This window comes from Hemitrygon akajei, chromosome 2 (assembly GCF_048418815.1).
Source record: "Hemitrygon akajei chromosome 2, sHemAka1.3, whole genome shotgun sequence".
Classification (NCBI taxonomy): Eukaryota; Metazoa; Chordata; class Chondrichthyes; order Myliobatiformes; family Dasyatidae; genus Hemitrygon; species Hemitrygon akajei.
Genome location: NC_133125.1, coordinates 53,408,951 through 53,652,743, shown reverse-complemented (window position 1 = coordinate 53,652,743; position 243,793 = coordinate 53,408,951). Strand labels below are relative to the sequence as shown.

At 39.5% G+C, this 243,793-nt stretch overlaps 2 protein-coding genes and 2 long non-coding RNA genes across 8 annotated transcripts; 2 read left to right on the top strand and 2 right to left on the bottom strand.

The window, feature by feature from the left end:
• Positions 1 to 1,038: 1,038 nt before the first annotated feature.
• On the bottom strand, positions 1,039 to 25,773 carry LOC140720662 (uncharacterized). Its single transcript, XM_073035518.1, has 8 exons — positions 25,731 to 25,773; positions 19,895 to 20,266; positions 19,214 to 19,330; positions 19,009 to 19,131; positions 18,020 to 18,139; positions 17,818 to 17,943; positions 16,826 to 16,997; positions 1,039 to 1,129 (listed from the first exon to the last, which is right to left on the bottom strand). The coding sequence occupies exons 1-8, from the start codon at positions 25,771 to 25,773 to the stop codon at positions 1,039 to 1,041; spliced, it is 1,164 nt and encodes a 387-aa protein (XP_072891619.1).
• Positions 25,774 to 35,886: 10,113 nt separating this feature from the next.
• Positions 35,887 to 158,199, bottom strand: smarca2 (SWI/SNF related BAF chromatin remodeling complex subunit ATPase 2). 5 transcript variants are annotated; one of them, XM_073072230.1, is made up of 35 exons: positions 158,080 to 158,199; positions 144,224 to 144,491; positions 138,302 to 138,431; positions 133,429 to 133,758; positions 126,964 to 127,056; positions 124,558 to 124,804; positions 121,951 to 122,077; positions 120,143 to 120,316; positions 116,818 to 116,991; positions 113,876 to 114,043; positions 113,052 to 113,105; positions 111,763 to 111,893; positions 106,685 to 106,745; positions 102,786 to 102,889; positions 98,644 to 98,791; positions 96,579 to 96,742; positions 91,986 to 92,052; positions 90,901 to 91,011; positions 90,117 to 90,359; positions 87,979 to 88,092; positions 87,343 to 87,450; positions 85,559 to 85,645; positions 84,619 to 84,665; positions 83,955 to 84,121; positions 74,349 to 74,512; positions 73,251 to 73,478; positions 70,055 to 70,093; positions 65,226 to 65,303; positions 60,955 to 61,173; positions 54,907 to 55,124; positions 52,629 to 52,734; positions 48,583 to 48,684; positions 41,769 to 41,895; positions 38,748 to 38,893; positions 35,887 to 37,202 (listed from the first exon to the last, which is right to left on the bottom strand). In XM_073072230.1, exons 2-35 carry the CDS (start codon positions 144,455 to 144,457, stop codon positions 37,167 to 37,169), a joined length of 4,746 nt encoding a protein of 1,581 aa, XP_072928331.1. In that variant the 5' UTR covers positions 144,458 to 144,491; positions 158,080 to 158,199; the 3' UTR covers positions 35,887 to 37,166. The 5 variants fall into 5 exon arrangements, with proteins under 5 accessions (XP_072928331.1, XP_072928340.1, XP_072928356.1 ...); XM_073072239.1 differs by lacking the exon at positions 158,080 to 158,199 and adding an exon at positions 157,721 to 157,844; XM_073072255.1 differs by lacking the exon at positions 38,748 to 38,893.
• A 15,964-nt stretch (positions 158,200 to 174,163) lies between these two features.
• Positions 174,164 to 179,184, top strand: LOC140737439 (uncharacterized). The gene is made up of 3 exons (XR_012101147.1): positions 174,164 to 174,316; positions 177,795 to 177,910; positions 178,464 to 179,184. It is a non-coding gene; the product is annotated as an uncharacterized lncRNA (long non-coding RNA).
• A 12,881-nt stretch (positions 179,185 to 192,065) lies between these two features.
• LOC140737432 (uncharacterized) lies at positions 192,066 to 195,376 on the top strand. The gene is made up of 2 exons (XR_012101140.1): positions 192,066 to 192,437; positions 194,093 to 195,376. It is a non-coding gene; the product is annotated as an uncharacterized lncRNA (long non-coding RNA).
• The last annotated feature ends 48,417 nt before the right edge of the window (positions 195,377 to 243,793 follow it).

Genomic DNA, 243,793 nt, shown 5'->3' with positions numbered 1-243,793 from the left:
CTCGATCCCATACAGAAGCATATGGCAGAGAATGGTAACATTCTCCGGTCGTTAAAGGAGCAAGCGGACATTCATGCTAAAAAAAATTTAGCACAGTCTTCAACAAAATAGACAACATTCAGGTTTGCTGACACAAGAATGAGGAAGTTACTAATTCCTGTCTCGCGAAGCTGACTAAGATATGGAAGAAGCTAAATGACTTGCAGGAGAGATCCAGGAGAAACAATGTGCGGCTGGTCAACCTACCGACAGGCGCTGAGGGCAACGATCCAAGAGGTTACCTCCAGAAGATGCTCCCTAATTGGATTCCAGCGCTCAAGAATTCCCACAGCACTCCATTGGAGATCGATAGAGCACATAGGATCTTTTCCAACCACACCGCAAGACCGCGGACCATGATTTTTAGGCTTCTATGGTACACCGACCGGCAGGCTATCCTGGAGGGCGCGAGGAAAGCCAAACCTACTCTCCCTGATGGCACCCAGCTGCAGTTCTTCGCCAACTACAGCCCTGGCACGATGCAGGAACGGCAGGGACACAAGGAGATCCGTTAAGCTCCGACAGAAGGGGATCGACTCATTCCTCATATACCCGGCGATTTTGAAAGTGAATATCAAGGGCATGAAGATGTCATTTAACTCGGCAGAGGAAGTGAAAGAAGCTCTGAAATCATCGGTGCTGGGAGATATGGAAGAAGACCCTGTGCAAAGTCCACATGCCCCTCAGGAGGAGATGGAACTGCATTAAGAGCTTGGACTAGCCTGTATGCGCAATCTAACAGACACGGGCAAGTTAATATCCTAGGTGTGAAGTTCTCTGGTTATTCTTTTACTGGAAAGTCATTCGTTGCACTTTTGTATTTAGTTAATTAAGGGGCCAATTTGTTTCTGACTATTGCAGGTCAGAGTTTTAAGGTGATATTCAATATACCCAATTGTCATACTTCATCAAGAATGAAGCTGAGAAACAGCTGTTTGTTCTGAATAACTTTAGAACGTTATGTCTCCAGTAGACTTGTTTACGTTCCTGGGCACCAGATCAGATAGCACTGGAGCCATCGCCAAGCGACCATCCATTAAAGTGACAGTTTCTCGCTAGAGAGCTGTTGGGGTCTTGATAATGTGTTATACTATATTTGAGCAGGAAATGGTTTTAATTATATAGGCTAACGGGTTTGTCCAGGGTTTTTTTTCTTGTCTCTTTGATATGATTGTCTATGAGAACTGCTTTACCTTTCTAATTTGTTGTTGCTAGAGGGGGGGCAGTTAATGTCAGTGTTCGGTGTCTGACATTGCTAAGTGACACTCACAGATGATACAAAGTAAAGGGTTGAATGGGAGGGGTGATGGGAAGGGGGGTGGGAAGGGGGTAACTCAGGGCTCCAACACCAACTTACAACAACAGATCCAGGGGAAGATGAGCAACACAGACAAATTAGAAAATCTTACTATTGTATCATTTAATGTTAGAGGATTAAACTCTCCCTACAAACGCTCAAAGGTTTTATTGCACTGTTACAGGAAACACATCTTAAACCTAATGACATTCCTAGGGTTCAAAACCACTTTTATAAACCCGCTGTTGCATCAGCTGATGGTACTCGTACCAAAGGAGTTATGATATTAATGAGACGTAATATTAATGTAGCAATTGAAAGGGCTGGCGCCGACAATAAAGGACGTCTAGCTTTTTGCTGTACATCCATTCAGGGTAAAAAAGTTGCATTCATTAGCCTATATGCCCCAACTATATTCAAGGTTGAATTTTTTCCCTCAATTACCTCACAATTACTGAAGTTAAGTGACTACCAACTATATGTTGGTTCGGACATGAATGCTTTGGTAAACATTAACCTCGATAAATTTTCCTTAACTATATCAAGTTTTTGAGAACAAAACTGACAGAATTTATAAATTTGAATAAAAATAGTGTCTCAGATGTGATAGTGATTTGGGCCTCCATCAAGGGTTTCTTATGAAATAACACCATATGGTTTAGTGCCCATCTACATAAAAGCTGGCTTCAAAAGATTTCCACCCTAGAAGAACAATGTAAGGTTTTGGAGAATGATTTCAAAAGGAGATACACCATAACAAAAGAAAATGAGCTCAAAACAAAAAAAGCAGAATTAAATGATTTATTAAGAAGCAGTGCAGAATATATGATCCATATAACCAAACATAAGTATTATGCAGAAGGCAGCAGACTGAGCCATCTTTTGGCACTAATGCTCAAACAACAGGAAGCTAAAAGGTCTATACCAGCAATTAGATGTGCTAAACGTGGGGTAGTATCTTCAACAGAGGAAATAAATGAGACATTCAAGAATTATTTTAAATGAGTTGTATACAAGTGGCTCAGTTCCTTCTGAGAATGACCTCAGATTTTTTTAGTGGATTACACCTCCCTACGTTGTCATTAGAGGACACCAAAACTCTAGACTCTCCTATTACACTAGATGAGCTACATAAAGCAGTCAAAGCTACAAATAAGGGCCATATGCCAGGTATAGATGGCATACCTGTGGAACTTTACCTAGCACTTTGGGATATTCTTGGACCAGCATGGTTAGAAACATTAAATTATACTTTTGGAAATGGCACTTTCCATAGAGATCTAAACACTGCCCTGATCACAGTTATACCCAAGCCCGGTAAGGACCCCTTGGAGTGTGCCAATTACCGTCCAATCTCCTTAAATGCCGACCTCAAGGTATTTACAAAAGTCTTAGCCAGTAGACTTGAGACAGCAGTTGGGAAAATAATTAGCCTAGATCAAACGGGCTTTATCAGGGGACGTCTCGCATCTGATAATCTTACACATACTGAGTGCAACACATAAAATACCACCTGCCTGTGGCTTGCTGTTTCTTGATGCTGAAAAAGCATTTGATCGTCTTGAATGGCCATATCTTTGGAGAGTTCTTAAAGAATTTAAGTTTGGCGATAAATTTATCAATATGATTCAAACACTGTATGCTAATCCCTCAGCCCAGGTATGTGTGGGAGGAGGTTTCTCAGAGTTATTTGACATAGGACAGGGCACACGACAAGGGGACCCTCTGTCTCCTTTAATTTTTACTATATCAATTGAACTGTTTGGACAGTTAATTAGAAACTCTCCTCAGATCTCCCCTATTACAATAGGTACAACTTCACATTTGATATCACTTTACGCAGGCGACACGCTAGTTTATATGGCAAATGTTCAACAAACTCTCCCCTATGTTTTAAAAACACTGGAGCAATTTGGATTTCTTTCAGGATACAAAGTTAATTTGTCAAAATCAGCACTGATGCTGATTAATATGGATAAAGGTAAGGTGTCTCTCCCTCCCCAAATTACAGTTACAAATGAGGTCCGCTACTTGGGTATTAAAGCTAATACTTCCCTATCATCTGTGGCTAAAACAAATTACTCTTTAATTTTGAAAAAAATAGAAGATATTAATAGATGGAGACACCTGCCAGCATCAGTCCCAGCCCGTATATCGGTCATTAAAATGAACATCTTACCCCGCATTAATTTTATCAGCTCAATGATCCCACTTGCGCCTCTAGCAGGATATTGGTAAAAATTGGACTCCTTACTATGATGCTATGTTTGGAACGGTAAACGACCCAATATAAAGTGGTCAACTCTATAATTCAAAAAGTCGGATGGGGGATTGGCATGTCCAAATTTTAAATTGTATCTCCGAGCATTTGTATTAAAAAGTCTTAGCTATTGGATGGAGGAGGATAAAGTTTCATTATGGAAAAATATAGAACAAGAGCTAATAGCACTAATAAGGTTGAAGGACTTTCTCCTTATAGGTACGTCTACCAAAAAATGTGATTTGTATTATGGTCCAATTTTAACCCATATGCTACAAGTGTTTAGAACAGCAGAAAAATTCCTAAAATTTAAAAGTGTATGGTGCAAGTCATCTCCATTATGGAACAATAATCAAGTCAATCAAGTCAAAGCAATTCAAGTCAATTCACTTCTATTGTCATTTCAACCATAACTGCTGGTACAGTACATAGTAAAAATGAGACAACGTTTTTCAGGACCATGGTGTTACATGACACAGTACAAAAACTAGACTGAACTACATAAAAAGAAACAACAACACAGAGAAAGCTACACTAGACTACAGACCTACACTGGACTACATAAAGTGCACAAAAACAGTGCAGGCATTACAATAAATAATAAACAGGACAATAGGGCAAGGTGTCAGTCCAGGCTTCGGGTAGTGAGGAGTCTGATAGCTTGGGGGCAGAAACTGTTATATAGTCTGGCCGTGAGAGCCCGAATGCTTCGGAGCCTTTTCCCAGATGGCAGGAGGGAGAAGAGATTGTATGAGGGGTGCATGGGGTCCTTCATAATGCTGTTTCCTTTGCGGATGCAGTGTGTAGTGTAAATGTCCGTGATGGTGGGAAGAGAGACCCCGATGATCTTCTCAGCTGACCTCACTATCCGCTGCATGGTCTTGCGATCTGAGATGGTGCAATTTCCGAACCAGGCAGTGATGCAGCTGATCAGGATGCTCTCAATACAACCCCTGTAGAATGTGATGAGGATGGGGGGTGGGAGATGGACTTTCCTCAGCCTTCGCAGAAAGTAAAGACACTAGATAGATAGATAGATAGATAGATAGATAGATAGATAGATACTTTATTCATCCCCATGGGGAAATTCAACTTTTTTTCCAATGTCCCATACACTTGTTGTAGCAAAACTAATTACATACAGTACTTAACTCAGTAAAAAATATGATATGCATCTAAATCACTATCTCAAAAAGCATTAATAATAGCTTTTAAAAAGTTCTTAAGTCCTGGCGGTAGAATTGTAAAGCCTAATGGCATTGGGGAGTATTGACCTCTTCATCCTGTCTGAGGAGCATTGTATCGATAGTAACCTGTCGCTGAAACTGCTTCTCTGTCTCTGGATGGTGCTATGTAGAGGATGTTCAGAGTTATCCATAATTGACCGTAGCCTACTCAGCGCCCTTCGCTCAGCTACCAATGTTAAACTCTCCAGCACTTTGCCCACGACAGAGCCCGCCTTCCTTACCAGCTTATTAAGACGTGAGGCGTCCCTCTTCTTAATGCTTCCTCCCCAACACGCCACCACAAAGAAGAGGGCGCTCTCCACAACTTACCTATAGAACATCTTCAGCATCTCACTACAGACATTGAATGACGCCAACCTTCTTAGGAAGTACAGTCGACTCTGTGCCTTCCTGCACAAGGCATCTGTGTTGGCAGTCCAGTCTAGCTTCTCGTCTAACTGTACTCCCAGATACTTGTAGGTCTTAACCTGCTCCACACATTCTCCATTAATGATCACTGGCTCCATATGAGGCCTAGATCTCCTAAAGTCCACCACCATCTCCTTGGTCTTGGTGATATTGAGACGCAGGTAGTTTGAGTTGCACCATATCACAAAGTCCTGTATCAGTTTCCTATACTCCTCCTCCTGTCCATTCCTGACACACCCCACTATGGCCGTGTCATCAGCGAACTTCTGCACATGGCAGGACTCCGAGTTATATTGGAAGTCTGATGTGTACAGGGTGAACAGGACCGGAGAGAGTACGGTTCCCTGCGGCGCTCCTGTGCTGCTGACCACCGTGTCAGACCTACAGTCTCCCAACCGCACATACTGAGGTCTATCTGTCAAGTAGTCCACTATCCAATCCACCATGTGAGAGTCTACTCCCATCTCCGTTAGTTTGTGCCTTAAGATCTTGGGCTGGATGGTGTTAAAGGCACTAGAGAAGTCAAGGAATGTAATCCTCACAGCACAACTGACCCCCTCTAGGTGAGAGAGTGATTTGTGCAGCAAATACGTGATAGCATCCTCCACTCCCACCTTCTCCTTATACGCAAACTGAAGAGGATCCTGGGCGTGCCTGGTTTGTGGCCTCAGATTCTGTATTATCAGCCGCTCCATGGTCTTCATAACGTGCTACTGGGCTCTCTTTGCTATGGAGCTGGTGTTGAGGGACCAGGTGAGATTCTCCGTCAGGTGAACACCAAGAAATTTGGTGCTCTTTACGATCTCTACCGAGGAGCCGTCGATGTTCAGCGGGGAGTGGTCACTCTGTGCCCTCCTGAAGTCAACAAACATCTCTTTTGTTTTGTTCACATTCAGAGACAGGTTGTTGGCTCTGTACCAGTCCGTTAGCCGCTGCACCTCCTCTCTGTAAGCTGACTTGTCGTTCTTGCTGATGAGACCCACCACTGTCATGTCATCTGCGAACTTGATGATGTGGTTCGAGCTGTGTGTTGCAGCACAGTCGTGGATCAGCGGAGTGAACAGCAGTGGACTGAGCACACAGCCCTGGGGAGCCCCCGTGCTCAGCGTGATGGTGTTGGAGATGCTGCTCCCGATCCGGACTGACTGAGGTCTCCCAGTCAGGAAGTCTAGTATCAAGTTGCAGAGGGAGGTGTTCAGGCCCAGTAGGCTCAGCTTTCCAATCAGTTTCTGAGGGATGATTGTGTTGAATGCTGAACTGAAGTCTATGAACAGCATCCGAACGTGTGTGTATTTTTTGTCCAGGTGGGTTAGGGCCAGATGGAGGCTGGTGGCAATGGTGTCATCTGTTGAGCGGTTGGGATGGTACACAAACTGCAGGGGGTCCAGTGAGGGGGGCAGCAGGGTCTTGATATGCCTCATGACGTGCCTCTCGAAACACTTCATGATGATGGATGTGAGTGCAACAGGACGGTAGTCATTTAGGCAGGACACTGAAGACTTCTTTGGCACGGGGACAATGGTGGCGGCCTTGAAACATGTTGGAATGGTGGCGCTGCTCAGGGAGATGGTGAAGATGTCAGTGAGAACATCTGCTAGCTGGTCTGCACATCCTCTGAGCACTCTACCAGGGATGTTGTCTGGTCCAGCAGCCTTCCGTGGGTTGACCCTGCACAGGGTTCTTCTCACGTCAGCCACGGAGAGACACAGCACCTGGTCATTTGTAGGAGGAGTGGACTTTCTCGCCGCCACGTCATTTTCTGCCTCAAACCGGGCGTAGAAGTTATTCAGCGCATTTGGGAGGGAGGCATCACCTGCACAGTCAGGTGATGTTGTCCTGTAATTGGTGATGTCCTGGATGCCCTTCCACATGCGCCGCGTGTCACCGCTGTCCTGGAAGTAACTGTGGATTAGCTGGGCATGTGCAAGCTTTGCCCCTCTGATGGCTCGGGACAGTTTGGCCCTTGCTGTTGTTAGAGCTGCCCAGTCACCTGCTCTGAAGATGGAGTCGCGGGACCTCAGCAGCGCACGCACCTCTGCGGTCATCCATGGCTTCTGGTTAGCGCGTATAGTGATGGTCTTGGACAGAGTAACATCATCAATGCACTTGCTGATGTAGCTGGTCACTGATGCTGTGTACTCCTCTCAGTTGGTAGAGTCGCCATCGGTTGCAGCCTCCCTGAACATGTGCCAGTCAGTGTGCTCAAAGCAGTCTTGCAGAGCAGAGATGGCTCCTGCTGGCCAGGTTTTCACCTGCTTCTGAACTAGTCTGGAGCGCTGGGATTAGCATTACAGAGATGTGGTCTGAGTAGCCGAGGTGGGGGCGGGACTCTACCCGATACGCGTCAGGGATGTTTGTGTAAAACCAGGTCCAACACATTCTCCCTCCTCGTTGCAAAGTCCACATACTGATGGAATTTGGGGAGCACTGACTTAAGGTTCGTGTGGTTAAAATCACCGACGACAATAAACAGGGTGTGCATTCTGCAGTTCGCTAATAGCCCCGTACAGTTCACAGAGCGTCTCCTTAGCATTAGCGCTGGGGGGAATGTAGACACCGAATATAAGGACAGAGGTGATTTCCCGTGGCAACTAAAATGGTCTGCATCAAACTGCCACAAACTCCACTAACGATGAGCAGTGTCTGGAAACCAGCACAGAGTTCCTACACCATTCCGTGTCGATGTAAACACAGACACCGCCACCGCGAGCCTTACCGGAGACAGCTGCATCTCTGTCCGAACGAAACAAAGCTAGCCCGTCTAGCTGGATGGCAGCATCCGAAATCCCATCAGTGAGCCATGTCTCTGTGAAGACATACGCGGAGCAAACTCTGTACTCCCGCCGAGTATTACGTTGGAGTCGGATGTAGTCCATTTTATTGACCAGGGAGCGGACATTGGAGAGCAGAATGGACGGGAGAGTCGGCCGGCTAGGGTTTGCTTTTAGCCTGGCACGGACCCCTGCCCGTTTGCCTCGCTTCTGCTTCCTCGCACATCGCTTTCAACATCTCCATCTCCGGCTACCAACACCAGGTGAGTAAAGTAGGAATGTAGGCCCGTTCCCCTCAGCAAGCCGAGGACCCGTCATTCAGCCAGCAGATCTTCGTGGAGGTTTGTTTTTGGGCGATCTCTGTATTGTAGTAGTATCTGGCAATGGTAGATAGCCGCTCTGTTATCCATGTGCCCTAATCGAAAATTGTGTATCAAACTTAAAATAGAAAATTAAGTTAAAGTAACACCAGGTTGGAAAGGCCGCTGCTGCCGTGCCCCGCCGCCTCATGGGAATAATCATTTACTATCTGGGGGGGGGGGGGGGGGGGGATCATTCACTAACAGAACTTGGGAGGATAAAGGTATTGCTACTCGTCAAGATATTAATGGGGCAAGTACTATCCTTAGCTTTCAAGAACTGATATCTCGATATAATATTGATAAACACTCTCTTTTCTTCTACTTTAGAGTAAGATCAGCTTGTAAAGCCAATGGGGTTCCCTGGGGGTCAGATTTAAAAGACCATCCCATTTTAAGTTGGATACAGGGTGCTCCAAGACAGATAGTGTCATATATCTATGATAAATTAAACTCCTAGAATTATATGCCCACATCAGGAATGAAAGCCTGGGATTGGGACATATCTGAATTGGGACAAGACTTCGACTGGGATGTGATTTGGGATAATGTTGCTGGTACTTCGAAAAACCCAAATCATTGGTATGTACACTTGAAATTTTGTCATAGAGCATATCTAACACCGAGAATTAGACATCAAATGGGACTAGTTCCTGACCCATATTGCTCATTTTGCCCCCACGGAACCATTGGCTCTTTTATACATGTTGTATGGGAATGTCCAGGGGTTTTTGGTTTGTGGGGGAAGGTTATCAGTACTCTTACAGAACTAATGGGGGTACAATTACCAGTGGACCCCGCTGTACATCTTCTAAATGATGACTCTCACCTTTCCCTTATGGAAAAAACACGCAAAGTCTGGCTGGCAAGCCTGACTGCAGCTAAGAAGATTGTAGTCCAGCGTTGGAAACCTCCTCATGATATTTCAAGTACTCACTGGCTTCAGAGCTTTTTGGACATTTCTTACTTCATCAGCAAGAGTAAATGATTCACGACCAAACACAATCTTAATGTGGACAAATTTGATATCTAACTTAAAATATCTTTTGTTAAAATAGGAATGCTTTGTCTGTTTATGCACTACTATTCAGTTGGTGGGTGGAGGGGAGGGGGTAGAGGGGGGATGGTGAGGAAGGTTGGGGAGTTGGCTGGGTTTAACAGTCAAAATGTAATTGGCAATTGGCTGAATTGAATGTAATTTGTTGGTGTTTCAATAAAAATAAAAAATGTTTTTAAAGTTTTCCGATTGGAACTTGAACAGGTAATTTTGAGCTGGGAGATGTTTATAGATACTTTGAGGAAAGTCTATTCTATGCTTTATGGATGTCCATACAGGAATTGGTTGATTTAATCCTTTTTAAAAATTTGTTAATAATTAGTATATATGCGCAGTTGCTTTGAAGAAAACCTGTTTTACATTTTATGGATGTCCACACAGGATCTAGTCTGATTTTTTTTTCTCTTTCATTTGTTTTAACATTAATATAGCTCTGGGTTTGCTATATATATTTCTTTTTCACTTTTTTTTGTACGACTTGTAAGTTCTCTTAAAAAAACTACAGTTGTAATATATTATTTGTTTGGATTTATTCTTTTCTGAATATATGATTCATACATTTTAGATGAATTTAAGATGGCCATCACTAATTACGTTTTAATTATTGTTAGACATAACATTGCAGTATTTGAAACTTTTTCATCTCTTTTATTATGTCTGGAATCGGTGGGGTAAACATACTTTGTGAAAAGAGCTGCAAAATGGAGGATGGGGTTAAGGGTTAGTAGGTTTAGCTTGTGGCCTGCCTATTGGGTCACTATTATTCGGGCTTTGGGGGGTGGAACTATTAGATTAGGTTTTTTTTCTCGATAGGGCAATTCTGAGAGGTTACATTTTCTATCAATCATGACATCATTTCCTGTCAAGTCTGTGTGGTTTTTCTCTTCTGGGTCTAGGGCACACTTGCACAATAGCTTTCTTTAAAAAACTAACTTAAATTCTAAATATGGATGCTAATAAAATTAATATAATTTCTTGGAATTTGAATGGCATGAATCATCCTATTAAGCATAAAAAGATTTTTAAGAAATTAAAAATACTTCGTGTGGATATTACTTTCACGCAAGAGACTCATGTACGGAGACAGGATGAAGATCGCTTTTTTAAATTTTGGAAGGGACTTTTATATCATTCCTTATCAACAAATAAAGTTAGAGGGGTATCTATTTTTGTTAATTCTAAAATCCCTATTGTACACTTTAATACTGTTACTGATTCGATTGGAAGATATTTAATTGTCACTGGTTTATTATGCGGTCAAAAGGTAGCTCTGGTGTGTGCTTACGCACCTAATTCAGACAGTCCTGAATTTTTTAAGAAGCTTTTTTTCTGAGCTACTGAATCTAAATGAATATAAATTGATCATGGGCGGTGACTTTAACTGTTGCCTTAATCCGGTGATTGACAGGTCATCAACCAATCCGTCGCTTCCTAATAAAGCGGCGACCTGTATTAACTCCTTTCTTTTAGAATACGGCCTGGTCGATATCTGGAGATATAAACACCCTAATGACAAAGATTTTTCTTTTTTCTCACACGTTCATCATAAATATTCAAGAATTGATAATTTTTTTCTAGATACACGGTTATGTTCTGTTGATGAGTGTGCGTATGACGTCATTGCGCTGTTGGACCACGCGCCTGTGGAATTAACCCTGAAGCTCTCTGATAAATTTTTGAAAATGTCACAGTGAAGATTGAATCCCGTACTGTTACAGGATCCAGCTTTTATTAATTTTATCAAGGAGCAAATTTCTTTATTTTTTGAACTTAATACAACTGAAGGTATGTCAAATTTGGTTATATGGGATACGATGAAGTCCTTTATCAGGGGACAAATAATTTCATATTCAGTAGATCTAAGAAGGAAAACCAAAGTGGAACTTTTAGTAGTTACTAATAAAATTAGAGAGATAGATAAGGTGTACTCAGTAAGACCAAGTGAAGATCTATATAAGGAAAGGGTTGAACTCCAAACACAATATGATTTGCTTTTGACCTTCCCCTTTGAGCTGCAAATTTTTAAATCTAAAAGTCAATTTTACATACATGGTGACAAATCAGGTAAACTGTTGGTGGCAGTTAAAGGCAAATATGGTCAGAAGGCAGATTTTGAAAATGCGTAGATCAGATAGAACTGAAACATTAGACCCTTATGAAATTAATAAGATATTTATGGATTTCTATTCTAATCTTTATAAATCTGAATTCTCTGATAATACTAGTAATATGAATAGATTTTTGCAAAAATTAACTATACCTAAAATTAAAACCATACCTAAAACCATACAAGATATTAATGTACTAGATGCACCTATTAAACAAGAGGAAATAGCCAAGGCTATATCCTCTATGCCACTAGGGAAAGCACTGGGACCAGATGGATATACAGTGGAATTTTATAAGACCTTTAATGAAATGCTTACATCACATCTTTGTCAAACTTTCACTGATTCTACATCTTCTGGAAATCTTCCAAAAACTTTTTATGAGGCATCAATTTCATTGATTCCTAAAAAAGGAAAAGATTTATCTGAATGTGCCTCTTATAGACCAATTTCCCTATTGAATGTGGATTTTAAAATTCTCTCTAAGATTTTAGCTAATAGACGTGAGAATATTTTCCCTACTGTTATCTCAAATGATCAAACTGGATTTATTAAAAATAGGTATTCACATTTTAATATTCAAAGATTGTTTAATATTATTTATTCCCCCTCAGTCAAAGAATCTGAATGTGTTGTCTCTCTTGATGCAGAGAAAGCTTCTGACAGGGTGGAATGGCCTTATTTGTTTCAGGTTTTGGAGAGGTTTAACTTTGGTTTGGGATTTATTTCCTGGATCAAACTGATTTATCATGCCCGATGGCTGCGGTTATAACTAACAATCAAAAATCTCCTTATTTTAGATTATATAGAGGAATTCATCAGGCTTATCCTCTTAGCCCTTTATTATTTAATTTGGTTTTAGAACCACTTGCTATTGCTCTTAGGGATTCTAATTCTGTTCAGGGTAGTAAGAGAGGGGATAAATTACATAAGGTTTCGTTATTTGCAGATGATTTATTAGTTTACATTTCAGACCCTAGGAATTCTATTCCCTCTGTGATATCCATATTTACTGAATTCACTATTTTCTCTGGATATAAAATAAATTTACATAAAAGTGAATTAGTTCCTATTAATAATTATTCTGATTATTATGATCAAATACCTTTTAATATTGCTAAAATTATTTTACCTATCTTGGTATTAAAAATACAAAAAATTTTAAATATTTATTTAAGTATAATTTTCTTCCTCTAATTGAATATACAAAACAAATGCTTTCTAAATGGTCACCTATGACGATGTCGTTAATTGGTCGAATAAATACTATAAAAATGGTAATTTTACCAAAATTTCTATACATGTTTCAAGCTGTTCCATTCTTTGTCCCGAAAACGTTCTTTGATAGTATGGATTCTATGATCCTGTCATATATCTGTAATAATAAGAGTTCTAGATTGAGTAAACTTTTATTGCAAAAATAAAAAAAAGAGGGAGGATTGGCAAACTTTACATTTTACTATTGTGCAATTAATATTCGTTATATTACTTTTTGGATTTACGGTATAGATAATCAGGACTGTCCTTCATGGTCGGACTTGGAGGAGAGCTCGGTAAGGGGGTTTTCTTTGGCTTCCTTACTGGGAGCTCTTCTTCCTGTATTGTTTTCTAGGATTGGTAGACAAGATTTTAGTCCCATTGTTAGACATGCATTAAAAATTTGGTTTCAGTTTCGCAGATTTTTTGATTTGAATAACTTTGTTCTCTCTAGTAATATCCATCTTAACTACTTTTTTAAACCATCAATTCTGGATAAGGCTTTTTTAATATGGAAAACTAAGGGAATAAAAACTTTCTTAGATTTGTTTTTAGAGAATTGTTTAATGTCTTTTTTGCAGCTAGTGGATAAATGTGATATATCTAACGCACACTTTTTTTGGTATTTATAAGTTAGGAATTTTTTACGAGATTTATTACCAAACTATCCATTTGCTCATTTACCAAATATGACAGATGTTACTTTTCAGCTTAAACCATCTCAAAAAATAATTAATAGCCATTATATATAAACGGCTTATGAATTTACGAATGATGTTTAATGATAGGGTTAAACATGCTTGGGAATTGGAACTTCAGGAGTCACTTTCAGATGATCAATGAAATAAAATTTATCATTTAGTCAACAATTCATCCATCCGCGCCCGTCACTCCTTGATTCAGTTCAAGCTAGATCACAGGGCGCATATGTCAAAAGATAAACTAGCACATAATTTTTCTAATATAAATCCCACCTGTGATAGATGTAATGCTGAGATGACTACCTTAACTCATATGTTTTGGTCTTGTATAAAATTAATTTTTGGAGAGATGTTTTTAGAACGTTATCCAAAGTCATAGGTTTGGACCTACAACCTAATTCACTTATGGCAATTTTTGGGATCACTCCGAAGGAAACATGAAATGTTTCTGCTTCCACTCAACGTTATTGGCTAGGAGAGTTATTTTGTTGTATTGCAAAGATCCTAATCCACCTACTCTTTTTTTTTTGGCTCTCCTCCATTATGTCGTGTTTAAGCTTGGAGAAAATTAGAAGTCAGATGTTTGATACATCTTTTGAATTTGAGCAAACCTGGTGACCTTTCGTTCAATATTATCATATGATTTAAATTTTCTTCTTTTTTTTTACTTTTTCCCCCACTTTTTTAGGTAATCTTTTTTCAGATTTGACCGGAAGGATTTCCCCCCGCCTTTTTTGTAATTATATCCTCAAATGGAATGCCCAGACTTCTTTTTTTGTTTGTTTTAGGTTAGTTTAGTGGTTTTTTTTCTTAATAATGGCAATTTTTGATCTTTCTTTCGAATTCTTAAGAGGAGTTGTGGCTCCTTTTATATATTAGCTCAATATTATACTATATATGACTTTGACAGTGTACACTCCTTTTTTTTGTTTGTACTTCTATTGTAATATGTATTTGATATAACTTCTCCTCTGATTTGTATTTGTCTTTATATATTTTAATTCAATAAAAAAAGATTTAAAATGAAAATTAAATGACAACACATTATCCATTATGTTAGCCCTTGTAGAGGGGTGGAGAAGGAAAAAGACTGGGGAGGTAGCAAACTATCTATGAAGCACACAGATCACTGTATACATACAGGGGACAACACCAGGTTACAGTTTTCGAAAACATGCTCATTGAGAATTGGAATATTGCGTACAGTTTTGGTACCCTGTCATAGGAAAGATGTCATTAAGCTGGAAAGAGTGCACTGGTTTATGAGAATATTCCTGGCATTCAATGGGCTGAATTATAGGAAAAGTTTGGGCAGGCTGGGGCTTTACTACATTGAGCATAACAGAATGACGTTCAGTCTTGTAGATGTATACAAAATTATGAGGGGCACAGATAAGGAGAATGACCCCTACAGAGAAAGGGAATTGAAACTAGAGGGCACATGTACGAGGTGAAAGAGAAGACATAAGAAGTTCAAAGGACATTTATCATCAAAGTACATATATGTCACCATATATAACCCTGAGATTCTTTTTTTTTCAGGCATACTCAGTAAATCCAAGAACTACAACAGAATCAATGACTGCACCCAACAAGGTAAACGAACAACGAAAGTGCAACAGACAATAAATTGTATAAAGACAGTAGAAAAAATAATTAGTAAATGATAAATAGTCCTTGAAAGTGAGTCCATAGGTTGTTGGAACAGCTTAGTGATGAGGCAAGTGATCCCCACTTGTCCAAGAGCCTGATGATTGAGGGGTAACAATTGTTCCTGAACAGGTGGTGAGAGTCCTGAAGCTCCTGTATCTTCTTCCAGATGCCAGCAGTGAGTGGAGAGCATGGCCTGGGTGGAGGGGGTCCCTGATAACGGATGCTGCTTTCCTGCAACAGCACTCCATGTAGGCATGCTCAATGGAGTGGACGACTTTACTGCTGATGGACTAGGCCATATCTACTTTTTTTTCAAAAAAAGGATTTTCCATTTAAAGGCATTGGTGTTTCTATACCAGGCTGTGATCAACCAGTCAACATACTCTCCACCACACATCTGTAAATGTTGGTCAAAGTATTAGCTGTCATGCTGAATTTCCGCAAACTTCCAAAGAAGAGGTGCTGCTGTGCTTTCTTCATAATTGTACTTATGTGCCGGGCCCAGGACAGATCCACTGAAATGATAACACCGAGGAATTTAAAGTTGAAAACCCTTCCACCTCTGATCCTCTGATGAGGACTGGCTCATGGGCCTCTGGTTTCCTCCCCGATATCAATATTCAGCTCCTTAGTCTTGCTGACACTGAGTGAGACGTTGTTGTGGCACCACTCAGCCAGATTTTCAATCTCCCTCCCACACGCTGATTCTCACCACCTTTGATTTGGAAAACGATACGGACGTCATCAGAAAACTTAAATGTGGCATTGGACCTCTGCTTAGCCACACAGTCATAAGTATAAAGTAACTAGTACAAGGGGGATAAGCTGACGGAGATTGTGGAGAAGATGTTGTTGCCAATCCAGATTGACTGGGGTCTGCGAGTGAGGAAATTGAGGATCCAGTTGCACAAAGGAGTATTGAGGCCAGAGTCTTGAAGCTTATTGATTAGTTTTGAGGGGATGATCATATTGAACGCTGAGCTATAGTCGATATAGAGCATCCTGAAGTATGCATCTTTACTGCTCAGATGTTCCAATGAAGAGCCAATGGAATGGCATCTGCTGTGGTCCTGTTGTAGGAAACAGGTAGGAAAACTGAAACGGATCTAAGTTGCTTCTCAGGCAGGAGTTGATGTGTTTCATCACCAACCTCTCAAAACACTTCATCACTGTGGATGTAAGGGCTACTGGACGATACTCATTAAGGCAGGTTACAATGTTCTTCTGAGGCACCAGTTTGATTGAGGCCTGCTTGAAGCAGGTGGGTACCCAAGACTGCCAAAGTGAGAAATGAAAGATATTGGTGAACACTCCAGTCAGTTGATCAGTACAGGTCTTTAGTACACAGCCAGGTACCCCATCTGGGCTGGATGCTTTCTCTCTCCAGAAGGATGCTCTCACATCAGCCTCAGAGACTGAAATCACAGTGTCATCAGGGCTGGGGGAGTTACTGAAGGTGCCTCCATGTTTTGATGGTCAAAACAAACATAGGAAAGGCTTAGATGGGCATTCTGATGATCATGGACAGGTTGAACTAGAGTACAGCACAGAAACAGGCCCAATAACTGCCTACAGTTATACTTCATGATTCAAACTACAAATGTGATAGAACTGGACTCCTGCTTATCACAGGTGTTACTTACTATTTTCTCTTCCAGAAATTCTTACCTGAATATTGCTTGATATACCAAATCAGCCCAGAAGATTTTCCGATTTCTAATGTCAACATCAACTGCTACAGCATTTCTTAACTGGTCAACAACTTGAGTGTATTCCAAATGCTTCATTCCAATTTTCCTGATGTCACGGCCGTTGACAAAAATTAAAGTAGGTTCATCCCCTGTTTTAGAAAGAAACAAAAGCTACTCTCTCAGGGCTCCACAAGTTTAGATAACAGATAAAATACAGGAAGTTGCTGGTTTCTACTTTCTGAAGAGACCAATGTTACTAATAGAATCACTCGTCCTTCCATACCCTACTCATCTTTGAGCGAGGATACAGAAGTGGGAAATTAATTTTATGAAAGGCAACACATGGGAGAAAAAGGAAGTCACTAAAATCGTTTACATAAATATATCCTTTTATGTCTGTCCAAACGGTGCATTAGATCCAGGATATTTTATTTGTCTGCTATAAGATACAAATTCCAAGTTTTGTTCATTGGGTATACTACTTTACAAAGGATTCGGGCATCCAAGGAGACAAGATATTAACTAGACAGCTTATCTATAATAACGTTTCTAATGATGCAGAACCTGCTACCAAATCTACTAACCCATTTTAAGTGACGAGACATAATGGGATTTCATTGCCATCAAGTTGTTCCTTCAGTTCAAAGGCTTCGGACTATTCCCACTTAAGCTCTGATCGGACTGGAGTTGAAAATAATTCTAGCATTACTTCCTTAGACTAGAAGTGGAGAGGCCAATTTGTAGTAAGATGGCTTCAAAACTAAAAGGCTATCTAATTAATGAAGAATGAAATGAAACATTACTTTATCTAGGGAAAGTCAAGGCACCACATCGATGCTATGTGGAAAGTTAGTGGATAATTTGGCATGAAGAAAATAAAAACAGCAGTTCACTGTCCCACTTGGCTGGAGATGTTCTGCAAAATAAGTTCAAAATAGTCATTTAAGTGGCACTTAACACGATACGTACCTTGAGCCTTGCAACTCCCACTGAGTGGATCCAGATGATATCCTTTGTGACACTCACATTTAAAGCTCCCCTTTAAGTTGACACAGATTTGACTGCAGATCTCCAGATTCTGACATTCATCAACATCTGCAGGACAGAGAAAAACAAATACTTCATACTTATGTTCATACTAATTTCCAAGGAGACAGTCAACTTGACTTGCCTGCACAAGAGTTTCTGCCAAGCAGTTCAAAGCCAGGAGGACAGTCACATTGATAACCAATGGGAAGATCTCTGCAGATGTGAGAACAGCCACCATTGCTCATCAAGCATTCATTCAAATCTGTAAAGAAAAAGAGTTCAATAGTTTTATACTATAAAAATTAATTAGCAAACTTGAAGCAGAGAATCACACTGTGGAGACAAGGCTGATCTGGGATCATTTCCAACAGGCAGAACCATACTGGAACTAAGAGTCAGCCAAGAATCTTCTTTGCCCAGAGGTACTGAATTTTTGAAGTTCTCTATTATTGCAGTTCTGAGATATGTAAAATTGATTTTATGGATAGTGCAAATATAGGGTTAGTCCTGGACAAAATGGTCAAGAAACCAAGATCAGTAATTATCCTAATAAACACTGTAGGAAATATTTCATTCTCCTCCTATTTCTTGTATTCCTAAAATTAGAGTAGACATTAGCCATCTGCATTTCATTAGGGAAAACACACTTTAAATAAATTTAATATTGTGATCATTCAAATAGCATCTTGGAATTCATGTTGAATTTAGTGTTGACTGCAGGTACAACACTGCCCTTGTAAGCTGTTTACAATGAGAATTTATAATAAAATTGGGAAAAGACAGGAGTTTAAACAGAATAACTGAGGAATAGTTCAAAATAAATGTAACAAATCCAATTTGTTAGTAAAGCAAGCAAACTGACACTCACACATAATTTCACATTTAAATGAGGAAGAGTTTCTGACTTAGGAAGTGTCATTAGATACAAATTGCAGAATGTTTGGAAAAGGAATTAGAATTTCGAGGAACACTAGAGATTGAAGGCTTCAGGGCAAGAAAATGTTGATCTTCTAAATACACATTGGTGGAATAGAGCAAGCAGCTAGAGAGCTCATCCATTTTCAAAACATGTTGACATTTATTGCAACTTCTCAAATGTAAGAGCCACCTTTACAAGCCAAAGTCACTTACTACATTTATCACGTGGTTCATCACTCCAGTCCTTGCAATCTTGTTGCTGGTTACACAGTTTGGATGCATTTATGCATTCTCCGCTTTGGCATCTGAAATTAAAAGGGCCCGCACAGTCTGGAACTGGAAGGAGGAAGAGGTTTTATTTATAAATGAGTTGAAGCAAGGAATTAAAAGATAGTCAGAAAATAAATCACATACTTACTCTTGCAGTCAAATTCATCACTGCCATCCGGGCAATCCTTAAAACCATCACATTGCTTGCTTTCAGGAATACAGCTACCGCCACATTTAAAATAATCAGGCTTACAGATCTTAAGTGCTGAAATGAAAATTAAATTTAAAGATTAGGGACAAAACACATCTTGTCTTTAAGATGCCTTTTTTAATACTTAATTTGAATATAAGGGACATTACAATATATCTAGAACATTCTCAAACAAAATCAAAACTGAGGATCTTTTTCAAATAGATACTGTAATTTAAAAAAATTGATTTAGAAATAAAATCTATACAACTTAACACATTATTTCTGGTGTGTCATATCTGAATATACTTCACGATATCAACTTTAGCAATTTGTTAAATTAGCTGTTCCACCGTACGCACGTAAACTGCTCCTGAACCAAAAACAGCATTTTAAAAAATGTTGGAAAAGTATTTTAAAAAGTACAGTCAATGTTTCGGGCTGAGACTCTCCAGTCCTACCGAAGGGTCACAGCCTGAAATGGTGACTGTATTTTTTCCCCATAGATGCTGCCTGGCCTGCTGAGTTCCGTCAGTATTTTGTGTGTGCTGCTTGGATTTCCAGCATCTGCAGGTTTTCTCTTGTTAGTGATGTTAAAAATTACTGTATATTTAACTTAAAAGGATCAAGTGCACTTACAACAATTGGCTTCATCACTTCCATCTTTGCAGTCACTATCACCATCGCAGGACCACAGATGATGAATGCATTCTCCAGAATCACATTGGAAGTCTGTAGGAGAACAAGTCACAACTGTAGGCAGCACATGCCCACAACGGTCTGGAGATTCATCCGACTGGTCAGCACAATCTGTGTGCCTATCACACAACCAGCTGAGGGGGATGCATTCAGAACTATTGCAGCGAAACTCATGGGAGCCACAGGAGTGTGGAATACAGCTGCCTTCATCACTTCCATCGCCACAGTCATCTACACCATTGCAGACAAATGTTTTGGAAACACATCTGCCACTGGAGCAAGTGAATGTATCTGGATGACAAACCAGGTCACCTGAAAAAATAACAATGAATTACAAGATGTGCAATTTAGAACAACGCTTCTGCTTGAAGTCTTGAATCATCGCCAATGTTCTGTGGTCTGCAGAACATTCTTCCAAAAATTCTATTTACCTAGTTCATTCTATTTACCCAAGGAGATCTGCTCTGTAATCCTGACCGCAGTTTACACACCAACAGTGGCCAGGTATATTCAAGTGCTCACAATACTGCCAAATGCCATCTCCAAACAAGAAACAGTCCATCCTGAAGCATTTCAAATCATAGCCGAAGACTTCAACCAAGCTTATTTGAAGAAAACCCTGTCCAATTACCATCATCACTAGAGGTCCTGACATACTACACCACTGTTATACTAAGATAAGGAATGCCTACCGTTCCTTGCCCACATGGATACAGGCGGAGGCTACAGAGCAAAGCTCCTGAGATCAGAACAACAAGGAGGTGCTGCTGGGGTCGGAGGAGTGGTCACAGAATTGCTTTGTCGGTGGACTCAGCCGTGATCAAACACTCATTTAGAGATCTGAATGAAATCACCATAGTTGTAATAGACTTTATTAAAACAGTTGTGGTGTTCAATGACAACAAACAGTGTAAATGGAAATGTAAATAGTAATAAATATAGAGGATCTGAGATGAAAAATCCTTGAAAGTGAGTCCATTGGTTGGGGGAATATTTCAATGATGGCGCCATTGAAGCTGAGTGGCACCATCTCATTTCCATTACAATGGATTTAAACTTACCTCTGACATCTCCACTGTACCTACTTCCAACCACCTTAAAACTGTGCCCTCCTGTGTTAGCCATTTCAGCCCTGGGAAATGAGACACAAATCACCTTGCCACTAGGGTAAAGACTGACTTCCCAGCAACCTATTTTCACTTTCTTTCACTCAACAAGTCAAATTGAGGAATAGATTGGGAGTCTGCTTACCAAGAAGCTGACACCAGTACAAGAGGTTAAAGTGCAGGCTGGGTGCATGTATTTCTTCTAGAAAGACTCATCAATTGATATGTTCTTTAGATTATGCATTGTGCTGGCACCTATTTATTCTATTGACTTACTGACTTTGCGTTTGCAACTTATTTTGAAAACAAAGGGCAAATTACATTGCCTACAAATAGGGTAATATGGTTACCATGGCCATCAAAGTTCATCGAAAAATTATAAGGTGTCTATAGCGCCGTTTACAAGAAAATGTTACAATCTAATGTTCACTTTCAACTCCATTGGAATAAATGGCTTTTCCCACCCCCGATATTGTTTAAGCTAATTTTCTCTAGGCTGACGCCACTACCAGTTAGAAACAAAAATGACACTACTTACCATTTACACAGTTGGGCAAATGGGAACTGTTACGGATTCAGCAACTATAAATATATAAGTGAGGCAGGGTTTTTTATAACAAATAAAACATTTATTAAACACTGAAAAACAAACCCCCAAAAGTAAACAAACCACTAACGTAACCGGAAATCAGCTGCTGTGCGGCAGCTTAAATAGTTCTTAAAGGAATAAAGCAAAAACAGTTCTTAAAGCGATGTTGCAAAAACAGTTCTTCAATGTAGTACTGCAAAAGTTCAAAATGCTTACAGTCCATTAAAAGAAAGACTTTTTAGACGATTTAAATTCTTTTTCATGTCGTGTTGTTGCGGTTCCCAGTCGAACTATACTTTTCTCAGAGAATTTACGAAGATGAAAATGAAACGGCTTAAAGGCACTGACCTTTCCCTTACAAAACTGTACCCAACCCTTTCTGCTATTTCGCAGGGATTAACACGGGGACAGCCAACGAATTCCTTCCGAATGAGGATCAAACAAGGTCGAACCTGTTTCACCGTCGAAATCGACTTTCCTCGATCTTTTAGCTCCCAAATTCTGATCTTCACTCTCCACTGACTTTTAACTGGCAGTATTATAAAGAAACTGCCGGCAATGACCTTTTAAACTTTAGGCATTAAATAAAACTCCACCTTTCAACCAAACTGTGTCATAATATTGGACCACGCAGTGGCATGGAGTCAACATGGCAAATCCAGCCACGAACTGCCCCTCCTCACAGGGAGGGGTCCTCCTTTTATACCCTGTAAAAAAAACCTGTTACATGACCTCTACTGGTGGGAAAATGACATCACTCCACCATCACAAGACCATTACCTTCAGTATAGCTTCAACACCACTGTCACGTGACAAGTACAAGATACCCATGGGTACGTAACAGAACAAGCTGCCAGCAGCAATATAACCAACCAAAATGAAATCATGTCGCTGCTTTCACCTGAAGCAGGAATCCAAAAGTGGGAGCCCATAGCCAAGGGCAATATAGACTGTTTCTGCCTCTATTTCCCCATTCGGAAAACACATTTAAACAGAAAAACACAAACCACCGGTTTTTATCAATTTTCTTTTCGATCGTAATGGATTTTCCATCTATTGGTCGTTGTGCGCCTCAAGTCCTGATTTGTTGAGCAATGACTCTGTCACGCACCCTATCCGTATCGTTATTTCCATTGGATATCGTACACGTTGGGAATTTGCTGCAGCGATTTGCTGCAGGAACCCAAGCGAGCCAGGCAGCAGCGGGGGCAGGAATAAGGTTTTCATAACCACTTGATGAAAACTAATGGATTAATTTTCATCAACTGGTCTCGTCCCTAATTTTAAGAATTCCTCCGATGCTAACTGATTTTTCATCTTTTACCTATTGGATGGAACCAAAATATTTCTCTCGGTGACTAGGTTTCAATGTGGAGCTTAAAGTTACATGATTGAAAATGTCAGTGTCTCGGTTATAGATAAGTAAGTTTCCAAATTGCACGGAACTATTTTGTGGAAATGGTTTGGGAATGTAGCATCGAATGCATTGATTCTTTTGAATCATTGTATTCTAATGCTTTATCACATGCTGTTTGTAGTTAACCAGATAGACAGATGAGTTTTAAACGAGTAATGGATGTTTACAGTTTGTTAGGTGATACTGTATGTACTTAGTGAAATGAAATCTAAAATTTTAAGTATTATGCCTTAGATTTTTTTGAGAGTATGAAATTAAATAATTACAGTGAAATTTTCAAATTGGACCCTAGATTTACCTAGAAAAATCTATTAACGATTTGAATGAGCATTTCAGCAGCAAATGGGCTGAATGAAGAAGATTCAGATGATGGTATAGATGCCAAATCATGAAGACAAAGTAGAGCCATGCCACCAAGTAAACAGTCTCCATCAGATCCTGCCCCTCAGCACTGTAAATATTTATACATTGCAGTTTGTAGTGGGGACCAAACAAAAAAGTGTGGAAATATATCTCTAACCCTGAAGTCTTCGTAAAATTTTATTTTTCGTCAAATGTAATGTGACAAAATGGAACCTATGAAATCCCAGGATGCTTTGCTGGTTTGGATGGGAGGTTACAAGTCTGTGTGTGTTTTGTGACAAGTGATAAGTGCCGTAGGACTCCGGTATCTCCTTCCCGATGTTTCCAGCAAGAAGAGATCAATGGCCTGGGTGGTGGGAGTCCTTCATCATGGATGCTGCTTTCTTATAGCAGCAGTATTTGCAGATGTACACAATGGTGTGGAGGGTTTTGCTGTGATGAATTGGCCTGTATCCACCACTTATTGTAGGCTTTCCCATTCTTGTGTACTGGTGTGTCCATACCAGGCCATGATGTAATCACTCCACTGTGCTTCTGTAGAAGATCTTTTAACTTACTCTAATCTAATCATTCCCTTCCTCATAGCTGTCCTTTTTTCATTCATCCATCTAGCTGGAGGAAATTCTGCCAGATAAGCAAAGTAATAAATTAGCATGTGCTAAGGAAACAAAAAGCAGTAGAATGAGATGTCATTTGGATAAATGTGAATATTAATGTGTTTTCTAATGGCAATAGTGTTGAGATGTTGGGTACGAATGCAATTAACAAGCATGACAAATGCTGCAGAGGAACTATGAATAATAAAGAATGATAGTTCTCCACAGTCACAGAACACACATGAACTCTAGAATATAGGAGCACAAGTAGGACATCTGGCCCCTCAAACCTAGCTTGTCATTCAATATGATCTTTGTTGATTGTTACTGTGCCAGTTTCCCATGGCCTTTAAGTTGTCGATCTTTCAAATATTTATCTGACTCCACCTTAAATATATCTAACGATCCGATCTCTATCACACTCTGAAGTAGAGAATTCCAGAGATCCATTACCCTCTGCAAGAAGAATGTTCAATACACCTCACTTATCAATGACCAGCTCCTTGTAACTGTGTCCCTTGGTTCATGGTTCTTCAATTAATTAAAACATTTTGGGACTTGCCCTGTCAAGCTCTCTTAGGATCTGAAAAATAACTCATCCTTTATTCTTTTTATCTTTGTGTAGTACTGACTCAAACTGTCTCACTTCTCTTGACTGGACAGCCCTCTCATGCCAGGCATTAGCCTGGTGAATCTCCTTTGGATTATCTCCAATGCTACGTTATTTTCTTTCCGATAACATTTTTTCAGGTCAATTTTGCTCACGTCAGAGGTAGATAAAATTTGAGGCCATTGGTTTAGGGTAAGGAGGAAAGGATTTAGAGGGGAGAGGGATCCTTTTTCACCCAAAAAGTGGCAAGTGCCTGGAATGCCATGTTTGAGAGTTGATTGAAATTGGATTGTTGAGTTTACTTAAGGAATGTCTAGATGAGCCCTTGAATTGTTTAAGCACAGAGAGCTGTGGACCAAGTACTGAGAAATGGGATTAATACAGAAGGGTGCCCACTCGTTGGTCTGGTTGAGTTGGGTCAAATGCCTTATTTCAATGTTGTACAGTTCTATGATTATATGTAGCACCTTGTCAAATGACTTTTTAAAATCAAAATACACTACATCTACAGGTTACCCTTCTATTAAGTTCCCCTGTCATATCCTTAAAGAATTTGGGCAAAAAATGCCTACCTTTCATTACAGTATATCGACTAGGTTTTATTATGTACAGATTTTCTAAATGATTATGTATTTCCTCTTTGATTATTGATTCTAGCATTTTGCTAATAAAAGCTGTTAATGTTACTAGTCAATAGTTCCCTGCCTTCTGTCATCCTCTCTTTCCATTCTTCTGGTGCTCTCCCAGAAATTAGCAAGTTTTGAAAATGTTCAATGACATGCAGTTTAATTTGAGATTCAGATTGAGTGCTTCAGTATAAAATTGTCCAGAACTCTCTTTTGTACCCTCTAGGAAGTTCCTGGACAGAGAGCACAAACTTCATAGAAGTAAAATTTTCACGTACTTTGGAGGAGAATGGGAGAGTGGTATCACATGGAATTAATTTAATTAGCTGAAGATCAGTATTTGTGATGCTGAGGACTTCAAAAGTAAGTAGTGTCTCCCTGGGTCATTTCAGGATAGAGGTGGATGCAGACACATCGGTCTTATCCTCTGCACACATGCTACATTCTACCATTATGAAAGATGAGATACTTGTGATGACGTTTCGTTCCATTAGTTGTTTAACAGCTAACATTCTGACCAGATGTAGCAAGTCTGCAAGGCTTTACTCCAATTTGATGGTTTTTGGGATTGCTTACTTCCTTTTATATGACTTCAACTCTTCCGCACATTTGTTCTCGATTTGCAATTCGATGGCTCCTCAGTTTTGATCCTGATACGCGCATTTACATTTTCCATCATACATTGGATTGGAATTTGACTGAGCCTGATATTGGGAGTTGTTCTTGGCTGGAAGGGCAGCAGAGATAGCAGGAAGAGATGACGAAGATGGAAGTAGTGAACGGGAGGTGGTATTGGGTGATAGGAGTTGTAAGGAGGAAGGTGAATGGCAGGTTTCTGAGAAACAGAAACATAAGTGGTGAATTGGGGATTGTAGTGGCTTATCATCCAGTGATGAAGGCAAGTAGACAGGATTTAAATAAAAGAAGGAAGGAAGCGCTTAAGGTTTTGTTGGGTTTTGAATGTGGACCTGTATGTGATATCAGTCCAATTAGATTAACTAAGGATTTCAAAATTGCATTAGGAGATATTGTGGGTGCAAGATCTTTAAGAGATTGGACACTCGGTGTAGTGTTCTCGCACAGGTGTAAAAACTTTGAACTAAACACTAAGTATAAACCGGAGTCTATGAGGCACGATCCCAGTAAGATTAACCGTTTACTGTTCACTCTTCCACATTAACGTATGGTGAAAACTGTTGATAAAACGATATAAAATATATACAGTATTTGTTTCCTTCTTGGCATCACATTTACATCATAAATACTTGCAAAAGTAAAACTACAACAACTATATTACATTAAAGTGCAACATACAGTCAGAATCTACCTACGCCATCGACTGGCTTTAAATACATCAACACAAACTATCCGCAACTCTTTAAATAACAAAGAACATAAACTATCAACCATCATTACTTCTAACAGAATCAGCGTTCACATTTTTACTTCAACATATCGATTATCTTATGAACTTACGGCGTTGCTTCTCTGATGTTTCTAATACATAGAAATAAAACTTTTCTCGCACTGATCCTGCACACACAAACCCCCTCCTTCCCGTTTCTCCAAACTGGTATTTTCCCACAAGACGCGGCGAAACCGGGTGTGACGTCATTGCATGCCGCGATATATCACAGACAACAAATTTACTTTAAACAACCTTAACTTTAACTAAAAAATAATTACAAACGAATTACTAAAGGGAAAATATAATAAACTAAACAAATGCCTTAAAGGCAACACACTCGGTGTTTTGTAAAGATAGTAAGCAATGTGACAAAGCTTTAGGGTTAGAAGCTGAGGGAGGAAGGAAAGTAACACTAAGGAACCACATTGAATGACAGTGTCTTTGGGGAGTAATCACAAGAGTCTCTTTCGATGTACCAAAATTAAAAATAATTTAATACAGGGAAAAGTTTAAAATAGTTTCCTGATGAAGTAAAACAAATAGCTTATTGATCTTGATTAAATCTGATGGGGATAAATTGCCAGATAGGGTTAATTTAGGCTATATGAGTTATGTGGTTTGAGACTATGTGCCACCCCCACTGAGATGTTTTCAGTGCCATAAGTTTGGTCATGTAGCAGCTGTCTGTAGGGGTAAAATGCAGTGTGGTAGATTGATTATGGCAATTGTGGAGAAGGCATTAGGCCCAAATGTAGCAATTGTGGAGGGAACATAGCTCTGCTTATGCACGGTGTATCCTGTGCCTAAGAAAACTGCGAAGTGCAGCATGTTCAGGTGGAAATGGGCATATCATATGCAAAGGCTCTTCAGAAAGTATCGAAGACTGAGTCAATAGGACTATTAATATCCAGAAAATAGATTAAACGCATTGTGTAAAGTGCATGATTTTATAACAAAGGATTCTTATGTTAGATGTGTTAAATTGTTCAGCACAAACTAAAAGTAGGACTGAAAAAAATAAAATTATATTAAAAGCTGCAGAAAAGCATCTAAAGATAAAATACTCAACTCGAGAATTATTAATAATACTTTACAAGGAGGAGTAAATAATATTCAGATGTCAAAGGAGAGTTAAAAACAGGAGAAATTCTGCAGATGCTGGAGATCCAAAACAACACACACAAAATGCTGGAGCAACTCAGCAGGCCAAGCAGCATCTGTGGGAAAAAAGTTGAAGTTTCGGGCCGAGACCCTTCTTCAAGATTGGAAAGGAGGGGAGAAAGGAGAAGAAGTACAAGGTGGCAAGTGATAGGTGAAACTGGAGGAGGGAGAGGGGGTGAAGTAAAGAGCTGGGAAGTTGATTGATGAAATAGATAGAGGGCTGGAGGAGGGGGAATCTGATAGAAGACCAAGGAAGAAAGGGAAGGAGAGCCACCAGAGGGAGGTGATGAGATAAGGTGATAAGGTAAGGAGATAAGATGAGAGAGGGAAACGGGAATGGGGAAATGGTGAAGCAGGGGAGGGATGTCAATTACCGGAATTTCAAGAAATTGATGCTCATGCCATCAGGTTGGAGGCTACCCAAATGGAATAAAAGGTATTGCTACAGGGAGATCCCATTTTTCTGATGGACAGAGTGTAAGTGCTCGGTGAAGCGGTCTAACAATCTTCATCCAGTCTCACTGATATACAGGAGACCACATTGGGAGCACTGGACAGTAGACCCACAGGTGAAGTGTTGCCTCAACTGGAAGGACTGTTTGGGGCCCTGAATGGATGTGAAGGAGGTGTAGGGGCAGGTGTGGCACTTGTTCTGCTTGCAAGGATAAGTACCAGGAGGGAGATCAGTGGGATGGAACGAGTGGACAAGGGCGTCACATAGGAAGTGATCCCTATGGAAAGTGGAAAGTGTGTGGGGGGGGGGGGGATGGAAAGATGTGCTTTGTGGTGGGGTCCCAATGAAGATGGCGGAAGTTACAGAGAATTATGGCTGGACGCGAAGGCTAGTGTGGTGGGTGAGGACAGGAAGAATCCTATCCCTGTTGTGGTGGCGGGATGATAGGGTTAAGGTAAATGTCACAAAATGGAAGAGATGCGGGTGAGGGCAGCATTGATAATGGAGGAAGGGAAGGAGGAGGACGCATCATTAGTTTGGGAATGAAAAGCTTCATCCTGAGAGCAGATGTGCAGAGATGGAGGAACTGAGAAAAGGGGGATGGCATTTTTACAAGTGACAGGGTGGAAAGAGGTATAATCTAGGTAGCTGTGAGAATCAGTGGGTTTATAAAAGATATCAGTAGGTAGACTGATATCCAGAGAGGGAGAGAGAAAGATCTAGAAAGGGAGGGAGATCTCAGAAAGAAGGGCTATTAATGGTTTTTCTAATGTTACAATGGAATAGAGTGCCCATTACTCCACTGTAATACTGAAATGTCTGACATTAGCTTCTCTTACTTAGATTTCAGGGTGAATTCGATCATATTATGATCATGTCCCCTAAGGGTTTTTTTTTACCTTAAGTTCTCTAATCAATTCAGTTCATTGCGCAACACCCAATCCACAATAGCTGATCCCCTAGTGAGCTCAACCATGAGCTGCTCTAAAACGCTTTCTTGTCGACATTCTAGAAAATCCCCGTCCTGAAATCTAGCACCAACCTGATTTTCTCAATCTACCTGCATATTGAAATAGAACATAGAACATAGAATAGTACAGCACATTACAGGCCCTTTGGCCCACGATGTTGTGCCAATCCCCCACCTTAAATTCCTCCATATACCTGTCTAGTAGTCTCTTAAACTTCACTAGTGTATCTGCCTCCACCACTGACTCACGCACCAATCACTCTCTGAGTGAAAAACCTTCCTCTAATAACCCCATTGAACTTCACTCCCCTTACCTTAAAGCCATGTCTTCTTGTATTGAGCAGTGGTGCCCTGGGGAAGAGGTGCTGGCTGTCCACTCTGTCTATTCCTCTTAATATCTTGTACACCTCTGTCATGTCTCCTCTCATCCTCCTTCTCTCCAAAGAGTAAAGCCCTAGCTTCCTTAATCTCTGATCATAATCCATACTCTCTAAACCAGGCAGCATCCTGGTAAATCTCCTCTGTACCCTTTCCAATGCTTCCAACATCCTTCCTATACTGAGGCGACCAGAACTGGACACAGTACTCCAAGTGTGGCCTAACTAGAGTTTTATACAGCTGCATCATTACATCACGACTCTTAAACTCTATCCCTCGACTTATGAAAGCTAACACCCCATAAGCTTTCTTAACTACCCTATCTACCTGTGAGGCAACTTTCAGGGATCTGTGGACATGTATCCCCAGATCCCTCTTCTCCTCCACACTACCAAGTATCCTGCCATTTACTTTGTACTCTGCCTTGGAGTTTGTTCTTCAAAAGTGTACCACCTCACACTTCTCCGGGTTGAACTCCATCTGCCACTTCTCAGCCCACTTCTGCATCCTATCAATGTCTCTCTGCAATCTTAGACAATCCTCTACACTATCTACAACACCAACAACCTTTGCGTCATCTGCAAACTTGCCAACCCACCCTTCTACCCCCACATCCAGGTCGTTAATAAAAATCACGAAAAGTAGAGGTCCCAGAACAGATCCTTGTGGGACACCACTAGTCACAACCCTCCAATCTGAATGTACTCCCTCCACTACAACCCTCTGCCTTCTGCAGGCAAGCCAATTCTGAATCCACTGGGCCAAACTTCCCTGGATCTCATGCCTTCTGACTTTCTGAATAAGCCTACTATGTGGAACCTTGTCCATTCCCCCATGACCATTGTAACATTGCCCTTTTGGCATGCATTTTCTATCTCCTGTTGTAATATATAGACCACATCCTTACCACTGTTTGGGAGTCTGTATACAATTTCCATCAGTGGCTTTTTACCCTTGCAATTCCTTAACTCTATCCACAGTGATTCAACACTTTATGACCCTATGTCTCTTCTTTCTAATGATTGAGTTTCATTTTTTACCAGCAGAGCACCGCCACCCCTTCTGGCTTCCTGCCTGTCCTTTCAATACAATATGTGCCCTTGGACTTTAAGCTCCCAGTTATACTCTTTTAGCCTTGATGCAGTGATGCTCACAACATCATATATGCCAATCTGCAACTGTGCTAGAGAAGTTCATCTACTTTTTTCCATATACTGCACACATTCAAACATAACACCTTCAATCCTGTATTCATCCTTTTCAATTTTGCCACCTTTTACATTGCAACTCATCCTATTGGCTGCAATTTTGCCCTATCAACAGCCTTTCCTCACTACACGTTGCCTCTGTTTGTAATCCAGTTACTTTGTCTTCAGTACTATTATCTGCCTTTCCTACGATACTTCTTGTATTGAAATATATGCAGCTCAAGACACTAGTCACACCATGCTCAACCTTTTAATTCCTAACTTTATCTGAGGTCTTACCAGCATCTGCCTTCACAACCTCTCCACCAAGTGCTCTGGCACTCTGGTTCCCATCTGGCAACACTAGTTTAAATCCCATCGGAAGAGTCCTTGACCATGAGTTCATACATTGTGGGAATATTTTAGTGATGGCATAAGTGAAGTTGACTGAAGTTCAAGAGCCTGAACGTTAGGGAGTAATAACTGTTCCTGAACCAGATGCAGTGGATCATGAGGCTCCTGTACCTTACTCCTGATGGAAACAGCAAGAAGAGAGCATGACCTGCTGGTGGGGGTCTCTGATACAGGATGCTGCTTACTTGCGACAACGCTCTGTGTAGATGTGCTGGACTGGGCTGTATCCACTACTTTTTGTAAGATTTTCCATTCAAGGGTATTGGTGTTCCCATAGTAGGTTACCACCAAAAAAAGTATTAGTATTAGGCATTCTCTTTCATGTACAAAAAAAACTTTTGATAAGTTATGGACACAAGGCCTGTCATTTAAACTTGAAAAGATGGGAAAAAATTCCTTTGTTCACCAATTAAAGTGATGAGGGAGATTAAAGCATTGAGGTGAGTTTGGAGGGTGAGTACCGGTCACCTGTCTTTTATTCGCTCTGCCTCTGGAGAGGGGACAGCCTGTTGCTGTGCCCATGGTGTGTTGCCTAAGTTTTCTGTGTTTGGATGTGGGCTTGGACTATAGACTATTTTTCAGTCTTATAGTTCTTTTATATTGTGTTTTTTGCCCGATCTTTATTGATTTTTTTGTGTGGGGAGGGAGATTTGGGGGTTGATGTGCCTGTTCCATTTTTTGTGCGCGGAGGGATTTTGGGGTTGGTGATTCTGCTGCTTTTTTTTCTTTCTTCGTTTCACAGCTACCCAGAGAAGAAGAATTTCAAGAGTTGTATACTTTGACAATAAGTGAACCTTTGAACCTTCTGAGGTGAAGAATATTCAATTGAATTCAAGATATTTTGTGACAGGAAGATATGTTAGGGTGGGAATATCAATTACTAAGGAGCATGAAATAGAGAATGGGGCTTCACAGGGGAGTGTGTGTAGCCCACTCCTCTTTAACATTATGATTAATGATATTTAATAAAACGTTGCTCAGACATTTCCAAATCATTATATGCTGATGAAGTTGCATTGTGGAAAAGAGGCAGGAATTTAAACTAGTTAGGAAAATAAAGACAGCTATTAATGATGTGAAGGAATGGGGATGTCAGTAGGGGTTTAAACTTTCTTTTGCAAAGACTCAAGTTATTTGTTTTCTAAAAGGAACATTACACCCACAATTGATCTAAAGTTATACTGTAAGTCTCCTAAACAAGAGTCGATGGTAAAGTTTCTGGGTATGTGGATGGACATAAGGCTAACATGGATGGTGTATATGAATAAAATTCTATAGAAGTGTTAAAAAAAACCCTTAGTACACTCAGCTGCTTAACTGGGTGTGATTGGTCACCTAAATAAATGTATCTTGCTATGATCAGATCTATCTTTGATGATGAGTGTATTGCTTATGGGGTCAACTTCACCAGCGGTCTTAAAGCCCCTAGATAAAGTTCAAGCTTAAGCATTGAGATCATGTTGTCGTGCTATTAAATCATTTCCTAATTTTGGCATTATTTGTAGAAATGAATGAATTACCTTTACATTTCTGCAGGTTACAGGGTTATAAGCAATGATTTATAGGATTAACACAAGAGGATATAAAGTTGATCATCCAATATTGGCAACATTAGTAGAATATTGGGAGCACCACATTTGTAAGGTCTTCAGTTTTGGCTGGATGGGAATAGACACAAAAACTTGTTTTTTTTTTAAGTGTGGAATATGGTCCCAGTATTTTGCTCTCTGCCAGTCATTCACGGTTTTTCCCTTTGCCCGTGGTTGATTTAAGCCTTCAAGAAAAGATCAAGGTGAGGAGTGATTGTTTATCAGTGGCACAGGAGGTTCAGCAATATATCCAAGGCAAACATGGATTTTTACACATCTACACAGATGGTTCAAAGAATCCAATCACAGGTCAATCAGTTGTTTTTGTTTATGTTTTAGGAGACTACTAAGATTATCAAAGTATCAGTATTCATGTCTGAGATGGTTACTATCATTTGAGCCCTGAAATGGGTCAAAGAATTACACCCTGATTATGGACTTGTGCGCTCTGATTTGTTCTCGGTCTTGACATCTATTAAAACAGGCATTTCAATTTGTAGGCCAGACATTCTACATCTATTGAGTCTGCAGGGTCTTGGCTTTTGTATCCATTTCTTTTGGATGCCCTTGCTGGGATTGAAGGAAACAAGGTGTCAGCTCTCACCAAGATATCACTAAAAATTAAGAATGTAAATGTAGTGGTGCCTTTGCATGAAGGGAAGGTGAAAGCCATAATTAAAAAGTTGGGATAAGGGAAAGGAAGGACCTAATTCATATAACATTCCGAGAATGACGAGAGCTCAACTGGAAGATAGGGATAATAGGAGGAAAGAAGTCATACTTACACATTTACATACTGGACACACTAGGCTGAATAATTCCTTGTTCAGAATTAATATGCATGATACAGGAACTTGTAAGGAGTGCACTTGTCAAGAAATGGTGCAGCACATATTTGAATGCAGATCCTATGAGATGCAAAGGAAACTTAATTGTTAAATTGAGACCTTAGGTACAGACAGTTTAACATAGATATTTTGTTTCTCCCAGCCACATCAGTGGGAATAACGTACATTAAATTGTTGACCTTTTGTGTTAAGACCCTGCATCAGTTCTGATACCAGGTTTTCAACAGTTCTTCTGCCCCCCACCTACAAGATGTCAATGTGCTTGAGATCCTAGTGTCTACAGTAGACAAACTTCACTGTGTGACAGCTCCTAAGAAAACTACAGGGAGCAATACCAGTCACCAAATATTACCTTAATCAACCATCCTAAAACTTTGACTTCATCAAATAAGGCGAGACTGTGAAATGTCCTTCTCGAATTCAGCTGCCTTTAGGAATGCCACTCCATATTCATTTGTTTCATGACATGCAAACCATAATACTAAACAGTGGGTCTATAACAGTATCAAAAATCGGTTAAATCAGTTATTTTATTACCCCAGCTCTTCAATCTTTCCTGCTGCAACATGGTGCCTCAACTCCAACAAGCTTCCCATGCAAGAGTAAGGATAATTTTCAGAATTAAGGAGAACCTATTTGATGTTCAGTGACCACAATCCAGAATGAAGGCCGAGCTGCAATATGCAGTTAGTTACTGCCCGTTACACCGCTGGTGTTTAGGGCAGCAATGAAGGTCCTCCATCTCTGGCAATATACAGATAACCATGTTCAGAGGCCAAGCTCCAAGACACAGCTGACTCAAAGCATACTAGAAGATAGCTCCTACATATCTGCAAGACCAACCTGCCTTTGCTGCACTATTCTAATCTCTAACAAAAAAATTTAGTAAACCTACAAATACAGAAATGAAGGTCAAGGAAAATGAGCCACACTACATTTTTAAACAAATAGTTTTGGAATATTTGCATGATTGGTTGAACTAAATACATTGTCTTGACTGTACAAAACAGGTTCATAGTCATAAGACACAGGAGCAAAATTAGGCCATTCAGTCTGTTGAGTCTGTTTCACTATTCCAGCATGGCTGATCCTGGATCCCACTCAATCCCATTCCCTCTGATGCCCTGACCGATCAGCAACTTCCGCCTTAAATATAATCATAGACTTGGCCTCCACTGCAGTCTATGGCAGAGCATCCCACAGATTCATTACTCAGTTTAAAAAAGTTCCTCCTTACCCGTTCCAAAAGGTCACCCCTCAAGTTTGAGACTGTGTTCTTTAGTTCTGTATACCCCCACCACAGTGAACATCCTCTCCACATCCACCCTATCTAGTCTTTACAATGTTCGGTAGGTTTCAATGAGATCTTCTAAACTCCCCCCCCCCCCCCCCCCAATGCTAAATTCCAGTGAGTACAGGCCCAAAGCGGCCAAATGCTTTCGTATGTTAACCCCTTCATTCCCCTTCTGAACCCTGTCTAATGACATCACACCTTTTCTGAGATATGGGCCCCAAAACCGTTGACAATACTCCGTGCGGCCTGTGTCTCATAAAGCCTCAACATTATCTCCTTGCTTTTATATTCTATTCCCCCTTGAAATAAATGCCAACATTGCATTTGCCTTCTTTACCAGACTCAATGTGTAAATTAACCTCCTGGGAGTTTTGCACCAGGATTCCAAGCCCCTCTGTTCCTCTGATGTTTGCACCTTCTCTCTATTTAAATAATAGTCTGCACTATTGTTCATTTTACTAAAATGCATTATCATAGATTTCCTAACACTGTATTCCACCTGCCACTTTTTTTGCTCATTCTTCCACTTTGTCCAAGTCCTGCTGCAATTGCATTGCTTCCACGGCACTACCTACCCCTCCAACTATCTTCATATAATCCACAAACCTTGCCACAAAGCCATCAATTCCATTATCCAAATCAATGACAAACAATGTGAAAAGCAGTGGTCCCAAAACTGACCCCTGAGGAACACCACTAGTCACTGGCAGCCAAAATCCATGTATTTCCAGATATGCTTTTTAGCTTAATACTTGTGATTAATTCCAAGTGAAATAAAAAAACAGCTATGTATCAGGTGTTCAAAATCCCTAATGTATAAAAACAAAAGACAGTGAGTGGAGTGTATTCAAGACAAATAATTACAATACTGAAAAAACATAATATTCTTAAATTATATAAATATTAAAAATGCTGCATGACATTTTGTAGATTTATTATTTTTATTGGCAAGTTTAAAATACACTTCTCTGACATATTGATAGATCAAAACTTTCACAAGCAATTACAATGAGAAAATGCAAGGAAACCAATAACAAAATAAAATTATAACCACAATTTGAATTCAAACTATTAAAAAAATCCCCATAAATGTACCATCACCCCTCATGCATTCAAGCTACATTTAATTTTAGTATCGTCAAGGTTCTTTCCTAAATAACTGTTCAAAGTTGTATTTTAAAAAAAGAGGGTCTTTTTGAGTTCAAGTGGAAAAGTGATCTGCTCTATTTTTTTCTGATAATGAAGAACAGGCATCAAAGACTCAAGACAAGTGAAGTTTCCTGTAACTGAGTACATCATAGAGATCAGTGTCATATTTAAGAAAAGCTGAATTTCATTTCCCACAAGTAGAACTGTCACAATGCCATCCAGATGTAAGAATGTGGTTGAACTGCCACCCATTTCCACATACTTCAATATGTTACACGATACATTAATTCTGTGTAACTTTTTACACAAAGCCTAAAAATAATTCACAAGGAAGTCACAAAATACATCTTTACAATTTTTTCATAGGATGACCTTTAATCTTGAGCTCAATAGTGGCAATATAAATAACATTTCAGGATTCCTCATGAAGTTTCCTAATCTTGCTAAATTCTTAATTAGTGCTTAAATAAACACAGACAAAAAAAGTTTACTCTTTACAACTGAATTAGATTTTATTTGCCTTGGGCAATCAGTTACACCAAAGACATTGTGCAAAGAAAGCAAGAATTAAGTACACTTAAGGAAAAGCTTATTACCAGCACTGGTTGCAAAACAATATTTTCAAAACAAATTAAACTAAAAAGGGATGTGCATATGAAACAAATTTTCCACTTGAATTATATTTGTCAGAATTTAAAGCTGTGGAGACATTGACCTTCAGGACAACAAAACTGTCATTTTAATGTATATATACTGTATATATAAACTGATACAATTCAAAAGCAATTTTTACTCATTTTTGACAAGCTTAAAGCAAATATATGGTGATGCAAACAGATGAATAGCTATGAAATCATTTACTGCAGTCATGCTTACATAAAACTAAAGATTATATACTGTTCTACTAACAGATTTACTTTTCAGTAAAAAAGACAATCCGAGGAAGGGAGAAGTAGGGAAGGAGAAATTATAATTAGCTGTGCAACAAAACAGTTGGTAAAGTTACTGAAACAAAGATTTGTCCATGAAGCAATTCACATTCTTGTTATTAGTTCATTCATCTTCACTTCCACTGATATCAGATTGGTCCTGAGGAAGAAAAAAAAAGACTGAGTTTTACATTTTCATACAATTGAAAACACTTGTATATCAGATTAATCTTGACACATTTGGCATAATATTCATCTGATTTAAAAAAAATACATGCAACTTCTGAGATCATCAGAATATCAAAGTGTGCTCAAGTCTTTAAAGAGACTTAGTTAGCAATATAGTTTCCATCCCAAATTATTCATAAAATGCTTCATTGCTGCTTAAGTCAAATTGTAGTAGAATGTTTTAAAAGAATTGAGATGTTAAAATTCATTACATCTAAGAAAAGCAAATTACTGAATATCTTTTTACCAGAATATTTATAGTTCAGAATTATAGGAAAGACAAGCTATTTTCAAAGATGAAACCTTCCACAAAGGTGATAGAATAGGAGCTTTTGATTATTTTAGTCTTGTTGAATTTAAAAAAATAAATGAATACATTTCTTTCATTCAATGTGACTAGATCTTAACCTTGAACTGATAAGTTAATTCCATTTCTTTCTGCACTGATGTTGCCTGATCAGACAGCATTTTCAGCTTGTGGTAGATTAGTACAGTCGTTTCCCAAATATGATGTGGAGAAACCTGGATTACTGATAGCAGTGTTAATATTTTGCCGCTTTATAAGTTGCAATTCGTGTCCTTATGACCATGAGTTGGTTCTTATATTATTACCATCACACTGTTATGCACGACACTTTGGAAATACACAGAGGGAGTAAAACATGTACACAGACAAATTATAACATCTATCCTTTCTAAAAAGTTGTGACCTTGACAGTATCTACAAGCACATTCTGGCAGAAAAATCTGACACATTGTTCTGCCAGGAGGAAGGCCAATCTTAATAGAGGATCCAAACCTTTCTCGAAACAACTGCTCTTTTACAGCCTAAATTCCAACAGAATGCAAATTCAATTGATGTCACCAATGCCTCATTTGCAGCCTGTGAATCCAGGACCAGTTTAAAAAAATACTGAAAAGGACATTTTGGTATCTACTTCTAAAGCTAATATAAATTTTCCTCACTTTTTTAAATAACAAAAAATTAAAGCCACTTTATTAAATGTAATCCTCATTGCTAATAATCCAAAAATAGTTATTGTTTTAGGATGTGCCATTATTTGTTCAAGCCTCCAATGATGGGAATATTAAAGAAAACTTGACTTTAACAATACACAACAATGGACTCAAGTCATGTGCAACAGCTCAAGCTGTACAGTATACGTTTTCAAGTCAGATGCTTCAATGCAATTGTAAAAAATGGAATCACTTAATTTACAAATTTTGACAACGGACTGTGAATGGGTGGGGGTGGGAAGAGCATGATAACAGAGAAAAAAAATAAATATACCAAGCAGACAGACACCATCAAAGAAAACCTTTTATGGAGTAAATGATCTTAGTGGTCATTTTGTAATGGCTCAACTGAAGATACCTAGATTATATATAAATAGTTTGCACAGTGAACATTTCTAAATTTCAAAATGCCTTTCAAGCGAAATTCTACAATAATAAATCACCTTAATCGAAAACTTACATTGTTATCTTGGTCATCATCACTGTCATCATCACTAATGACGGGCTTGATTTTAGTACGAACCAGCCGTTTCCTACTTTTTCCTTTCTCACGACTTTTGTCACTGTCCTTTCGACCAAGTTTTATTTTAACTTTGACTGATTTTGCTGCATTATACAGAAAATTATATTTATTCTTGAAATTCCAGTCTATTTTTATTAAAGTGTTTAATAAATAATATGCACACATGACTTAAAGATGTTCTCAGCTTTATTTCCCAAATAGTACTCAATGAGCTGAGCAAGACAATTTAAATTAAATACTAAAGATTTTTGAAAACATATTGCTCTGTTTCATGTAACAAGGACAGAAGATGCTTTGTAATACAACTCTGGAGCTCTATTCAATGCAGATGTTTGATTTTCACAGCAATCTACATGAAAAGCTATTACTATTTCAATTAAATTTACCCTTCCTACCTTGAAAGAGAGACAAATCTAATCTGTCCAATTATGAGACCTGAAGTACTCTACATTACTGAAATTTCTTGGAACTTGGAGAAATCAGGGTTATGAAGGGATAAGGATGACCAAGGTGCTTTTTACAGCAATAGGACATTGAGTTATATTCTATTATTGACAACAGAGCATTTCTATTAATTTGTAAAATTTCAGTTTTCTGCAAGCTAGATCACTTTTAGATATTTTGTATAAACATTAATGAATGGGCTACACTGCTTATTTAATAGAACTCTGCCCAAGTATAAAACCATGTTGGCTAAACATTTTGGTTTGAGATCAGACTGTTCTGACGTCAGAATTAGTAGTGCTGGAAGTGGATAGCAAATAACTTGAATAGAAACATCAATTAAAAAGAGCCGACCAACTGCTGTTGGAAACAATATTTGGTTTTTGACCTGACTTCACTGTATGATGTTAAAAATAAGACATATCAACATCACAACTTAAGATTTGAAAATGCAAAACTATGTCTCTCAGATTATTTATCTTGGTTCAGGCTGTTACCAGCCAACAGGTTGCTCAATATATTGAGGCATAATAACCAAGATCCTATGGCATGGAGATAACTGGGAAGAAAGCTTTCAATGTCAAAAGCAACTGCTCACAACCTACTTATCAATGATATACCACCCATTATCATTAAGATTAACCTTGAGCCCTTTTCTGCATCACGTCCTAAGCCATAATCATCTGAGATTTCAAACAACTACTTTTAAATTTCTTAATCCAGCTAGCAGTATTAATACCTTGAAAACACCCAATTGGTATGTGTCCCCAACTAAGCTTACTTTCCTTTAAACTACTCACTAGATGCTCGATAAATTTCACCTAGTATAGTTATGGGCTCAAGTTTGTGTGGCAGTCTTTCATGAGTAATTTCAAAGGGTTCATTGGAAGTCTGTAAGTACCAAGCTGAAGAACCTACAACATGCATCTGATATGGCACTTCCCAAAGGTAGTATCACCTACTTCTGAAATGACAATTATTAGTTAACACATAGGTATCTAGTGTGACATCTAGGTGTTTGGGTTACCTTTAAAAACTGGTAATGAATTGTGATCATTACTAGCTGAGATTAGATAATAAGGGATTGATCGAAGCTTACAACTTTGTATCAGCATTTCTATTCGATGTACCATTCAGGGGTGATGTACTATGGAGAGGATAGGGGCAGGTTCTTGAAATGGGCAGGAAGATGAGAGATAAAACTTACTGCTGGAAATGTTAAATCGTCAATATCAATTTTTGGTGAAAAGATTGAGAAGAGTCACAATGAATTAGAGAGCACAATTCTAAAGGGGGCTAAAAAAAAAACTGAATTATCTATGGTTTTATATGTACTGTTGATGAAAGGCCTGGCAATCTACTTCTATATCTTCACATGAAAACCCTATGGACAACTACACTCTGTATAGGGTTGCCATGAGTCAACAACTCAATGGCACTCACAACAATATATGTACTGTATACTTAATAGAAAATACAGCCAGGAGGAGCCTCATGTTCATTCAGATTACCTCACTCTTACTGTGCTCATAAACCTCTATGAACTACTGGTTCAGGCTATGCATGATTATGGGTGCAACACTCTAGGGAAGGAGAGGCTTGGCAGATCAAGCACTACAGACACAAAATTAATGTGATGGCAGAAGATCCAAATAAAACTAGAGGATTCCCCCCCCCCCCCCCCCAACACACCATCACATAGGAATTGTTTAGGTTATGGACATTCTGTCCAGGGAGTAGAGGAGACAGATTCAGTTGTAGTTTTGGCAGAGGGATGAGTGGTGGTAATAATCTGAATGATCTTAAATAGATTTGGTGTAGACCTCATGGGCTAAATGGCAGCCTCCGGTATTTTAACCATTCTGTAAATTCTATCAACTGATGGTCAGTCAGCACCACCACGCACCAAATTGCCTCCAAGACTTTTGTCACACCAGCCAATGAAATCAACTGGTTGTGAAAAGAAACTGAACCTCATGTGAGCAACCCTGATGACCTTTCAGCAACTTGTTGTTGTCAAAGGCCTTTAAACTACCGTTAAATATCTTTTATAAATCAAAAGCATTTAAAAACAATTCAAAGCGATATAAATAATTGAACTAAAAATAATGTTTAACTTAAAAATGAACACTGGAAATGAATTAAAATCAAAGAAAATTAAACAAACGACTTACATTTGTTAAGAAAAGTCAGTGACCCCAGAAAATGTATGGGGCTACAATGCTTTTCTCATCCCTGGAATAAAGCTGAAGGGCCAGATATCAAATACATCTGGCCCAACAGATCAGTTGGGCCAGATGTTCTGCTGATGGATTAAGTAACAGAGAGTGAGAGTGAGGCCAGAAGTGTCATCTTCTAACCAACTCATCTGCATTGTAGAGGAGAGAGGCAAACCTGCAAATGAAGTGTAGATGATATTCCTATGGAACAGACAGCCATAGGCAAGCACAATCTGATTGTTAAGTTCACTAAAAGTAAACTTAACACCAGTTCAAGATAAAAATTCAAGCTCACTCTCAGATCCTGATTCCTCCTCCTCATCCTCATCATCATTACTTTCCTCCTCACTTTCCTCTTCTTTAGCGATCTTCTGCCTTGCACTTTTAAACACTGATTGAAGAACAATGGAATCTTCGTAAATCTGCAATAAGACAAAAGTTTAAACAGGAGTAACATTACCCATCAACAATTACAACTGCTATCATGTATTTTGAATTTCAGTAAACCTGTAGTATGACAGGTTTTTAAACAATTCTGCTGAAACAAAATATAATGTAGTGTTTCAAAAACTGCATGATATTATAGTGTTTCCAATTATGAATTACAAAGACGGTTTCAAGTTAATTTGTTCAAATATTAATAAAATCCTTGCAGTAATTCTACAAGCGTGAGTTTCCATTACCCAAATAGCCATAAGGCAGGCATCGCCTGATAGCTGGTTTCACTTTATTGAAGAACTTCAACACACAACGTAAGAGACTTGGTATGAATTAACATTAAATTTAGATTACCTTTTATAATAAAATGTAAGGAATAAATAAGATTCCATTATCCAATGTGCAGTCCCCAGTTGTGAGAATGCTTTCCAGACATATCTGGGATATAGGAAGAGCAAAAGGTATATTGCAAAAATTGGAGAAACCAGATCATGTAAGTATCTAACTTTTGATCTTAAGGTTGATTGACTTGTCACAAATTCTTGAACTTGATCTAAATTTGATGTGTGCATTGTATGAAATGTTTCTACACTAAACTCTGCAACTCTGAAGTGGTATTTCTTAAAGAGCAGTTATCTCAAACTCTCAATGCATTAACACATTTTTTACAAGTGTGAGCACACAAACCAGGGGTCCAAGGAGAAGTACAAGATTATATTCAAAGAAAGAATTAGTTTGCATTGATACAGTACATGACCTTAAAATATTAATATTTCAATGCGAGGAGTATTGTGGGGAAGGCTGACGAGCTGAGGGCGTGGATTGACTCGTGGAATTATGACATTGTATCCATTAGAAAAACTTGGCTACAGGAGGGGCAGGACTGGCAGCTTAATGTTCCAGGGTTCCGATGTTTCAGACATGATAGAGACAGAGGGATGAAGGGTGGGGGTTGGCATTGCTAGTCGGGGAAAATGTTACAGCAGTGCTCAGGCAAAACACTCCACATGGGTGGAGCTGAGAAACAGGAAAGGTATGACCACATTAATGGAGTTGTATTATAGACCACCCAGTAGTGAGAACTGGAGGAGCAAATCTGCAGAGAGATAGCAGACAACTGCAGGAAACAAAGTTGTGATAGTAAGGGATTTTAATTTTCCATATATTGATTGGGACTCCCATAATGATAAAAGGTCTAGATAGATTAGAATTTGTAAAATGTGTCCAGGAAAGTTTTCTAAATCAATATATAGAGGTACCGACTAGAGAGGATGCAATATTAGATCTCCTATTAGGAAACAAGTTAGGACAGGTGACAGAAGTGTGTGTAGGGGAACACTTCGGTTCCAGTGATCACAACGCCATTAGTTTCAACTTGATCATGGAAAAAGATAAATCTGGTCCTTGGGTTGAGGTTCAAAACTGGAAAAAGGCCATATTTGAAGAAATGAGAAAGGATTTAAAAAGCGTGGATTGGGACAGGTTGTTCTCTGGTAAGGATGTCGTTGGTAGGTGGGAGGCCTTCAAAGGAGAAATTTTGAGAGTGCAGAGTTTGTATGTTCCTGTCAGGATTAAAGGCAAAGTAAATAAGGATAAGGAATCTTGGTTCTCTAGGGATATTGGAACACTGATACAGAAGAAGAGAGAGATGTATGACATGTATAGGAAATGGAGCAAATAAGATACTTGAGTATAAAAAGTGCAAAAAACAACTTAATAAAGAAATCAGGAGGGCTAAAAGAAGACATGAGGTAGCGTTGGCAGTCAAGGTAAAGGATAATCCAAAGGTATATTAAGAGCAAAAGGATAATAAGGGATAAAATTGGTCCTCTCGAAGATCAGAGTGGTCAGCTATGTATGGAACCAAAAGAAATGGGGGAGATCTTAAATGGGTTTTTTGCATCTGTATTTACTAAGGAAACTGGCATGGAGTCAATGGAAATAAGGCAAGCAAGTAGTGAGGTCATGGAACCTATACAGATTGAAGAGGAGGAGGTGCTTGCTATCTTGAGGAAAATCAGAGTAGATAAATCCCCAGGAACTGACAGGGTATTCCCTCGGACCTTGAAGGAGACTAGTTTTGAAATTGCAGAGGCCCTGGCAGATATATTTTAAATGTCGGTATCTACAGGTGAGGTGCCGGAGGATTGTAGGATAGGTCATGTTGTTCCATTGTTTAAAAAAGGCTCTTAAAGTAATCCGGGAAATTATAGGCCAGTAAGTTTGATGTTGGTAGTAGGTAAATTATTGGAAGGAGTACTAAAGATAGATCTACATGTATTTAGATAGACAGGGACTTATTAGGGAGAGACAACAGGGCTTTGTGCATGGTAGGTCATGTTTAATAAATCTATTAAGAGTTTTTCGAGGAGGTTACACGGAAAGTGGATGAAGGAATCAAGAAAGTGGATGACACGAAGCTGGGTGGCGGTGTTAGCTGTGAGGAGGATGCTAAGAGGATGCAGGGTGACTTGGATAGGTTAGGTGAGTGGGCAAATTCATGGCAGATGCAATTTAATGTGGATAAATGTGAGGTTATCCACTTTGGTTGCAAGAACAGGAAAACAGATTATTATCTGAATGGTGGCCGATTAGGAAAAGGGGAGGTGCAATGAGACCTGGATGTCATTGTACACCAGTCATTGAAAGTGTGCATGCAGGTACAGCAGGCGGTGAAAAAGGCAAATGGTATGTTGGCATTCATAGCAAGAGGATTCGAGTACAGGAGCAGGGAGGTTCTACTGCAGTTGTACAAGGCCTTGGTGAGACCACAGCTGGAGTATTGTGTGCAGTTTTGGTCCCCTAATCTGAGGAAAGACATTCTTGCCATAGAGGGAGTACGAAGAAGGTTCACCAGATTGATTCCTGGGATGGCAGGACTTTCATATGAAGAAAGACTGGATCGACTAGGCTTATACTCAATGAAATTTAGAAGATTGAGGGGGGATCTTATTGAAACATATAAAATTCTAAAGGGTTTGGACAGGCTAGATGCAGGAAGATTGTTTCCGATGTTGGGGGAGTCCAGTACGAGGGGTCACAGTTTAAGGATAAAGGGGAAGCCTTTTAGGACCAAGATGAGGAAAAACTTCTTCACACAGAGAGTGATGAATCTGTGGAATTCTCTGCCACAGGAAACAGTTGAGGCCGGTTCATTGGCTATATTTAGGAGGAAGTTAGATATGGCCCTTGTGGCTAAAGGGATCGGGGTATGGAGAGAAAGCAGGTACAGAGTTCTGAGTTGGATGATCAGCCATGATCATACTGAATGGCGGTGCAGGCTCGAAGGGCCGAATGGCCTACTCCTGCACCTGTTTTCTATGTTTCTATGTCTGCTGGGAAAGGATGCCTCTCTGGTTGGCTGCGTTGACATGCTAACTAGTTTTCAAATTGTTTATCAATTTGAAATTTTTTCATCTTAAGCAACTACTTTCTATGTTTCTATGTTTCTAAGGGAAGGCAGTGGATGTTGTCTACACGGACTTCAGTAAGGCCTTAGACACGGTCCCGCATGGGAGGTTAGTTAGGAAGATTCAGTCGCTAGGTATACATGGTGAGGTAGTAAATTGGATTAGACATTGGCTCAATGGGAGAAGTCAGAGAGTGGTAGTGGAGGATTGCTCCTCTGAGTGGATGCCTGTGACTAGTGGTGTGCCACAGGGATCAGTGCTGGGTCCATTGTTATTTGTCACCTATATCAATGATCTGGATGATAATGTGGTAAATTGGATCAGCAAATTTTCTGATGATACAAAGATTGGAGATGTAGTGGACCGTGAGGAAGGTTTTCAAAGCTTGCACAGGGATCTGGACCAGCTGGAAAAATGGGCTAAAAATGGCAGATGGAGTTTAATACAGACAAGTGTGAGGTATTGCACTTTGGAAGGAAAAACCAAGGCAGAACATACAAGGTAAATGGTAGGGCACTGAGGAGTGCAATAGAACAGAGGGATCTAGGAATACAGATAGAAAATTCCCTAAAAGTGGCGTCACTGGTAGATATGGTAGTAAAGAGAGCTTTTGGTACATTAGCCTTTATAAATCAAAGCATTGAGTAAGAGTTGGAATGTTATGGTGAGGTTGTATAAGGCATTGGTGAGGCTGAATTTGGAGTATTGTGTGCAGTTTTGGTCACCGAATTACAGGAAGGATATAAATAAGGTTGAAAGAGTGCCCAGAAGGTTTACAAGGATGTTGTCGGGACTTGAGAAACTGAGTTACCGAGGAAGGTTGAATAGGTGAGGACTTTATTCCCTGGAGCGTAGAAGAATGAGGGGAGACTTGATAGAGGTATATAAAATTATGATGGGTAGAGACAGAGTGAATGCAAGCAGGCTTTTTCCACTGAGGCTAGGGGAGAAAAATACCAGAGGACATGGGTTAAGGGTGAAGGGGGAAAAGTTTAAAGGGAACATTGGGGGGGGCTTTTTCACACAGAGCGTGGTGGGAGTGTGGAAAGAGCTGCCAGATGAAGTGGTAAATGCAGGCTCACTTTTAACATTTAAGAAAAACTTGGACAGGTACATGGATGAGAGAGGGTACGGAGGGATATGGTCCAGGTGCAGGTCAGTGGGACCAGGCAGAAAAATGATTCAGCACAGCCAAGAAGGGCCAAAAGACCTGTTTCGGTGCTGTAATGTTCTATGGTTCTATGACAAAGTAATATATAGAAAGCAGACATTGCCAAACACAGCAGATTTCTATTAAGAGTAGTTCAATAAATTAGCAATATTTTTTGATTTTTAGTTGGTAAAGGAATAAAATAGATCATAGCAGTGGAAGAATTTCCATGCTATTTAAGCAATCTTATAGCTTTCCTTAAACTCAGCTGGTTAATAACCTTATCTGTACTTTCAACAGTGCATCATTCTTTCGATGCTGCAATGAACAGATAACCTTTAGGTTCTAGAAACATAGGGAATATTTTGTAAGTTTTTTTTTTAAAAAGAGCTTGCAGCCTACTCTGCCATTTGATTAAGACTGATAAAATCATGACCTTACCTCAAATATTCATCATTTCTCTATACTGTTTAATACCTTGGGCAATCAAAAAATCAGATACAGATTTAAAAATATTCCCACTAAGCATTATTTTAATTGTATTTTGGTCGTGCCACTTTCAGGTTGGTAAAAAGCTTACAGAAATATTCAGTCGATATAGGTCGGTAAGTCCTAGTCAATTCTTTGATATAGGGTAGTTCAAATATTTATTTAAAAAATTTATGATGTTGGTGGCAAATGAAAAATATAGTAATCATACCTTTATATAACAGCTTTAATGTAGTAAATTATCCCAGTGTTTTTGCACAACAGTGAACACTGCTACACAATATGAATAATTAGAGCAGCCTGTGTTTCATCCTGAACTCAGGTGCTGTTAGTGTAGAATTTGCACATTATCTCTGTGAGCATGTGCTGTTTCTAAAAAGTAAAAGGCTACTTGGTTACCTGACTACTGCAGGTTGAATGTCAAGAGAATCAGGTGCTGATGGGGATTTGAAAGAGAACATGCTCAGAAAAAATAAGAGAGAAACACAAAAAAAAGGATTACTTTGTTGGGAGTCTGACAATAGCTCAATAGGCCAAAAGTTCAAAATGGAATACTACCTTATAAACATTTTCCTACTCTCTCCAAGGACCTCCATTGCAACTTTGTGAACACCCCACCCCGACAAAATAGATCAGAGAACTACAAATTCATGTTTGTGTTTCAACAGAATCCTACTTATTTTTGTCCACATCTATTTTTAAACTAAGAACAGTTAATTAAAACTGATGTCTCTATAGTCACCCTCCCCTCCACCCGCATTACAAATACTGTCCATAAATAAACCCTATCACATACAGCATGATCTGGATTTGCTATGTATCTTCTTCACTTCCTGTATCCCACGTATGTCTGGTAAGCATTCTCACAACTGGAAATGAAACTGAAGCCTGCACATTATCTAATGGAATCTTATTTATTCCTTACAGTTTATTACAGAAGCTAATCTAAATTTAATGTTAACTCATACCAAGTCTCCTACGTTGTGCGTTGAAGTTCTTCAATCAAGTGAAACCAGCCATCAGGCAATACCTGCCTTATGACCATTTAGGTAATGGAAACTCACACTTTTAGAATTCATGCATCTCAAATTATTGGGTGGCAATTCATAATAAAATTTGTTCTCATGAATTTGTGAAAAATGTAAACAAATCAACAACCTCTCCCTGCCCCCTACTCATATTTCTAGATGCCCAAAAAAATGAAGCTACATTGCATTATAAAAAACATTATGGATTTTCTAGAAATGCAATCAATCCATCTTGCAGAAGTCACTTGTGTTGATTTACTTACTGTTCAGACTTTCAGTAAATTAAATTCCAAGTCAAGTTTACTGCTTCAATTTTAAAATATAGACATGAGAGCAAATGTGAATCAGTAACTACTCCAGAAAAATACATTCCCAGATGCTTGCAGCTAACAACAGTTTTGGAAGAAAATCATAAGATTTAATAATTGCTTAAAGTGTCACTTTTATTAATTACTTACACATCTTCCATGGGATGGATTCCAATAACCAACTGTCCCTTCAGAAGTTCTGATCATCACAGAATAATCACATTTTGTACATGTATTTCTTGTCATAAAAGAATCAACAAAGTCAACATTAAGTAAATAAACAGACCTGTGATCCTTCTAGATTGTACGTCTGAGCATTATGACATAACAGTGTTACATCCTTCTCCAGATCTCCCAGACTACGGTATTTATGGTTGCGAATACGGTCCTAAACAAATTCAACAGATTTGATGTACAGTTAAATTTCGTATTTACAGTTCAAACTTCCAAAATCTGCCTTATTTTCATGGCATAATGAAAATTTCACCAATCCACCAGTGTCAATTTCTTCTTTTTCATATACTCTTGTAAGGCAGAATTTAATGCCAGTTATCACTGATTCATGGGAATGAGACAACTGTAAAACAATGAAGTCAAGGTTTCCCAGAAGACCTAAATGAATCAGGTTGCATTTCATTTAAATTACATATAATGATCTGGTGGATTTCCCAGTAATGTTTTCAGCAACAATTTATTCAATTTAGTAGATTATTCAATCTTCCAGCTTGTCATGTTAAATCTTAGATTTTGGGTTATAACTACTTTTCCTCCCTCATTCTCTAGGGATATACACATTGAACACAAATATCCATTCATAAATTATTTAATTAACTCTGGAAAAAGTGATTTGAACTGTAGCAGCTAATTTGTTGAAGGCATTCTCAGTGCTATCCGAAATTGAGAACTTAACTCACCAACAATGCAGTTATCGACATTATATTTACAAATCAAAAGTTTGGAGGATTGATTACTGGATTGCTGGAAATCCAGAACAACACAAATATGCTGGAGGAACACAGCACATTAGGCAGTATCTATGGAGGGGAATAAACAGTCAATGTTTCTGGCAAAAACCCTTCATCAGGACTGATGAATGGTGTCGGCCCAAAACATCGACTGCTTATTCCCCTCCATAGATCCTACCTGAACTGCTGAGTTCTTCCAGGATTTTGTGTTGTTCTGGATTTCCAGCATCTGCTGAAGCCTTTGTGTTTATAACCTGTAGACAGAGTTGGTTATTTTATACTGTATATTGAAGTTAAAGAATTTGAGATGTGTTGTCCAAAAGACCTAAAGTTGTTGCAGTGTATCCACAGATAATCATGGCTTGCTTGAGGTGGAGGATGCATATGTTTAAATTATAAACATGATGCTACTTGAAATAATTATGTCTTGGCAGAGGCTATGTTTCCTTAGCAGTGACCAAAACCCAGGTTAACTGCAGAGTATTCCATTACACCTCTGACTTCCATCAGCCTTTCTGGAGCAGAGTCCTTCAATGCCTTTGTAGCTACAGTATGTATTTTGGTGGCCTGGTTAAGCATTTCATCAAAAGGGATCCCATCTAGGATATTGATGCTGCTGTGTTTTGCCATGGTATAAAAGTTGAATGTCTTGAGAATTTAAGACTCTTGTAGCACAAATATTGCTTGTGATTTCACAGCTCAAGACAAAACACTATTTAGATCATGCTAAATGCTGGCAAGTACTCATCAGGATATGGAAGTGAAATCTATACAAACATGAGAACATGTTCTTCTGATCTATTGATACAAATCACTGAAGCTGAAATTGGACCTTGAATACTGTTGAGAACTCTTGTAGCAATGGACTGGTGTTGAAAAGATTCAATTGCAACACACCCATCATTTTCGGTAATCCACCCCAAATTCAACTGCCTTCAATATTGAGGACTGCTGCTGTGCCATCAAGGACAGTCGCCTCATCTCTGGAGTTCAGTTATTTTGTCCACAATTGGATCAACGTTGTAATGAGGTCTACGAGCTGAGTGATTCTGGTGGAACCAAAACTTCAACCTTCAAATAAGTCAGAAGCACATCTGTTGATAATTGTGCAATGCTCATTTCCAGGGTCATGATCAGACAAGAGCTGAGAAGTAGAATTCATTCCCATGCAATGCCCGATAATGGCCAGGTTCAAACAAGACACAGAAAAGCATTACCATTCTCTATTTCTTTCTATCAAGGATGGCTGGCTTCTATTTTAGTTGTTGTGAGTTCTGAGATCAATGTGGGAACTGTGTATTCTTTTACAAATGGGCAAGTGAGTTGTTTGTGAGATTCACTCCTACCATTTAAGCAGGGCTTTTACATTCTTTCAATGCTCGGGGTCACAATATCAGTATGAATGCTCTTTCTTCACCGTGGTCATGGGCAATGCACTCTCAAGATTCAATGTGGTTATTGCACATTTCCCTCCAAGGAGGCTCTGAGTATATTGTTGAATCTTTTCCTCTGGCTACCTAATAATTTCTTCCTGCTACAAAACCACATTTGTGAATTGAGTTCTGAACTCAATTCACAAATGTGATTTTGTTGTAGTAAGAGATTATTAGGATGTGGGTTTGGGTGCTGTGAAAAACGAGTGACCAGCGATCAGACTGAATAATTAAGACAGGGGTGTCAAACTCATTTTAGGTCACGGGCCTGATTGAGCAAAATGCGGCTTCATGCGGGCCGGATCAGTCGGACACGTGCGAACGCAGCTTTCGTTGCCTCCGTTTTTTCAGCCTGCTCTTATGTGTCTCAGTCTCTGCTATAACTACAAAGTGTTTCACTTTACAAATTCCGTTTCTTATGAAGAAGACTGCCGAGCAAGACTGCCGAATAAACACTAAAAACCCTGAAAACCTGGTACCTGAATAAACTCAGCATTAGCCATATCATACACCGTAGGCGCTTCGATTACTGGGGCCAGCTTTAATAGTAATTAGATATTATCTCGCGGGCCAAAGATAATTCCACCGTGGGCCGGATTTGGCCCGCGGGCCTAGAGTTTGACATATATGAATTAAGACATCAGTGCTGAGGACACTTAGATGTTGGTTTACCTGCCCTTCTACAGTCACCTACAATCAACATCTTGTGACTCACTACTGACTAGAATTTAAATGGTCAGGTAGGACAGAGGATATGTATTTTGCTGTCTGATAAACACACTTGCCATTCCATCTGTACAAGTGCAGCTTCAAAGACACTGAATTAATTTAATACCATCCAGGGCTATGACCTCCACATTAGCCATCAACTTAAAAAGACTCATCCTTACCAAGACTTTCTGATAGTTACCCATACCAACAGACTGGGGAGGAATAAGGTGAAATAGGGTTTTTCCTAATTTGGTTCACTCATTTGTCCTTAATGCCTAATAAATAATCCAGTGACCACATCCTTTGTTTTGGATTCTCCAGCCTGGGAAATACCTCTGCAGATATATTATCAATTGCTCTCAGAACCCTAAATGTTCCATAAAATAAACTCCAGTGTGTATAAGCCAGTTACTCTCTTGGTCTTCACAGGTATTCATCATTGTAGGATTTTGTACTTCACTGCCTCCAAATCTAGCATTTCCTTCCTTGGGTATAGAGACCAAAGTTGAAAACAGCACTGGAGTTTTGATGTGACAAAGTGCACCCTAACCCCTTTTTGATAAAGGGTAACACACCATTGTGGTTTAATTGCTCATTTTCATCTGGAGAAATGCAGTAGGCATCAAGTCTTCTTGCCCAAATTCAACCTGGTGCCATGACAGCACAGTGACTAGATTCCATTTTGTAGCTTCCCAGAGCTACACTTTAACCCTGCAATGCTGTGTGGTGGTCTCAGATAAAGTATATCCAAGAAAATCAGTGTGAACCCTTGTGTAAGATTTTGATATTGTGACTGAATTAAGTTGGCTGTTAGTTGGCTAGTTTGTGGCAGGTTTGAATTGCTTCTGTTAATATGCAACTTTTGAGTGGATAGAAAATGCAACTAATATTATCCACCAAGTTTTAAAAGATTATCTGGAGTATAAAATATAGTATTTCAACTTCTTTCTAGGAAAAAGCATTTAATTAGCTACTTTGTTTACAGGGACACTTTAAATACTTTTAAAAAATATAGTTTGATGTACTCAACTGAGTTTTCATTGATCTTCTTTACTTATAGGGCATAGGAAGATGAAGAAATGTTCAAAAATTGCATCTTTTAATTCATTAGAGCAAAATGGTGATTGAAGTCAGTTTAAGTTATGTGGTTATAATTAGTATTTAAAAACCAATTTATTGCAAAATGGAGAATGAAACAACAAATTTTACAGATCTGTTTATACCTTGATTTTTTTGAAATCCACAGGTTTTCGAATCAGCTCATAGTATTCAGGCAACTCCTTCCGTGATGGTAACTGGATGAAGACTTCACTCAGTTGTCGGTTCAAGCTATTTCAGGGCAAAGGTAGAACAGGTGATCAGTGCTATATCACCATCATTTTACAAGAAGTTCAAGTCAATTCAAATTCCATATGCCTATTTTTGATATTCATTTATATTTTTATAAAGCTATTACTATATTAAAATATCATTGTAAAAGCAATACTAAGCTATCTTTTTGACTGAAAAGACAATTTGCCATATACAATGCCCATATTGCAAAAAACATTGTACAGTGGATTCCAATTAAGACATACTGAGACCAATACATTTTGGTCCAATTAAGTGGCAGCCCGAATTAGCAAAAGTTACATAGAAATAGTTTTAAAAAGTATTAAAAAAACGAGAAACTACCATTTAATTGAGTAACAAAATTGTGTATTTATATACAAATTAGAACACTACTACTGTGACTACAATACTATAACACTGTGTACAAGCTCCTAATAGTTATTGACAGAGGAATTCATCCAGTGTATAGTACTGTGTTCTTTTGACTGTAAATAAATAAAATCAGCACAGACACCTAGTGCTGATAATAGACTAATTTCATTGCCTTCCTGCATGAAGTAGTGTCAAAAATTACAGCCTTTTGGTGTCCATCAGTCCAAATGAATAACATAAGCACACACAAATAATGCAACTGTTCACTCTAAAGCAGTGTCCCACATATCTTCCCAATTAGTTTTTGTTCTTTAAAAGTTGCCCCAGTTAACCATAATCCACTGTATATAGTGAAGACATACATTTTGAGCCTTTTTTTCGTAATAGTTAACTATGGCTGCAACCTTGGATTATTATAAACAAAGGACCCATTACTGAAATACAACTGCAGTGAATTGTTAAAAAGAACCAATAACCGTGGAAAATCTAATACAAAGAATCAGGGTATTTCTTATTCCTGTAACAACTGGAAAAATTGGCCCAAATTCTATACTAATACTACACATTCATCAACCCCAACATACATTTGTAGAGGCAGCCTGAAAAGAACGCAAACATAATTATTTTTATGTGGTTGTACATTGCAACAATATTCACCTGTCTCTTAACATTTTGTAACATAAAAGGAAATGAAAAAAGTTAGTTGACCATTGAAATGAGTGTGCACTATATTTTAAACTGCATATGACACCTGACATCTGTTCTTTGTTGCTAAGTAGCAGAATATAATTGAAGATAGTAAGGGGAAACCACAGTTAATAGTGCATATATGGGAAGAGAAGTAATTGCTGTTAGTTCTCTAGCAATAAATAAATAAAATCAGACAAATGCAGTCTCAAATACTGTTACAATAGCAGCACTTAAACAGGAAAAATGAAAAAAGGATGTGATTTGTTTAAATTGATATCATGGGTGGCATAGACCGTAAGCCAAAGTGCCTGTGGCCATGCTCCATATTCTACATTCATCGACTTGGACAACAGAAGGCAATATGATTTAAATACACATAAATTAGAAATGTTGCCAATGCAAATAGGGCTAGGTACAGATCAATGATTTATCATTCAGGAGTTTGGGGTTTAGTAAGCGGTTCTAAATGGTTCCAATGAGTAAACTTATGTGAGGAGACACTCACATCAGGAAGAATCACTGCTTTGATTTTGCATAATATAAAAGTAGGCAGTCAGAATCAAAAAGAGCTGCTATTTAATTGCCTTGGTACTGGAGAGATGACCAGCAACTCAATACCCAGCTGATAGGAATGGACTTCAATGTTGAACCTTTGAACATCCTAAATTGAGCATTACTTTTCTCCCATTTGACACCAGACTAGAACTATCATTGAAATGGATTTGAACACTTTAAACAATAATTTTAAGTGTGATTTGTTGTGTTGAAAGTTCTCACTGCCTCATCAGTAATTAGGAAGTCAGACATTGTTTTATTTCCTCATTGTTAAACCATTCAAGACTGGTTTGGTTAACCAACCTTGTCTCAAGAACAAACCTTACATCTTTATGAAGAAGCTATTTATGATTTTATGCACTTTTACAATTCCAATGGTTCTGATGTTGGTTTAACATTTTAAGAGTTTCATCATAACACTTCTGATATTGGACAGTTCGATGAAATTGCTGAAATACAAATCTTAATGCCTAGAGTTGGACTAATGGAATGGACCTGCAAATGAAATACTTGATTGGGAAGGCAAGGATGAAAATGTCCAACTCATTTTACCTGTCTCTGTAGTTTATAACTGTATCAATGATTGCATTCATCTGCTTGGTTATCCTAGGTGGATTTGGAGACAGTTTTTCTGCTGGGGGTCTGCCTCTCTTTTTCTTCTTTTTTCCATCCTCCTTTGATGAATCTTTATCCACATTTCTTCTGCGTTTCCTAGCTTTCTTCTGACGTATTTCCTCTTCCATTTCTTCTAAATTGCCATCTTCAATTGCCTAAAGAAGTTAAAATCCCAGTTTTAAACTTTAGATTTAAGTATATTGAATATCCATTAATGTCAAACTACAAATAATATTTGATCCTTTAATGCCTGTTGTAAATAGAAATGACAAATTTAATTTACCTACTCTGCATTTATAAACTCCATACCCCTGAACCCATGCAGGAAGCACAAACCAGAAATACAGATTCTTCATGCTCCAAATATATAATTACCTAACTCTTCATAAAGCTTCTGATAATTTCAGCTTACAAGGTAATTAATTTACTTCAAAAAAAATACTTTTAGTTATTAAGCTGTATAGTGGGAAAATTATTAGTTACGCTATACCTCCCAGAGGTCAGTTTTTTGGCTTAAGCAAGGTTTATTGAAAACTCCTACATCTCTTCAATTTTTTTTTACCTCGAATCAAAGATATCTGATTCTCACATGACCCAAAGCAGTTTTTTCCTTTATTGTTTGAATCCCACATTTGCTAAAGGCTTAAAGCAGATTTGAATCATTCTCAGAAACTAATTTTCACCTTCAACAATTACCTGGATTACCCCACAGAAAAACTGCATTTGGTCAGCTGAGAAAATTTTGGTGGGATGTTCCAATTTACAATAATACAGAGTAATAAATGTGAAAAGCTTCAAAAGTCTTCACAGGAAAGCTCTAAAACAGAACTAGATACAACTACATACTGATCGAAGAAAATATGAAAAAGAAATAAGAGTGAAACTGGCATTTTAATGCCATTACAGATATCTGGTCAAGGACTTAAGTCAGGACCATCCCCACAAGGCAGACAAACAACCAATATGCAAAAGGCAACAAACTGCGAATACAAAAGACAAAAAAAAGGTAATTGCAAATAAATAGTGAGCACATGAGATGAAGAGTTCTTGAAAGTGAGTTCGCAGGTTGTGGGAACAGTTCAGTGATGGGGAAAGTGAAGTTGAATTAAGTTATTCTACTGGTTCAAGAGCCTGATTGTTGAAGGGTAATAACTGTTCCTGACCTGGCAGTGTAGATGTGTTCAATGGTGAGGAAGGCTTTACCTGTGATGGACTGGGCAGTATCCACTACTTTTTGTAGGAGTTTCTGTTCAGGGGCATTGGTGTTTCCATACCAGGCTGTGATACAACCAGTCAATTTACTCTCCAGCACACGTCTATAGAAGTTTGTCAAAATATTAGATTCAGCATGACATCTTCAAACTTCTAAGGAAGTAGAGGGTCTGCCATGCTTTCTTCATAATTGCATTTACATGTTGGGCCCAGGACAGGTCCCCTGATATGATAACACCAAGGAATTTAATGTTGCAACCTTCTCCACCTTTGATATCCCTATGAGGGCTGACTCATGGACCTCTGGTTTCCTCCTCCTGAAGTAAATAATCACCTCTTTGGTCTTGCTGGCATTGAGTGAAGCTGTTGCTGTGGCAGCACTCAAACAGATTTTCAATCTCCCTCCTATATACTGATTCATCACCACCTTTGATTTGGCCAATGACATTGGTCGTGTCAGCAAGCTTAAATATGGCATTGGAGCTGTGCTTAGCCACAGTCATAAGTGTAATGCAAGTAGAGCAGTGGGGTAAGCACACAAGACAAATCGCAAATAAAAACAAATAACTAAGTAAATAAAGCTGGGAATATGATATGTAGAGTTCTTGAAAATCATAGGTTGTGGAATCAGTTCAGAGTTGAGGTGAGAGAAGTTATCCACACTGGTTCAAGAGCCTATGACTGAAAGGTAATAATGGTTCCTGAAACTGGTGGTATGGGACCCAAGGCTCCTGTACCTCTTTCCTGACTCCAGCAGTGAGGAGAGAGCATAGCCTGAATCATGGGTGGGGTTCCTGTTGATGGATGTTGCTTTCTTGTTACAGTGCTTTTTGTAGATGTGCTCAATAGAGGGAAGGACTTTCCCTGTGATGGACTAGGCTGTATCCACCATTTTTGTCGGCTTTTCCATACCAGGCACTGATGCGACCAGTCAGGATACTGCCTACTTGCATCTATGGAAGTTTGTCAGAGTTTTACATGGCATGCAGAATCTGCACAAACTTCTGAGAAAGTAGAGGCTCTGTCATGCCTTCTTTGTAAGTGCACTTGCACACTGGAACCAGGAGCGAACCTCTGATATGATAAAGCCAAGGAATTTAAAGTTACTGACTGCCTCCGATCCCTTAATTCATCACTATCTTTTGTTATCTGTGAAGTTATACATGGTTTTGGAACTGTACTTAACCACACAGTCATAACTATAAAGTAGGCATGTGAGAAAATCACGGATCCAGTTACTCAAAGATGTTCCAACTGAGTGAAGATTAAATGAAATGGCATCTGCTGTTGACCTGTTGGGATGGTAGGCAAATTAGAGTGGAGGACAACTCAAGCACAACTTGATGAGACTTCTAAAAGCATTTCATCACAGTGGATTCAAGTGCTACCAGATGATATTTATTGAGGCAGGTTACCATGTTCTTCTTGGGCACCAGTATAATTAAAGCCTGCTCAGACTGCCAAAGCAAGAGGTTAAAGATATCAGTAAACACTCCAGCCAGTTGATTAGCACAGGTCTTCCATTATCAGCTAGGTACATTGTCTGGGCAGATGCTTTCCAAGAGTTCATCCTCTTGAAGGAGGCTCTTACATCGACCTCAGAGACCGAAGCACCTTCAGGAACTCCTACAGCCCACAACAACCCCGTGACTTCAACGTTCGGTGTCAAAGCAAGTGTAAAAGGTATTAAGCTCATCCGGGGTGAAATTGTGTTGTCATTTACGTTGCTTGTTTTGCTTTGACATTCAAGCCCTGCTACAGCTGTCGAGCATTCTTCTGTGATTGAAGTTTTGTCTGGAACTACCACTTTCCATGTCATACTTTCTGGATGTCACACCTGGACCTCTTGTACTTCCCTAGGTCTCCAGTCTTGAACATCAATCTAGCCCTCAGCAGATTGCAGATCTAACAGTCAATATAGAGCTTCTGATTGGGAACAACTATGAATGATTCTGTGGGAACACAGATGCCCATGAGTGTCTCTATAAAATCTGTCACAAATGTGGCATATTCATTTGGGTCCCCTGATTAATCCTTGAAAATGGCCCAGTCCACTGACTCGAAGCAATGCCATAGCCACTCAAAAGGTTCAGGTGTTCATTTATTATTAGAGTATGTGTACAATATAACCTGATATTTGCACTTCACAGACATCCACAGAACAAGAAACCTCACAGAATGAACGATAGAAACACTGAAGTCCTGAAGACCCCACTCTCTCTTATGACCACTTCTTTGTTGTCCTTACTTCTGATGCTTTGCTCTTTAGTCTCTGCCTGTATGCAAGTAGGAAGATAGCTGGATGATCAGACTTCCTGAAATGTGGTCTAGGGATGGTAGTGTAGCAGTGGTTGAGAGTGTTAGGTCTTCTGCTGCTGCAGATGATGTACTGATGGTAACTGGGCAGAGATTTCTTCAAACTAGCCCAACTGAAGTCCCTGGCAAGAATGTGAAAAACATCAGGTAGGCTTTTTCTTGTTAATCATAGCACTCAATAGATCGAGTGCTTGCTTGACATCTGCCTTTGGCGGTATTGTAAACTACAGTTAGGATCATGACAGGGAACTTTCTTGGTATATAGAACAGCCAGTCTTTAATCATTAGAGGTTCCAGATTGGGAGAACAAGAGTGGGACAAGACCACTACACCTGAGCACCATGATGAGTTTACCATGAAGTGGAGCTCACCCCCCTTGGGTGTCCAGCGTGTCAAAGGTGAGCAACGTCTTAATGAAACAGAACACAGCAATCCCTCATTTCCTTCTGATACAACAACCTTGCCCTTAAGTCTTCTATCTTGTTCTCCAGTGACTATACATTAGCCAGCAATATGCTAGGGTGAGGTTGCTGTATACTCTGTTGCTTTAGTCTGGCATGAAGTCTTACCTGGCACTCTCTTCCAGTGACAGCTGACTTTCAAGCTGCTTACCTGCATTCCTGAGTCCAGTTCGACAAGTCCTTATGAAATTGTAAAATTGCTTGCGTTTAGACTGTTTGTTGTACATCACCAGTGCCATCTTACTCAACCTTTAGTGAATTAGACAGCACAGGATTCCTAGCCTCTGATTTGCTCTGTAGCCATATTATGTAAATAGCTATTCAAATTAGTTTTTGGTCAATGGTTTATTAGTAGTGGGTGATTCAGTGATAGAAACATAGAAAATAGGTTTAGGAGTAGGCCATTCAGCCCTTCGAGCCTGCACCGCCATTCAGTATGATCACGGCTGATCATCCAACTCAGAACCTTGTACCTGCTTTCTCTCCATACCCCCTGATCCCTTTAGCCACAAGGGCCATATCTAACTTATAACTTAAATGGTAATACCATTTACTGTCATGAATTGGTAGCTGAATTTTCTTTTGTTTGATATTATCAGTCTGGCACTTGTGTGATAGGAGTATTACTAGCCACCTATCAGACACAGCTTAGATATTGTCCAGGTCTCGCTGTGACTGAGGCATGGACTATTTCATTAATTTGAAGAGTTGAGAAAGGTTGTGTAATCATCCTAACATTTTGCAATCAGTAACAAGCACCCCTATTTCTGAACTTATGAATAAAGGTCCTCGATGAAGCAGCTAAAGACACTAGCCCGAGGAACACCTGCAGATGTGTCCTGTGACTGACATGATTCATTTCAAACTACTTTAACCATCTTTCTTTGCGCTAGTTATGATTCCTGTGGTCCTGTGTGGAGCAAGGCTGTAACAAAGGCAGGAGCCAAGTAATTTTAGTGGAATTCAAACTGAGCTTCTGTGACAAGATAGTTGCCTAGAAAGTACCATTTGATAACATCACTGATGATCATGATGATTGGGAACACTCTAATTGCATTGTTAATTCTCTAGGTTGGATTTGTCATGCTTCTTGCAGGCAGGACAAAACTGCGTAATTTTCCACATTACCAGATAGATGTACCTGTACTGACACAACTTGGTCAACAACACGTAAAGTTCTGAAGTACAGGTATTCAGTACTATTGCAGGAGCACTGTGGCTACGGAATGAGGTTTTTTGGCAGAAATGAAGACAGTGGGTCAATCTTCCCAATATTTGAGTGAATTACTGTTCACCTGGTGCAAGATGCTGAATAAGTGAAAGCCAATATGATGATCATGGAAAACTCCAGTTAATCCAGCCTTTCAGGTTAATGTTATCGGCTTATATGATGAATCTAACAAATTTTCCAAGGATATGCCAAAGAGATCACATAGTTTTACATCTAGAAGGCCAAGGATTAATTTTTGCAATTTCAAAAATAATGGTTTAGAAATGGGCAGCGAAGTCATTGCAGGAAATATTTGCTTTAATTTAACCATATGAATTACAAAAAACATGCTCAAAAAAGTCACCTCTAGAAGTTAACAAAGATCTATTCCAACCTTCAAATCCTCAAGGATAAAGTTAAAATCTAAGTAGGGCAAGTGTAATACAATAGCTGCTTTAGCACTGCTGCATAGCAGCTAGCTTAACACTCTGTCAGTGATCTGGGTTCAATTGCTGCCATAGTTTGTAAGGAGTTTGCACAGTCTCCCTGTGATTGAGTTTCTTCTGGGTGCTCGCTTCTCCCACATTCCAAAGTAAGCTGTGGCACTGGAAGTACGGTGACACTTGTGCGCTAGCCCCAGCACATCCTTGGACTGTATTGGTTATTATTGACACAATGTATTTTTCAATGTACATGTGATAAATAAGCAAATTTTAAAATCTTTCTGCTTTACAAACGATGATTCTTTGAACTATACAAATACACCAAGCAATAATTGTTACCTACCCTTAGCCACTGTTTTTCTGTAAGGGCATCACTGTAGTCCACATCCCTGCGCATGCGTGAACCTCTCCCAAACATCTTCTCCTCCTCCTCTTCACAGGTCAATCTTTCAACTTCTGCATCATCTTTGACAATCCATGATGGCAAATCATCTTCCTCCATCAGTCTTGGCTTGCGTTTTGGATTCCGTGCGTCTTCTCTTCGCCGCTCTAGATCCATGCGCTAAGAAGGTAGAAGGTGTTGACATGGTAATATCATGCCTTTATAATCACAGTGCATTTATTATGAATTAAATAAAAGCAATTAGTTGATGCATATAATGCTTTAGGATGAGGCATAAGTCTGTCAGGAGGATAGTCACTGACAAATAAATTGTAACTTTATTCCTCCTACCAAATTGCTACTAATTTAAAAACAAGAAATTTTACACTAGGTGTAAGTATTAAAATTAGAGCTGTGGTAAATTTGAAGGTAAGAATGAAAAATGAAGAAAATGGCCTACTTTCTCTATTCCTTGAAACATACCATATTTGGAGTTAAATACTTCTGCATACATTTTTTGTTCTTTCAACATGCATTTGATTCGCATTGATTGGTTAAAACCAATTCTTCTGGACACCAATTTAGAAGCAGCCAAACTTTGTTTTGCAGTCACCAAATTGAAATGGCACCACTTTTGGGAGGAAATAGACTGATTTTTGTTGTGTTTTATGCAAACATGTAAATTTAGTTCAAATGCATCAGTATGTTTTAAGCTGTTTTAAAGACTGATGGGATGTAGACTTGCATTACATTGACAATAAGCAAAACTGGTTCAGTTGCATCTATTTCACAATAGAATCAAATACAGCTAAAACAAAAAGAAATTCCAAAAGCATACCAAGGTGTTTTGTTAAAAATATAAGTAAATTAATCATGACAGTTCTCTGAACCTTGGGTACCATTCATATCTGAATTTATGTAATCTCCCAACTAATAGACAAGGGCATATTGGATAAGGAGGTTAACAAAATAGCTGCCAGAAACTGAATAATTAATGACTCATTGAGGAGATTACAGTGATATGTCATTGGCAATTTTCAATGTACAATATTTCACTAGTGCCCTTTAGGGAAGCAGACTGGCCTAATTCTGCTCCTATGTCTTATGGAATGAAACTTAGCAGCCTTTTCTAATCTCGTCTATATGTGATGTCAAACCTCCCAACAGTTGTTTCCTAACTGTCTTCTCAAGCAGGGGCAATTAGGGATGGATAATAAATGACAATTCTGTTGGGGATATATTTTTTCCATTTTTTAAATGCATATTTGGAAATGTCTTTTTCTTCTCCCGTTCTACACATTAATGCTACAAACTCCAGCAAAATTTAAAAGAAACATAGCACATTCTAGAACAGGAAAATGTAACCATAATGGAATTACCGTAGATTCCGGATTTTAAGCCGCTACTTTTTTCCCACATTTTGAACAGCTTTGAACTTTGCGGCCTTTAATCCGGAGCGGCTAATACATGATTTTTTTCATGCCGCCTCGTAAACATTTTGCCTCATAACAGTAGACCAATAAAATTGATGAGTAGTTCACAGAGGTCCAATGAAATTGTACGATAAATCAAGCGCACTTTCACAATTAAATTATTGTAAATCAGTCATTTGTACTCACCCTCATCAACATGGAAAACACTCGAAGCATTGTGCTGCCTTATGGCAGTTATTTAGTTTATAATATTTTCGCTTAGTAATTCATTTTCTAGTTAAAGTTAGAAGAGTTTTAACTATATTTGTTTTCTGTACTACATCGCGGGATGCTATGACGTCACACCCGGTTTCGCGGTGTCTTGTGGGAAAACGCCGGTTTGCGATAAACGGAAAGGAGGGGGGAGCGCATTACGCGAGCGGCTTTGGATCTGAGCGAACGCTGCTTTTAAGTTAAAGGCGATCAATAACTTTTCCTGGTAGGCTGCAGTATATATATTTTTTACCAGTCGTTAGGAGATATTGGAATGTTGTTCAGTAAAGAAGTATACGCAACGTATATTTAAAAGTAGCCACGTTACGGGCACGGTTCGAAAAAAAGCATTTGCAATATGTATTTGTTTTTGTTACCATATGGATTTAATTAAAAGTTAAAAAATCCTCACGTGTAATATCTTTCTGTGTAAATATCTCATATTACAACGTGGGACACCTGCGGCCTAAAATCCGGTGCGGCCTTTACAATTAAAAAATTGATTTTATTTCTAAAATTAGAGCCAGCGGCTTTTAATCAGGTGCGCTCTGTAGTCCGGAATCTACGGTAAGTAAAATTGTAAAATTCTAGGTTCTTCAACAACATGTTTATACTTCTGAACACCACTGACGAAAGGATTCTGGTTAATTGGGCCATCGGGTTTTCAGGCGAGCCACTATTTGGGACAACTCTTAAAGAACTAAAACTAATTGAGAAAATAACTGGAATTCCTTTTGGGGATGCAAAAAAAAATGGGAGTGAAAATGAAATGATTTCACTACTTCAGCAAGTTAGGAATTATGAAAAATTTGAAGGTATCCACAATCACCTTGAACATTACAATGAAAGTAAAGATTTGGAGGATGCAATCACCAAAAGCATTACATGAAGGGAGTCCATTATCTGCACTAGGTGCTTGCACTGATTCTGTTCATCTACAGTCAACCAAAAGAACATGGTAGAATACAATTCCTCCTTCAATAACTACAAGGAACTAATAGAGCTTTATAGTACTGTAGTGTTCTAATTTGTTCTGTATTTCATTTAAATACATAATTTGTTACTCAGCTAAAATTAGTTTTTGTTTTTATACCTTTTTAACTATTTTCATGAAACTTCAGCTAATTGGGGCAGCCCAATGTACTGGTCCCAATGTGTCCAATTAACCACAATCCACTGCATGTGCCGATATATTTTGACATGAATGCCTCCAATCGCGTGTGCCTCAAAAAGCTTCTCGCAACTATGTCCAGCAACTGCCCTTCACGTGTCTTAGCTACTAAGTCCGGTGGAACAGTTTTTACTGAAAGGAGAAGGGTCAAAGGCAGGTTAGTGGCACCTTAAAATTAGTCACTTTGGGCTGATGGGGCTCATCAGCCTTGGTGGGTAGCTTAATTAGGAGAAGGAAAACTTTGACCTCAAATCTCTGCTGCCTTGTGGCAACACGCACTAAAGGGGAAGGCTTCAGGAGTAAACCACAAGGGAAAATTCTGGAGCTGGCATCCCTTGGAGCATAAGACAGTCCTACATTGAGTTTAATGCCGACCAGCAACTTCTGCTACACTGCTTGTGCCAAACTGTACCAGTCTGTGCCATTTCTTATCAGATGCACGGAGACGGGGAGCTTGCTACATGGGCAACAGCTTGCTCTCCACATTGTACTGTACTAGCTTGCATATCCAGACAGCTGGGACACAATATCCATGGTCAACCCTAACCAATGGAGGCCTCATTCTGTTATAGAATCAGAGTCATAGAGGAATACAGCAGAATATCAGGCCACATGGCCCAACTTGTCCATGTCAATGAACGTGCCCACCTAATCTAGTCACATTAGCTTATTTTGGACCTCTATCTCTCTAAACCCTTCCTATCCATATACTTAACAAATGTCTTTTAATTTTTTTAAATTTTTACCCATCTCAACATTTTCTATGACAATCCATTCCATATACAGTACATACTACCTACTGTGTGTAGTTGCCATCCCTCAGTTCTCTGTTAAACCCTTCCTTTCTCACCTTAAATCCAAGCCCTAGAGCTTCTGGTTCCTTTTCCTGGAGAGTTGGGGGAGGAGCAGGCGACCAAATGCATTCATAGCATCTAAGACTCATGATTTTCTACACTTTTATAAGATTATACCTCAGATTCCTATGCTCCAAGGAATAAAACCATAATCTGCCCAATCTCTCCCTAAAACTCAGGTTCTCAAATCCTGGCAACATTCTCACAAATATATTTTTGAGGTCTTTTTCAGCTGAATGATAGCAATTCTATAAACGAGGTGGCCAAAATTGTGCAATATACTCCAAGTATGGCCACACCAATGTCTTGTACAATGCATCAAAACATCCCAACTTGTATGCATGAAAATTAAAAATAACTTTAACTTCAGATGTAATTCAGATTCAGTTTATCGTCATTTAAAAACCACAAATGCAATGCAGTTAAAAAAATGAGACCACGTTCCTCCAGAATGGTATCAACAAAGCACATGACAAAATAGACTACACCAGAAAATCCACATAACGTTTGGCATGCACTTACCATGAATAATTCAAATTCTTCTTCATTTCGAGCAATCATCTGATTCAGAGTCTCATCATCTGGAACTTCATCTTCTTCCTGCAAATCAAGAGGGCAATATGGCAACTGAATATTGTTTTAGCAATTGCGTACCAGAACTAAAATCATTCCAATTTTTGAAAGAACATTTTTAATGGTAGATGGTCATATCAGCATTTCTCTTCCAAGGTTTTTTTTCCCCAAAGTTGTTTTACTCCCCCCTCCAATTGTACTTTAAGTGAAGGAACATGCAATTTAAGAGGCTAGGGCCACTCCACACTAATGAGTCCAGAAACAGGGATAGGATAAACAAGATTAGGACACTGCTGTGCCTTAGATCACAGAATCTTCAGTAAGAATTATGTGTAGCACAGAGAATTAGATACCAGAATGCAAATACATTTGAAGTCTATGGTTTATGAAAAGGTTAAAATAGTGATGCCCATCTAATTTAATGTAATATCTGAACCAATTGCAGCAACAAGATAAATATTGGGAACATTGAGTAATTTAGCTAGGTATCAACACTTTAAAACAACTGGATGTTGTCAAATGCAAGTTTTCTTATGCACATGATTGTGCATGACACAAAAGTATTTTTATACTGGCTTGGTCCAATTGACAACTTCTGATAAATTATACACAACATTCTGACACACACTAGGATTCATCGATATCTGAAGACCTGCTGCTGCAACTTTAAAATTACATCATGACATGGACACACATCAGACCACTGAATTGTGGAAATGATTATCTGTATGCCAAGCATGGGAGTTCAGTTTCTGGAAAATTTCTCAATTCTGGTTTGGCAAGTATACTATTAGATTTTCAGAAATTTCCCATAATCCTTCAACACACACACACATCAAATTGGTGGGAATGAGATGTATTGCCAAGCTACAGCAAGAAATCCTGAAACTTTCTCATATGGATATACAGCATGCAGTTTAGGAAGCTTAAAGAGACTGCACTGAGTAAAATTAAAATTATACAGCACGTGAAAAAAGAAGAAAATTGCTGGACAAGACCAGAGATGTGCAAGATTGTGCCTTCTCCTCCATAGCTTCTTCAGTGTTCAACTAGGGCTCCAGGGTGTGCCACATATGCAGATAGCACCAAGTGAGATATTTTAATTTAGGCAACAAAGATTACAGACTTTATATTGGGCATATTTTACTCAATAGTCTCATACCAGAAAATAAAGATTATACACCCTTGAAACCAAGTTAAACATTCCTAGAATGTTTCTAGTACCAAGTGATTTCTGTGCAGCTTTAGTTTTCCAGCATGATTATCACAAATATTCCCCCCCCAATTTTGTTAAATACAAGTTTGTCAAAAATTAAGCAAAGAGAACGAGATTGCAAAATCTAAATTGTTATTATGATAGCAATCTGTACAACGTTGAGGCAAAACTTAAAACTTATGTTAGAAGGCAAACTGCTGGTAGCAATACAATTCTTCAAACAATCCAAATAACTTGGAAGAAAGGGCTTCAAATTTTACCAAAACTTAGTTTTCAAACTCAATGGATATAATGGAAATAAATTATTCAAGAAGAAATGTAAAACAAAACATACATCATGACATTCAACAGAATTGTTTTGCTAATTAGCGGTATTATTAAAATCAACTTGAGTGAAGTCAAAGTTATCTCTCAATTCAAAAACAGAATTGTTAAAAGAGCTCTGGCACTCAAGAAGCATCTGTGGAATGACAAACCAGTCAGCCATCCTTCCTTAGAACTGAGGACCTGAACTGCTGGCTGGCTTCCGTTTCCCCGATGCTATTTGAATGCTGAGTTCTTAAAGCATTTCTATTGTTTCAGATTCCAGCTTCTGCAATTTTATTTGTTTACCATCGGCTCTCAATTCCTTTCTTTATCCTACCTTGATATGTCTCTAGTCCATAGAATTAAAACATGGCAGGGTAAGCCTTCATTAAACTATCAATTATGTCAGAAATGATAGTCAACATACTTATGTCACACAATTAACAAAGTTCATCATGTTTGCAAACCAACAAAGGTCTCAGATCACCCATGAAACAAATCAGAATATGGAGTACAGGATAATCATCTATATTAGAGAAGACATCTTTTCACAAAGAAATTACCAGAATGCAAAAAAACTAAAACAGGCAGAGTTCAAACTTCTGCCAACTCGACTGGTTACTATGCAACCTGTACTAGTCAAAATATTGTTTTTAAAGAAAGCTTGATCCTAATGATGCTGTTCCACAAGTCAATTTTACACCACTTATAATACAAGTATCACAAAGTCCATATTTTCTTTTATATTTCCAGAAAACAAAAATTCAACATGACTGAGTCAATGCAAAGTGATCACCTAGAAAGCTCATTACTCACACCTCCACACCACTGTCTTTTCCCCAGCCTTAGCCACTGATATATTCTGAAATTAAAACTTATTTGGTTGTTTACTGGCTAAGTAGTACTTAGTGGAGTGCATAGCCAAACTGATTGGCAGGAGTTCAGCTGATCTACAATGCAGAAAATTTTGATACTACAATCAGCTTTACCCTAGGCAGAGTTGAGGCAAGGTTCCCACTGCAAAGTGCTATCCCATGAGAAATTTTGAATACTGATTGGTGAGAAGAATGGAAAGGCATGGAGGAAAAAACATCACCGTGCTCAAGTAATATTCCCTGCACATTCAATAACTTGTCAACTGCGTCCACATTCACATAGGAAAAGTGGCCACGTAAGCAAGATCCCAGAGGGCTGATGATGCAGATGGAACTATATGCAAGCAACAGTCAGCACATTGAGGGTACAGGTAATAACATCAGTTATAATTTAGAACAAAGCTTTTAAATATCATTTTTGGTTAAATAGTAAGTGAAAATAAAAGGGGAGGAGATGAAGCACGTATCAAATCACACATACATGCAAACACATAGTAATTAGGGCATCCTTGCAGAATTTAACACTATTATGTGTCAGAGGTTCTTTAAATTTGCTGGTCTATTTCATTAGTTACAATGGCACCTCATTAGTGTGGGTGACCTATAAATTTTCTGGATAATTAACATTTTTTAAAATTTGTGCATTTCCAATTAATGACAGATAGTCAACTTTATTGGACATTGTTGGTAAGCATCAAGACTCTCACTAGATCAAAAATTGTGCTGTACCAGAATTTGCCAAGTTTAGATTGAACTGTTGCATTAAAAATTACAATAAAAAATAAACAGCACAATTCAAATGGTTACATGCTTGCATGTTTTTGTTTTATTTATTTAAACACCTCAATTCCTCCCAGGATGAAATAAATACAGTGGATTCTGTTTAATTGGGCAATTGATTAATTGGGGCAGCCACTTATTTGTGAAAATTACTGGGATTCTCCTTGTTTATTTTTCATACTATGCTGCTTAATCGGGACAGGAGACTGTTACTGAACAGCTTCCAACTAGGGTCAGTTCGCACTTAGTAGCCTGTAGACACAACACTGTGCTTTGAGCGAACAATTTTTGAATAGCATCAGTTGAGTGCACTGTGTTCAAAAAGCAGTGACTTTCGTGACTGATGTTTGGAGAGAAATAATCAGTAAGTCAATTCAGAATGGTTTAGCTCACTGCGGTTTCAAACATTCAGGCCCGATGTCAGAAACAGCCAGGAGTAAAAATGAAACCATTTCACTATTTCAAGTTAGAAACTATGAAGAATTTGAAGGTATCTACAAACATCTTGAATGTTACAATGAAGATGCAGATTTGGAAGATGCAATCGAAAGTATTGTATGAAGGCAGTCCATTATCTGCACTGTGTCAGCACTGATTTTGTTCATTTACAATCAAAAGAATATGATACATTAGAACTCCTCTGTTGATAAGCTTTAGAAACTAAAATAATTTTATAGTACTGCAGTAGTATTGGTAGAACCTTGTTCTGTATTTCATTTAAATACATAATTTGTTATTCAGTTATTTTTAAAAATATACCCCTTTAACTATTTCCATGAATCTTCGGCTAATTGGGACAGCCACCTAATTGGACCAAAATGTACTGGTTTGGATGTGTCTCAATTAACCGGAATCCACTGTATTTTTTGGAAATTTAAAAACAGTCAAAAACTCTGTTATAACTTATTTTTAATACTTCACGATTATAGTGGCCTTTGACTATCTCAATTACAATTTTATTTCACTAAAGTGCTCACTGCATATTTCTCACTTTGCTGCATCTGGAATTTTCATTTAGGCATATGCTTCACTTATCCAATTTCTATTATTTCTTTTCTTATCAACTAGCATTAGCTGAGAGAACAGTCACTAAGCATTACAAAATCCTATTCTTCTCCTCACTCCCCTCTAGAATTCTCAAATGCCCTTTAGGTTATAATTGTAAATAGTGGAACTTTACACTATTATTTTTGACCAATTACATTGGCAAACATCATAAAGGATGGTTCAAGATTTCCAAAAAGCACGAAACAAAAAAGCTAAATTATTGAAACAAGGATTTTACAGTAAACATACTATCTGGTTAAAAGAACCATAGGATTAAGCTGTTATGTATTTTGTGCATAGCCATCCATTATTGAAAGTTGAGAGCCTTTCAGATGTTTAATCAGAGATTTAATTATTTGTAAATTTTAGATAGAAGATGACTAAACATTTTACTGAAAAACTCCAACCCTGCTAGCTTGCTTTCTATTAATAATAAATCAGCTGATTAAGTATAAAATACAGCGCATAAATAAGACATTGTTTGTAGCATATACTCATTTAAAAGTTATTGAGCACAGCTATAAGTCACAAGCCGGCCAGTAATGTTATCCTACCCAGGCAGTACTGCAGGAAGGAGAAGCATTGGTGTCCCCCTGGTGGTGAAAGAATGCAATGTTACAACACTGATTTCTCCAACAATACACTACTAGATGGTTCAGTACACTTGAGGATTACACATTTGAGAGAAAACTGAAATTAGCCATTTTAAAAGGGGAAATCATTTGTTATGATTGCTTTGCTGAATTCAAGCAACTCTGGACAATGGAAATGGTCACTCCTCATCAGTTTAATTTAATCAGAATAGTTTTGATCCTTTGCTTTTCAGGATAGAATTTTAAAATAAAAATGCCAATCACATATGAAAAATATTGATGTTTGTAGAGGAATGTGATCGCCAAGCAATTTAGCAGAATTGTTTTTCGGGCATTAAATACATATTTGCAGTGTGATTCTCTTTGAAAGAAACTATGAATGTAATGTTTGCTCAAAGTTAGTTAATTAAATTCAGTCTAGCTGTAACAGGAGTACTCATTAACTGCTACAGACCTGGCAAAAGATGTCTGATTGATTGTAAACTTTCTACAGACCCTGTAAATTCATTGAATTTCCATTGACACCCTAGTAAAATACCTACATGAATTTGGTGACTTTCTGGCACAGAGGCTGTATTTTCCACACACCGTATTAAGAAATACCTTGGTTGTATTACTAGAAATATCCAAGCAACTCCTAAAGACTGCATTTACAGGGTCCATTACTTCATACCCCCTCCTCCGTAACAAATCAATTAAACTGAAATATTCAACATATTTAAAATATGGTTTTCTTCATCACTATTGGCTGCACAATATTTTTGGGTTTGTAGCTAATGTGGATACTAATTAAAATTAATCTGAAACTTGCCATAGGGTGGCAACATTAATTAAGAACACAGGATTTAAAGGCAAGTTACTGCTGGACAAAATGGCTCACCATAAAAATTTAGACTGGAATCAATCATCCCTCTGCAATCCGAAACTACTTGAATTTTCTAACATCCAATATATGTGGACCATGAACTCTGCATTATATTAACATAACTGAAAGTTAAAGATACAATTGGATGGAAATGGTACAATTCACATTTCTGTTAGCAATTCAGTTTATACTTCAAATTCCATGGTAAAATGCATATTCTGTAAATATGCAAAAAATAAACATTTTTAAAGGATTTAAGTATTTTGTTTTTGGAACAAATGATACTAAAGAAACTGCAGATGTTACATTTAATGGCAAGAAAAGTACCCATGATAAGTGATCAAATTGCTATAGTTAATTTATCTATTATAATATAGACAAAAGGGCTGCACTTACGGTTGTAAATACTTAGATTTTATATTCATCATAAAGAGATGAATACCAAGAACCTATACGATAATGAGATATTCTGTAATTAAGCCTATCTCTAAGTACTTAAAAATACTGCGTCTCATGTCTCACAGCATTTGTTAATGGACACATGCAGTTTATTCCATAAAGCCTAAATATATGTGTCAGAAATTTTCAATATCCAAATTTCTCTATGGCTACACAGATTAGTGAATGGTCCCTCTAGTGAAGTGAACAACTAAGATATCTGAGTATATTGTAAAAACATACCAGTTATCTAAGTTTTAGGATGTGTGTGCATAGAGGATCATGGCTTTTGTTTATGAAAATCTATTGTACACATTTAAACCATGATTTTAATCACTAGAATGAAATGTAACTGATCTCTTTGTGAAACAATTAAGAATTTGTCTTTTCAGGTGTGATGTGCGCAAATAATAAAATCAAAATATCTTTATAAATATACTTCCAAAAGTAAATCTTTCTGCTTGAATTTCTTCCACAGTGCCTTTCCTGTTGCAGATTTTATTGAATGTGGACCACAATCTATAAACCAATTGAAAAGCACTCCTTTCACTTCAAGTTTTGCAAGTACAATCAAGGCAAACTAACTGCGCCTTTAAAAATAAAAAGGACATAAATGTTGCATGAAATTTCTGGAAATGCTCATAACAGAGAATCTCACCTGGTTCCTCAACATCACCTCTTTAGTCAAGAAGGCACAGCAGCATCTCCACTTCCTGAGAAGACTGAGGCGGGAGAGGCTTCCCCCCTCAATTCTAACCAATGTCCTGACCAGCTGCATCACTGCCTGGTACAGGAACTGCACGGCACTTGACTGCAAGACCTACAAAGAGCTGCAAGGGCTCCTGAGAGGCCTATGGGGGGGGGGGGGGGGTCTCTTTTACCAGAGATATTCATTAGGAGTGCTGCATACACTGGGCCCTTAGCACTGTCAAGAAATCCTCCCATCCATCTCAACTTTTTTGACCCCCTATCATCAGGCTGGAGGTATTGTAGCATTAGGAAGAGGACTGTTAGGATGGGAACCAGCTTCTTCCCCCACCACCACCCAATATGAAGCACCAATAGTTATACTGTTTACCTTTTAAACTTGTATTATAAATGCACATCATCTTAATTATCAATCTTCTGGAAAATATTTTACATTTATTTGTGGCAATATTACTTTGTGTTGTGTACTAGTTATAAGTACTGTGTTAAGCACCTTGATCCAAAGGAACATTGTTTCATTTGGTGGTATACAAGTAAATAACAATAAACTTTAACTATATGGTTTCTGATGTAGATTATATACTTCATTTTTAAAATGACTCAGTATTTTGCTATTTGACTACCTAGTCTATTTAATTGATTAACAAATTAAAACTATCTCTGCAGTAGAAAGTACCTATCGGTTATCAATAATTACTGCTCTTTTGGTCAAAGCTATTGATAAAGGCTGAATATAGCAAATGGAGCATGTCAGCTTAAAAATGAGGACTAAGTGAACATTTCAGTAAGAGAAAACAAGATATACAAAAAGGGTATCCAGATAAATTCTCAGTCCTTCAAATTTTCTCCCAAAGTTCATTTGCACCTACAACTGAATCATGCAGTGAACTTTCAAAATGAGACAAATATCTTAGAACTGTGATCATACAGCCTGGATTACAAAACTATGGCAATTTTCTATAAATCATGATGGCTTTAAAATAAATGCTAATTTATGTACTTTATGTACACAAACTCTTAGCTTTACAAATATTATTCCATATACCCTTAAGTCATGTGATTTTTTAAAAACAAAATAAATACTTTATTTTCCAACATAAATTGCAAAGGATGTTCAGACATCATGGTAATAAAACGCTTACATACCTCATTCTGTTCCTCATGCTCCAATAAAGCTTGCAGGAAAGCTCGGCGCTCATGACTTGAAGATTTTTGATCAAACATACCAGCCTGGATAACCTTTTGGTCCACATTAAGCTTGTATTTGGCAGCAGCGAGAATCTTTTCTTCCACACTGTTGACTGTGCACAGGCGCAGGACTCGAACTTCATTCTGCTGTCCAATACGATGTGCTCTATCTTGGGCTTGTAAATCCTAGGAGATGCACAAGAATAAATACACAAATTCTCAGCAAAAGATGGATGAAATAGCTTTAATCAGAAAGTCTCCAACTAACTTGCAGTTTATTTATATGGTGCAATGTTCAAATTCTGTAATTTTTCTCATTTTGTAGCCATTTATCTCAAAATGAAAGGATAAGATAATTTTTTTTCACTTTATCAGCAAAATAAAATTTTGGTCAGGCCACAAATGGAGAGTATTGTGATCATTTCAGGTCAGCCCATTACAAGAAGGACATGGAAGCTTTGGGCTAAGGAAGTTACCTGGATTAAAGGGCATGAGCTTCAAGGAGAGATTGGACCAACTTAGGCTGTTCTCTATGTAGCGTCAAAGGCTGGATGGGGAAGAGACCTGATAGAAATTTATAAAATTTTGAGAGGCATCAACAGGATAGACAGTCAGAACCTTTCTCCCAGGACAGAAATATCAAATATTAACTAGGATGCCATCAAGGCAAGAGGGAGATGTTTAAGCGAGGCAAGTTTTTCCTTTTTGATACAGAGTGGTAGGTGTTGAAATGGGCTGGCAGGGTACTGGTGGATGCAGACACGATAGATACCTGAATTTGTAGGGAATTGAAGCATATGGATCATGTGCAGTCATAAAAGATCTAGTTTAATTTGGCATCATGTTCCACACAGACATCATGAGCCAAAGGGCCTAATCCTGTGCTATACTGGTTTATGTTCAATGCTACACAAGAAACGGCCAAAGTACAAAAAAAAAACTTTACTTCTGAATGGAGTAGAAGTTGAGAGAATCACACGGTTGAAGACTGACAGATGAAACAGAAATTGGATCTATAGATGCTTTAGGATTTTTTCACCAAAATAAATCTCATACCTGATGTGGATTCCAATCACTGTCAAAAATGATAACAGTATCAGCTGCTTGAAGATTCAAACCAAGGCCGCCAGCACGTGTACTCAGCAAGAATATAAAATATTTTGAGTTTTCTTCATTGAACATTTTCAACAAAGCACCACGGTCCTCTGCTTTAGTTGTTCCTGTGTATGGATAAAAGGTCCTGAGCTCAAAAGTAAAATATAGGTATTTCCATTTCAAGTCCATAGATCCTAAAGTGTGCAAGTGTTCAGATGGCATATGGTGTGCTGGCCTTCATTAGTCAGGAGACTGAGCTCATGAGCCATGAGGTAATTTAGCAGCTCTATAAAACTCTGGTCATAGGAACAATGAGGAAGTTTTAGAGAGCGTGCAGAGGAAATTTATCAGGATGGTGCCTAGATTAGGGAACACGCTATAAGGATAAATAATTGTGTGAGCTAGGGCATTTCTCTTTGACAAAAACAGGATGAGAGGTGACTTCATAGAGATGTAAAAGATTATGAGTGGCACAGACAAAGTGGACAGCCGGCACCTTTTCCCCAGGGTAGCACTGGCCAATACCAGACAAATTCTGATTAAAGGGAATGTAAAAACGTTTAGGGGAGATGTCAAAGGTAGTTTTTGTAGGTGTCTGGAACACACTACTAGGGGTATCAGTAGTGCCTGATACAATAGAGATATTAAGATACTCTTAAGCACAGAGCTGCAAGACAAAGAAAGGGTTATCGGTTGTGTTAGAGGGAAGGGTTAGATTGTTTGTGGAGTAGGTTTATATAGGTTAGCAAAGCATTGTAAGCCAAAGGGGCCATGCTGTACTGTGCTGCTTTTTGTTCTATGTTCTATAAATGGGAAGTCATTACAATTAGATGCAGGAACACAATGGGAATTCACAATTGTGTATCCACACAAATTGCTTTTAATAAGAAATAAAACTCAAGCCAAGAGTGATTCAAAGTACATTCATGAATGTTGTTCCCACTTCCAATGTTAAACCCACCCCATTACACGAAATTTCTCATTTTCCACAGAAGAGAAATCTACAACTACATCTGTTAAGTTTCTATTTTCAACAAAGAGCCCTGCTTTAAACCAGGTATCCAAGAGCGCTATTAAGCCCTGAATGGATGGTAAATGTTTCACTACAAATTTTAAAAAAACAAATACAGTCGGCCTTCATTATCTGCAGGTTCCACATGCACAAATTCAACCAACTGCAGATCAGGTAAATCCGTAAGTTCTCTCTCCAGCACTTGTTGTTTGAGCATTGTTCGCCCAGTGTCTCATGTACAGTTTTTTCTTGTCATTATTCCCTAAACAATACAGTATAACAAATATTTACATAACATTTACATTGTATTAGGTACTATAAGTACATCTAGAGATGATTTAAAGTATATGGGAGGATGTGCGTAGGTTATATGCAAATACTACACCATTTTATATAAGAGACTTGAGCATCCGCGTTTTTTTGGTATCCATGAGGGGTCTTGGAACCAATCCCCCACGGATAAGGAGGGCTGACTGTGATCAGTTTGGGCAGGATACGTTAAAGTCAAAGTATACATGTTACCACGATATTGAGTTTCTTCAAGGCATTTTCAGGAAAACGGAGAAACACAATAGAATTTATCAAAACTATACATAAACAAGATTGACATACAATGTGTAAAAGAAGATAAATTGTACAAACAAAAAATAAATAACACTGAGGAAGTGAGTTGGTAGGTTGGGGAATCAGTTCAAAGTTGCGCTTGGCAAAGTTATCCATGCCGGTTCAGGAACCTGATGGTTGTAAGGTAATAACTGTTCCCAAACCTGGTGGTGTGGGATCCAAAAACTGCTGTATCTCCTGCCTGAAGGTAGTAATGAGCAAAGAGCATGGGGTGGGTGTGCGGGGGGAGGGGGGGGGGTCCTTGATAATGGATGTTGCTTTCCTGTGGCAGCATTCCATGTAAATAAGCTCAATGATGTCCTGTGATGGACTAGGCCATATCCACCAATTTCTGTTGATTTTTCATTCCTAGGCATTGGTGTTTCCATACCAGGCAAAGATGCAATCTGTTAGAATACACAACACCATGCAGCTACAAGTCTGTCAAAGTTGTAGGTGACATATTAAATCTACGTCAAGCTGCTGTTGACTGACTAAAGCTCAGTGTTCAACACAATCATCCCCCCAGTTCTCATCAACATGCTCCTAAACCTGGGCCTCTGAAACTCCCTCTGTAACTGACTCCTCGACTTCCTCACTGGGAGACCACAATCTGTGGAGGTTGGAAATAATATCCTCCTTGCCCCCCACCCCTTCCCCCAATGACAAGCAAGACTAGCGCACCTCAAATGCCATCTGTAAATTTGCTGACACCACAATTATTATTGGCAGAATTTCAGATGGTGTAAAGGAGGAATACAGGAACGAGATAAATTAGCTGGTCAAGTGGTGTCGCAGCAACAACCTTGCACTCAGCATCAGTAAGATCAAGGAATTGATTGTGGACTTCAGGAAGTGGAAGTTGAGGTAACACACACCAGTCCTCTTCAAGGGATCATAAGTAGAAAGAGTGAGCAGTTTCAGGTTCCTGGGTGTCAATATCTCTGAGGATCTATCCTGGGATGTACAATTACAACAGCTAGTTTTCATTAGGAGATTGAGAACTGATATGTCACTAAAGACATTTGCAAACTTCTACTGATGTACTATGGAGAGCATTCTAACTGGTTGCATCACTGTCTGGTATGGAGGGGTCACTGCACAGCATTGCAAAAAACTGCAGAAATGAGTAAACTCAGCCATCTCCATCATGGGCACTACCCTCCCCAGCAATGAAGACACCTTCAAAAGGCAATGCCTCAAAAAAGGTGGCATCCATCATTAAGGACCACCTCCCCTAGGACATGATTTCTTCTCATTGCTACCATCAAGGAACTGGTGCAGGAGCCTGAAAATACACAGTCAAAGTTTCAATAAAAACTTCTTCCCCATCCGCCCTCCGCCTTCAGATTTCTTAATGGACAAGGAACCCATGAACATTACTTCACTATTTTTCCCCACTTTCTGCACCAAATTATTTTTTTTTTTATAGATACTTATTACAATTCATAGTTTTTATTATATATTGCAATGAACTGCTACTGCAAAACAACAAATTTCATGACATTGAACATAGAATAGTACAGCACAATACAGGACCTTCAGCCTACAATGTTGTGCCAACCCTTAAACCCTGCCTCCCATATATCCCCCCACCTTAAATTCCTCCATATTCCTGTCTAGTAGTCTCTTAAATTTCACTAGTGTATCTGCCTCCACCACAGACTCGGGCAGTGCATTCCACGCACCAACCACTCTCCGAGTAAAAAACCTTTCTCTAATATCCCCCTTGAACTTCCCACCCCTTACCTTAAAGCCATGTCCTCTTGTATTGAGCAGTTGTGCCCTGGGGAAGAGGTGCTGGCTGTCCAATCTATTCCTCTTAATATCTTGTATACCTCTATCATGTCTCCTCTCATCCTCCTTCTCTCCAGAGAGTAAAGCCCTAGCTCCCATCTCTGATTATAATGCATACTCTCTAAACCAGGCAGCATCCTGGTAAGTCTCTTCTGTACCCTTTCCAATGCTTCCACATCCTTCCTATACTGAGGCGACCAGAACCGGACACAGTACTCCAAATGTGGCCTAACTAGAGTTTTATAGAGCTGCATCATTACCTCACGACTCTTAAACTTTAACCCTCGACTTATGAAAGCTAACACCCCATAAGCTTTCCTAACTATCCTATCTATCCGTGAGGCGACTTTCAAGGATCTGTGGACATGTACCCCCAGATCCCTCTGCTCCTCCACACTACCAAGTATCCTGCCATTTACTTTGTACTCTGCCTTGTACTTTGTCCTTCCAAAGTGTACCACCTCACACTTCTCCAGGTTGAACTCCATCTGCCACTTCTGCATCCTATCAATGTCTCTCTGCAATCTTAGACAATCCTCTACACTATCCACACCACCACCAACCTTCGTGTCATCTGCAAACTTGCCAACCCACCCTTCTACCCCCACATCCAGGTCGTTAATAAAAATCACGAAAAGTAGGGGTCCCAGAAGCAACATTTGTGGGACACCGCTAGTCACAACCCTCCAATCCGAATGTACTCCCTCCACCACGACCCTCTGTTTTCTGCGGGCACGCCAATTCTGAAACCACCTGGTCAATCTTCCCTGGATCCCATGCCTTCTGACTTTATGAATAAGTCTACTGTGTGGAACCTTATCAAATGCCTTACTAAAATCCACGTAGATCACATCCACAGCACTACCCTCATCTATGTGCCTGGTCACCTCCTCAAAGAACTCTATCAGGCTTGTTAGACATGATCTGCCCTTCACAAAGCCATGCTGACTGTCCCTGATCAGACCACGATTCTCTAAATGCCCATAGATCCTATCTCTAAGAATCTTTTCCAACAGTTTTCCCACCACAGACGTAAGGCTCACTGGTCTGTAATTACCCAGACTATCCCTGCTACCTTTTCTGAACAAGGGGACATAATATGATAAGTTTTTATCTGCAATTTGAGAAGGATAAGGGCAGCTCGGAGGTGTCAGTGTTGCAGTTGAACAGGGGAAACTATGGAGCCATGAGGGAGGAGCTGGCCAAAGTTGACTGGACGGATAGCCTAGCAGAAAAGACAGTGGAACAGAAATGGCAGGTATTCTTGGGAATAATGCACAAGGTGCAAAATCAGTTCATCACCCAGAGAAGGAAGGATTCAAAGGGCGGGAAAGGGGCCACAGTGGTTGACAAAGGAAGTCAGAGATTGCATAGCATTAAAAAAAAAGGAAGTATGACAGAGCTATGGTGAGTGGGAGAATAGATGATTGGGAAGTTTTTAAGGAACAACAGAACTTAACTAAAAAGGCAGTACGGGGAGAAAAAATGAGGTACGAACGCAAGCTAGCCAGGAATATAAAGGAAGATAGCAAAAGCTTCTTTAGGTATGTGAAGAGAAAGAAGATAGTTAAGAACAATGTTGGGCCCTTGAAGAATGAATTGGGTGAAATTGTTATGGGAAACAGAGAAATGGCAGAAGAATTTAATGAGTACTTTAGATCTGTTTACACTAAGGAAGACACAAGCAATCTCCCAGATATATGGATGGGCCAAGGTCATAGGGTAACAGAGGAAATGAAACAGATTGACATTAAGAAGGAAACGGTGATGAGTAGACTGATGGGACTGAAGGCTGACAAATCCCCAGGTCCAGATGGTCTGCATCCTAGGGTACTAACGGAGGTGGCCCTGGAAATTGTGGATGCATTGGTAATCATTTTCCAATGTTCCTTAGATTCAGGATCAGTTCCTGAGGATGGGAGAATGGCTAATGTTATCCCACTTTTTAAGAAAGGAGGGAGGGAGAAAACAATCGACCTGTCAGCCTGACATCGGTGGTGGGGAAGATGCTAGAGTCCATTATTAAGGATGAAATAGTGGCATATCTAGATAGCAGTGATAGGATTGGGCCGAGCCAGCATGGATTTACCAAGGGTAAATCATGCTTGACTAATCTGTTGGAGTTTTTCGAGGATGTAACCAGGAAGTTAGACGGGGGAGATCCAGTAGATGTAGTGTACCTGGATTTTCAGAAGGCATTTGATAAGGTCCCACACAGGAGATTGGTGGGTAAAATCAAAGCTCAGGGCATCAGGGGGAAGACATTGACATGGATAGAAAACTGGTTGGCAGATAGAAAGCAAAGGGTAGCGGTGAATGGGTGTTTCTTGGAATGGCAGGTGGTGACTAGTGGGGTGCCACAGGGCTCGGTATTGGGACCACAGCTGTTTACAATTTACGTTAACGATGTAGATGAAGGCATTGAGAATAACATCAGCAAATTTGCTGATGATACTAAGCTGGGTGGCAGTGTGACATGTGATGAGGATGTTAGGAGAATTCAGGGTGACTTGGATAGGCTGGGTGAGTGGGCAGATACTTGGCAGATGACGTTTAATGTGAATAAGTGTGAGGTTATCCACTTTGGGAGTAAGAACAGGAAGGCAGATTATTATCTGAACGGTGTAGAGTTAGGTAAGGGAGAAATACAAAGCGATCTTGGAGTCCTTGTTCATCAGTCACTGAAGGTGAATGAGCAAGTACAGCAGGCAGTGAAGAAGGCTAATGGAATGTTGGCCTTTATTACAAAGGGAATTGAGTACAAGAGCAAGGAAATCCTCTTGCATTTGTACAGAGCCCTGGTGAGACCACACCTGGAGTATTGTGTACAGTTTTGGTCTCCAGGGTTAAGGAAGGACATCCTGGCTGTAGAGGAAGTGCAGCGTAGATTCACGAGGTTAATTCCTGGGATGTCTGGACTGTCTTACGCAGAGAGGTTAGAGAGACTGGGCTTGTACACGCTGGAATTAAGGAGATTGAGAGGGGATCTGATTGAAACATATAAGATTATTAAGGGATTGGACAAGATAGAGGCAGGAAATATGTTCCAGATGCTGGGAGAGTCCAGTACCAGAGGGCATGGTTTGAGAATAAGGGGTAGGTCATTTAGGACAGAGTTAAGGAAAAACTTCTTCTCCCAGAGAGTTGTGGGGGTCTGGAATGCACTGCCTCGGAAGGTAGTGGAGGCCAATTCTCTGGATGCTTTCAAAAAGGAGCTAGATAGGTATCTTATGGATAGGGGAATCAAGGAAAAACTTCTTCTCCCAGAGAGTTGTGGGGGTCTGGAATGCACTGCCTCGGAAGGTAGTGGAGGCCAATTCTCTGGATGCTTTCAAAAAGGAGCTAGATAGGTATCTTATGGATAGGGGAATCAAGGAAAAACTTCTTCTCCCAGAGAGTTGTGGGGGTCTGGAATGCACTGCCTCGGAAGGTAGTGGAGGCCAATTCTCTGGATGCTTTCAAAAAGGAGCTAGATAGGTATCTTATGGATAGGGGAATCAAGGGATATGGGGACAAGGCAGGAACCGGGTATTGATAGTAGATGATCAGCCATGATCTCAAAATGGCGGTGCAGGCTCGAAGGGCCGAATGGTCTACTTCTGCACCTATTGTCTATTCTCCTCCCTCCAATCCTCTGATACCATTCCCGTGGACAAAGAGGACATAAAGATCCTAGCCAGAGGCTCAGCAATCTCTTCCCTCGCCTCGTGGAGCAGCCTGGGGAATATTCCGTCAGGCTCCGGGGACTTATCTGTCCTAATATATTTTAACAACTCCAACACCTCCTCTCCCTTAATACCAACATGCTTCAGAACTTCAACCTCACTCATATTGTCCTCACCATCATCAAGTTCCCTCTCATTGGTGAATACCCAAGAGAAGTATTCATTGAGGACCTCACTCACTTCCACAGCCTCCAGGCACATCTTCCCACCTTTACCTCTAATCAGTCCTACCTTCACTCCTGTCACTCTTTTGTTCTTCACATAATTGAAGGATGCCTTGGAGTTTTCCTTTACCCTACTCGCCAAGACCTTCTCATGCCCCCTTCTTGCTCTCCTCAGCCCCTTCTTAAGCTCCTTTCTTGCTACCCTATATTCCTCAATAGCCCCATCTGATCCTTGCTTCCTAAACCTCATGTATGCTGCCTTCTTCCACCTGACTAGATTTTCCACCTCACTTGTCACTCATGGTTCCTTCACCCTACCATTCTTTATCTTCCTCACCGGGACAAATTTATCCCTAACATCCTGCAAGAGATCCCTAAACATCGACTACATGTCCACAGGACGTTGCCCTGCAAAAACATCATCCCAATTCACACCCGCAAGTTCTAGCCTTACAGCATCATAATTTGCCCTTCCCCATCAAAAATTTTCCTGTCCTCTCTGATTCTATCCTTTTCCATGATAATGCTAAAGGCCAGGGAGCGGTGGTCACAGTCCCCCAGATGCTTACCCACTGAGAGATCTGTGACCTGACCTGGTTTGTTGCCTAATACTAGATCCAGTATGGCATTCCCCCTTCTCAGCCTGTGAACATACTGTGACAGGAATCCATCCTGGACACACTTAACAAACTCTGCCCCATCGAAACCATTGGAACTAATCAGGTGCTAATCAATATTAGGGAAGCTAATATAACAACCCTGTTATTTTTGCACCTTTACAAAATCAGCCTCCCAATTTGCTCCTCGGTACCTCTGCTGCTACCAGGGGGCTGGTATACTCCCAGTAGAGTAACTGCTCCCATCCTGTTCCTGAATTCCACCCATACTGAATCAAAAGAGGATCCTGCTACATTACCTGCCCTTCTGTAGCTGTAATAGTATCCCTGACCAGTAATGCCACCCCTCCTTCCCTTCCCCCCCATCTCTTTTAAAACACTGAAATCCAGGAATATTGAGAATCCATTCCTGCCCTGGTGCCAGCCAAGTCTCTGTAATGGCCACTACATCATAATTCCATGTTATGTATTCCAGCTCTCAGTTCATCACCTTTGTTCCTGATGCTTCTTGCATTGAAGTACACACACTTTAGCCCTTCTACCTTACTACCTTTACACCCTTTATTCTGCTTCAATGACATATGCAGGTGATATTAAAACTGATTCTAAAAGTAGAGGCACTGTCATGCCTTCTTTGCAATGGTCCCAGGACAGATCCTTTGATATGATAAAGCCAACAAATTTTAAAGTTATTGACCCTCTCCTTTTCCAATCTCTTAATGATGACCTCTGGCTACTTCCTCCTGTGGTTAATAATCAGCTCTTTTGTTTTGCTGATGTTTAGTGAGAGTTATTGCCGTACCACCATTCAACTAACTTTCCCTCCTACATGCCAATTTGTCACCACCTTTGATTCGTCCAACAACAGCAATGTAGTCAGCAAACTTAAATATGGCATTGGAACTGTACTCAACCATACCGTCACAAGTATAAAGTAAGTAGAACAGAGACTAAGTGCACAGCCTTGTGGTGCATCTATGCTGAGTAACTGGGGAGGAGATGTTGTTGCCAGTCTGTACTAACTGGGCTCTGCAGGTGAGGTAATCGAGGATCAGTTGCATGCAGGGAGTGGGGTATTGAGGCCCAGGTTTTGGAGCTTATTGACGAATTGAGAGGATGATAATGTTGAATGCTAAGCTGATTAATAAAGATCATCCTCATGCAAGCATCGTAGTTGTCCAGATGTTCCAAAGTTGAGGTAAAGGGCCAATGAAATGGCATCTGCTGTTTACCTGTTGTGAAAGTAGGCAAATTGGAGTGGATCCAGGTCACTGCTCATGACCAACCTCTCAAAGCACTTTACCAGTGCTCCTGGATGATATTTATTGAAATGTGTTAGGAAAATATTAGATTTTAATCTGATATTTATAAAAGAATACTCTCCAAATGGAAGCATTAATTGTAGGAATATATGGGAAGATCTAATATTCAGTATCAGATTTTCAAAAACTACTTAACTATGCCAATACACATGATACCACTAACAACTGAGGATGCAATTTGCATCCCCATACAACATTAAAACTATTGTATACCACTTCCTACTGAAATAGCTCCACAAATTTCTATTCACAGCATTTACAATGGCTTTAATCAGAACAGCAGGAATATTTTGGTAATTACACCCAAGTTCCCAAATGCTAACATACCATCAAGTCGCAAATACAAAAAATTTCTGAATGCAAAGTAGTCTTCCATAATAGTCATCAATGAGGTCATCTGGCAGAATAGCAGTACCCTGTGATTTGTAACTCGTAGTTTTGGCAAAATGCGGTCCAGTAATTCAAATTTTCCTGAAGCGCGATATAGATCAGGACTAGAAAAAGTAATTGCATAGTTAGATAAGTAGCATGTTTTGAACGTCTGTTCAAAACTTAATCAACTAAATGCATACTGTATCAAACATTACACTAGAGGAACAAGATATAATTACTGCAAGTCAATAAACTAGCATAAATTGAAATTGTCATAATTAAATATTCCAACTGCAAATTATCAGGGACAAGTTATAATCTTGTTTTCATTCTGACACAATTCTCAGTTAAGGCAATTTTAAGACTAAAACTAGTTTCCTCAATTATTACATGATGCAAGGAAACTGTATAGCCATCTGTTCAAGATAGAAATAAAGATCATTGAAAGGATCATATTTTCTACAGTTTAGCTTACTTCACTAACCTTGTTAAATGTTACAATAAAAAATGAAAATAGTCTCAATTAAAATGCACTAAGTTTGCCACCTTGAATTTAACTTGCAAAACTTGAAATTCCAACATTAGTTTCAAAATCTGAGTAGTAGGTTTTACTACTCACCCAGTAATGAGTCCTCCATTATAACCTAGGTGTTCAGCAAAAGATTCCTACAACAGCAAGACAGAATTAGTTACTAGATTATGCAATTAAGAATTATACAATTCACACATATTGAGTACCTACGGGAAGGAGTTGGGGGGTGGGGGGGAAGTGATCTTTCACTAAAGTGTCAGAACAAATTATAATTTGGCTATACCCAATTCATTTCCAATTTACAGTATTTAGCAGATAAGCATTCCCAAATACAAATTTCCACCTATGCATATGCTATACAAACTGCAAATCAATGCTTAATGCCCATAACCCCCTTTAAATCGAAAAGATTATACTGGCACTTAACAAAGAGTATTTGAAGATCAAAATTTCAGACCAGGCAAAATGGCTCACGGTCTAAATGGCATCAGTAATCCCGTCCATCCAGAAGCTTCTGAAACCTAGACTACTTACAGCAGGACAAGTCAAGACACTGAGAAAATTATCATCAATACTTTCTTTGCAAAATCCACCCAACTCTTTAGAAGGCTAAGAAAGACAACATCAATTACCCTCCTGGTCCAACACCCCAGTATTGAAGTTTAAGTTTCAGTCAGTCGACCAAATTGAGTAGGCCAACTTGTTTGCTTGACAGGCAACAGGTTTCTGAAAAATGACTTGCTATTCTTGGCAAAATGAAAAAATAAATCAAAGATTTGTTGAAAGCTTCCCTGAGGGAATTATTTCCTCTGACTCAGAGAAACCTTTGACCTATGATTGTTCAAATTAGAGAAGAAACATTTGTAATGGTATTGAGGACCAACAGGTCAAAGTGTTACAAGCACATAACACTCATGTAGGCAGTGGAAGGAACCAATTACAGTCTTCCACCACCCCCGCCACAACTGTCTTATCAGTTGCCACTTCTCATCCATCCAAGAAAAATTCAATGCAATCATGAACTTACCTCTATATGTTGAAACATGAAGGGATGATTGCATATTTTTCTCAGTTGCATGATGGTATTCATGAGAGTTTTAGCACCACCTTTGCCCTGTAGGGAAACACAAGAATTAAAACAAAAATAAATTGCTACTGTTTCTATAAACTTTAAGCATACATGCATATATTTCACAGATAATATTATTTGACAAGCACATTTATTTCACTCAGTATTAATTTGAAAATGACCAGGCTAACTTTGTCCACACAGAAGTAACAGTTATAGTGACTTATGTTTTGATAGCACAATAGAAGAGTACATGTAAAGGAACCCAACAAATATGCAATCAGCTTGTCACTTTATCCATGTAGAAGTAGATAGCAAGAATCAATCTGTAGAATTAACTATAAAATAATTGTTTGCACACTTTAACTTGAAATCTAAATAGATGTTACAGCCACACAGAAAATGAAACGCATGGATCAAGATACAGTACTGAGTACATCTTTTTCTCTGTTTCAGTCAGAAAGCAACTAGGAAGTTAGAACAGTCTTATAATCAATGTTTTATTTGTTTTGCATGTGTGTGTATATATATGTATATATATATATATATATATATATATATATATATATATATATATATATATATATATATATTTGACAATAAAACATGCACAACTAGAAATGTTACTTAGTCAGCCTGAACTATGAAGCGTAGATGTCAAATCCAAGTTATTTTATTGCTACTAACCAGACCTCATTAACACCCCCCCCCCCCCAAACTCCAAATGAAATTTAATATGTTCCTATCTGGATATTCTATAAATTTAAGCTCATTGTATTATCCAAAGAAGGAGTACAAATTGGTGAACACCAATTGGTTATCATAACCATTCATACTGTTGCTGAACATGGGATTTTTTTAAACTTTAAGCCACAATAGTTACACATTGTAATATATGTACTATAATATATTTGGATTATAGTATATAATGGTATATAATTTAACAAAGTTGCTCTTTCTTTGATCGATCTCATTAAATTATTTGTGTTACACTAGCAAGCAGCATCTCTACCTTGATAGTGGATCTGTATTTGACATACACATTTTAAGGCAAGAGCTTAGATGTGAATATAAGAGGAACGATAACTTGGTCAGAGTGTTAATAACAAAGTGGGTAGTCTTGAGATGCAGAATGATACTAAGCAGCTGGTAAATTGTGCAGGTGAAATTTAGTTTAATTCCAAAAGGCAACACCTCGCACTTATTCAAATTAAACTCCATTTGCAATTCCTTGGCCCACATTCAAGGATTGCTGTAATTTTTAGTAACCTCCTTTATTGACTACCATACCACCCATTTTAGGCATCATCTACAAACTTACTAACAATGTCTACTGCATTCTAATCCAAATCGTTGATACAGACGACAAACAACAGGGCTCATGACTGTCCAGAGGCACATCACTAGTCAATGGGCCTCCAGTCCGAGAAACAACCTTCTACCATCACCTCTGCTTTCTAAAGTCAATTCAATTGCGTATCCAATTAGCCATCTCTCCCTGGATTCCATGTGATCTAACCATTCAGAGCAGTCTACTATGTGGAACTTAGAAGTTCTTACTGACGTCCATATAAATCATGTCAAGAGTCCCACCCTCATCAACTTCCTTGGTCACCTCAAAAAAAGGCTAAGCCAAATTTGTAGGACACACAAAACAATACTGACTACCTCATTCAACAATTGCAAAACATAAGCATTTAAAAATGTGTGTTACTTACAGCTTAAAACAAACTAGCCCCTACCTTTTTATCTTTCTCAGAGCCATCTGTTAGAAGAATACCTTTAGCTTGCATGTGACGATATAGAACCTTCTGTAGCGAGGACATGTCACATTTGATGACATACTCAACCTAGAATTAAATTCAAATTGTTACAAGCAAATGAAATCTCATTTACTGAAAAAAATCAGCAATCTAGGAACAATTCTAAACCTAACTGGAATCAGTATACTTAATTTTTTTTTGTGATACGGGCATCGCTAGCCAGGATTTATTGCTCAGCCCAATTTGCTATTGAGAATGCAATTATGAGCTTTCTTTTGCAGTTCTGTTTGGAACATCCAGAGATTAAGGCTCAGTATCAATGAAGATCTGGCAAAATGTTTCCAAGTAAGGCTGCTGTGAGACTTTAGCAGGAATCCACAGACAGTGGTAATCTGATGCAGCTGCTGCCTTTGTCCTTCTTGGTGGTAGACATTGTGGGTTTCAAAGGTGCTACTAAAATAATCTGGACAATTGAGTGCAGTGCACTTCATAGATGGTCCACATTGCAACATATGCAGTGGTGGGGGTGGAGAATAGAGGCTGTGCCAATCAAATGTTTGAAGCTGATGAACCTCGAGGGATATTTTTCTAAGCTTCTAAAGAAAATATTAGAACCTTTTCTGGCAACTGGGATTCCACTTCTTTTTTCAGTCTTCGCAGAAGGAAAGGACGCAGCACTTTGTGAAGACGACGAATGATCAAGATTGTTTCCTCTTCATTTAGATCTACCTGCAGATATAAAAACAATGAATAGGAATTTGGCTTACTTGTCCTCCTTGCACAGTATGACATATGTAAAACCACTTTTCCCAATGAGGAAAATGTAGACACAACCTAAGTGAGTGATGCTACAATCATTCTATCACGTTAGATTTGTATAGAAAAAGAAATGAAAACATAAGAAATAACCATGCCTAACATGTTTTTTACATTTTGTAAACACACCTTTTCTTGTTAATAGTACACTCCATTCAAATATAAATTTTCTCAAAAATGTTCTGATCTCAATATTTCATCTTAATTCTGTAAGAATCCAAATCCGATTCCAGGTCCTAGCTACCCTATCTCAGCTGGGTGCAGAAGACACGTAATGTATAAAGTCTGCCATTTCTGATGGCTAATCTTTTGTGAAAATAGGCATTAACAGCTTTAATTTTTGCACATTCCAAACTTAATCAAATCTCCAAGCCCAGAGAGGTTTCAAGGTGACCTAAAAAGATTGAAGTGGGGAAAACATGGTAAATGCATCATGATGCAGACAAACATGAAGTTATCCACAGCAGGAAAAAGATGATTTTTTTAAAAAAAGGATGAGACAGACTACTAGCAGAGAAGATATTTTCATTGGTGGGGGTAACCTGGATGAGGAATCACAATCTCACAAGACATGCAAGGTCATAATGAAGGAATGTTTCCTCACCTGGAGGAACTCAGAGGCCAAGTTGCTGAGTATATTTAAGATAAGATTATCAGTTGCAAAACAGCTTTAAAGAAAGATGGGGGAAAAATACAGGACCATTGTATAGAGATGTGATTTTACTGAATGGAAAAAAGATTTAGAAGGTTCAATGGCTTAATCCTGCTCCTATCTATATTTTATTTAGACTTTTACGTGGTTATTAGAATCAAGTTTTCAGTATGTACAAAAATGCATTTAAGTTTCAACAAAAGGGAGGTAACAAAAAGCACATTAAAAGAGCTGCCAATATAAATTCCATCTGCCTCCTGTTCAAAAGGATTTTATTCTGTTTGAGTTTGTCAAAAATAAAATGACTGCTTTTTACACAAATGCTAACATTTTTATTCCTTTAAAGAAATCAAATAGTTTTCATGTATTAAATTATAGAGAATGTAAAGAGGGTATTATAGATATTTTTATTAAAGCTCTTTTAATAAAGCAAAAATGTCACAAGTGTCCCTTGGGACCATTATTAAACTAAATCTGTGATATACAAGGAGATATTGATTGAGCATGCCAACAAAAGCTTGGTCACATTTTTAAGGAACACCTTAAATGGAAGAAAAACTGAAGGAATTAGTGAAAGAGTTTGAACTTGACAGTTGGCAGCACAGACGTCAATGAGGCTGTGATTAAACTCAGGGATGAGCAAGGAAAAGTAATTGGAACAATATGGAATTAATAAGGTCATACAATAGGCTTAATAAGGTTATATGGAAAGGGATTGGCAAAAGGTATTTGAAAACAAGAATAATAATATTTTTTAAAACAAAATGTTGCCTAACCAGAAATGAATATAGTTCAGTGAGTATAGCAGTGAAAGAGTTGGACCCAAGGCAAGACTGCAAAACTTCAAAGTTCATTTGCCTGTTTTTACTTATTGCCCATGCATCCCGATTTTAATTTCAGAGTTTGAATTGCAGTCTCAATTTACTGCTAAAGGACCAAAATGGATTCTACCCAGAGAAACAGAGGGGAATTAAACCTTTTTATATAGAATGAAAGAAACAGGAGCAGATGTAGGTCATAGCTCCACAGGCTTGTTCTGGTCAGAATATGGGCTTCAACTCAATTTTCCTGCTTGATCCCAATAACCCTTCCATCCCACATTATCTAAAATCCATAGCAATACACAATGCACCGAAGGAACTTAGCAGGTCAGAAAGCATTTATGGATCGAATGGACAGTCAAGTTTTCAGATCCCAAAATGAAATGTTAACTGCCCACTTCCCTCCTTAGATGCTCCCTGACAACTTTAAATGGAACTGTGAAAAAAAATTAGCATATCTTTACCCGTTCTCCAGTCATGGCAAATGGAGCATTAAACCATTGTTCAAAGGTGCTGCAGCTTTTGAAGATAGTCGGCAAAAGAAAATTTAGAAGTGCCCAGAGTTCAGGAAGTTTGTTTTGCAGAGGTGTCCCAGTCAAGAGGACTCGACGAGGTGCAACATAATGAGTATTCAGCACTTGGGTCAGCTTACAATGGTGATTTTTCATACGATGACCTTCATCGACAATCATGTATTTCCATCGAAGCTACAATTAGGGAGAATATCTGGTGAATCCAAACACCTATCCCATAAATTCTACAAGCAAATGAACTATTTCTACTGAAAATCTAAAAAAACTAAAGACAATACCACAAATCAGATTCAGATTCAGTTTATTGTCATTTAGAAACCACAAATGCAATGCAGTTAAAAAAATGAGACAAAGTTCCCCCAGAATATTAGAAATGAATAGAACTGCAACATTCACTGGTAAAATATTCTAGTTATTCCTATTTCCCCTCTTACAACTGAATCATAAATTATAATTCAAGAAACATTTAATACTTCATTCTGATTTTCTAGCTAAAAACATTTCAAAACTAATTAAGCTTGGATCTTGACACTTATGTCACTAAGTATACTTACTAAATAGGTTACACTTATTAAATATGATGTGAATTTAGGTTAATTTATATTAATCTGACAGTCACTTCTACCATCAACCCAAAAATAACAAGAGATCCTACTTAGCAATAACAATCAAATTTGATAAATAAAGTTATTCAGATGGATAAAATGTGTCTTACTTTAGCAAGCACATGTTTGTCCTTAATGATGTATTCGTACGTGGTTAAAAGAACATTGAACTTTCCACTGCGCAACTGTGGAATAAATGATCGACGAAGTGCAGGAGTACCCTTGAAATTAATGAAAGCTACATCAGAACTGCAAGCCAACAAATATTTACTAGTATTTCTAGCACAGGCCATTATGTTTATATAAATAAAAACAGTGCAAAACTCCATATGCAATTGCATTAAAATTACATTACCTTGCATTAACTATTATAACTTGTACAACAATCGGCACAAATATTTATGCTTCTTAGATAGAATTGTTCAGTTAAATTGTTTTATTATGTTTACTCAGCCCATATTTAGAATTTCTTCCTTATGACCAGGTTCATCTTGTGCATGCTAAAATATTACTATACTGAAGAAATATTAGGTTTAAAGGTCAGACCTAAAAGTGCTTAAACAAGTTCCAGCTTTCCATACTTCAATTAGATTTAAGTAACAAAGCACATCTTGTGAAATTACCATTATGTTGGAAAAGCTGAAAGAGAAGTGTGCAAAAAAAGGTTGTGCTGACTTATTCCCATTTTTAATATATTTCTAAGCCTTGACACCTTCTCTTTAATGAAAGAAAAAAATGTCAGAAGTTATAATGCAAAATTATTGATAAATGCACATCAAGACAACACAAGGAATGGTTATATTAACATCTATATCTCAACCCAATATACTGTATAACATAATTTTAAAAAACACACCTACTTTGGATATCTAGCCAAAACAATTTTTAACAAGAATCATTCACTGACTGCTGTCTACCCATGGCATGCCAATCTTGTTTCATTGCAGACTGATTGGTGTTAGAAATGTGCATTATTAACATTCAAAACTAATTGCATATTAGCATGCAGCTTTCTTTACTTCCTCCTCTCCAATTAACTCATTTTTATTTGCATCAGCAGAGAGCATTTACAATTCAACTGAAATGCATAATGTACACTACTGAATTAAATTAGAATGTAATTACTAGAAATCCGTTTTAAAAATTAGAATAAGAAACTCTGCACATTTTTTATATAAAGTTTAAAAAAACCAACCTTATAAGAAATTTTCACAACAGATGGGGCCCACTTATCAAACTCATATACCCAGTTGGACAAAGTTCTAAAGAGAATAACAGAAGAGTCAACTTCCAATATATATTTAAATATCACAAAAAGTTTAAGTTAGAAAGCTTTAATTCAATCACCACTTATTCATTACACTGAAAGCAAATATATTATTCTTCTGGCATTTCAAATAAGTAGGTGCTGTCAAGTTATATGTATACCACAATACTGCTTATACTTAGTCCCCAAAGAAATTACAAAATCATCAGATCCTGAAACACATAAAATGCAGCAAGTCAGGCTTGACCAACAAGTACTGATGTTAAAAAAAAAAGCTGGATTGCAAAGTGCATGGGGTTTGAATCTGAAATGAAGCAGTTAAATTAAGAATTGCTCAGTGGAAGTGAACAAGAATGCAAATAAATACAGAAGTATAAATACAGTTAAGATCAATATTGAAATTAATTTTCTCCTTAGTAAGAGTACTACAACTCAGCCCAAAGACAACCAGCTAAATATCTCCATAATGCAAAAAGACAAAGCTGGAAATACTTGAGAATTCAGGCATCATCTACAGTGTGATAAGCAGATTTAATATGTCAATGATCTTCTATCACCTCAATTTCACCTACATCTACTGCACAACCACCAACGTCAAAATCAGCATGCCCAAAATTTCCATAAGTGGCTCTGAAATGGTTCAGCAATTTATATTTTAGAAAGTAACTTACAATGATTGTTTTGTGAGAAAGGCACAAGAGCATTCTCAAATTATTCTGTAGAAACTATTTCAAAACATGCTCTTGCAATGTAGAAATTAGGACAGTGCTTCCACCTAAATTAGGTATTTCCACGAAAGACCGATTTTAAGTATTTAATTATTTCTTGTCTTATTTGCACTCTGTACACAAATATATTTGAAGTTCTTGGGATAATCTTAGATCAGGTCACATATTATTACTATCCAAATACAATAGATCTAGGGTTCAGAGGGTAAACAGCTTCAAGTTCCTCGGCATCCACATCACCGAGGACCTCACGTGGTCTGTACACACCAGCTGTGTGGTGAAAAAGCACAACAGCACCTCTTTCATCTCAGACGGTTGAGGAAGCTTGATATGGGCCCCCAAATCCTAAGAACTTTCTAAAGGGGCACAATTGAGAACATGACTGGCTGCATCACTGTCTGGTATGGGAAATGTACCTCCCTTACTTGCAGCTTTCCACAGTGGTGCAGAAAGCCCAGCACATCTGTAGTTGTGAACTTCCCATGATTCAGAACATTTACAAAGACAGGTGTGAGGAAAGGACCTAAAGGGTTATTAGGGACCCGAGTCACCCCAACCACAATCTACTCCAGCTGCTACCATCCGGGAAATGGTACCGCAGCATAAAAGCCAGGACCAACAGGCTCCAGGACAGCTTCTTCCACCAGGCCATCAGACTGATTAACTCACACTGATTTGAGTGTATTTCTAGATTACATTGATTGTTCTATTTATTATAAATTACTATGATTGCACATTTCGGTGGAGACATAACGTAAAAATCTTTACTCCACATGTACGTGAAGAATGTAAGAAATAAAGTCAATTCAAAAAAGTATGCTTTTATTGTATTACTCTGTGTAGGATAATCTAATTTCCCTTATATTAAATTTTGTGAAAAGTGTAAATAAGGTGATTTTCAAGGAAGAAAAAAGCTAAAAGGTTTTGTGAGGACGTGTGGGCTTGTCCTCGCTTAAGATAATCACTTACTGGCATTTCAGTAGTACAAAACATTAACTGGAATTAGGGATCAGCATGGGACACTGCTCAGGAGTTATGGAACTGGGAAGGCACTAGTTAATACAAATCAGAACTTGTCTTCAATCTAGGACGAGCCTTGCTGCATACGCATACCAGCTTCTGCAGAGAGCCATCACTCAGTGGTAAAGGCAACTGTTTAAATGTCTGGATTTTCAAAGCCATTTGAATATGTATGTGTTGTCAGCTGAGATGTCTTCCCTCTGTAAATATGTAATTTCACAGAGCCTATTTCCCATACCCAAAAATTTTGAAGCCAGTAGTGTATTTCTTGTTGTCATCTTTGCACTTAAACTGCACAAATCATCACTTGGAAATTCTTCAAGTGAAATTCTTCAAGAGAGTCTGCTTGTTATATTAAATAAAAGCCTCTTAAACCTACAGCTCCAGTCTCCGTGTTCTTTAGTCACACCATCTTCTGCACAAACCTCCTCACCATCAAGGACATCTTTAATAAGCACTGCCTTAATAAGGCAGCATCCATCATTAAGGACCCTCACAATACAAGGACATGCCCTCTTCTCATTGCTACCAGAAGAGAGAAGATACAGCAGACTGAAGACACTCACTCAATGTTTTTGGAATAGCTTCTTCCCCTCTGCCATCAAGTTTCTGAATAGACCATGAACACTACCTCACATTTTCTTCACTACTTAGTTTTAAAAAAATATATATTTCTTTTGACTTGTAGTAATTTTTTTAAAATACAAAACATATTTCACGACATGTCAGTGATAATAAACGTAATTCTGATTCTCCACCCAGGGTTGGAGTGAACGTCAAATGCATTGAGCTCTTTTCAGTCTTGGACCCAGCAAGCAATAAGGCATATCCTTGCAGCCAGATACAAGACACTCTCAACATCCCTGAAAACAGATCAAAGAAACATATCAACAGACAGGTGGTTATCATGACCTGGAATTCCTCTGTGATAGTATATAATACAAATATTATCTGTGATCCTCAACATGAGATAAATTAAGCTACTGAGCCTTGTGCTTATTCTTACTGAATCCTGCTATCATGAAAATGCAAAACAAACTATTATCGTTATTCCTCAACCCAAGCCAAGTTACTCAGCTTGTGCTCCTTGCCTACTAAGTAACCACCAACAGCCAGATATGATCATCTCAAAAGTGATAATCTCATTAAGGCCAAATGGACAAAGAAGGGAAGGAGATCACAAAATACTATGAACGACATAACATCATTTTCAATATAGGCACCTTTAACAAAATTGATCTGATAGGGATTAGACCATGCCTTGAAGCATATCCATAACATGGTGCCTGAAATAATCAGAATTAACATATGCAGTAAGATCTCCCAGAAGAGGACATTGGTCAAATACCCGGAACAGCACATTAACATTATCAATGCTAAATTCAAATTATTCTGCCATATTCTTGAAGGTAGTTAGTTATGCAGCTCCATGGATAATAGTAAGTGTAGATGCAGTAGATGCACATACTGATAATTCTACAGTAATGTAGGAAATTGAAGGAGATTCTCAGATGTGGGCAGTTATGGTCTTAACCATGATTGTTCTCAGCAAATTTTTCGACAATAGCGATTTGCCATTGCAGTGCCTTTACAAGACGGGTGATCCCATCCATTATCAATACTCTTCACAGATTGTTTACCTGAAGCCAGTGATACCCAACCAGAACTTGTGATAAGCATCAGCTGCACACATGACTGTCCACCACCTGCTCCCATGGCTTCATGTGACCCTGACTGGAGGGGTTGCTAAGCAGACTGTACACCTTGCCCAACGGCAACCTGTAGGCTAGCAGAGGGAAGGAGTGCCTTACACCACCTTTGGTAGAGATGCATCTCCATCCCACCACCCTATATACAAGAAGAACGAGTCTAATTTAAGACAAGGGCGGCTATATGAATACAGATTTCCTGCTGAGAGATCTCGCTCAATAGTGGTAAAAGGAGACTGTTTTAAGTGTCTGGGTTACAAACAAAGGTGCTTAAATATGCAGGTGTGTTCATGTCAGCTAAAATGGGTTCCCATTGTAAATATGCAGTTGCACAGATCCATTAGTCCACACCCAAACTGCTACATTTGTGTTTGGAGAGTATACACCCTCAATATACTTGGAGGTTCTTCAGGAGAGGTTCTTCTAGATTGCTCAATAAAGACTTTTTACAACTACAGCTCCAGTCTCTACATGGCTCATTCTAAGTTACAATAACTGTCTTTTGCACAATCAAGCAAGCTTGAACCGTTTCATCACAGAATTGTAAGTTAACTGTTGATCTTGCATCTATGTATGGATCAAGGCTCTATCAAGTGTGAACAAGCTAGTTTGAAGTGTAAATCATTGCTAGAAAGATGTTACTTGATAACTAGTGATAGATTGATTCTGTGTTTATGGAAAAGACATGCCTGAATGACCTTCAGTACTTTTGAGACCATTGACACACTGTTCTGCAGTGTTGGAGGCCATTTATTCCAGGCATAATGAAATCTGCAATTTCAATTTGAAGTAGTAACTGAGAATAACTGAAATATTCCTATTATAGAAACATTAGGATTACATCATCAGTATCATTTTAATTCCTACTGTCTCTGCTTTCTCTCAATTTTCCTTTATTTCTTTAGCCAAAACTATGTCTTACATCTCTGAAATCATTTATTGATTTGACTTCCATTTCTAGCCATGGTAGAGAATACTGAAACAATTCCTGATAAGCCAAGTAGAAATATGAAGCAGCTTACAGTAGTGCACAAAATAGAACAGAGGAATTGTAGCAGACTTACGAGAGAGGAACAATAATGAGATACGGTCCATTAAGTCGCTTGTGTTCCATCAGGTATGTAATGAGCCCAATAGTCTGGATTGTCTTTCCAAGTCCCATTTCATCAGCCAAAATTCCATTCAAATTGTTATTGTAGAGGGAAACCAGCCATTCAAGTCCCTGAAGCTGCAGTTTGCAAAGAATATCCAGTTAGAATTCATTTTTAAAGAAAATTACAAATTCAAAGCTCACTTTTACACATTTATAGAAATGCTTAAATTTGGGTTGTGATCAAGCGTACACAAATCCTTCTTAAGAGATGAGGCAGGCTTTTTAAAAACAAATGCAAACCTTAACTCCAAAACATTGCAGGTAAATCCAAAGTGGATGGAATTGAATGAAATTACCTTGTACTCAACCTTTTTGACTGACTGGCAAAATTCCTGGCTCATAATCTCTTAATCACTGCTTGCCTAACAATCAAGTATTGCAAATTTTTGATGTGACAATCAAGATGCAATGCATGGCAAGCTGAATCAAAACAAACGTGCCATACAACTTACAGGAGAATCTCATGGAAAAATATGTTTTGTGTACTAACAGAAGAAACATATGATCTAGAAAATCATGCAAGTACTTAAAATTAAAATCACAAACCAAAATTATATTCACAATGTTTAAAAAAAGAAAATAATTGGAATATTACACAGGTTAAGTAGCATCTATGGACAGAAAAAATAATTAACATTTCTTATCATTGGTCTTTCAGGAAAAGGTAGAAATAAAGTCCACCTTAATTAGAAATTAGCACAGATCTATGCCTCTTATTATAAGGTGCACCTCTATCAAGTCACCTCTCATCCTCCTACATTGCTTCTCTTTCTTTCACACATTAGTGCTAGTATCTACTGTTTCAAAATTCCAGTACCTGCACTATTTTGTTTTTGAATACTGCAAATGGAGACAAATATACAAGAAAATGTTGATCATCATTCCCTGAATTTCACATCTGCAACAAAACCAACTCTTAGCTTCATAGCTTTGTAATCACTGTTCAAAAGTTAATGGCGTGTAATATTTGGTGATGGCCTACTGAAGTGTTGAGGCCACTAACTTTGTTTTGAAATGTCTAAATTTCAGTAACGGTAGCTCTCCTTCCATTCAACGGGAGCCAAATGCCATGTTAGAATTCATTTCAAGAGGTCTAGAATACAAGAGCAAGGTTCTGATGCTGAGGCTTTATAAGACACTGGTGAGGCCTCATCGTGAGTATTGGGAACAGTTTTGGGCCTCTCATTTTAGAAAAGATGTCCTGGCATTGGAAAGGGTCCAGAGGAGGTTCACAAGGATGATTCCAGGAATCAAAGTGTTATCATACAAGGAACGTTTGATGGCTCTGGATCTGTACTCGCTGGAATTTAGAAGGATGGGGGGTGGGGGGGGAATCTAATTGAAATTTTTTGAATGTTGAAAGGCCTAGACAGAGTAGATGTGGAAAGGATGTTTTCCATGGTGGGAGAGTCTAGGACAAGAGGGCACAGCCTCAGGATAGAGGGGCGCCTTTCAAAACAAAGACACGGAGAAATTTCTTTAGCCAAAGGGTGGTGCATTTGTGTAATCTGTTGCCACATGCAGCTATGCAGGTCAGGTTGTTGGGTGTATTTAAGGTAGACAGTGATAGCTTATTGATTGGACATGGCATTAACAGTTATGGGGAAAAGGCCAGGAACTGGGGTTGAGGAGGAAATTTACAAAAAGGATCAGCCATGATTGAATGGCAGAGCAGACTCGATGGGCCAGATGGCCTAATTCTGCTCCTATGTCTTATGGTTTTATAATGAGTTCAATGAACTGATTAACTGAAACAAAAATGGGTGTAGAAGGAATCAAATTGGGCGAAGACCAACCAAACAAAAAAGTAAGGGTTTGGCATTTGTGACAGTTTAACCTTAAAACTATTAATTCTTACACCATGGCAGAAGTGAGCATAGCAACAAGATACAAAGTCTGCATCAACAAGGTCTCTCCCAAGAAGAAATTTTGCAGCTGACAGGAGTTTCCAGCTCTTCTGAAGTATCTATTCTTACCTGATACTGTTTAAGAGTTCCATTGATCAGGAGAGTAGATTGTTTCTCTACCCTCTCTGTTACTGCATGAGCTACTGCATAATATGACTGGGAACCTTTCATTCCTGCTCGCATGCTATATTCATCATCAACATCTTGCTTAGCACACCTAAAAATCAGAAAGAATCAAGCCATTTCAAATTATGAATCAAACTAAATATTCAATTATTCAGAACTATTCTCACTCACAATGAGACGCAGCAAATCCCAGAAATGTACAATTGTTAGCTGTAACAATAGTATTATATTTTTACCATTTTGTTACTACCGTTAAAAAGATGCAACTCTCAAAATGCAAGATGGGATTTCACAAATCTACAACTATTTTCTTCTACTAACCTTATTCTAGGGCCATATATTTCCAAATAATAGTCTGTATGCCAAGAAATCAGTTTGTGAGATTATAGGGTTCCTATACATTTGTTCTCACATCCCACCAGGATGCAAATCAATGAATGCAAGTGGCACAAGTATCACTTACAGTATTTTATTTCTTGTTTGCTATGCAAAACCTAAATTTTTGAGCTCTGGAAATACATTGATCGGCAAGATGTTCAACCAATTATTAAAACCATCATGTATGCATCTTAGAAACTTCTAAGAAAAAAAGCCTTATTCATAATTCTATCCATATTTTCATCTTCTAAGGCACTTCATCAGACCTTTGACTCTGGTATTATGGGTTCTGAGACAACTAACTTAAGGGTACTGCAGAATCCTCACACTGTTCCATAGTGGAGGTGGTGGTGGTTGTTGATTAAGTAGGCAGATGGGTAATTGTGTAGTGCCTTTGTGTGCACCGGGTTCATGGCTTCAAAGCTATCTGTACCTTTCTGAATGCTCTATCTGCACATCAAATTGCCATGGAGCAAAGGTTCCCAGGAGTCAGTGTTTCTTCAAAAAAGGCTTTCAGCACATTATTGAAGAATGTTAGAAAAAATGATCTTTTTTTCAGTATCTTGAGCAACTTCACCTGATAACCTCTTTCCATGACAGAGACCAGTATAGGTTAGCCTTTGAACATACACAAATATCTACAACATTCTGCACTTCCATAGCTAAGGTTGGAGTGGAGGTGATGTAGGTCAGACAAGTTCCAATTTATCCTGTAGATAAATTTCACTCCAGCAGGAACCCAGTTGTAGGTAAGATATTGCAGTGAGAAAAAAAAGTGATAAGTACTAGGGTTATAACTCAACTGTATTTATTAGATGCCCAGACTATTAAAAAACCAACAGCAGGGCTTTGAGTTCTTGTTCAATCATCAAACATTGTTATTGCACAACTTGCTAAATTACTTCAGCACTTAGTGTGTGGTATTCAATAAACTAATACCCACATATTTGTGATTATAAAAGATTAACAGCAAAAACACAGTTCTGCTAGAGTTTCAAAAATGAGACAAAATTATTCATTCAAGGCTTACAACCTTTGATGTCTAAGGCTGTATTTAAATACCCATCCCTAAATATCCTTCGTGAACTGTTGCAGCCCTTGCAGTGTGGATACACCTTCAATGATACTAGTGAGATACTTGCAAGATTGTGACATAGCAACAGTGAAAGGACAGCGATATATACATTTTCGAGTCAGGATGGTGGGGGCTTTCAGGCAGTGGAGTTCCTTGGCTTTGTGGGCTGTTAGAAGTTGTAGGCCATTAGTGTCATGTAAATAGTCATAGCAAATTGCTACAGGACATACTGTAGATAGAACAAACTATTACCACTGTGCGTCAGTGGTGGTTAAGTAGCTCTAGATGGGATGCCTATCATGGGTTGCTCGTCCTATTTAGTCTCAAGCTTCTTGTGTGCTGTTGAAATTGCAGTCATTTTAGGCATATGGAGAACAAGTCTTGCAGATGGTGAATGTACCTTGGGGAACAAGGAGGCAAGTTACTTGTTGCAGGATTCCTAGCCTTTACTCTTATACATAATGTGTCTACGCCTACGTGGTTACTTCTGTTCATTGTTATAAATACACTCAGAAATAATCAGACTAAAGCATTAAAATCTTTACAGATGCATGTATTAGATGTTCAAAAGTCCACCACCATGTGCTGCTCATGTTAAGATGATTTTCCTTCACTACATTAGGTACAGAAATAAAGGTTAAAAATGTCTAAGGTTAAATTTATTTTCCTCTTATTTGTTGTTTCTTTTCAAATTTTTGACTTTCAATTGTTTTTACAAATTGCTTGCAAATTAGAACTTTGTTAATATCAAATTACAGTAAATCTAGTGCATATGAAAAAGCAAATTGAACTTTGTTTCTAACAACATGTAAAATAATAAGCAGGAAATGCAAATCATATACTTACATTTATATACTATATATTTACAAATCAATGAAATGTGCAGTTTTTGATGTGCTAGGTTCTATTATTTCGTCCTATCTAAGGAAGGGCAAACGTCACAGACTAAATAAAGCTCACCTTCAAAAACCTAAAAGGGTAGGTGGTATGGCCTTGCCCAATATTCATTTATATTACTGGGCAGCCAACATACGTTGTCTTATCTTTTGGTCTTACTTTTATAATCAGTCTGACTACCCAATATGGGTGGCTATGGAGTTGAACTCTAATAAGAATCTCTCCATCTCCACACTTCTTGGATCCGCACTTCCTTGCCATTTGCCTAATCCAGTCATCAGACACACTCTGAGAATATGGGCTCAGTTCAGAAAATATAATGGGCTTCACTGTTTCTCTCTCTCTAGTCCTTTTGTACATAATCAGCTTTTTCAGCCTTCTATGCAGGATTTAATATTTATAGACTGGTATAGAAAGGGCATCAGGTGCTTTGAAGATCTTTTCATAGACAAGCGCTTTGCAACTTTTAAACAACTATCTGTAAAGTTTGGCCTACTCAACACTCATATCTTTAGATATCTCCAAATTAGACATTTTCTCAACCCTTTAATACCAAACTTTGCTGAAGTACCTGATAAAAATGTCGTGGACTTGTTTCTTCGTACGAACCCATTGGGTAAAGGTTTAATATCTACTATTCGAGATATGTTAGCATGTTGAGGCAAGCCCCATTTGACAAAATTAAAACTGCCTGGGAGCATGATTTAAATTTACCTCTGACCGACGAGGTTTGGGATTCAATTCTCAAGTCAGTTAATTCAACTTCTCTACGTGCTTACCACTGCCTTTTACAGTTCAAGGTTGTACACAGGGCTCATGTCTAAAGCGAAATTATCGCGGTTTTATCCTGATATTAGTCCCTGTTGCGACAAGTGTAAAGGGGGTGAGGCTTCCCTTATTCATATGTATTGGGCTTGTCCTAGTTTGGAGAAATTCTGGAGAGATGTCTTTTTAACTTTATCTCATATACTTAAATGGTACTTGAAACCTAACCCTCTGATTGTTCTTTTCGGCACTTTGTGAGAAGTTGACATGCATCTGACTCCAACTAAGCGTCATACATTGTCTTTCGCCTCTCTTTTGGCCAGACATGCAGTCCTTAGGTGGAGAGATGTTGCCCCATCCACAAATGCTCAATGACTCAGACAATATGTCTTGCTCAGACCTTGAAAAGATTCATTATTCACTTCTTAATTCCGACATAAAGTTCCAAAAGGTGTGGGGACCTTTTCTTGAATACTTTCATAATTCCCATTTAGATTAAGGGTGCATCCCTCCCTTTTTTCTTTTGCACTTAAATCCCTTACTTCCAGCTTCGTTCGGTTAAGATTTACGGTTTTTTTTAATGTGTTAACATATTATAGCTCAGGTAGTAGGCAATATACCCTCATTTGTATAAATACAGCTCTGTGGTGATAAAAGTTCTGATTAACTTTTTTTAATATATCGTAAGACTGGCTGGGAGGGTGGGGTGGTAACTTCCTTTATACGATTCTACTATGGGTGCTTTTTTTTGTGATTTTATTTTTTATTGTTATGAACCGTACATTTGATACATTTGTTTTGCACTGTATAAACCTCAAACTTTTTTTTTTATTTTGTCGCATTATAGAAACATAAAAAAATAATTTAAAAATGTGCAGTCAGCTAACCAGACAACATGAGATACTACATGTGCTTCACTGCAGTTTCTTAAAATCCTATATTGTAAACCAAAACATTTTTAAATACATACTCAATTATCTGCTTGGCAAAAATGTCAGATACATCTTCAATGTTAGAAACAATAATCTTCTTTTCTTCAGTATCAGGTGCAACTGGTGTTTCTTCATCTTCCTCCTTAACATAAAGCAAATCTTGTATTTAGGCTAAAGATTGCATTGATATCATACTTGATAGAACATGCAAAATAAGGGGAAAGATAATGAATCAAATTAAAACATCATAAAATGTTTGTCAGCCAATACAGACACTTGCAGCATGATCAACCTTAGCAAAGTTGCAAATAAGGTAACATATTCTTGCAACATAGTATATGATTTATGAGTCTAGAGATCTAAGTACTGCAGTAGACTTCCCTTCCTCCAAAGCACATTTTGGACTTCCCAATTAAACCATGTTGCAATAATATCCAAAATAAAACACCTTTTCAGAGTTACAAAACTCTGAAAGCAATTTTTGTCAGAAATTACCAGGTCGAAAGGAATTGTCGACATTCCATGTTGAAACCTTACATCAAGTATTTGGTCCTGATGCAGATCTGACGTGAATAGTCAGCAACTCCTTTCATCCCAGCAGGTTTTTAGTTGCTCCAGATCTGTTGTCCATCATCCCAGAAGTAAAAAGACCAAACATATACACCGCACACTAGTATATACAATGAAATTTATGAAAGAATCTAGCTTCCCCAAGTTGAGCAACAGACATATCTGCACCTCCCCGTCCTGGATTCTGAAGTAATCTTTCCCTGCAGGGTGTTCTGGTACACTCTTCCATTTCCATCACTATCTAACCCCCTTCTCACTTCTTGCAATATGTGCCATTTTAATGCCCCTATTCAATTGTCCAGGGATACTCCTTTCAGATGAGGCCTCCTTCTTAATATACTGCATGGTGCTCAAATGTATACTCATGACCTTTTGCAAATTATTTCGGAATGAGTGATTACTTTGTAAAACAACTCAGTTCAGCAGGGAAGACGAACCCCTGCTTTCAGTTACCCATCACCTTAGTTCCCAGCCCACTTCCACTGACTGCTGTCACAAAAAAACTCAATGTAAACACATGGAACAGTTGGTCATTTCACTAGGCATAATGCAGGCAGCTGGGCTCAACAGACTAATAAGTTTCATACAACTCCTCCAGGCTTGTATTTCACATTTCCAGCATTCACTTTTATTTGCCGCCCCCACTGGCATTTTCAAATTTTAATTGTAATATTTTCCTAAAAATTCACTGCCTAAACCAGACACTATCACCCAGCACCAGTAATGTAATGATTCATTCCCCTGCATTTACCCCCCCAAATGATATTGTTCTCTCCACTCCCTCCCATGATGATGTTCTATAGGTCAGTTGTTGAGAGCGCCCTCTTCTTTGTGGTGGCGTGTTGGGGAGGAAGCATTAAGAAGAAGGACGCCTCACGTCTTAATAAGCTGATAAGGAAGGCGGGCTCTGTCGTGGGCAAAGTACTGGAGAGTTTAACATCGGTAGCTGAGCGAAGGGCGCTGAGTAGGCTACGGTCAATTATGGAAAACCCTGAACATCCTCCACATAGCACCATCCAGAGACAGAGAAGCAGTTTCAGCGACAGGTTACTGTCGATGCAATGCTCCTCAGACAGGATGAAGAGGTCAATACTCCCCAATGCCATTAGGCTTTACAATTCAACTGCCAGGACTTAAGAACTTTTTTTTTAAAGCTATTATTAATGCTTTTTGAGTTAGTGATTTAGATGCATATCATATTATTACTGAGTTAAGTATTGTATGTAAGGAGTTTTTGCTACAACAAGTGTATGGGACATTGGAAAAAATGTTGAATTTCCCCATGGGGATGAATAAAGTATCTATCTATCTATCTATCTATCTCCCCACACACACCTTTGTCTCCAACGTTAAACTTATTTTAATTCCCTAGTTCTGATGAATTACCAACTTCCTGAAAAGCTAATTCTCAATAATACTAATCAGTACTAGAAATCAGCAACTCGTGCTGATTTCCAACACGTTGCTTCTATTAAAATGAAAATATTGCTGCCTCTCCGCAAATAATTATCAGTACTACGAATTAATCAGAGCAACTGAAAGCAGCGCATTTCCAACTAGTGTAACAAACTAGGATCTGGTCAACCTGTAAGTTTAAACAATAATCCAAATACCTTCAAAAATAGTACTGACATTTTCTATCAACACACAAAACTGAACCAGAGAAACTTGTACAACTGTAGCCCTGTCAGAAAGGCAGTAAATGGGGAGCACTGTTTTGCCACAATATACAGTGACTTCTGGTATTTTTGTCAAGCATATCAAGGTCAATCAAATGTAGATGAGGCTTAGTCATTTGGCTCCCAAAGTCAAGGGTAACTAAGAGTCACATCATTAATATAAGCAGGAGGCAGCAGTGGTAAGTCATTTGGCCTAGTGAGACTGCTCTGGCATTCAACAAGATATGGCTGGTGTTCAATCTCAAATACCATCCTCAGAACTATGTCAAAATTCTCAATTCCTGTAATATCCACACATCTATCACTCAGCTTTGTTGGCCAAAATGTCACAGCCTTCCATGATAGAGAATTCCAAATAACTCTATGAGCAACAACATTCTGCAGTTCTATGCCAAACAATCTATTTTGATACCACAACTCTTAGTTCTAAACTCCGAAGTATCTATCTTGTCAAACCTAAGAATTTTGAATATGGTTCCTTTTCAATATTCTAAATCCTAGCCTAATCAAACTTCTCATTAGACAAACCTGCCAATCCATGAACCTGCCTGGTGAAACTCTGTAGTACTTGTTTGACAACTAGTATATTTTTTATCTGGAAAGGAAGGTTAAGTTGTACACCAATATAACACTTCTGGGATTCATAAACTGCATTTGGACACAGCGTTCAAATTTGGCTTTTTAACATATTTCCATATTCTGACGCTACTTATAACTTGGCTTTTGTTTCTGCTTTCTATTTGCTTATGCATTTCAAGATCAACTTCCCTGTTTTTTAAAAAAATAATTAATCTCTTATATTCCTTCACTTGCACTGGACCTTTAATTCACCAGCATTTCTAGGAAGATCTTGGTCTGCTTTGTGATTTTTAGTTTTCTTGCTTTTCCATTTTCCCTTCATTGATTTCTTGGGCATGATTACATTACCTATTACACACAGCTCTAATATCCTTATTTTCACTATGTCCTACATTATGACTGTGATTAAGACTATGAAAATGAACTCCTACTAATATTTTCTGGCCCATGCTGCTCTTTTAGCTCCATCTAAAATTCCATGCTTGATCCTCCCCTCCATCAGCAGCGCTCCTCAACTGCCGTTTCATTTTTTTGTCCTTCCTATATGTCAAATACACTGGAATATTTCAGTTACCAATTTTAGTTACCTTGCAACAAGGTTCCTATAATGGTAATTGATCATGTCCATTTATAAGTGTGCCATTATTGCTGATGCAGACTGCATTTAGATATAGTGCTTCCAAGCTAAGCCTTTTAATTTTTTTTCCATTTATTGACTCCAATTGTAGCTTGCTTTTGTTTCTGTCATCTATTTACATTTCTAATGCTTACTTTCTGTTTTGTTTCTCACCCACCTGATTTTCCATGCACACCATTAAGCTACATTTAACTTCCTTCCAAAACTTTGTATCCACCCCAGGCCCCCACAGATATTGCTCTCTGCCCTGTTAAGAGGTGATTATCTGTACAAGCATCATCTACCTCAGAAATAGTCTCAGAAATCTAAAGATCTTCCTCCTGAATTGCCAGCCACACATTTATATGCTTTAGCCTAACGTTGTTCTTGTTAGCATACAACTCTGGGATTAAAAGTGAATAACAATGTAGTAAGGCAAGAGCAGTGAAACAGAAGTAAAAACAAGCTCTAATATGCCACAAAAATAACAAACCTCCTCTTCATATTCTGAACCACTTTCTTCTTCACTGTCTGATCGTGGGGCTACTTCATACCTAAAAAGGAGAAAAAAGAAAAACATACACCAAGTTAACACACTGATGGCTGAAAGATTTAACATAATGTGATGATATTATAAAATCAAAGCACATTGCACAAAAATGTTTTTAAAAAAACTGAAGGGATTATGTGTTATTTAATCAAAGTGTTTTTCCACAGATTAGATCTCAATAAAGAAACATTCTTGTCAACACACACACACACACACACACACACACACACACACACACACACACACACACACACACACACACACACACACACACACACACACACACACACACACACACACACACACACACACACACACACACACACACACACACACACACACACACACACACACACACACACACACACACACACACACACACACACACACACATTTAGGAGAAAAATAATTTTTGTGCTAATACACTTCACAATAACCAGGTAATCAATTTAAATATAAAAAAAGCAGAAAATGCCACAAGTGCTTAGCAGAACATGACAAGTAGCATCAAAGGAGAGTTAACATTTCAAGTCAATGAAAAGCCCAAAATGTTAACTGTTACTCTCTCCATAGATGCTGCTCAACTTCTTTTTTCACAATTATATATACTGTATAATATTTCAGATTCTCAGCATTTGCATTTTTTGGTGTTTGAATTGGTTCAAAACATGCAATTTATGATTTTAGTCTCCCTAGAAGCCCTGGATATGAGCACATAAATAACTAATGTTCCAATTTTTCTAACAAGACCATTGCCTGATTATTTATTTAGGGAATTTATTTGAAATAGCCAAATCTAGGTAATTGTACGTGAAGCGCCACACACAAAATGGAAATCAGCAGGCTAGACAGCATCTATGGAATTAGATAATCAGTCAACATTTCAGGCTGAGACCATTTTCAGGACAAGTCAATTGACCTGTCTTTACATACATAATTGTATGTAAAAATATTTCAAATCGATGACAATTGTAACTTCGTTTAAATTTCTGACTATGACCAGAATAATCCATGGTGAAATACAGGTGTCCCATGCTTTACGAAAGTTCGCTTTACCCCACTTCACTTTTACTTAGGACCTACATTAGAATTTGTTTTCAATAACCTAAAGAAATTCGAAGAGGATTTTCGCTTTTGCGAAAAAAGGCGCTCGCTTTAAACTTGTGTTTACCCCGAGAAAGACTACCATAACCGTGAAGCCTTGCGCGGGCAGGTGTGTGCGCATGTGTATCTGCTGATTTTTTTCCCCTACAGTTCAATTTTTGGCCAAACCTTCCCGATTCTGGTAAGTGAAACTACACTGTACATGCATTATTTCTACTTTATATAAGCTGTGTATTTATCATATCATTCCTGCTTTTACTATATGTTAGTGTTATTTTAGGTTTTATGTGCTATTTGGTAGATTATTTTTGGGGTCTGGGAACGCTTAAAAATTTTTCCCATATAAATTAATGGTAACTGATTCGTCGCTTTACACCATTTCGGCTTACGAAAGGTTTCATGGGAATGCTCTACTGTCAGTGGGGGAAACCTATACTCGATTTAACCAAAAATTTTCAATGATTGTTAGAAAACAGAATAGTATATGGAATATCTGATAGATAATCAATTGTCATCACTGGTGGTCTTTAACAAGCTCTCCTCCTTCTTCTTCAACTGTCCATCGATTTCGATGTTGACTGTGCTGAGAGTTTAGTCTCTGCAGGCACGTTTATGGGTCACAAGACCAGCATTGGATCGGCACTGACTCCCACATCGGTTGCATTTGTGATTTGTCTGATCTAGCACCGAATGTCTGTGTTCATGACCTGCTTCATATTTCTTCTGCCTTTTCTCCTCAACAGCTGGGATTGACTTCTTGACAATGCAGCGCCAACTTCTTCTGCCCAAAGCATCTTCCTCCCAGGTGTTGACATTCATGTCAGTGTTCTTCATTTGGCGCTTGAGCACATCTTTGTAGCGCAGCTTCTGACCACCATGCTTCCTCTTTCCTTCATGTAGCTCGCCACAGAAAACAGCTTTGGGTAAACGATCATCGCTCATTCTTGTGACATGACCAGTCCAACGCAGCTGAGAAGCTATGATGAGCGATTCTGCGCTGACTGTCCCAGCATATTTGAGCAACTCCACATCTGGCACCCTCTCTTGCCACTTGATGTGTAATATTTGGCATAAATGCCTGAGTTGTGTCTTGGTCAATTTCTTGATGTGCTTCCGATACAATGTCATTGTTTTAGTTGAATAAAGCAGAGATGGTAAAACAGCTGTGTTATACACTTTGACCTTTGTGGTCTTTATCAAGCTCTACTTGATGAGCAGCCCCTGAAAATAATCAATGGGGTAAGCACAGCAGTAAATGACTATCTTGCCTAGCCTACTGAATTTCAGTCAACTGCCCTGACATTTCATCACTCATTCCCCACCTTCCTCCAGATCTACACATCTTTAATGAAGTTTATAGACACTTTTCAAGTCACTTTAATTGTCATTTCGATCACAACTGCTGGTACAGTACATAGCAAAAATGAGACAACGTTTTTCAGGACCATGGTGTTACATGACACAGTACAAAAACTAGACTGAACTACGTAAAAAAAACACAGAGAAAGCTACACTAGACTACAGACCTACACAGGACTGCGTAAAGTGCACAAAACAGTGCAGGCATTACAATAAATAATAAACAGGACAATAGGGCAAGGCTCTGGGTATTGAGGAGTCTGATAGCTTGGGGGAAGAAACTGTTACATAGTCTGGTCATAAGAGCCCGAATGCTTCAGAGCCTTTTCCCAGACGGCCGGAGGGAGAAGAGATTGTATGAGGGGTGCATGGAGTCCTTCATAATGCTGTTTCCTTTACAGATGCAGTGCGTAGTGTAAATGTCCGTGATGGCGGGAACAGAGACCCCGATGATCTTCTCAGCTGACCTCACTATCCGCTGCAGGGTCTTGCGATCCGAGATGGTGCAATTTCCAAACCAGGCAGTGATGCAACTGCTCAGGATGCTCTCAATACAACCCCTGTAGAATGTGATGAAGGACGGGGGGGTGGTGGGAGATGGACATTCCTCAGCCTTCGCAGAAAGTAGAGACGCTGCTGGGCTTTCTTTGCTATGGAGCTGGTGTTGAAGGACCAGGTGAGATTCTCCACCAGGTGAACACCAAGAAATTTGGTGCTCTTAATGATCTCTACCGAGGAGTCATCTATGTTCAGCGGGGAGTGGTCGCTCCATGCCCTCCTGAAGTCAACAACCATCTCTTTTGTTTTGTTCACATTAAGAGACAGGTTGTTGGCTCTGCACCAGTCCGTTAGCCGCTGCACCTCCTCTCTGTAAGCTGACTCGTCATTCTTGCTGATGAGACCCACCACGGTCATGTCATGGCGAACTTGATGATATGGTTCGAGCTGTGTGTTGCAGCACAGTCGTGAGTCAGCAGAGAGAACAGCAGTGGACTGAGCACGCAGCCTTGGGGGGGCCCTGTGCTCAGTGTGATGGTGTTGGAGATGCTGCTCCCGATCCGGACTGACTGACTGAGGTCTCCCAGTCAAGAAGACTTTTCTGTCGGGATTTTCTGAACCAATCCATGTTTGGTTAGCACCAGATCTAACTTTATCAAGTACACGCTGGTTTTATCGATGTTTTCCAACTTCTGGTAATTCCCTCTACTTCTCTCTTCTTCAATACCCCACTCTGGCTCCCCTCTTAACTCTTCTCCTCATCTGCCTATCACCTCCCTCTGGTGCCCCTTCTTCCCTTTCTCCCATCGTGCACTATACTTTCGTAACAGACTCTCTTTTTCAATCCTTTACCTTTTTCACTTATCTCCTCCCAGCCCACAACTTCATCCCCCTTCCCACCCACCCGGCTTTACCCGTCAACTTCTAGCTTGTTCCCCAATACCACCTTTTTATTCCACCCTCTTCTCCCTTCCTTTTCAGTCCTGAAACTTCATGAAGGGCCTCAACCCATAACTATGACTGTTTATTCATTTCCATAGATGATGCCTATCTTGAGTTCCTCTAGCTTTTTGTGTGCATTGCTCTGGACTTCCAGCATCTGCAGAATTTCTTCCATTTACAGTTAAATGTTTTCCATATTATAGGTGCAAGTTGTTAAATAAAATTAAATATAACATCATTTCACAGGTCGACTAAATCATTCATGCTCAACACTGAACTGATTCCACAACCCATGAACTCACTTTCAAGAACTTTATAAACCCATGCTCTTGGTATTATTTATTTATTTATCTATTTGCAGTTTGCACATTGGTTGTCAGTCTTAGTGTGCAGCTTTTCATTGACTATTGTATTTCTTCATTCTACCGAGAATGCTCACAAAAAAAATGAATCGCAGGGGAGTATATGGTGTGATACACGTACTTTGATAAAAAAATTTACTTTGAACTTTAAAAAATATATATTGAATTTTACATGAATATAAATAATCTTGATCAGTATATTTTAACTGACAGCTCATTAAAAAAACTGGATGCCTATTTAAAAATCTGAATGTAAATTAACTAATTACATATGAAGCAATCATTCTGAAATGTCATTTAGCCATTTTTAAGCCACAATCATTCCTTAAACTGCATCCTATTCATTCAAGAATTTTAAAATATAAGAAAATGACGTAACAACTTCATTTCTTTAATTATTGCAATGCACTACCTCACCTGAGAATTTTAAAATTTGTAACGTTTAACATCCTTCACAAATATGTATTTTTTCCTTTTGAAACTCATTCTATTATAACAGTGTACTAATTTTATTTGTCAGCTTATTTCATATGAATGCTAAGCTGAGTGGATCACAGTTTAATCGCATTTTAAATAAAGATGACATATTGATTGTTTGCATTTTTCTAGGTTAACTATTATATTAAAGGATACTAATTATAGTGTCCGTTATTCTCCAGAATAACAAAGACTCAGAACATTTCGTTTAGTCTGTCAACAACACTGGGATGGTAAGAAGCACCCCAGCATCTTTAATGCTAAATATAATTTACTTACCCAGGATTCATTTCCAACCAAGCATCCAACTGGACAGCTTTTGGAGCCTCAGGTCCTTGCAAAACTTTGCCAGTTTCAACATGGATAACTTTGACAGGCAAATCACTCATCTGGCTGCTTTCATCCAAAAGCTTGAACAAATGTACAGCAGGTTTATTTGTACACAGAATTTGTAAGACCACACACATCAAGCAGATGCCATCAAAAGACAATTCCATAGACAGTAATGTGCAGAAGTCTTAGGCACATATATATATATATAGCTAGGATGCCCAAGACTTCTGCACAGTACTGTATATTGGTTAAAATATGAAGGTGGTTGGAAAATAAGAAATAATAGTACTCAGCTTTGTATTAGCTCAGAAGTATTAAGTGTTATTTGGTAACTGGAAAGTATGAAAGTAACACACACACACACGACTTTTGCACATACTTTCATCATTTTTTTTAAAAAAGTAGTCTGGTGGGAAGTTAAGCATACAAAATCTAAAAAATGCATTAAATATCAATAAACATAAAACCTCACAACAAATGAAAACCTTTGGGCTTATGTTCACGTCTTTACACAAATTGGCACAGTGAAAATGATCTCAAAGCACGGACCAGTGCCCCAGTTTTCAATTCTCCACACTTCATGCAGAACACATTAAGTCATTAACTTGCTCAAGGCACAAGATGTTTAAAATATTTGAAATCAGAAATTTTGGATATTTTATGCAGAGTGGCAGATGGAATAAATAAGCTAGGAATCATATGAAGTCTAAGGTGAATCCACTTCAGCAAGTCTTTGCAGTACAATTTCTATATGTTTTGCAGCTTACTGTGAGTTTTCAGAACCAACAACCAATCTCCTCACCCATGCACCAAAACTTAAGAATTTTTGGCTTTACAGGAAATTACATACTAGTTTTCTCTAAATCCTTTACTAAACAATCTACAATGGCCCACTACAAGCATGGGGAGATGAGTTAAGTCGAAGAAATCATATGCTTCCCAATTCTCCCAAAGTAACCAATTAAATTATGAAATGACCCAATTATTCAAATTCCAAATGCTTGTTTCAGGCAGGAAAATTATTTTGTGAAAGCCATCAAGGTCCATACCCCATCCTGAATCATTTGTTGACATTAAGGTGGCACCATTTCATTTACTTAGCTAAGCATTTCCATTTCTTCTTCCTTGCTTCAAGAAAATTTCTACTGGGTACCCAAATTAACTATCACTTTATAACCATACTCACTCTGGCAGATAGAAAAACTCATTTGTAATGCATGAAAAAAATAACTCACTTCACCATCAGGAGCAAGGCTGGAGCTCATTCCTTCGGCAGGTTCTTCAGTTTTCTGATGATTTTAAAGAGTATTGAAATATTGTTGTTAACCGTAAGATAAACTTTTTCAGTATGAACATCAATTATCTACCTCAATGAGGAAATTAAAGAAACATAAGAGAGTTCCTCAAAAAACACACATCTTCAGGTAGTTCTAATGAACCTTTTCCATTCAATTGAGAGAACAAATGTACCTCCAATTAAATGTCTCATTCAAAAGACAGCTCAGATTGTGCTAAAATCTCTGGAAGGTGGTCTGAAACTGCTAAGTTCAACAGAAAGGTAAGAATGTCATTAAAATGTCAACGTTGACAGCATTGTGATACTGCTTGAAAGTCTCTACCTTCTGAAATGTTGGAAGGATTCATTTGTGGTAGTTCGTAACTATTTTCCCTTATCAATTAGTTAACAATATGTATTACACACTTATGTCCAATTTCAGCAAAAATATTGAAATACTATTAATTCCTTCTGATTAATACAACTTCAATTGAATTGCTTTAGAAAAAGCAGGAAGGAATACAGACTAGAAGGAGAAATACTTAAGAATCAAAGATAGGAAAGAAAAATGAAAATGGAAAAAAAGGGCAAATACACCTTCAACAATCAATACACTTAAAGTAAAAAAAGTCAAAATTAACCTACATGTCCCAGAAATCATTTCCTATCCATTCACACCCAAAGCAAAACAGGAAAAAACACAGTTTAAAGTAATTCATACTAAGCCACCACAAAATCAAAACACATCTAGATTCTGACAACATTAGTAAACACAACTCAAACCTTCTTTTTCTTCTTCTTCTTCTTTTCCTTAGCAGCTTGGGCAGCTTTATGCTCATAGACCAGTTTAGTAAGGCTTGCTACATATTCATCTGTTTGTTGAAGCAGATATGCCAGACGTTTATCCTTTTTCTGATCAATTAGTTTTCGATAACCTTCTTCATCTTCTGCCTGGTTTCATAAAATTAAAAATGAATTTTAATTGGCAAATTTTATTTATTTAAGGAATAGAAATGGGTGACCCTCTAGCCCTGGTTGCTGCACTTCCTTTAAACTCAGCCAGTTCTGTTCATTAAAACCCTCAAAACCTATTGGGTTCATTGGAAAATTTAATCTACTGCATAATATCCAAAAAATAAAGTCATCTAAAAGTGTGTTGAAGTATTAGTAAAACAGCATCCTGAAAATCCACTAGTCCCACACAAAGTCTTGAGCACGCTGGATTAATGGAGTTTTTAATTGTTAGATGTGGTCTAAACAAAAGTCCGTTGCCACAAATTATTTATTTAAATTTCTATCAATATAGAAAAGATTGTTTTGCTTACGTTTTGACTTTATAATTTGATGCCATTATAAGTAATAGATATAACTCATCCTCAGACGATTCTGCTCCTCTAATACACAAGAACTGTTCTCCAAGAAACACCTTAATTCTTCCTGCCAAACTCCACCAGCCTACTCTTATAATTGAAAAGTAAATTTGAAGATCCATCCTGAAAGATCATTAATACCTTCCAGTGTGTTTAATTTTACTTTATGTTCAATCTGGTATCGATCTTAAATTCTGAAATTGACCAATTCCACAGGCCAAATTGTTTGCAAATAGTGAACAGTGTGGACTCAGAGCAGATTTTAACAGAAACAAGTTTCCCAGCTTTATATGAATAAATTAGCTGATTTTGTTTTAGTATCCAAGATGCAAACCATTCACCTACAGGTTTTGCAGAGACAAGCATCTGGGAACTTATTGAGGAGACTTTTAAAATTTCAAATATGCTGGGCAGGGTCTTGCTGGCTCAGAGTCCCCTTCTTCCCAACCCCACAAGAGGCATTGAATGTGGATGGGGAGGGAGGAAAGAGGGAAGCAAACTCTGTAGCCTAAAGCATTCTAGACTCCAGCAGAGTGATCCAAGTTGTGACAAGGCTTTTGGTGGCAGTGAGGGAGGCTACCACTACAATTATCTTGTCAGCTGGCAAAAATCTCACCCTCAGCTCAGCTCCTTGGCCTACTCTGAAATGACAATGATATTTAGGTTTAAAAAAAATCACTTTGAGATACAGAATCCATTAAAGTTAAGAACACTACATTATAAACAGCAGCTAAGGAACAAATCCCTACAAAACATTAAAGGACAAAGCTTTCCTTTTTGCCTTTTAGACTGAATTACTATAACCCTCTTTAATTAAGATTCTTTAGCAGGTGGAGCATATAGATTCAACCTTTTGAATTTGCATATCTCAACCTCCAGGACCAAAACAATTCAGTAAGATTGATCAAATACAGTGCTCGCCCAAGTTTTATGAAATTTATTACATGCATGGTATGGAACATGACATAGTGAATACGACCCAGTCCTTCAGGGGTAAAACTCTCCCCACTCATTAAGCACATCTACACAGAGCATTGTTGCAGGTTTGTAACATCAATCATCAGGGACCCACACCACCCAGGTCATGCTCTCTTCTTACTGCTACCATCAGGAAGGTACAAGGAGCCTCAGAACTTGCACCACCAGTTTCAACAGTTACTATCCCTCAACTATCAGGCTCTCGAAGCAGAGGGGATAACTTCACCTGCTCCATCATTGAAATGTTCCCACAACCTTCGGACTCACTTTCAAGGACTCTCCATTTATTGCTTATTTATTATTTCTTTCTTTTGGTACTTACACAGTTTGTCATCTTTTGCACACTCACTGAACACCCAGATGGTGTGGCCATTCATTAATTCTATTATGTTATTATTCTGTTCAGTAAGTTCAGTATTTTGACAACTTTAGTTTAAATTTGCCTAATAATTATGCAGAAAGGTTCTCAAATCATTAATATTTATAAGCACAGATGCAAGAGGCAGAGAGTCAGGAGACACCAAATAGTAAACATTTTAAGTGACTATCAGAAACTCAGGAATGCAAATTTATGTGAAAATATAGACTAATACTGAGTACTTCAATACAAATGAATATAAATAGTATGGAATACAAACCTCCTCATTAACACTTGTTTCCCAAAACTTATCTGAATAAATAGTTGAACAGACATTTGCCTATATCTTTACAGTTTAAAATCCACATTAATCCATATTGACTTGACATTTGTTTTAATGAGGGATTTCATTTGCTGCTTGCAGTTTTTTTAGTTTGAATTGTAAAAAACCAAAGAGATCCTTATGCAAATAATACAAATCTCTCAGCCCAAAAATCAAAAGATCAATGAAAATAAATCAAAACTTTGTCTGGTATCAAAAAAGAAAGCAGCAATGTCTCCAATGCGGAAATATGAAAAAAACCCACCAACAAATACACCTCCAACAGGACTCAAGCTAAATTAGGCTGTGTAAAAACAGGAAGTCAGCTCACAGCCACTGAATACGCAGCATCCAAATTAAAATACAATCATACAACTCCAAATCTAAACTTGCAACAGATTTTACAAATACATCTTCTAATCAAATATTTCATTCTCTACTTTTAAAGAAAGTAATGAATACTAGGAAAGGCACATTTAAAAGAGAAAAGACCAACAATTCAGAACTGCTGCCATTCATTCCTCATGAAAAACACTGGTTTCCTTGTAGTACTTTCATTCTGGTAACCATTAAGTCACTTTCTACATATTTATTTTGAAATTGTATTAAGGGCAAAAAATAATGGCACTTCATTATCAAAAACTTTCAACAGTAAAGTAGAACAACTAACAAGCATCCAATATGAATTCCAAATTACCATTAGTCTCCTCATTCTTTCTTTCTCAATCCTCTCCGTTTCCTTCTTCTGCTCACGTTCGGTATTGGCATGCCAAGTACCAATTGCTCTGGAAAGCTTCTGAATTTTCCCTGTAACTGAACGATGATATTCCTTGAAGTCTTTTGCATGCTGCAATATGCTGTTGAGATATTCCTAAAACAAGTATCATAAAAAAAAAGTCAGAATCGAGGCAAATGTCAATTTCATCTCAACTAAAATACAAGACTAGTTGCAAAATCCGAGTGGCACCAAATTAAAAATGATCTGCTAATGCAAACTTCATGCTTCGGAGGGAATTTTGTCAATATCCCCTACTCCTTCAATAATGAACTGGAGTTTTTAAATATCCAACTTAAATGCCAGCAAGCACTGATCCGGGTTCAATTGCCGCCACAATCTGTAATGAGTTTGTACGTTCCTGACCACAAATGGTTTCTCTGGTTTCCTCCCACATTCCAAAGACATGAAGTTAGGGTTAGAAGAGCTATGGATACGCTATGTTGGTGCCAGAAGCACGGCAACATTTGCGGGCTGCCACACAAACTTTGCTAATTTGATTTGATGTGAACAATGCATTTCAATGTGCATTTTAAATGTACAGTTCCAAGAAAAAGTTTCCGAACCCTTTACATTTACCTGGTTTTCTGAATTACTCATAAAATGTGGTTTAATCTTCATTTAAGTCACAATAACTGACTAACCCAATATATCTAATTGTACTTTTCATGTCTTTATTGAACACATTATTTAATCATTCACAGTCCAGGCTGGAAAAGGTCTGTGAACTCTTGCATTTAATAACTGGTAAAACCTCCTTTAGCAGCAATAACCTCCAAACTTTTCCTGTAGCTATTGATCAGACTCACACAATGGTGAGGAGAAATTTTAGACCATTCTTCCATACAAAACTGTTTCAGTTCATCAATATTTCTGGGATACCTTGCATAAGCAGCCATCTTCAGGTCATGCCACAGCATCTTAATTGGGTTAAGCTCTGTACTCTGACTTGGCCATTCCAAAACACAAATTTTCTTCTTTTTAATCCATTCTGTTGTTGATTTACTCTTGTGTTTCGGATCATGATCTTGTTGTATCATCCAACTTCTATTAAACTTCAGATAACAAACCGCTACCCTGACATTCTCCTGTAAAATGTCTTTTGAATTCATTGTTCCCTCAACAATTGCAAGCTGTCCAGGCCTTGAGGCAACAAAGCAGCCCCAAACCATGATGCCCCTTCCACCATGCTTCACAGTTAGGATGAAGCTTTGGGGTTGGTGTGCAGTGCCCTTTTCCCTTCAAACATAGTGGTGTGCATTTCTGCCAAAAAGTTCAACTTCTGTCTCATCTGTCCACAGAACATTGTCCTTGAAGCAGTGTAGAACATCCAGGTGGTCTTTTGCAAACTTAAGACATGCAGTAATTTGTTTTTTTTTTGGGTAGCAGTAGCTTCCTCCAAGGTGTCCTTCCACAAACACCATTCTTGTTCAGTGTTTTTCCTAAAGTGGACACCTGAACAGAGTCTTTAGCAAATTCTAGAGATTTCGACGGGTCTTTGGCTGTTGCCCTTGGGTTCTTTTTCACCAGTATTGGACGTTGTGCTCTTGGTATGACCTTTGCAGGACTCCCACATCTAGGGAGAGTAGCAGCGCACTGAATTTCCTCCATTTGTAGACAATTTCTCTTCCTATGGACTGATGAACACTCAGGTCTTTAGAAATGCTTTTGTAGGTTTTTTAATGCATCTCTACAATTCTTCTAAGGTTCTTTAAAAGTTGTTTTGATTTAGGCATAGTGCACATAAACAGATCTTTGTTGAGTAGAGCAGGCTCTGTCAGCAATCTGACTGCTTTTTTTCATATGGCAGGGCACCTCTACAACCCACACCTCCAATCTCATCTCATTGATTGGAAACACCTGACTCCAAATAGCTTTTCTAGAAGGCATTACTCCAGTGGTTCACGTACTTGTTTTGAATCTAGACTGATTGTTTAAGTGGCGTACTCAGCATTGACGAGAAGTAGTACAATTGCTTGTGTATTATTAGCTTAGGGATATTGTGCTCATCTATTATTGTGACTTAGATGAAGATCAGATCACATTTTTGAGTAATTAGTGCAGAAAACCAGGTAATTGCAAATGGCTCGCAAACTTTTTCTTGCAACTGTATATGTGACAAATAAAGGCAATCCTTAAATAAAGAGCAAGTTTTTCTGCCATTCAAGCTACTCTGGCATTTAATATAGTCATGGCTATCTAACTAGCAACTCCACCAATTCTTGGGATCCTGACTGCTTAAAGTGATACTGAGAAACTCTGGTCTATGCATCACGACCACAGCGAGAAACCTTGTATAATTGTGAGATGATTCACTTTTTCTGCTAAACTATTCACTTAGTGCGCCATCTGTGGGAACCATAAGCTCCCCAAAATTGACCTCATCAGTTACTTTAAAATGCACAATAATGAAATGCATTCAAAGTCATCCCTGACCTGAGAGAATGCTTAAGAAAACCAATGATATTCTTGAAATTTCACTGTGTTGAAATTTATATGATCTGGTTTCAGATAACCATATAACAATTACAGCACAGAAACAGGCCATCTCGGCCCTTCTAGTCCATGCCTAACGCTTACTCTTACCTAGTCCCACCGACGTGCACTCAGCCCATAACCCTCCATTCCTTTCCTGTCCATATAACTATCCAATTTTACTTTAAATGACATGGTATTAACAATATTTCCTGGTACTAACATTAATTAATTTAACAGATTCAGTACTAGATTATTAAATGGAATATTCATCTTTAGTTGGCAAATTTATTATGCACAGCAAATGAATATTACAAAATAAAAATAGAACAGCATGAAGAAACAAAGCATTACCCAAGTTATCACCTAAATACTGTGGTAAAGTCAAATGCTAGCATCAGATCTATTTAGTAATTTAGTATTTATTAGTACAACCTTTCAGATAAAGTTGCACGTCAAATATATTCTGATATTTCTTGATGCACCTTGCATAGACTATAACTCCAATTATATGAATTCTTACATCTTGCAAAAATTCAAGTAAATAAAATTTACAAAGCAGACACATTACATAGTATCATTGCAGTGTTCACCAAACACAAATTTTATGGGTTGGTGTCAGAATAGTTATTAATAAATCACAGCAACACTACTCTGCAAATTTTCTCTTCAATGCAAATCTAGCAGCATAAATCCCACTGAAGTTATTCGACAAATTTTAATTTTACAAAAAGGAATCCAAATTGCACAGCTTTAAAAATTATTTGCATACCTGATGTTTTTGCCGGCGCTTACGTTCTTGTTCAATCTTCTGTTGCTTCTCCAATTTCTCTGTGATACGAGCCTCTCTTAATGACTGCCTTTTACTTCGTTTATAGGCTTTCACGTTCAGTGCTGTCTCCAGAGTTGTATCACGACGCATGCAAGCAACGACTTCTTGCCTTAGCTGCAGTTTAAAAAGGTAAACAAGTTAAAAATGTTTTCATTGCAAAATTAAAGTCCAGTTAGTTTCATTTACACCTTTTGCAGTTCTGCATTTAGTCAATAGAAAAATACAAAACGGTTCACTTTTTGACATGAAATTGAAGAAGAATACAAATATACTTGAATAACAATAAAGATATAGGTGAACAATTACTTTTGAAAAAATCCCAATTTTGAAAATAATGATAGAATTCTACTTGGAGAGAGAGAGAGAAAAAAATATAAATATAGATGGATCCCTTAACTTTACAAACTGTGAACTAGCACAGAAGAGGAAAAGTTCATGAATATAAACAAATACAAAAAGTGAAGGAGCCAACATAAAAAAAATAAATTATCAGCCAAAAATGTTAATTTGATTCGCTTTGGCACAGATCTTGTCCGGAATGAATTTCTAATTTCTAACACTCGCTGTTTTGTTTGTTTTTATTCATCACTAATTTAGGCTGGGTGAGATTGGGTCCAATTCTAGACACAACTTTTCAGGAAGGATGTCTAGCTCTTACTGGGGTTGATGAAGAGAATTATTAGAATGATACAAGGGATGTGGGAACTTAATTACAAGGACATATTAGAGCGTATGGAGCAATACATGCAGTAATACAGAGCCAATTAATCCCTCAAATGATGGATTAGATTGGAACCCTACAAGCAAATGTGTACACATACAAAAAAACTAATGGGAGCAAAGGCTTTATGAATATCTCCATCTTTAAATGTTGGCACCCAGCAGATGAGTGCCAAAGATAATCCAGCCTTTCTCTATAAAGATATTCATGTTTACTGAGTTTATCACTCATATTCATTTCTTCATGAGATCAACAATATCAAAGAACGAGACCAGCCATTTCAACTCAGTCCATGTCAAGTAACAGCTGACAGTACATGGATTCCAAGGCCATGGCCAAGGCCTTCAGGTGAATGGGAACACCACCACCTGCTTACTCTCCAAGTTGCTCACCATCCTTACTTAAAAATACATTGCTGTTTCTTCGTCACTGGGTTTAAATTCCAGAAATTGCTTCCCACCAATGCTGTCAAAGCACTTTCATAAAAAAGCACCACAGAAGTTAAAGGTTTAGATCACAATCAACTTCAAGAGTAGAGATGTGCAATTAATGCAGAGTTGCATTAAGAAACCAGAAATATGGCTTTTAAAAAACATGCATTTTTGTTTACGAAGGGTATTTAAAAGTATTGGATTAATAATTTTAAAAAATGTTTCTAGGTTGTAAATGTCCATGGTAAATTGGCATTTACTTCCATCCAAGGTGTCCCTGACTGAGGAGGAACTTACAGTCAGCCACATTGGTGGAAATGCAGCCACTTGTAATTCGTGTGACTTCAGTAGATCTCTTCTGAAGAATATGAAGAAAACAATGAATTTTCAAGAAAATCTGGTGCTGATTTATTTGTATGATCTAATTATTAACAGTAGTTTTCTTTTTATTTGTCCAGAGTTAGTTGAAGAAACAAAAAGCAGGATATAGGTAAATGTGGAGGATTATATGATTGAAATTGCTGTGCAGTTAAAGAAATCAGGCGTCATCAAATCCCCTTGTGGTTCATCATTCTATAATCCTAACATATACCAACCTGTCTTTGGAAGTTGAGCAGGCGAAGAGCTTTTAATTCAACAGTAGCTTTATTGCGCAAATCTGGTGGTAAAGAACCAGGTAAGTTTTCAAGCTCTTGAATACGATGTGCAATTCGAGCCTGAAGTCTTTGAGACAAGAAATATATAATTAATTGTACCAGCTTGCAATTTAAGAGCAAACAGCTCATATTTTCATGATCAAAATCAAAGATTATTTTGTAAAATTATATTCATGAAGTTATTGTTAATATGATTCAACTGTACAGAATGACTTAATACATAAGCATGCAAACAGCGGTCTAAGCCAATGTTTATGGACCAGGTGACCTGTTTCCTATTATATCCACCTTGTTACGACTTACCAGCATATCTTATTACTCCGCTTGAGACTCCCCACTGAACACTCATTTTATCTGAATCTGAAAACATCAATTAATTTTTAATCATTTCTTATTCTTCAATCTCTCAATGCTGCTTTTGGAGGTTCCTCTTTGCTTCAAAGGGCGACAACCGTACAAGTGTCCAAGAGCAGAGTGAGCTGTCTGAATGACTTACCGTCCAGTTGCACTTACATCTACTGTGAAGTGCTTTGAAAGGTTGGTCATAGCCAGAATCAAATCCTGCCTAAGGACCGGAACCTGTTGCAATTTGCCTATCAGAACAATAGGCAGATGCAATCTCCCTAGCTCTCTACTTGGCCTTGGATCATCTGGACAATAGTAGTACCTACATCAGGCTGCTGTTTATTGATTATAGCTCAGTATTCAACACAATGATACTCCTCAGTTCTAATCAACAAGCTCCAAAATCTCTGCACTTCTTTCTGCAACTAGATCTTTGACTTCCCCACCGGGATAACTCTGTTTGGATCAGAAATAACATCTTCTCCTCGCTGACCATCAATACTTGTGTACCTAAAGGATGCGTGCTTAGACCACTGCTCTACTCTTTCTATACCCATGACTGCGTGGCTAGGCACAGCTCAAATGTCATCTATAAATTTGCCAATGGCAACTATTGTTGGCAGAATTTCAGATGGTGATGAAGAGGCATACAGGAGAGAGACTGATTAGCTAGTTGAGTGGTGTTGCAACTACAATCTTGTACTCAACATCATGGACCAAGAAACTGAATGTGGACTTCAGGAATGGGAAGTCGTGGGTACACATACAAATCCTCAGAGGGATCAGCAGCGTAAGGAGTGAGCAGTTTCAAGTTACTGGATGTCAACATCTCTGAATATCGAACCTGAGTTCAACGTATTGATAGAATTACAAAGTAGGCATGACAGCCGCTACATTTCATTAGAAGTTTCAGGAGACTTGGCATATCGTCAAGACACTCAAATTTTTGCAGGTGTACCATGGAGAACATTTTAACTGGTTGCATCAAGTCTAGTATGGAGGGGACACTGCACAGGATCGGAAAAAAGCTGCAGAAAGCTTTAAACTCAGCCAGCTCCATCATAAGCATTAGCATCCTAAGGACCGAGGACACCTTCTAAAGTCTATGCCCCAAGAAGATGGCAGCCCCCCTCACCCAGGACACATCCTCTTCTAAATGCTACCATCAAGTAGGAAATACATGAGCCTGAGGACACACTTAACATTTCAGGAACAGCTTCTTCCCCTCTGTTATCAGATTTCTGAATGGACAATGAACACTACCTCACTATTTATGTATGCTCTCTTTTTTTTTTAACTAAGGTTGTTATATATTTCTTATTGTAATTTATAGTTCTTTTAAAATTATGTATTGCAATATACTGCTACTGTAAAACAACAAATTTCACACGTCAGAGATATTAAACCCAATTCTGATTATAGTGAAAATATAATCAGTGGTTTTAAAAAATTCTTATTTTTCCATTGGATTCATTAGTAACAACCTTCTACTGAAGTTTCCTAATTATGACCAACAACTAGAACCACTATGGCCATCCACATCAACCTTGTCTAAATTTATAAAATTCAAAAAAACTCCCATTACCTTCAAGTTCCCTTTCCTTAAAGAAAGTCTGCAATCTGCAAACTCAATTGCTACAAGGCTTCAGCTGTGGCACATTGTTTCTAAAGCTTTATCTCAGCATGAACTTGTCACAATTAATTCTTTATCACAAGCAGAACAATCAAAGATTGATTTTGTCTTCTGAAATTTCAACCATAAATGACGATGACATTAAAGATAAAGTGACTCTGGAAATATAGATAAAAATCAAGAAATCTAAATAATTAGTAAAGCCATTTAAAAAAACCAAAAGCTATTTTAGCATGCTTTTTATTTCTGATGTACAGGATGTACAGATTAAACCAACATTTCTTCTTTAATCCAGTAAACTCAGCCAGCATTTGACAAAAATAAAAAAGTGCTTATGAAGAATGTTCAACATTTATCTGTAATCTGTACTCAAAACTTTCCCAAGGTATTTGTACTACTATTTATATTAGCAAGGTCTTAATGGTAAATTTTTCAAACCAGCTACGATGAAATATTAAACTTGGAGATGTACAGAATTTGTGCTTTATTCACAAGATACGGCCTTAAAAGAGATTGCTGTTACCACACAGAGAGAAAATACAAATTTTAGTATTAACAATTGAACTCACCTGTACTCTCGTTCTTGAAGAATTTCAACAGGATCCAGCCCTTGTGGTTTCTGGATGGGTGTTATACGGTTTTGCTTCTGATGAAGTTGGATAGTTGGTGAAGGCTGGACAACAGATTGTTGTGGCAACGATGCCCCAGGGCCAGAAGGAGTTGTCTGCACAGCTGGCGCAGGAGAAGGTCTTCCACAAGTAGCTTGAGTAGGTATTTTTTGAGAAGCGTTTGGAATTCCCATTTCATTAACTTGACCTATATTTTTTTCCACAAAGACAAATGAAAAATAGGGTTTATTACATTGCGTTCCTATTTCATTATCATAGTGCAAAGAATAAAATCTATAAATATCAGATTTATATCCAAATTTCTCAGAGATTAAAACAATGCATCAATTGGCTCATATGTAGAAGAAGAAAAGTCATGGGGTGGGGGAGGGGGGGGGCCTGCACAGCGAGTGTATCGAAGTTATGTATGTCATTTAGCATCACAGTATTGGAAATCTGTAGTAGTCAATAGACCAAACTTTCAAATTGTTCTAACCCAGGATAGCATAAATGTAAAAAGAATGTCTTGATGCACAGGAAGTGTTTAAATTCAACACACCCAAATGTTAGAACTCAGGTGGTCAGGCAGCATCTATGGAAGTGAATAACCAGTCGGCATTTCAGACCAAGACACCTCATCAGGACCAAGTTTTTTAGTTTACCATGAAATTATAATGTGTGATAAATTTGTTTTTATAAATTTAGCAATTTCATTGGACCAGTGAACACTAATGGACTAAGTTATGGCAAGGTCAATCGTGAAGGTTAGTAGTGGATAGAAAGAGGAAAGGAAAACAAAAGGAAGGAGTCACCACAATAAAACTTGTGCATTCCAGTTTGTACAGTCTCTCCTGGTTAGTAAAATTCACTTAATGAATACAGTCGGCCCTCCTTATCCACCGGGTTTGGTTCCGAGACGCTCTGCGGATACGAAAAATCGCGGATGCTCAAGTCCCTTATTCAAACTGAATCAGTGCGGTGGTCTTTAGGACCCAGTGGAACCCCGGACTTTATTTAACATGTTCAGAGTGGTGGGCATTAGGACCCGGCATAGCTCTGAATCTGCGGTGTTTCTGTTCACAAAAATAATCACGATCGTGATTGAAAATAAGGTGGAAGTAATAAAGCGATCAGAAAGAGGTGAAACACCATCGATCATTGGAAAAGCATTAGGCTACAGTCGGTCAACAATCAGAACAATTTTAATGGAGCATGTGAAAGGCCCTGCCCCGATGAAAGCTACGATTATTACTAAGCAGTGGTTTAATTATTGAAATACATATGTTTCTTAAGTGTTTTATATGCATAGAAAGGTAAAATACGTACTATATACTAAGAAAAACATTTGACTAACTGACGCTAAATAATACCGGATGTACCTGTTCCGACTTCAAATCCGACTTGGAGACGGACTCAGGAATGGAACTCGCTTATAACCCGGGGACTGCCTGTACTTTTAAGTCATTTCTAGATTACTTATAATACCTAATACAATATAAATACTATGTAAATAGTTGTTATACTGTATTGTTTAGGGAATAATGACAAGAAAAAATAGTCTGTACATGCTCAAACAACGAGTGCTGGAGAGAGGACTTCCGGGTTTTCCCGATCCGCAGTTGGTTGAATCCGCAGCTAAGGAGGGCCAACTGTATTCAATATCCTTCAAATTATCTTTCAAACACAGCTCATGAAAACTAGAAACATTAAATATTTTTGGTTTGACTTGACGAGAAAGACTCTGGCAATATGAACAAGGTATATAAAATGGGGGAAAAGCTCTCAAGCACCATTTGGAAATAACAGTCAACGGTTGAACAAAAAATTTCAAAACAAGAAAGATTGGATTTCATTTACTGCATCTTTACTGGGAAAAGACTGATTCACTTTAATCAATTTTTACATTACTATATCCATGACAATTGGTTCCTGCAAAAAAAAGTTAATGTACTTCTTTCCATAAAAGGATTCTTTAGGAACCATAGACCTGCAATCAAGTCATACCAAAGTATACATTTTATAAAGCTTGAACATCTCATGATTTTCTAAAGAAATTACTTCAATCTAATCACTAATGCCAAAATCATCTTCAAACAAAAACATGTAACTATTAAGATTTAGTTAACTGTGCCGTCTGTAAATATTTAAATTTCAATTTGATTCAGTGACGGAATAACTATTCTTCCACCACAAAATCAGTTCGTCGCCATATACTATAGTTCCTTAAATGCAGTGGTACAAACAATCAGAAATGAGAAAAACAGAAGTAAATGGCTGAATTTTTATACTGAAGCTGCCAACATACCAAGATGGTCTTACAACCAATAGCACAGAAAGTAGTAAATCATTAATTTGATGGTTATTTACCTTCTGTCCAGGGCTTATGAACATTAGGCATATGTCCTGGCATCATTTGTGAGGGTCCAACAGCCTGACCAGCCATTGAATGCATGCCTATACCTAAAAGTTAGGAAAATTTAACATATCCCTTATCAAATCAAACCAAATGACCAAAAGCTATATTTTAAAATAAAATACAATTTATGAAAACAAAACATAATCAAAGGCTGGCAAACAACTAATGTGCAAAAGATAAATAAGCAAATTTTTAAAAATGTAACAGAGACCATCAGCTGTAGATTGCTTGAAAGTGAGTATGTAGATTGTGAAATCAGTTCAGAGTTGAAATAAGTGAAGTTATCCAGATTGTTCAGTAGCCTGATTATTGTAGGGTAACAATTATTTCTGAACCTGGTGGTGGGGACCCAAGGCTCCTATACCTCTTCCCGATGGCATAGCAAGAAGGGAGCATGGACTGGATGGTAGGGGTCTTTGATGGATGCTGCTTTCTGACAGCGCTCTTTGTAAAATGTGCTCAATGGTGGGGAGGAGTTTATGCCCCACCATGGATTGGTTTGCATCCACCACTTTCATTGTGGTGAATTAATGTTTCCATTAATGTTTCCGTACCAGATCGTGATGCAAACAGGATACTCTCCACTGTACATCTATAGAAGTTTTAGATGACATGTTGAATCTATACAAACTTTTAAGTTGGGGCATTGTTGTGCCTTCTTTGTGATGGCACTTACGTGCTCATCTCAGGACAGAAACTCTGAAATGAAAACGCCAAGAAATTTAAAGTTACTGACCCTTCAACCTCCAGTTCCCCTAATGAGGTGTGGCTCATGGACCTCCAACTTCTTCCTCCTATAGTCAATAATTAGCTCTTTGGCTTTGCTAATGTTGAGTGAGAGGTGGTTGTTGTGGCCACATTAGCCAGATTTTCAATCTCCTTCTTATATGTCGATTTCTCTCCACCTTTGATTTAGCCAACAGTGGTGTTGTCACTAAATTTAAATATGACACAATTTAAGTATTAGCTGTTAGAATAAAAAGTATAAAAGTGAGGGGAGCTAAGCACACAGCCTTGTGGTGCACCTGTGCTGACGGTGATTGTGGTGGAGATGATGTTGTCAATTCATACTGACTGGGGTCTGCAAGTGAGGTAACAGAGGATCCAGTTGCGCAAGGAAATATCAAAGCCTAGATCTTGGAACTTAGCGATCAGTTTTCGAGGGGATGAGCTGTTGTCAATACACCCTGATGCACGCATCTTCATTGTCCAGCTGTTCGAGAACTGAGTAAAGAGCCAATAACATTGCATCTGCTGTTGACCTGTTATAATGATAGGCAAATTGGAGCAGATCCAGTTCCCTCCTTAAACAGGAGTTGATGTGCTTCATGACCAACCTCTCAAAGCACTTCACCACTGTGGATACAAGTGCTACTGGACAATAGTCGTTGAGGCAAGTTACCACTTTCTTCTTGGGCACCGGTATTGTCTGCTTGAAACAGGCAAGCACATAAGATTGCAACATATAAGATTATTAAGGGATTGGACAAGATAGAGGCAGGAAATATGTTCCAGATGCTGGGAGAGTCCAGTACCAGAGGGTATGGTTTGAGAATAAGGGGTAGGTCATTTAGGACAGAGTTAAGGAAAAACTTCTTCACTCAGAGAGTTGTGGGGGTTTGGAATGCACTGCCTCGGAAGGCAGTGGAGGCCAATTCTCTGGATGCTTTCAAGAAGGAGCTAGATAGGTATCTTATGGATAGGGGAATCAAGGGATATGGGGACAAGGCAGGAACCGGGTATTGATAGTAGATGATCAGCCATGATCTCAAAATGGCGGTGCAGGCTCGAAGGGCCGAATGGTCTACTTCTGCACCTATTGTCTATAAGCACCTCAGACATCTAAAACAAGAGGTTGAAAATGCCTGTAAACACTCCACCCAGTTGATTAGCACAGGTCCTCAGTACTCGGTCAAGTATGGTGCCTAGGCCAGATGCTTTCCTTGGATTCATCCTCCTGAAGGATGCTCCCATGTTGGCTTGAGAGACTGAATTCACAGGGTCATCAGGGGCTGTGGAGGTTTATGAAGATGCTTCCACGTTTCTGTTGGTCAAAGTGAGTATAAAAGACACTGAGCTCATCTGTTGTCATTTATGTTACGTGGTTTTGCTTTGTAAGAGGTGATGGTATTCAAGCCCTGTCACAGCTGTTAATCATTCTTCTGTGATTCAAATTTGGTCCGTGGCATACAAGATGGTTTTCCAGAGTTCATACAGAAATCAACAGGAAAATTAGGAGATCCTGGAGGGGCCATGAAAAGTCCTTCCCAAGTAGGATTAAAAATAATCCTTAGGCATTCTATATACATAGTACATCAAGAACAAGAGGATAAGTAGGGAAAGGATAGGATCACTGATATTGAAGGAACCTTGTGCTTGGAGGCCGAAGATGGGACAAGGTCCTAAATGGGTACATTGTGTATTTACCAAATAGAGGACGTGGAGTTTAATAAGATCAACACGGAGAGCGCTAAATGCTAGGGTATTTTTCAAATAACGAAAAAAGTAGCGTTGGGTTTCAAAGAACATTGAGGATGTATTGTCAAGGCCCAAGTTACTGACAGGCAAGAGATGAGACTACTGGAGTCTTGACCTAGAACTTTTGTGTCCTCTGTAGGCACAGGCAAAATCCTGGAGAACTGGTGAGTTGCTAATCTTGTTCTGTTATTCAAGAAAGGGTAAAGGGATAATCCTGAAAACCATAGACCAGTGATTCTCACATCAGTGGTAGGAAAGCTATCAGAAAGGATTCTTAGAGACAGGATTTACAAGTGTAACACTCAGGTTTGGCTAGTGGCTTAATCTAGGGGGAAGACAGCCTCTGGCCTGGCCAAACTTGAGAAATCTTGTTTGGATGGATGCTATGTGATGTATTCCCCTGTTAAAAATCAGTACCATGAAATAACGAACAGTATACAATATGCAATTAAACGATTGAGCTTTATAATTTTTAATTTGATTATAGGGCTAGTAAAGAAACAAAAAAAAGGGCCCATTCTCATGACAGTCTAATGCGCAACATTGGAGCTCACGATTTGCTTCCATTCGCTCCCCATCAATCTCCTCTGAGCGTCACCGACCCTCGGATCCCTTGCTCCAAGTCCGCTCCACCCAGTGGTCTACTAACTCTCTCCATTCGCGTCTTCTCGCTTCATGTCTTGCCGACAAAAGACTGCAAATACCTTCTCTCAGACCCCCCCAAAAAAAAAGACAAACAACATGCCTCTCATTGGATGGCATACATTCCAAAGTCCCCATTATCGCTAGGCATAACCCAAACATTGCTGCAACAGAGAAACCATTACATTAGCAGTGAAACATTACAATGCGGCCATTACATTAGCAGTGAAACCTTACAGAGCGTTACACAAGCATTTTAAAAAAATCATGGCCTAATTAGGGACAGTCTACACAGCTTATTGTAGGACAAGTCATGTTTTACTAACTTGATTGAGATTTTGATTCAGGTGTTGAAGTTAGAGCTCTGGATGTTGTCAACATGGATTTAAGAAAGATATCTGACAAGGTTCCTCATGGTAGGCTCAGGCAGAAAAGTGTACTTTGGCCATTTGAATTTAGAATCAGCTTGCCCAAAGTGTTATCTGATCCCATTGTCTTAATGTGTTTTGTACTACATGACATGATCCAAAATAATATACATGCAGGATGTGACAAATGGTCTACTCGCTTTACACCCATGATTGTGTGACCAAGTACAGCTCTAACACCATATACATGTTTGCTGATGACACCACTGTTGTGGGCTGTATCAGGGGGTAGAGGTGATGAATCAAGATACAGGATGGAGATTAAAAACTTAGTTGAGTAGTGTCATAACAACTTCTCACTCAATGTCATTAAGACCAAGGAACTGATTGTAGACTTCTGGAGAGGGAGCCAGAGGTCCATGAGCCAGTAATCAGAGGATCAAAGGTGGAGAGAGTCAGTAACTTTAAATTCCTGGGTGTCACCACCTCAGAAGACATGCCCTGGACTCATCATATAAATATAATTATGAAGAAAGCACGACAGCACCTCGATTTCCTCAAGAGTCTGCGGAAATTTGGCAAGTCATCAAAAACCTTGGCAAACCTATAGGGGTGTGCTTGCATTATGGCCTGGTATGAGAACACCAATGCCTTTGAGTGGAAAATCCTACAAAAGGTAGTTGGTTCGGCCCAGTACATCACGGGGAAACCCTCTCAACCATTGAGCACATCTACATGAAACACTGTCATAGGAAATCAGCATCCATTATTAAAGATCCTCACCACCCAGGTCATGCTCTTTTATCTTATTGCTGCCATCAGGTAGAAAGTACAAGTGCCTCAGGATCTGCACCACCACATTCATGAAGTTACTACCCCTCAACCATCAGGCTCCTGAACCAGAGAGAATAATTGCACTCATTTAATGACTCTTGTTATTTCATGCTCGTGAATATTGCTATTTGTTATATCTGCATTTACAGTTTATTGTCCACTGATCCTGTTTACAGTTCTGTTCTATAGATTTGCTAAGTATGCCCGCAGAAAATGAATCTCAGGATTGTATTTTGTGATATACATGTACTCTAATAAAATTTTTACTTTGACTTAAAAACATAACCCCAATTCCATTTGATAATGTTCCAAGATCCACATAATACAAAAACCCAATCGTGGAAGGCTTTAAGGACCATGTTTAGCTTTCTCCTTTGAAATACTTTGTCATCAACTGAGGAATCCAAATATACAAGATCCAGTCCATTTCACAAAACCAGATCATTCTGGACCAGGCCTCTACCCAAACTCACCACCTTCAGTAACCTAACCAGAAATGCAAGACCAGCCAATTTGACAATCCATACAAGAACATTAACAATAAGACCCAGGAAATTAGCGAGGTGCAACTTAGCCTCAGGCAGTCCCACCCTGGAAGAACATTTTGATAGTGCACTGTGGCCAATGGTCTTTCCACAGGTATCTGATAATCAGAGACAAAAGAGTTCAAATAATGTTTTATTGAAAATTAGCACAAGTAACACAAAATTAAAAATACTCGTGAAATTTGGTTTTATACCCGTCATAGCTCTATACAGACGATTTCAGATCAATATCTACCTGTAGTACTGCCTTCCACTTTTCAACAGACAAGAAGCCAGAAATAAATTGACCCACAAGGAGAAATCAGCAACTTATCCAGCCTTATGTTTTAAATTATTCAAGTTTTACTTCATATTATTTTCCGTAAGAAAAGTGTCCTTTGAATTTGTGCTTGACTGAATCAATGGAAGTACCGTAGATTCCGGATTTTAAGCCGCTACTTTTTTCCCACATTTTGAACAGCTTTGAACTCTGCGGCCTTTAATACGAAGCGGCTAATGCATTATTTTTTTCATGCCGCCAAAAACATTTTGCCTCGTAACAGTAGACCAATAAAATTGATGAGTAGTTCACAGAGGTCCAATGAAATTGTACGATAAATCAAGCGCACTTTCACAATTAAATTATTGTAAATCAGTCATTTGTACTCACCCTCATCAACATGGAAAACACTCGAAGAAAAGCATTGTGCTGCCTTTATGGCAGTTATTTAGTTTATAATATTTTCACTTAGTAATTCATTTTCTAGTTAAAGTTAGAAGAGTTTTAACTATATTTGTTTTCTGTACTACATCGCGGGATGCTATGACGTCACACCCGGTTTCGCCGCGTCTTGTGGGATACCAGTTTGCGATAAACGGGACGGCGGGGGTGAGCACATTACGCGAGCGGCATTAGATCTGAGCGAACGCTGCTTTTAAGTTAAAGGCGATCAATAACTTTTCCTGGTAGGCTGCAGTATATATATTTTTTTACCAGTCGTTAGGAGATATTGGAATGTTGTTCAGTAAAAACGTATACGCAACGTATATTTAAAAGTAGCCGCGTTACAGGCACGGTTCGAAAAAAAGCATTTGCAATATGTATTTGTTTATGTTACCATATGGATTTAATTAAAAGTTAAAAAATCCTCACGTGTAATATCTTTCTGTGTAAATATCTCATATTACAACGTGGGACACCTGCGGCCGAAAATCCGGTGCAGCCTAAAATCCAGTGCGGCCTGTACAAGTAAAAAATTGATTTTATTTCTAAAATTAGAGCCAGCGGCTTTTAATCAGGTGCGCTCTGTAGTCCGGAATCTACGGTAGTTACTGCATAAAAGATAGCCAATTATTAAATTATAAAATATCTGAATCTCTCAATTATTGGCACAAGATTGCAACTGCTTATTTGCACTTGCCTCTGTTCAGAATTCATAATCAATTTTACTGCCAGAATGCTGAAACAAACCAACTCAAGATTGCTTTTGCCCTGAGTAATGAGAAAATGCATTTTGAATCAGTGTATTTTTTTTCTCCACATGAAAACAAAACTAAATTGCATACTTACTTGGTGGTCTGTTGTAGGCAATAGGTGCTACTTGCTGTTGCATGCTGGGTAGTGACCGCTTCCCTTGAACAGCGAGCTGCAGATTATCTGGTAGAGGTTGTCCTCTAGCTAGCATTTTATAAGCCAGGATTTGAGCCCTTAATTGGTGAAGCTGAATTGGATTAAAAGGTGAAGGACCTCTGTTTTGCTGACTCATAACCTGAGGATCTCCTTGCAATATAGATGTGGCCTGTGATGGTGGAATCTGAGGAGGAGTGGGACCACCTGCTGACATTGGACTCGGAATATGCTCCGGTGCGCTCATAGGAGATGGATGAGGAGACATATAGCCTGCAGAGACAAAGTACATCATTAAATTCCAAACACGACAATGGATTCAAAATAATTGCACTTAGATCATTCAAATAATTCTGTCAAATTATAAAACACTGCAATATCTGCAGTTACCAGTTTACATATTTATACAGTTGTACCAAAAGAATAGATTAGCTATTACAGGTGGGCCCTGGGCAAAAGAAAGTACAATTTTGTGTTTTCATGAAAGGGGGAATTCAGGAAACAATTCTGCAAGTTTTGCTAAGAGGATTGTACAGGATAATGTAAAGCAGATATGCTGCTCTCTCTTTTGTATATTTTCTTTCAAGACTGCAACCAAATTATACTTGTAATTTTTGGTTATTAATACATTGCTATGTCTGAGGTATCTTCTCCCTCAACTGGTCCTATCCATTTTCTTGTAATTCTTCACAATAAACTACTGTTTGTTATTACTAATTGATATTTATAACTCCAGGACTCTAGTGGCGTAGACTTCCTTCAATGACCAGGCAAATTCAAACCTGAGGTGTGAAAATTGGAAAGAATAAGAAATTGAAGGGAGCAAGTAACAACTGGAGTTGTTAAAGGAAGAACGGGGAACATGCAGTGTTTGGATTACCCCTGGGCTGAATGGCTGAGCAGAGTAAATTAGCAGCACACAAGTCTTTGGGCTTCTAACCAACCATTTGTTACTATGATTTAAGGCATCAGGTTTAATTCTAGCTGGCATGGACAATAAGATAATTTTTTTATATCAGTGAGTCTGCGTTGGTGATTCTGAATAGATATAGAAAGCAAGGATGATCAGACAAGTTAAATTTGTGCAGTAAAGGTTTTCCTTTGTGATTAAGTTAATTGCAGGGGAACCAACTTAAAATACATATGTGGAATTATTGTGACTATGACCCAACATTTGTGATATTGAAGATAACTTGGCAGCTTTCAACTCAGTTTACAATTGCAGATGATCAAACAGTACGGTACAATGTACAGAACAAAAAAAAAACACTTCTCAAATTCCCAATAAAAGGTCAACACCGACTCCAATGGAGCCAGTAGTTAACCTGTATGCAAATCAAACAAAAGCTGAATGAACCCTATCTTGATGTGGATGTTAAATTAAAGCTGCAATTTTTAGAGAGCTCTTGGAAAGCACTAGGTTCTGATAAAGCTGGGGGAATAGGTATTAATGTTGTTTTTTTAACTCCCCTCTTCCTCCTTCCCCCATCAACTGCTCAGAATGCAGGAATGGCCAACAAAGCCAGCATTTAGAGCTCATCTCCAATTGTTCCTCAAATAGCGGTGAGCCTCTTTCATGAATCCCATGAATATCTATGGTCCTTTTACTGGCAGTTTTCCATCCCAATGGTGCTGCTGAAAGTGAATATCTGATTTAAAGGCAGTGATAAAGATGGAATGACAATATACTTGAAAGTTTGGTATGCAACTTGAAATGAAACTTGCAGATGATAGCATTCCATTTCTGTTTCTTCCCTCTCCCTGATGATAAAAGTTGCAGATATGGAGGTGCTGTCAGAGTAGATGATACACACTATTGCTACAACACACAAATGATAGAGGCAGTGATTACACATCATAATGTATGGAGTACCAAACAAGCAAGTTATTGTGTTCTGGGATGTTGAAGTAGTTAAACATGCTTGGGCATAAGATACCACTAGAATAATTCCTGCAGTGATGTGCTGGGACTGGAATAACCTCCTTCCAACATCAAAAACACTACCCTTCAAAACTGTGTGGTATGTATGTGCCCATAAACTTTTAGAATTCACCACTTTTGTTTCAGCCATGGCTGGTTCTGGAATGCAAAACACAACAGCCAAGTGTTATCTGATCCCATGCTTTGCTATTTCCAGTGCTCACCTATTTCTTTACACAGGGAATAAACCTAATTTGCTCAAGATGTAACTTTTGTAAAGGCAGAGATCCAAGGAAGAAGCTGAGATGGATCCCTGAACTAAGTCTTCAGATCTGGGATTGGCACTCAAGCCGGGTCACACCACTACTGAGTTACACAGCACAAAAACAAACCCTTCAGCCTAATTCATCCATGCCAACCCTGTTGCTTATCTGAGCTAATCACATTTGCCCCTATTTGGCTCATAACCCTCCCTACCCATACACCTGTCTAAACGCCTTTTATGTGTTGCAATTGTACCAGCTTCTCAATTCCTTTAGCAACCCCTTCCACATACCCCATCACCCCCATGCCCCCTTTACAATTTTCCCTTAACATCTTAAATCTATTCCCTCTAGTTTTAGATTTAACTATTCTGGAAAGAAAGACAGTCATTCACCCTATTATTGCATCTAGTTCTTCTTCCTTTTAGCAGTTTTATTGTCATGTGGCCAGATTCCCATCTGCTGGTACTGGGATCACTGTTTGTCTAGGACTTCTTGTTTCTTAGTTGTTTAGCATGCATCTAGATCTGGACTGCAGCTTCACTAGATTGACAACTCATATTTAGATAAATGTGATGTTGCTCCAAACATGCTAAGGCAAATCTCCCAGCATGATTATAAAGGTAGAATGAAGGATATTATAGGACCCCAAAGTTAAGAGTATAAAGGAGTAAATTCCTACTGCTGCTGTGGGCCAATGTTTCATGGATTCCCACTTTTAAACTGCTATTTAACTCAGTGGCATGAAGTTAGAGGAATGAAGACAAGATTTTGCCTCCATATAGACCGTATAGCGGCATTTCTACCAAATGTCAAATGCAGATATATCAAGATGTGGAGTTACAAGGATCAGTTGAAACAGTTTTCCCCCCCTTCATACTGGTTCACTCACTACCTGTCACAGAATTAGTTTGCCAGTTGTGACTTTCAGGACTTGACTAGCTCAGTCAGTTGTGGTAATACCAAGGCACTTTTGATGGTGGCCTTCGAAGTTCCCACTCTCAGAATATAGATCACAGTCCTTGTTACCCTGTCATTCTTTCAGGTATTTTTCCAAAATGGTGGTACACGGATTCATCAGACGAGTGTGGATCTTGGGTAGCAATTAAAAAGTAGGCTCCCTAACCTGTACACGACCAAATGCCATTAGACTTCATGGGGGCTGATAACAATGTTCACGATTCCGAGCTCAACACCCACTCACTTTTTATACTACCATACCACTACTTCTGGTGACTCTTCTGTTCGTGGTCAGGATGTATCTATATTTTATAATTGAAAAGTACAGCAAGCACATTGCTGTCAAGGTACAACTCTGTAAGCAATACATCAAGCTGTTGCTTGTTTGGTCTGTGGGGCAACACGCAAATTAAAAGCCAGTCCTTGGGTATATTGAGGATAAATTTACTAGGCTTTTTCAGGCATTCACTTTACTGTGGATTAGAATTCACACAGGCCACAAGAGGTATATGCACAGCAGATTTCTACCCTTGACAGACATTAATGAAGTGTAGTTTTGAGCTCACCATTATCAACACCACTTCTTCTTTTAAATTCCTGATTACTTATATATCTGAATTTTAACTTGTTTTTGGTTTGTTAATCTGGGCCTCTGAATAACTGGTCCAATGATGACTATGACACAGTTGCCCACCATACACTTTCTGAATAATTGATCATCCTTTCTAAGTATTCCTCTGTAGACTATTTTTAGTTGCTGAACTCTGATTGTGGATATTTTTTAAAATTTACACTGCTAGTTTTTATGCTATCATATCTTTGGTAATGGAGGAGCAGCAGCACAGAGGGAAAAGGGTAAAGAGAAAAATAAAACCGTTAAATACTTAGGAATCATCTTATCTAGAAATAACATATGAAGCTAGAACTAAAATGTAAACACATTTAAAAGCAAGGCAGTTCTAATGCTGATAATGCTTCAGAATAGGATTTACGACTACACGTTAATAGCGCAACGAAAATAAAATCTCCAATGGCCTGTCTTACCATATTGGCAGATATACTGCTAAAATGATTCTCAAAAAAAAAAGGGTGGCATTTATAACAACAATGTAGACTCCTTCTAAGATCATGGCTGACCTGTACTTTGGCCTCAAGACTACAACTCTTAAGGTCCAAAACAGTCTCTTTCTTGTATGAAATTAATCATGCAACCAGCATCTGCTCAGTCCCATTCCACTGCATTAAAAAATATGTAAGGCTATTAAGTTTGTTTTTAAAAGGGAATGAAATACAAGAAAGAGGTTTTATTTGAAGGTCAATTTCAGTCACTGAGAGCGAAAAGGACAGAAAAATATATTCAAGATTATGGGTGATCAGATTCAGTAATTCAATTGACTATGGCATTCATTTACAATTGATTGAACTTGCTCAAGAGATCTAGCCATTTTTCACATTTTTATTTATAGTTTCTTTCCTCCAGATCCAATTTGCTATCTTATTGTGAGACAAATATATATCAGTAGTGCCATGAGAGAAAATTTATGATGGATTTAAGACATAATAGACTAATCAAAGAAGAATCGAATGCAAAGGTTAGAAATGCATTAGTTGAAAAAATACTAAAATGAAAAGATATGAAGAAATACAACTTCACAATATTTTTCAAGCATACCTTGAGAATGTTGATCCATTGGACTCTGAGGAGGGCCCATTCCAGTATGAGAAGGCCTCATTCCCATACTTTTCATCTGACTATAATGCATTTCATCAGCCATACTCTTGTCATGGATTGCTTCCATGGACTAAGGAGGAAAATAAAATGACACACATTTATCTTTTGTCAATAAACAGGTTATACCAATTGGTAGTTTTCAGCAATGTGCCTTCAAGTAAAATTAGATTTAGAAATTACTGCAATAACATTCACTTTTAATGTTTTACATTGAAGTGCACATACCCAAAACATCATTTCACCCTTGATGTGGAGAAGTATTTGCATGTATGACACAGAGGTCATCACTACAAAAGTTATGTAGTAGAAAGCCGTTGGGATAAACGTAAAATTAAAATACGTTAATAACCCATAGTTTTCTCAAGTTTTAAAAGAAATCTGAAAACTTGCTCAGGTTTTCCAGTGGAGAGGACCACTATGAAATACTTACAAACCACAAATATCAGAAACATCTTGGCCAAACCCACCTACCATACAAGAACATCATGCTCCTAATTTAAATCAATAGGATGGTGATTACTCTGTAGTCTACACTTAATGAAGTGAAAAAAATGTAATCAAAACTAGTTAGAAAACTAAAAACTAAAATTTACTAATCTGCCAAATTTTTCTTTCACTCCCCTCTCTAATTTAATTAAACTACCCCATTAGCAAATCATGTATGACCAAACTCAAAGATCATCTGGGAGAATAAGCAAACAACCCACATGTTAAATGCTAGAAAGGATTACACGACTTTAATTTCCTGCTTTCTATTGTTGGTTTGGTGTATGCTAGCAAGTGTTTTGCATCTTAATTATATATTTAATTTGAATGTTCATCACTTAACCAATGAAAGTACTATACTCAAACACACTGTGTCACTTATCTCACTCTCAATATTCCAAAGAAAAACATGATAAAGTTGTCAGGACATTTGGAAGTACAAATCTACACAAAGTTATAAAATTTAACACAGAAGGCAGTCATCAAGCCAACTAGATTATGTTAATGTTTATATCACGAGTCTTCTCCCATTCAATATGCCACATTTCAGCTATTCAAAATATTTCTCTTTTTTTTTCTATTTTATTCTTTCCTGAAAACATCTATTTAAATCACTTGTCTTTACACTACCAGACTTTTTAAAATTAAATGAGACAACATTCCCACTGAAAATTCTTTAAATCATTTGAAAGATTATACCCAACAGCTGTTGGTAAGCAGCTAATATAATCAAGTTTTATCCCACTGGCTTGAAAACACACCAATCTTCAGACTGCATTATATATTTTAAGACTTGCAATACACTTCAAACAGGAATATTCACACTTCACTAGGGAATCAGGTTTGGCAGTCTCTACCCAGCAAGTTAGAGATTTGTGTACAAGACGCAATCCCAAATCTCTAAGCTATATTGATACTTCAAGTACTCCACTTAGCATCAGTTGTGTCTGCTTGTGTTCACTTGAAGCACGGTGTACATCTAACGGCCACACAAATATTCACGGCTGATGCTGGTCAAAACCTGTTCAGCAACAGTCTCTGGTCCCAAATAAGGCTTCCCAATTTAAAAAAAAGGAATCCCAGTAATTTCCTCAATTAGTTCCCATTCTCTAAGAGTTGCACCAAATAAATGTGATTAACTGATTAACTGAAGGCCCAATTAACTGGAATCCACTGCATTACATTTCCATGTCTGAAGATGACACAAAGAACATAAGAAATAGGAGCAGGAATGGGCCATCTGGCCTGTCGAGCCTGCTCCATCATTAAGATCTTGGCTGATCTGGCCATGGACTCATCTCCACCTAACTGCATTTTCCCCATAACCCTTACTTCCCCTACTATGCAAAAATCTATCCAACCTTGACTTAAATATATTTACTGAGCCAGTTCCACTGCTTCATTGGGCAGAGAATTCCACAGATTCACCACTCTCTGGGAAAAGCAGTTTCTCCTCATCTCCGTCCTAAATCTACTCCCCTGAATCTTATGCCCATAGTTCTAGTCTCACCTACCAATGGAAATGCCTCTATCTATCCCTTCCATAATTTTATGTTCCTATAAGATCTCCTCTCATTCTTCTGAATTCCAGCAAGTTCAGTCCCAGGTGACTCAACTCTTCTCATAGACAAACCCCCTCATCTCTGGAATCAACCTGGTGAACCTCCTCTGCACCACCTCCATAGACAGTATACCCTTCTAGAAGTAAGGAGACCAGAACTGCACGCAGTATTCCAGGTGTGACCTCACCAGTACCCTGCAGCATAACCTTTCTGCTTTTAAACTCAATCCCTCTAGCAATGAAGGCCAACATTCAATTTGCCTTCTTGATAGCCTGCTGCACCTGCAAACAAACCTTTTGTGATTCATACGCAAGCAATCCCAAGTCCCTCTGCACAGCAGCATGCTGCAATTTTGTACCAGTTAAATGATCTGATCTTCCATTTTTCCTTCCAAAGTGGATGACCTCACATTTACCAACATTGTATTCCATCTGCCAGACCCTTGCCCACTCACTTAATCTATCTCTCAGCAGACTCTCCGTATTTTCTGTACAATTTGCTAAAGCCAAAGGCTCTAGGTCTCTTTTCCACCCATCAGAGATATTTATCAGAAGTGCAGCATTGTCAAGGATCCTTCCCATTTGTCCAACAATCTATGAGCCCCCACCGTCAGGCAGGAGGTACCATAGCATTAAGACAAGAGCTGCTAGAATGGGAAATAGCTTCATCACCTAGGCCACAAGACCTCTGCACTCCACCACCCAGGTCGCATCACTTATGAAGTGCCAGTAGCAGTATACCATTTACTTTTTAAGTTTGTGCTGTAAATTCACCTTACGCTAACAGCTAATCTACCAGAATACATTTTATTATTTGTTAATTTATTTGTGGTAATAACACACAAAAATGGTTTAACACACAGACCCAAATGGCACTATTAATCAAAATAGGATGGGAATTAATTTGATCAGTACTGTACTTCCTTAGAAGGTTGGCGTCATTCAATGTCTGTAGTGAGATGCTGAAGATGTTCTATAGGTCAGTTGTGGAGAGCGCCCTCTTCTTTGTGGTGGCGTGTTGGGGAGGAAGCATTAAGAAGAGGGACGCCTCACGTCTTAATAAGCTGGTAAGGAAGGCGGGCTCTGTCGTGGGCAAAGTACTGGAGAGTTTAACATCGGTAGCTGAGCGAAGGGCGCTGAGTAGGCTACGGTCAATTATGGAAAACTCTGAACATCCTCTACATAGCACCATCCAGAGACAGAGAAGCAGTTTCAGCGACAGGTTACTATCGATGCAATGCTCCTCAGACAGGATGAAGAGGTCAATACTCCCCAATGCCATTAGGCTTTACAATTCTACCGCCAGGACTTAAGAACTTTTTAAAAGCTATTATTAATGCTTTTTGAGATAGTGATTTAGATGCATATCATATTTTTTACTAAGTTAAGTATTGTACGTTATTAGTTTTGCTACAACAAGTGTATGGGACATTGGAAAAAAAGTTGAATTTCCCCATGGGGATGAATAAAGTATCTATCTATCTATCTAAGTGATTGTGGTGAAACAGGCTTCCAATTGCTCATTATCAATCTTAAATTGGTCAATAGTTTGCCACAGTAATTATGTTCCAAACTCCAACTATTGTTGTACTACCTTCATCACATTCTCATATTTTTCCCTTACAATGTACTTATATAGTCTTCCTTAAAGCATCTGTAATTATTACCCAAATGACACCTTCCCAATCCTCCAATTTCTCAATTTGCCAACTCATACTCAAGACCCACAGCTTCCATGAGTACATATACCCTGTTTGCCTCTGCACTTTTATATAATCATAGCAAGTGATTCTTCATCTTTTCCCCACAAGTAATGGGTGAAAGTTCAGTATATCATAACAGTTCAAAGCTCTTGGTTCTGCTATCACTCTAGTCAATGTTATACATTTCTAGTGGATCAGACTTACAACTTAGAGACTTGAATTGTTCACAGCATTTCGAATGTGCTCCAACCAAAGTCTTAAAATACCACTTTCATTTTTTAGTTCTGTCATTCAACAAATGAATCTCAGCTCTGTTCCCTTTCATTGTGCAGTGCTTCATTTGTTATGCATTTCCTCAGATCCCTCAAATCCTCCGCCCTATGTAGGTACTCACTTTTTCAAAAAAAAAGTCACCTTATTTTTCCCTATCAAAATCTGCCATCTCACATATCTACTTTGGTGTCTATCATTTAAACAGTCATACTACATGCTTATTAAAGACTTCCTATATTTTGTTACAACCCAATTCTCTATAAACACAAATAAAGCACCCAAATGTAGAGACATCAACAAATTTTAAAACTGCAATTTTGAATCCAGAATCCATATGATTTATATAAATGGTGAACAAATATGTAACTGTAGCTTATTTATACCCATGGAATCTATTTCAACATTGAGTTAATGGCTGATTTGTGACATTAAGTCTTCTTTGCTCATATTCCCTAATAAATCTGATTTAAGAAAATCTATGAAAATCCAATTTTAAAACTAAATTTATCTAGCACAATGTCAGTTGAGGATGGATACTCGAAACCATGCCTCTCAGAATGCAGGAGTGATTCACATCCACCAGCCAAAAAGTAATGGTATGATAGTGCAAATTGCTTCCCTTCATCCATTATAAAATTGAAAAAAATTAATTTGTTATCCTTCTTAATTACAGACAGTAATTGCAGTCCAATCACTAATCCTTACTCAATACCACCTCAGGACTTCTGCTGGACCATTCATTTTCCCGTTTCAAAACTTGCAATATATTCTGCTACTTGCTTCATGGCTCTATGCCACTTTAACCTGCATCACAATTCTTATGCAATATCTTATTATTTGTGAAAATCCAAATGCATTGGCCTTACTTACCCATTTGCCTAACTTCTCAAAGTATTTCAACAAGGTTGGTAACCATGGCATTCTCTTTAGAATTCCAAGCTGCTGTTTTGTGCTCAGTTTCTACATGTTTTTCTTTAAAACATCTGTGAACAAGGACACTAATATAAAACCCATCACTGACTCTAAATTGATTGGGCTCTTGGTTCGCTGGATTTGTTCCTTTTCTTATATACAAAGAATCACTCTAGCTGTCTGCTTCTGCCCTTTGCTAATGATTTTTTTGAATACATATATGTTGCCTCTAACTCCCTCCTACCTTGTTTTTATACATGCTGTTTCAATGCATCTTGCCTAGACTTATTTTCCAATTTCCACTGTAAATCACATCAACATTAATTTTCAAATGAGGCCGTAATTATTTAATATTTTGCCATTTTGTTAGAAACAGCTTGGTATTACCATGTGTAATCATTAGTAACCATTACTTATATTTTCACATTATTTTGTGGCTGTCAATTTTTTGTGTAAAACAAAAATCTGAGATCCTGATCCAATGCTGAATATAATCAGCTTTTTAAATTCCTATTGCTTTCATGTTAATTGTCAGGAATTTTCAATGACAATACAGTGGAACAACGCATTAACTCCAGGCTCAAATGAAATATTTCTATTACTTTTAAATGCACTAGCTGGGATAGCATCATACATTTAACAGTGGATCTTGTGCTGTATTTTGCTATAAACAACAAAAAAAAAGTAAAACTCAATTGAATGAGGAAAACAAATGCTGCAAATCCAAAATAAAAGGAGAATTTTTAAAGAAGAGAAATCCATAGGTCCATTAGAATCAATAAAGGTCAAATTCTTTTAAGAAATACGCAGGTCCAATCTATGGCAAGAATTGCATTACTTAAAAAATCTCAGCAAATTTTAAGTTTGCTTGCATTACATGTGTTATAACTAAGATTTATGAGTAATACGTTAAGGTAAGATCATTACCTTATGCATCTGGTGCATGCTATCCTGCTGGAACTCGCCTGGAGCTTGGGATGGCATTGAATGAGTTACATTTGATGGTCCTGGACTTGGACCTGGACCCATCATACTATGTACAGAGCCTGGTGATGGTCCTGGTCCTGGACTCGGGCCTAGAATTGGTCCAGGAGATGGACCTGGTCCTGGAGATGGTCCAGGATGAGGCATCCCACCAGTGGGATCTGTAGGTGTCGACATCTATGCCAGTGTTGCTTGTTGACTTGAAGAAATTCTACATGGAAATCCAAAAAGGTAAATAAAGATGTTCATACATGCAAAAGAACATAAAACTTTAAAAACTATTCATGGTTCTTTATGTGCCCAAAGTACTCAACTGAATAACAATTAATACACAACTTCAGATTTTGTCACAAGAAATCCGTTTGTGAAAAATAAGTGGCAAATTGACAAAATCAAGGGCCATTTTACAATAAAACTACCAAATTGTGTTTACAAATGCGATCATTTCCTCTGCATGAATTGCAGAGTATAGAAGACTGCAGTTTTATCTATATTATGCATACCAACATCTGTGCTTTCATGCTAGACTACCCACAATTTCATATTCGGGAAAACAGAAAAATAGTATTGCTAGCAAAAATATGCATAAGACATGAGTGCTGTCATTTTTGAAATGATTTTTTTTCCTTCGGCAAGCTCTAAAGCAGACCTAGAAATTATCTATTTCATTCCTAATTACTACTAGAGCCCCAAGGCTTTTATGATACTTCCAAGGAAAATGCAAAATTGTACATTTGATTAACAAAATTCTACAGAATGAAAAAAAATAAAAATGCTTGCAAAACAGAACCAAAGACTGACATAGATTTTGTTTGCTCGTCTACAATATGTAGTATTTTCTATAGTAGATATATGGAATGAAAACAACCCCTCATTACAGTATCCTAGCAATTGCTTGGAGAGGCAATATCATTTTTGACAGTTCCAGCTTGCTGTTAAGTTAATACAGTGAAATATCACCAAAAAATAGAACAAATAAAGAGAATGCAATCTTTTCAATTGAAATCAGCATCTGCCAAATTATTAACAATCCTCAATTTTTGGTTGAATTCTTGGTCTTAAGAGTTAAAAATAATAATGGAAAAAATTCAAACGCAAGCCTGCTGTGAAAAATTTAGCAATACACAGCCTACTTTTGCATCTATTTAAAAAACAATATCTGTGAAATGGAGGAATTTTCTTCCAGATACAAATTCATTCATGAAAATAACACAGGAAATATTAATTTTTTTCAAGAGTCATAAACAGTAAACAGCAATGAAATGAGAAGTTACTTTTCTGCAATTAACTCATCCTCAAGGATTAGCCTCATCGATGGAATACAGAGTATTATTTTTTCCCCAGATAGAATGACAAATTGTTTGTCATAAAACGTTCAATTTTACATTTCTATCCTTTAGTTCATCTCCCAGTAGGAACAATGGTTATTCTTTCAGAAAAAAGCAGATCACATGAAATTAAAGCCAACCTAAATGAACACCACAGCAACAAATTACATGCATCAAGGAACAGGTAGAACAAACTGTTTTAATCCCTTATCTTCACTCAGTAATTCCACTAGCAAGAAGACTACTTCCTGTAGTGAAATAAATGGATGTGCTCGTTTACTTTTCTCCACAAAATTCTCAATATTATCAAACTGATACCACCAGTGACCAAACCCCACCCCCAAACACTCCCCCCCACAACCAATATAGAATGCCAGCTATGCTGATGGGAAATAGCTTGCGTGCAATTGATCAATTTGAGTGGTAAACACTGGTGCACCTCAAATAAGCAACTGTTGTAGCTATTGAATATTCCAAACACGATATCCAGGAATATACAAATCCAAGAAATTTATCAAAACATTTATCGGTTTTACAGTCACAATGGAAGCTCCAAATTTCCAACTTCATCTTCATTAAAAATTAAATTTTCCACAGAAATTTATACTTTTGAAAACCCGTTACACTTGTAAGAAAAAGTTTATGAACCCTTTACATTTATCCAATTTTCTCATAAAATGTGGTCTGTTCTTCATTATAATAGACAAGTACAATCTGCCTAAACTAATAGCACACAAACAATTGTACTATACTTTTCATTTCTTTATTGAACACATTGTTTAATCATTCACAGTCAAGGCTGGAAAAAATATGTGAACCCGTGTATTTAATAACCAGTAGAACCTTTCTCAGCAGCAATAACCTGCCACAGAATTTCCTGTATACTACTGATCAGATTTGCACAACGGCAAGAAGGAATTTTAGACCATTCCTCCATACGAAACTGTTCCAGTTCATCAATATTTCTGGGACACCTTGCATGAACACTCCTTGTCAGGTCATGCCACAGCATCTCAATTGGGTTAAGGTCTGGACTGACTTGGCTATTCTAAAACAAACTTTCTTCATTTTAAACCACTCTGTTGATTTACTTTTGTGTTTCAGATCATCGTCTTTTGCATCATCCAACTTCTATTAAGCTTCAAGTGACAGACTGCTACCTTGACACTCTCCTGTAAAATGTTTTTTGAATTCATTGTTCCTTCAATGATTGCAAGCTGTCCAGGCCATGAGGCAGCAAAGCAGCCCCAAACCATGATGCTCCTTCCACCATGCCTCACAAGTAGGATGATGTTTTAGTATTGGTGTGCATTCTGCCAAAAAGTTAAACTTCTGTCTCATCTGTCCACAGAACATTGTCCCAGAAGTGTTGGGGAACATCCAGGTAGTCTTTTGCAAACTTGAGATGTGCACTGGTTTCCATTGGTGTCCTTCCGTGAACACCATTCTTGTTCAGTGTTTTTCTTATAGTGGGCACATGAACAAAGACATTAGCAAGTTTTAGAGATTTCTGCAAGTATTCTACTGTTACCCTTAGGATCTTTTTCACCTCCTTCAGCTTGGCACATTGTGCTCTTGGTATCTTTGTAGGACGCCCAGCCCTAGGGAGAGTAGCAACAGTTCTGAATTTCCTCCATTTGTAGGCAAACTCTCTTACTGCGGACTGACGAACACTTACGTCTTTACAAATGTTTTTGCAGCCTTTTCCAGCTTCATGCATCTCTACAATTCTTTGTCTAAGGTCCTCTGGAAGTTGTTTTGATTCAGGCATGGTGCACATAAACAGATCTTTCTTGAGAAGGGCAGGCTCTGTCAGTAATCTGACTTTGTCTTTTTTATAAGGCATGGTTTCTCTACAACCCAAACCACCAATTTCAACTCAATGATTAGATCACCCGATTCCAAATAACTTTTGTAGAAAGCATTACCCCAGTTTCACATACTTTTTTGAACCTAGAATGTGGTTGTTTCAATAGTGTACTCAATATTGAAGAAAAGTACAATTGTGTTATTAATTTAGGCAGATTGTGTGTCTATTATTGTGACTTAGATGAAGATTAAACCACATCTTATGATTAATTAATGCAGAAAAACCAGGTAATTGCAAAGGGTTCACAAACTTTTTTTTACAACTGTATATTCCACCTACTACAATGGTCACAAAAGTATCTTATAACCATGACATTCAGAAGCAAAGTTCAATGAACAATTTAATAAACAGACAACTACTGCTTGATAAGAGGTCATGAAATTAAGACAGAAAGGCCCTTCTCTAATTATTATTTGTATCTATGCAAATAGAAACAGGAAATTGGTTTAGCGTCCATCAGTCCTGGATTGCTAGGCTAGATTAGGAAAGGGTTCAAACTGATTAAGAGGGATGTAACCACAAAACTAAGAACAGAACAAGAGAAAGCAGTAAATGCCACACATATTAAGTATGCTGGTGGCAAGCAACTTTCTAATGAGAGGCTTGGTAATCAGTACAACACTATGATGATTAACACAGGAGTTTATTAAGCCTTATAATTTCATTTACATAGAATGATAAAAGCCTCAGAAGAAGCATAAAGAGATGCCAAAACTAAACAGATTAGGTGGTCAAAGTAGGTAAGATATGGGGTTTCTCACAGGGTTTGAATAGAATGAAAAATGAACAAATTCCTGAAAGTATTATCATACAAATAAGGAATGTTAGAGCAAGAGACACTCAAGATGTTACAGAATAAATTAAGAGAATAAGTATTTTGGATCTGAATAACTAGGAGATCAAGTCAAATAAACAATAATAAATAAAATAAAGCAAACTTGAGAATGAGAGACACGAAGTCCTTGAAAGTGAGCTCATACATTATGGGAACAGTTCATTAATGGGGTGAGTGAAGTTATACCCTGTGGTTCAAGAGCCCGATGGCTGAGAGGTAATAACTGTTCTTGAACTTGGTGGTGTGGGTCCTGAGGGTCCTGCACCTTCTTTCTGACAGCAGCAGTAGAAGAAAGCATGGCCTGGGTGTTGGGGGTCCTTGATGATGGATGCTGCTTTCCTGCAATAGTGCTCTGTGTAGGTGTGCTCAATGGTGGGTTGGGCATTACCTATGATGAACTGAGATATATCCACTACCTTTTGTAAGATCTTCTATTCAATATTATTGGGTGTTTCCATACCAGGACATGATGTAATCAGCCAATAAACTTTCCACCACACATCTAAAGAAGTTTGTCAAAGTTCTAGATGTCATGCTGAATCATCGCAAACTCCTAAGGAAGTAGAGGTGCTGCCGTACTTTCTACGCAATAGCACTTACATGCTATGCCCAGGACAGATCCTCTAAAATGTTACAGCATTAATTTAATGTTGCTGACCCTCACTACCTCTGATCTGCTGATGAGCACTAGCTAATAGACCTTTGGTTACCTCCCCCTGGTCAATAATCAACTCCTTGGTCTTGCTGCTATTGAATGCGAGATTGTTGTTGTGGTACCACTCAGTTCGATTTTCAATCTTCCTCTTAAGTGCTCATTTATCACCACCTTTGATTTGGCCAACAACTGTGGTGTTATTAGCAAACTTATATATGACAATGGAGCTGTGCTTAGCCACACAATCCTAAATATAAAGTGTATGCTGAGGGGAGGATAGCATTGAATGCTGAGCTGTAGTCAATGAGAAGCATCCTGAAGTATGGATCTTCATTGCTTAGATGTTCCAGAATTGAGTGAAGAGCCATTGAAGTGGCATCTGCTGTTTACTTGTGATGTTAGGCAATTTGGAATGGATCTAAATGGCTTCTCAGACAAGAGTTGATATGTTTCATTACCAACCTCTCAAAGCACTTCATCAGTGGAAGTACAGTACCATACAAAAGTTAAATATAAATATATATATCTTAAGACTTTTGCACAGTATTGTAGCAATTTTATGTATTATGCTGCAGTGCTGCTACAAAGAAAAACAAACTTATTGACACGTGAATAATAAATCTAATTCAGATATGGGTCTCTATTGTGGACTGACAGTGGGGGGGGGGGGAATCACGGTTGGAGAAAAAGAGGAAGGAAGGGGGAGGCAGCAGGAAACACCAGAGAAAAATTCTATAATGATCAATAAACCAAATGACCTTGCCTAGTGTCTCAGGGCCACGTACGTCTGCTCCCATACCACTTCCACCCGACACTCCTCTGCTGCCTGACCCACACCTCCCATGGTACTTCATCCTCACCATTCCTAACATCCTTCGCTCCTGTCAGATTTACAAACTTGCGCTCCACTCCACGTTGACAAATACAGTAGTGCACAAAAATCTTAAGCTTCCCAGCTCTATATACGTGCCAAAGACTTTTGTACAGTACTGTCAGTGCTACTGGATGATAGTCATTGACGCAGGTCACCACATTCTTCTTAGGCACTGGTATAATTGAAGCCTGCTTAAAGCAGGTGGGTACCTCAGACTGCTGAACCAAGAGGTTGAACACTCTAGTCCAGGGATGTCAAACTCATTTTAGGTCACGGACCGGATTGAGCAAAATGCAGCTTCATGCGGGCCGGATCAGTCGGACGCGTGCGAACGCAGCTTTCATTGCCTCCGTTTTTTCAGCCTGCTCTCATGTGTTTCAGTCTCTGCTATAACTACAAAGTGTTTCATTTTACAAATTCCGTTTCATATGAAGAAGACTGCCGAATAAACACTAAAAACCCTGAAAACCTGGTACCTGAATAAACTCAGCATTAGCCATATCATACGCCATAGGCGCTTTGGTTACTGGGGCCAGCTTTAATAGTAATTAGATATTATCTCGCGGGCCAAAGATAATTCCACCGCGGGCCGGATTTGAGTTTGACATATATGCTCTAGTCAGTTGTTCAGCACAGGTCTTCAGTACTCAGCCAGGTATCCCGACTGAGCCGAATGATTTGGTGGGTTTATCCCCCTGAAGGATGCCCTCCCATTGGCCTCTGAAACTGAAATCAGGGGCTCTGGGAGTTCATGAAGATGCCTCCATGTTTTGGTAGTCAAAGAGAGTACATGGCATTGATCTCAGCAGGGTGCAAAGCCTTGCTGCCACCTACACTGTCTGTTTCACTTTGTAGGAGGTGATAGCCTGTTACAGCTGTCAAGCATCCTTCAGTGATTCCACCAGCATTTTGTGTGTCTTCAGTGATTCAAGTTTGGTCCAGAATTGCCACTTCGCAGGTGAAATGGCTTTCTGGAGATCATTACTGAACCTTGTGTATTTAACTTGCTCACAAGACTTGAATGCCACTGATTTGACCCTCAGCAAACTGCAGATCTCGTGGTTCATCCCGAGCCTCTGGTTAAGGAAGACTGAATGATTTTGTGGGGACACATTTGTCTATGACTACTTCTGTTTATAAAGTCTGTGACAACAATGGTGTATTCATTCAGATTCCCTAATGATTCCATGAACACTGACAGGTCTAACGGCTCACAGCAATCCTGTAGCCACTCTTCAGCCTCCTGCAACCATCTGTGCGCTCATCTCTGAAACTTTGTTCTTTAGCCTCTGCCTGTAAGCAGGTAGGACAGTAAGTGACCTAGGCATGGAATGGTAGACATTCCTAAATGTAGTGTAACATTGATCAAGTGGTGGTCAAGTGGTCAACCTTGGTGCTGCAGATGATAATGATAATTGAACAGATTTCTTCAAACAAGCCTGATTGAAGTTGCCAACAATGATTTGAGAGGGGTCGGGAAGGCTGTTTGTTTGCCAATCATGGCACTCAATATACATCAAGCGCTTATACATCTGCCTTTAATGGTATGAGAACTCTCTTGGTAGGCACAATCATCAGTTGTTCCAGTTTGGGGGAACAAGAGTATGACAAGACTGCTATGTCTGAGCACCAAAGAGTTTATCATGAAACAGACCCCCCACCTTTTCCCTTCTCCGAATCCATCTGGTGTATTGAGAAGCCCTCGTGCCTTAGCAATGTAACTGGCAGGCCCGCAGTGATCCATCTCTGTGAAACACAGAACACAGCCACTCAATTCCCTCTGATACAGCAATCTTATTTATTTAATGATATAGTCCTTCTGGCTCTTTGAGCCACGCTGCCCCAGCAACCTCAATTAACCCTAACATAATCACAGGACAATTTACAATGACCGATTAACCTACCCGGTACATCTTTGGACTGCACGAGGAAATTGGAGCACCTGGGGGAAACCCAGACATTCCACATACAGAAACTCCTTGCGGAATGGCACCAGAATCGAACTCCATGTTCCGGCACAGTTTGAGCTGTAACAGCATCACGCTAAATGCAACGCGACCATGGTGCCCTTGTTAACCAGCACTTGTACATTTGCTAACAAGATGCTAGGAAGTTTCACTCCCCAGTGTTTCAGACTAGCTTGGAGTCCTGCCCCTCTCCCTCTTTTGGCCACGGCAATGTAGCTTCAAGCTTAAAGGTGCCGTACCTGCATGCTTGGGAGTCAAGTACACCAAGTCCTTCAGCAGATCATGAAATCGCTAGTTCATTAAGATGGTTCAAAGATATGTTACTTAAAGGGAAATTACAGACTACAGATTACATCGAAAGTAATTCAGAAGTAAATACAGAAGTTTTGGAAGCAGCCCATTAACACTTCACTGTGGTTCACCAGTACCATTTTGAACAAAAGATGATTCAACTAAAAGATCAATTTAATAAAACTGATAAATGAAGAGCTGAGGTAGTTAGAAGAAAGCTGCAGTTAGGTGTCATTGGTGTGCAAATGAAAGCTAGTATTTGGATTATAAACTGGATAAAGGACAGACCACAGTGCTCAAACAGTGGATAGGTACATTTGTACAAGTACAACTGCTATAGATATTACAACTATGACCAAAACACGAGCAGAACTTGATAAAGACAACCCCAGAGAGATGAGCAATGAACAAAAGGAATTTGTAGTTCTGTGTGGAAAAAGTGGAGTTAGTAGCAGGAAGAGGTCATGTTTCATACTTCTACATTTTCCAATCACTACTGCTTCAATTATTAAAACAGTGATTAATGAAGACGACATAGCATTTTTGTCACTATCTGGTAAACATTTTTCCAGTATTGTTTGGTTAGGAGTGTTGGAAAAAGGATGGACAAAGGCATTAGATAAAAGACGGAGTTAGAGTTCCAGTTTGTCAAAAAGAAAAGGTCCCGTAATAGCTGTGCGACAAGAAACAGTTACTGTTACAAGTTAATGAACTTTAACGGGTACTGACAAAAGTTAGATAATTCAAAGTGTATAAAGAAAAAGAACAATGCTGGAACTGTGAGATAAGGACTCTGCAGATACTTTGAAATCTGGAATAGAGTACTCAAAATATTCAGCAGGTCAAGTGCCATCTAGAAAAAAAGAACTTGTTCAAGGTTAACAGACTGAATATCTTTCACCAAAACTTTCACAAATTCTGATAACAATTGCATATAACCAAATTGTAAGTCCTGACATCTGTACAATGTCCACGTCGAAGAAATGCTGGTCCACAGGCTTGGTTTGAGCTTCATTAGAACAATCAGGAAGCCAAATTGCTCAGTACAGCATGAAGAATTAAAATGACAGGTACCAGGAAGCTTAGAATCACCAAAGGACTGAACAAAACAGGTTTCTCTAAAGCAGTCACCTAATCTTCATTTAGTTATTTCAATACTGTATCACCATATGCAGTATGCTAAAATTGTAAAAGGCAAATTGAACTACACACACAAAATGCTGGAGGAACTTAGCAAGCCAGGCAGCATCTTTATAGGAAAATTTACAGTTGACATTTCATCAGGTCTGGAAAGGAACATAGCAGAAACAAGAGAAAAAAATCTGCAGATGCTGAAATACACACATACACAAAATGCTAGAAGAACTCAGTAGGCCAGGCAGCAACTACTGAAAAAGAGTACAGTCGATGTTTCAAGCCAAGACTCTTCATCAAGACAGAACATGGCAGAAGCCAGAATAAAAAAAAGTTGGGGGGAGAGAAATCGGGGAGCACAAACTGCAGGAAATAGGAAATTCCTGGTGAGAAGAAGCTGGTCATATACATTAATGATCTGGATGATGGGGTGGCAAATTGGATTAGTAAGTATGCAGATGATACTAAGATAGGTGGTGTTGTGGATAATGAAGTAGGTTTTCAAAGCTTGCATAGAGATTTAGGCCAGTTAGAAGAGTGGGCTGAAAGATGGCAGATGGAGTTTAATGCTGATAAGTGTGAGGTGCTACATTTTGGTAGAAATAATCAAAATAGGACATACATGGTAAATGGTAGGGCATTGAGGAATGCAGTAGAACAGAGTGATCGAGGAATAATGGTGCATAGTTCCCTGAAGGTGGAATCTCATGTGGAAAAGGTGGTGAAGAAAGCTTTTGGTATGTTGGCCTTTATAAATCAGAGCATTGAGTATAGGTGTTGGGATGTAATGTTAAAATTGTACAAGGCATTGGTGAGGCCAAATTTGGAGTATTGTGTACAGTTCTGGTCACCAAATCATAGGAAAGATGTCAACAAAATAGAGAGAGTACAGAGGAGATTTACTAGAATGTCACCTGGGTTTCAGCACCTAAGTTACAAAGAAAGGTTGAACAAGTTAGGTCTTTATTCTTTGGAGCACAGAAGGTTGAGGGGGTACTTGAAAGAGGTATTTAAAATTATGAGGGGGATAGATAGAGTTGACGTGGATAGGCTTTTTCCATTGAGAGTAGGGGAGATTCAAACAAGAGGACATGAGTTGAGAGTAAGGGGCAAAAGTTTAGGGGTAACACGAGGGGGAACTTCTTTACTCAGAGAGTGGTAGCTGTGTGGAACGAGCTTCCAGTAGAAGTGGTAGAGGCAGGTTCGATATTGTCATTTAAAAAAGAATTGGATAGGTATATGGACAGGAAAGGAATGGAGGGTTATGGGCTGAGTGCACAGGTTGGTGGGAATAGGTGAGAGTAAGCATTTGGCACGGACTAGAAGGGCTGACATGGCCTGTTTCTGTGCTGTAATTGTTATATGTTATATGACAAAAGGGAACGATGTGAGAAGCAAGTTGATAGATAAAAAAGGCCAAGGACAGGAGGAGGAATCCAACTTGAGAGGAAGTATACTATGCAATAAAAAAGAGATGGGGAACCAGAGGGAGGTAAATTGAAATGTTTCATCTGGAAAAAATGTTTGGTGCCTCAGAAGGTAGAGATGCCAGAGGCAAAAGGGTAGGTGTTGAATCTTTAAAACACTTCTACTAACACTTCTGATAAAAAGTCATTAGCAGCTTCTCTCTCTACAGATGCTACATGACTAGCTGTACTTCCTTGGATTTTCTGATAGCTAGCATCTTTTATTTTGCTTTCCAAATGCGATTTTTAAGCCAAAAATGTACCTATAATGTTTTGGATTGACAAGTTTCTGAAGTAATTATTTTCCAGTCAGAAGTTTTCAGTTTACAAACTCATTTAAGTACCACATTTAAAACGGAAAAGTATCCCCGTTGGCAATTTGAAATTAGGTATCAGATATCAAGTTATTACTGAAATTTCTAAAGCTTTGAACAAAACTTCACACATTGCCTCTTACATTGCTTTTCAACTTGACTTTCCTCATATAGCATTTCATTACTTGCAACCTAGATTTTTAAAAAAATTGCCACAGCTTACCATTTTAATTATCCTCCAAAACAGAAAAGTTGTTCTACCAATTTACATAGTTCAGTTGATTTGCAACTATGCTCAAAAGGATAGCTAAGTTACACAGTATTTCCTTTCAATAAATTTTCCAGATGGAAAGTTGTACCAGAACTTTAAAAGCTATGGTTATTTAGCCACAACTAGAGACAACATCCAGTACTGGTCAACACAAACGAAGGATAGCACAACAATGGATGGAGAGGAGATTTCAGGAGTATGTTGCCAAGATTGCAGCATTTTAATTATGATGAAAACCTGTGTCTGAGCTGGGGATTGAACAAAGGTCGAGGGACAATTTAAACAAATGGCAAGTGTTGCAAAATACAAAATTAGGAATCAACAGCTTGCATGCTTATATAGTAGTTCTCTTCTGTTATATATAATACGGCCAAATTGTCTATGTTTATTCATACCTTCAAAGAAATCCTGGGACAGACTTAACCTTTGTGTTACAGTATTATTTCAATTGAACCGCTAAACATATGGGAAAGTACAAATGGATCACCAGGCGGTAAGTAAAATAACAAGCACATGAGGCAGTAGAGATACATAGTCACATAACACAGAAAGAGGTCCTTTTGCCCACTGTCCAACTCAATCATCAAAAATGCATTTACACCAATCATACTTTATTCCCTTTCATTTCTCACTAATTTCCCCAGCTTTGGAAACTCACCCACACAATTTAACTACTAACAATCAGGACTGGAATTTGGAAAGAAACACAAGCAGTCAACAGAATAAGCAAACTCCACACAGACAGCACCAGAAATCAAGGTGGACCTGGGATGGTGGTTATGAGAAATCAGCTGCACCACTGACAGCCCAGACCATGCAAGTTTCTATAATTCTTTAATAAACACAGCAGATACCTTTGTTGAAACTACTAAATTAAGCATATTTGTAGCAGGCCAGTTAGCACTAAAATTCACTGAAATATTCTATACACAATTTCAAAGAACAAATTGATTATGGATAAGACATGATTTTGAATGCATCCCATTCACAAGTAATAACTACTAAAAATAAAACTTACTGCAAATACCAGTAAGAGCTGTGATATTTAAATTTTATTGGTAGATCAGCCTCAACACCAGTAATTTTAAAAAAGCAGACTATAATATCCGATAGTTTTTTTCTCGGTGCTCAAAACATGTTCTGCTTCTAACAAAACTAGCAATTTTAAAATCAACATTACACCACTATTTCCAAAATCTTGAGTTTCAGGCATGAAATTTAGGATGCTCAATGTTATCTGAGCATGCTAACTACAACCTTACAGACCTTTGTTTTCAAGTGTCATCCTCATGTATTTACTCAAATTTAATCAGAACACAAGAACTTTGCATTAACATGGAATTTAATGAAAATTAGGATCACAACTTTATATTTAGTCCTCTTCCCCCCCCCCCAAAAGATCTGAGAGTAAAGAATTTAACAAGACAAAGCAGACTCCAGAATGATTTAACAGAAGGGTTACTTCATCTCTATTTCCCTCTGATCCATCAACATAACAAAATCTTCAGTAGCACACCACCACATGTTTGCTACAAAAAAAACCTCAAATGATTTATGATCAACACTTCTGAAAAATGAAATTTAAGCTCAGACATTTTTATTACATAAAACAGCAGAAATCAATAATACATTTTTGAAATCCAGTTTTTAGTTTTTACTCCCAATATGGTATTAGCATATGTTCGCGTAAAAAGGAATGGAAATAAAAATGAATGAAGGCTAAGTTACACGACATAATTCCTTCAGCTGTTCTATCACCACATTGCATCAGTCCATTTCGCAGCCTAATAGGTATTACATTACGCACTGCTACATTTTCCTCAAAACTTTTGCATTGACTTTTTCCTTAGACTGTTTTTTTTCGACGCAGAGCGGTTAGGTCATCGGTCACTACCAAAATTATGCTTGCTGGCGACATCTTTTGTATCAGGTTTAAAAGCTTATTTTTAGAATGAAAGTCAAAGTGCTTTTCCTTCTGTTGTGCTTGAAAAGCACACATGAACCGAAGCGGGTAATCTTCAAAGAGAAAGGAAAAGCAAACCTACAGCAATCCTCACGGCTTGGCCTCGGGGAGTTCGGTGCATGTTTAACATAACTTCACCCCGTTTTGCTTCAAGCTCTAGGCTCGAGGAGAAATTGATCAGCACAGTCAGGCCTCGAGCAACAAAAAGGCGACGGAATGGCGGAGGCCGGATAACACTGAGCTGGAAGCGGCGACCCGCGCGACTTGGGCCTCAACAGGCCGCAAACCCGGATCTAACCCACCGGCTGGGCCGCGGAGTCTTTCTGCGGCTTGTTAGGCCCTTTTTTAAAAAAAAACCTCCCCCAAGAATGAAAATACTCGAGAGCGGGCGTCAGCGCCGCGCAGTTAAAACACCAAATCAAATCCCCGGGCTCGGGCCGATTTGCCCTGCGCGGGAGGCGGCTCCACAAACCTGCGACATTGATCAGACAGGGTCCGGGCGAAGCGAGGCGCCGGCGCCGGAGCGCGGGCGGGCGGGCGAGACGCCGTCGGGGAGCGGAGCCGCGCGAGGTGAAGCCTCCCCGTGCCCGCCCGGGCGGCTCGAGCCGACTCCCCGGCGGCCTCGCGCCCATTCCCTCCCCAACCTCCCGGAGACCCCGCAAGCATGTCTGAGGTAAGAACTCCCCCATCTCCACCAACGTTCAACAGCCCTCCTTCCTCTGCTCCACTCCATAAAGTACATAAAGATTCAAACTGCAACAGTTTTAGCCTAAACGTGCACTTAAAAATAACCGGCTGAAAAATAAACTACGGCTAGCATGGAAATCTTACCCTTCAATCTCGCATTCATTCATTCACTGACTCACTCCAGGGCATCGGAATTTGTGAAAACAGTTGGGGGCGCTTTTACTTATATATTTATTATTTTATATATTGTAACCTTTTTTGAGGAGTTTTTTAATTGAGTGGCCAAGAGGTGATCTCATTGGTGAAGTGACAGCCATCAACTTCCCTTTTCCTGCAATCCTCTTCCTTCTTTTATTTCGTTATATTCGCTAGCTCAACAACAACTCGCTTGGCAGGAAATCCCGCCTCTACGCTGCAAATTCATTGGGTACTGTACTTACAACGCCCATAATTTCAGCAAGCAATACAAACCAAGCATTTGTGCAGAAAATAAGTTTTATATTTAAAAATAAACATGCCAAAATATCAATGTTCTATTCCCTGCCTTTTAACTTCATTTTTTCTTTCACCCATTTTTCATGCCTATTTTTGTTTCTGTCTCCGAAAGAATAACGAATTAAATAGATTTATCAGTAGGTCACATGGTGGTTATGTGCACTATAGTTATTCTTCATTGAGGATTAAGAGATGTTTGCAAACATGGAGGGAAGCTGTCCTAATCAGCGGAGAAACACTGTGAATGAACCTTCTCCGCTAAATCAAAACATGAGTTGAAGCTACACCATGTTCAACCTGGGATGCTGATCTTCCAGAATTGGTCTGGATTCAGTAGTAATAGTAAATTAGTCTCCAGAACACCGACGAACTATTACAAAGAGCATACACAGAAGCACTGTAAAACGTTCTTTGTGTTTAATTTTGGGAATGCTTTATTGGCCATAAAGTAATATATATGTTTTGCTCTGCAGCAAAGCTTTCTAGAAGAGTATCAGATGTTATAGAATGAAAATGCATAGAAACAATTGGTAGAACTCAGCCATAACTCAATTAAATGATGGAGCAGTTTCTGAATAGCTTAAACCTGTCACAACAATCTTCCTAGAAAAAAAGTATTCATGAATATTCTATTCATTTCAATACGGGATGGGAAGATATCCAGTTACAATGACAAATCTATCAATCAATCAATCAAGGACAGGAGTAACATGTATGAAATTGGAATAAACTGCAGGAATTCATTCAACTAGAAATGACAATTATGAAATTGGTTAATGATCCAATTTTCACAATACTCTTCAAGATTAGGATATTTATGCAACTTTTAAAGAGTAGACATATATAGAGATAAATTCATGGTAATTCAAGGGTGGTGGAAGCAAATTCAATAGCTTTCAAAGGAAGATTGAATCTTTAGTAAGAAGAGAAACAACATGGCTGCAGGTCAAATAGACAGCGCAGTTGGAGACTGACATGGGCTGAACAGCTCTCTAATTAATGAACAGTATAGAGAATAGACAATGAAATGTTCAGGTGTGAAGCATGTAACAACAATGTGCTTATGTTGGATTCTAGCATCTTAATCCAAGATTCTTTCAGAAGTCAATAAAGAGGTACAAAACTTGTTGCTTCGTGATCGTTTTATTAAAACTTGGCAGAAAGGGAAGTTGAACAGAACAGTGATAGAGGTCTACTAGTTGAAGAAAGAGATAAAGAAACAAAAATGGCGCCAAGCACAGAACAGCTATTTTATACCACAGAGGAAAGGAAAAATTACATTCAGATTTATAGATAAGAATTATGTAATGTATGGATCTATTTATTTTCGAGCAATGTCCCTCCCCTTAGCACTACATATTGATCTGTGGTCTGCGCATGCGCTGTTGTCCATGTATACGTATTGTTCTCTCTTGCTCTCGCTGCAATGTGAATACACCAGTTAAAGCCACTTCCTGTGCGCTTAAAGCCGTCTTCCGTGGTGACGAGTATGATCCTGAATGTCAGAAAATATCATGAACTTCACCGACAGTTACGGGATGAAACAGCGAGAGTTAAGCAGCACAAGAAAGCAGAAGGACCATGAATAACAGTGAAAGACGCTCTGAATTTAAAGTGGAAATAACATGGCAATGGCTTCAGTCGAGAAAGTTGACAAATTTGAAAGCACTAATGAAGGCCGGGAGTCGTATATCGAAAGGGTAGAATTGTATTTAACGCGAACAACATGGAAGAGCAAACGAACGCCCCTACGCTTCTTAGCTTAATGGGCCCAAGTACGTAAACTCTTATGCGACCTAGCAACTCCTGAAAAGCTAGCAAGCAAGATGTTGGACGAAACTGTTACAAGTTTACAAAATCACTTGAGCCCTAAACCACTTGTTAATAGATGAGAGATTTAGATTTGGGTACAAGAGGAACCAGTCAAAAGATAAAAGCTTTTCTGAATACATCGCAGGATTGTTCAAAAGTTCCAGTGTGACTTTGGAGGTGGACTTTCTGAAGCATGAAGGGACAGGCTTGTATGTAGCATGCGTAGTCAAAGCACTCAAACAAGGCTACTGGCAGGAAAAAACCTAACCTTAGAACGGGCATTGACCATTGCAGTATCGTTAGAGAATGCAACAAAGGATGTAGCAGAACTACAAAAGAAGAGACTCAAATGGGACATACACAAAATGTCCCGGAATGGTGCAAAAAGCCAGAAGCTTTTTCAACGTGGCATGTCCTCCAATGATGCAAATGACTATTGGTTCAAAGAAAAGGTCTGCAGAGAGTGTCACAGACAAGGTCACATAGAGGGAGTGAGCAAGGCAGACTAAAAGCACAACCGAGTGAAAAGTCTCAAACACAAAACTAAGCAAATGCATAAAGTTACCAAATATAAAACAGAATCAGACAACATAGAGTCTGACAAAGGTGAACTGTCATGCCTGGAACTGCATAGTGTTACTGAAGCAGATCACAAAATCATCTGCATCACTATAGATGTATCCGGTGTAAAACTGAAAATGGATCTGAATACAGGATCAGTTTTGTCTATATTTCCAAAGGCTGACTACAACAGACTGATTTGTAAGATAGCATTAGGGAAGACCTCAGTGATGCTAAAGGTGAAAAAATGTCTCCTAAAGGCAAACTGAAAGTAAATGTGGTGTACCGAGGCCAAACACAAGAGTTAGACCATTATGTATTGAAAAGTGGAGGGCTAGCGCTCTTCAAACATGAATGGTTGAGAAAAATCCAACTAGATCGGCGCTGCAGCCCGAATGGTAGCACTAACCAGAGACTGTCACAGCTGCCTAATGCTAATGAGAAAGTGTTTGAGAAGGGTATTGGTAAACTCAAAGGCATGAAGGCCAGAAGTGAACTGGATGAAACAGCAACACCAAGATTTCATAAAGCACATCTGATGCTTATGCCCTACGTCCTAAAGTGGATGTGGAACTGTAGAGCTTGGAGGTGTCCGGAATTCTCTCCAAGGTTTAGTGGAGTGATTGGCCCATGCCCATTGTCCTGGAGATCAAGAAAGGGAAGGTTGGAACCGTTCGCATGTGTGGGGATTTCAAGGTGAGCATCAGCCCGGTGCTGTGTACTGTATCCCCTGCCATGAATAAAAGACATTTGCATCTTTGGCAGGCGGGGAGAGGTTTTCAAAGATTGACTTGTCACAAGCCTATCTGCAAATGGAGAATAAGTAGTCTAGCAGGAAGTTCCTCATAATCAACACTCACAAGGGACAGTTCCAGTATAATTGTCTCATCTTTGGCATTGTATCAGCTTCAGCAACTTAGCAAAGAGCAATGAACCAAGTGCTCCAAGATATCCCAGGATCACAAATTTACCTTGATGACATCATCATGACTGGCAGGAATGATGAATAGCACCTCCAGAACTTTGCTAAAGTGCTTACCAGGCTGAATGAGTATGGTCTGCGAGCAAAGAGAGAGAAATATGAGCTTTTCAAGAATTAAATCTCATATTGTGGACATGTCAATGACAAGCATGGCCTACATAACTCACAAGAAAAGATTGAAGAGGTGCTACAGACACCAAACCAGAAAATGTGCCACAGCTCAGGTCATACTTGGGCCTTGTAAACTACTACCACAGGATTCTCCCAGACATTGTCACTGTAATGCACCAATTGACTGCACTGTTGCAGACAGGAGCAAAGTGGGAATGGTCAGAAAGATGTGAAAAAACATTCAAGGAAATAAAGAAATGAATAACATCCAATGAACATTTCACCCATTATGACCCATGCCTGCCCATCAGACTGGCGTGTTTGCGTACCCATATGGTTTTAGAGCCGTTTTGTCACACATTATGAAAGATGGATCTGAATACCTGAGCGTAGAACACAACTAGGCCCTTAGTCTAGCATGGGGAATAAAAAAGTTCCACCACTAACTCTATGGACAAAAGTTTACACTAGTGACAGACCACCAGCCCCTTGTGTCCATTTTCAATCCCAGGAAGGGAATTTCAGTGATGACTGCTATCCAGTTACAACAATGGACACTATTCCTAGAAGCCCACTCTTATGATCTAGAGTTCAAGGGTACCAAACAACACAGCATTGCTGATATCTTGTCACTTCTTACACTGAAGAAGTGAAGAAGAAAACTGAAGAACTGAAGAAAAGTCTTCATACCATGCCCCAGCAGCAGCGTTCCACACCGCATTGGTAGACCAGTTGCCAATAACAAATTCTGAAACACAAATGGAAACAAGTAATGACTTGACATTGTAAAAAGTCTATGAAATCACCATGCAAGGATGGCCAGCTCTTGGTAACTCTATGTTTCCAGAGTTCTCAGTGAGATGAGACCAACTGCCAGTAGGTCAAAGAACGCTGATGTGCGGTACTTGTGTTGTGGTTCCCTCTCAACTGCGTACCAGAGTATTAGACAATCTGCATGAAGGATACCTGGGTACAGTCAAGATGAAGAGTCCCACCGTGAGTTACATGTGGTGGCCGGGAATAAATAAACAAATTGAAGACTTGGCCAAAAACTGTTTGGGGTGCCAAAAAGTTCAAAATGCCCCCCCACAGGCACCATTACACCTGTGGGAATGGCCCTCGTCACCATGGGAAAGAGTCCATATTGAATTTGCGGGGCTATTCATGGACTCTATGTTTTTGATTGCTGCGGATGCTCGTTCAAGGTGGCTAGAGGTTATACCAATGAAGTCAATCACCTCAGCAAAGACTCTGCTGTGAGGACTATCTTCATGAGAAATGGCTTAACAGAACAAATTGTGAGTGACAACAGACCACAATACATGTCAGAAGAATTCTGACCATTCATGAAGAAAAATGTCATCAGACATTTCAAGTCAGTTCCTCACCACCCAGCAACAAATGGGTTAGCTGAAAGGTTTATCCAAACCTTCAAGAAGTCCATTGAAGTGACGGACAAGGAGGACATTTCTCTACACCATGTGGTGGACAGCTTCCTTTTTGTACATCAGAGATCTGTTCATGTGACGACAAATCAAACACCTGCAATGCTGTTCATGAACTGGAATCTGAGATCTCACATAGACCTCCTGAAACCAGATCTCCAGAGGGAAATGCAGAATAAACAATTCAGCCAGTTGTCAAGTGAAGCAGCAAGGAGCTTCGAGATTCGACAGGACATCCTAGTGCATGATTACCGAGAAGACAAGTGGATACCCGGTAAGATAGCTACAAGAACTGGACCAGTGATGTACACAGTGGATACTGGAGATCAGACATAGTTGTCATGTGGACCAGGTACTGGAAGCTCAACCAAGGAACACACCTGAGTCAACTGCATCCAACAAGATGGACACATTACAGTCACTGTACTTACCTCTCAGTGATGATGCCATTGACAGCAACATGACCCCGGAATCCAAGACTGTTGTCCTAGACAAGACACCTACCAAAGCTGATGCCACTCCGCAGGTCCAAAGGTGTGACCAAAATGTTGTCATTGACAAGATGTGGTCTAGAGGCACTACCCTGAAAGAAACAGAGCGCCACCCAAAAGACTGAACCTTTAGAACTGTGAAGTTAGTTATGGATTGTTATTGTGAAAGCAAGTTTATTTTGAACACGTTTTATCTTTGAAAGGGAAATTGAATGTTTTGCACATATACAGTTCTATGTTGCAGTTATCTAAAAGGGGAGGAAGTGTCATGAATGGATCTATTTCTTTTAGAACATTGACCCCGCCCCCCTTAGCACTATGTATTGATCTGTTGTCTACGCATGTGCATTGTTCTCCCTCATTCTTGCTATTATTTAATTAACATGTAGTTGTGCACAGACACAGCAAATTAAACAATTAGAAATTAGATGTTCAGTACTGCAGTACCAAGTACCAATGAGAAGGCACATACTCAAGAAATGTAGAACAAAGAAACTTCCAGAGTTTTCCAGAATTATACTTTGTACGGTCACTTAAGGCATATTAAACAGTTATATGCATATAAAAACTATTTAAAATACAAACAAACAATTAGTTGTTAAACTGCAAAGATAATAACAACTAAACAGTCTAAAGCAAGAATTAAACAGTCATATCCAACAATTCCCCCCCCCCCTTTGATTCTAAATCATATATTTAGAATCATTATATCTGAAAATTCAGAGGCAGGAAAATTTGTGGTATCTACATTAAAAAATAATTAGTAACTACTTAGGTCATAAATTATCAAAGGTATATATTCTTCAATACATTCATAAGACTATGTCATGGTTAGGCAGATTAATAGGCACACTTAAGTAATAGAATTATTCTATTACCGATCACCTTTAAACAAGTAAAAAAATGTAAATTATGATAAGGCATATTAGTAAGGATAGTATGACTTGTACTATTGAGAATCCCCAGCTTCCAGGAATTAAATGAATCCAGTGAAAGAAACCCCATTCATCAGATTAATGTATTTCAGCTGCTTCTTTATGAATACGATCAGCCAATTTAGTTATGTCTTAAGACTCATCAGGTATGTAGATATGACACTCATTGCCCATAACTGCACATGTCCCCCCTTAAATGCTAAGAGGAGATATCATGCCATGAGATTTAGAAGAACCATCTTATGTATGGTGACCATTTCTGTATGTTACTTTTCCCAGGGCTTCAGCAGTGTCATTGCTTGCTCTTTCTAAGGCTGCAGCAATATTTTTAATCTCTCTTACATGCTTTGCAACATCATAAAATGGGAATAAAATTGATGGGATAAAAACGATCTCCTTCTGAAATGTCTCATTTACTCCTAGACTCAGGACATGAATAGTGGTAGATATGATATTCCCTAAATTATGCCGCTTATATTTAAATAAATGATCCAGTTTAAGGCGATATGTGGGGGGGCGTGTTAATTGTATATTTGTCTCTTGAGCTTAATGAATCATAGGCATAACGCCAACATTGCCATTGCTGGAATGTTTAATAAAGAGGGTGTATGTTTGCTCTGGACTTGCAGAAATGCCTAACATTGGTGAATATTTTGAAGTGTGTGGAATATATTGAAACACCCAAAAGGTATAGTTGTTAACAGCATTAGTAAATTCATGTGATACTCTCAAGTGTGCATTATGAGTCATCTCAACTGGCACATTATGAGTAGGGAAAATAGGCAAAAATATAACAACAAGAAATAACCTTAGAATAAACTTCACAATGTCCAGTAGTTGTTGTCTTGCTTGAAGTTTTCTGGCTGGTTAGTGACTTGCTCACTGTAGCTCAGCAATGTTGGCACTGTGACCAAGAGTTTACTAGCACAGTGCTAATTGTCCACATCAGGTACCACTTCAGCTCACTTGCAATGCCTGGTGTGTATCGACTTAACTTTTACCTTCTACTTTCACCACCGAGTTGGTAAAAACAGCACTTGATAAGGACCTGTCAAGCTTCCAGTGGCTCCTACTGTGTTTTTCTAATCAGGGCCCACACACCAGAAATCAGGGTGTGTCTTCCTTCTGTTGGATCACTCCAAGTGGCAGAAACCTGTTGAGAAGACTGGACAATCTGAGTTAACTTCACACAATAGATAACTAAACTGTCTGCATATCAACCTCTCTGAGATCGAGGGGTCCCAGCAGTAACATAGGAAGCCCTGTTACTACCTCAAATGGACTTGGTTTTGTTTTCTTGTTTGGGGTTGCTCTGATGCTACACAGGACCATAGGACGAGTGTAAGCCATGGTCCACCTTCCTCATGATATTTAGTTGCTGCTTGACGGTTCTGTTTATTTTTTTGACTTGTCTTGATGACTCGGTGAAGTGAACAATGAAAAGACCATTCAATGTTCATCAGTAGACATAGTTCCTGACAAACACTTCCATTGAAATGTGTTCCTTGGTCAGAGTCAATGTGACATGGCAATTGCCATCTGGAAATATAGCCCTTGATCAGAGTCTTTACAGTACGTGTGGCTGTTGCTCTCCTTGCTAGATTAGCTTCCACCTATCCTGAAGTCTTGTCCACTATTACCCTCATGTCTGAGTATTCTTGACATTTTGGCAAAGAAATGTATTTCACTTGTAAATGTAAAAATTGACCAGGTGGGGCAGGAGTACCTAATCTGCTGCTCAAGGATTCCTTTTCTGGCATGTCATGCATCCTTCAAACGTTTTTTGAGCTTGTGCCCTGAACTATGGATTCCACTACCACTGGGAGAATCCTTTCATCATCTTTTGCACACCAATGTGTCCCAGGGAGTGTATCTGCTGTGCCAGATAATCTTGTATGTTCATCTGTGATACAGAGCTCAACTTTGTTCCCATAATTCCAGTTGTTGGGTTCACTGCAGATGTTCTCAGAACTTCCTTTTTTTTCTTTTACTCCTTCCCATGCTGCCCTTTTTGCAATTTCATCTGTGAATGCATTTCCATGCCTTTCCATTGTAGTTGCTTTGGAGTGGCTTTTACATTTTAATACAACTTCTGACTGCAGTTTGTATGACATCTGTAAGTTCTTGTACTAATTGGTTATTCTTGTTTGGAGTTCCTGCAGGCATAAGAAATCCTTTTTATCTCCATAAGTTTACAAAATCATGAACAAAAGCAAATTGAGAATCAGTGTAGATGTCAGCTGATCTTCCTTCCACCAAGTTACTGACTTCAGTCTGAGCTTTCAGTTCTGCCTGTGGCATAGAAGCTATGCTTCCTGTTGCCAGAATTTCACTTCCAGAAACAATCATTCAAATTCCTCCCTCAATTGTTGAGGAGCCATCAGCGTACAGAATCTGATCTTTTGCAGACGCCATGCTCTTGAATCAATACTGCTAAAATGTGTTTCTCGTCGACATACAGGGTGAATGGTCTACCTGTATCAGGGATTCTTAATGCAAGTGCAGTACACAATGTCACCTTTAAAGCTTGAAGTCGTTCTTCATTAAGAGTCACATGGCCATCTGAGCAGTTCTTCAGCAGATTTTTGAATGGTTGGGAAAAAGTTGATGAATCTACCACTAGCTTGTCAAAACATTGGTTACCTATGGTTTCATCTTTAGTCCTGCATGTCTTCACTTCCTTGGTATTTATTGGAGTAAGCTGTGACATTGTAAGATTTTGTGAATAAAATGTGTGAGAGTCATTTTATGTGCTTAACAAAAGCCACAATACTTCACTTCTATTAAGAATAAACAAAAAGCAATCACCTTACACTGATATCATTACATCAGATACCGTCTCTTAAAGTGAAAACAACAACTCAATAACAGTGTTTGTGAATTATGTAGACACTGTCTATTATGAACAATATGTGTCACCGTCACCCATTACATTACCCTACACACCCCTTCCCCTGCCCACCCTATCCAGAACTCACCAAAACCGGCATTGTGAGTCTGTCTGGATCTCATATGAGCCACTTAGCTTGGGTCCTATGTGCCTTGGTTGGAGTAACGGCAAGTGCTTTGGGCTTGTCCAGGGCTGTTCTGACACACACACATGGTCATGTCGTGATGAGGCGGAGTATGATAGTGGAACCAGCCAGCTCTTGCTGGGCCAGTTTAAGGTGATCTACAGAAACACCTTCAGGTTTACCGTCCCTATCTGCAAAAAGAGGTCTTTTCACTCCATTTCAAAACAAGTAACGGGCCATTGTAAAGGGGCTTAAGGGGGTGTTGATTTGCATCGTGGCGGACAAAAACAAACAAGGTGGAACGTAGGTCAACTGGAACCCAAGACTGCTGTACACCATGATGGGAGGTAGGAATAGGTGTAAAAGAATTGAGATTACTGAGGAGGGCAGAATGCTGTTGAGATGCTCACCAGGCAGTCGGGGTGTCAGGAATAAAATCACCCGGCCCCCATAGTGGCTGCCCGTACATTAACTCAGCTGTGGAGGACTGCAGGTCCTCTTTTGGAGCCATTCTGAGCCACAGCAGAACCCACCTGAGATGATTGTGCCAACACTCATCCGTCAGGGAGGCCCTCCGACAGCCTTTAAGGAATGGTGAAACCACTCGCATAGGCCATTGAAATAAATGTGGGTGACACGCACTGGCGTGATGCAATTTAACACCGAAGTTCTAGGCCTTTGCAGCCCAGAGGTTTGACATGAGTTGGGTCCATGTCCTGGGTGCCAAAGCGAGCAACACAGGTGTTGATAAATACCCTAGCCACGTCCACAGCGATCGTCGATGCTAGAGAGACGGCTGCTGGCTACCTGGTGGTGTGGTCCAGCATGATAAGGAGATGTGTGAAACCTGCGGGGGCAGGGTGGGGGGAGAAAGAACTAACCAGGTCCACATTCAAGTGGTCAAACCGTTGCCAGGGACTCGAAAGGTGCCTGAATGTGACAGTAAATTTTTGCTTGCTGACACACGACACAGGCTGCACTCCAGTCTCACTCATCCTTCTTAAGGCTGTGTTACACAAACGTCACAATTTCTGTAAAGCCTTCTTGCCTGGATCTGAGATGCCATGAATGGAGCTAAAAACAGTATGCCTCCAGTTTGCCAATACTATTGGGTGAGGGTGAGCAGTTGAGACATCTCACAGGACAGAAAGTCCCGCGCCTCCAAACTTGATGTCAGCCAACCACAGGCCTGTGACAACTGTCCTATAAGCCTGGACCTCTGGGTCAGTAGCTTGGTCGGCATAGTCAACCCCAATATGCATGGCATTTTCAGTAGGGCATGACAGGCAATCAGCTACAGCATTCTTTTTCCCTTTTATGTGTTGTATGTCAGTCATGAATCTGAAATGTAGGCCATCACACGCACGAGAGGTTTGTGGTCAATGAACACCTCCAGCAGAAAACAAAACTGGCAGATGGCCAGACCACTCAAGCATGCGATTAGGGGCGCTGCCTTTAAGGGCGCTATACAAGAGGAGCATAAGTTTAGCAGCTCGCGGAATGAAACGATAGAAATTCACCATACCTAAAAACTCTTGCAGAACTTTGGTAGTGCGGGGCAGTGGAAAGTCCATAATAGTGGTGACTTTTGATGGCTGGGGTGTCACATGTTCCTCAAAGATGCTGTGGCCAAGAAAATCAATACTAGACAACCCAAACTGGCATTTAGCAGGGTTAATAAACAGCCCGTGTTGGCTTAAGCACTTGAAAAGTGTGTGGAGATGTGATGTGTCGGTAATAGACGCGCCTGTGACAGGTATGTTTTCTAGCAAAAACAAAAAGAAAACCTAAGTCTTTTAACACAGAGTGCATTAGTCAGTAGAAAGTCTGTGCTGCATTTTTCAGCCCAAACAGTATGCACAGAAACTCAAATAGGCTAATTGGGGTTATAACAGCCATTTTGCAAGCATCCTCAGTGCAGACAGGCACCTGATGTAATAGGCAGCCAACTGTTCCAGGGGATCATGGATTTGTGCTTCTGGTGGACTGTGTCCTCTCCGGGGCGCAAGCTTGGGTGGGAAGATTTAAAGAACTGGCTGTTGCCCATGCAGAGGGCTCCCCCTCTCCACGTCACTGATGTAGTCCAGGGGAAAGGCAAGTGCCAATACAGCTTGGCACCAGTGTCATCGCAGAGGTTGCCAGAGTGAAGTTGTAAACAACATCAAACTGCCTTAGGGACCCCGGCTCTGGTTTTCTTCCTCAGGGTTTACTCCTGAAGCCTTTCCCATGGGTGGGTATGGCTGCAAGGCAGCGGAGGTTTTTCTTCTTCTGGGCGGGCTGCCGTCCAAGGCTGGCAAGCCCCACCTGCCCAAGGCACCTGATGGTTGCCCCGAATTAAGTCCACATTAGAAAAAATTACCTTTCTGGCTAAATGGGCTGAAAAGTGTTGAATATGTGGGACCGGATGTTGATCAGGGCGGTTGGCCTTGCTAAGGCAGCAGTAATTGCCGCATGGACAGCAACCACCATCGGACATAGAGACCATATGGAGGGGTAAAGCCCAAGGGCTATTCAACCTGCGTACAATGCCAAGCATTTCATTGTTAGCAAACCCAGCCTTTGCAGTGTCCAGTGTTTCTGGGTCCACAGGTGTGCGTGGACTGGCGAGCCAGTTGTGGAAATGGGGACCCCATGCATTGTGACTGCAGCGGGAAATGTTTATCTTTTTATCTGTGCTCCACGATTTGTACAAAGTTAAATCTTGGCTCTCTACCAGCTTGCACATTTAATCTGTGCTCTATTGGTTTGCATGGGGCTCTACCAGTTTGCATTCCTTTTTTGCAGATCCTCACTCCTAACTCACATCCGATATTCAAAGCCAGACCCTTTTCCTCTCAGCCAGCAGAGGAACAGAGAAGTCGTATTTCCTTTGTTGCCCACTGAAAATTCTTCTTAGTCTTTGAATGTTCCTTAACCATCCTGCTGACTATGCTACTTGTTGGATTCTGGTGTTTTAGTCCAAGTTTCTTTCAGAAAAGTTAGGAAAGAGGCACAAAACTTTTCCCATCTTAATCATTTTATTAAGAGAACAAAGGGAAGATGATAGTGGTCTACTAGTTGAAGAGAGAGACAAAGGAACAAAGGTGGCACCTAACATAGAACAGCTATTTTATACCACGGAGATACGGAAAAATTCCATTCAAATCTATAGATAAGAATTAATTAATTAGAAAGCTGATGTTCAATACTGCAGTACCAAGTTAACCAATGAGAAAGCATATATTCAAATAATTCAGAACGAGGAAACTTCTAGAGCTTTCCCGAATTATACTTTGTATAGTCACTAGAGGCATATTAAACTGCTAAATGTATATAAAAACTACTTAAAATACAAGCTGATAATTAATTGTTAAACATCTAAGAATTGAACATCCAGAGCCAATACAGTTAATATAGATAAAAAATACATTATATGATTCTTTTGCCTCCAAATACTCTGCCCTGGTAGTAATTTTTGTGTCTTTAATATGGTAAAATATTAAACATAGGTGTTTATAGTAATGAGAAAAGACAGCACTGACATTTAACCTTTTTGTCTTTATTTTCTGATAGCAGTGTCCATTATATTATTCTATAACTTTCAGATTCCTGGGCAATCCTGAAAGATTGGCAAATTTTGTTTGTACATTTTTGATCATATACTTTGTATTAATTTTTAATAAAGAACATTTCATTTGTGCCATTAAGATTTTGCACTAGTCTTTTATGAATTTCCTTCTTCTCAACTTCTCAACTACAGTGTATGTTGGTCATAGGAAGAGACCATTTCATTCAGCACATTGTCATATACTGTATTTCCTGTATACTGAGCTATGATTTGGTGGTTTGACTGGAGCAGGTAATCAGTTTTGCCTAACCTTTCACTACATCATTTAACAATTTTAAAACTAAGCAGCACATTAAACAATGTTCATCACTGTAGCGCTGGGGTTCCTAACCTGGGGTCCACAGACCCTTCAGTTAATGGTAGGGGTCCATAGCATAGCAAAGGTTGGGAGCCCCTTCTGTTAGTGATATTATCTCATGAGGTTTTAAAGGGAATTTGTTTTTAAATAAGCAAGATAAGTACTTGGACACACTAAGTACAGGAAAATTTACAGTAAATGGAAGAAGATATTGCAGAAGCTTAAATTCTGAGCTTTATGAATGGATATAAAAAATTGGTGAAAGATCAGGGAAAAGATTTACAAGGCTAATGTTTAAATTCTAGAGAAAATAAAATTGAAGCGGAGGGTAGTGGTGGAAGTTAACATGATTGAAGTCTTTAAGCTAGTAAAAGACCAGTTGGAGAAACTCTAGTGGTCAAAAACTAGAGTTCAGAATTATAAGATGTCCTTCAATAAGCTTACATTAAAAAATTAGATGAAATCTACTTACCCCAATAGTTGTAGGAACTATTATTTGCAAAAACTAAGATGATTACCACTTATTCACTGATATATTTGTGGGGAAATGTGGTAAACACACAGCAGAGGAAGGATTAATTGGATACAGTGATGTTGAATGCAATAGAGTAGGAGGAGGTTTGAACAGACCACAAGTACCTGCAGAGACAATCTGGGAAACTTGATATAAAACATAAGAAAAAGTAAGCAGATACTGTGGAGTCTTTATAGTAACCTTTCATTATAAAATTGAAATATAAATTCCAATTTTCTATCAATAAATGCTGTCTGGACTGTTGAATCTCAAAATATATTCCATTTTAACTTCCATTTCCAGTAAAGCGAGACTGTTAATATCAACTTTTTTAGTTAGCCTGTTAACACAAAATTTCCTTGGATTATCTTTATGACTATTTTCCATTTACTGCTGATTTACATTCATGAACCTGCAACTTATGTTACCATTTGTTACCCTATTAAGTGTATTAAGTGTTGATGTGTTAAACTTTAACAAAAGCTTGAATTTTTCAAGAAGTTATATGCAGTTACTGTTAAAATGATTCACAATATATATGTTCCTTCAGTGGACACTTTTAAATAAATTACATAAATGTTCAAGACTTTCGAAAGCTATTTATAGGTTTTTGCTAGTATTGCAATGATAGACAAGCTTCAACCCATTTGTCAGCTTATTAGTTTCACAAGAAAAATGAGCCTTTTTTCCACTGGGTGGTTATTATCAAAATCAACCAATTCAATCAGAAATAAGTAGACACTGGAGGGTGTCAAACCCAGATTGGTTAAAGACAGAATTTGAGCCTGGGGAATAGTGTTAGAATAAATCAGGTCATTTAAAAGGCAGGGCTTAAAGCTATCAGAAGTAGATTGAACAGTGTCAGTTGGGAGATTACTTTCTCCATTTTTATGAGCAGAAGAGCTGAAGATTGTGGATGAGTTGATCATCAGTCCTCAAAGAAGATATCCACTTTTCTTCAGTTGCAGCAGCCAGATAAGCGGAGGAGAGGAGCTAGCAGCTTTTAAAAAGTTGCTTTTTACACTTGGGGGCTAGTTTTTCACCAGTTGCAGCAGCAGCCCAAGTAGCTTTTATTAAAAAGCCTGTAATTGGCTAAGTGTATGGCAACGTAGACAATTAAAGGAAGGCAGGGTAAAGAGGAACATCCATATGCAAGTGGACCTGGGTAGGAGTAGGAATCTGAGGCTACGTCCACATTAGACCGGATAAATCCGTAACCGAAGCTTTTTCTCTGTTTTTACCCTCCGTCCACACTAAAACGGTGTTTTCATCCCCCAAAACTGGAGCTTTTCAGAAACGCTTTCCAGGGTGGGTATTTTTGAAGACACAGCTCGGGCAGATCAGTGTGGATGGGGTAACCGGAGACTTCTGAAAACATTATCATGCAGCAGCGCGCTATTTCATTGGTTTCTTGAACGCAACCTAACAATTTCAGAACAGATGGCAATGAGACTGAAGCCAGAAGAGTTAGAAATGTACTCACCAAATACTTTGACCCATAACTTACTGAATAGATAAGTATACTCACTTTGCCCTGTTTTCTGTCCTTGCTCGTATGAAGGTGGTTTACCTATTTAAGCAAGTACTTCTCTGACAATAGATGTGTAACAGCCTAATGTAACATTGTATGGAAATACAAGATAACACTGATGCAGACATTAAAACATTCATACATTTAACAAGGTGCTTTATTAATGAGTTAGTCAGTTTTTTAATGTTCGTCGTCAGCTGTGTCAATCAGTCTGTGAACTCCCTGTCGGTTGCCTCCATACGCTCCAGTATTTGTTTTTTTTACTTTTAAGTTCTCCTGCGCGAGAGCCAACAGCTGTCTGTCGTTTTAAGTTTTTCTATCTAGTCTTTAACTACACAAACACACACTTTTATGGTGAGATTCGACACTAAACCTGTCGTTTGTTTTCGGTAGATGTGTCCTGCGCATGCCCAATAGGAGGAGATTCGCCGAAATCTCCATTTCAATGTGGATAGAGATATTTTCAAAAACGCGTAGTATGGACGCCTATCGTTTTTACGTGAAACCGGCATTTTCAAAATTATCTGGTCTAGTGTGGATGTAGCCTGAGGCTTTGACTTGAGAGGCTTCAGTGAGGAGGCACTGGTGAGTAACAGAGAAGGTTTTTTAAATAATATATTTCTTAAATAAAAACACCAAATTACAATAATTAGGTTAGGTAGGGATGCAGGATGAGGTGATGAGTTGTGGCTGCATGATGTGAGAACTGGTGGACCCCATTGTGGTTCCTGGTGATCACATCTGCAGCAAGTGTTGGTAGCTTGAGGAACTTGGGGGAAAAGTTGGTGACATGGAATCTGCCTCAAACTGGGACAGGGGAGGTATGTGGGCACTGTATTTCAGAAGGCAGTTACACCCAGATAACTACTTCAAATTTGGTTTGTGGCCAGGGACAAGAGAGTGTGTCTGCACGCAAGGATATACAAAGGAGAGCAGTGGGCATTTTTTACCAGATTTTCAGAAAGACTTTAATAAGGTGCCTTACATGAGGCTGTTGAACAAGATAGGAGCCTATGGTATTACAGGAAAGACACAAGCAAGTATAGAGGTTGGCTGCTGAAGTACAAGGTGCATTTATTATCAAAATGTGTATACTATATATAACCTTAAATTTTATCTCCTTACAGGCAGCCAAAAAACAGAGAAACCCAAGGGAACCCATTAAAAAAAAGAAGACAGTCAAATGCCTAATGTGCAGATAAAAAAGCAAATTGTGGAAGTAATAAAAATAAGCAAATAACATTCAGAACTGAAGTTGACGAAAGTGAGTTCACACTGCAGTCAAATCAGGAGCTCATTAGTTGCAGGCCACACCCTCAGTTCAGTGCAGAGTGGAGTAAACCTCATAGAGCAGTGAGCTGAACCAGAAAGTCCCACGCCTCTGGCCCTGACATCCTGACCTTCTCAAACTTGCCCAGCACTTAAATCGTCCAAACTTTGGGTCATCCCTCGCTCTTGGGCCCAGGCCCCACTGCCTTGATTCAGCCTGCACCTGACCTTTCCCATCTGGCCAATGCTTAAGTTAATCAAACCTTGTTTCCTTCCTTGCTCCTGGGCCCCACTTTTCTCACCTTGTTTCTGCTGCATCCAATCACCTCCAAGTCTGCTCTAGCGATGGCCAAGCTCATTTGCCGATCTTGTGCCCAGCCCCACCACCTCAATTTGGCCCATACAGACCACACAGCGGTACTGCACCTTGAGACTCCATCCCACAAAAATACCAAGTGGTAGAGGTAGTCAAAAAGCTCAACTGCAAAAGGGAAGTTACATTGATTGCAGTGATCATTTACCACAAAAGTATAATTAATAAAGTAGTTAGTAGTTTGTTTGCTACCGGCAAGTGGTCACTGTGCTTCACCAGTGCCATCATAAACCGGCACTGACTAACAAAAGGCAAAAGGTGGGAATGAAGGGGGGCTTTTTCTGGTTGGCTGCTGGTGTCTGTTGGGTGTGCTACCTTTCACATTATATGTTAATGATCTGAATGACAGAATTAATAGCTTGGTGGCCAAGACTGCAGATGATACAAAGATAGTTGGAGGGGGAGGTAGTGTTGAGGAAGCTGGGAGTCTGCAAAAAGACTGGAACAGATTAGGAGAAAGGGCAAAGAAGTGGCAGATGTAATACAGCATAGAGAAGAGTATGTTCATTCACTTTGGTAGAAGGAATGAATTCGGAAATCAGATGTTCAAAGGCACTTGGAAGTCGAAGTGCAGAATTTCCTTGCATGTTGAGTCAGTATTAAGGAAGGTATCTGGAATGTTCAAATTTATTTGAGAAGATGAGAATATAAAAGCAAGAGAGTAATGCAAATGCTTCATAAGGCATTGGTTAGGCCACATTAGGAGTATTGTGAGTAGTTTGGGGCCTCATATGTAAGAAAGGATGGGCTGGCATTGGAGAGGGCTCAGAGGAGGTTTACATGAATGATCATGGAAATTTTTATTTTAAATTTATTTTATTTATTTTTATTTAGAGATACAGAGTGGAACAGGCCCTTTTGGCCCAATGAGCTGCACCACCCAGGACCCCACCTATTTAACCCTAGCCTAATCAGAAGACCAATGACCAATTAACCTACTAATGTTCTTTGATTAATAAATATAATCAAAAGTATGTGATTTTTCAATTTTTGTTCTAAATATTCATAGTATGCATATTGCAAAAAAAACATTTAAAGTGCCGTGCAGTTTTCAGACTGTGTAAAAATTTCCTGTTCCGAGCAATGGTTGGTCTGCACAGTTGTAAAAAAAAATTAGAGGGAACGTTAGTCTTACTGCAACTGTATAAGACGATAGTGAGATCAGACCTGGAGTATAGACTGTAGTTTTGGTTTCCTTGCCTAAGAAATCTTAAAACATAGAACATAAAACATAGAAAATAGGAGAAGCAAACTTTGGCCTCCATTCAATATGATTATGGCTGATCACCCACATTATCCTGTTCCTTTATTCTTTTACCGCTAAGACATACTGTGTATTTACCGGTACCTCATTTTCAAACATATTTAATGATTTGGTCTCCATTGCTCTCTGTTGTAGAGAATGTGATAGGTTCACCATCATGTGGTGAAGAAATTATCCTGATCACAGTTCTAAATAGTATATCCCATATGCTGAACCTGTGACCCCTGTTTTGGAATACCCCATCTATTGAAACCATGCTCCTTGGATCTAATTTACTGTGTATAGTCCTATTAGTCTTTTATAGCTGACTATGAGATACCCTCTCATTCTTTTAAATCCTAGTGAATATTGACTAAACAATGCAATTGATCCTTATTTGTCAATCCAGTCATCCTTAGAATCAGCCTGGTAAATTATTGTTGGACCTTTCTCAGATAAGGTGACCAAGACTGCACAATAAGCTACTGATAGGATCTCATCAATGTGTTGTTCAACTATTAAAACTCCATTTTGTACTTAAAATCTCTCGCAAAGAAACCAACGTAATTATTTCTTTCCTAAATGCTGGCATTACTATTTTACAGTAAGGTATAAAGAATATTATAAACACCAACACCACTTCCACCTTTTCTTGTCTCCCACCTGTAAGTGTTTCTTAATGCTTAATTTCAGGTATTTTTCAAAATTACAAACTAATGTCACACAACCTTTCAAGGAAAGAAACACATCATTTTAGGTATAAAATGAATGTCACCAAAGGTAATTCAGCTTTTTAGAAAAGTAGCCTGATCTGAGTATTCCAGAATCTTTATTTTTGTTTGAAGCATTTCATCTTGTCTATATCATTGACGTATATTTTGAATAGGTGGTGATAAGCGCTGATCCTTGAAGAGGCCCAGAAAAAGAATCTTTAAGAATGCAGTTATAGAGGAATGCAGCTAAGATTGACTGGATTGGTTCAAGGGATGGTAGCTTTGCTGAGAGAGGGGAGGTTGAGTAGACTTGGCCTCCATTCTTTAGAATTTAGACAAATGAGAGGAGATCTCATTGAAACTAACAAGGTTCTTATGGGTTAAGTATAGTAGTGATCTGCAACCAGGAGCCACAGTCTTTCAATAAGTTGTTTAGGACTGAAGAGATATTTATTTATTCATCAGATAAGAAATCAATGGAATTCTTTAACCTGGAGAGTGGTGAAGGGTCAATCCCTGAATTTGGTAAAAACAGAGATGAACAGCTTTCTGGATGTCAATGGGAATCAAGGATCTTGGAGGTAAGGTAGAATTCAGTCATGATATTGAATGGAGGGCCAAATAATCTATTGTTCCTACTTATGTTCTCATGTTATGTTCATTTCCATATATTTTTGTTATATTTACAATATTTGTATTTACTTTGCCATTAAGATTTTAGAGGCAAAACTAAACCAGAACAATTGCTGTTAGCCTGTGACTGCTACAGAGTTGTTATACTTGCATGACGTGTCCCCTGCTCCACTGATTGCTCCAAAAGTCAAATCTTGTATTTGATCCTTTATCATCAATTAGTAACCAGACAAATTTGAAGTGACTAACTTACGTGGATCCAAGTCTAAGCTAACTTTATTCAGCAATATTAAACAGTCAGCAAAAGATACAACCTCTGCAAGTCCCAAGCTACAAACTGCAAGAATATGTAACTTATTCCCTTTGCTTTTACTTATGTGACATAATAAACACTCAATACGTAATACAAAGCAGATAGAGAACAGATGCATGGCTCCTACAAAGATGTTATTGGCATAAATCATCAAGGTTTATCATATAGATTTTTTGATTTATTTGCAGATGGATTATTGCAATCCTCCAGGTTGGGAGGTTCAGCTCAGAGTTAATAACCTTAACTAGTTAACCAACACTATTACAGAAACAGCAATGAAGAATCCTTCTACATCTGTGTGCAATGGTATTCCAGAGCCTCCACCTGGGACTTGCATGACTGACAGTAAACGGACAGAAAGCTACTGACACAATGAAGGAAGCAGTGAACGTCGCCAGAGATGGAGGATCTTCATTACTGCCCTAAATGTGAGTGACGTAACAGGCAAAAGAAGAAGATTATTGCAAACAACTGCATTTCATAACTTTCAAAACTGTTTTCTGTTATGTTTATGCATTGTGATTACTTCTCTTGTTACAGTGAAAAAAACTAGAGGCAGTCCTCTTCATATATCATATAGAACACCATCCACCAAGAATGAAAAGTATGAAATGATTCAATGACAAACTGAATGATTCAATTCAGACTGATAACTTACCATACCTGGTCTTGCAAGCCACATTGTTATGTACTTTTATCCAATGTATACAGCAGACAATTAAATGTATTTCTGCTGCATTTCATTTCTGTCCATAAAATTAAACTGCTGTTGGTGAAATTGTTCAAGGATATCCTCATGATATTCCTTCATCCAATATTTTGGATGAGTAGGTGATATTGTAAAGACTTCAATAATTATTGTAAAGTGTCTGACCATTGTCACCAGTACTAATTTCTTCTCTCATAAATTAAGATTTTAAAAACATATGCTTGAAACTTCCAGTGATGATGAACAATTTGTATTTATTTGTATCTACAACATAACAAAACATTCCAATATACTTAACAGGAAAATATTAGTCATAATTGACACTGAGCCACACAAGATTTATGTCCTAATGGAGGACAGTGAAGTAGAGGAAATTTTTGATCTTAGGTTCTAGATACATGGAAGACCAGGCACAAATTAAAGGGATGACAATAACTTAATGTTCACAAGGCAAGAATCGAATGAATAGTAGGTTTGCCATATGACAATAAAGTAGATTTGGTAGATTAGAACCATATTTTCTAGAGTTCAGAAGGACAAGAAAAGATCTTGTTTAAATTTACAAAGCTCTTAAAAGAGCTTGATAAGGCATGTGCAAAGAGGATGTTTGCCCTGAACGAGGAGTCTAGGAGCACAGTTTGAGAATAAGGGGGTAGGCCTTTTAAGACTGAGAAAGGTGACGAACCTTTGGAATTGCTTATTCTTTAACAGCCAGGGAAGCTCATTCATTATATTCAATTAAAACAGAGATCAATAGATTCCTGGGCATTAAGGAAATCAATGGATATTCAGGTGGTTCAGTAAAGTGGCACTGAGATGCAATATTGGCAATGATCTTGATGAATTGTGGACTGGGTTTCCTCCTACTCCTATTTCTGATGAATGTAGAGCTCTGAAAGGGTTAGAGAAGATTACAGAGCCAGCACTTGAAATGCAAGGATGAAGTTGGAACTAGTGTATGTCAATAAACACCAGTAATAATGCAAATCAGAATGTGTGGCAGAATTTGCAAGACAGGAAAGCAAAGGAGTCTGGGGCTGAAAGGAAAATTGGATAGGCATGATGAAATGATGGAACAGACCCAATGGGTCAAATGGCCGAATTCTGTTCCTATATCTTATGGTCTAAAAATAAGTTGCCTTATAATAGGAGGAGTTTTGGGAACAAAATTTAGCTCACATCAAACCTGATCAATTTTTTAATATAAACCTTAATCAAAACTTGGCCTTGCTGAATGTTGTACCAAAGTCAAACTTCTATGAAATTTACTGAAGATTATAATCTCCCTTCATTTTGCTGTAAGCTTTTGCATCCAACTTACATTTTTGGTTTGGCATCATTGTGAGGCAAATTGTTAATATCCTCTGACATTTCTGTTTTGATAATATTGATTTGCCATTATCTTTCCTATAACTAATTAAAATTAAATTTCATTATATTGGTAGCTAAATCAGCTTCTCCTCAGTTTGGATTATTTTCCTGTCTGTGCTTCACTTCCTAAGTCAAGGATAGGCATGATCTTTAAAAGGAACTCAGCAGGTCGGGCATCATCTATGGAAAAGAATAAACAGTTGACATTTCAGGCTGAGTCCTTTCTTTAGGACTTGGCATGAAACACTGCCTGTTTATTCTTTTCCATAGATGCTGCCTCACCTGCTGAGTTCCTCCAGTGTTTTGTGTGTGCTGCTTTGAATTTCCAACATCAGCAGACTTCCTCATGTTTATGATCTTTTAAGTATAATATTTAACTGCAAATGTAACTTTTAACTGCAGGGTGAACTAATTTAAGACTGGAACTGAAACTTTTAACATTATATAAATTAACATATCAGAGGTTAGATTTCTAATGGAAGTAAATTGAGCCTGTAAAGTTGAATTTCGTCTGGTGATATTTATTTTATATTTAACATTGTGTAAATTTGGAAAGAACTTTAGAATCAGAATCAGGTTTATTATCACCAACATCTGTCATGAAATTTGTTGTTTTGTGGCAGCAGTACAGTTGCAATGCATATATTTACCCTAAGAAGAATATATTACTAATAAGAATGTATTAAAAGTAAATAGTACAAAAAGAGAGCCAAATAGTGAGGTAGTATTCATGCATTCATGGACTGTTCAGAAATCTGATGGCAGAGGGGAAGCAGCTGTTCCTAAAGCACCAAAATGCATCTTCAGGCTCTTGTACCTCCTTTAGACAGTAGTAAAGAAAAGAAAGCATGTCCTGGATGGTGATGGTCCTTCATGGCCGGCTGGTGGCACAACGGCATCAGTGCTGGACTCCAGAGTGAAGGTTCCTGAGATCGAATCCAAGTCAGGCCATCCCCTGAGCACGCTTTCCATCCGTGCCGGGTTGAGCGACAAGCTAGCCACTCGGCCTTGTAAAAAAATACAAGGGTCGAGTCAGGAAAGTTTATAATGTGACCCAGTTAATCTGAAAGGAGACCAATCCTGACACCACGCGCTGACTGTCTGGTGCGACACGCTAAAAAACTCGTCCTTCATGATGGGTGCTGCCTTCCTGAGGCACCACCTTTTAGAGATGTCCTTAATGGTGAGGAGTCTAATGCTCATGATCAAGCTGTGCCGACAACCCTCTGGAGCTTTTTTCTGATCCTGTGCATTGGTTCCTTACATACAACCAGTTAGAATGTTCTTCACGGTACAATGACAACTACATCTGCAGCTTACCTCATGGTTGAGAAGGCACTGCAACTTCAGTCTTACAGCTTTCTCTGATGGTTTTACATGAAGTTATTTATTTATTGTTGCATATTATTAATGAGGAATAGTATTCTTTCAATAGTGACGTGGTTTTCTATATGGTAGTTGTGAAAAGAGTGGGTCATCATGGAGTCAGGCATAGCATAAAAGCAGTAGACAATATGGGACGTTTCTTCATGTATATACATCTTGGTTTTATTGTGCTTATGAGCATCTTGATTTTTTTCAGTGTGAGTTTCAAGGGAAAAGTGTTCATTTTGCTTTCTATGCTCACAATATATTTGTTCACATTCTATTCCTGATTTTGGCTAACCCAAGACTGGTCTTATCATATCAACCTAGTCTGTTTTCTTCTTCTCAGGTTCGCAATTTATTGATGGTTCTACTTCCTGGTCCAAGATATTGGAGCTCTCAACCTTATGGTGTCGATGTAGAAACAACATTTTCACATACCAATTTCCTGTTAAGTATTGCACCCTTATTTTGGACCAAACTATAGATTTAGGTATGGAATACAAGCGATATAATCATCTCTAACATTTGGTTAAAGCTCAGCTACAGTATGTTGCTTAATAGAGGTTGATTTGATTGATTGCACAATGTGCTTTAGCAATGATCTTATGGAAGTTACAGAAGGGAAATTAGATGACATTGATGGATGCTGATCCACAGTTCCACATTCCCATTTTATTTATCCACTCCCATCCTTATTGCACTATGGTGTATTTTCTACAGTAAGTAAACTATCTATTACAATAGGAGTTTAGAATTGGTGTATACCAATATGTTCAGCATCAGAATCATAATTAATATCACTGTTGTGAAATTTGTTGTTTTGTGGCAGCAGTACATCGCAATACATAATAATAAAAGACTATAATATATATATTAATTAAGTAGTGCAAAAAGAGAGCAAAAAAGGAAAAAAATAGTGAGGCAGTCTACATGGGTTCATTGTCCATTCAGAAATTTAATGGTGGAGGTGAAGAAGCTGTTTGTGAAATGTTGAGTTCTAAGTCTGTACCAAAATATGGGTGGAAGCAATTTGGATTTCTGCTGATTGTTACTGTTTGCAGATATTGAACCTTTGTGCTTTACCAATAAGTGATAATCATAGCAGTTGATGAAGTGGGTTCAATTATTCCAGTGCCTAAGAAGAATGTGGTAATCTGCCTCAATTACTATCATCCAGTAGCACTTACATCAGCTGTGATGTGGTGCTTTGAGAAGTTGATGATGAAATATATCAACTCTTGCCTAAGAAGTATCTTGGATCCATTTTGCCTACCATCACAACAGGTCAACAGTAGGTGCCATTTCGTTGGCTCTTCACTCAACCCTGGAACATCTGAATGATAAAGATGTGTATATCAGGATGCTATTCATTGACTGGAGCTTGACACTCAATACTATCATCCTTTAAAAACTAATCAATAAGCTTCAATACTTAGGCCTCAATACCTTCTTGTGCAAATGGATCTTCAAATTCTTCACTTGCAGACACCAGTCAGTTTGGATTTGCAATAACATCTCCTCCACGCTTTCCATCAGCACAGGTACACCACAATGGTGTGTGCTTAGCCCTCTGTTCTGCTTGCTTTGTACTTATGACTGTGGGGCTAAGCACAGCTCCAATGCTACATTTAAGTTTGCTGACGACACCACTGTCGTTGGCTGAATCAAATGTAGTAACAAATCAGCATATAGGAGGAAGATTGAAAATTTGGTGGAGTGCCACCACAACAACAACTTCTCACAATCTCAGCAAGACCAAAGAGCTGATTATTGACTTCAGCTCTTGAACCAGAGGATAACTTCACTCAACTTCATGTGCCCCATAAGTGAACTGTTCCCACAACCTACGGACTCACTTTCAAGGACTTTTCATCTCATATTCTCAATATTTACTGCTTATTTATTTATTATTATTTTTATTATTGTTTTATTTTTGTATTTGCACAGTTTGCTGTCCTTTTCATATTGGTGTGAGAACAAGTTGAGGACATGTGTTGAGAGTTAAGGGGCAAAAGTTTAGGGGTAACATGAGGGGGAACTTCTTTACTCAGAGAGCGGTAGCTGTGTGGAACGAGCTTCCAGTAGAAGTGGTAGAGGCAGGTTTGATTTTGCATTTAAAATAAAATTGGATAGGTATATGGACAGGAAAGGAATGGAGGGTTATGGGCTGAGTGCAGGTAGCTGGGACTAAGTGAGAGTAAGCGTTCGGTATGGACTAGAAGGGCCAAGATGGCCTGTTTCCGTGCTGTAATTGTTATATGTTATACGGTTATATATGGTGTGTTTGTCCACCCTGTTAGGTGTGGCCTTTCACTGATTCTCAAATGAGAGAAAATCTGAGGATGCTGAAACTCTGAGCAACACAAACAAAATGCTGGAGGAACTCAGCAGTCCAGGCAGCATCTATGGGAGAAAGTACAGTCGATGTTTTGGGCTGAAACCCTTCAGGAGGACAACATCAACTGTACTTTTTTCCATAGATGCTGCCTGACCTGCTGAGTTCCACCATCATTTTGTTTGTGTTGCTTTCATTGACTCTATTGTGTTTCTTTGTATTTACTATGAATGCCCACAAATAAATGAATCTCAGGGTTATATATGGTGACATATGTACCTTGATATTAAACTTACTTTGAACTTTGAACTCAGTCTTTACATTTTTGGACATATTGAGCAGTATTTAAATCTACAGCTGAATAACTGATGTTTGACAACCTTGAGATTTTTTCAGCATCCATAACAATTTTTGCCATTCTACTACACCCTCAGTTCTTTCAGTTTTGTACATACAAGCAACTTTACCTTATCATCGTCTACTGATTGCAAATGTACCCAGTCATGTTATTTACTTTGCTTCTTTTCTCTATGGCCAGTGGCAAAGTGTTTTTGCTCTTTGCTCCCAATGCAATTCATTTTTTTTACCGCTATACTTGAATGGCTTGCATGTTAATGTAGGAGGTATGATTTGTAAATCTACAGATGTCACTACAATTAGTGGTTTTATGGATAGTGAGAGTCTCAGGCTGCAGAAGGATCTTGATCAGCAAGTAAAATGGGAAGACCGATGGCAAATGGAATTTGATCTTGATAGTGTGAAGGATGCAGTTTGGGAAGTTAAATAAGGGTAGAGCATACATAAAGAATGTTAGGGTCCTTGGAAGTGTTGAGGAACAGAGGGACCTTGGTGTGCAAGTTCAAATGTCCCTGGAAGTGGCAGCATAGATATTTAGGGTGGTAAAGAAAGCTTAGTGTGCTACTATTTATCAACAGGGGCATAGAATATTAGAGCAGAAACGTTGTGCTATGACTTTATGAAACTTCGGTAAGAGTATTCTGGAATACTTGTGTAATTTTAATTGTCACTATAAAAAGGACAGGTTGCTCACCAGAATGCCTGGGATGGAATGTTTCATTATCAGCAAACAGTGAATATAATGGACTTGTTTTCTTTTGAGTAGAAAAGGCCGCCAATTGGCAAAACATGAGGAGCATAGATCAGTTAGACAGCAGTATGCTTTGTAGCGCAGATCTCTAAAAATAAAGAGTGGCAACTTAAGATAAAGAGCAATGGTTTTCATATCGAGATGCAAGGCTGGACACAGGCTCACACAGCTTGACTTTGGAAAGCACTGCCTGAGAGGGTGAAGGAGGCAGAGACTCTCTCAAAATTTAAGAAGTTATCTACTGTAGATTAACCGAAAATAGACAACTGTGGAACAAGTGCTGGTAAAAGGATTTAGTACAAATGGGTATGTAGTGATCTGGATGGGCTGAAGGGTCTACTTCTCTGCTGTATGACCTTGACTTCATGAAATACTTTTGCCACACCATGACAATGCTTTCAACAACACGTATCATTGAATTTCATTATGTTGCTGAAAACAGCTGAAGAATTTTATCAGCATAGCCACAGGGAAAAAAAAATTGAATCCACTGTGGCCTTCTAAATATAATTTTATATTGGTTTGAGTTTGCATTGAGAATGAGGTTTTTCACATAAAAATAAATGAACAACCCACTTGAGAAATTCTGCAAAACTATGGTTTAAGATAAAATTATAGTGGACTCTATCTGTCTACCATTTTGCACAACTGACTGATTTCTCAGCAGGAACATCATTGGATAGTAAAATTTTCTAAACAGGAATCCTGCTTCAAAAATGCCATGGGAAAAATTAAGCATACAGAGTATCTAGACTGAAGATGAGCTGCAAAGGAATATATATACACACACATAGCCATCTCATGTGCAAAGTGGCAAAACTTCCAGACCAAACTTGAATTGTTGAAAGATGCACAAAATCTGTGGCAGGGCTTGAATGCTACTATCTCCTACAAAGTGAAAACAAGCGACACAGTTAACAACTAGGCTCTCCTCCCAGATTAGGTCAAAGCCTTTTATGTTCACTTTTAACATCAAAACATGGAGGCACCTTCATGATTTCAGTCTCTAAGGCCAATGTGACAGCACGCTTTATGAGGGTGAACCCACAGAGAGCACCCGTGGTAATCTACCTCAATGACTATTGTCCAGTAACACTTACATCCACTGTCATGGAGTGCTTTGAGAGGTTGGTGATGAAGCGTATCAACTCCTGCCTCTGAAGTGACTTGGATCCACACCAATTGGTCTACTGTCACAAAAGGTGAAAAGCTGATTGCATTTCATTGGCACTTCACTCAACTCTGGAATATCCAGACGACGAAGATGCATACATCAGGACGCTCTTTATCCACGACAACACGGCATTCAATGCCATCATCCACTCAAAACTGATCAATAAGCTTCAAGACCTTGGCCTCAATACCTCATTATGCAGTTGGGTTCTCGATTTACACACTTGCAGTCTCCAATTAGTTCGAATTGGCAACAACATCTCCTCCACAATCTCCATCAGCACAACTGCAACAAAAGGCTGTGTGCTTAGTCCCCTGCTCTACTTGCTTTATACTTATGGCTGTGAGGCAAAACACGGTTCCAATGCCATATTTAAATTTGCTGACACCACTGTCATTGATCGAATCAAAGGTGGTGACAAATCTGCATATAGGAGGGAGATTGAAAACTTGGCTGAGTGGTGCCACAACAACAACTTCTCATTCAATGTCAGAAAAACCAAGGAGATGACTTTTGACTCTAGCAGGAGAACGCCAGAGGGCCATGAGCCAGAGCTCAGCGGAAGATCAGAGGTAGAGAGGGTCAGAATCTTTAAGTTTCTCGGTGTTGTAGCGATGTGCTACACACAGCGCTGAAATAACGACACACAGTCGGTAAGTCGTTTCGAGACTAGTTTATTCAAACTTCGTGGCGCTGGCATTTAATCCCTAGCGCCCGCCCTCTCTGGGCGGAAATGACGTCAGAGGTGCATTACCAAAGTCTCCCCCCGCGCGCTGGCTATTTGTGAGCTGGTTCGCCTGCACAGAAAGTGGGTCGCCACATAATCCCCCCCCAGAACCGGCGATACACCCCCCAATGTCCACAGTCTGGATCAGCCTCTGTTTGGGAGGTCTGCCTCTGCGCCGCGGTGCCTGAACCTCGACCGGCTGCGCCAAGTCCACATGGGCTGGTTTGAGTCGGTCCACCGTGAAAACCTCCTCTCTCCCCCCAATGTCCAGAACGTACGTGGACCCGTTGTTGTTGATCACCTTGAACGGCCCCTTGTACGGCCGCTGTAGCGGTGCCCGGTGTCCGCCCCTTCATACAAACACAAACTTACAGTTCTGCAGGTCTTTGGGTACATGGGTTGGGGTCCGTCCATGCTGTGAAGTTGGTATGGGGGCCAGGGTTGCTGAGCCTTTCGCGTAGCCTGTCCAGGACTGCTGCGGGTTCTTCCTGTTGCCCCCTTGGGGCTGGTATGAACTCTCCCGGGACGGCCAGGGGTGCGCCGTACACCAACTCGGCCAATGAGGCGTGCAGATCCTCTTTGGGCACTGTGCGAATTCCAAGCAGGACCCAGGGAAGCTCGTCCACCCAGTTAGGTCCTCTCAGGCGGGCCATGAGAGCCGACTTCAAGTGACGGTGGAAGCGTTCCACTAGTCCCTTCGACTGTGGGTGGTAGACAGTAGTGTGGTGTAGCTGCATTCCCAACAGGCTGGCCACAGCCAACCACAGGTAATGGTCGGAGGTAATGTGGGCCAGTACCCCGAAGCGTGCTACCCAGGTTGCAATCAGTGCTCAGATGCAGGAATCAGCAGATGCGTCGGTGAGCGGGACCGCCTCTGGCCACCTCGTGAACTGGTCTACCATAGTTAGGAGGTACCACGCTCCTCGGGACACTGGTAGGGGGCCCACGATATCCACATGAATGTGGTCGAACCTCCGGTGGGTGGGTTCAAACTGCTGCGGCGGGGCTTTAGTGTGCCACTGCACCTTGACTGTTTGGCACTGCGCGCACGTTCTGGCCCATTTACTGACCTGCTTGTGAAGTCCGTGCCACGCGAACTTGCTGGAGACCAGCCGAATGGTTGTCCTGATAGATGGGTGCGCCAAACTGTGTGGAGTCGAAAACTCGCTGCCTCCAGGCTGCCGGGATGATGGGGCGTGGTTGGCCGGTAGACATGTTGCACAGGAGGGTCCTCTCACCTGGGCCTACAAGAAAGTCCTGCAGTTGCAAACCCGAGACTGCAGTCCTGTAGCTGGGCATCTCGTCGTCTGCTTGCTGCACCTCCGCCAGTGCTGCATAGTCCACCCCCAGGGACAGGGCCTGGGCAGCTGGTCTGGAGAGTGCATCTGCCACGACGTTGTCCTTTCCCGAGACGTGCTGGATGTCCATCGTGTACTTGGAGATGTAGGACAGATGTTGCTGCTGGCAAGCTGACCAGGAATCGGACACCTTCGTGAACGCGAAGGTCAATGGTTTGTGGTTCGTGAACGTGGTGAACGGCCTGCCTTCTAGGAAGTACCTGAAATGCCGGATGGCCAGATACAGTGCCAACAGCTCCTGGTCGAAAGCACTGTACTTGAGTTCGGGTGGTCGTAGGTGCTTGCTGAAGAACACCAGGGGTTGCCAGCGCCCCTCGATGAGCTGCTCCATCACCCCACCGACTGCTGTGTCGGATGCATCCACCGTGAGGGCAGTCGGAACGTCCGTTCTGGGGTGCACCAGCATTGCGGCATCTGCCAAGGCTTCCTTGGCTTTAACGAAAGTGGCCGCGGCCTCCTCGTCCCACGTAATGTCCTTACCTTTACCCAACATTAGGGTGTACAAAGGGCGCATGATACGGGCTGCTGAAGGGAGGAAACGGTGGTAGAAGTTCACCATACCAACGAACTCCTGTAGGCCTTTGACCGTGTTGGGCCGGGCAAAGTGGCGGATCGCGTCTACCCTGGCGGGCAGAGGTGTTGCCCCATCTTTGGTAATCCTGTGGCCCAGGAAGTCGATGGTATCGAGACCGAACTGGCATTTGGCCGGGTTGATCGTGAGGCCGAAATCACTCAGGCGGGAGTAGAGCTGGCAGAGGTGGGACAGATGCTCCTGGCGACTACTGCTGGCTATAAGGATGTCGTCCAAATAGATGAATGCAAAGTCCAGGTCGCGTCCCACCGCATCCATTAGCCGCTGGAACGTCTGTGTGGCATTCTTCAGGACGAACGGCATTCGGAGGAACTCGAACAGGCCGAACGGGGTGATAAGTGCTGTTTTGGGATGTCTTCAGGGTGCACCGGGATTTGATGGTATCCCCGGACGAGGTCTACTTTGGAAAATATTCTTGCCCCGTGCAGGTTTGCTGCAAAGTCCTGTATGTGCGGCACGGGGTAGCGGTCTGGAGTTGTAGCCTCGTTCAGTCTGCGGTAGTCGCCGCATGGTCTCCAACCCCCAGCTGCTTTGAGCACCATGTGCAGGGGGGAGGCCCATGGGCTGTCGGACCACCGTATGATCCCCAATTCCTCCATCCTCTTGAACTCCTCCTTCGCCAGGCGGAACTTTTTCAGGGGGAGCCTTCGTGCGCGGGCGTGGAGGGGTGGTCCCGTGGTCGGGATGTGGTGCTGAACCCCGTGTCTGGGCATGGCTGCTGTGAACTGCGGTGCTAGAATCGATGGAAAGTCTGCCAGGATCCTGGTGAATGCGTTGTCCGACAGCGTGATGGAGTCCAGGTGTGGGGCCGGCAACTTGGCTTCACCCAGGGAGAACGTCTGGAAAGTCTCGGCATGTACCAGTCTTTTCCCTTGCAAGTCGACCAGCAGGCTGTGAGCTCACAAGAAGTCCGCCCCCAGGAGTGGTTGGGTAACGGCGGCCAGTGTGAAGTCCCACGTGAACCGGCTGGCGCCGAACTGCAGCTGCACTGTGCGGGTGCCATAGGTCCATATCGTGCTGCCATTTGCGGCCCTCAGGGTGGGTCCTGGCTTCCTGTTGCGGGTGTCGTACCCCATCGGGGGCAAGACGCTGATCTCCGCTCTAGTGTGCGAAGAAGCGGCGTCCTGGCTGTTTGCCCAAGATATACAAGAGGCTGTCCTGGTGGCCAGCCGCCATAGTCATTAGTGGCAGCTGGCCCTGGCCCTTGCAGGGCAGGCGATAACGGTGGGCTTTTGTGCCCCACTGCTGGTGGTAGAAACACCACTGTTCACTGGCCTCCTCACTCCTGCCTCTGTGTTGTGTGTGCCCCCCCCCCCGCCAGGCCTGGTCTGGTCTGCTGTTGGGCGCATGGCCTGGTAATCTGACCAACGGACGCCACGCTCTCCCTCTTGGCTTTCCACAGCATGTCTGCCCGGGCCGCCACCTTCCGGGGGTCGCTGAAATCTGCGTCGGCCAGCAGCAGATGTATGTCCTCGGGCAGTTGCTCTAGGAACGCTTGCTCGAACATGAGGCAGGGCTTGTGTCTGTCAGCCAGGGCCAGCATCTCGTTCATCAATGCTGACGGCAGTCTGTCTCCCAAACCGTCCAGGTGAAGCAGGCGGGCACCTCGCTCACGCCGTGAGAGGCCAAAGTTCCAAAGAGCAGCGCTTTGAATGCTTCATATTTGCCTTCTTCCGGGGGCGACTGTATGAAATCCGCAACCTGGGCGGCCGTCTCCTGGTCAAGAGCGTTCACCATGTGGTAGTAACGCGTGGAATCAGAAGATATCTGCCGAATCTGGAACTGGGCTTCTGCTTGGCTAAACCACACGCGTGGTCGCAGCGTCCAGAAAGTTGGCAGTTTTAGCGAAACTGCATGAACAGATGAAGAGTTGGTCATCTTTGGTCCAAATCCCGTTTGGACCGTCGGGGTCACCAATGTAGCGATGTGCTACACACAGCGGTGAAATAACGACACGCAGTCGGTAAGTCGTTTCGAGACTAGTTTATTCAAACTTCGCTGCCCTGGCAATTAATCCCTAGCGCCCGCCCTCTCCGGGTGGAAATGATGTCAGAGGTGCATTACCAAAGTCTCCCCCCGCACGCTGGCTATTTGTGAGCCGATTCACCTGCGCAGAAAGTGGGTCGCCACAGTATTATCATTTCAAAGATCTGTCCTGGGTCCAGCATGTAAGTGTTATTATAAAGAAAGCACAGCAGCACCTTTACTTTCTTAGAAGTTTGTGAAGATTTGGCATGTTATGTAAAACTCTGACAAAAGTCCCCAGATGTGTACATCTCTAGGTGTATAGGGGTGCTGTTGTAGTGAGGTGCACTGGCCTCTACCTTGCTACAGCCAAGCGACTACTCTGAGACAGCTCCCGTCAGGGAGGACCCAATTCCGCACCATCAGGAAACAGTTTCCAACACCATCACTGACCTCATCCACTCTGGAGAACTCCCCACCACTGCCACCGAACTCATAGTTCCTTTATCCCGCACTGCTCACTTCTATTCCCCACCAAGTTCCACAAACTAGATTTCCAGGTGGGCTTACTGTCTCTGCCTGCTTCTGCCCGAGTGAACTCGTGTCCTCATATCTCGATTCAATTCCATCCCCCTTGGATCAATCCCATCCCACCCACATCCGTGACACTTCTCATGCCCTCAGTCTCCGTTCCCTGGATCTGGCCGCTTCATCTTCATCATGGCTCTTTCATCCCTGTACACGTCTATCCCCCATCAGGAAGGCCTCAAAGCTCTCCACTTCCTTCCTGACAGAAGAACCAACCAATGCCCCCTCCACCATCACCCTCCTCTCTCTGCCAGAACTAGTCCTCACTCTGAACAATTTTTCCATCAGCTCCTGCCACTTTCTCCATACTTGAGGGGCGCCCATGGGCACTTGCATGGGCCTCAGCTATGTCTGCCTCTTCATCGGCTTTGTAGAACAGTCTATGTTTGAAGCCTTCCCTTGTTTTGCTCCCCAACTCTTCCTCCGCTACATTGATGACTGCATTGGTGCTGCTTCATGCACCCATGCTAAGCTCGTGAAATTTATCAACTTTATCTTTAACTTCCACCCTGCCCTTAAATTCACTTGGTCCATTTCTGACACCTCCCTCCCCTTTATTGATTTCTCTGAGGACAAACTGCCAACTGACATCTATCCGGAGGAACGGAGTGAAGTTATGATGACGCTAAACAACAACTCCTTTGCTTGCAGCTTCAGAAACAGCTATATTTCTAGTTTTGATATCTCTTTTTTCCCATTTCAAGGTTCTTTTGAAGACCCTGACCTGCAGTTACACTCTGACTTCAGTTCTTTGTGGGAATGGGGCCCATTCTCAGGGCCTCACGACCAGCCATTTTTAAATATCCCAAGGACGTACCCTGGAATGGGAGCGTGTCTTCAGAGTGCTGGATTTTCATGGCTCTGGAGGTGAGTTGATTCTAGGCCGGTGCCCTCGACTGAAGCGTCGTGGGAGAACATTGAACATCGGGAGCAACAGGTTAGATGCCAGGTGTTGTGTGTCCGAAGAGCTGCGCCTTTCTCGGAAAAAGCAACGCAACAGACTTTTAACGTCGTAACTCAGTGAGTTGTTTGTTATGTCTCCCCTGAGAAACAGGGACACCTCTTTTTCCCTTATTAGGGAGAGAGAGCCTGTGGTGTGTCGCATTACCAGGTGAACGAGTAGTCTTTGGGGTATCGCAAGTCTGTGTCTTTATTGATGCTTGAGTGCTCGGTGGAGGGCGCTGATGCTTTTTGCTGGTGGGGACGGGGGGTGGGGGGGTGTCGTTGCTTTGCTGCTGCTTGTGTGCAGGAGGGGGGCTTTGGAGTTCTAACGTTTAACTGTCATTTATGCTTTGGAGCACTGCTCTGTTTTCATGGATGTTAGTGAAGAAAAAGAATTTCAGAATATATATTGTATACATTTCTCTGACATCAAATGTACTTATTGAAACCTATTTATAAGCCTACTGATTCCCATAGTTATCTCAACTATACCTCTCCCCACACTGCCTCCTGTAAAAATGCTATCCCTGTTCTCAGTTCCTTCACTCTGCCACATCTATTCCCAGGACATGGCTTTCTATTGCAGGACATCGGAGATATCATCCTTCTTTAAAGTATGGGGTTTTCCTCCCTCTACTATCAATGCTCCCTTCACCAGGATCTTCTCCATTTCCCATACATCTGTGCTCACCTCATCCTCCCGCCGCCGTCATAGTGATGGAGTCCCTCTTGTCCTTATCTGTGCCTCCGCATCCAGCACGTTATCCTCCACAACTTCTGCCCTCTCAAAATGGATCCTACCATATACATACCTTTACCTCCCCCTTTGCTTTCCACAGGGCTCGGTCCCTCTGCAATACCCTTGTCCATTCATCCCTCTCCACGAATCTCCCACCTGGCACTTACCGCTGCAAACATTCTAAGTGCTACATCTGCCATTACACCTCCACCATTCAGGGCCTCAAACAGTCATTCCTGGTGAGGCAACACTTCACCTGCGAATCTGCTGGGGTCGTCTGTTGTGTCCGGTGCTCCCCACGCAGCCTCCTCTATATTGGTGAGACCCAGTCGTAAACTGGGGGACTGGTTAGTAAAGCACCTCTGCACCATCCCCCACAAGTGGGACTTCCTGGTGGCTAAACATTTTAATTCCGATTCCCATTCTCATTCCCATCGATCCATGGCCTCCTCTCGTTCTAAGATGAGACCACCCTCAGGGAGTTCTGGGTGTTCCAACTGAGTAGCTTCCAATCTCATGACATAAATATCGATTTCTTCTTTCAGTAAACAAAATCCACCCCACCTTCCTGTATTTCCCATTTTGACCTTTTACTTCTCACCTGCCTATTACGTCCCCCTGGATCCCCTCCCCTTCACTTTCTCCTCTGGTCCACTCTCCTCTCCAATCAGATTCCTTCTTCTCCAGCTCTTGACCTTTTCCACCCACCTAGCTTCACCTATTGCCTTCCAGCTGCCTCTTTCCCCTCTCCCCACCTTTTTATTCTGGCACCTTCCCTTTCCTTCTCTGTCCTGAAGAAGGGTCTCGGCCTGAAACATTGACTGTTTACTCTTTTCCATAGATGCTACCTGACCTGCTGAGTTCCTCCAGCATTTTGTGTGTGTTTCTATCGATGTGTGGTGACTAGTATATTGACTGGTTGCATCATGGCCTGGTATAGGAACACCAATACCCTTGAACAGAATAGATGACAAGAAGCAATGGATACAGCCCAGTGCAGAAAGGGTAATGCTGCCCCACACCATTGAGCACATCTTCAAGGAGTGCTGTTGCAGGAGAACAGCATTTATCATTAAGACCACCACCATCCAGGTCATCTTCTCTTCTCACTGCTGCCATCAGGAAGAAGGTACAGGAGCCTCAGCAGCCACTGTATCACTTAACGATCAGGCTGCTGAACCAAAGGGGATATTTTTACACGCCCCGTCACTAAACTGTCCCCACAGTATATGGACTAACTTTCAAGGATGCTTCATCTTGTGTTCTCGATATTCAATGCTTATTAATTTATATTATTTATTTATTTTCTTTTTATATTTGCTTAGTTTATTGTCTTTTGCACATTGATACTTTGTCTTATTCGGTGCGGTCTTTGATTCTATTGCATTTCTTGTGAATGCCTGCAAGAAAATGAATCCCAGGGTTGTATATGGTGACCTATATGTACTTTGATAACAAATATGTTTTGAACTTTGAAGTAGGAAGCCGTACATCTGAAAATGCATTTGAGTGAAGCCAGAATAATTAGTTTTCAATGAGCAACCTTATTCCAACATTAATGTGTTTTTATTTGGTATTCCATACAGACACATAAGGATTATAACAACACAGTATTTTTACAAGATATCATCTCATAGTTAGATCATTCCACATAATTTTTACAGACCATTAGCATTGCCTACACAATTACAGGAATAGTATTACATACTATTAATCGCATACTGAAGATTAGTAACATATGTCATTCCTAAAGAATAGTGAAGAAAATTGGAACAGTGTTAATAACATGAATAAAACATTATTAAATGATTTTCTCCACATTTGTGGAATATCATGACCTGCAAATACTATAAACATCAGAAGTTACAAACTGCATTTGCATTTTTGACAACTTTATTGCACTACATAAAGCTGATTTAATTCACTTTCTCCTATTGCAGTGATTTGTAGGATAGAATTTGTTTGCAAATAGAGTCAGATTTACATGGAAATATCCTCAGAAGCTTGTGATTTTCTTAGGTGAAAATTGCTTATGTGGGATCAAGGTAAGGAATATTAGCATTAGCTGTGTGTATAATATCATTATGTAGTCCAGCTTTTTAAATAAAATGGTATGCTAGTCCAAGTTTTATTTGTTGAATTGATTTACAATTCTGTGGTTTTCCTAACTACAATTTTAAAAATTGGAGGTAGAACCAAATTAAGAAGAAAAATTATGCCGTATCTAGAGGTCTGCTAGGAATTCAGTAGATAATAAACAAGGTTTATTGGACATTGGACACATTGGACTCTTCTGGATGGCAACTGTGAAGTACAATCAACCCATTTATTTTAAGAAAATAATGTTGCATATACAGTATTTTGTCTTCCAGATGTGATCTCAACAAAGATACTTGTACCTGAAGCAAGAGTATCTAGTCTGAAAAAAAGCTTTGGTAAACAGAATATTGTGCTAAGCAGAGCAGTGTTGGTGCTCATGCCAGGTATGTGTAGGGTCCTTTGCATTGCATTAAGCTACCACGCAGGAGGCTCTGCAAATTATTTTTGGTAGAATGGGCTTTTCCTTTGCAGGAGTAATTCATCTGATCTCACCTGCCAGTCCAGAGGATGAAGGTCATGGAGAAAGGGTGTCACGTGGCAGACGAGGAGTGAGGAATAATTTCAGACATGATTGATAGGAAAGATCAGGATCATGGGGAGAGTAGGAATAATGGTTTTGGAATGAAGAACAGGAAAGAGGATCCTGGGGTGGATTAAAGGCAAAACTATCACAAATTGCTGGGAGGGAGGAATAGGGACTAATGAAACAAATTGGTGGGGGGGCATGAGAGGCGGATTTGGGGTGAGGTCTTGTTCACATGATGATTGTCGTGGTTAAGGAGATGATCAAACAGTGATTGAAAAGTGGAAAATCAAGGATGTGAATTGTAGAGAGGGGTCATTGATACGATTTGAAAATTGTTGGAAGTATGATCAGCTAGTTTCTCGATGTGGTGGAGATATCAGTAATAATAAGTTAAAGGAGGATTTACCTGTAAGAAAATCAGATAGGATCGTCCAGGCATTGCTCAAACCCTCTGGTTAAGAGTCTACTTAAGTGCTCTTTTGGTCCATGTTTTTATGTAAATGAAATGGGTATTGTTGGACATTTCATGTTATACATATCTCATTGTACTCCAACACTCTTTCAGGAAAAGTTATTTATCATTTGCTATAACACATGCTAATTTTCTATGATTGTTCTACAATGACCCTTATATTACCCCCAATAACAAAATTGACTATTTTCCCAATTCCTACAAATTATTCTGCTCTTGCTTATTTTGTAAATGAATAAACATTTCTTATCACTATCTTGACTATTCAATTAACCTGACCATATTCTTTTTCAGTGTATTTTCATCCTCCTCATGGTCTACTTTTGCATTTAGATTTGTATCATCAGTATACTTAGTTTTATTACAATTGTTCCCCACTTTGTAGACATTAGATTGTAAACAGCGAAGGGTTAAGTACTGATTCTTACATACATCATGCAAATCAGTCACTGATTTGCAAGTTTCCTTTTTATATCTGTTTGGCAGTCCTCAGTCCATAGAAACATAGAAAACCCACAGCACAATACAGGCCCTTCGTCCCACAAATCTGTGCCAAACATGTCCTTACCTTAGAACAACCTAGGCTTACCCATAGCCCCCTATTTTTCTAAGCTCCTTGAGTCCATGCTCATATGCTTCCATGATGCCTAATCTAGCGTACCACGTGGCACCTTATCAAATACCTCCTGAAAATTGGAATTGATTTATCATTGTTACATGTACCAAGCTACAGAGGAAAGCTTGTCTTGCATACTGTTCCAATCGTAACACAGAGCACTGAGTTAGAACAAGGTAAAAGAATAACAATGTACAATTAATGTTAACAGTTACAGAGGAAGTGCAGTGCAGGCAAACAATAAAGTGTAAGATCATAACGAGGTAGACAGTGAGGGCAAGAGTCCTTTTTAACATACTGGGGAACCATTCAATAGAATTGTAACAGCAGGGTAGAAGCTGTCCCAGAGCCCAATGGTACGTACTTTCAGGGTTTTGTATCTTCTGCCCAGTTGAAGGGGTGAGAAGAGAGAAGGTCTGAGGTATGTGGGGTCTGATCACGCTGGCTGCTTTACTAGGCAGTGAGAGGTATGACAGAATCCATAGAGAGGAAGCTGGTTTCTGTGATGTGCTGAGCTGTGTCCACAACTCCTTGCAGTCACATGAAGAATGGTTACTATACCAAGCTGTATGCATCCAGATTGAAGTTTTCCATGGTTCATCAATAAAAAAATGGGAGGGATCGACAGAGACTTGCAAGTTTCTTTAGCTTCCTGGAGAAGTGAAGACATTGGTGAGCTTTCTGGGCTGTGGCATCTTTGTGATTAGACCTGTACAGGGTATTGCTGGTGTTCACTCCTAGGAGCATGAAGCTCGAAACCCTTTCAACCTTAATGCCATTGATGTGGAAAGGAGCATATGCTCCATCCACCTTCAGAAATCAAAGAGCAGCTCTTTGGTTTTGCTGACATTGAAGAATAGGTTTTTGCCATGACACTTGTTCTTGTATTTTGACTCATCATTATTTGAGATATGGCCTGCTGTGGTGGTACCTGCAAACTTGGTGATGGAGTTAGAGAAGAATCCGGCCACACTGTCATGATTGTACCAAGAATAAAGTAGATTAGGGGCTGAAGACACAACCTTGTTCAGCATCAGTACTGAGAATAATTGTAGTGGAGGTGTTGCTGCCTATCCATATTGATAGCAATCTGTTGGTCAGAAAGTCAAGACTCCAATTGCAGAGGGAGGTGTTGACTCCCAGAGTCCAGAGTTTGCTTGGAATTACAGTATTGAAGGCAGAGTAGTAGTCAATAAACATTGGTCTAACATAGGTGCCTTTGCCGTACAGATGCTCCAGAGATGAGTGTAGGGCCAGAGAGATGGCATTTGCTGTTGACCTGTTTTGGTGGCAGGCAAATTGCAATGGGTTGTGGTTGCCTAGAAATTTTAAAATACAAATGTACTCCATTTTCTATCACCCCTTGAACTTTCCTACTAGCTACACCCTTGAAACGCTTAAGATTTGCTAAGTAATTTCCCCTTCATAAAACTCTTGATCTTGCAAGATCAAATTATTGTTTGGTGCAATATCTTTAATATCTAATTCCATAATTCTCAATGCGTCTATGACTAGCTATCTGCTTTATTGTTCCCCTGTTTCTCTTTTTGCACCTTCCAGCCTAAAGGGTCTATTCTAGAATCTGTAGAAAATCTGGAAAATCAGAATTGAAATTATATGCAGACATTATTTTTAAAATCCCTTGGGCATTAAATTCCAGGGAATGCCTGATTTTAGCTTCAAATTTTGGCAGTACTCTTTTTCACTAACATGAATGCTTTTAGTTTATCACTCTAACTGGTTCCCTTAGTTTCACACAATTTGTGATACATCTTAGCTCCTTTATCATGAAGGCAACCAATAAAAGTATTATTTAGAAACTCTAACATTTTGTTATTCCCCTTTATAATTTCTTTCATTTTTGCATTTATCTTCACTAATATCTTACTTCTAAAATTCATTTAGAAGTTCCTTCGGTCTCCTTTTACATTTCTTGTCAGATTATATTCTAGTTTCTCTTTGTATATTTCAATGGTCATTATTTGCTAATTATTTTATTAAAATAATCCCACATTCAGAATAGATGAATGTTTCTGGCATTGTTGTTGCTTTGCTCTGTTATTCTAAAACCATCCTAATCATCCTGGTTGGATATGGCTGTGCCAATTTTACATTGGATGTTTTATTTCTGCAAGTATTATCGATTAGAAATGTGAAATGTGCACACACATGGCCCTAATTTTTCAAGTGCTACGCAATAAAAAATCATGTTTCTCTATCAAAAACACTTCCAATACGTGAATGCCTTAAAGTCTGGGAAAATGGACCAGGTACCTTCAGCTGCAATGTATGTCAGATTGTTGATGCTTAGCACATGCATAGAGTGATGCATTTCATTGTGCAATGCCTGTTTAGAATGTTGCCAGGGGAATTTGGGTCATGTATTTCTGATTTGGACAAATCCCCAGCTAATTACTAAGCACTTTCTCAGAATGTTCCATTAACTGCAGTAGTATAATCTCACTTAGGTTTAAAATGTACTGCAGAATGCCCTGGAGGCCTGTTGTTAATTCAGAAATCTCCTACTATTGACCAGAACAAACAGTACACTGTTGTTTCTGTATTTATTATCTCCTTGCCATGAAAGCTCTTGTTGTGATCCTGCGTAGCGTCTTGCAGATGCTGAAGTTATAGGACCGGGAGTGAAAATGGTAATACTCAACATGTCAGACAGCATCTGTGGAGAGAGAAACAGAGTTAGGATTTCAGATTGATGACCTTTCAACAGTAGTTAAATCAGTGAATTCTAAAGAAAGGTTAATTATCTCATATTGAGTATTTAGGCTACATTTTCTGCTTTTCAGATATTCGTTACCTGCAGTTGATGCTTTACAAGAACGGGAAGTGGACGCAGGGCAGGTGCACCTGTGGAGTTTGAGGGAGGAGGGAAAGAAGAGCTCAGATTCACAGCAATGTACCCCAAGCATATTTCCTGAACTACATTCCTATCTCCATTTATAGGTTTTTAGAGCAATGTATCCAGAGCATATGGCCTTCTTTATTAAATAAGTAGTGACTGAAATTTGCAAGTCTTAACCATGCAATGATTTTGCATGGCTTTGCACATAAGGTCCCCCTCGACGTGAGCATTCAAGCCTTTGGATGATTCCACGTGGCTCTTATTATGGCACAGACCATGGTCATTCAGCCCATTAGGTCTGCTTCTATCTCTTTTCTCTCCTCTCTCTTGTGCCCAGCAACTCCCCTTTGAGTAGATTCTAGACACAACCAATCTCTCAAAGCACTTCACCACAGTGAATGCCCTGGGTAATAGTCACTGAGGCAGCTCACTCTGCTCTTCTTGGGCACTGGAAAGATCTTTGCCCTTTTAAAGCAGGTGGAAATCTTTGACTACAGTAGTGAGAGTTTGAAGATGCCCTTGAACACTCCCACAGAGCCCTACCACGTACAACATCAGGGCCTGATGCCTTGCAAGGGTTCACCCTCTTGTAAGATATTCTGATGTTGTTTTTTTTAATTTATTCATTTACATGATGTGGTCATCGTCACCTAAGCCAGCATTTATTGCCTGTCCCTAGTTACCCTTGAGAAGGTGGTGATGAGCTGCCTTCTTGAACCGCTGCAGTCCCTGAGGTGTAGGTACACCAACAGTGCTGTTAGGAAGGGAATTCTATGATTTTGACCCAGTGAAATGAAGGAATGGCAATATGTTTCCAAGTCAGGATGTTGAGTGACTTGCTGGGGGATTTCCAAGTGGTGGCGTTCCCAGGTATCTGTTGTTCTCATCCTTATAGATGATAGTGATTGTGGGCCTTGGGAACCTTGGTGTGTTGTTGCAGTGTATCTTGTAGATAGTACACACTGCTGCAACTGTTCGTTGATGGTGAAGGGATTGGATGCTTATGGAAGGGGTACCAATCAAATGGGCTGCCTTGTATTGGATGGTGTCAAGCTACCTGAGTGTTGATGGACTGCACTCATCCAGGCGAGTGGTGAGTATTCCATTACACTCCTGTCCTGAGCCTTGTAGATGGTGAGTCCTTCAGGAGGTGAGTTACACACTGCAGGACTCCTAGCCTTTGACACGTACAAACAAGCTGGATGAACTCAGCAGGTCGGGCACCATCTGTAGAAATGAGGATTTATTATTATGACTGCTTGTTGTTTGACTGCTCATTTCAATGGATGCTGCCCGACTTGCTGAGTTCATCCAGCTTTTTTGTACGTATTGATTTGACCACAGCATCTGCAGTGTACTTTGTGTTTACTCCTAGCCTTTGGCCTGCTTTGGTAGCCACAATGTTTATATGGCTAGACAATTTCAGTTTCCTGTCAATGGTAAGCCCCAGGATGTTGATAGTAGGGGATTCAGTGATGGTGGTGCCACTGAATACCAAGACACGATGGTTAGAGCCTCCCTTGTTGGAGATGGTCATTGCCTGGCATTTGTGTGGCTCGAATGTTACCTGCCACTTGTCAGCCCAAGCCTGGATGTTGTCCAGCTCCTGCTGCATTTGGGTATGAACTGCTTCACTCTCTGAGGAGTCATGAACGGTGAAGAACATTGTGCAGTCATCTGCGAACATCCCCACTTCTGACCTTATGACAGAAGGAAGGTCATTGATGAAGCAGCTGAAGATGATTGGTCCTAGGACACTTCCCTGAGGAACTCCTGAAATGATGTCCTGAGGATGAGATGATTGACAGTCAACCACAAGAGCCATCTTCCTTTGTGTCAGGTATGATTCCAACCAGTGGAGGGCTCCCCCCTAATTCGCATTGACTCTATTTTAGCTAGGGCACCTTGATGCCATACTCGATCAAATGCTGCCAAGCCCATTGGGCTCAAGGAGAGCTTCTCTCCTGACTCTTAAACAGACATATTATATGTTAAAGATGAACTCTTGATCTCTCAGTGTACTTCATAACAGCCCTTGCACTTTATTTCTCTACCTACATTGTACTTTCTCTGTAACTGTAACACTATATTCTGCATTTTTCTCTTTTATACTACCTTGATATACATATATGGAATGATCTGTGTGGATGGCATGGAAACAAAACATTTTTACTTGTACGGGTGACAATAATAAACTAATTATATTTATGGCAATACATTGTTTACACATGTTTTATTAGCTTTGCTCCAATAAAACCCTTTTCTTTTAGGTTTAATCATATCATTATAAAGATTAACATAACTCCATCATATTCCAAAGAATCCCTACATTGTAATTAGAAATTAAGAACAGTTGTTTTCTTTTGATCTATTGCTCCAATAACTGCAGTTTCCTTTTAATACACTTCTTTAATTTTTGAATTGTAGTATTCTGTTTAATTTATGTACTATTAATAAATTATAAGCTATTCACCATCATGTTTTCTGCTCTTTGTTGGCTGTAGCTCTGTCAATATAGATCTACATCTGGTACCCGTGTGTTAAATAAATTTTGCCTAAAGCCTTCAACTATTTTAAAATCAAGCCTATCCCAACTCCTTGTCCATATTGCCGCTCTTTTCTAAAAGTCTCTTCCCAGTCTCGGTCATTCTACAATCACATCTTAGTATGAAATGGTTTCCAGATGAAATGCAGTTATCTCTGTTTTTGCCATTACACTTTAATCTGATCACAAGTGTTCTATGCGCTGAAGTAAAACCATTGATTTTAACGTTTTAATTTCTTTCCCTGGTGTGGTCTTTTCACTAATACCCTATTACCATTGTCAAATATTTGTCTATTCACAACATTAGCTGCTTAGCCTTACTTAAACTAGCTAACTGGTTTCTGAAATGTTCTAACACTTTTTTTCCCCCAAAGTCAAGGAAGAAGCTTCTTGTTGTATTCTTGTGAACAATTATAGATGTTGAATAAATTTTGAATCACATTCTCAAAATGAATTTTAAAAATAAATTGTAGTAGTACTAAATTAGGATTATGCTAGTCAATGAATACCCATATGCTGCATTTACAGTGCATCTCCTACAACTCCATTCATTGTAACTTTGTTTTTATGTAATTAATTAATTTATGTAATAAATTCACAAGTTTCTTTAAATTTTTAATTTAATTAATAGGAACACTTTCTTCCCACTCCCAGCTAGTATTTTACTCTGCGCGTTCTCACTTTTATACACCTTCTGAGTGATATCCAAGTTACAACTGCTCAGTCAGCTTCCAGTTTATAGCAATTACCCCTACTGTGGGAATCATTTGCAGTTGATTAAATGATGACTGCTTAATTGTAACCTGCACAACTGTTAAATGCTTTCCAGTTTTTGAAGTTCTCAGTTAAATTCGAAGGCATACTAATGCAATGTTACCAAAACACTTTTGAGGCACACTGCTTCAGAGAATTTTTTTTTTACATCTCTACCTCCTACATCCTCCACTCTAATTATAATATGCTGAATTAGAAACTACTCATTTTTAGAGTTGACCATCCCTTCCAATTTCTCTGCGGTCCATGTGAGGGGTTGGGGTAGAAGGTATGCACTTGTTAGCTAACCTTGTGAATGGAGCAATATTATTAAGAGCTTTTCTATCTGAAGTGTATCTAACATGTATTCCATGGTCACATAGTAGGCTTTGGGAGATTCTATAGTAATCCACCCATCTATATTTTCAACCGAGCCATTTATTAATGTCATAAACAACAGAGATCCCAGAATGCCACTAATCATGGACCTCCAGTTAGAATAAATCCCTTCAACCAATACCTTCTGTGTTTCTATGGAAAGCCAATTCTAAATCCTAACACCCAATTCACCCTGAATCACATGCATCTTAATCTTCTGGATAAGCCTGCCATGAGAGACCTTGTCAAAAGCCTTACTAAAATCCATGTATACAACATTCACAGCTCTACTTTCAATAATCACCTTCATCGCCTCCTCAAAAAGCTCAATCCACTTCATAAAGCATGATTTGTCCTACACAAAGCCATGCTGACTGGCCCTGATTAGGCCATAGCTTTCCAAATGCTCATAAATCCTATCTCTAAGAATCCTCTCTAGTAATTTTCCTATCACTGACGTGAGACTCACTGATCTAAAACTTCCATGGATTATCCCTATTTCCTTTCTTGAATAATGGAACAATATTAGCTACTTACCAGCCCTTGGTGACTTCGCCTGTGGCTAGAGTGGATATGATGGTGCTGGTCAAGTCTGCAGCAATTTCATCTCTTGTGCCACTCTCAATAACCTTCAGCTTATTCCGTAAGACCCAGAGTACTTTTCTACCTTAATATGCTTTAGGAGATCCAATTCCCAATGACTTGGCATCCACAGCCATCTGTGGCAATACATACCACAGATTCACCACCATCTGGCTAAAGAAATTCCTCCTCATCACTGCTCTAAAATGAATACGAACATTGCATTTGCCTTCTCACCACTAACTCATCCTGCAAGTTACCCTTTAGGGAATATTGCATAAAGACTTCCAAGAAACACTGCACCACTGCTCTAAATGGATGTCCTTGTATTCTGAAACTGTGCCCTCTGATCCTAGACTGTCCCAATAGAGGAAACATACTTTTTACGTTCACTCTTTCTAAGCCTTTCAATGTTCATTAAGTTTCCATGACATCCCCCCTCATTCTTCTGAACTCCAGTGAGTACAAGTCCAGAGCCATCAAATGTTCCTCATACTTTAATCCCTTCATTCCCGGGATTATTCTTGTGAACCTCTTCTAGAACCTCTCAAATGCCAGTACATCCTTTCTTTGACAAGCAGCTGAAAACTGTTCACAATACTTCAAGTGCAGTCTAACCAACACTTTATAAAGCCTCAGAGTTGAAACTTTGCTTTTCTACCATTATCCTGTCAAAATGAATTCGAACATTGCATTTGCCTTCTTACCACTAACTCGTCCTGCAAGTTACCCTTTAGGGAATACTGCGTAAGGACTTCCAAGAAACACTGCACCACTGATTTCTGAATTTCCTCTCCATTTAGAATACAGTCTATGCTTTTATTTCTTCTATCAAGTGCATGACCATACTCTTCCTACACTATATTCCATCTGCCACTTTGCCCATTCTCCTAATCTGTCCAAGCCCTTGTACAGACTCCCAGCTTCTTAAACACTACCTGCTCCTCCACAGATCTTCATACAGTGAGTAAAGTGAGTAGAACAGAGGGTTGAGCACACAGACCTTTGGTACACCTGTGCTGATAGTTGAAGGCTTTAGGCAAAATTAATTTAACACACTTGATCTTCATATTGTTTGCAAACTTGGCCATAAAGCCATCAGTTCTATCATACAAATCATTGACATATAATATGAAAGGAAGCAATTCCAACGGGGACTCCTGTGGAACACTACATGTCATTGGCAGTAAAACAGAAAATACTCCTTTTATTCTCCCTCTTTGTCTGATGCCAGTCTGCTAATCCCCCATGCTAGTATCTTTCCTTTAATACCCTGTGCTCTAATTCTCTTTAGCAATCTCATGTGTGTGACCTTGTCAAAGGCCTTTTGAAAATTCAAGTAAGCAACATCCACTGACTTACATTTGTCTATGCTCTCTGGTATCCCCTTAAGGAAACCATGCTGACAGAACTATTTTATCATGTGCCTCCAAGTATCCTGAAACCTGATCCTTAATAATGGACTCCAACATCTTCCCAACCATTGAAGTCAGACTAACTGGCCTATCATTTCACATGAGTGAATCTGCAGATGCTGGAAATAAATAAAAACTCAAAATGCTGGCAGAACTCAGCAGGCCAGACAGCATCTATGGGAGGAGGTAGTGACGACATTTCTTTCGGCCCGAAACGTCAGCACTACCTCCTCCCATAGATGCTGTCTGGCCTGCTGAGTTCTGCCAGCATTTTGTGTTTTTATTTTTGACCTATCATTTCCTGACTTTTGCCTCCCTTCCTTCTTAAAGAGTGGAGTGACATTTACAACTTTCCAGCCCTCTGGAACCATTCCAGAACCTAGTTATTCTTGAAAGATCACTACTAAACTCTGCAGCTACCTCTTGTGGTGTTGTCCATTTGGTCTAAGTGACTTATCTGTATATTAATATCCCCCATGACTGTTGTAACATTGCCCTTTTTACAAGCCTTTTCTATCCTCCAATGTAATTTGTACCCCTTAGCCTGGTTACTGTTTGGAGGGCTGTATATAACTCCCATCGAGATCTTTTTATCCTTGCAGTTTCTTAGCTCTACCCACAAGGATACTATATCTTCTGATCCTATGTCACCTCTTTCTGAGGATTGGATTTCATTTTATACCATCAGAACCACTCCGCCCTTTGGTCAACAATGTTATGCCGACCCTTTAATTAATATCGATCTATCCCTTCCCTTCTATGTAGCCCTCCTTTTTTCTACCATCCTTGTTCCTATCTAAGAGTTTTTTTAAATGCCCCGAGTGTACCGCTCTGGCACCACCTCTGGCAAGGCATTCCAAGCACCCAGCACTCTCCATGTAAATATCTTATCCCTGATATTCTCCCTATGCTTTCCTCCAATCACCTTAAATTACACTCCCCCTTATATTAGCCATTTCTGCCCTGGGAAAATCATCTCTGGCTATTCACTCAATCTATGCCTCTTGTCATCTTGTGCACCTTTATCATTTGCATGCTCCGCATTGATTTCCCTATTCTCCACACCCTTCTCCTCAGTTAATACTGATGCTGAGTACTCAGTTAAGATCTCCCCCACATCCTCTGCCTCCAAGCACATGTTCTGTCCTATATCCTTGAGTGGTCCTAACTGTTCCCTCATTATCCACTTGTTCTTGACGTATGTAAAGAATGCCATGAGATTCTCTTTAATCTGACTTGCCAAGGACTTTTCATGACCAACCCAATTCCCTTTTTGAGTTCTTTTCTGGCTTCTTTATAATTATCAAAAGCAATGTTTGACTTTAGCTTCTTAAACCTCACATACTCTTCCTTTTTCTTCTTGACTAAATTCACCACTTCTCTCAACTTCCAAGAATTCCTTACTTTGCTATCCTTATCATTCCTTTTTACTGGAACATATCTGTCCTGTACTCTATGCAATTGGTCTTACCAAGCTCATTACCCAATACCAGGTCCAGTATGACTCCTCTTATTATTGGACTATTTATATATTCATTATAGAAACCCTCCTGGATGCACAAACAAATTCTGCCCATGTAAAACTCTAAGGATGTCCTTGACGATATTAGGGAAGATTAAGTCATCCATTATTTTCACACCTTTCGCTATAACAACCCCATTATTTTCACACCTTTCACTATAACAACCCCATTGCTTCCACACCTTTCACTATAACAACCCCATTATTTTCACACCTTTCACTAATCTCCTTCCTTAATCTGCCTGCATATCTGTTCCTCAATATCCTGGTAGCTGTTGGGTGGGGAAAGGGGTCTGTAGCGTATTCCCATCAGAGTATTCCCTGTTCGTATTTTTGAGTTCTATCCATATACGTAGAGTAGGAGATGAACCCTTCCTCTCTGAGTGCTGCTGTAATTAATAGTGCAACTCCACCTCCTGGCACATTCTTCCACCCCACTATATTTAACCTCCACCACCCCCCCCCCCCCACCATTACCTCCTTCTCTATACTTTATAAAACTTCAGAACCCTGGAACATTAAACATCCATTCCTTTCCCTCTCTTAACCAAGTCTCTGTTAAGGCCACAACATCATAGTTCCGTGACTGATCCATGCTATACATTCATCAACCTTACCCATAATACACTCAGCATTAAAATATACACCTCAACCCATTGTGACTATTATTTGCTCTTGCTGTACTCACTCCCTCCATTTTCTGACCTGGTTCTCTGGTTCCCATTCTCCTTTGAAACTGGGTTAGATCCTGGCCTGGGTATTGGTTCCTTCCAATTAAAGTGCAACCCAATCTTGAAGGACCCTTTCTCCAATCAATCTGTTTCCATCTTCACAAATCATTTCCCTGCTACCTCCCGCAAACTGGTACTTGACACAGTAATCCCTCTTAGCGTCACTCTGAAATTGTTCTGGCTCCAGTCTGTTTTCCTCCCTTCTTTCTGAATCCCAATGTCACAAATTCTCAAATTATCACACTATTTATGGTGGACGCTTGACTCTGCCTTAATTCTGATCTTCTATTCATAAATATTCATGTGATTAAGGGAAGGACAGAGGCATGGGACTATATGTGGCATAAACAGGGGTCTTGTTCAGGGAACTGTCCAAGTATTATTGGAGTGACCTTTGTAGTTTTTGTTGAGTGCTGTCCGAATGACCTTTACTGCCGCAAAATTCTAACTTGATCATTCTGAATCTTTCTGCTTCAAAAAAACAACTCAGACTTGAGCTCCTATCCACTGTCACTCATACAAAGTCACCACGGATATAGTATATTACTACTTTGAACCTGTCTGCCAGCTGGAGAGGCAGGTAGTATTGAAGAAACAGGGAAACATTAAACATCCATTCTGCAGAAGGATTTGTACAGGTTGGAAGAATGGGCAAAGAAGAGGCAGATGCAATATAGCATAGAGAAGTGTACAGGAATGTACTTTAGTAGAAGGAATGAAGGCATGATCTATTTTCTGAATGGGGCGAGAGTTCCAAAATTGCAGATGCAAAGGGACTTGGGAGTCCCAGTACATGATTCCCTAAAGGTTTACTTGCAATTCGAGCTCGTAGTAAATAAGTCAAATGTAATGATTGCATTCTTTTCAAGAGGACTGCAATATAAAAGCAAGGATGTAATGCTAGGGCTTTATAAGGTATTGGTCAATGATATTTTGGCTATTGTGAGCAGTTTTGGACCTCTTATCTGAGAAAGGATGTGCCGGCATTGAAGAGGGTCCAGATGAGGTTTATAAAAATAATCCTGGAGATGAAATGTTCAACATATGAGAGTGTTTGATGGCTCTGGACTACACTTATTGGAATTTAGAAGAATAAAGAGGGGGATGTCATTAAAGTCTATTGAATATTGAAATGGCTGGATAGAGTGCATGTGTAGAACATGTTTCCAGTAGTGGAGGAGTCTACCACAAAGGGCACAGCCTCAGAATAAAAAAGGCATCCCTTCAGAAGAGGGATGAGGAGGAATTTCTTCAGTGAGAGTGGTGAATCTGTGTAATCCATTGTCACAGACAGCTGTGGAGGCCAATCCATTGGTTTGATTAATAAGGGCATGAATGGCTATGAGTGGAAGGCAGGGTTGAGAGGGAAAGATAAATCAGCCATGACCTAATGGTGAAAAAGACTCAATGGGAAGAATAGCCTAATTCAGTTCCAATGTGTTATGATCTTACTGCATTGAACATTGATCTATTAGGTTATAAACCACTTCATTCCATGATGAAGATTTTAAAGACCCTCAAATACTGTTAAGGAATAATGATGGACCGTCGTTTCTTGCCAACAAATAAACCACATCAGGATTATACACCTGAACTAAACTCAGTGGGAAAGGATGCTCTACCCTGAACAGGATTAGATCTTATAAGGACACATTAGTATACTGCTGTCACATCAAAAATAATGTCCATGATTACTTGTTTCACAGCTTCAGTGGAGCAATAGCTGATACACCTGCCAATCCTTAACATGGTTCAACAACTTAAGTAAAAAGCTTTTAACCGTTGTTGATTGCCCTGTCATATGAGAGAAGGTTTGTAATTTTCATTGTGTTGCTTGTAACCTTCCTTGTCCTCATCCAATATTCACTAAGCAATCTCTGTCCAAGCAAATAGGGAATAAATGTGTTTGCTCTAGAAAGAGTGTAGAAGAAATGTGGCCAGGATTTTAACTATGAAGGAAGATGAGAAAGGTTGTGAATGTTTTCCTTAGAAGAGGAAGCAGGTATTATTGAATAACATTATGCAGTGTCTAATTGGGCCATATCTATTTATTCTGTTTCACTTTGCTGAAATGTAAAAAAAATCAATATAAATTAATCCATACAATAAATGGAACAGGCATGAGGAAGTTGCTTTCCTCATCTCTTTCTATTGGATGGTAGGGGAGATTTCCTTCAGAGAGCATAGTAGGGGTGGAAGCCCATTTAAAAAGCAATTGAATGTGCATTTTAAAAGCATGATTTTCAGCATTGTAGATTGAGTGCTGGAAGGTGGGAATAGGCTGGGAAGATGTATTTCGACCAGTGTTGATACTTGACCGAATACCCTTCTGTGTCATGATTTTCTATTATTCAAAGGCCTTTATTTCCACAGGTGATATTTGTCCTGTTGTGAGCCTCTGTGCATACTTTCTTTTCACTTTGATTTCCTTTTATAGTTGCTTCTAAGTTAAACATTATGAAGTATTATGAAGTTCCTAGGATGATTGTACAGTAGATGAAGCAAGTGATCGAGGTAAAGTACAAGAAGCATAAAGAAAAGGAGAGAGATGGAGCAAGTGGGAAAATTACATCATATTCATACAGATTGGAAGCAAGCAAGCAAAAAACAGGAGTCAGAAACACTCCTAAGGGTTAGTCCAGTATCTGTGCACCAGCCAAAATAATGTGGATGTGAGCATCAAAGGCTTGTGGCTTGTTAAGAGTTAAATGTTGTTAAGCGCAAGCATATTCTGATGTGTTGAAGATCACACATTATAGTCATTGAGCCTGATTTTCTCACTCCCTTCTGCTTAAGATTCTGATCTCTCTTCACAGCAGATCTGTACTTTGAACTCAACTTAACATCATGATGTCAAAATTTTAATTTTTGATTTTACATAAGATATTCTTTGTCCAATGTATCAAAGCTCAGAACAACCAACATAACATAACATATAAGAGTATTTTCTGATAATTCTCATTGATAAATATAAATGTATACATAAGTAGATTAGGACTAAGGCCACACTGGCTTCTGTATAATCTACTTACAGTGCCTATAAAAAGTATTCACCCTCCACCTGACCCATGGAAGTTTTCATCTTTTATTGTTTTACAACATTGAATCACAGTGGATTTAATTTGGCTTTTTTGACACTGATGTACAGAAAAGTAAAAACAAATTTCTACAAATTGGTCTAAATTTATTACAATTATCAAACATGAAATAATTGGTTGCATTATTACTCACCCACCCTTCAAATCAGTATTTAGTAGATGCACCTTTAGCAGCAAATACAGCCTTGAGTGTGTATGGATAGGTCTCCACTGGCTTTGCACATCTCAACACTGCAATTTTCCCCCATTCTACTTTACAAAACTGCTTAAACTCTGTCAGATTGCATGGGGATTGTGAGTGCACAGTCTTTTCAAGTCCAGCCACAAATTCTCAATTGGATTGAGGTCTGGACTATGACTTGGCCATTCCAGGACATTAACTTTGTTGTTGTTAAGACATTCCTGTGTAGCTTTGGCTTTATGCTAGAGGTCATTGTCTTGCTGGAAAACAAATTTTCTCCCAAGTTGCAGTTCTCTTGCAAACTGCATCAGGTTTTCCTCCAGGATTTTCCTGTATTTTGCTACATTCGTTTTACCCTCTACTTTCACAAGCCGTCCAGGGCCTGCTGCAGTGAAGCATTCCCACAGCATGATGCAGCCACCACCACTCTTCATGGTAAGAATTGTGTGCTTTTGATGGTGTGCGGTGTTTGGATTACGCCAAACATAGCGTTTAGTCCAATGGCCTAAAAGCTCAATTTTGGTGTCATCAGACCACAGAAACTTTTTCCAACTGACTTCGGAGTCTCCCACATGCCTTCTGGCAAATTCTAGCTGACATTTCGTCTGAGTTTTTTCAACAGTGGCTTTCTCTTTGCCACTCTCCCATAAAGCTGTGGAACACCCGGGCAACAGTTGTTGTACATGCAGTCTCTCCCATCTCCGCAACTAAAGCTTGTAACTCCTCCGGAGCTGTCATAGGACTCTTGGTGGTCTCCCTCACTAGTCCCATTCTTGCACAGTCACTCAGATTTTTGAGGACGGCCTGCTCTAGGCAGATTTACAGCTGTGCTAGATTCTTTCCATTTCTTGATGATTGATTCAACTGTATTCCAAAGGATAGTCAGTGACTTGGAAATTTTCTTGTATCCATCTCTTGACTTGTGCTTTTCAATAACCTTTTTGTGGAGTTGCTTGGAGTGTTCTTTTGTCTTCATGGTGTTGTTTTTGCCAGGATACTGACTCACTGGCAGTTGGACCTTCCAGATACAGGTGTATTTTTACTACAGACAATTGAAACAGCTTGACTGCACATAGGTCTCCAAAAACAGATCTTCATTTAACTAATTATGTGATTTCTAATTGGCTGCACCAGTGATGATTTGGCGTGTCATATTAAAAGGGGGTGAATACATGCAGTAAATTATTTTGTATTTTATATTTATAATTAATTTAGATCACTTTGTAGAGATATGTTTTCACTTTGACATGAAAGGGTCTTCTTCTGCTGATCAGTGTATAAAAACAATTAAATCCACTGTGATTCAATGTTGTAAAACAATCAAACATGAAAATCTTCTGGGGGGGAGGTGAATACTTTCTATAGTCATTGGATATAGCTTGTGAGCTACATCTACAGGTTTTATTTTTCTTGCTTTTGTACAAAATAGAATCCTGCATTAGCACATGATTTTCGCCTCCAGTTGAAAAGAAGTGACTAGTTAAATTAATAATAACAATGGCAAGAAGATTGTGTTGACATGACCTTGATCAGAATTGATGGATAGACAAGAGGAGGCCTTGTACAAATGTATCACAACCACCTTTACCTGATTGGTGGCATGTTGTATATATTGTGTTTAAAGAGCTTGCAAGAGCTGATTTTTTTTTTATTCCACTACACAGTGTTCAAAGTCATCAGTGATATAGAAAATAGATGCCATCTTTGAAGAAAGCTACCTGGGTACTGTCATGTGCCAGCAACAAAAGACCACAAACTGAGTCAGGGTTTAATGTTAAACCTCTATATTTATTAGTATCTACTCAAAGTACAGAAGCTTAAACAAACTACCCTCCTACTCAGAAGTTAACAGTGTTATGCATTTGTGGGCTTCCAAACCATCAGGCTTAGGGACAGTTCTTAAGTTCTTAAGATGGCAAACTGAAAAGTTCCAGTAATCCATGAAATGAAATAGGTGAGAGGAGAAACTTGTCAATCTGCATTAAAGTGCAATGAGGAGGCAATCGTGAAGAATTCCACAGGTTCCACGCTGGGAAAACAAGGTAACAGTCACAGAAGATCCTAGTCATCGAGCTCTGTTCCGAAATCCACGTAGAGATTATCCCAAGGTGACAGTCACGGAATATTCCTTAGCACAAGTGGTCACCACAAAACACACCTGAATCCATGTAAGGGTTAATGAAAGTGGTCACCAGAGAATACTCCAAAAGTTCATGTATGGATCATAAGAAGTGACAGTAACATATCCAATATGTACTGTGTGCCGCACATTCACCCAATCCTTCGGGCATGGGGAAGTATCAAACTTCACCCATTACTGGAGTGAGCTCCTGCTCACAGTCCGGAGTCTTAACTCTCTCCCTCCTGAATGTCCCAGCAGTCTGTCCGCATTCTGTTATACTGACGTCATACTCCCGCCTCGTCCAGACATTTAAAGTGATGCCCACCATCAACAAAACCCATGCTCAACAATCATGTAGCAGGTTGTAGCTCAAGTATAATGCCTCATAATATTGTCTGTCTGCATTCATAAGTCTCAGATATCCCTGGTTCCCTTTATGTACATATACATACTCTAGGAGGACAAATAGTTGACCATATTGTCCTGGATATGGACAAATGCACAACTTGCTGCCTCTGGTTCCTGAGCAAACTATGCAAAGCAACTATAGATGTGGAGGAGCAATTGAACTAATCCTCCATTTCTGAGAAGTGCTTGTTTAATACAGGCACATATGGCACCTTTTACTTGGTCAGTTACTCTCAAACACAATGAGAAGAAATTCCATTACTATGGCTGCTCTATATATGTCTCCATAAATTAGTGGTAGTTATAATATTGTTAAAATATAAAAATATTTGAAAAAATCATACCCTTTGTTAAAAATGTGTAACCCTCTCTCTGTAGGTTTGTAATGAGTTAATTATTGCTGAGAATTCAACCTAACAGCACCATAACTCTACAATATATAGGGAATAATGACGAAAAGGCCATTTCCTATAAATAAACGCATCTCCAGTTAATATGATTTGGGTAAACACAACTCATGAAAGTTTGGATATTCCTTTAAGGAAAGTAGTACTGTTGTTTGTATGAATACTGACACTTCTATGTCAATTTACTGTTCGCCAGAAAGCAATAATTTAATATTCACCAGTACAAACATAACTTGGAATTGTATTGACAAAATTTTTAAACTATAACAAACACAATAGAGAAAAAAGGCCCATTACATATATATTAGTCTATTGTATGCACATAATCATTGGAGGTCATTGTCGCATAGTCAATCCGGTTTGCTTCACCTCATTTACTTACAGTACCGAACAACTCTGCCTGAAAACATAGTCCAAGTGAAACAGGAATTTACCAGGAGGGCATTTCCTGCTCGGCATTTCTGCCTGCCTCACTTCCAACAGTGCCCATAGGTCAGCCGCAGGGTCGTCAGAGGGGACCATCATTCATTGATGTTTCACTCTCTTAGCCCTGGTACATCTCCTGGTGGCAGACCAGTGGTAGGGACATCTCCCTGCCTCCTTCTGCAGCCTTCAATAGAGTTAGTCAGTCCCCCAGTTACTCTCCTTCCTCCTCAGCCACAGCCAAGAGCAGCTGCATCTTCAGCCAACTCTCGGGTGGCCCTCCTGAGCCTCGCTCCAGTCACTGCCCTATCACGGAGTAACCCTGTTATCAGTTTGCCGACGAAGCCCCGGCATCCTACCTCCACAGGGCAGATGATGGTCGTACAGCCAGCTTCCTTACACTCAGCTGCCAGGTCTGAGTAGCTCAGCCTCTTTCACTTGTGGGCAGCTGCCCCTCCTTCCTCTCATTAACTCAATGAGGAGGACTGTCTTGGTGGCTGTGGACCATAATACTAAGTCTAGGCAGAGAGATGTGGTGGTGATTTCAATAGGAAATGTAGCTGTCTGCCGAGATTTGCCCTCACATTCCACTCAATGGCCGTGGAGAGGAGTCCTGAAGGAACTCTTGGGCGGGTCTATTCAGCACCCTTACTAGCCTTAACAAATGGGATGAGTTGTTGTCTTGCTAGGAAAGGCTGCTTCTCGCATCCCACCTGCAGGTCTCTGAGATCTCCGCCACCTGGTTGTCCAGCCATCTGTAGTGCCCTTGGGACAGTGCAGTCTTGCATCCTGGCAGGATGTGTTGAAGGATGGCATCGGTGGTTGATGCACCATCAATAACTCTCTCTGAGACGTGAAGTCGAGATATCGGCTTTTATTGACTGGAAGAAAGAACAAGCAGTAGTTGACCACCATACTACATCCTGGAGAATGAGGGCCGGGCTCAGGCCTCAATCGCCTTTATACCGGGGTCTGTGGGAGGAGCCACGGTCAGTAGGAGGGGCCACAGGAGCAGTCAGCAGGGGGCGTGTCCAGACAGGTATATGTAGTTCACCACATTCACCCCCCTTTGTTTTAAAAGAGAGTCCCTATGGGGCGAAGTTTCTTACAAGTATATTTACAGGTTAAGTCTATCAGGTGGTCGAATCTGTCGCTGCGATCTACGTAGCACTGGCTGTGATTGCACAGGTGCTGGTGGTGATTGCACCAGAGACGGTGGTTGTGCTGGTTCCAACCTAACTGGAGGTGTCAGCCCACTAGGCGTCAGTGATCCCTCATGCGTGTGCGAGGCGCCTGGTATATGCGCGTATGAGACGCCCAGTATAGGAGTGTCGTGAGGGGTCTGTGTAGGGCTCGGTGTGCGCGGTGTCACCTCGGGTACAGGGTTCATAGTTACTGTGGAGTGTTCGGGGTAGTGGTCTGCTGCTCCTGTGGACGCCAGGTCACGGATGGAGACCGTGTCCTCCCGCCCATCAGGTAAGACCACGTAGGCATACTGGGGGTTCGCATGTAGAAGGTGAACCCTCTCGACCAGCGGGGAGTATTTATTGCTCCTCACATGTTTCCGGAGCAGCACTGGCCCTGGGGATGTCAGCCAAGCCGGTAGGGTGGTCCCAGTGGCAGACTTCCTGGGAAAAGAGAATAGGCGCTCGTGAGGGTTGGCATTGGTGGACGTACATAACAGGGAGCAGATAGAGTGGAGTGCCTCAGGGAGGACTTCCTGCCATCGAGAGACCGGCAACCCTTTTGACTTAAGGGCTAAAAGTGTGGCCTTCCACACTGTGGCATTCTCCCTCTCCACCTGTCCATTTCCCCGGGGATTATAACTCGTGGTTCGACTAGTAGCAATGCCCCTACCCAGCAGGTACCGGCGCAGCTTGTCACTCATAAAGGAGGACCCTCTATCACTGTGGATATAGCAGGGATATCCGAACAGAGTGAAGAGCTGGCACAGGGCTTTTATGATGGACGTGATAGTGGTGTCGGGGCAGGGGATGGCAAAGGGGAACTGCGAGTACTCGTCGATAATATTGAGAAAGTAGACATTGTGATCGGTGGAGGGAAGGGGGCCCTTAAAGTCAACACTCAGTCGCTCAAAGGGGCGGGTGGCCTTGATAAGTTGCACCTTTTCAGGACGGTAGAAGTGCGGTTTGCACTCAGCGCAGACTTGGCAGTCCCTGGTCATCGTCCTGATGTCCTCAAGGGAGTACGGCAGGTTCCGGGCTTTCACGAAATGGTAAAATCGGGTGACCCCCGGATGGCAAAGATGTGCAAGGAGGGGCATATAGCTGGTCGAGCTGTGCGCTGGCACACGCTCCCCGGGATAGGGCATCAGGGGGCTCATTGAGCCTTCCAGGCCGGTACAGGATATCATAGTTGTAGGTGGAGAGTTCTATTCTCCACCGCAAAATTTTATCATTTTTGATTTTGCCCCGCTGTTGGTTGCTGAACATGAATGCAACCGAGCGCTGGTTGGTCAGCAAGGTGAACCTTTTGCCGGCGAGATAGTGCCTCCAGTGCCTAATAGCTTCCACTATGGCCTGGGCTTCTTTCTCCACCGCGGAGTGCCGAATTTCAGAACCTTGAAGGGTACGAGAAAAGAATGTTACTGGCCTGCCTGCCTGATTGAGGGTAGCAGCAAGCGCGAAATCGGAGGCATCACTCTCTACTTGGAAGGGAATGGTCTCGTCCACCGCATGCATCGTTGCTTTGGCAATGTCCCCTTTAATGCAGCTGAAGGCCGCGCGGGCCTCTGGCAGAGAGGGGAAAAGTGGTAGACTTGACCAGGGGGCGGGCCTTGTCTGCGTAATGGGGGACCCATTGGGCGTAATAGGAAAAGAAGCCCAGGCACCGTCTGAGGGCTTTGAGGGTGGTGGGAAGAGGGAGTTCTAACAGGGGGCGCATACGGTCGGGATCAGGGCCAATGACCCCGTTTTCCACGACATACCCAAGGATAGTGAGTCGGGTGGTTCTGAACACACACTTGTCCTTATTATAAGTAAGGTTCAGGGCTTTGGCCACTTGGAAAAATCGTTGGAGGTTGGCGTTGTGATCCGGCCAGTCGTGACCGCAGATGGTGATGTTATCCAAATAGGGAAATGTGGCCTTCAGTTGGCACTGGTCCACCATCCGGTCCATTTCCCTCTGGAAGACCGAGACACCATTTGTGACACCGAATGGGACGCACAGGAAGTGATAGAGCCTCCCGCCCGCCTCGAAGGCGGTGTAGGGGCGGTCCTCTGGGCGGATGGGGAGCTGGTGATAAGCGGATTTCAGATCTATTGTCGAGTACACCTTGTACTGAGCTATCTGGTTGACCATATCCGCGATGCGGGGTAGGGGGTACGCGTCAAGCTGCGTGAACCTATTGATGGTTTGACTATAGTCCACGACCATCCTATTTTTCTGCCCGGTCTGAACAACAACCACCTGGGCCCTCCAAGGGCTTGTGCTTGGTTCAATGATCCCCTCCCTGAGCAGCTGCTGCACCTCTGACTGAATGAAGGCCCTGTCCCCCGCGCTGTACCTCCTGCTTTTAGTTGCCACAGGTTTACAGTCGGGGGTCAGGTTGGCGAACAGCAGCGGGGGAGGGATCTTGAGGGTGGAGAGGCTGCAAGTGGTGTCAGTAGCGCAGCTGTCGGCATGGTGCTGGGTGGGATGTGTGGGTCAGTGTGTGTGTGTGGTCAGTAGCGGGGTATATGGCGAAGTCCCACAAAACTGAGGATTCCTGACAGTGAGTGGTGGGAGGGGCCCGTCATATGCCATAGTCACACTTTCGAGGTGGCTCTGGAAGTCCAGCCCCAATAGCACAGGCGCGCACAGTTGAGGCATGACCAGTAGCGCAAAGTTCCGATATTCTGTGCCCTGCACCACCAATGTCGCTGCACAAACCCCCTGGATGTCTGTGGAATGCGACCCAGAAGCCAAGGTGACCCTCTGGCTTACCGGCCATGTCACGAGTCCGCAGCGTTGCACCCTGTCCGGGTTAATAAAACTCTCAGTGCTGCCCGTGTCAAACAGGCAGCTAGTCCTGTGCCCCTCCACCAGGATGTCCATCATTGACCTTGCAAGCTGATGTGGGGTGCTTTGGTCGAGGGTTACGGAGGCCAGAGTTGAATCGCTGTCTTGGTGCCCAGTAAGCACCGGTGGGTAGGGGGCGGGGCGAGGTGGTGCCGACAAAGATGGCCGCCCCCATCCGGGCAGGCAAGATGGCGGCCCCCATGCCTCGAACGAGGAACGAGGCGGGCAGGCAAGATGGCAGCCCACATGCCTCGCACGCAGCGCTGCCCGACCCCGCTTGTGGTTCAGACTTACAGACCTTGGCGAAATGGCCCTTCTTCCCGCAGCTGGAGCAGGTCGCTTCTCGGGCCGGGCAGCGTTTTCGGGGGTGCTTTTCGAGTCCGCAGAAGTAACACTGCGCGGGCTTGCGACTGGCAGCAGCTGTGGTCAGGTTCGGGGAGTTCGTGGAATCGCGACTGGCAGCGGCGTTGGCGAATTCGCTCGTGGGAACTGGCGGCAGTGGGGTCTGAGGTGTCCACGGAACAGGCGGGGGATCGCGCGGCTGGACAGCGTCAGCGTTGTGCAGAGCAGCCTCCAGCGTGTCGGCCGTCTCGATCACCAAGCATAAGGTAAGATCGGCATTTTCCAGCAGCCGCTGGTGCACGTACACTGACCTGATTCCTGTAACAAAGGCGTCTTGTACAAGGAGCTCCGCATGCTGTTCCGCCGTGAGAGTTTTGCAGTCGCAAGTTCGCACGAGTGTCTGTAGGGCTCGGAGAAACTGGGTGCTTGACTCTGTAGGCCGCTGTCGTCGCGTAGCTAAGCGATGTCTTGCGTAGACAATGTTCACCGGCCACAGGTACTGTCTTTTGAGGGCGTCCAGTGCCCCTTGGTAGGTCGGCAGGTCCCTGATAAGTGAGTAAACTTTTGGGGTGACCCTCGAGAGGAGATTTCGATACATAACAGCGGGTTCAGTTGCACTAACCTCCTCCAAGTATGATTGGAAGCATGCAAGCCAGAGTTCAAAGTCAAGAGCTGCTTCAGGGTCTTGGGGGTCCAAATCCAATCTTTCCGGACGTAAAATGCTTTCCATGTTTTAAAACTTCCAGTCAATAAAATTGATGCACCATCAATAACTCTCTCTGAGACGTGAAGTCGAGATATCGGCTTTTATTGACTGGAAGAAAGAACAAGCAGTAGTTGACCACCATACTACATCCTGGAGAATGAGGGCCGGGCTCAGGCCTCAATCGCCTTTGGGAGGAGGCACGGTCAGTGGGAGGAGCCACAGGAGCAGTCAGCAGGGGGCGTGTCCAGACAGGTATATGTAGTTCACCACAGTGGTATCACACAGGGGCCAACTACTCTCACTGGTGAACCACGGGTGAAGATTTTGGGGACAGGGCAAGGTGTCATAGATTGTCCAGATGAGGAAACTGAGCATGGCTTGTGGGACCTTCCACAGGTCAGATCAGCTGAATGACCTATTGATGGAGTCCTCTCATGTTGTCCAGCTTCCCTGGTGGTCCTGTGCTACTATCTTCAACCTGTAATGCTCCTGCTCTGTCCTTGTCACCTCCACTACCACAGCTTTCCTCTCTTTCTTCAAGGCCTTGGACCAGAAATGTGCTGCCTTTCCCAGCCAAGTCCTGCATGTCTGGCCTGGACTCTGCCGACAACCTTTTGGTGCTGCAGCCTGATGATGGCCTGCTCTACCTCAGCTTGAGCTCTCCACTTACAACAGGTATGGATTGAGGCATTGGCACTCCTCACCACCAGGCTGATGGACTCTCTCAGCCTCAACAACCAGTTGGGCTTTCTCCTGCTTGTACCCCAGGCTGATAGATCTCAGTGCAGCTGCAACATGTTCTTCCTGAAACACAGAGGCAGTCCCAGCCATTTCCAGATGTATCAGTTGGCTATCCTATCCAGCCTACTGGCTGGGCTGTTGATGAGGGAATTTTACAAATTTTCAGGGGCCACATCACCCTTTGGTACAGTGTGAACAATGGGATTTTCTCGAGCCCTACAACAAAGCTGATGTTGTCACTTCTGACCATCCATATAATATCCAATGACAATGTATCAAACTTTCTCCAAGGTCGTGTGATAACTAGCTAATTAAAAGTTATCTGTACATTATTTGTGAGAACATAGTCTGCATGAGGATTTTCCGACTGCTGTATCTGTCCTTCTAAGTGGGTTCTGTGAGTGTTTCCTCATGTTCGTTGTCCTTCTCCATTTCTTGTCTCTCTCCTTTTTCAACTTCTTCCTTCCACTCTCTCCAGGATATGGTTCTAGCCCCCTCCCACCCCCAATCCCCTAGAATGTTCTAGGGCATCTTATTGGCCAAAATGTTAACAAGACAAATCCTACTGGCTAATTCAACAAGCCTAACCTATCAATCAACTTAATTACTCAATTATATAATATAAGTAGAGGAAAAAAGTTAACCTCTACAGGCAGCTTTGCAAATGCAGAAGTTGTGCCGATGCAGGAACAAATCTTTGCTGGAAATCAGAGCAGCCAGAATGAAGCTGGGGTACTTTAACTCTTGAGGCCTCATTCTGTTATTTGACCTTCTAACTGCACTAGGTGGAAAATCAAAAGGAAAATTAGAAAATCATGCAACTGAGCGATCACTAGTTGAGGGTGGGTAGATGATAGATTAGTCTTCAAGCTCTCCTGACCCCACCCTTCCCTTGCTTCTAACCTCAGGGAAAGTTATTAAGGAATGAATATATGAAACTTTAAACACACAAGACTCTGCAGGTGCTGGAATTTTAGAGAAACACATACAGTGCATAATGCTGAAGGGTCTCAGAAGGTCAGGCAGCATCTATGGAATGGAATTAAAAGTCTCGCCCAAAACATCAATTCTTTCCATAAATGCTGTCTGGACTGCCGGGTTGCTCCAGAGCATTTTATGCATGTTACTTTATATATGAAGCTGTTTTTTGGAGAACTATTGGTCCTCATCTCTTCTCTATCTGATGGGCTGGAGGGGGTGGGTTTGGGGTTGAGGGAACACACTGAGGCTTCTTGCTTAAACCTTGTTAAAATTGCAACCAAGGATTGAAAACATCATTAGCACAATATCTAAACACGGATGACACTGGTTTTAAGACTTTGACAACTGCTCAGTTGAGAAGCTTAATTTTGGTCAATAACTGTGGGACATGTAGAGTTCACAGAGTATTTTAATTGCCTACCTGTTTGTTTCCCATAAACTTATCTATAACCATGGATAATAATATTGGACATTAAAGGAATGTAGAATGCATAACTGATTAAGTGTATCTGGTTGGTTACTGAGCAAGCTCAGCCTTCAATACTCTCATAACAAGCAAACATATCTCCAAACTACTTAATAGGACTCAACACCTCTCTTTGTAATTGGATCCTAACCTACTGACTGACAGACCGCAATTAGTAAGGATACACAGTGCTGGAAACCACTGTCTTTTTTAAAATAATACTTTTTTATAAGATTAGTTTTTTTTAACAAATTTGTGTATTCTTCACACTCACACTGGCAGAAAGTGGCATAGCACCCAAACTAACGGTGTATCATCTTTCGCAATTTTCATGAGCACTTTTACCCATGTGATGTAATTGTTTAATTATGTAGCCTATTAATGAATTCATCACTATCTAAGGAATTTTCTTTTACTTATCTATAAAGGTGATAGAGTTTTTAAAAGCATCATCTTTTATTCCTTTGTCTTACACCTCATCATTAATTCCCCTCTCAGCATCATTTCTTAGCTCTTTATTTAGTTTGCTTTGTATTTATATGTTTGTTTGTACTCTAAAATAAACTGAAATCTTGGAATTAAGTCTGCTCTCCATCTTTGAACCCTAATGATCAGAAGTTAGCAGAGATCCAATAGCAGCCTCACCTTCACCACAATTATCCTCAACACAGGTACCTCACAACACTGTGTGTACAACCTCCTACTCTATTCCTTGTACATTCACAACAGTGTGTCCATGTTCTGTTCTAACTCCATCTACAAGTTTACAGATGATACCACCAAAGTGGGCCGTATCTCAAAATGTGATGAGTTGGAGTACAGTAAGGAGATAGAGAGCCTAGTAACATAATATCATGAGAACAATCTTTCTCTCAGTGTCAGCAAAACAAAAGAGCTGGTCATTGATTTCAGGTAGGTATGCAGCGCACATACTCCATTTTGCATCAATGGTGCTGAGATCAAGAAGGCTGAGATTTCCAAGATCCCAGGAGTGAACATCCTGTCCTGGTCTAATCATGTTGATGCCACAGCCAGGAAAGCTCACCAGCATCTCAACTTCCTCAGGAAAATGAAGAAATATGGCATGGAACCAAAGATCCTCACTAATTTTTCATCAATACATCATAGAAAGCCTGGATGCATCACAGCTTGATATTGCAACTGCTCTGCTCAAGGACACAACAAACTGCAGAGAGCTGTAAACACAGCTCATTAAGAAAGAGGACGTTCAAAGTTCGAAGTAAATTTATTATCAAAGTACATATGTATATGTCACAGATACTACCTAGAGATTAATTTTCTTACAAGCATTCACAGTAGACCAAAGCGATAATAAGATCATTGAAAAGCTACATAAAAAGACCGACAAGCAACCAAGGTGCAAAGAAGGACAAACCTGTGCAAATACAAAAGAAAATAAATAAATAAACAAACAAACAAACAAATAATACTGAGAACATGAGTTATGGAGTCTGTTGTGGATTTAATATTTCAGTAATATTTGAGTAATTTTGTGTGTGTGTATTTTATATATATATATATATGTGTGTGTGTGTGTGTGTATGTGTGTGCATATATATTCATTGAGCCTGCTTAAATAATTCATTACAAGTTGTATAAATAAACATAGGAATTGCATACGTCATCATGCTATCACCTGATACACCCATGCCTCACTTAAAGTAAACATAAACTTAGACCCACCATTTCGGACTCCCATGTCTTCCTTTTAATGTTTTGAAGTTAGAAAATATAACAGAGTCCTTGAAAGTGAGTCCATAGGTTATGGAACTCATTCAGAGTTGAGGTGAGTGAAGTTATCCACACTGGTTCAGGAGCCTGATAGTGAAGGGTAATAGCTGTTTCTGAACCTGGTGGTGTGGGACCAAGTCCTTCTGTATCTCATTCCTGATGGCAGCAGTGAGAAGAGAGCATAGCATGGATGATGGGGGTCCTTGATGATGAATGATGGTTTTGTGTGCCAGTGCTCAGTGGTGGTGAGGGCTTTGCCTGTGATGGACTGTGCTGTGTCCACCAGTTTTTGTAAGCTTTTCAATTGTTGGACATCGGTATCTCCAAATCAAGCCAAGCTGCAACCAGTCAAGATACTCTCCACCGTGCATCTATAGAAGCTTTGTCAAAGTTTTAGATGACATACCAAATCCTCGCAAACTATGTGTTGGTCCCACACATTATCTCTGAAATTATACTGCTAACAAATTTAAAGTCACTGACAGTCTCCACCACTGATACCCCAATGAAGACTGGCTCATGCACCTCCAGTTTCTTCCTTCTGTAGTCAGTAATCAGTTCTTTGATTTTACTGATGTTGACTGAGAGGTTTTTGTGGTGGGATCATTCAACCAGGTTTTCAATCCTCCTCCTATATGCTTATTCATCACCACCTTTGATTATGCCAGCAACAATGGTGTCATCAACCAACAGATATTGGGGCTGTACTTAGCCACACAATAAAGGTATAAAGCGGGTAGAGCAGGAGGCTAAGCCACAGCCTTTGAATGCATCTGTGCTGATGGTGATTGTGGAGGAGATATTGTGGCCAATCCATACTGACTGGAGTCTGCAAGTGTACTGGAACTTTAAAAAAAATAAATAGGATATCTAAATCCCAGGGGCCAGATGGGACATGACCCAAGTTATTACTGGAAGTTGGGAAAAAGATTGGCATTGATCTTTGAGTCCTCACTGGTCACAGGAGTAGTAGCAGAAGATTAGAGGATTGCTAATGTTATTCTTTTGTTCTGGAAAGGTAATAGGGAACATCTTGAGAATTATAGACCAGTGAATCTTACAAAAGTGCCAAGCAAATTATTGGAGAGGATTCTTAGATAAAGGATTTACGAGTATTTGGAGTAGCCAGGTGTCAGAAGACATGGGATCCTGTTACGGTGAGCCAAAAGCAATCAATGTCTTCAGGTCTTATCAGTAGTTATAGGTGAGTGAACCCAAAAAGTCGGTGATGATTTGCTATATCATATCAACATGGCAATTTCAGCAGAAGACTTACGCGCAATCCCACGATAGCAGCAAGCTCTATTGGAGGTGGTCCAACCAAAGTTAATCGAAATCTTGACCAGTAGGTTATCAGTGAGTCCAATGACATTGGTGTTGACAGGACTCATGTGAGCCTGTTGTTGCTTCTATTACCAACTTCCAGTTCATGGCACTTCAGGAATTACGTTTGAATCCTGTTTCAAACATTACGAAGATATCTTCTGAGTCAAGTTCGCCAGTAAAGACAACTCATGGCAGACACACACCTTGCTCTGATAATTGGGTACTGCCGAACATGAGCGTTATTTCAATTTCATCCTGCCTAAGAATTCACGTGACCAAGCATCAGGTGAAACTGTCCAAAAGCTAACAAGCATTTTTGAAGAGCAGTCATCTCTCTTCAGAGTTTGCTACCACTGAAACAAACTTGTCAAACACAGTTTAAATGTCTGACCGAATCACAGCTCAAATGTCTGATTTTTCTTTGCGTATTTCGGGCACTTGGCAATACAGACATTCGAAAACCACTCCTGGCCAGACTGGAGAAAGACCTTGATATGACACCATAAGTTGTCATTCAAGAATGTCAGCATTTGGCCAATTATGATCTGATCCTGGTTGAACAGAACTGTGTCAACAGAGTTTCCAGTAGTCCAGATATCAACACTTAGCAGATCTCCAAGCTGACTTGTTAGAACGGTGGTGTGTGGCATTACACAAGGAAATGCCAATACAAGAACCACATTTACAGCAAAACCAATGGCATGGTCAAAAGTAAGGCTTTTGCCATCCTTCACTGTCTGCTAGGCCAGTGAAACACAAGGGCACCATCAAAATCTATAAGGAGTTTTATGGTCAGATTCAAAGTTGACTTCAGCACCAGAAGTAAGTACATCAATGTATTTATCACCAATCAGTTAGTCAAGCTACAACTCATTCTGGCATCAGGCATCCCCATTATCTACAAATACAGTGTGCACTTGTGTCCTCGCCAGTCAAATCAACTCACGACTCTGCCTGCAGGGATTCGACTGGTGAACTGCACTGCAAAGTGAAACTGAACATTAAACAAGACAGCAGTGTGTTGACTCACTGACCAGCCAGATCTGAATGTCCTTTGCATTGATTAGATAGACAAGCTCCTAAACATGAAACTAATGGGAAGGAAACCATGGATAGTCTATAATGAGAGTATAATCTTTTTTAAATTTAAGCATGGCGCATACGTATAATGTGGTAGTGTCATGCCAGATGCCATTTATGTACTTTTACAGATAACCCACTATGCATGATGTAAACAACAAAGATTGCTTAATCAAAGAATATTAATAAAATATTACTCAAATATTAAGAACTATTTAATACACAACACTCCTCCCTGCTCAGCTATAAACTCCAACTGAATATAGAATGTATCTCAACTACATATGCAGTATACCATACATATACCATACATAGTAGTTGTATATAGTAAACCATGTAGTACCAGAGTAAATTTTTAAATTCAGCCTCAAAGATTTAATCACTGTGTGTGGAGGTTTTCTTACTTGTGTGGGATAATGTCTTTCCTGACAAGGGGTATCACTCTGCTTGGCAGGTGAGACTTGTGACTGTGAAGCAATTTCATCTTCTGGGGCCTTTTCCATGCTGGTTGTTGGAGTTGAATCTGAGACTGTAGGAAGTGGTTCAAACAACTCTGAACACCTTTCTTCTCCTTTTCTCAGCTTTTCTCTCTGGATCTATTTTAATCATTGCTTCTCTCCTGGTCCCAGCTTCTTTCTCCCTTTCTTTTCCTTTTTTTTCTTTCTAGGATGTGCATCTTGATCTTGGAAAGGGGTATTTAATTCACTGGAGTATTATCTTATTGATTCTTCTATTGCTCCTTTTATGAAATGATCTCTCCTCTTGGTTTCCTCATCCACAACATCCTCTGACAAATCTTCTATTTCATATCTCCATTGAGTCCTTTCTTTGCATCAACTTTCACAAACAGCTGTTAGTTTCCCACTTGAAGTTCATGCAATAACCTTAATGCTCACAGAGCAGATTCTGGTTCTTTATACTCATAAAAGCTGATTGCTTGCAATTTTCCTGAAGCTTCTTAAACTCTCTTCCACCTTAAAACCAAGCCACTTTTTGCAAGTAACTGCCTGCTTAACATATCAGAAGCCTGCTCAGATATGCTGTCAACAAAAACTATTGTAGTCAGATCACTGCTTTCGTCAATTTCATGATTTGTCTGAGCAGCATGTTTCTTCATTGGTTCAATATGCTTTCCAACCAGAGGCACAGAGATTGGCACCAACACCTGTTTGCCCATAGATGGGAAATGGTTCATTGTGTAGAGATTGGTGATAGTTGTGGCATCATCCAATACTTGTCTTAATTTGCTTTCAGAAGGCTTCATTGCAGGGAAATGGTGGATGCAAATTGTAGTTGTCTCAGTCAATCATGCCCCTGCAATACTGACCCTCCTGTTTTTACCACGTACAAGCCCAATGTGGCTTGTTGATTGTTATAAATGTCATTTCCGCAGGAGTTATTTTTTTCTCCAGTATAAGCTCTTAGTTGGACATCTGATGGTTTCAGTTCAGTATCTTTGAAACGCCATTCAAACTTATTTTGTAGAATGACTGAAATAGCTCAACCAGTTCTCAACCATAGTATATTGCTTGTCTATTGTTAGTTTTCACATTATACAACCCAAGGCTACTCAGTCCTGTGTCATTCTCATTATTATCAGATTTTTCATCTACAGCATACATATTTGTGCTCTGTTTGAAACTTCAGTTTGACTTATCTTTTTCTCTTCCTTGTGTAGTCCATTTATTTCTGTCTGCCTGACATGTTCTTTGCATATGTCCTACTTTGTTGCATTTTCTGCAAGTTTAACCTTTAAACCTTCATTTGTTTGGTGTATGTGAACCACTGCCACAATGGTAACACAATGTGTTCAGCCTTGCCAGTTTCTGTTTAGATGTTGCAATTTTGTTCTCACTCACTTTCACTCCTGACTGCAACTCAATTACATCTCTGTCAGCTGTTTCCATTGATATGGCTATTTCAATTGCTCATTTAAACGTGACTTGAGCTTCAGTTAGGAGACGTTTTTGAATGCTTTTTTTGTAATATTCCACGAACTAAATTATCCCTCTGTGCATTATTATGCCAGTCTTTGAGTTGATGATTCCCAGTCAACTTCTTCAATTCAGCCACACATGCTGAAATGGATTCCCCTTCCTTTTGATTCCACTTATGAAATCGAAAACATTCTGCAATCAACAATGGTTTTGGTTTTAAATGTTCCTGCATTGCTTGCACAATATCAGCAAAGCTCATTTCAGCTGGCTTGGTTGGAGCAGTTAAACCTCTAAGCGAACTGTATGCTTTTAAATCCAATGCACTCAGCAAAATTGGTACTCATTTCTCATTGGCTATTCCATTTGCTTTAAAATACTCCCCAATCTGATCCATACCACAATACCCAGTTATCTGTTGTGTAATGAAATGTGTCAATCTTTCCAATGTAGCCAGCAACTTCTGCTCTTTTTTATGATGATTATCGTCTGGTATTCCTTGTTTATGAACCCGTGAATTTTCTGGCTTTTTTAAACTCGATCATGTTTTCATTCCCAAAGAATATGTTCTACAGTGCTTTTTTTTATCTCAACTATTCTCACTGCATTTTTTTAACTCAAACATATCACTGCACTTCAACAGGTTGGTAGTTGTCTCAGATTCATTTAAAGCTTTCTCATCCAAAAAACAAAGGCATCTTAGTTTGTTTTTTCACTTTCAGTGAGGTACACATGTATTATGTGGTGACGTCATGATGTATGTCATTTACCTACTTTTACAGATAACCCACAATGCATTGTGGAAGCAACAAAAATGCTTAATCAAACTATACATTTACAATATTACTCCAACTTCAGTGAAATATTAAATACACAACACAAAATGCAGTGGCACTCCAGCTCTGTCCATATGCAAAGACAGACTTCTGGCCCGGAAGACCAGTACCATATGCAGCCTTCTCAATCGCGGATCAAGAACTGGTTCACTTGCAACAAGCTGGTGTGATCAAACCTGTCAACTACTCACTTTGTGCAACTCCAGTTGTCATAAGCAAGAAAACTAATGGTACAGAGAGGTTGTATATAGCATTCCCAACTGGTTTTAATGCAGCTCTGGAGACACACCAGTACCCATTACCTGTACCAGTGGATTTCTTTGCAAAATTGAACAGCGGTCACCACTTTGTGAAGATGGACCTGGCTGAAGCTTACCTCGAGGTAGAAGTGACAAGAGGCTTTTGATCAGGTGAAGAATATGCTGTGGTCTCTTGACATGTTTCAACCCAGAACTGCCTGTCATTGTGGTAATGGATGCATCCGATTATGTGGTGAGTACTGTCATGTTCCACCTCTTCCCTGATAGTTCTGAAAAACTGTCATATATGCAACTAGATAATGGATTGCAGCAGAAAGGAACGAGAGATATATTGAGAAGGAAGCTTGGAAATCATTTTTGCTGTAAAGAAATTCCACAAGATGCTTTATAGCAAACACTTCACTCCTCTTACTAATCATAAGCCACTGTTCATCTTCAGGTCTAAGAAAGGCATCCTGGTGTATACAGCTAACCATCTACAAAGATGGACAAGAATATTATTAGCCTATGATTTTCCAATCAAGTGCACATTAATCATGAACCTGGTCAGGCAGATGCCTTCTCCGGACTTATGAATCAGCATGTTATTGAAAACAAAGAGCATTTGTGGCTGTGATTTTAGTTGATTGTGAAGTCCAGTGGGTTGTATCAGATGCTGCTGAAGATCTTCTGATCATGGTCAACAAGATCAGAGCAGACACAGCTGCAGATCCGCTTCTTCAGTGTATCTCCAGATACCTCGTAGACAGATGCTCAGTCAAAGTTGAGGAAGATGTCATACCCTTCTACCGATATCATACATAGCTGTCAACTGCGGACTCCTGCCTAATATTTAGAGACAGAGTAGTGATTCCCATACACATCAACCAAAAGTACTGAAACAATTCCACCATGGTCACCCGGCCATTAATCAAAAGAAAGCCCTGGCCAGAAGCTTTATGTACGAGCCACACAAAGATGAAGAAATCACATCTGTATATAAGCAGCGTACTCAATGATCTATGGTAGCAAAGAATCCAAGTGGAGCTGATTCACAAGCATGGCCTCAGGCTACCAGACCTTGGAGTCGAGTACATATTTACTTCACTGGCCCAATTAACGGGAGTGCCTACCTCGTCTTGGTTGATGCCTATTCCAAGTGGCCAGAGGTATTACGTATGAAGTCAACAAGTGAGCTATCATAGAAATATAGAAAACCTACTGCACTATACAGGCCCTTTGGCCCACAATGATATGCTGAACATGTACTTACTTAGAAATTACCTCAGGTTACCCATATCCCTCTATTATTCTAAGCACCATGTGCCTATCCAAGAGTCTCTTAAAAGACCCTATCATATCCGTCTCCACCACCGTTGCCGGCAGCCCATTCCACACACTCACCATTCTCTGCGTAAAAAACTTACTCCCAACTTCTACTCTGTACCTACTTCCAACCACCTTAAAACTGTGCTCGCTTGTGTTAATCATTTCAGCCCTGGGAAAAATCCTCTGACAATCCACACGATCAATGCCTCTCAACATCTTATACATCTCTTTCAGGTCACCTCTCATCTTCCATCACTCCAAGGAGAAAAGGCCAAGTTCACTCAACCTATTCTCATAAGGCATGCTCCCCAATCCAGGCAACATCTTTGTAAATCTCCTCTGCACCCTTTCTATGGTTTCCACATCCTTCCTGTAGTGAGGTGACCAGAACTGAGCACAGTACTCCAAGTGAAGTCTGACTAGGGTCCTATATAACTGCAACATTACCTCTCGGCTCCTAAACTCAATCCCATAATTGACGAAGGCCAATGCACCTTATGTCTTCTTAACCACAGCGTCAACCTGCGTAGCAGCTTTAAGTGTCCTATGGACACGGACCCCAGGATCCTTCTGATCCTCCTCACTGCCAAGAGTCTAATCATTAATACTATATTCTGCCATCATATTTGACCTACCAAAATGAACCACCTCACTCTTATCTGGGATGAACGCCATTTGCTACTTCCCAGCCTAGTTTTTGCTGTAACCTCTGACAGCCCTCCAAACTATCCACAACACTCCCAACCTTTGTGTCATCAACAAATTTACTAACCTATCCCTCCACTTCCTCCTCTAGGTCATTTATAAAAATCACAAAGAGAAGGGGTCCCAGAACAGATCCCTGAGGCACACCACTGGTCACCAACCTCCATGCAGAATATGACCCGTCTACAATGACTCTTTGTCTTCTGTTGGCAAGCCAGTTCTGGATCCACAAAGCAAGGTCTCCTTGGATCCCATGCCTCCTTACTTTCTCAATAAACCTTGCATGGGGTACCTTATCAAATGCCTTGATGAAATCCATATACGCTACATCTACTGCTCTACCTTCATCAACATGTTTAGTCACATCCTCCAAAAATTCAATCAGGCTCGTAAGGCATGATCTGCCTTTGACAAAGCCATGCTGACTATTCCTAATTATATTATGTCTCTCCAAATGTTCATAAATCCTGCCTCTTAGGATCTTTTCCATCAATTTACCAACCATTGAGGTAAGACACACTGGTCTATAATTTCCTGGGCTATCCCTACTCCCTTTCTTGAATAAAGGAACAAAATCCACAACTCTCCAATCCTCTGGAATCTCTCCCGTCCCCATTGATGATGCAAAGATCATTGTCAGAGGCTCAGCAATTTCCTCCCACAGTAACCTAGCGTACATCTCGTCTGGTCCCGGTGACTTATCCAACTTGATGCTTTCCAAGAACTCCAGCACATCCTTTATCCTAATATCTATATGCTCAATCTTTTTAGTCTGCTGCAAGTCATCCCTACAATCGCCAATATCCTTTTCCATAGTGAATACTGACGCAAAGTATTCATTAATTACCTCCACTATTTCCTCCGATTCCATACACACTTTTCCATTGTCACACTTGATTGGTCCTATTCGCTCATGACTTATCCTCTCGCTCTTCAAATACTTGTTGAACGCTTTGGGGTTTTCCTTAATCCTGTCTGCCAAGGCCTTCTCATGGCCCCTTCTGGCTCTCCTAATTTCATTCTTAAGCTTCTTTCTGCTCGCCTTATAATCTTTTACATCTCTATCATTACCTAATTTTTTGGACGTTTCGTAAGCTTTTCTTTTCTACTTGACTAGATTTTCAACAGCCTTTGTACACCAAGGTTCCTGTACCCTACCATTCTTTCCCTGTCTCATTGGAACGTACCTATGCAGAACTCCAAGCAAATATCCCCTGAACATTTGCCACATTCCTGCTGTAAATTTCCTTGAGAACATCTGTTTTCAATTTATGCTTCCAAGTTCCTGCCTGATAGCCTGCTGGTTCCCCTTACTCCAATTAAACACTTTTCTAACTTGTTGGTTCCTATCCCTCTCCAATGCTATGGTAAAGGTGATAGAATTGTAACCATCTCCATCTCTAAAATGCTCTCCCACTGAGAGATCTGAAATCTGACCAGGTTCATTTCCCAATACCAGATCAAGTACAGCCTCTCCTCTTGTAGGCTTATTTACATATTGTGTCAAGAAACCATCCTGAACACACCTAACAAACTCCATCCCATCTAAACCCCTCACTCTAGGAAGTTGCCAATCAATATCTGGGAAATTAAAATCTCCCACCAGCTACTGTTCAACAGTTGCTGCAAATATTCAGCTAATTTAAGAAGCCAGGAACACTTGTATCTGACAATGGCATGCAGTCAGTGCACATCAGTTGCTGCATTCTGCCAGCACAGTGGAGCTATCCACATCCACTCACCCTCATGTCAAACGGGCAAGTCTAGTACCCCTTGAAAAGGGATATGGCAAATGAAACATAGATACGTTATGTTCATGCATCAGTCACTTTTTGGAACCAAAATAAATTACCATACATCCAGTTAACTGTACAATAGGGAAATCATAAAAGGTATTTTAGACAACATAGCTAACTTGTGAAATTAGAACAGGAAGTATTAAGGATACTCAGCAGCTTATGTTTTAAGTTGATGACCCTTCAATAGAACATTGAGTTTTAGTTACCACCTCATTGAAAATATGCAGGGAAATAAACCCCATTGAATGTGAGCGAGATAAAAGAGAAATGCTGAATCCTCACTGCAGTAAAGAGTACTTCATGAAAAGAAATTAAATTAATGAATAATTGAAAGAAAATACCAGAAAACAACACTCCGGCTAGATATAGTCCTGTGGTCCACAACAGCCAAGCTGGCATATGTTGTGGAATTGACAGTACCATGGGAAGGTGGTGTTGAAGAAGCTTATGAGAGGAAAAAGACCAAGTACTCTGAACTGGCGACTGAAGCTGCTCAGAACGGCTGGAAGACCAAGATTTTCCCTGTAGAAGTGGGACACAGGGGATTCGTTGCTACATCTATGACCAGTCTATTGAAGAAGGTGGGGATGAGGGGTGTCTCCCTCCAACAAGCAATCAAGTCCTTGTCAAATGCAGCAGGAGAAAGCAGCAATTGGATTTGGATTAAAAGAAAAGACAACAACTGGGCTGCAAGATGAAGACAGGAGGGTATGGAACTGAGGGTGTTGTATCTGGGACGTCAGGTAGCACCATTGAGCCCTCTGGAGATGTCATGGGCTTCTCAACGAAATGTCAAAGAAGGAGGGTGCCCACCTGATGACCTCGATGATGTAGCTACCCTCCTCGTCACCACTCTAAGCCTACTGCCAACAGTGAGAGTGCCGACTTTATCATTGAGATTGAAACATCAAGTCCTATTAGCTCTACTACTATACATCCAGTTAACTGTACAATAGGCAATGCGATGTACATTAAATCCTTTTTCCATTTATACTGTTATTCTTTGTTGGTTGAACTATCATTTCTGTTATTCCATGGGAACAACTCACTTTAATTTAAATGATCAAAAATATAACATAAAATATAAAAATACTCCAATAAACCATCATCAGCAATACTATGTATTCAGACAGTTACAATATGTGCTGATGGCACTGTCTCCATACAGATTTAATGCTTCAATCCTACAAGCCATGTGGGTGGAAACAGCCCTTTATTCCCCACAGCTTCAAACAAACATATAGCTCAATATACAAAACTTCGTAAAAAAAATACTTAATGTTTTTCTGAGAACATGAATGTGCCAATTTGATTAAAATTCCAGTTGTTTTCTGTATTTTTTATCCTTCCTGGAAAAGGGATACAGCAAATGAAACACATTTTTCATGCATCAATCACTTTCTGGAACGAGAACGGCGTGTGCTGCCCCTCCTCAGGCATCAACCAGTTGCGACCATGTGCTCCCGAAGGCACAACATGCAAATCATCAAAATCAGAGCTGGATCTTCATCTCCTCCTGAAGCATTCAATTTACCTCGGCTGAACCAGCCATCAGAGCCAGAAGAGCAACAAGCAACATTGCAACAAGAATGTGACAGCCTGCAAACACTAAGAAGGATTAACTGGCAGTGAAAAACTGTTGTTCCAACCCAGAACAAACCTTGTCTCAAATCCTACAGGTAATCATCCTCAGGAGGGAGGTGTTACAGCAAGCCAAATGCAAACAATGCCTATTAATTGTCTGATAACCAATCTCAGGCTGACTTTCATTGATTGGTTGTTGTTCCTGGGAACATCTCGAATGCTCTTGGGTAAACCATTTAAACAATCATGCTCTGGGTGCACTGTTTAGTTTTTGTGGCTGCATGATTTTACTGAATTTCACGTTCTGGCTTTGTTCTGTCTCCTGGTTTTAGGTGACTGAACACATCAGATCCAGGGAAGCTTGGCTGGGTGGATGCAGAACTGGCTTGCCCATAGAAAGCAGGGGGTGATAGTAGATGGAGTGTATTCTGCCTGGAGGTTGGTGACCCGGTGGTAGCCCACAGGGATCTATTCTGGGACCCCTGCTCTTTGTGACTTTTTTAAATGACTTTAACGAGAAAGAGCAAGGCTGGGTTGGTAAATTTGCAGATAACACAAAGGTTGATGATGCTGTAGTAGGTTATAATGAGACATTGCAAGGATGCAGAACTGGGCTGAGAAATGATAGAGGGAAAGGTGTGAAGCGATTCCCTTTGAGAGGTCTAACAGGAAAGCAAAATACAGGGTCAACGGCAGGATTCTTAGCAGTGTGGAGGAACAGACGGATCTTGGGGTGAATGTCCATAGATCCCTCACAGTTGCCTCACAAGTTGATAGAATGGTTATACAGGCCTTTGTTAGCTTGGTATTGAGTTCAAGAGCCACAAGGTAATGTTGCAGCTCTATAAAACTCTGATTCAACCATACTTGGAGTATTGTGTTCAGTACTGGTCACCTCATTGTAGGAAGGAGAAGGTGCAGTGGAGATTTATCAGGATGCTGTCTGGATTGGACAGCACATCTTATGGGGATAGGTTGAGTGAGTTAGTGCTTTTCTCTTTGGAGCAAAGGAGGGTGAGAGGTGACTTGATAGAAGAGTACAGGGTGATAAGAGGAATAGATAGGGTGGACACCGGAGACTTACTTCCCAGGGTGTAAATGGCTAATATGAAGACGCATAATTTTAAGGTGATTGGAGGAAAGTAAAGGAGGGATGTCAGAGATAGGGTTTTTGCACAGAGAGTGGTGGGTGGGTGGAACACACTGCCAGAGGTGATGGTAGGGGCAGGTACATTAGGCACTTCAGGAGATTCTTAGGTAGGCATGTGGGTGATAGACAAATGAAGGCCTACATGTGAGGAAAGGGTTAGATTGATCTTAGAGTAGGCTAAAAGATTGGAATAACATCAGGTCTGAAGAGCTTGTACTGTGCTGTAATGTTCTGTGCTCTATGTTCTACTTCTAAATAAAAGCCTTTTCCTTAGATGTTTTCCCACTATTTCTATTTAGTATCTTTTAGATGACTTGCCAGTATTTCGTCAAAGTGTAACTGGGAACTTCTAGACAACCTATTTTGTATATTGTATCAGCATAATTCAAGTTTCATTTTAAAGGACCATTCTGGGGTATGATAAATTGTACATTTAACCAAACTGTTGAAAAAAGAACCAATTAATGCACAATCCTATATATTTTATGACAGAATTATATGGTGTACCATCATGTTTTATAGTGGGAAGCAATCATTGATTTCAGATCAATGCTGAGAAAAACAACTTAAGAATCACATCAAAATGAGGGTTCTTTTAAGATACATGAAAACCAAGTTGTTGGGAAAGCTCTTTAGCTTTCATCCTACAAATATTAATATTTCATAGTATGGTGATTAACCTTCTCCTATTTTAATTATCTTAGAAGATTATTACTTCATCTGGAAGAAATAATGGGAGTAAAAGCTATTAAGGCAAGTTTAAATCCAGCTTTAATTACATTGTAAGCTATCTGCTATAGCCGCTGAACTGTATCTAAGGATCTCATGAGATGAACTATTTACAGTTGAAGCAGTATTGTTGGAAGCTGTCCTCATATTATTCTGAAGTACAACTTTGTTTTACCTAGGCTAGTGACTTCTTGAGTACATGAAAGACATAATATAAATTTAAGATTTCTTTTAACTTCATTTTATATTTTGGAAACTGAGCAATTGTGGCCATGCCACCCAACTCAGAAGATGCTAAGGATGTCAGGTATGTTTATTTGTTTGCCGTCCACTTCCTCACTTTATAATCTCACTGAACCATTAGAAACTCTTCTTCAGTGCCCTGAAGTCTGTTCCAGAGATATCACTCAATGTTGGTTTGGTAGTTGCAGACAAGCCCTTCTCATTAGGTGATAAGTTTTGTAATTCCCAAACAAAGAACTAAATAGAGGGAGGAATGACCAAGTGGAAGAAAATCATAGAAGGTGTTTTAGACAACATAGCTAACTTGTGAAATTAGAACAGGAAATATTAAGGATACTTAGCAGCTGTATTTGTGAAGAGCTTATGTTTTAAGTTGATGACCCTTCATTAGAACATTGAGTTTTAGTTACCACCTCATTGAAAATATGCAGGGAAATAAACCCCATTGAATGTGAGCGAGATAAAAGAGAAATGCTGAATCCTCACTGCAGTAAAGAGAACTTCATGAAAAGAAATTAAATTAATGAATAATTGAAAGAAAATAGCAGATGCTGGGAACATAATGTAAAACCATGAACTGCTGGAGATACTTAACAGATCATGATGTACATGTGGAGGGATAAACAGAATTAATGTTTGAGATCAATGATCTTTCATATATAGCCATCTCCTTGTGGTCTTCAAAATAAGCTTAATAAAACTGAATATGTATTTTTACTGATAAATATAAGCAAGAGTAGGCCATATTTCCTCAGAAACTTACTCTTACAGTACATTTTTTGCCACCTCTTGTTTAATTTCCTGACCTTTTCATTCTCTTCCTCAACAAATGTCTTACCAATCATAGCTGTGAATATACCCAGTGATACAGCACTCTTTTGTAATAGGAAAATCTGAAGATCTACAATCTATGTAAATTTCTCCTGTTTATATAGCTAAGCTCTTCACCTGAGACTGTGCCCCCTCATTCTAGCCAGAGGAAACAGTTTCTCAGCACGTACTCTGTGTTGTCTACCTTGAATCACTGATGTTTTGTTAGATCATAACTCATTTTTCAAAATCTTGGGAAGTTGATTCCTGAGAAGCAACCAGAGCCCTTTACTTAACATGTTCTTCCTGAGCTGGAGATCAGATTGATGGTTCAAATGATTAATTTATTGTTGTAGCTGTGAAAGGATAAGTGCCCGTGGAACTGCAGTTAAATTGGTTTGCCTCTTCTCCTCCTGATTCATTCCATCTTCATCTAACCCTACTCCAGAATGTCTCTAAACAACCATAAAAATTGAGAAATTCAAGATGTTTCCTTTTTGCCATTACACCCCAATTCCTTGGTCCTTTCTTTAATTACTAAGGTGTTAATTTTACCATTTTGGCTACCCCCAACTTAGTTAACTATGCTGTTCAAAAGCAAAAAAAATATATTTTTGGTTAATTTCTCTTACACTGAAAGAAGGTAAAAGCTTGTTGGTGAAACAAGTTGGTGAACTAATTTATCATGGAAGTGGATCTGGTTTGATGATTCGTCACAAGGTGAATGCTAAATCCTAGCTCATAGATAAGGCAGCTGTAGAGGCTCAGGAAAAACAAAACAGAGGATCAAAACATGAGGACGATCCTTGAACAAACCATTAAATTAGTTGATAATCCTTTGAGTCATATAATAATGCCCAATAGCAGAGGCACAAATGAATAGTGAAATTGATAAAGAAATAACCACTGATATTAACACAGATTAAAAGTAAAGTTTAATATGTTTGAAAGAATAAACTGTTCTTCATAACGTAAAATGCAATAGAAACGAACTTCATGTGCTTTAGTTGGACTGAGGAAAGTCTTCACAGAATGTTGAAATGAAATTTGAATGCCCAGAACCCTTAGGGAAGGACTATTCAATATAACTTGATCCTGAGACTACTGTTGAAATATTCAAAGTCAATAAATACGAACAGGTCCTGCTATTCATTTTCATATGATGATCAGAATAGTAGTCTTTTCTTTCTTTTGGATGATAATATCTCCACCTCCAATTTAAATATAAGTTTATTTTTTAAAAGCTGCTAATTCTTTCTAAAAGCTAAAGTACCCAAGAGGGTCAGTAGGTCAGTAGGTGAAATTCCTACAAAACAGGCTTGCATTACATTAGAAGCCCAATTTGCACTGCTTTGTGAAATGGGTTACTGATTTGTAATCAGCCTAGCTTAAGCAGTTGGCAAGAATAACTTTGTTCCTAATAATTAATGTGATTAATGCCTTTTGGCAAAACTTGCCTTTAATCTGAAAACCATCGTACATTTTTATTGTTCCTACTTCCAATTAGAAAGCTGATTTTTAAAAAAATATTAGAATTTCCATTCAAATTTCAATTTGGCCTGCCTGTTTCCAGTCCTGGTAACTTCCTCCATCTGCAAAGCCTTTTGTGATATCTTCAGCCCTCCTTTTTACATGAACCTGGCCATTGTTCCATTATGAACACTTATACCTTTAGCCGCCTATGCACTAACTTCTAAAGTTTTCTTCATAGCCTTTAAATTCCTTTAAATCCTTGTTTATATTCTAGCTCTTTGACTAAACGTTTGGTCATGGGTATCTTACATACTTCAGTGTCATGTTTATCTGATAATATTGCCATGAACAACTTTTGCATATTCTATGATGATAAAAATTATACATAGTTATATTGATTTTGTTTTTGTAAATTCTTAATTCTTAGAGAATTTAAGCTGGATTTCTGCCTGTTCTATTTCCCACTGAGCATTCACAAACATGCACACAACATATATGACTTAGCATACAGAATAATGTAATTATACAAACCGTACTTGTGCCTAACCAGTAAAAGGTATCAAACGCATCTGTTACTTGGTCGAAATATCAGCTAACACATTTTTCCCAGGGCTGAAATGGCTAACACAAGAGGGCACAGTTTTAAGGTGCTTGGAAGTAGATACAGAGGAGATGTCAGGGGTAAGTTTTTTACTCAGAGAGTGGTGAGTGTGTGGAATGGGCTGCTGGCAATAGTGTTGGAGGCGGATGCGATAGGGTCTTTTAAGAGACTCCTGGATAGGTACACGGAGCTTAGAAAAATAGAGGGCTATGTGTAACCCTAGGTAATTTCTAAAGTAAGGACATGTTTGGCACGTCTTTGTGGGCTGAAGGGCCTGTATTGTGCTGTAGGCTCTCTATGTTTCTACTATTTTAAAGGAAATCCATCATAAAGGAAAAAAACTTTTTATGAAAGTAGTTAGCTTTTTGGCTAGTTTCATTACAGTGACTTTACATACTGATATATTTTAATGCAATGTACAGTACATCATTAAGCTCATGTAATTGTGAATGCAGAAAAATGCCAAACACTTAGTCCTTAAAAATGTTATAGTGCAAATGTATAGCTGGAAGGTTGTTCTTGATTCCAGCTGTTTTCTTGCCAGAACTTGGGAGAGGAAAATATTCATAGAAATAACTTCAATGCTTGGAGCAATGTCGAATTATAATTAAAACTGCTCTTAATATCGCCTCATGACTTAATCCAGGAAATCATTGTGAGTGGTGATTATTGCCACAAAATCTGATAAATCATTGACAGCAGTTTATAGTTTTTTATGCTCAATGGGAATTTGCATGCAGCTTACCATCTGCTGCTAGTAAGATGCTTAGCTCACTGCCAATTGTCGATAGGCCCTGTAGTCATTCGTATCGGAGAAAAGAACGCCTTAAAATTGTTTAGTGAATGTTCTCATTATACTTGTACTGAAGGAAATATTGAGTGAAAATTTAAATCAGTTTATCATGAGGTAGGTGTATTTATATACTGTTCTCCAGCATGTCAATTCTTCCAAAGAGAAAGGCATAGCAAATATTTTTGCATTTAATCTCCTACTACCACATTTCTTGGCTTTAGGTGTATATTTTCCCATGCTGCTGCTCATTAATGAAAATGCAGAAGGTACAAGTCAAGAAATCCTGCTACAACCAGCTCATTCCTTTTAGCTGTTCACATAGGGTTGATGTAGTATCAGTTCTGAGGTAGATAAATGCCCGCTATATGCCATTGAGTAAGGTTATTAATAAATTCATATTAATTGCATGACACCGTTAGTATTATCTGCACGGAGGAACATAGAAATGGGGTAGAATGACAATTTAGTAATCACAGTCCTTTAATATGAATGTGATGACATTAAAGAAATCAATAATATTGCCAATTATCAACCAATAGCAGTATATTATGCCCATGTTTGTATTTGACAATAATAATTAATATTTTTGTAAGTCATTTTTATTAATTGTTGGCTAAATAATTATCTAATAAATTATGCAGTAATCATTTTCAGTTGATGATAATGAAAAGCTTCTAAAAAGGACAAGTTTTGCCTCAGCTGCAAACCAATATTTTTAAGTAATGAAACTTCGAATATGTGTAACAGTTCAGAAATATGACAACTGCTCTACTATATAAATTGAATAATATAGCTACCAAGTAAATGGCATAGAAATGCAAATTTGGACAGTTGGAATTAAAAACACAGAACAATAGGTAAAGCAATTATTTAGAGTTAAATTCATTTAATTGATAATTTAATTAATTACCTGTTGCTTTTGGAGTTAATATTGAATGCAAAAAAGGCAGAAAGCAACATAAAAAGACTGCATCTTGGGACATATTATACCTATTTACTCATTGAGAATGTGTGTTTGATGACATTTCATGCATCACAATGCTGTTAAGCATACTGCCTTTTTGCTGAGAAGTTATCAGTAAAGCTTGTTCAATGACAATGAACTATTACCACCAAGGCATAAATACTATATATATTCCCCATAGCTCACACTGACATTTTTGTTAATATTTTAATATGATAGCTGTGCCAAAGGAAAGGTCCCATTGCCCTCTCCAAGGATGTATTATAACTTATGTAGATCAAATATAGGAATACAAATAGTATATTTTTCTTTTGAACTTGTGGAGAGAAAACACCTTTGAGATATAGAGGAAAAAGAAAATCTGAATTGAAATTTAACTATTATCAGAATTGACCAGAAACATTTGGAATAATATAGCTCCATTTCCATCATGCAGATGTCAATTCTAGGAAACGGAGAGAGGAAAATGTTCCCTTCACAAGTTATGTGCAATTCTGCAGGCCTATTAACCGATAAAGCAGTGGCAGTGGGCCACTCCCTATACTGTCAGTTGTGGAGGTTTGAAGGCTTTCTGCTGGTGGTTAATGCAAAGCCTGCTGGAGGCAGTGCACAAGCTGTGTAAAACACTCATTAGACTGCTCAGTAAAACTCAGGGCTGCCCCAAGTTGTGACTGGAGTACTTGAGTAGCACTAAACCTGTACAAAGTATATTTTAAACCATTGCAGCTCCGTTTGATGGCCTGATGCTGTCTTGGCCCCATGCCAATTCTGTACCTGGTCAAAAAATTCACACTATCATACAGACAGCTCAATATCTTTCATAAATATGGCAGCTGTCTTTGCATTCAATGCATAAGTTTCTTCATTCCTCTACAACTGGGCGGGATATCTAACTACTGTGGGTTTAATTGATATTCCACATGGCTTGTTTTATTGTCCTAGCGGAGTTCTTTATGAATGGTATTATACGTGGCACAAAGAAGGGATCTTAAACAAAACCAGTTCTGGACTATTTGATTAAATTTATATAACCGTATAACAATTACAGCACGGAAACAGGCCATCTCGGCCCTTCTAGTCCGTGCCGAACGCTTACTCTCACCTAGTCCCACTAACCCACACTCAGTCCATAACCCTCCTTATCTTAAGTCTTTACTATGTACTTTCTGGTGTTTATCATTACTTGCATTTTAAAACAATAAAATCCCTTGTAGAAGTCATGACTAGAGCAAACACCCTTTTTTGTTCCTTGCATTTATACTTCCTAATACCTGTCTCTAATTGTACTGTTTCTTCTAAGACTAACTTGACAACAAATCAAAGAATGGCCATGTTTCATTTTGCATGTAGACAATGCTCTCACAACAATCTCACACACATGTTGGCATGTTGGTCTGTGCATTTTGCATTTTCTATGCTCTAGACTTAAAAAAACTATGTTATATGTTACATATGCACACAGTGAAATGGCAGCCAATGTTCATTTTAATATCATTTGCACAAAATGTGCTCTGCAGTTGAGGTCTGTGAATGGAATATGCATCACACACTGATCATTACACAATGGATATGTTAAACATTCAGAGAGTCATTAAGTCATACAGCAAAGACACGTGACCATGCCAATCATCAAGTAACTGGTTACCCTATTTATCATCATTTGATCTGTGGCCTTCTATGCATAGACAATTCAAATGCTTGTTTAGATAATCTTTAAATGTTATGAAGGCAGTATGTTCCAGATTCCTACCACTCTTTGGGTAAAATAAAGTTTTCCTTAAATTCCCTCCATATCTACTACCCCTTACCTGAAACTTATATCCTATGTCATGGGAAAATGTTTCTTTCTGTCTACCCTGTCTGTGCCTCTTATAATTGTGTTTACCTTTGTCTGATTCACCCTCAGGCTTCACTACTCCAAAGAAATCAAAACTCAGCCTATCCTATTATTTCATTTCTGGAGTAGCTAATGTTTCATATATAGTTGTCCCATAATGTATTCACTCATCACCCTCAATAGACAATATAACTTTAGCATCTGACATCAATAAAACTGGTGCAGTTAGTTCATCAAGTCTCCATGGCATAAACACTTTTTTTTTTTGCCATGGAGGCTTACCATTAAACAAGGGGTCCGTGGACCTCAGGTTGGGAACCCCTACCTTAACAGCACTTCACAAGTTAGTGATCTTTACCTCCTAGAAGGACAAAGCCAACATTTGAATGGGAGCATCCATCTTCAGAAACTCCATCCATAGCACACATCACCTTGACCTGGAAAATATTTTGTAGTTCATCATCAGTAATTCGCTCTCTATTTGACAGCAATGTGTGAGGAATTCTCCTACATGGGCTATAACGTTCAAGAAGACAACGTTCTTAAAAGCATGGATGGTTAGTACAGCAGCAAACCGACGTTTTGATGTAATAAAAATTTGATTATGTGTAACAGTTCAGAAATATGACAGTGCTCACATATATGATTTAAATAATATAGCCATCAAGTAAAATGCAAACAAATGCAAATTTGGACAGTTAGAGTCAAAAACACAAAACAATGGGTAAAGCAATGAAGCGAAGTTAAATTTGTTCAATTAATAATTTATTTAATTACTTGTTGCATTAGGAGTTAATATTGAATGCAATGCATACCAAAAAAAGGCAGAAAGCAACATAAAAAGACTGCATCTTGGGGCATATTATACTATCTACTCATTAAGGATGTATGTTTGAAGACATTTCTTTAAAAAAATTAATTTTCATTCATCACAATGTCTTTCTGCTGAGAAGTTATCACTAT

Excerpts from the sequence above, each read along its gene's own strand:
- LOC140720662 (XM_073035518.1), bottom strand. The coding sequence starts at position 25,773 with ATGTTAGCTGTTAAACAACTAATGGAACGAAACGTCATCACAA. Across the intron at positions 19,331-19,894 it reads AAGTGATGAAGCCAATTGTT|CACTTAAGATCTGTAAGCCT; the intron begins GTAAGTGCACTT and ends TTTTCATTTCAG. Across the intron at positions 17,944-18,019 it reads TGGCAGAAACTCTTGTGCAG|ATGTTGATGAATGTCAGAAT; the intron begins GCAAGTCAAGTT and ends TCTGTCCTGCAG.
- smarca2 (XM_073072230.1), bottom strand. The coding sequence starts at position 144,457 with ATGTCGACACCTACAGATCCCACTGGTGGGATGCCTCATCCTGGACCA. Across the intron at positions 98,792-102,785 it reads TTTGCCAAGCAGATAATTGA|GTGTGCTAAGCAAGATGTTG; the intron begins GTATGTATTTAA and ends TCTGATTTTTAG. Across the intron at positions 96,743-98,643 it reads GAACTCTTAAACAGTATCAG|CTTCAGGGACTTGAATGGCT; the intron begins GTAAGAATAGAT and ends TGCAAACTGCAG.